Source organism: Arvicola amphibius, chromosome 12 (assembly GCF_903992535.2).
Source record: "Arvicola amphibius chromosome 12, mArvAmp1.2, whole genome shotgun sequence".
NCBI lineage: Eukaryota > Metazoa > Chordata > Mammalia > Rodentia > Cricetidae > Arvicola > Arvicola amphibius.
In genome coordinates, this window is record NC_052058.2 from 132,266,799 (window position 1) to 132,501,216 (window position 234,418).

The following is a 234,418-nucleotide window of genomic DNA, read 5'->3' on the forward strand; positions in this document are numbered from 1 at the left end:
AAAAAATTGAAAACAGAACAATTTTGTAGTGTGTCAAATCTTTCTGTTTGTCTGCTTCAATACTTTGCCTCTATAGAGCACTGTACTGCATCATTCATGTTACATTGCTTTGAAGTTATTGACTCATGCATGTTTGAATGAAAGGCCCAAAAGTGAATGAAGCAGGGAAGTTATCCCACAGATTCTCCATGATTTCCTCTAATAAATTGGACAGTCCTACATTGTGAGAGGAGCACGAAAAAAATGGGAGGCCTGCTGTCCACCATAACTCAGAAATTTTGAGGCCTAGTGGACCCATGATCCTTTCCAAACCTAGGAAAAACTTGGGATAATTTTCCTTATTGTGAGATTCATTCTTCTTCAACATGTTTTCCTGAATGTATTAAATCCCTAGAAGGTGGATCAATTATGTTTACAAATGGTGAACTTATGGTATATGCACAATGTCCATCAGTTTTCAGATTTGGACCTGATCAACAACCAACCATATCTTACTATCATCAATTCTTCTTAAAATACAAGAAGATGTTTTTATATGGTCTCATTTATAAACAGTCTTTGCTATAAAGCTTGTCTATAAATATTACCTTCAGCTTCTCTATATTGTTTGAATTTATAAACATGCTGAGAGATTCACAGTCTGTACAGTTGGCATATGTGTCCAATTCCTGCTTTTAACAAGCACTTCATTCAGATCCATTACTCCAAAATGGAAGGCTGAGGAGAAAATATGGGAAGCAGAACCAAAGGGAACATAAAAATACAACATATACCCTAAATTTCTCAATTATAATGAGGCAAAGTCAAGCACTTCTCTAAACAACCAATTACCATCAGAAAGCAATAAAAATAAAGTAATATATTTCATACACACAAGGCAAAAGAAAATCTTTAGGATACACAGAAGATCAGGTGAAATATATACCACCTCCAACATTTTACCTGGATAGTGAAATTGAATGGAGAACCTCTCCTGGCTTAGAAATGATATACATCATTCTCAAGCACAAATTACAAAAGGGGTTCACTGTTGCAATTCACCTTTGAAGTTCATGTAGTTATTTACTTCATAAAAAAGAAATAAACTTTTTGTCCTTTACATACCAGGGAGCTCAGCAGAAATTGCAATTGCCCAAGGTTTGACAATATCTGGATTTTGCATGACATCTTGTTTTCATCTTTCATTCCTTGAGGCTCTTGCTTTGCAAGACAGACACATAGCCTCACATGATAAAACCAAAGATGATACACATTGAAGCAATTAGTTCCTTGGTCAAGTCATCTAAATCACATGGCATGAATATCATAGATATATCCATGACTCCTCCCACTTAACACATGTTCAGTTTATTCTGAGTCCTGTCAAAGAAATCATCAGAACCAATTTATATGAGATCTACCTGCCATGTCCTCTTATTGCTAGAGTACAACTGTCCTTATTGTATCAACGAATAACAATGCACTGTCACTTTTTTCTATCTCCAATGTACATAGTATGCCACATTTAGAAGAAGCAATCAAGAAGGAAAATAGGCATTTAAACACAATCCAAAATTGACTGGAGAATGTAACAAGCCAGTGATTTTATTTTAGGGTGGGGGAATGTTGGATATGCTTGTGAGTGTGCAGGCTGAATCTTGCAAGGAAGGCAGATTTGCGTTGAGACAATTCCATCCTTGATAATTTGAACTCTCTTTTGTTCCAAAATAGAATCCAGAATGTCTCCTCTTTTTCAGGTAGAAGTGGTAAGCACTGAGATTTTATGTGTCTACTTCATAATTTTTCACTAAGACTTGGAATTTCTAAAAACTAACATCTATGACCAGGAGTCCAATAATTATAATTTGTATGATTACAATCTCTTGAACATTTTTTTGGCTGATAGCTCAAGTTTATTGCTCTTCAGTTCTTTGGTATACTATGTCTAAAGGATGATGATTCACTTTTCCAGTTAGTGATAATATAGAGAAATACTACCATTCATAGATTTTTTTTTATTTAAGTGACCTCAGTTTTGGAAATGATCATTCCAAATATCTTTTCAGCCCATTTCCACATTCAATCATTTTGATGTATGGTGAATTTTTTATGTTCCATTTTCATACAACCCATAATTCCTTAGTTTTGATCCTTTGAACACCATTCAACTAACTCTTCTTTCCAAACTGTTGAGTCTTCTTGCTGGTATAGACCAGAGAGCCTATCCTTTAATGCAGACATGTAGAAGCAATTGAAGTGTTTTTCTTCTATGACTTGAATTGATGTGAATTCTTAAATCCCTTTCTCTGAGTTTCATTACAAATTCCTTTGCTTTCCATTTTAACCGGTCTTCTTAATTCATCTCTTTCATGGGGAGAGATTCAAAATGTGTAGTTTGACATTATGTACTACAGAAAAGCATTGGACCTGAAAGGTTGAAAAAGAGGAGAATGAGGAACTTCTCTAGATGTCCAAGATCAGACAAATTATCAAGATTTAATTCTTATAAAAATATTTGCCTAACTTTGAATCTTGAAGTTGTATATTTTCTATATTCCAATGAAACAATACAGCATGGTTTGATAAGAGAGACACAAACACACAAAACACAACATTGCCAAAAAATGCAACTGAGGTTTGATGTGGGATGTCCTTCTATCTCTTTTTGCTTTTATTGAGCCTATCAGAAGGAAAACAGAACTAGTCAGGGATGGTATTATTTATGTTGGGAGAAAGAAGGGCAGATTTAGACCCCATCGAGACACTGGAGACAATGGATAGGAATTTTACATGATAAGCCACAGCTAGGTGGCAAATTACAGATTAATAAAAGTGATTTAAATTATTATGTAAGAGATAGACAGTAAAAAGCTAGAGATAAAGGTCCAAGCAGTGATTGAATTAAAACAGTTTCTGTGAGATAATTCCAGGTGTAAGCTTTTTGTTTTTCTTTTTATCAAGGAAGCTAGTTTTCAGGGGAAAACTCAACAATTAAAACCCATGATGTCTTTCACTTGGTTATCATTATCTTTGGCATACTAGATGATTGATATGTGTACATTTCAAATGTGCTCAATTTATGGGACCACATTTCTTGCTGTTCTTCCATGTTCTGTACTTTTGTGGTAGAACTTGAGAATCAGGCCTGCTGCACAACTCTGATCTACCTTTTCAAAGCCAAGGAGCCTATGGATCGCTGCTTTCCCATGTCACTAGAATGCTCATGGGTTAAAGCTGCCTTCTCTGGATCGATGATGACAACAAGTCTCTGAGGACACTGATTGACTCATGACTATGCCAATCTGAGGTCCAGATAGGAGGTTCTCTAAGAACTGTGATGTTTCCAGAAAATGGCTACCACTCTTAAATTTTGAAGGAAAACTGAGAAATTTGGAGGGTGTTGGATTCCTCTTGGTTTCCAAATCTAGGCAAAACATGTTATAATGTCCAATATTGTTAGATTCATTACTTTTCATTCCTTTTCCAATGAATGCAGGAGTGCATGATGATTTCCCTATTGTGAGAGTCATTAAATTTCCATGTGTTGTCTCTGAATATATCATACTGCCTGGATGGTGTAGCAATTCTACATGCTAATGGTCATTTCACACTCCAGGCACCATATCCAGTTGTTTTCCAAATCTGGATACTCTCCATAATCATATTTTACTATCATAATTTCTTATTCTAAAATGAGAGAACTTTTGGATAAAGTCCAATTAAAATCTGTCTTTTTATCAGCCTGGTTTGTGATTGGGACCTTCCCGTTGTTTACATTGTTTAGATTTATTTGCATGCTGAGAGATTCACAAGGAGTATAGTTGGCACATAGATACAATTCCAATGTCCATCAAGCATTTCACTTCCATCCAGGCCTCCAAACCAGTCAGCTGGGGAAACAAATGGGAAGCATGTCCACAAGGAGCATAAATAATGCAGCAGACACCTTAAGTTTTCAAAGATAACAGGGGTGAAGGCCAGCACTTCACAGAGCAACCAATTCCCATCTAACAGAATATGATTCAGAGATAAGTTTCATATAACACAGAAACATAATAAAAGAAAATCCTTAAATTTCACAAAAGATCATGGGAATGGCTAAGATCACCAACATTGTACATGGAAAAGGAATTCGAATGGACAACACCATCTGCTCTAGAAATGACATACACCATTCTAAAACAGAAGTTAGAAAGAGAATTTATGATTCCCATTCACCAGTTTAGTTCATGGGGTCATTGCCTATACTTCGGAGAAGTAAGTATTGCACAAGTTACATATTCAGAGATATTACTTTTCTGGGGATTAAGTGGAGATGCCGAAGCTCCAGTCATTGTCTGCTTTGGATGGATGTGTCTCTTTCATCTTTCATTCCATAATGATATTGATGTGCTAGGGAGAGAAATATTTTCACATGATGAACCAGAAGATGATGCACATCAAGGGAACTATTTGCTCAGCCATGTCTTCTTAAAGATATGAAAGCAATGTCAGAGTTACTGTCAGGCCACATCCTTTTTAAAGCAGATACAATGTGCTAGGAGATGTGGAGTAGAAGATGTCAGGATAAATGAGTATGAGAAGTATGTGCCATGACCTCCCCATGCTACTGTATATCTACCACTAATATATCAAAGGGAAAATAATTGTCTCCACATATTTTATTGTCTAATGGACAGAGACTAGCAGCTTTAGTAGGAGCAATCAGAAAGGAAAGGTGTCATTGTCAGGCAAGTCAAAATACAGGAAGGAAGAAACAGGTAAATGTTGGTTGGAAAGGTTGGGTATGCTAGGTAGTCTGCACAATGTGGCTATCAAGGCAGACAATGTATTGTGGAAAACTTAGCATCCCTGATAACATTTATTTCTCTACTGTTACAGGAGGAATCCCAGAGGTCTTTTATTTTTTTCTGGCAGAAAAAGGTAAGCACTGCGTCTCTATCTCTTGGCTCAATAATTTTTGGTAAGACTGGGGATTTCTAAAAGTCAACATCTTGGACTTCATGATTTCACAAACTATAATTTCTAAGATGATACTCTCTTTAGCATTATGTTTTTTTTTCCTGCTCATATCCTCAAGTCTATCACTCTTCAGTCCTTTGATATACTAGGTCTCATAGAGGGGAATTCCCTTCTCCAGCCAGTGAAAAATTAAAGAAATATTACCATTGAATGACCTCAGGTGTGTCAAGGTTATTCAAAAATGTCTGTTAAAACCACCATCATATTGAATCTTTCTAATGTATTGTAAATGTAAGGTGCTCAATATTTATGGACCCAATGATCCAAGGGTTATTCACCTGACCTTCATGCACCCAACACTTCTTTCCACCCTTTTGGGCAGTCCTTTTCCTGAGAATTGCAACATAGCCCACCCTTGAATGTACCTTTCTAGAATACTGCGAAGCAGGATAAGTGTTGCAGTACTCTGACTTTAATTTATGTGAGTGCAGAAATCTCCCCCTCTGAGTTTCACAACTATTTTGTCAGATTCCTAGGATACTGGTGCATCTGAGCATGGATGTTTTCATGGAGAGTCTCTCCAGGTGGCAGTTGATCATATATGTTTTGTAAAATCATTTGATCTCAAATCTCAAAAATAGGAGTTTGTGGAACAACTATGGATTCCAAAGCTCAAAGAAAGTATCAGGGTCAATTCCTATATAATATTTTCCTAATATGGAATTTGAAGCTGAACCTTTCTAAGTTTTCATGAAATAAAAGAGCATGTTGTAACAAGAGGCACACAAACACACAAACCTCCACCACAACATGAAATTGAATTTGAATTCATTTGTGATAATTGCCCTATTTTTGTTGGTTCGACGGGCTTTCCTCTCATGAAAATATTACAGTGAAAGCCATGAAGTTGAGGTTGTTGGGATAAGAATTTAAGCATGATAGCAAGATGGACACCTGCAGGAATAACTACAATGTCACTAGAGGTAAACTGAGGAAAAATTGGGTGGAAGAAAGGGTGGAGGGTAAGACATAAAACAATGCTGATGATCATGATGAGTATGTGGATGATGATGGTGATGATGATAATGATGATGATGATGATGATAACGATGGTGCACTGAATTAGAAAAAAATGTGAAACTATCTAAAACTTCCACCTTGAGTAGATAATCAAGAAATTCAGGAATATTTTTGCCCTTTGAAATATATTAAGTACACCCCTGTGTTTTTATTGAATTTTCTTTTATACTTTTCTTCTTATTGTCCATGAAGCTAGTTGTCAAGAAATAATTCAACTCATCAAAATTCTTGATGGGTTTAGCTTTGTTTTCTGTTCCTGTGGCACAATAGAGTGTTGATATTTGTTGAAGATATATGGGCTATAGAATATAGGAGAAAATATTTTCGTGATCTCATTTATACTTTACTTCAGTTGAGATCCTGAGAAAAAAGCCTGCTGCATGGTGCTGAGCTTCCTCTTCAAAGCCAGAGAGTCTGTCTATCACTGCTTTCCAGTGTCACTGGGGATGCTCATGTGTGAAAAGCTGCCTTATCTGGATTGATGATGACAACTGGTTTCTGAGGATGCTGATTGACTCAATGATATCCCCTCTGAAGTCCAGATAAGTGGTCATCTTGACATCTGTGATGCTTCCCGAACATGGCTACCACACTTTCATTTCAAAGGAAGACAGTTAAAGTGCAGACGGGCTTTGATCTCCTAAATTTTGAGAGAAGAGCAATTTGCTATATGCGTAAATTGTCCAGCTCATTGCTTCCATATTCTGCATATAAAGAGCACTCTTAAACCCTAGAGTGTACATTGATTTTGAAGTTATTTGCTGTTACAATGCCTGAAAAAATGATTCAAAAGAGGTGGACCCAGTGTATTCATTACATAGAATCACAATGTTCCTCTCTGATGAATTGGACATAACTACAATGGGACGAGGGCAAAAGGAGATGGCAGGACTCATGCCATCCCTGACTGCAAAATTTGGAGAGCTTTTGAACTCCTGTTTCTCTCCCAATTTGGGCAGGAATGCCTGATAATTTCCCATATTGTGAGCGTCATTGATTTTCTCTTTGTTGTCTCTGAATATATATTACTCCCTGGATGGTTTATCAATTTTACATGCCAATTGTCATCTCATACCCCAGTCACCATATCCAGCTGCTTTTCAGATCTGGATGTTCTCAGAAATCAAATCTTACTATCATAATTTCTTACTCAAAAATGAGAGAACGTTTTGATAAAGTCCAATTAAATCTGTTTTTTTTATCAACCTGGTCTGTGATTAAGACTTTCACGTTGTTTACATTGTTTTGAATTATTTGCATGCTGAGAGAATCACAAGGAGTATAGTTGGCACATAGATACAATTTCAATGTCATCAAGCATTTCACTTCCATCCAGGCCTCCAAACTAGTCAGCTGGGGAAACAAATGGCAAGAATGTCCATGAGGAGCATAAATAATGCAGCGGAAACCTGATGTTTTCAAGTGTAACAGGGGTGAAGGCAAGTACTGCTAAGAACAACCAATTCCCATCTCATAGAAATTGATTCAGAGATAAGTTTCATATAACACAGAGACATGATGAAAGGAAATTCTTAAATTTCACAAAAGATCTGGGGAATGGCTATGATCACCAACACTGTACATATGTAGGAAATCAAATGGACATTACCTCTTGCTCTAGAAATAACATACACCATTCTAAAACAGAAGTTAGAAAGAGAATTTATGATTGCCATCCACCAGTTTAGTACATGTTGTCATTTCCTATACTTCAGAGAAGTATTGCAAACATTACATATTCAAAGATATTACCTTTCTTGGTATTAAGTGGAGATGTCAAAGGTTCAGATATTGTCTTCTTTTGGTGGATGTCTCTCTTTCACCTTTCATTCCATAATGCAGTTGCTGTGCTAGGGTGAGGAACATTTTTACATAATGTACCAGAAGATGATTCACATCAAGGGAACTATTTGCTCAGCCATGTCTACTTAAAATATGAAAGCAACATCAGAGTTGCCTCATCCTTCTTATATCAGTGTGCTATGAGATGTGGAATAGAAGATGTCAGGACAAATGAGTATGAGAAGTATGTGCCATGACCTCCCCATGCTACTGTACATCTGCCACTAGTATATCAAAGGGAAAACAATTGTCTCCACTTAAGTTATTGTCTAAAGGACAGAGACTGGCAGCTTTAGTAGGAGCAATCAGGAAAAAAAGGTATCATTGTAAGGCAAGCCAAAATATAGGAAGGAAGAAACAGGTAAATGTTGGTTGGAAAGGTTGGGTATGCTAGGTAGTCTGTATAATGTGACTATCAAGGCAGACTGGGTTGTGTGGAGAACTTAGCATCCATGATACATTTATTTCTCCACTGTTACAGGATAGAATCCTGGAAGTCTTATTTTTCATGCAGAAAAGGTAATCACTGAGTCTCTATCTCTTGGCTCAATAATTTTTGCTAAAATTGGGATTTCTAAAAGTCAACATCTTGGACTTCATGATTTCACAAACTATAATTTCTAAGATGATACCCTCTTTACCATTATGCTTTTATTCCTGCTCATGTCCTCAATCTATCACTCTTCAGTCCTTTGATATACTAGGTTTCATAAAGGGGAATTCCCTTCTCCAGCTAGTGAAAAATTAAAGAAATATTACCATTGAGTGACCTCAGATGTGTCAAGGTTATTCAAAAATGTATGTTAAAACCACCATCATATTAAATCTTTCTAATGTATGGTAAATATAAGATGCTCAATTTTCTTGACCCCATGACCCCAGGATTTTAACCTGACCTCCATTCACCCAAAACTTCTTTTCCCCCTTTTTGGGCAGTCCTCTTCCTGAGAATTGCAACAGAGCCCACCCTTGAATGTAGCATTCTAGCACACCAAGAAGCAAGATGAGTGTTGCCCTACTTTGACTTTAATTCATGTGTATTCAGAAATCTCCCCCTCTGAGTTTCACACTATTTTGTCAGATTTCTAGGATACTGGTGCATCTGAGCATGTCTTTTTATCATGGAGAGCATCTACACATGGCAGGTTGATCATATACATTTTGCAAAATGCATTTGATCTCAAATCTGAAAAAGAGGAGTTTATGGAAAAACTCTAGATTCCAAAGCTCAGAGAAAGTATCAGGGTCAATTCCTATAAAATATTCACCTAATATGGAATTTGAAGTTGAATCTTTGGTAAATTTCCATGATATAAAAGAGCATGTTGTCACAAGAGGCACACAAACACACAAACATCCACCACAAAAATGAATTTGAATTTGAATTCATTGGTGATAATTGCCTATTGTTGGTTCCGCTGAGTTTCCTCTCATGATAATAGCACAACCATGAAGTTGTGGTTTTTAGGATAAGCATTTTATCATGAAAGCAAGATGGACACTTGCAGGACTAAATGCAAAGTTCCTAGATGTAAAATGAGGAGGAAAATTGGGTGGTAGAAAAGGTCGAGGAAAAGGTATAAAGCAATGCTGATGATAATGATAAGGATGATGACGATGATGATAATGAAGAAGAAGAAGAAGAAGAAGAAGAAGAAGAAGAAGAAGAAGAAGAAGAAGAAGAAGATAACGATGACACAGTGAAATAGTTGAAATGTGAAACTTTCAAAAACTTCCACCTTGAGTAGATAATCAAGAAATCCAGGAACATTTTTGCCCTTAGAAACATATCAATTACACCCCTGTATTTTGTTGCATTTTATTTATACTTTTCTTCTTATTGTCCATGAAGCTAGTTGTCAAGGTCAAATTCAACTCATTAAATTCAGATGGACAGCCATAGAAAATCCCAAGGACATGGACATTAGCACCCAATCCGGCCCTCAGAATAGGTCACAAAGGGGAATCAAAATGGTGGGTCCTTTTATGGTTCTCCTGACACCAAGAGATGAACTTGAAGTTTACTTCCATGCCTAATGTTCTCATTGTGGATGATAATCCTGATTGGGACAGGCAGAGAAAGACATTCTAGTCAGCTTTGGCAGTGGCTTTTGAAGTTAATACCCTGCCATAATGGACTTCAGAAATGAATAGCCATTTGGCAAGTCCAGGACCCATGAAGTGCAGATATCTTTTCAAGCACTAATTGTACACAGCGATAACTTGAATATTAAAGGGCACTTAGGCATCCTCAACCTTACCCTCCTCTATGTGTGATTTTGTCACCTTCACTTATCTTTCCAGCATGACAAAAGGGAGAGAATTCTGGATGCTCTATCAGGACAGATGGTCTCTTCATCTTGATGGAGTGAGGCAGGTAGCCTCAATTTGAGAATTTCATAGCACACCAGCAGAGGTGGTGACTCTCAGCCCCATGCATAGATGAAATCCCTGAAGAAATGGCCTATAAAAATTATGCCTAGGAATTGAATTCCCCAAAGACACAGAGGGAGGCTAGACCCAGCTCAATCTCTGGCAGTGTGATAACAACCCTAAGAGGATGGATACTTTCTTTATTAGTGTGTGAATGGTGGTAGGCAGAGTTGAATGAGACAAACATGTAGCATGTCAAGTTGAGACCAAGTCTAAGACCTTAGTAGTTCTGATGCTGGAAAGGCAAGATTCCAAGGTATCAAAGCCCTGCCTAGTGATTGACAATTGACAGAAGTCTCAGGCTAGCAATCAAACCAGGCAGCTGTGGAAACAAATGGCAAGAATGTCCATGAGGAGCATAAATAATGTAGCAGAAACCTGATGTTTTCCAGTGTAACATGGGTGAAGGCAAGCATTGCTAAGAACAACCAATTCCCATAACATAGAAAATGATTCAAAGATAAGTTTCATATAAAACAGAGATATGATGAAAAGAAATCCTTAATTTTCACAAAAATCCAGGGAATGGCTACAATCACCACATTGTACATGGGAAGGGAATTGAATGGACAACACTTCCTGCTCTAGAAATGACACACACCATTCCAAAACAGAAGTTAGAAAGAGAATTTATGATTGCCATCCACCAGTTTAGTACATGTTGTCATTTTCTATACATCAGAGAAGTAAGTATTGCACATGTTACATATTCAAAGGTATTACCTTTCTTGGGATTAAGTGGAGATGCCCCAGGTCCAGACAATTGTCTGCTTTTTCATGTATCTCTCTCTTTCATCTTTCATTCCATAATGTTGTATTTGTGCTAGGGTGAGAAACATTTTCATATGATGAACCAGAAAATGATGCACATCAAGGGACTGTTTGCTCAGCCATGCCTTCTTTAAGATATTGAAGCAACATCAGATTAATGTCAGGCCTCATCCTTCTTAAAGCAGATACAATGTGCTAGGAGATGTTTGACAAAAGATGTCAGGGACAAATGAGTATAAGAAATATGTGCCATGATCTCCCCCATGCTACTGTACCTCTGCTACTAGTATATCAAACGGAAAACTATTGTCTCACCTTAGGTTACTGTCTAAAGGACAGAGACTGGCAGCTTTAGTAGGAGCATTCAAGAAAAATGGTATTATTGTCAGGCAGTCAAAATATGGGAAGGAAGAAACAGGAAAATGTTGGTTGGAACAATTGGGTATGCTAGGTAGTCTGCATAATGTGGCTATCAAGGCATACTGGGTTGTGTGGAAAACTTAGCATCCCTGATAACATTAATTTCTCTACTGTTACAGGATAGAATCCTGGAGATCTTCTTTTCTTCTGGCAGAAAAGGTAATCACTGCATCTCTATCTCTTGACTCAATAATATTTGGTAAGACTGGGGATTTCTAAAAGTCAACATCTTGGACTTCATGATTTCACAAACAATAATTTAAGATGATACTCTCTTTACCATTATACTTTTGTTCCTGCCCATGTCCTCAAGTCTATCACTCTTCAGTCCTTGATATACTAGGTTTCATAGAGGGGAATTCCCTTCTCCAGCTACTGAATAATTCTAGATTATATTTTCTTCCTCCATGCCTTAGTAATCTTGATCTACTTCCCAACCATTAGGAAACAGGAAACAAATTGAGATGTGTATTAGGACAGGTATTCTATTCATGGAACCATGAGCTCAGCATCATTTATTTTATTATTTTCAAAATTTTTATTTTATTATTCAGTGATATGTTGGTAATTATCTATTCAATTTTAATTATTGTTGCTCAATATTGTTTAAACTCACCCATCTTTAAAGTATTTTGATACCCTTTATGAATATAGCTTTAATCATAATCGTTTACTATCTGAGTGTAGAGGTCATAACTTTTCAGTTTTGATGAGGAAAGTCTTCTAGAGTAAACATTCTCAAATTAATAGCAAATAATATTGATTTGTGTGACTGTGAACTTAGAACTTTTTTAATGGGATGCTATTATGTCCTATAAAACAATGATATTACAAGATAATACAAAGCTCACATAGAATTTTTCCAATTCAATAATTGGTACTGTGCCTAATAATTCTAACAAATTGGATATTCAAGCAGCCAATAAACCACAGCAGAATTAATTAGCAAAAAAAACAATTGCTGCCATCACAGATATGATACTTTGGACTTTTTATGGAACAACAAGGCCATGTTTATTAAAAGTCAGGAACTCCTTCCATTTTCCTCACACATTTTCCATATGGTGGATATTTTAGCTCTAGTGCAGGCTGTCTTCAACCTATTTAGACAAAATGGATACAGTCCAGGATAAATTCACTGGATTACATTCTAATGAAAAGTTTATACCCTTCAAAGCTACAGGCTTGGGAACTCAATTGGAAATTTGTCACCAGACTGCAGTCCTGTCAGAAAGGCTGCTAGGTAGAAACTGGAAAATTTTTCTTCATGGAAGTCTGAGTTTTTTGTGGAATAAGAAGTCATGGTCTAGGTAAGGATGTGTGAGTTGATGATGGCCAGATGTATATTATTTCCCTATTTCATGGAGATGCCCTGTGGATTCTTGGCAGCAATAATTTGTTGTTGCTTCAGGGTACTGGAAGACTGATACAGCAATGTAGAATATTTACAGGAGGCTCGAGCTTGAGAATGAGTTGAAAGGACCTCAGAACTGAATAGGAAATAGTTCAGGGTTTGGGGCTATAAAAATAAAGCTCCCTCTGTTCTATTGCAGGTAAGGCCTTGGAATCTGAGGCAGAAGGAAATGTCTATTTCCTAAAAATGCAGGTCGTTTCCTTTCACATGAGATGAGATGTTTTTTCCTGTAACAGCACAAAGAAAGAGAATCAACTAGCAAATGTTTTCTATATTTACATATCAAGATTAGAGACCATAGTACATCTATCTATTTCTATGCTCATACACCAAGGCAAATCCTCCTATGTTTGTGGGCAGAGTGGAGGAAAAAAAATCTCTACAGTGAATACTTTAGGTAAAATAAAAATGTAAAGAAGAAGGGAATTCATAAAGTGGACTGTGTTCTGGAAGAAAAGCAAAGAGTCAGGTCCCATTAGAGTTATTGGCAACCTGCTCTAGAACCTTTTATTATTCTAAAGTCTAAAGCCCAAGCCAAAAATTTATGTTCTTTTTTATTGTTTTGAACTACACTTTTTTTCCTCTACTGTCCCTTCCTCCTCCTTTCTACCAATTCCCATGATCTTCATTCTCCAAATTTACTAACAAGATCTTGTCTTTTTCTTCATCCTATATAGATCTATGTATATCTCACTTAGGTCTTCTTTGTTATCTAGGTTCTCTGCAGTTGTGGACTATACGCTGCTTTTTCTTTTCTTTATGTTTAATGTCACTTATGCATGAATACATATGGTATTTGTCTTTCTGTGTCTGGATTACTTCACTCAATATGGGTTTTTTGGTAGATCCATCCATTTATTTGAAAATTCTAAGATGTCATTATTTTTTCTGCTGAGTCATGCCACTATGTAAGTATACCACATTTTCTTTATCCTTTCTTTTGTTGGGGAACATCTAGGCTGTTTCCAGTTCTTGCCATTATTAATAATGCTGCTTATGGCATTATTTGTAATAGCCAGAACCTGGAAACAACCTAGATGCCCTTCAGTGGAAAAATGGATGAGGAACTGTGGAATATATACATATTAGAGTACTACTCAGTGATAAAAACAATGACATCTTGAATTTTGCATGCAAATGGATGGAAATAGAAAACACTATTCTCAGTGAGATAACCCAGACCCAAAAAGATGAACATGGGATGTAGTCACTCATAATCGGTTTCTAGCCATAAATAAAGACATCGAGCCTATAATTTGTGATCCTTGAGAAGATAATAAGAAGGTGAACCCAAAGAAAAACATATAGTTATCCTCCTGGATATTGGAAGTAGACAAGATTGCTGGGGCAAAAATGGGAACTTGGGGGTGGGGGTCGGATGGGGGTGGCTGGGGAGATGGGGAGGAGAAAAGCGTGAATGGGAGGATGGGGAAAGCTTGGGGGAATGGGATGGTTGAGATATAGGAAGGGTGGATATGGGAGCAGGGAAGCATATATCTTAATTAAGGGAGCCATATTAGGGTTGTTATGATACTTGACTCTAGAGGGGTTCTCAGGTATCCAGGAAGATGCCCCAGCTAGTTCCTTGGGCAGATGAGGAGAGGGAGCCGGAAAAGGCCAGATCCTATAGCCATACTGATGAATGTCTTGCATATCACCATAGAACCCTCACCTGGCGATGGATGGAGATAGAGACAGAGCCCACATTGGAGTACCAGACTGAGCTCCCAAGGTCCTGATGAGGAGCAGAAGGAAGGAGAACACGAGAAAGAAAGTCAGTACCATGAGGGGTGCATTCACCCACTGAGAGGGTGGGACAAGAATTAACAGGAGATCACCAAGACCAGTTGGAATGGGACTGATGGAACATGCAACCAAACTGGGACTCTCTGAATGTGGCTGACGGTGGAGGCTGACTGAGAAACCAAGGACAATGGCGATGGGCTTGGACTCTACAGCATGGACGGGCTCTGTGTGAGCCTTGTCAGTTTGGTTGATCACCTTCCTAGACCTGGGGGGAATTGGGAGGACCTTGGACTGAACATAGTGTAGGGAACCCTGGTGGCTCTTTGGCCTGGAGAGGGAGGGAATAGGGGTATGGGTGGAAGGGAGGGGAGGGAGGGGGGAAGAGGAGGGGAGGAGATGTAAATTTTTAAAATATTAAATTAAAAAAATAATGCTACTATGAACATAGTTGAGCACATGTTTTGTGGTATGATTGAGCATCATTTGGGTATATACCCATAGCAGTAATGCTGGGCCCTAAGGTAGACTATGTACTGATTTTCTTAGAAATCACCATACTGATTTCAAAAGAAGCTTTACAAGTTTGACTCCCAAGAGCAATAAGGGAGCAATCCCTTTACCCCACATCCTCTCCAGTATAAGCTGTCATCAGTGTTTTTGATATTGGCCATTTCTGACAGGTGTAAGATACAATATCAAAGTTGTTTGGATTTGCATTTCTCTGATAGCTAAAAATGTTGAGAATTTTCTCAAGTGTCTTCCAGCCATTTGAGATTCATTGTTGAAAGTTCTCTGTTTGGGTCTGTACCTCATTTTGTGGTTTTTCAAGACAGGGTTTCTCTGTGTAACTTTGGTGTTTACCCCATTTTTATTGGATTATTTATTTGATGTCAAGTTTCTTGAGTTACTTGTATATTTTGGAGATCAGTGCTCTTTCAATGTGCAGTTGGTGAATAACTTTCCCCAATCTATAGGCTGCTATTTTGTCTTATTGACTGTGTCCTTTGCTTTACAGAAGCTTCTTAGTTTCAGGAGGTCACAGCTTTTAATTGTTGCTCTCTGTGTCTGTGCTACTGTAGTTATACTTAGGAAGTGGACTCATGTGACAATGTATTTAAATGTACTTCCCAGTCTCTCTCTCTCTCTCGACTATGAACTTCAGTGTTTCTGGGTGTAGTCAAAACTTTGATCAGTTAGAAATTGAATTTTGTGCACGGTTAAGGATATAGATCTTTTTACATTCTTCTTCATATTGATACCCAGTTATTTCAGAATCATTTGTTGAATATGCTTTCTTTTTTTCATTTTCTTTTTTAACTTCTTTGTCAAAAATTAGGTGTTCTCTGTTTAGAAAAAAATGTAGAACTCAATAAAAATCAATAAAAAATCAGGTGTTCATAGTTGTTTGGATTGATATCCAGGGCTTCGGTTAGATTTTATTGGTCCTTCTGTCTCTTTTTATCCTGATATCTGGCTGTTCTCATTCTGGTAGCTCTATTAGAGTTTGTAGTCAGTTATTGTGATGCTCCAGAAGTCCCTTTGGTATACAGATTGTTTTAGCTATCCTGAATTTTTTATTTTTCCATGTGATGTTGGCTATTGCTCTTTCATGGCCTGTGAAGAATTTTGCTGGGATTTTGATGGGTATTGTATTGAATCTGTAGATTTATCTTGATAAAATTTCCATTTTTACTATGTTAACTCTACAAACTACAGAGAACGGGAGATCTTTTTGTTTTCTGGTGTCATCATCATTTTCTTTCTTCAAAGATTTATAGTTCTTGTTATGCAGGTCTTTCATTTGTTTTGTTTAGAGTTACCCCAAGATATTTTATGTTTCTTATGACTATTATGAAGAGTGATATTTCTCTGGTTCTTTCTCAGTCTGTTTATATCTGTATAAATGAGGGCTACTGATTTTTTTGAGTTAATCTTGTGTCCTGCTACATTACTGAAGGTGTTTATTAGTTGTAAGAGTTCCCTGGTAAAACTTTGGGGTCATTTGTGAATAATATCATATTGTCAGCGAATAGTGAGAGTTTAACTTCTTTTCCAACTTCTAGTCCCTTGATTTCCTTTTCTTGTCTTATTGTTCTAGCTAGAACTTCAAGTAATATATTGAATAAATATAGAGAAAGGGAACAACCTTGTCTTGTTCTTGATTTCAAAGGAATTGCTTTGAGTATCTCTCCACTTAGATTGATGTTAGCTATTGGCTTGCTATATATTACCTTTATTATGTTAAGCTGTGCTCCTTGTAGCCCTGTTCTCTCCAAGACTTTTATATGGAAGAAGTGTTGAATTTTTTGCAGACTTTTTCAACATTTAATGAGATGATCAATTGGTTTTTCCTTTCACTTTGTTTATATGATGGATTAACATTGATAGATTTTCATATATTGTACCATCCCTGCATACCTGGGAAGATGCCTACTTGGTCATGGTGTATGATTTTTGTGATGTGTTCTTAGACTCTGTTTGCCAGTGTTTTATTGAGTATTTTTGCATAAATGTTCATGAGTGAGATTGGTCTTTAATTCTCTTCATTAGTGGTGTCTTTGTGTGGTTTTGGTGTTAGGGTAACTGCAGCCTTATAAAAGGAGTTTGGCAATATTTTTTTTCTATTTCTCTTGTGTAGAACAATTTGAGGAGTATTAGTAGCAGTTCTTCTATAAAAATCTTGTAGAATTCTGCACTGGTCCTGTGATTTTTCTGGTTGGGAGACTTTATATAAATATTTCTATTTCATTAGTGGTTGTAGTTGTTATTTAATTTTCTTATCTGATCTTGATTTAATTTTTGTAAATATTTATCCAGAAAATTGTCCATTTCTCTTATATTTTGAATTTTGTGGACTACAGGTTTTTGAAGTATAGCCTGATAACTCTCTGAATTTCCTCTTTGTCTGTTGCTGTGACCCCTTTGTAATTTCTGATTTTGTTAATTTGAACATTTTCTCTCTATCATTTGTTTATTTGGGAGAAAGTTTTGTTAATTTTGCTGATTTTTGCAAAGAACGAACTTCTTGTTTCATTGATTCTTGTTTATTTTCTTTGTTTATACTTTGTTGACTTTAGCTCTCAATTAGATTATTTCCGGACATCTACTCCTCCTGTGTGAGTTAGCTTCTCTTTGTTCTAGAGGCTTCAGGTGCTCTATAACTTGTTAGTATGAGAGTTTTTCAACTTCTTTACATAGGAATTTAGTGCTATGAACTTTTCTCTTAACACTGCTTGAATTGTGTTCCATAAGTTTGGGTATGTTATATGGTCATTCAAACTGAATTTTAGTAAGTCTTTTATTTCTTTATGTTTTCCTTGATCTATTGGTAATTCTGGTGGGCATTGTTCACTTTCATGTGTTTGGGGGATTTCAGAAATTAGTGTTGCTGTTAAACTCTAACATTTTTATTTTTATTGATTCTACATTATTTTCTACTACCCTCCCTGTGTTTTCTTGCAATAACAGCCATAAGAAGATGGACACTTTCTTCCTTAGTGTGTGGACTGTGGTAGGCAGAGTTGAATGAGACATGTGTGTAATATGTCAAGTTGAGACCAAGTCTAAGGACCTTAGTAAGCCTGATGCTAAAAAGGCGAGATTCAAAGGTATCAAAGCCCAGCCTAATGATTGACAATCAGAAGCAGTCTCAGGCTAGCATTCACTGCAGTCAGTGGGAAGAGCATGCTCCTGAATGACTGAACTTGGCTTGAGCAGACTGAAGAAGTGCTCATCACTCAGGGATGAGGCTCCTCCTAGGGCCAATGACCATTGATATCTCACATATCAGAAGTATCCTCCTCAATGGCCTCATGTGTTCAGGCCCTGGTTCACATCAGCAGACCATCACTGGTCATCAAGGACAGGTCCAAGAATGGCCCTTAAAACAGGCTATTTCTTCTTTCCAAAGGGGCCTTAAGAAGAACACAAGGGCTTAGATCAAATCAATGAAGGGCATCTACTGGGCTGAACTTTTGTGCCGACAATTTCAAAACATACCTCCTAGACACTGTTTGTGGCATTGGTAAGCAATGGTTCTTTGTCTAAACCAAAGGTGGAGCTTTGCTCTCTCGAGAACTGGGTCAATGATGACAAACCAATGTCATGAAGAGAGATGATGACATAAAAAATCAAGCACAAGAGGGTTGACCTATAGGCCTAGGCTAAATCATGGGGGGCAATGGTGAGCCTGGACTACCTGAGGCCTACATGGGCCAGTGTGCTGGCCAAAATTCCCATGCCATCTTTCCCCATCAGAGACCCCTAATTGGTCAAGGAGCATGACTATAGGAGAATACTGAGTGCTCCCTCAAATAGTACCTTGTGTCAAAACATTGCTCTTGAACAAGTCTCCCTGTCCAAAACCCTGCTCATCATCTCTTCTGCCTTTCAGTGACCTTGGATGCTGTCTTGGAGCACATGCCACCACACCTTTTTCCAGGTAAGTGAAAATATGATCCCATCTGCCTTGATCCTTCCAGGCCCTGTTCCTTCACCTGTTCTTATTTCTGATACTCTAAGAAAAGATACTTAAGTTTGAAGCCCAGCATCTAGTGTTGAGCTTGATTCCTACAATGTAAAACCCCGTAGGGCTCGGTGTTTAGAATAGCACTCCAAATGAACAGTATTGGAAAATTTTAAAGGACATGGACATGAGAAACTGATCCAGGCCATCAGATAGATCACAAGGGGGAATCAAAATGGTGAGTCCTACTTTGGTTACCATGACACCTAGAGAAAAACTTGAAGTTTACTTCCATGTCTAATGTTTCCATTGTGGCTGATAATCCTGATTGGGACCAGCAAATAAGACATGCTAATCAGCTTTGGCAGTGACTATTGAAGTTAATGTCCTGCTATAAAGGACTTGAGAAATGAATAGCCATTTGGCAAGTCCAGGACCCATGGGGATCCAGAGATCTTTTCCACCGCTAATTGCACACAGGTATAACTCAAATATCAAAGGGCCCTAGTCATCTTTAAACTTACCTCCTCTATATGTGATTTACTGAACTTGACCTACCTTTCCAGCATGACAAAAAGTGAGACAATTCTGGATGCTTTATCAGGACAGATGGTCTGTTCATCTTGCTGGAGCCAGAAAGGTAGCCTCATTTTGAGAAGTCCATAGCACCCAACATAGGTGGTGACTCTCAACCCCATGCATAAACAAAATCCCTGAAGACATGGCCTTAAAAATTCTGCCTAGGACTAGGAATATCACCAAAGACACAAAACAGGCTAGACCCAGCACAATCTCTGGCAGTGTGATAACAACCCTAATAGGATGGATAATTACTTTTTTATTGTGTGAATGATGGTAGGCAGAGTTTAATGAGACACACATGTAGCATGTCAAGCTGAGGCCAGGTCTGCGGCCTTGGTAGGGCTGACACTGGAAAGGCAAGGTTCCAAGGTATCAAAACCTAGGCGAATGATTGAAAATTGGCAGCACTCTCAGGCTAGCAATCAGAACAGTCAGCGGGAAGAGCATGCTCCAGAATGACTGAACTTGCCTTGGGCAGGCTGAAGAAGTGCCCATCACTCAGGGCTGTGTTCATCCTCAGGCCAAGGACCATTGATATCTCATGTGCTACAAATATCCTCCTCCATGGCTTCATGTTTCCAGGCCCTTGTCCACATCAGCAGACCTTCCCTGGTCATCAATGGCAGATCAAAGGACGACCCTTAAAACTGGCTATTTCTTCTTTTCCAAAGGGGCCATTAAGAAGAACACAAGGGCTTCTGATCAAATCAATGAAGGGCATCTTTTGGGCTGAACCTTTGTGCCGACTATGTCAAGACATACCTCCTAGACGCTGTTTGTGTCACTGGTAAGCAATGGTGCTTTGTCTAAACCAATGGTGGAGCTTTGCTCTCTCAAGGACTGGGTCAATGATGAGAAACCATGTCATGAAGAGAGATGATGACATAAAAATCAAGCACCAGAGGGTTACGCTGAGGCCCAGGCTAAAGGATAGGGGTAATGGGGAGGTCTGGACTACTTGAGGCCTACGTGGGTCAGTGTGCAGGCCAAAATACCCATGCTATCTTTCCCCATCAGAGACCCCTAATTGGTCCAGGGGCATGACTTTAGGAGAACACTGAGTGCTTCCTCAAATGGCACCTCATGTCAAACATTGCTCTTGAACAAGTCTCTATGTCCAAAATCCTGCTCATGTTCCCATCATCTCTTCTGCCTTTCAGTGACGGGGGAATGCTGTCTTAGAGCACATGACACCACACCTTTCTTCAGGTAATTAGAAGATGAGCCCATCCGCCTTGATCCCTCCAGGCCCTGTTCGTTTACCTGTTCTTCTTACTGATACTCTAAGAAAAGATACTCAAGTTAGAAGCCCAGCATCCAGTGTTGAGCTTGATTTCTAGAATGTGAAACCCCCTTAGGGCTCAGTGTTTACAATGGCATTCCAAATGGACAGCCTTGGAAAATTCCAAAGGACATGTACATGAACTACCGAACTGAGCTCTCAAAATAGGTCACAAGGGGGAATCAAAAATGGTGGCTCCTTCTATGGTTCCCATGATACCTAGAGAAGCAATTGAAGTTTACTTCCATGCCTAACGTTTTCATTGTGACTGATAATCCTGATTGGCACCAGCAGATAAAACATTCTAGTCAGCTTTGGCAGTGGCATTTGCAGGTAATGCCCTGCCATAATGGACTTGAGAAATGAATAGCCATTAGGCAAGTCCAGGACCGCTGGGGAATCAGAGATCTTTTCTAGTTCTAATTGCACACAGAGAGAACTCAAATATCAAAGGGCACCTAGGCATCCTCAACTTTGTATCCTCTAAGTTTGAATTACTGAACTAGACCTAACTTTCCAGCATGACAAAAATGGAGACAATTCTGGATGCTCTATCAGGACAGATGGTCTCTTCATCTAGCTGAAGCCAGACAGGCAGCCTCATTTTGAGAAGTTCATAGTACATGGCAGAGGCGGTGCCTATCATCCCATGAATAGACAAAATCCCTGAAAACATGGCCTTGAAAATTATGTGTAGGAATAGGAATATCCCCAGAGAAGCAGAGCAGGCTAGATCCAGCACAATCTCTGGCCATGTGATAACAATCATAACATGATGGATATTCTCTTACTTAGTGTGTGGACAGTGGTAGGCAGAGTTGAATGAGACAAACATGTAGCATGTGAAGATGAGACCAAGTCTAATACCTTAGTAGGCCTGATGCTGGAAAGGCAAGATTCAAAAGTATCAAAGCCCTGCCTAATGATTGACAATCGGCAGCAGTCTCAGGCTAGCAGTCACTGCAGTCAGTGGGAAGAGCATGATTCTGAATGACTGAATTTGGTTTGGGCAGGCTGAAGAAGTGCCCATCACTCAGGGCTGGGACTCCTCCTTGGTCAATGACCATTGATATCTCAAGTACCACAAGTGGTCCGCCTCCATGGCATCATGCTTTTAGGCTCTTGTCCACTTCAGCAGACCTTCCCTGGTCATCAAGAGGAAGTCCACGGATGGCCCTTAAAACAGGCTGTTTCTTCTTTCCTAAAGAGGCCATTAAGAAGAAAACAAGGGCTTCTGATTAAATCAATGCAGAGCATCTATCGGGCTGAACCTTTTTGCCAACAATGTCAAGACATACCCCCAGACATTGTTCGCATCACTGGTAAGAAAAGGTGCTTTATCAAAACCCCAAGTGGAGCTTTGCTTGCTCAAGAACTGGGTCAATGATTACAAACCATGTCATGAAGAGGTATGATGCCATAAAAATTATGCACCAGAGGGTCAAGCTGAGGCTCAGGCTAAAGGATGGGGGCAATTGGGAGCCTGGTGTACCTGAGGGCTACTTTAGGCAGTGTGCAGGCCAAAATCCTATTGCCTTCTTTCCCTATCAGAGACCCCTATTTAGTCCAGGGGCATGATTTAGGAGAAGACTGAGTGCTCCTTCAAATGACACCTCATATCAAATATTGCTCTTTAGTGAGTCTCTGTGTCCAAAACCCTTTTCATGTGCCCATCATCTCTTCTGCCTTTTAGTGATCAGGGATGCCATCTTGGAGCACATGACAGAACACTTTCCTTCAGGTAAGTGGAAAGATGAGCCCATATGTCTTGATCCCTCCAGAACCTGTTCCTATTTCTGATATTCTAAGAAAAGGTGCTTAAGTTTGAATCCCAGCATCCACTGTTGGGCTTGATTCCTAAAATGTGAAACCCTTTAGGACTCAGTTTCCAGAATGGCACTCCAAATGGACAGACAGCCTTGGAAAATTAGTGAAATTGAGCTAGCATTCCAGCAAGACAAAATGGCAGTAAACTGTAGATTCTCTCTCAGGACAGATGGTCTCCTCATGGCACTGGAGCCAGGCTGGTGGCCTCATTTTAAGAAGTTCATAGGACACAGCAGAGGCAGTGTCTATAATACCCATGCATAGACTAAATCCCTGGAGACACATCCTTAAAAATTCTGCCTAGGACTAGAAATATCCCCAGAGATTCAGAGCAGGCTAGACCCAGTACAATCTCTGGCCGTGAGATAGCAACTGTATTTAAATGGATATTTCTTCTTTTGTGTGGACTGGGGTAGGCAGAGTTGAAAGAGACACGTGTTTAAACATGTCAAGTGGAGCCAGGTCTAAGACCTTAGTAGGCCTGATGCTGGAAAGGTAAGATTCCAAGGTATTAAAGCCTTGACAATAGGCAGCACTCTCGGGCTAGCAATCAGAGCAGTCAGGAGGAAGATCATGTTCCTGAATGATGAACTTGGCTTGGGCAGGCTGAAAAAGTGCCCATCACTCAGGGTAGGGGCTCCTCCTGGGGCTAATGACCATTGATATCTCACGTGCAACAAGTGTCCATCTCCATGGCTTCATGTTTTCTGGCCTTTGTCCACATCAGTAGACCTTCCCTGCTCATCAATGGCAGGTCCAAGAATGACCCTTAAGCAATGGTGCTTTGTCTAAATCAAAGGTGGAGCATTGCTCTATTGAGAACTGGGTCAATGATGACAAACAAATGTCATGAAGAGAGATGATGACATAAAAATCAAGCAACAGAGGGATGAACTGAGGCCCAGGCTAAAGGATGGGGGCAATGGGAGTCCTGGACTACCTGAGGCCTACGTGGGCCTGTGGGCTGGCCTAAATCCCCATGCCATCTTTCCCCATCAGAGACCCCTAATAATTCCAGGGGCATGACTGTAGGAGAACACTGAGTGCGCCCTCAAATGGCACCTAATGTCAAACATTGCCCTTGAGTGAGTCTTTATGTCCAAAACCCTGCTTGCTCACTTTCCCATCATCTCTTCTGCCTTTTAGTGACTGGGGATGCCATCATGGAGCACACATGACCACGACTCTCTTCAGGTAAGTGGAAAGATGAGCCCATCTTCCTTGACCACTCCAAGCCCTGTTCCTTCAGCTGTTCTTATTGCTGATACTCTAAGAAAAGATAATCAAGTTTTAAGCCCAAAATCCATTGTGGGGCTTGATACCTAGGATGTGAAACCCTTTAGGCCTCTGTGTCCAGAACGGCATTCCAAATGGACAGCCTTGGAAAATTCCAAAGGTCATGCACATGAACTACTGATTCAGGGCCTCAGAATAGGTCACAAAAGGGATTCATAATGGTAAGTCCTTCTAGGTTTCCTATGATACCTAGAGCAGAACATGAAGTTTACTTCCATGCTGAATGTTTTCATTGTGGCTGATAATCCTGATTGGGACCGGCAGAGAAAGATGTTCTAGTCAGTTTGGCAGTGGCTTTCTAAGTTAATGACTTGCCATAATGGACTTCAGGAATGAATAGCCATTTGGCAGGTCCAGGACACCTTGTGGGTCTAAAGTTCTTTTCCAGTACTAATTGCTTGCAGGGATAACTCAAATACCAAAGGGCACTTAGGCATCCTCAACCTTACCTCTTCTATGTGTGATTTAGTGAATATGACCTACCTTCCAGCAAGACTAAAAGGAGACAATTCTGGATGCTCTATCAGGACAGTTGGTCTCTTCATGGCATGGAAGCCAGGCAGGCAGCCTAATTCAGAAGTTTGTAGCACACAACAGAGGATATACCTATCAGCCCCATTCATAGGCAAAATCCCTGAATCAATTGTCTTGAAAATTCTGCCTATGACTAGGAATATCCCCAGAGATGCAGAGCAGGCAAGACCTAACTCTGGCTTTGAATGGGCAATAAGAATTCTATGTTGTGTTCTGTTTGCCTGCAGGTGGCATTTTTTCTTTAGACAGCTGGGTTAAAGGAACAATTGGATTGAAGTTATTAAGAAATGATAGTCCATAAAGTCTGAAAAGATGTGTTCAGGGGTAAGGAAAGGACACTTCTAGTGTTCATTTGTTGTAATATGGATTTTTGTGGGCATTGAATCTTTTTTAGCAGAGAGAGAGATGAAGGTCTGCAGGCAGCCTACTTCTTGTGTGACTTTCTACTGCTGCACAAGTCTTCAGTGGCCTAACAACTTTGGTCCATTCCTTGTCTTCTCTTTTTTCTTTCAGTGACCTGAGCTGCATCTTGTATCCCACCACATAATATCTTTCAGGTAACTGGAAGATAAGACCTATGGCTTGCATTCAGAGAGGCCCAAGATGCTTCTCCATTTTTTATAATCTCTGTCTTGTTCTCCTGACATTCAAATGATACTACCCATGCTAACTATGCTTTCTGCACATACTCCATCACTTGTGCCTATGGTTCAAAAATTAGTGATCCAAATTATTTTGCTTGAGTAAATTCCAAGAGACATGCACGTAAGCTTCTGATCAGATACAAAAGTGGATTATGCATAGCTCTAATCAGGAGTTGCCAGGTTGGCAGCCTTAGAGCATTCTGAGGATACCAATATCACTTCTCAAGCCAGTTGGATATATAGCTAACTAAAAAGTTCTGATATTGGACTGTTGCTCTTGATATCCTTGACTCTGAGTCCTTCACTTGTGACTTAGTGATCCTGCTATAAACTTTCATGTAGCCCACTTTCTGGTAAGAGAACACATCATAGCACTTGTGACTTAGTGATTGCTCTACAAACCTTCAGGTAGCACACTCTGGTAGAAGAATACATCAGAGCAGTCATATACTTTGAGACCTCAATGCTACGAGGCAGAATAAAATGAGCAAAGCAAGATGCAGAGTCATTGAAAGACATTCTTGTATGGTGAAACATCAGCTAACTAGTACTAGCAGTGACCCAAATTTTGCATCACTTTTCTTACTGAGAACAGAGCTGCTGACACTTTCATCTAGTAAATATGTAACAAATAGGAACAATGGAATATGGAATCAAAAGCAGAGCAAGGAACTGGGATATACACTGACAGTTATACTAGCATTTCAAAAATAATGTCCTCCGGTTAGGTAAATATAATAGAAGATATTTCAACTTCTGATACTATTGGTGTTGAGTATTTTTAAGGAAATTTCTTTTATTTTGTATTATCTTAGAGATCTAAGACTGGAAAATTCATTTCAGAAAATACAGGTAAGTAACTATAAACTTTAGAGACTCTATGTATTGTGCCATATTCAACTTTCTGAGGTCTATGTATCCTTTGGAGTCCTACTGGAGATTACTGTTCTGATGTTTTTAAAATTTTATCCAAAAATTCATTACTGAATATTTGTTGTTTCTGTATTCTCCTTTTCATTTTAACTATTTTCTATATTATGTAAAAGATATAAAATGAAGGATTATTTTAGAAATTTATATTGGCTAATAATCATGATTAATTTCTTGCAAAACAATATCACACTGTATATTTTGATTATTTACTAGAGTTTCAGAATAGAGACCCATTACTTATAAGGAGTCTGTGTTCATACTATAATATTCTTCGCTTCTAGTTTATTCAGTGGAGGCTGACATGAGTTCACTATTCTTTTTCCAATATGGAAATATATATCTGATTTTTCATATAGCTTCTCTATGTCTTATAACTCATAGATATAAGACAATTGCATGGATTCTGGAATTTTAAAGAACATCTTTTCTCTATTAGTAATTGCTGCTTGGATCTTGTAAATTTACTCAACTGTAGAAATTCAGTATATGTGCCTTTATACAAGTATTCCATATTTCAATAGAAAGTAAAATATACCAACAGTATAGTGCATATTGGTTAAGGTATTTCATGAGAATGTTGTCTTGTGCATCGTATTTTACATGGTGCATAATGACTGATGTGCTCAAAAGTGGACAAATATTCATAAGGAAATCAATGATTTAATATATAATTCTTGGGTAGTGCAATAGTTTGAATAGGAATAGCCCCATAAACACGTGTGTTTGAATGATTGGCCACCATGGAGTGGCACTATTAGGAGATATGAGCTTGTCGAAGTATGTGTGCCCTTGTTGGAAGAAGTGTGTCACTGAGGAGTGACACATTTTAGGGTCTCAGATGGTCAAGCTATGCCTAGTGTGGTGTTGCAAGGAGCTGCTTGTTAGTCCCGGCTGCCCAGAACTAAGATAATCACATAGAAACTGTATTATATAATTACTGTGAATAGTTTGATATTAATTGTATTCAGTACTTGAGTGAATACTTGATTTAAAAAAACATATAAATACATATATAATTGATTAAAGAAATATAAATACCTTTAGTATAGAAATAAAACATGACCAAATTCTTATGAAGATGAATATATCTATCAGTGATCTTGGGAAAGTTCTATGGGAATATAGACACAGTATCTAAAGAAATTATGTTAAGATCATTATAACTACTATTATTTTTGAAATGGATTTGTTTGTTTTTTTCTTTTGCCATTTATTTCTTTGTTGGGTAGAATAGCAGTGGTCACATCATTTTCAGGAATAGAAATCAGCAGATTCTTTTGTCATTACAAGTGATAAGGTCGTCATGGAATTAGTGCATACTTTTTTTTTTCCTCATGGTTTATTTTTTTTATATTTAAAAATTTCCATCTCCTTACCTCCTCCTCCCCCCTCCCTTCCCTCCTCCTCCCCCTTCCCTCCCCTCCTTCTCCCCCTTCCCTCCCCTCCCCTCCACCCATACCTCCCCTCCCTCCCTCTCAAGGCCAGGGAGCCATCAGGGTTCCCCACTCTATGCTAAGACCAAGGTCCTCCCAACTCCCCCAGGTCCAGGAAGGTGATCGACCAAGCTGAGAAGGCTCCCAAAGAGCCCGTCCATAAAGAACAATCAGAGCCCAGAGCCATTGTCCTTTGCTTCTCAGTCAGCCCCCGCTGTTGGCCACATTCAGAGAGACGGGTTTGGTCGCATGATCCATCAGTCCCATTCCAACTGGAGTTGGTGATCTCCCATTAGTTCTGTCCCACCGTCTCCATGAGTGAACGCACCCCTCTCGTTCCTGACTTTCTCCCTCATGTTCTCGCTCCTTCTGCTCCTCATCAGGACCTTGGGAGCTCAGTCCAGTGCTCCAATGTGGGGCTCAGTCACCTTCCCCATCTGTCGCCAGCTGGAGGTTCCCTCACGGTCCTGACTTTCTTTCTCATATTCTCTCTCCTTCTGCTCCTCATCAGGACCTTGGGAGCTCAGTCCGGTGCTCCAATGTGGGGCTCTGTCATTTTCTTCATCTATAGTCAGGTGGAGGTTCTATGGTGATATGCAAGAAATTCATCAGTATGGCTATAGGAACTGGCCTTTTCAGGCTCCCTCTCCTCAGCTGCCCAAGGAACTAACTGGGGGCGTCTCCCTGGAAACCTGGGAACCCCTCTAGGGTCAAGTCTCTTGACAACCCTCAGGTAGCTCCTTAAATTAAGATATATGCTTCCCTGCTCCCATATCCACCCTTCCTATATCCCAAGCACCCCATTCCTCTGAACTCCCCCCCGTTCTCCCCTTCACACTTTTCTCTCCCCATCTTCCCTTGGCCCAGTCTCGCCCAACCCTCAAGTTCCCAATTTTGCCTGGTGATCGTGTCTACTTCCAATATCCAGGAGGATTACTATATCTTTTTTTGGGAGTTCACCTTCTTATTATCTTCTCAAGGATCCCAAATTTATAGGCTCGATGTCCTTTAATTATGGCTAGAAACCGAATATGAGTGAGTACATCCCATGTTCATCTTTATGGGTCTGGGTTACCTCACTCAGAATAGTGTTTTCTATTTCCATCCATTTGCCTGCAAAATTCAAGATGTCATTGTTTTTACCGCTGAGTAGTATTCTAGCATGTATATATTCCACAGTTTCTTCATCCATTCTTCCACTGAAGGGCATCTAGGTTGTTTCCAGGATCTGGCTATTACAAATAATGCTGCTATGAACATAGATGAGCATATGCTTTTGTTGTATGATTGGGCATCTCTTGGGTAGATTCCCAATAGTGGAATTGCTGGGTCCTGGGGTGGGTTGATCCCGAATTTCCTGAGAAACCGCCACACTGCTTTCCAAAGTGGTTGCACAAGTGTGCATTCCCACCAGCAATGGATGAGTGTACCCCTTATCCCACAACCTCTCCAGCAAAGGTTATTATTGGTGTTTTGGATTTTAGCCAATCTGACAGGTGTAAGATGATATCTCAAAGTTGTTTTGATTTGCATTTCCCTGATAGCTAGGGAGGTTGAGCATGACCTTAAGTGTCTTTTGGCCATTCGAACTTCTTCTGTTGAGAATTCTCTGTTCAGTTCAGCGCCCCATTTTTTAATTGGGTTAATTGGCATTTTACCGTCTAGTCTCTTGAGTTCCTTATATATTTTAGAGGTCAGACCTTTGTCAGTTGCAGGGTTGGTGAAGATCTTTTCCCAGTCAGTAGGCTGCCTTTGTGTCTTAGTGACAATGTCCTTTGCTTTACAGAAGCTGCTCAACTTCAGGAGGTCCCATTTATTCAATGTTGCCCTTAATGTCTGTGCAGCTGGGGTTATGCGCAGGAAACGGTTCCCTGTGCCCATTTGTTGTAGAGTACTTCCCACTTTCTCCTCTATCAAGCTCAATGTGTTCAGATTAATATTGAGGTCTTTAATCCATTTGGACTTGAGTTTTGTGCATGGTGATAGATATGGATCTACTTTCATTCTTCTACAGGTTGACATCCAGTTATGCCAGCACCATTTGTTGAAGATGCCCTCTTTCTTCCATTGTGTACTTTTGGCTCCTTTATCAAAAATCAGGTGTTCATAGGTTTGTGGTTTAAGATCCGGGTCTTCTATACGATTCCATTGGTCAACTTCTCTGTTTTTATGCCAATACCAAGCTGTTTTCAATACTGTAGCTTTGTAATAGAGTTTGAAGTCAGGGATGGTAATGCCTCCAGAAGTACCTTTATTGTATAAGATTTTTTTGGCTATCCTGGGTTTCTTGTTTTTCCATATAAAGTTGATTATTGTCCTCTCAATCTCTGTGAAGAATTTTAATGGGACCTTGATTGGGATTGCATTGAATCTATAGATTGCTTTTGGTAGAATTGCCATTTTTACTATGTTGATCCTCCCAATCTATGAGCAGGGGAGATCCTTCCATTTTCTGGTATCCTCTTCAATTTCTTTCTTCAAAGACTTAAAGTTCTTGTCAAATAAATCCTTCACTTCCTTGGTTAGAGATACTCCCAGATATCTTATGCTATTTGTGGCTATTGTGAAAGGTGATACTTCTCTGATTTCCCTCTCTGCTTCCTTATCCTTTGTGTATAGGAGGGCGACTGATTTTTGGAGTTGATCTTGTAACCAGCCACGTTACTGAAGGAATTTATCAGCTGCAGGAGTTCTTTGGTGGAGTTTTTGGGGTCGCTTATGTATACTATCATATCATCTGCAAATAATGAAAGTTTAACTTCTTCCTTTCCAAATTGAATCCCCTTGATTCCCTTATGTTGTCTTATTGCTATTGCTAGAACTTCAAGCACTATATTGAAGAGATAAGGAGAGAGTGGACATCCTTGTCGTGTTCCTGAATTTAGTGGGATAGCCTTGAGTTTCTCTCCGTTTAATTTGATGTTAGCTGTCTGCTTGCTGTAAATAGCTTTTATTATATTTAGGAATGACCCTTGTATCCCTAATCTCTCCAAAACTTTTATCATAAAAGGGTGCTGAATTTTGTCAAATGCTTTTTCAGCATCTAATGAGATGACCATATGGTTTTTTTCCTTCAGTTTATTTATATGATGGACTACATTGATAGATTTTCGTATGTTGAACCAGCCCTGCATCTCTGGGATGAAGCCTACTTGATCGTAGTGGATAATTTTTCTAATGTGTTCTTGGATTCGGTTTGCCAGTATTTTATTGAGAATTTTTGCGTCAATGTTCATGAGTGAGATTGGCCTGTAATTCTCTTTCTTGGTTGAGTCTTTGTGTGGTTTAGGTATCAGGGTAACTGTAGCTTTATAGAAGGAATTTGGCAGTGACTCTTGTGTTTCTATATTATGAAATACCTTAAGGAGTATAGGTATTAGGTCTTCTTGGAAGTTCTGGTAGAATTCCGCATTGAAACCATCTGGTCCTGGGCTCTTTTTGGTAGGGAGGTTTCTGATAACAGTTTCTAATTCTTCGCGACTAACAGGACGATTTAAAGCATTTACCTGGTCCTGGTTTAACTTTGGTATATGGTATTTATCTAAAAAACTGTCCATTTCTTTTACATTTTCCAATTTTGTGGCATACAGGCTTTTGTAGTAAGATCTAATGTTTCTCTGAATTTCCTCTGTGTCTGTGGTTATGTCCCCCTTTTCATTTCTGATCTTATTAATTTGCGTGTTCTCCCTCTGCCGTTTGATTAGTTTGGCTAAGGGTTTGTCAATCTTGTTGATTTTCTCCAAGAACCAGCTTCTTGTTTCATTGATTCTTTGGATTGTTTTCTGTGTTTCGATTTTGTTGATTTCTGCCCTCAGTTTGATTATTTCCAGTCTACTACTTCTCCTAGGTGAGTCTGCTTCTTTTTTTTCCAGAGCTTTCAGGTGTGCTGTTAAGTCACCAATGAGTGCTTTCTCCGTTTTCTTTAAGTGGGCACTTAGTGCTATGAACTTTCCTCTTAGCACTGCTTTCATTGTGTCCCATAGGTTTGAGTATGTTGTGTCTTTGTTTTCATTAAATTCAAGAAAGACTTTAATTTCTTTCTTTATTTCTTCCTTGACCCAGGTGTGGGTCAGTAGTTGACTGTTCAGTTTCCATGAGTTTGTGGGCTTTCTGGGGGTAGCATTGTTGTTGAATTCTAATTTTAATCCATGGTGATCCAATAAGACACAGGTGGTTACTAATATTTTTTTGTAACTGTGGAAGTTTGCTTTGTTACCAAGTATATGGTCAATTTTCGAAAAGGTTCCATGAGCCGCAGAGAAGAAGGTATATTCTTTCCTATTTGGGTGGAATGTTCTATAGATGTCTGTTAAGTCCATTTGGTTCATTACCTCCATTAAGTCTTTCAATTCTCTGTTAGGTTTCTGTCTGATTGACCTGTCCATTGGTGAGAGAGGAGTGTTGAAGTCTCCAACTATTAGTGTGTGTGGTTTGATGGCTGCCTTGAGTTCTAGAAGTGTTTCTTTTACATAAGTGGGAGCTTTTATATTAGGGGCATAGATATTCAGGATTGAGACTTCATTCTGATGGATTTTTCCTGTTATGAGTATAAAGTGTCCCTTTCCATCTCTTCTGATTGATTTTAGTTTGAAGTCAACTTTGTTGGAAATTAGAATGGCCACACCCGCTTGTTTCTTAGGGCCATTTGCTTGATAAACCTTTTCCCAACCCTTTACTCTGAGTAGATGTCTGTCTTTGTGGTTGAGGTGTGTTTCTTGTAAACAGCAAAATGTTGGATTCTGTTTTCGTATCCAGTCTCTTAGCCTGTGCCTTTTTATAGGTGAATTGAGTCCATTGATATTAAGTGATATTAATGACCAGTGGTTGTTAACTTCAGTCATTTTTAGTAGTAGAGTTTGTGTGTTTCCCTTCTTCTAGTTGTGCTGGTGAAGGGTCGCTAGATGCCTGAGTTATTGTGGGCGTTGTTGGACTCCTTGGTTTATGATTTTCCTTCTATTACTTTCTGCAAGGCTGGATTTGTGGCTGCGTATTGTTTAAATCTGTTTTTGTCCTGGAATATCTTGTTTTCTCCATCAATGGTGAATGCAAGCTTTGCTGGGTATAATAGTCTAGGCTTGCATCCATGTTCCCTTAGTGTCTGTAGCACATCTATCCAAGCTCTTCTGGCTTTCATGGTTTCCATTGAGAAATCAGGTGTAATTCTGATAGGTTTCCCTTTATATGTTACTTGACCTTTTTCCTTTGCAGCTCTTAATATCTGTTCTTTATTCTGTATGTTTTGTGTTTTGATTATTATATGGCATGGGGATGCTTTCTTTTGATCCAGTCTATTTGGTGTTCTGTAGGCTTCTTGTACCTTCATAGGAACATCCTTCTTTAGGTTGGGGAAGTTTTCTTCTATAATTTTGTTGAATATGTTTTCTGGGCCTTTGAGTTGTAATTCTTCTCCTTCTTCTACCCCAATTATTCTTAGGTTTGGTCTTTTCATGGTGTCCCAGATTTCCTGAATGTTTTGTGTTAAGAATTTGTTAGATTTGTTTAGTTCTTTAATCTGTGAGTTTATTTCCTCTATAGTATCTTCAGAGTCCGAGATTCTTTCTTCCATCTCTTGTATTCGGTTGGAAATACTTTCTCTGAAGTTTCTGTTCGTTTACTCAGAGTTTCCATTTCCAGTCGTCCCTCAGATTGTGCTTTCTTCAATACCTCCATTTCATTTATCAGGTCTTGTACTGTTTCCCTTACCTGTTTGATTGCTTTTTCTTGTTTTTCTTGTTTTTCTTGGGTATCTTTGAGAGATTTATTTATTTAGTCTACCTTTTTGTTTGTCATCTACATTTCTTTATGGCAGTTTTTTACCTCCTGTTTAAGGTCCTCTATTATTTTCATAAAGTACTGTTTAAGGTCGGTTTCTTCGATATCTTCTGGGGTAGGGTGTTCAATTCTTGTTGTTTCCGGATGTCTGGCTTGTGGTGATGTCATGTTGCCTTTCATGTTGTTGGAGGAGCTCCTGCTTTGGCGCCTGCCCATCTCTTCCTTCAAAGGGAGCCCGGAGGCGTTTGGTGTCCTAGACCAATCTTTGCTGTGACTGAAACTGGTTGGATCTCCCCAGTACCAGAGGAGGACCTATTCCTTGCGACACAATCTGAAGGAACCCGCACCCCTCTGCAGGAATCCTCAGACCTGCCTGGAGGCCCGTGTCTGACCCCTTTGGGTGGATGGCCTTAGAACTGGAGCAGGACACCCCAAAGAATGATGGATCCTCTGGCAGACTGTCAGGTCCCCTTGCAGGCCAAGCAGCTCTCAGACAAAGGCCTACCTTGCTCCGGGCAGTCAAATGAAGGAGGGGACCTCCCACCGGCCTGGGTGCACTCAATTCCAGGTCCCCAGAGCCCAAACAGGCTGAGCTGTGGGATTTTGTGGCCCCAAAGACAGGAGGATGAGGCAGGGGGAAGGGGGGAGGATTCTGGGTGCCGATAACAGTTTTCTGAGGATGCTGATTGACTCAAAGATAAAGCCTCTAAGGTCCAGATAAGTGGTCGTCTTGACAACTGTGATGCTTCCTGAACATGACTACCACTCTAGCATTTTAAAGGAAGACAGTTACAAAGCAGACAGGCTTTGATCTCCTAAATTTTGAGAGAAGAGCAATTTGTTGTATGCAAAACATGTCCAGCTCTTTGCTTCAATATTCTGCCTCTAAACAGCACTGTACTAAAAACCCTCGAGTGTACATTGAATTGAAGTTATTTAATGTTACATGCCTGAAAGAAAGACTCAAAAGAGGTGGAAGCAGTGAATTCATTACAGAAAATCTCAATGATACTCTGTTGAATTGGACATAACTACAATGGGACGAAAGCAAGAGGAGATGGCAGGAATTGTGTCCTTCTTGGCTGCAAAATTTGGAGAGCTTTTGGATTCCTGTTTCTTTCCCAATTTGGGCAGGAATACCTGATAATTTCCCATATTGTGAGAATTATTCCTTTTCCCTTTGTTGTTTCTGAATATATCATACTCCCTGGATGGTTTATTGTTGGGAGCAGTGAGACCCCAGATCCTGAATTTCTTGTAATCCCCTGATCTGTGTGCCTACATGAGACCTTCAGGAGTTCTTGATGGCAGAAGAGTGGTTTCTGGTGGGTTTGTCTGGAGTGTGGCTATCTCTATATAATCTTCCCCTGAACACAATAAAGGGGTAATTTGGGGGAATTCAAGAGAGAGTTGCTGTCTCTCTGTCTGTATGTGTTTCTGTATTTTAACCTCCTGAACCTTGCCCGAATCTTGTGAAATGGGTGCCAGCACACCAAAAGCAGATATGGGGGTGTGGTGCACAGCAGTTTATCAATTTTACATACCAATTGTATCTCATACTCCATTGACCATATCCAGTTTATTTTCAAATCTGGATATTCTCAGCAATCAAACCTTATTATCATAATTTCTTATTCAAAAAGGAGAGAACTTTTTGATAAAGTCCAATTAAAATCTGTCTTTTTATCAGCCTGTTCTGTGATTGGGACCTTCACATTGATTATATTGTTTCAAATTATTTGTAAACTGAGAGATTCACATGGAGTATAGTTGGCACATAGATACAATTCCAACATCCATCAAGCATTTCACTTCCATCCAGGCCTCCAAACCAGTCATCTGGGGAAACAAATGGGAAGCATTTCCACAAGGAGCATAAATAATGCATCAGACACCTGAAGTTTTCAAGTGTAACAGTGGTGAAGGCAAGCACTGCTAAAAACAACCAATTGCCATCTCATAGAAAATGATTCAGAGATAAGTTGCATATAACACAGAGACATGATGAAAGGAAATCCTTATTTTACACAAAAGTTCCAGGAAATGGCTAGATCACCAACATCATACTTGGGCAGGGAATCAAATGGACAATACCTCCTGCTCTAGAAATTACATACACCATTCCAAAACAGAAGTTAGAAAGAGAATTTATGATTATCATCCAAGAGTTTAGTTATTGTTGCTATTTTCTATATGTCAGAGAAGTAAGTATTGCACATGTCACATATTCAAAGGTATTACCATTCTTGAGATTAAGTGGCAATGCCCCAGGTCCAGATAGTGTCTGCTTTTTGATGGATCTCTCTCTTTCATCTTTCATTCCATAATTACGTTTCTGTGCTAGGGTGAGAAACATTTTCACATGATGAACCAGAACATGATGCACATCAAGGGAACTGTTTGCTCAGCCATGTCTTCTTTAAAATATTAAATCAACATCAGAGTTACTCTCAGGCCTCATTCTTCTTAAAGCAGATACAATGTGCTAGGAGATGTGGAATAGAAATTATCAGGACAAATGAGTATGAAAAGTATGTGCCATGACCTCCCCATGCTACTGTATATCTGCCTCTAGTATACCAAAGGGAAAACTATTGTCTCCACTTAGGTTATTGTCTAAAGGACAGAGACTTGCAGCTTTAGTAGGAACAATCAGGAAAAAAGGTATCATTGTCAGGCAAGCCAAAATATGGGAAGGATGAAACAAGTTAATGTTGGTTGGAAAGGTTGGTTATGCTAGGTAGTCTGCATAATATAGCTGTCAAGGCAGACAGGGTTGTGTGGAAAACTTAGCATCCCGCTCCATCTACAGATAACTTTAATTTTTTACTGTTACAGGATAGAATCCTGTAGGTCTTCTTATTCTTCATGCAGAAAAGGTAAGCACCGATTCCCTATCTCTTGACTCAATTTTTGCTAAAAATGGGATTTCTAAAAGTCAACATCTTGGACTTCATGATTAAACAAACTATAATTTAAGATGATACTCTCTTTACCATTATGTTTCTGCCCTTGTCCTCAAGTCTATCACTACTCATTCCTTTCCTATACTAGGTTTCTTAGAGGGGAATTACTTTCTCCAGCTAGTGAAATATTCTTGACTATATTTTCTTTCTCTATGCCTTAGTAATCTTGATCTAATTCTCAACCATTAGGCAACAGGAAACAAATTGAGATGGTGTATTAGGATAGGTATTCTATTCATGGAACCATGAGCTCAGCATCATTTATTTTTTAATTTCAAATTTTTCTTTTATTAATCAGTGATATATTGGTAATATCTATTCAATTTTAATTATTGTTGGTCAATATTTTTAAACTCACCCATCTTTCAAGTAGTTTGATATCATTTATGGATATAGTTTTAATCATAATTGTTTACTCTCTGAGTGTACAGGTCATAATTTTCAGTTTTGATGAGGAAAGTCTTCTAGAGTAAACATCTCATATTAATAGCAATTAATATTGACTTATGTGACTGTGGACTTAGTCAGAACTTTTTTGATGGGGATGCTATTATGTCCTATAAAAACAATGATATTACAAGATAATACAAAGCTCACATAAAATTTTTCCAAATTCAATAAATTAGTACTGTGCCTAATAATTCTAACAAATTGTATATTCAGCAGCCAATAAACCACAGCAGAATTAATTAGCAAAAAAAACATTGCTGCCATCATAGATATGATACTTTGGAATTTTTATGGTGCAACAAGGTCATTTTTATTAAAAGTCAGGAACTCCATCTAGGACATTCTGATTTTTATTTTCCTCACATATTTTCCACAGGGTGGATATTTGGGCTCTAGTGCAGGCTGTCTTCAACCTATTTAGACAAATATGGATACAGTCCAGGATAAATTCACTGGATTACATTCTAATGAAAAGTTTATACTCTTCAGAGCTACAGGCTTGGGAACTCAATAGAAAGTTTGTCACCAGACTGCAGCCCTGTCAAAAGTTGCTAGGTAGAAACTGAAATATTTTTCTTCATGGAAGTCTGAGTTGTTTGTGGAATAAAAACTGATGTTCTAGGTAATGATGTGTGTATTTCCCTGTTTCATGGAGATGCCCTTTGGATTCTTGGCAGCAGTAATTTGTTGTTGCTTCGGGGTACTGGAAGACTGCTTCAGCAATGTAGAGCATTTGCAGGAGGCTTGAGCTTGAGAAGGAGTTGAGGCAGGACTTCAGAACTGAATAGGAAATCCTCTCCACTATAACCTGTCATCAGGGTTTTTCATCCACAACTTCTCCAGTATAAGCTGTCTCAGTGTTTTTGATCTTGGCCATTCTGATTTGTGTAAGATAGAATTAGTAGGCCTGATGCTGAAAAGGCAAGATTCAAAGGTATCAAAGCCCTGCCTAATGATTGACAATAGGCAGCAGTCTCAGGCTAGCAATTACTGCAGTCAGTGGGAAGAGCATGCTCCTGAATGATGAACTTGGCTTGGGAAGGTGGAAGAAGTGCCCATCACTCAGGGATGTGGCTCCTCCTCTGGACAATGACCATTGATATCTCATGTGCCACAAGTATCCTCCTTCATGCAATCATGATTTCAGGCTCTTGTCCACATCTGCAGACCTTCCATGATCATCAAGGGCAGGTCCAAGGATGGCCATTAAAACAGGCTGTTTCTTCTATTCCAAAGGGGCCGTTAAGAAGAATACAAGGGCTTCTGATCAAATCAATGCAGAGCATCTATTATGCTGAATATTTGTGCCAACAATGTCAAGACATACCACTTAGACGCTGTGTGCATCGCTGGTAAGCAATGGTTCTTTGTATAAACCCCAGGTGGAGCTTTGCTCTCTTGAGAACTGGGTCAATGATGAGAAACCATGTCATGAAGAGAGATGATGACATAAAAATTATGCATCAGAGGGTTAAGCTGAGGCCTGGGCTAAAGGATGTGGACAATAGGGGCCCTGGTTTTCCTGGGGCCTACTTGGGCCAGTGTGCAGGCCAAAATCCTCATGCCTTCTTTCTCCATCAGAGACAATTATTTGGTCTAGAAGCACGACTTCAGGAAAACACTGAGTGCTTCCTCAAATGGCACCTCATTTCAAACATTGCTCTTGAGTGAGTCCCTATGCCCAAAACCCTGCTCATGTTTCCATCATCCCTTCTGCCTTTCAGTGACCTGGGATTCAGTCTTGGAGCACACATCACCACACCTTTCTTCAGGTAAGTAGAAAAATGAGCCTATCAGTCTTGATTCCCCCCCATCCCTGTTCCATCACATGTGCATATTTCTGATACTCTAAGGAAGAACTCAAGTTTGAAGCCCAGGATCCAGTGTTGGACTTGATTCCTAGAATGTGAAACCCCTAAGGGCTCTGTGTCCAGAATGTCATTCTAAATGGACAGCCTTGGAAAATTCCAAAGGACATGGACATGAGCAACCAATCCAGGCCCTCAGAATAGGTCACAAGGGGTAATCAAAATAGTGGTTCCTTCTATGGTTCCAATGACACCTAGAGAAGAACTTGAAGTTCACTTCCATGCATAAAGTTTTCATTGTGGCTGATAATCCTGATTGGGACCAGCAGAGAAAAACATTCTAGTCAGCTTTGGCAGTGGCTTTTGATGTTGATACCCTGCCATAATGGACTTGAGGAATGAATAGCCATATGGGAAGTCCAGGACCTATGGGGTCCAGTGATATTTTTCAGCTCTAATTGCACACAGGGATAACTTGAATATCAAAAGGCACCTAGACATCCTCAAAATTACCTCCTCTATATGTGATTTAGTGAACATGACCTACCTTTCCAACATGACAAAAAGTTAGACAATTCTGGATGCTCTATCAGGACAGATGGTCTCTTCATCTTGCTGGAGACAGGCAGGTAGCCTCATTTTGAGAAGTTCAAAGAACACAGCAGAGATGGTGACTCTCAGCCCCATGCATAGATGAAATATCTGAAGACATGGCCTTGCAAATTCTGCTTAGGAATAAGAATATCCCCAGAGACGCAGAGCAGGCTAAACCCAGCACAATCTCTGGAAGTGTGGTAAAAACCTTAAGAGGGGGGACACTTTCTTCCTTAGTGTTGTGGACGGTGGTCGGCACAGTTGAATGAGACAAATATGTAGCATGTAAAGTTGAGACCAATTCAAAGAACTTAGTAGCCCTGATGCTGGAAAGGCAATATCAAAAGGTATCAAAGCCCTGCCTAATGATTGACAATCGGCATCAGTCACAGGCTAGCAGTCACTACAGTCAGCGGGAAGAGCATGATTCTGAATGATTAAACTTGGCATGGGAAGGTTGAAGAAGTGCCTACCACTCAGGGCTGGGGCTCCTCTTCAGGCCAATGACCATTGATATCACATGTGCCACAAGTATCCTCCTTCATGGAATCATATTTCAGGCCCTTGTCCACATCAGGAGACCTTCCCTGGTAATCAAGTGCAGGTCCAAGGATGGCCCTCAAAATAGGCTGTTTCTTCTTTCCCAAAGGGGCCGTTAACAAGAACAAGGGCTTCTGATCAAATCAATGCAGAGCATCTATTATGCTGAATATTTGTGCCAACAATGTCAAGACATACCTCCTAGATACTGTGTGCATCACTGGTAAGCAATGGTGCTTTGTCTAAACCCCAGGTGGAGCTTTGCTCTCTTGAGAACTGGGTCAATGATGAGAAACCATGTCATGAAGAGAGATGATGACATAAAAATTATGCATCAGAGGGTTAAGCTGAGGCCCAGACTAAAGGATGTGGACAATGGGGGGCCTAGTCTACCTGGGGCCTGCTTGGGCCAGTGTGCAGGCCAAAATCCTCATACCTTCTTTCTCCATCAGAGACAATTATTTGGTCTAGAAGCACGACTTTAGGAGAACACTGAGTGCTTCCTCAAATGGCACTTCGTGTCAAATATTGCTCTTGAGTGAGTCCCTATGTCCAAAACCCTGCTCACGTTCCCATCATCCCTTCTTCCTTTCAGTGATCTGGGCTGCAGTCTTGGAGCACACATCACCACACCTTTCTTCAGGTAAGTGGAAATATGAGCCCATCTGCCTTGATCCCTCTAGGCCCTGTTTTTTTTTACCAATTAATATTGCTGATACTCCAAGAAAAGATACTCAAGTTAGAAGCCCAGGATCCATTGTGGGGCTTGATTCCTAAAATGTGAAACCCTTTAGGCCTCTCTGTCCAGAATGGCATTCCAAATGGACAGCCTTGGAAAATTCCAAAAGTCATGGACATGAGCTACTGATCTGGGGCCTGAGAATATGTCACAAGTTCGCGTCATAATGGTAGGTCCTTCTAGGGTACACATGACACCTTAAGAAGAACTTGAAGTTTACTTCCATGCTCAGTGTTTACATTGTGGATGATAATCTTGATTGGCATCCGCAGAAAAAAAACATTCTATTATGCTTTTGCACTGGCTTTCAAAGTTAATAATTTGCCATCATGGACTTCAGGAATGCATAGCCATTTGGCAGGTCCAGGACACCCTGGGGGTCCAAAGTTCCTTTCCAGCTCTGTAGTAAGGAACTGCGGGCAGGCTTGCTTCTCATCCCACCCAGCTCCCGCATGGCTAGCTTATGCCCCAAAATAACAACATAAATTGTATTCATTTAAACACTGCCTGGCCCATAAGTTTCAGCCTCTTATTATCTAATTCTCAACAGTTTAACTAACCCATATCTAATAATCTGTGTAACACCATGAATGCTGTCTTACCAGGAAAGATTCAGCATGTCTGACCTGGTGGCTGGCTTCATGGTGACTGTCCCAGAAAGGAGAGGCAGGGCAATTGTCTGAGCCATCTACCTCACTTCCTTCTTCCTATTCTGTCTAGTCCACACACGTAAGGGCTGGACTATTAAATCAGCCAAGGCAGTTTCTTTATTAACAAATAAAATCAACATAAACAGAAGACTCTCCCACATCACAGCTCTAATTGCACACAGGTATAACTCGAATATCAAAGGGCAACTAGGCATCCTCAACCGTACCTCCTCTACATGTGATTTAGTGAACGTGACCTACCTTTCCAGCAAGACTAAAAGTGAGATAATTCTGGATGCTCTATCAGCACAGATGGTCTCTTCATGGCACTGGAGCCCGGCAGGCAGCTGTCATTTGTTCTTTAGGCTGCTGGGATAAAGGAACAAATGGATTGAAGTATATTAAGAAATGGTAGTCCATGCAGTCTGAAAAGATATGTTCAGGGGTAAGGTAAGGACATTTCTAGTGTTCATTTGTTATAATATGGATTCTTCTGGGCATTGAACCTTTTTAGCAGAGAGAGATGAAGGTCTGCAGGCAGCCTACTTCTTGTGTGACTTTCTACTGTTGCGCAAGTATCCAATGGCCTAACAACATTGGTCAGTTCCTTGTCTTCTCTTTTTTTCTTTCAGTGATATGAGCTGCCTCTTGGACCCCACCACATAATATCTTTCAGGTAACTGGAAGATAAGACCTATGGCTTGCATTCAGATAGGCCCAAGATGCTCCTCCATCTTTTAGAATCTCTGTCTTGTTCTCCTGACATTCAAATCATACTACCAATTCTAGCTGTGCTTTCTGCACGTACTCTATCACATGTGCCTATGGTTCTGGAATTAGCGATCCAAATTATTTTGCTTGGGTAAATTCCAAGAAATATGGACATAAGCTTCTGATCCAGTACAAAAGGGGATTATGCATAGCTCTAATTAGGATTTGCCAGGTTGGCAGCCTTAGAGCATTCTGAGGATACCAATATCACTTCTCAAGCCAGTTGGATATATGGCTAACTAAAAAGTTCTGGTGTTGGGCTGTTGCTCTGGCTACACTTGACTATGAGCCCTTCATTTGTGACTTAGTGATCCCGCTATAAACCTTCATGTAGCCCATTTTCTAGGAAGAGAATACATCATAGCACTTGTGACTTAGTGATCACTCTACAAAGCTTCACGTAGCACACTTTCTGATAGAATACATCATAGCACTTGTGACTTAGTGATTGCTCTACAAACCTTCAGGTAGCACACTCTGGTAGAAGAATACATGACAGCAGTCATATCCTTTGAGACCTCAATGCTATGAGGCAGAATAAAATTATCAAAGCAAGATGCAGAGTCATTGAAAGACATTCTTTTATGGTGACACATCAGCTAACTAGTACTAGCAGTTAAATAAATGAGTAGTAGGGTGAGTGGGGCCATTTGTGCTTTCTTTACCCTTGCTAATAATTACTGTGCATGCTAGGCCTTTTGCAGTTCAGGATCCAGGGGCTGGAGATCTTTCTGTTCAAAGGAATTGTTCATTGATTACATGATCTAGGGCATAAGGAAACAAATCTCAAAACTTTGTAGAGATGCACCTTCTCCCTGGCTACCTTTCACATTGCCAGCAGGTACCTTGTTCGGAGAACAAGCAAATTGTCTACTGCACAATCATGCCCTTCTTTCAAAACTGAGTACACAAACTTACCCAGGTTTTGCCTGGCTATGAAAACAATCATCTTTTTAAAAATGACTTATCTGGATTGATGATGAATCCAATTCTCTGAATATGGTGAGTAACTCATAAAAAGTGGCAATCAGAGATTCAGAGGTAAGTCCCTCAGATAATACAAACAAGTTTCTCCAGGCCTGCCTTTGTGCAGTGAGTCTTTGGTGACATTCTCTAAGTACTGTGTGTGGGTTTTATCTCCCTCGCTTTTGATGTAATATGCACGGTTATTTTGTCTAGTGATCCAAAATTGGCATCACTTTTCTTTCTGAGAACAGAGCTGCTGACACTTTCATCCAGTAAATATGTAACAAATAGGAACAATGGAAATATGGAATCAAAAGCAGGGCAAGCAACTGGCATATACACTGACAGTTATACTAGCATTTCAAAATAATATTGTCCTCCTGTTAGGTAAATATAATAGAAGATATTTCAACATCTGATACTATGGGTGTTGTGTATTTTTAACGAAATTTCTTTTATTTTGTATTATCGTAGAGATCTAAGACTGGAAAATTCATTTCAGAAAATACAGGTAACTATAAACTTTAGAGAATCTATGTATTGTTCTATATGCAAGTTTCTAAGATCTATGTATCTTTTGAGTCTTACTGGAGGTTACTGTTGTGATATTTTTAATATTTTATCCAAAGATTCATTATGGAGTATTTGTTGTTTCTGTTCTTTCCTTTTCATTTTAACTATTTTCTGTATTATGTAAAAGATATAAAATGAAGGATTATTTTAGAAATTTATATTGGCTAATAATCATTATGATCAATTTCTTGCGATACAATATCATACTGTATTTTTTATTATTTACTGGAGTTCCAGAGTAGAGACCCATTACTTATAAGGAGTCTGTGTTCATACTATAATATTCTTTGCTTCTAGTTTATTCAGTGAAGGCTGACATGAGTTCACTATTCTTTTTCCAATATGGAAATATATATCTGATTTTTATAGCTTTTCTATGGCTTATAAGTAATAGATATAAGACAATTGCATGGATTCTGGTATTTTAAAGAACATCTTTTCTCTATTAGTTAATTCCTGCTCGGATGTTGTAAACTTACTCCACTGTAGTAATTCAGTATATGTCCCTGTATACAAGTATTCCATATTTCAATAGAAAGTAAAATATACCAACAGTATAGTGCATATTGGTTAAGGTATTTCATGAGAATGTTGTCTTGTGCATCGTATTTTACATGGTGCATAATGACTGATGTGCTCAAAACTGTACAAGTATTCATAAGGAAATCAATGATTTAATATATAATACTTCGTTAGTGCAATAGTTTGAATAGGAATCGCCCCATAAACACGTATGTTCGAATGCTTGGCCACCACGGAGTGGCACTATTAGGAGATATGAGCTTGAAGTATGTGTGCCATTGTTGGAAGAAGTGTGTCACTGAGGAGTGACACATTTTAGGGTCTCAGATGGTCAAGCTATGCCTAGTGTGGTGTTGCAAGGAGCTGCTTGTTAGTCCCGGCTGCCCAGAACTAAGATAATCACATAGAAACTGTATTATATAATTACTGTGAATAGATTGATATTGATTGTATTCCAGTACTAGAGTGAATACTTGATTTAAAAAACATATAAATACATATATAATTGATTAAAGAAATATAAATAAATACCTTTACTATAGAAATAAAACATGACCAAATTCTTATGAAGACAAATATATCTATCAGTGATGTTGGGAAAGTTCTTTGGGAAAATAGACACAGTATCTAAAGAAATTATGTTAAGATCATTATAACTGCTATTATTTTTGAAAGGGATTTGTTTGTTTTTTCTTTTGCCATTTATTTCTTTGTTGGGTAGAATAGCAGTGGTCACATCATGTTCAGGAATAGAAATCAGCAGATTCTTTTGTCATTACAAGTGATGAGGTAATCATGGAATTAGTGCATACTTTTAAAATGAGTACAATTCATATAAAACATGTTGATTTAATTCCACAGTGTATTGATATTAGAAATAAGGAAATATTTATTGATAATCTCCGAAATATTTGAAAAATAAGATGAGAACTTCTAAGTAATTCACTAATCAAAGAAGAAATAAAAAGAGAAACTGACAAGTATTTTAAACTAAATACATATAAAAATTAATGTCTTCCAGTTCAAATGTACCTAACCTGGCTTTGAAGATATTTTTTAGAACGGATTCTGAGATTACAAGTAATAGAAGCCTTAAGTAAATGATATTATATTCCAATAAATGGCTTTACACTCTAGTAAAAGAAACTTAAGAATAAAATTACACAGAATAAGAGAAACAGGAAATTCATAAAGAGAACAGAAAGTAATCAAATATATTAGTATATATATATGTACATATACACATATGTAAATATCTGCCATATATACATGTACATATATGTATGTATGTATGTATGTATATATATATATATATATTTGTGTGTGTGTGTGTGTGTGTATATGGGACGATAGAAAATGAAAGTCAGTTAAATTAAAGCACACCAATTAAAGAAGGTATGAAAGAAAGAAGGACAACCTAGCCACTAGTGTAAAGATTAATAACAGAGCTGTCATTTATATCTTCTGAGGGAGGAAAAATTAGCTTTCTCCAATGAAAGGGAATTGGGTATATAAATTAGTCAATGGCAGAACTTTTGTTCAGGGATAGCTGGACAAAATAGAATAGAATCCAGATTTGGGGTTTTGGATTTGCGTTTTTCTGTTGTTGTTGTTGTTGTCTTTGTGTTTTTCTTGGGTCACAGTATTATTTTTTCTTTTTGAGTGTTATTTCATTAGTTTTCTTTCTTTAGGGGGGTTGTTATATTAATTTGTAGTTGTTTTTTAAAAAAACAAAGTTGTGTGTATAAGGATGAGGAGATTATTTGAATGAACACACACAATTAAAAATAACCACTAATGGGATAATGTTAAGAAACATCTAAAGGGAATAATTTTTCAAATCAAGATACAAATATAAATATTAAGACACATGAAAAATGATATTGTAGAATATGTGTATGTTAAATAATAGGAGTACCCATAAACTCAGCAACTTAAATGAAGTTAAAAAAATCAAAATATGCAAAAGTAAAAATACAAATAGAAAAATTTATTAAGTAGATAACCAAAAAAAGTGTTTTCTAAAAAAATTAACTTATTATTTAAAAACCTTTTTTTTGGTTTTTTCGAGACAGGGTTTCACTGTGGCTTTGGAGCCTTTCCTGGAAACTAGCTCTTGTAGAACAGGCTGGTCTCAAACTCACAGAGATCCGCCTGCCTCTGCCTCCCGAGGTGCTGGGATTAAAGGCGTGCACCACCACGGCCCAGCTTATTAAAAGCATTTTTGCAAGGAAATATAGATTACACTATATTTTAAAACATGAATTCCATATGATCATTTAGAAGATATAAGTGTTGGAATTATTCCCTTGATTAATATCTAAATGTCCCTTCACAGAAAACAATACTACATGTAAAATGAAAAGTATATAGCAACATCTTTCATGAGCATACATATCTGTGTTCAAATTTTTAGAAAATGAAATTCAACAATATTTAGACATGGTTTGCAATTGAGTCAAAATAAGTATGGAATTAAGTTTGGTTTAACATTTAAAACAAATGTTTGTAAACCACTAAAAATTCAAACTGAAACATTGAAAAATGTACTTATTCATAAAATATATGTTCCCATAACTAGACACAATTAGCCAAGCATAGACACATGCATTTGATCTTCACATTCAGGAAGATATAAAACAGGAAAATGTTGATTTGAAGACCAGCTTGGACAACAAAGTGGAAGTTTGTCTCAAACAAAAGTCAAAATTATATTTTATACTTTTGGAAATTAATCAAAGACTTACATATTTCTTTTTCTTTTGAAATGAAATGTTAAGTTTGTTACATCTTACTCTTTTTATTTATTTTCCTAAAGCAATCATTTCTCATTTAATATACCAATCCCAGATCTGACTCCCACTCCTCCTCCTGCTCCCTCCAATTTTCCCCCACATCACCCACCATCCACTTCTCAGAGAGGGTAAGGCTTTCCACGCAGACTCAACAAAATCTACATCAGTTTGAGACAGAACCAAGGCCCTCCTCACTATATCTAGGCTGAGCAATGTATTCCTCCAAGGAATGTGCTCCAAAATGCCAGTTCAAGCAGTAGCGATAAATCCTGTGTGGCCAGCAGCCCCATAGTCTGCCCAAGATCTAAAATAGTTACCCACATTCAGAGGGCTTAGTTTGGTTCTATGCTGGTTCCCCCACTGTCACTCTGGAGTCAGTGACCTCCCATTAGCTCAGGTAACATGTTTCATCTATCCCCAAGCATATTAAATGCCTCCACACCTTCATAAAGACACAATATAACAAAAATAAATGTTTAGCTAACCACTGAAAATTATCTTTCGAGCTCCAATCATTAAGAGTCATGCTAGATCTATGTATGAATGCTATAATTTATTGCATATGACTTAAGTAAATTTTTTTTGCGAACTCTGTATGTTAAAGGGATGTGTTTGAACGAATGAAGAGAAAATAAACTGACCACACATAAGGGATCCTTTGCAATCAAAATATTTCTGAGAAAAAAAATAACCTTACAGACCAGGAAAGAGTATAAGATATTCTATCTTCTGAAACAGACAATGTAGAAAGTTTATCTTCTTTATAATAGTAGTCATATTTCTATCTGATGAAGTAGACTTCACGCCAAAAATAAAAGGTAAAGAAAGGCAGTGTATTTAATAAAGAGAAATTTCTTGAAGAATATATAAATATATATGCACTAATTGATAGCAATGCAATTTCATACTACAAACAGTGTGGGACATTGTTGGGAGAATAACCCCCTATAAAGTTAATACTATAGAGTGACTTCAATACTTCAGTCTTGTCAATAAATAGATTATTAGGGCAAAAATAAAAGACAAATTTCAAACAAGCTGTATAATAAGCCCAGTATAGAGGAAATGATTATGCACTGAGGTCTATCAAATCATTAATGAAGTATTACCACCAACCTTCCCCAAATTATTCCCTAAAGTACAAAGTTAAGAAACAGCAACATAATTTATGAGTCCAGTATTACATGGAAAAAAAACCTGGATAAGAAGACAACAAAGTAATCTATACACCAATTTCCATGATAAACATGGATACAAAAATGTACTATAATTAATAAATGAATCTAAAAATTCATTTTAAAAGATGGTGTACCATGATACAAAAATGTAATATAATTAATAAACGAATCTAAAAATACATTTTCAAAGATGGTATACCATGATTGAATTGGTTTTATCCAAGAAATACAAGATAATTCAACATATAAAAATCAGTATGTATTAACAAACATGTGCACATATATAAATAGGATCGAGGACAGAAATTAGATTATTATAATTGTAGTAAATAGAAAATAGCCTTTGAGACACAGTCAACAAAACAAAACGAATGCCTACAGAATGGGAATAGGAGGACTGACTCAGAAGCCAAAGACAATGGCACTCAGTTTGAACCTACTGCATTACTGGTTTGTTGGGAACCTAGTCTGTTTGTATGCTCACCTTCCTAGACCTGGAAGGAGTGATGAGGACCTTGGACTTCCCACAATACAGGGAACCTTGACTGATCTTTGGACTGCAGTTGGAGGGTGAGGGATATTGAGGAGGGGGAAGGAAATTGGGGGAAGAGAAGAGGTTGAATTTTTTAATTAAAAATAAGTAAATTTAAAAAATAAATAATAGCCGGGCGGTGGTGGCGCGCGCCTTTAATCCCAGCACTCGGGAGGCAGAGGCAGGCGGATCTCTGTGAGTTCGAGACCAGCCTGGTCTACAAGAGCTAGTTCCAGGACAGGCTCCAAAGCCACAGAGAAACCCTGTCTCGAAAAACCAAAAATAAATAAATAAATAAATAAATAAATAAATAAATAAATAAATAAATAAATAATAAAATTATGAACATAAAATAATAGTCAACATCATACTCAATGGGACAAAAACTGGAAGTATTTCCTCAACTATTAGGAGACAAGTATATATTCCCTCACCATTCTGACTCAGTAGAATGTTTGAATTCTTTTCCTGGGTACTATGGTAATGTGAATAAAGGGTGAATTTAATGGAGGAATTCAACTCATTATTACTGCAGACAGTAAAGATCTATCCAAGAAAACTTTAATTCTCATGAGAGAAGAAGACAAATGATTTGTCATGGTCTGCCATTTGATGGATATCACTCTTTCATCTTTCATTCCATAATGCTGTTGCTATGCTAGCGTGAGGAACATTTTTACATGATGAACCAGAACATGATACACATCAAGGGAACTGTTTGCTCAGCCATGTCTTCTTTAAGATATAAATGCAACATCAGAGATACTGTCAGGCCTCATCCTCCTTAAAGCAGATACAGTGTGCTAGCAGATGTAGAATAGAAGATGTCAAAATAAATGAGTATGAGAAGTATACATGACCTTCCCATGCTACTGTATATCTGCACTAGCATATCAAAGGGAAAACAATTGTCTCCACTAAGGTAACTGTGTAAAGGATAGAGACTGGAAGCTTTAGTAGAAGCAATCAGAAAAAAGGTGTCATTGTCAGGCAAGCCAAAATATAGGAAGAAAGAAACAGGTAATGTTGGTTGAAAAGTTTGGGTAGGCTAGGTAGTCTGCATAATGTGGCTGTCAAGGCAGACAATTTTGTGTAGAAAACTTAGCATCCCTGATAACTTTTATTTCTCTAATCTTACAAGATAGAGTCCCTGAAGTCTTCTTATTCTTTGTTCATAAAAGATAAGCACCGAGTCTTTATCTCTTGACTCATTAATTTTTGCTAAGATTGGGGATTTCTAAAAGTCAACATCTTTGATTTCATGATTTCACAAACTATAATTTAAGATGATTCTCTCTTTAATATTATGTTTTTATTCCTGCCCATGTCCTCAAGTCTATTACTCTTCAGTCCTTTGAAATGCTAGGTCTCATAGAGAAAAAGTCTCTTCTCCACCTAGTGAAAATTTAAAGAAATATTACCATTGAGTGTAGAGTTTTATTTTGAGTCACCTCAGGTGTGTGAAGGTTATTCAAAAATGTCTGTTAAAAGCACCATCATATTCAACCTTTCTGATGTATGGTAAATTGGAGATGCTCAATTTTCATGCACCCCATGATCCAAGGGTTTTTCACCTGATCTCCATTCACCCAACACTTCTTTCCAACCTTTTCGGGCAGTCCTCTTCCTGAGAATCGCAACATAGCCCATGCTTGAATGTACCTTTCTAGCAAACCGAGAAGCAAGATAAGTGTTGTACTACTCTGACTTTAATTTATGTGAATTCAGAAATGACCCCCTCTGAGTTTCACAACGATTTTTTTCAGATTACTAGGATACTGGTTCATCTGAGCATGTCTGTTTTCATGGAAAGCATCTCCAAATTGCAGGTTGATCATTTATGTTTTGCAAAAATCATTTGATCTCAAATCTGAAAAATAAGAGTGTGTGCAACAACTCTAGATTCCAAAGCTCTCAGAAAGTATCAGGGTCAATTCCTATATGTTTACCTAATATAGAATTTGAAGCTAAACCTTTGAAAGTTTTCATGAAATAAAAGAGCATGTTGTAACAAAAGGCACACAAACACAAAAAAGTCCAACATAAACATGAAATTATATTTAAATTCATTTGTGATAATTTCCAATTATTGTTTTTTTCTGCTGTGTTTACTCTCATGATTATAGCACAGTGAATGCCATGAAGCTGAGTTTGTTAGGATAAGAATAACACCATGGAATCAAGATGGACACATCCAGGACTAAGTGCAAAGTCCCTAGAGGTAAACCAAGGGAAAATTGGATGGTAGAAAGGGTGGAGGATAAGGCATAAAACAATGTTGATGATCACGATGAGGATGATGATGAAGGTGATGATGATGATGATGATGATGATGATGACACACTGAAGTAGGAGGAATGCGAAACTATCAAAAACTTCCACCTTGTGTAGCTAATCCAGAAATCCAGGAACATTTTTTGCCCTTTGAAATAGTTTTAGTTCACCACTGTATTTTCATTGCATTTTATTTTGTACTTTTCTTCTTATTGTCCATGAAGCTAGTTGTCAAGAACTAATTCAGATCATCAAAAGTTTTGATGTGTTTAGCTTTCTTTTCTGTTCTTGTGGTAAAATAGAGTTTTGATATTTGTTGATGACATATTGGCTATAAATATAGGAGAAAATGTCCTTGTGATCTCATTGATGCTTTACCTCAGTTGAGATCCTGAGAAAGAAGCTTGCTGCACAATGCTGACCTTCCTCTTCAAAGACAAAGAATCTATCTATCACTGCTTTCCATTGTCACTGGGGATGCTCATGTGTTAAAAGCTGCCTTATCTGGATTGATGATGACAACAGGTTTCTGAGGATGCTTATTGACTCAATGATATCCCCTCTGAGGTCCAGATAAGTGGTTGTCTTGACATTTGTAATGCCCCCAGAAGATGGCTAGTACTCTTGCATTTTAAAGGAAGACAGTTAAAGTGCACACAGGCTTTGATCTCCTAAATTTTGAGAGAAGAGCAATTTTCTAGATGCAAAATGTGTTCAGGTCTTTGCTTCCATATTCTGCCTCTTAAAACACTGTACTAAAAACCCTAGAGTGTACAATGAATTGAAGTTATTTGCTGTTACATGCCTGAAACACTCAAAAGAGGTAGAAGCAGTGATTCATTACGGAGAATGTCAATGATAATCTCTGATGAATTAGACATAAGTATAATGGGACAAGGACAAGACAAGATGGCCGGACTCATGCCCACCCTGACTGCACAATTTTGAGAGCTTTTGTATTGCTGTTTCTTTCCCAATTTTGGCAGGAATGGCTTATAATTTCCTGTATTGTGAGAGTCATTCCTTTTCTCTTTGTTGTCTCTGAATATATCATCCTCCCTGGATGGTGTGTCAATTCTACATGCTAATTAATGGTCATCTCATACTCCAGTCACCATATCCAGTTGATTTTCAGATCTGGATACTGTCAGCAATCATATCTTACTATCATAATTTCTTATTAAAAATTGAGAGAACTTTTGGATAAACTCCAATTAAAATCTGTCTTTTTATCAGTCTTGTCTGTGATTGGGAACTACACGTTGTTTACATTGTTTCAAATTATTTGCATGCTGAGAGATTCACAAGGAGTATACTTGGCACAGAGATACAATTCCAACGTCCATCAACCATTTAACTTCCATCCAGGCCTCCAAACCAGTCAGCTGGGGAAACAAATGGGAAGCCTGTCCATGAGGAGCATAAATAATGCAGCAGAAACCTGAAGTTTTCAAGTGTAACAGGGGTGAATGCAGGCACTGCTAAGAACAACCAATTCCCATCTCATAGAAAATTATTCATAGATAGTTTCATATAATACAGAGACATGATGAAAAGAAATCCTAATTTTCACAAAAGATGCAGGGAATGGCTATGATCACCAACATTGTACATGGGAAGGGAATTTGAATGGACAATACCTTCTGCTCTAGAAATGACGTACACCATTCCAAAACAGAAGTTAGAAAGAGAATTCATGATTGCCATCCACCCAGTTATTCTTGTTGTCATTTTCTATATGTCAGAAAAGTGAGTGTTCCACGTGTTACATATTCAAAGTTATTACTTTCCTTGGGATTAAGTAGAGATGCCCAAGGTCCAGACAGTCTGCTTTTTGATGGATATCTCTATTTCATCTTTCATTCCATAATGCTGTTTCTGTGCCAGGGTGAGAAACATTTTCACATAATGAACCAGAACATGGTGCACATCAAAGGAACTGTTTGCTAGCCATGTCTTCTTTAAAATATTAAATCAACATCAGAGTTACTGTCAGGCTTCCTTCTTCTTAAAGCAGATACAGTGTGCTAGGAGATGTGGCATATAAGATGTCTGGACAAATGAGTATGAGAAGTATATGCCATGATCTCCCCATGCTTCTGTACATCTGCCACTAGCATATCAAAGGTAAAGCAATTGTCTCCCCTTAAGTTAGTGTCCAAAGCACAGAGACTGGGAGCTTTAGTTGAAGCAGTCAGGAAAGAAAGGTGTCATTGTAAGGCAAGCCAAAATATGGGAAGGAAGAAATAAGAAATGTTGGTTGGAAAGGTTGGGTATGCTAGGTAGTCTGCTAATATGGCTATCAAGGCAGACAGCGTTGTGTGGAAAACTTAGCATCCTTGATAACATTTATTTCTCTACTGTTACAGAATAAATTCCCAGAGGTCTTCTTATTCTTCATGTTGAAAAGGTAATTACCAAGTCTTTATCTCTTGACTCAATAATTTTCCTAAGAATGTGGATCTCTAAAGGTTAAAATCTTGGATATCATGATTTCACAAGCTATGATTTAAGATAATACTTTCTTTACGATTATGCTTTTGTTCTTTCCCATGTCCTCAAGTCTATCATTCTTCAGTCCTTTGATATACTAGGTCATAGAGGGGAATTCCCTTCTCCAGCTAGTGAATAATTCTTGACTTTATTTTATTCCTCCATGCCTTAGTAATCTTGATCTAATTCTCCACCATTAGGCAACAGGAAACAAATTGGGATGCTGTAACAGAACAGGTATTCTATTCATGGAACCATGAGCTCAACATCATTTATTTAGTAATTTCATAATTTTTATTTTATTATTTAGTGATACATTGGTAATATCCTCATTTTTAATTATTGTTGGTCAATATTGTTAAACTCACCCATCTTTAAAGTAGTTTGATACCCTTTATGGATATAGTTTTAATTATAATTTTTTACTATCTGAGTGTAGAGGTTATAACTTTTCTTTTTTGATGAGGAAGTCTTCTAGAGTAAACATCTCATAATAATAGCAATTAATATTGACTTTTGTGACTGTGAACATGAAGGGGCATGGTCAGTCAGCAAATGGAATTAACCAAACTAGCTTTATTATCAAATACTCACCTTTATAAAAGGAGGAAAAGGGAAAAACTTACAAAGCCAGATTTCTAGCGAAGCAGAGTAGAACACATCCATCTGCCAGATTTCATTCCTTTGAGTGCCCTTTGGATTAGCCCCTGCAGGCAGGTGTGTTTGGTTATAGAAAGAACAAGTAGGGCATTTCTTTACAATCTCCTTAGCTTGTTGCCATGTAATAGAAAACTCTTTCCTCAAGCCTTTCCTATTGACATGTTGTTTTTTATGAAATTCAGAGGCCTGCAGCACACTACCAATCAACAATTGATCAATTTCTGATTACCTTGTGCTAGAGGACCTGGCAGAATCTTATGGGATCATATGCATGTTATATACATAGGGCAAAGCCTGTTCCTGATCATGTCTTGTACCTGGATAAACAATGAGGTTAGTTCTCTATCATCACATATAAATTCAGCAGTTTCAATATGTAAGAAACTCTTTTTACATATTGTGAGTCAGTAACTATATTAAGAGGTTCTTTAATAATCCCTTAGCACAATAAGAATTGCATATAAATCTGCCTTCTGGACTCAAGTCTTCTGATTTGTAACCTGCCTTCCCTGATTTATTAGCATCAGTATAAAATGTACAGGTTCCAGTTATTGGAGCATCACGCATGATTCGAGGAAGAATCCAAGAATTTCTCTTTATAAAGTTAAGCCTCTTGCTTTTTGGATAGTTGTTATTAATTTCTCCCATAAAGTTAGCACAAGCTCTTTGCCATGGTTCATTGTCTTCCCCTAATATTTTTTATCTCATCAGCAGTGAAAGGGACTATAATTTCTGCTTGGTCTAGTTGACAAAGTCTCAATTTGCCTTTTATAATTAGCTCAGAAACTTTTTCCACATAAGTTTTTATTTTCTGACTTGGTTTATTTAGTAAAAAGATCCATTCTAAGATAATATCATCTCTTTGCATGAAAATTCCTGTAGAAGAAATTTTGGAAGGCAATATGACGAGAATACAACTGAACTCTGGATTTACCCTATCCACATGTGCCTCCTGTAATTTTTCTTCAAATATTGTCATTTCTTTTTCTGCTTCAGCTGTTAATTCTCTGGGACTGCTTAAGTCTTTTTCACCATCCAAGGTTTTATTTAAATGAATTATCATATTAGGTGTTATCCCAATAGCCGGTGGAAGGCTGGAAATGCCTCCTAACTACCTTTGAAAGTCATTAAGTGTCCATATCCAATCTCTCCTAATTTGTGCTCTTTTTGTCTTAATTTTTTGCAAACCTATTTTATAACCTAGATAATTAACAGAATCTCCTCTCTGAATCTTTTCTGGAGCAATCTGCAATCCCCATTTAGGTAAAACTATTTTTACTTCTTCAAACAGTCTTTCTAAGGTATCACTGTTTGAATCAGACAACAGAATGTCATCCATGTAATGATAAATTATGGACTTGGGAAATTGATTGCATATTATTTGCAATGGTTGATTAACAAAGTATTGGCACCAGGTGGGAGAGTTCAACACACCCTGTGTGAGGACAGTCCACTGGTATCTCCTGGTAGGTTGAGAGTTAATATAAATAGGCACTGTGAAGGCAAACTTTTCTCTGTCTTTTTCTTGTAAAGGTATAGTGAAGAAACAATCCTTTAAATCGATAACTATGACAGGCCATCCTTTTGGTAATAAACAGGGCAGAGGAATTCCAGATTGCAGAGAGCCCATAGGTTGAATAAACTTGTTGATATCCCTGAGATCTGTCACCATTCTACATTTACCAGATTTTTTCTTAACCACAAATACAGGAGAATTCCAAGGGCTGGTAGATTCTTCTATAATTTGGGGATCTAATTGATCTTGTACCAGCTATTCTAAAACCTGCAACTTTTCCTTAGCTAAAGGCCATTGCTTTGTCCATATTGGTTTCTCAGTCAATGATTTTAGAGGCAGGTCTGTTGGTATTTCTGAAGGGGCATCAATTGCTTTGTGTTCTTGTACAGCCTGAACAGCTGGTTTTCAACGTCTGTAATATCTTTTAATATTTTCCTCAGAAATATAGGCTCTAGAAGTAGCAGGAATGTTAATTTGCGTATCCATTGATGCAATAGGTCGTGACCCCCAAAATTCACTGCAATATTGGCTACATATGGCCTTAATTTTCCTATTTGTCCTTCTGTCCCTATGCATTCAACCTGTCTGATGCACTGCCTTACTCTAGAGGGGTTTCCAATTCCCAGGAACTGAGCATTTACATCCTGAAGAGGCCAATACAGATGCAAGATTATGGAGTAATGATACTTACACCCGCACCTGTGTCCAGCAGGCCAGAAATAAAAATGCCATTTATACACACTCTTAGCTTTGGTCTTTAATCACTTATAGAAGTTTGCCAAAATACACATAACTCATCCTTCAGGCCATTATTGCTACTAATAGTAGGCATGGGGCTTTCTAATTTTCCTGACAAGGCACGTTCTCTGAAGTAACCAGAAATTACTGGACGACATTCACCATGGGGGCCTGCGAGAGGCCCCCCATGTTTCCCAGTTGTAACAGGTTGCCTTGTCTATCTCTTGTTAACCTACACTCATTCGTCCAGTGTCTGCCTTTTTCACATCTCCTACATAAACATGAAGGCAGAGTGCCTCTTATTTCTGTTATTCTTGGAAGAGGCATTATTATTATTATTTCTGGAAATCCTTTGTCTGAAATTCTCTTTCACATATCCCAATTTGCCACAATTAAAACATTTGGTATTTTAATACCTTCTTTTTACCATTAGAAATTGATTCTTTCTACCCATGCTTCAGTGCCATATTCAAATGTATCAACATTAATTGTATGCAAGACCCATTCATCCAGGGCACTGAGGTGATTTTTAAAGGCCCCAAATCTTTTTGCACTCCACATTGGCATTCTCATAAGCCAAAGACTCAATTATTATATGCCTTGCTTCTGGGTCACATATCCCTATTTGTACAGTTTTAGTTAGTCTTTGTAAAAAGTCACTAAAGGGTTCTCTCTGACCCTGTTTAAACTATGGTATATGATTCCATTCCCTGTCCTGGGTCTTGAACCCTGTTCCAAGAATTTAAGGCTGCTTGTAGTACATATAGATAAGGCGTGTTCATCATAATTATCTTGTTCCAGAGGATCAGAAAAAAAGTCCTTCACCTAGAATTTGATCTAGGGAAATCTCGATTCCCTTTTCTCTTTCCTGGTGTTCTAAAAGTCTAGCCTCTTGTCTTAAAATACATTTCCAATTTAATTGCGATCTGCTCCCTAGAACCACTGAAATCAATTGAATCCAATGGTAGGTAGTGACATTTTTGCTGATAGACCATGTTTTAGCATCTCCTTAACAAAGGAGCTATGTATCACAAAATTCATAACAGCTTGTTTAATTTCTTTCAGATCATTCATACGGATGGCTCCCATGTATATTCCTTGATGACCTTAGGGTTTGCTGAAACCAGTCACTTTCTCTGTTGTTATTACAGGAAAGGAAGGTAGAGCTTTATGGAAATTATCCTCCTTGGATAGAATTTCATGGCAGGAATTGTGCCTTCTTGTATTGACAATCTGTCATTCAATCTGTCATATCCTTTAGACAAAATCTGATTGTCACATTCAGCAGTTTTAATCCTGTCAGATTATATTTAAGTTCCTACAGGACAGTGACTGAAGTTTACAATCCAAATCAGCTGTTCCCACCTCAACAGCAATGAATCTCTCCTTAATATCAGATGTACCTTTTTCTTAATTTTTCTCAGTTGAAAGAGTCATATCAGACAAAGATCTATTCATTTCCATGAGAACTTCAAACTCTTTCTTGATGTGGTTATTGTCAATCTGAATTGTTTTTGAAATACCTCAACCATTTGGAAGTTGTCTCTCAAAACAGTCATGCCTTTCTTGATTTTTGTACTTCTGCCTTAAGAATCCAAGGTCCTGATGAGGAGCAGGAGGAGCGAGAACATGAGGGAGAAAGTCAGGAACGAGAGGGGTGCGTTCACTCATGGAGACGGTGGGACAGAACTAATGGGAGATCACCAACTCCAGTTGGAATGGGACTGATGGATCATGCGACCAAACCCGTCTCTCTGAATGTGGACAACAGCGGGGGCTGACTGAGAAGCAAAGGACAATGGCACTGGGCTCTGATTCTTCTGCATGTACGGGCTCTGTGGGAGCCTTCTCAGCTTGGTCGATCACCTTCCTGGACCTGGGGGGAGTTGGGAGGACCTTGGTCTTAGCATAGAGTAGGGAACCCTGATGGCTCCTTGGCCTTGAGAGGGAGGGAGGGGAGGTATGGGTAGAGGAGAGGGAGGGAAGGGGGAGAAGGAGGGAGGGAAGGGGAGGAGGGCGGAGGAGGAGGGAAGGAGATGGAAATTTTTAAATATAAAAAAAAAACCATGAGAAAAAAAAAAACAGAAAAGAAGACAGAAAAAAAAGAATCCTGGATTCATCCTGTAAGGACTCTATCATCTTCCTATTGTCCAACCATGCTATAACAAAAAAAAAAACGAGAAAATTCCAAGCCCTGTATATATCCAACCAAAGAAAACCTCATTTGCATCATGCAAAACTCAACCATGGTGCAACCAATAGGCTGCAGAATCCTACAATGGTGATATTGTCAGACATTTTCAATCAACAGTGTATTATGTTTGTTTGTTTATTTATTTATTTATTTACTTCTATCTCATACACCAAGGTAAATGTCCCATGTTTGTGGGCAGAGTGAGGAAACAATCTCTACAGTGAATACTTTAGGACGAATAAAAATGTAAAGAAGAAGGGAATGCATAAAGTAGATTGTGTTCTTGAAGGAAAGCAAAGAGTCAGGTCCCATTAGAGTTACTGGCACCTGCTCTAGAACCTTTTATATTCTAAAGTCTATATTCCTTGCCAACAATTTATGTTCTTTTTATTGTTTTAAATGAGCTATACATTTTTCCTCTACTGTCCCTCCCTCCTTCCCTTCTACCTATTCCTGTGGTTCTTCACTCTCCAATTTACTAATGAGATCTTGTCTTTTTTCTTCTTCCTATGTAGATCCATGTATATATCACATAGATTCCTCTTTGTTTTCTAGGTTCTCTGCAGTTGTGGGACTATAGGCTGGTTTTCTTTTCTTTATGTCTAAATGTCACTTATGCATGAATACATATTGTATTTGTCTTTCTGGGTCTGGGTTACTTCACTCAATATGGATTTTTTGTAGATCCATCCCATTTGCCTACAAATTCCAAGATGTCATTATGTTTTACTGCTGAGTCATGCTGCTGTGTAAGTATCCCACATTTTCTTTATCCTTTTTTGGTTTGGGAACACTTAGCCTGTTTCCAGTTTTTTGCCATTATTAATAACACTGCTATGAACATAGTTTGAACACATGTTTTGTGTTATGAATGAGCATCATTTGCATATATACCCAACAGCAGTAATGCTGGACATTAAGGTAGACTATGTACTGATTTTTTGAGAAATCCCTATACTGATTTCTAAAGAAGCTGTACAATTTTGCACTCCCCACCAGCAATAAAGGAGCAATCACTTTACCCCACTTCCTTTCCAGTATAAGCTGTCATCAGTGTTTTTGATCTTGGCCATTCTGACAGGTGTAAGATAGAATATTAGTGTTGTTTTATTTGCATTTTTCTGATAGCTAAAAATGTTGAGAATTATCTTCACTGTCTTCCAGCCATTTGAGATTCATTTGTTGAAAGTTCTCTGTTTAGGTCTGTACCCCATTTGGTGGTTCTTCAAGACAGGGGTTCTGTGTGTAGCTTTTCAGTTTACCCCATTTTTTTTGGATTGTTTGATGTCAAGTCTCTTGAGCTACTTGTATATTTTGGAGATCAGTGCTCTTTTCAATGTGCAGTTGGTGAAGATCTTTCCCCAATCTATAGGCTGCCATTTTGTCTTATTGACTGTGTCCTTTGCTTTACAGAAGCTTCTTAGTTTCAGGAGCCTCCCAGCTTTAATGTTGCTGTATGTGTCTGTGCTACTGTAGTTGTATTTAGGCAAGTGGACTCCTATGACAATGAATTTAAATGTAATTCCCACTCTCTCTCTCATCTATGAACTTTAGTGTGTCTCTGTTTTGTGAAACCTTTGATCAGTTTGGATTTGAATTTTGTGCACGGTTATGGATATAGATATATTTATATTCTTCTTCATGTTGACATCCAGTTATTTCAGAATCATTTGTTGAATATGCTTTTTTCTCATTTTATTTTTAAATTCTTTGTCAAAAATTAGGTGTTCTCTCTTAAGAAAATAATGTAGAACTCAATAGAAATCAACAAAAAAATCAGGTGTTCATAGTTGTGTGGATGGATATCCAGGGATTTGGTTAGATTTTATTGGTCCTTTTTTTCTCGTTTTATCCTGATAGCTGACTGTTTTCATTCTGGTTAGCTCTATATTAGAGTTTGTAGTTCAGGTATTGTGACACTTCCAGAAGTCCCTTTGGTGAACAAGATTGTTTTAGCTATTCCGAATTTTTTTATTTTCCATGTGATGTTGGCTATTGCTCTTTCATGGCCTGTGAAGAATTTTGCTGAGATTTTGATGGGTATTGTATTGAATCTGTAGATTGATCTTGATAAAATTGTTATTTTTACTATGTTAACTCTACCAACCCATAGAGTATGGGAGATCTTTTTGTTTTCTGGTGTCTTCATCATTTTCTTTCTTCCAAAGATTTATAGTTCTTGTTATGCAGGTCTTTCATTTGTTTTGTTAGAGTTACCCCAAGATATTTTATGTTATTTATGACTATTGTGAAAAGTGATATTTCTCTGGTTTCTTTCTCAGTCTGTTTATAATCTGTATAAATGAGGGCTACTGATTTTTTTTTGAGTTAATCTTGTGTCCTGCTACATACTGAAGGTGTTTATGAGTTGTAAGAGTTCCCTGGTAAAACTTTGGGGTCATTTGTGAATAATATCATATTGTCAGCAAATAGTGAGAGTTTGACTTCTTCTTTTCCAATTTCTAGTCCCTTAATTTCATTTGCTTGTCTTATTGCTCTAGCTAGAACTTTCAAGTAATATATTGAATAAATATAGATAAAGGGAACAACCTTGTCTTGTTCCTGATTTCAAAGGAATTGCTTTGAGTATCTCTCCACTTAGATTGATGTTAGCTATTGGCTTGCTATATATTACCTTTATTAAGTTAAGCTGTGCTCCTTGTAGGCCTGTTCTCTCCAAGACTTTTATCTTGAAGGAGTGTTGAATTTTTTGCAGGACTGTTTCAACATCTAATGAGATGATCAATTGGGTTTTCCTTTCAGTTGTTTTTATATGATGGGTTACATTTATAGATTTCATATATTGTACCATCCCTGCATACCTGGGAAGAAGCTTACTTGGTCATTTTGTATGATTTTTGTGATTTGTTCTTAGACTCTCTTTGCCAGTGTTTTATTGAGTATTTTTGCATAAATGTTCATGAATGAGATTGGTCTTTAATTCCTCTTATTAGTGGTGTCTTTGTGTTGTTTTGGTGTTAGGGTAAACTGCAGCCTATAAAGGAGTTTGGCAATATTTCTTCTATTTCTCTTGTGTAGAACAATTTGAGGAGTATGATAGCAGTTCTTCTTTAAAAATCTTGTAGAATTCCGCACTGGTCTGGGGCTTTTTGGTAGTGGGAGACTTTATATAAATATTTCTATTTCATTAGTGGTTGTAGGTGTATTTAATTTTCTTATCTGATCTTGATTTAATTTTCATAAGTGATATTTATCCAGAAAAATTGTCCATTTCTCTTATATTTTCTAATTATGTGGAGTACAGGTTTCTGAAGTATAGCCTGATGACTCTGAATTTCCTCTTTGTCTGTCGCTATGACCCCTTTGTCATTTCTGATTTTGTTATTTGAACATTTTCTCTCTATCATTTGGTTATTTAGAGAAAGTTTTGTTAATTTTGCTGATTTTGCAAAGAACCAACTTCTTGTTTCATTGATTATTATTTTCTTTGTTTACACTTTGTTGATTTTAGCTCTCAATTTGACTATTTCTGGACATCAAGGTCCTCCTGTGTGAGTTAGCTTCTTTTTGTTCTAGAGGCTTCAGGTGCTCTATAACTTGCTAGTATGAGATTTTTCCAACTTCTTACATAGGCATTTAGTGCTATGAACTTTTCTCTTAACACTGCTTGAGTTGTGTTCCATAAGTGTGGGTATGTTATATGTTCATTTACATTTGAATTTTAGGAAGTCTTTAATTTCTTTATGTTTTCCTTAAATCTATTGGTAATTCAGGTGGGCATTGTTGAACTTGCATGTTTTTCGGATTTCAGAAATTAGTGTTGCTGTTAAACTCTAACTTTTTTATTTTATTGAGCTCTACATTTTTTTCTGCTCCCCTCCATGACTTTTCTTGCAATTACAACCATAAGAAGATGGACATATTCTTCCTTAGTCTGTGACTGTGGTAGGCAGAGTTGAATGAGAAGCACGTGTAGCATGTGAGATGAGACCAAGTCTAAGACCTTAGTAGGCCTGATTCTGGAAAGGCAAGATTAAAAGGTATCAAAGCCCAAACTAATGATTGACAATCAGCAGCAGTCTCAGGCTATCAATCACTGCAGTCAGTGGGAAGAGCATGCTTCTGAATGACTGAACTTGGTTTGGGAAGGCTGAAGAAGTGTGCATCACTCAGGGATGGGGCTCCTCGTTGGCCAAGGACCATCCATAACTCACTTATCTGAAGTAGCCTCCTCCATGGCATCATATGTTCAGGTCCTGGCCCACATCAGCAGACCTTCCCTTGTCATCAAGGACAGTTCCAAGGATGGCCCTTAAACAAGCTGTTTCTTCTTTTCCAAAGGGGCTATTAAGAAGAACACAAGGGCTTTGATTAAACCAATGCAGGGCATCTATCAGGCTGAAACTTGGTGCCGACTATGTCAAGACATATCTCCTTAAACGCTGTTTGTGTCACTGGTAAGCAATAGTGCTTTGTATAAACCAATGGTGGAGCTTTGCTCTCTCGAGAACTGGGTCAATGATGAGAAACCATGTCATGAAGAGAAATGATGACATAAAAAATCAACGCACCAGAGGGTTACGCTGAGGCCCAGACTAAAGGATGGGGCAATGGGGGCCTGGACTACCTGAGGCCTACATGGGACAATGCACTGGCCAAAATCCCCATGCCTTCTTTCCCCATCAAAGACCCCTAATTGGTCCAGGGGCATGACTATATGAGAACACTGAGTGCTCCCTCAAATGGCACCCTCATGTCAAACATTGCTCTTGAGTGAGTCTCTGTGTCCCAAACCCTGCTCATCATTCTCTTCTGCCTTTCAGTGTCCTGGGATGCTGTCTTGGAGCACATGACACAACACCTTTTTTCAGGTAAGTTGAAAAATGATCTTCATCTGCCTTGATCCCTCCAAGCCCTGTTCCATCACATATGCATATTTCTGATACTCTAAGAAAAGTACTCAAGTTTGAAGCCCAGCATCCAGATTTGAGCTTGATTCCTAGATTGTAAAAACCCTTAGTGCTCGGTGATCAGAATGGGATTCCAAATGGACAGCCTTGGAAAATTCCAAAGGACATGTACATGAACTACCAAACTCAGCTCACAGAATAGGTCACAAGGGAGAATCAAAATGGTGGGTCCTTCTATGGTTCCCATGCCACCTAGAGAAGTACTTGAAGATTACTTCCATGCATAATGTTTCATTGTGGCTGATACTCCTGATTGTAACCAGCAGATAAAGACATTCTAGTCAGCTTTGGCAGTGGCTTTTGAAGTTAATGCCCTGCCATAATGGACTAGAGGAATGAATAGCCATTGGAATATCCAGGACCCATGGGGGTCCATAGATCTTTTTTTGCTCTAATTGCACACAGGTATAACTCGAAGGGCAACTAGGCAGCCTCAACCATACCTCCTCTATGAGTGATTTACTGAACTTGACCTACCTTTCCAGGACGACAAAAAGTGGGACAATTCTGGATGCCTTTATCAAGACAGATAGTCCATTCATCTTGCTGGAGACAGACAGGCAGCCTCATTTTGAGAAGTTCATAGCAGCCAGCAGAGCTGGTGACTCTCAGCCCCATGCATAGACAAAATCGCTGAAGACATGGCCCTGAAAATTCTGCCTAGGACTAGGAATATCCCCAAAGCCAAAAAAACAGGCTAGACCCAGCACAATCTCTGGCAGTGTGATAACAACCCTAAGAAGATACTTTATTAGTGTGTGAACTATGGTAGGCAGAGTTTGAATGAGACACACATGTAACATGTCAAGTTGAAAACAAGAATAAGGCCTTAGTAGGCCTGTCACTGGAAAGGCAAGATTCAAAGGTATCAAAGCCCAGCCTAAGGATTAACAATGAGTAGAAGTCTCAGGCTATCAATCACTGCTGTCAGTGGGAAGAGCATGCTCCAGAATGACTGAACTTGGCTTGCGCAGGCTGAAGAAGTCACCAACACTCAGGGCTGGGGCTCTTCCTCAGGCCAAGGACCATTGATATCTCATGTGCCACAAGTATCCTCCTCCATGGCATCATGTTTTCAGGTCTTGGTCCACATCAGCAGGCCTTCCTTGGTCATTAAGGGCAGGTCCAATAATGGCCCTAACAACAGATTGTTTCTTCTTTCCCAAAGAGGCCATAAGAAGAACACAAGGGCATCTGATAAAATGAATGTAGGGCATCTATCAGGCTGAAACTTGTGAAAAAAGGCATACATCCTAGACACTGTTTGCAACACTGGTAAGCAATGGCGCTTTGTCTAAATCCCAGGTGGAGCTTTGCTCTCTCGAGAACTGGGTCAATGATGACAAACCAATGTCATGAAGAGAGATGATGACATAAAAATCAAGCACAAGAAGGTTGAGCTGAGACCCAGACTAAAAGAAGGGGGCAATAGGGGGACCTGGAATACCCAATGCCTACATGGGCCAGTATGCAGGCCTATGCCCATCTTTCTTCATCAGAGACCCCTAATTGGTTCAGGAGCATGACTTTTGCAGAACACTGAGTGCTCCCTCAATGGCACCTCATGTCAAACATTGCTCTTGAGCGAGACTCTATGTCCAAAATTGTGCTCATGCTCCTATCATCTATTCTGCCTTTCAGTGACCTGGCATGCTGTCTTGGAGCACACGACACTACATCTTCAGGTAAGTGGAAAGATGCGCCCATCTGCCTTGATCCCTCCAGGCCCTGTTTGTTCACCTGTTCTTGTTTTCGATACTCTAAGAAAGATACTCAAGTTTGAAGCCCAGCATCTAGTTTTGAGCTTCATTGCTAGAAGGTGAAAACCCTTAGGGCTCAGTGTTTACAATGGCATTCCAAATGGACAGCCTTGGAAATTTCAAAGGACATGTACATGAACTACCGAACTGAGCTATCGAATAGGTTCACAAGGGAGAATCAAAATGGTGGGTCCTTCTATGGTTCCCATGACACTTAGAGAAGTATTTGAAGTTTACTTCCATGCATAATGTTTTCATGTGGCTGATAATCCTGATTGGGACTAGCAGAGAAAGACATTCTAGTCAGATTTGGCAGCTGCATTTGAAGCTAATACCCTGTCATAATGGACTTGAGGAATAAATAGCCATTTGGCAAGTCCAGGACCCATGGGGATCCAGAGATCTTTTCTAGCTCTAATTGCACACCTGAATATCAAAGGGCACCTAGGCATCCTCAACTTACCTCCTTTATGTGTGATTTACAGAACTACACCTACATTTCCAGCATGACAAAAGGGAGACAATTCTGGATGCTCTATCAGGACAGATGATCTATTTATCTTGCTGAAGCCAGACAGGCAGCCTCATTTTGAGAAGTTCATGGCACACAGCAGAGGCGGTGCCTATCAGCCCCATGCATAGAGGAAATCGCTGAAGACATGGCCTTGAAAATTATGCATAAAAATAGGAATATCCCCTGAGAAGCAGAGCAGGCTAGACCCAGCACAATCTCTGGCCATGTGATAAAACCATAAGAGAATGGATACTCTCTTCCTTAGTGTGTGAACAATGGTAGGCAGAGTTGAATGAGACACAAGTGTAGCATGTCAAGTTGAGGCCAGGTCTAAGAACTTAGTGGCCTGATGCTGGAAAGGCAAGATTCAAAGGTATCAAGCCCTGCCTAATGATTGACAATCGGCTGCACTCTCAGGCTACTTATCAGAGCAGTCCGCAGGAAGATCATGCTGCTGAATGATGAACTTCGCCTTGTAGGCTGAAGAAGTGCCCCATCACTCAGGGCTGGGGCTCTTCCTCAGGCCAATGACCATTGATATCTCATATGCACAAGTATCCTCCTCGATGCTTCATGATTTCAGGCCTTTGTCCACATCAGCAGACCTTCCCTGGTCATCAAGGGCAGGTCCAAGTATGACCCTTAAAACAGGCCCTTTCTTCTTTTCCAAAGGGGCCATTAAGAAGAACACAAGGGCTTCTGATCAACTCAATGCAGAGCATTCTATCAGGCTGAACATTTGTGCCAACAATGTCAAGACATACCTCCTAGACACTGTTTGTGTCACTGGTAAGCAATGGTGCTTTGTATAAACAATGGCGGAGCTTTGCTCTCTTGAGAACTGGGTCAATGATGAGAAACCATGTATGAAGAGAAAATGATGACATAAAAATCAATCACCAGAGGGTTTACGCTGAGGCCCAGGCTAAGGATGGGGGCTTATGAGGGACCTGGACTACCTGACGCCGTACATGACGGCAGTGTGCAAGACAAAACCTCCAAGCCATCTTTCCCCATCAAAGACCCCTAATTGGTCCAGGGGCATGAACTATATGAGAACACTGAGTGCTCCCTCAAATGGCACCTCATGTCAAACATTGCTCTTGAGTGAGTCTGTGTGTCAAAACCCTGCTCTGTTCCCATCATCTCTTCTGTTTTTCAGTGACCAGGGATGCTGTCTTGGAGCACATGTCACAACACCTATCTTCAGGTAAGTGGAAAGATTAGCCCATCTGCCTGATACCTCCAGAACTTGTTCCTCACCTCTTCTTATTTCTGATACTCTAAGAAAAGATATCAAATTAGAAACCCAGAATCCAGTTTGTTTTTAAGTTTTTTTTTTTAATTTTGAATGTGAGTTACTTGTTCTTGAGGAAAGCAAGAGAGTGTACGGAGATAGAAAACCTCTTTGTAAATAAACAATTTCACCTATCCAAGTTTAACAAAACATGAGAAAAATATTTGAGCCCCCTGATTTCTTTGGCATCCCTAGTTGTCAGGGTTCTGACCAGTTTCAGCTATCTGGCCTTCCCCTTGAAACCTACCCTGAATCCCCAATGAGATACAATCTCATGCTTCTTTGAAATACTGTAGGTTTGACTTTACGCTATTTGTTTAAAAAGTAAACTTGCATTTTGGGTTGTAAAGGCACAGAAGCTTGGGCTTGACATGTAATTTGTTCTTTTTATTGTCACACTGAGTGTTACTTTTAGTGAGCCATTAATGACAGAGAGCTATGAACACATACATGCTTATCAAGAGGAAAAATGATTGGGAAGGCCTCCAGCACTGTAAACTACACTCGTCTTAGAAGCTGTATTTTATCTTAGGAGGCAATTACATCATAGACCAGCTTGGTCCTTGCTATTTCTTTTTGAGTCCTAAATTAGTCTTTTAGAAGCTGGTGTGCTTCCCACTGTCAGAGTGTTATACACTAAATTGTAATCTTGAACATTCCTTTAGCAATCTGGCAAGGGTGAGTTCAGACTTCCAGCATTTAATCAGGCACTAGTAATGCCATGGAATTTAGGGCCTATGGCCTAGAATAAACAGTCAAATTTACATCTTAAACATACAGAGATGGCAAATAATTATTATTTAAGCTTTTCGCCAGAGTTCTATTTTCAAATTAATGAAATACTTTTATATTTCTGAGTTTTCTCCTAAAATATGTTTTTGATGAGATAGTGGCATTTCTGTTGTTGTTTTATTGCCACTCCCAGCATCAGTTTGAGCTTTGATTCCTAGAATGTGAAACCATTTAGGGCTTGGTGGTTTAGAATGGCATTCCAAATGGATAGCCTTGGAAAATTCAATGAACATGGACCTGAGCAACTGATCCGGGTCCTAGAATAGGTCACAAGGAGGAGTCATAATAGTGTATACTTCTATGTTCCCCATGACACCTAGAAGAATTAGAAGTTTACTTCCGTGTAAAATTGTGGCCATTGTGGTTGATAATCCTGATTGGGACCCTAAGAGAAAGATGTTCTAGTCAGCTTGGCAGTGGCTTTTGAAGTTAATACCCTGCACTAATGGACTTCAGCAATGAATAGCCATTGGCAGGTCCAGGACCCCTGGTGGTCCAGAGTTTCATTTCCAGCACTAATTGCACACAAAATAACTCGAATATCAAATGGCAGCTAGGCATCTTCAAACCTACTTCCTCTATGTGTGATTTAGTGAACTTGACCTACATTTCCAGCAAGACAAAAAGAGAAACCAATTCTGGATTGCTGTATCAGGACAGCTGGTCTCTCATGGCACTGGAGCCAGGAAGGCAACCTCCTTTTGAGACGTTCATAGCAACAAAACACAGCAGAGTGGTAACTTTCATGCATAGAAAAAAAATCTCAGAAGTAATTGCCTTGAAAATTCTGCTAGGACTAGGAATATCCCCAGATGCAGAGCAGGCTAGACCCAAACACAGGTCTCTGACAGTGTGGAAACAACCATAAGAGGATGGATACTTTCTTCATTAGTGTGTGGACCAGTGGTAGGCAGAGTTGAATGGGACACATTTTAGCATGTCAAGTGAAGGCCAGGTCTAAGACCTTAGTAGGCTTGATGCTGGAAAGGCAAGATTCAAAGGTATGATAGCACAGCCTATTAATTGACAATCGGTTGCAATCTCAGGCAAGCAATCAGAGCAGTCAGCAGGAAGAGCATGTTCCTGAATGACTGAACTGGCTTTGGTAGGCTGAAAAAGGGCCCATACCCAGGGTTGGACCTCCTCCTTGGGCCAATGACCATTGATATCTCATGTGCCACAAGTATCCTCCTCCATGACATCATGTTTTCAGGTCTTGGTCCACATCACATCAGCAGACCTTCCTTGGTCATTAAGGAGAAGTCCAATAATGGCCCTAACAACAGGTTGTTTCTTCTTTTCCAAAGGCCACCATTAAGAAGAACACAAAGGGCTTCTTGATTAAATCAATGCAGGGCATCTTATTGGCTGAAACTTTGTGCTGCAGCAATGTCAAGACATACCTCCTAGACACTGTTTCCGGCACTGGTAAGCAAATGGGTTTTGTCTAAATCCCAGGTGGGCTTTGCTCTCTCGAGAACTGAGTCAATGATAACAAACCAATGTCATAAAGAGAGATGATGACATAAAAAATCACAGCACCAGAGGGTTACGCTTAGGCCCAGGCTAAAAGATGGGACAATGGGGGGCCTGGAATACCCGATGCCTACATGGGCCCTGTGTGCTGGCCCAAAATCACCATCCATCTTTCCCCACAAGAGACCCCTAATTGGTTCAGGGGCATGACTTTTGGAGAACACTGAGTGCTCCCTCAAATGGCAGTTTGTGTCAACATTGCTCTTGAGCAAGTCTCTGTGTCCAAAACCCTGCTCACGTTCCCATCATCTCTTCTACCTTTCAGTAACTGGGGATGCAGTCTTGGAGCACACATGACTACAACTTTCTTCAGGTAAGTGGAAAGAAGAGCCCATCTGCCTTGATCCCTACAGGCCCTGTTTTTTTACGTATTCATATTGCTGATACTCCAAAAAAAAATACTCAAGTTGTAAGTCCAGGATCCATTGTGGGGCTTGATTCCTAGAATGTGAAACTCTTTAGGCCACTGTGTCCAGAACAGCATTCCAATGGATAGCCTTGGAAGATTCCAAAGGTCATGGATGTGAACTAATGATCTTGGGCCTAAGAAGAGGTCACAAGGGGGAGTCATAATGGTAGGTCCTTATAGGGTTCCCATGACACCTAAAGAAGAACGAGAAGTTTACTTCCATGACTAATGTTTTTTTTTTTTCATTTTGGCTGATAATCCTGATTAAGACCAGCAGAGAAAGAAGTTCTAGTCAGCTTTGGCAGTGGCTTTCCAAGTTAATAACTTGTCATAATGGACTACAGGAATGAATAGTCATTTGGCAGGTCCAGGACACCTTGAGGATTTAAAGTTCTTTTCCAGGGCTAATTGCTTACAGGAATAACTCGAATATCAAAGGGAACCTAAGCATCTTCAACCTCACCTCCTCTATGTGTGATTTAGTGAACATGACCTACCTTTTTAGCAAGACTAAAGGGCAGACAATTCTGGATGCTCTACCAGTACAGATGTTCTTTTCATGGCACTGGAACCAGGTTAGGCAGCCTAATTCAGAAGTCCATAGCACAGAACAGAGGACATGCCTATCAGCCCCATGCATAGACAAAATCCCTGAATAAATTGCCTTGAAAATTCTGCCTAGGACTAGGAATATCACCAGAGATGCAGAGCAGGCAAGACCTAACTCTGGCTTTGAATGGGCAATAAGACTTCACTTTTGTGTCCTGTTTTCCAGCAGCTAGCATTTGTTCTTTAGACAGCTGGGTTAAAGGTTCAAATGGATTGAAGTATGTTAAGAAATTATAGTCCATGCAGTCTGAAAAGATGTGTTCAGTGGTAAGGGAAGAATACCTTCTAGTGTTCATTTGTTGTAATATGGATTCTTTCTGGGCATTGAATCTTTTTAACAGAGAGAGAGAGATGAAGGTCTACAGGCAGCCTACTTCTTGTGTGACTTTCTACTGTTGCACAAGTCTCCAATGACCTAACAACATTGGTCAGTTCCTTGTCTTCTCTTTTTTCTTTCAGTGATCTGAGCTGCATCTTGGTCCCCACCACATAATATCTTTCAGGTAACTGGAAAGATAAGACCTATGGCTTGCATTCAGATAAGCCCAAGATGCTCCTCCATCTTTTAGAATCTCTGTCTTGTTCTCCTGACATTCAAATCATACTACCCATGCTAGCTGTGCTTTTTGCACATACTCTATCACATGTGCCTATGGTTCCGAAATTAGCGATCCAAATTATTTTGCTTGGGTAAATTCCAAGAAATATGGACATAAGCTTCTGATCCAGTACAAAAGGGGATTATGCATAGCTCTAATCAGGATTTGCCAGGTTGGCAGCCTTACAGCATTCTGAGGATACCCATATCACTTCTCAAGCCAGTTGGATATATGGCTAACTAAAAAGTTCTGATGTTGGACTGTTGCTCTTGGTATCCTTGACTATGAGCCCTTCACTTGTGACTTAGTGATCCCGCTATAAACCTTCATGGGGCCCCATTTTCTGGTAAGAGAATACATCATAGCACTTGTGACTTAGTGATTGCTCTACAAACCTTCAGGTAGCACACTCTGGTAGAAGAATACACGACAACAGTGATATCCTTTGAGACCTCAATACTATGAGACAGAATAAAATTAGCAAAGCAAGATGCAGAGTCATTGAAAGACATTCTTGTATGGTGACACATCAGCTAACTAGTACTAGCAGTTAAATAAATGAGTAGTAGGGTGAGTGGGGCCATTTGTGCTTTCTTTACCCTTGCTAATAATTACTGTGCATGCTAGGCCTTTTGCAGTTCAGGATCCAGGGGCTGGAGATCTTTCTGTTCAAAGGAATTATTCATTGATTACATGATCTAGGGCATAGGGAGGAACAAATCTCAAACACTGCAGAGATGCAGCTTCTCCCTGGCTACCTTTCACATTGCCAGCAGGTACCTTGTTCAGAGAATAAGCAAATGTCTACTGCACAATCATGCCCTTCTTTCAAAACTGAGTACAACAAACTTACCCAGGTTTTGCCTGGCTATGAAAACAATCATCTTTTTAAAAATGACTTATCTGGATTGATGATGAATCCAATTCTCTGAATATGGTGAGTAACTCATAAAAAGTGGCAATCAGAGATTCAGAGGTAAGTCCCTCAGATAATACAAATAAGATTCTCCAGGCCTGCCTTTGCATAGTGAGGTCTTTGGTGCATTCTCTAAGCACTGTGTGTGGGTTTTTATCTCTCGCTTTTGATGATATATGCACCAGTTATTTTGTCTAGTGACCCAAAATTTGGCAATCACTTTTCTTTCTGAGAACAGAGCTGCTGACTCTTTCATCCAGTAAATATGTAACAAATAGGAACAATGGAAATATGGAATCAAAGCAGGGCAAGCAAACTGGCATATACACTGACAGTTATACTAGCATTTCAAGAATAATATTGTCCTCCTGTTAGGTAAATATAATAGAAGATATTTCAACATCTGATACTATGGCTGTTGGGTATATTTAAGGAAATTTCTTTTATTTTGTATTATCGTAGAGATCTAAGGACTGGAAAATTCCATTTCAGAAATACAGGTAAGTAACTATAAACTTTAGAGACTCTATGTATTGTTCTATATGCAACTTTCTGAGGTCTCTGTATCTTTTGGAGGCTTACTGGTGGTTACTGTTGTGATATTTTTAAATTTTTATGCAAAGATTCATTACTGAGTATTTGTCATTTCCGTTCTTTCCTTTTCATTTTAACTATTTTATATATTATGTAAAAAATATAAAATGAAGGATTATTTTAGAAATTTATATTGGCTAATAATCATTATTATTAATTTGCTTGCAAAACTATATCACACTGCATTTTTTGATTATTTAATAGAGTTTCAGAATAGAAACTAGTTTATTCAGTGAAGGCTGACATGAGTTCACTATTCTTTTTCAAAATGGAAATATTTATCTTATTTTTATAGCTTCTCTATGTCTATAATGTCATAGATATAAGACATTTGCATGGATTCTAGAATTTTAAAGAACATCTTTTCTCTATTAGTTAATTGCTGCTTGGAATTTGTAAATTTACTGAACTGTACAAATTCAGTATATGTCCCTTTATACAAGTATTCCATATTTCAATAGAAAGTAAAATATACCAACAGTATAGTGCACATTGGTTTAAGGTATTTCATGAGAATGTTTTCTTGTACATCGTATTTTACGTGGTGCATAATGACTAATGTGCTCAAAAGTGGACAAATATTCATAAGGAAATCAATGATTTTAATATATAATACTTTGTTAGTGCAATAGTTTTAATAGGAATAGCCCCCTAAACATGTGTGTTTGAGTGCTTGGTCACCACGGATTGGCACTATTAGGAGATATGAGCTTGTTGAAGTATGTGTGCCCTTATTGGAAGAAGTGTGTCACTGAGGAGTCTCAGATGGTCAAGCTAGGCCTAGTGTGGTGTTAAAAAGAGCTGCTTGTTCGTGCCGGCTGCACAGAACTAACATAATCACATAAAAACTGTATTGATTAATTACCATGAATAAATTACCATCAATTAATTACCATGGCACTGGAGCCAGGCAAGCAGCCTCATTTTAAGAAATTTGTAGGACACAGAAGAGGGGGTGCCTATAAGCCCCATGCATGAACAAAATCCCTGGAGACATGGCACTGAAAATTCTGCCTAGGACTAGGAATATCCCCAGTGCTGCAGAGCAGGCTAGACCCAGCACAATCTCTGGCCATGTGATAATAACCGTAATTAAATGGATACTTCTTCATTGTGTGGACAGTGATAGGCAGAGTTGAATGAGACACATGTGTAGCATGTCAAGTTGAGGCCAGGTCTAAGATCTTATTAGGCCTGATACTAGAAAGGCAAGATTCCAAGGTATCAAAGCCCTGCCTTATGATTGATGATCAGCAGCCATCTCAGGCTAGCTATCAGAGCAGTCAACGGGAAGAGCATGCCCCTGAATTACTAAACTTGGTTTGGGAAGACTGAAGAAGTGCCTATCACTCAAGGCTGGGGTTCCTCCTCAGGCCAATGACAATTGATATCTCATGTGCCAAAAGTATCCTCCTCCATTGCTTCATGTTTTCAGGCTCTTGTCCACATCAGCAGACCTTCTCTGGTCATCAAGGGCAGGTACAAGAATGGTTCATAAAACAAGCACTTTCTTCTTTTCCAAAGGGGCCATTAAGAAGAACAGAAGGGGTTCTGATCAAATCAATGCAGGTCATCTATGTGGCTGAACCTTTGTGCCGACTATGTCAAGACATACCTCCTAGACACTGTTTGCAACACTGGTAAGCAATGGTTCTTTGTCACAACCCCAGTTGGAGCTTTGCTCTCTCGATAACTGGGTCAATGATGAAAAACCATGTCATGAAGAGAGATGATGACATAAAAATTATGCATCAGAGGGTTAAGCTGAGGCCCCAGACTAAAGGATGGGGCAATGGGGGGCCTGGTCTACCTGTGGCCTGCTTGGGCCAGTGTGCAGGCCACCAATCCTCATGCCTTCTTTCTCCGTCGTAGACCACTATATGTTCTAGAGGCACGACTTTAGGAGAACACTGATAGTTCCTTCAAATGGTGCCTCATGTCAAACATTGCTCTTGAAAGAGTCTCTATGTCCAAAACCCTGCTCACGTTCCCATCATCCCTTCTGTCTTTCAGTGACCAGGGGATTCAGTCTTGGAGCTCATATCACCATACCTTTCTTCAGGTAATTGGAAAAAATGAGCCCATCTGCCTTAATCCCTCCATTCCTGTTCTATCACATGTGCATGTTTCTTATACTCTAAGAAAAAAACTCCAGTTGAAGCCCCGGATCCAGTGTTGGATTTGATTCCTAGAATGTGAAACCCCTTAGGGCTCAGTTACCAGAATGGCATTCCAAATGGACAACCTTTGAAAATTCCAAAGAACATGGACATGAAATACTGAACTGAGCTCTCAGAATAGAACACAAAGGGGAGTAAAAATGGTGGTCCTTCTAGGGGTACCCTGACACCTAGAGAAGAACTGAAGTTTACTTCCATGCCTAATGTTTTCATTGTGGCTGATAATCCTGATTAGAAGCAGCAGATAAAGACGTTCTACTCAGCTTTGGCAATGGCTTTTGAAGTTAATACCCTGCCATTATGGACTTGAATAATGAATAGCCATTTGGCAAGTCCAGGACACCCTGGGGGTCCAGAGATATTTTTTAGCTCTAATAGCACACAGCGATAATTTGAATACCAAAAGGCACCTAGACATCCTCAAAATTACCTCCTCTACATGTGATTTAGTGAACTTGACCTACCTTTCCAGCATGACAGAAAGGGCGACAATTCTGGATGCTGTATTAAGACAGATGATCTCTTCATCTTGCTGGAGACAAGCAGGCAGCCTCATTTTGAGAAGTTCATAGCACACAGCAGAGACGGTGACTCTCAGGCCCATGCATAGACAAAATATCTGAAGACATGGTCTTGAAAATTCTGACTAGGAATGACCCTTGTACCCCTGATCTCTCCAAGACCTTTATTGAAAAGGGTTGTTGAATTTTGTCAAATGCTTTTTTCAGCATCTAATTAGATGATCATATGGTTTTTCCCTCGGTTTATTTATATGATGAATTACATTGATAGATTTTCGTATGTTGAACCAGCCCTGCATCTCTGGCATGAAGCCTACTTGATCGAAGTTGATAATTTTTCTAATGTGTTCTTGGATTTGGTTTGCCAAAATCTTTGGATTTTGTTTTTGTTTTTTGTTTTTCGAGACAGGGTTTCTCTGCAGCTTTAGAGCCTGTCCTGGAGCTAGCTCTTGTAGACAAGGCTGGTCTCAAACTCACAGAGATCTGCCTGCCTCTGCCTCCCAAATGCTGGGATTAAGGTGTGTGCCACCACTGCCCGGTTTATTGAGAATTTTTGTGTCAATGTTCATGAGTGAGATTGGCCTGTAAATCTCTTTCTTGTTTGAGTCTTTGTTGTGGTTTAGGTATCAGGGTAACTATAGCTTCATAAAAGGAATTTGAAAATGACTCTTCTGTTTCTATATTATGAAATACCTTAAGGAGTATAGATATTAGGTCTTCTTGGAAGTTCTGGCAGAATTCTGCATTGAAACCATCTGGTCATGGGCTTTTTTTGGTAGGGAGATTTTTTTTTTTTTTTGGTTTTTCGAGACAGGGTTTCTCTGTAGCTTTGGAGCCTGTCTTGGAACTAGCTCTTGTAGACCAGGCTGGTCTCTAACTCACAGAGATCCGCCTGCCTCTGCCTCCCTAGTGCTGGGATTAAAGGCGTGAGCCACCGCTGCCCCGGCTGGTAGGGAGAATTTTGATAACAGTTTCTAATTCTTCGCTACTAACAGGACTATTTAGATTGCTTACCTGGTCCTGATTTAACTTTGGTATATGGTACTTATCTTTAAAAAGTCCATTTCTTTTACATTTCCAATTTTGTGGCATATAGCTTTTGTAGTAAGATCTAATGATTCTCTGAATTCCTCTGTGTCTGTGGTTATGTCCCACTTTCATTTCTGATTTATTAATTTGCTTGTTCTCTCTCTGCCATTTGATTAGTTTGGCTAGGGGGTTGTCAATCTTGTTGATTTTCTCCAAGAACCAGCTTTTTGTTTCATTGATTCTTTGGATTGTTTCTGTGTTTCTATTTGTTGATTTCTGCCCTCAGTTTGATAATTTCCAGTCTCCTACTCCTCCTAGGTGAGTCTGCTTCTTTTTTTTCTAGAGCTGTCAGGTGTGCTCTTAAGTGTCCAATGAGTGCTTTCTCCGTTTTCTTTAAGTGGGCACTTAGTGCTATGAACTTTCTTCTTAGCACTGCTTTCATTGTGTCCCATAGGTTTGATTATGTTTTGTCTTTATTTCATTAAATTCAAGAAAGACTTTAATTTCTTTCTTTATTTCTTCCTTGACCCAGGTGTGGTTCAGTAGTGGACAGTTCAGTTTCCATGAGTTTGTAGGCTTTCTGGGGGGTATCATTGTTGTTGAATTCTAATTTTAATCCATGGTGATCCAATAAGACACAGGTGGTTACTAATATTTTTTGTAAATTTGGAAGTTGCTTTGTTACTGAGTATGTGGTAAATTTTTGAAAAGGTTTCATGAGCCACAGAGAAGAAGTTATATTCTTTCCTATTTGGGTAGAAATGTTCTATAGATGTCTGTTAGTCCATTTGGTTCATTACCTCCATTAAGTCTCTTAATTCTCTGTTAGGGTTTCTGTCTGATTGACCTGTCCATTGGTGAGAGGATGAGGGGTGGTTGAAGTCTACTATTAGTGTGTGTGTTTTTGATGGCTGCCGTGAGTCTAGTAATGTTTCTTTTACATAAGTGGGTGCTTTTATATTAGGGGCATAGATATTCAGGATTGAGACTTCATCCTGATGCATTTTCCTGTTATGAGTATAAAGTGTCCCTTTCCATCTCTTCTGATTGATTTAGTTTGAAGACAAACTTTGTTAGAAATTAGTATGGCCACACCCCGCTTGTTTCTTAGGTCCATTTGCTTGATAAACCTTTTCCCAACCCTTTACTCTGAGTAGATGTCTGTCTTTGTGTTTGAGGTGTGTTTCTTGTAAACAGCAGAATGTTGGATCCTGTTTTCGTATCCAATCTCTAGCCTGTTGCCTTTTTATAGGTGAATTGTGTCCATTGATATTAAGTGATATTAATGAGCAGTGCTGTTAACTCTGGTAATTTTTTTGTAGTAGAGTTTGTGTGTTTCCCTTCTTCTAGTTTTGCTGGTGAAAGGTCGCTAGATGTCTGAGTTATTGTGGGCATTGTTAAACTCCTTGGTTGTGATTTTCCTTCTTTTACTTTCTGCCAGGCTGGATTTGTGGCTAAGTATTGTTTAAATCTGTTTTGTCCTGATATATCTTGTTTTCTCCATCAAATGGTGAATGTAAGATTTGCTGGCTATAGTAGTCTGGGCTGTATCCATGCTCCTTTAGTGTCTGTAGCACATTAGCCAAGCCTTCTGGCTTTACTGGTTTCCATTGAGAAGTCATGGTATAATTCTGATAGGTTTTTGCTGTGTATGTTACTTGACCTTTTTCCCTTTGCAGCTCTTAATATCTGTTCTTATTCTATTGTTTTGTGTTTTAATTATTATATGTGTAAGGATGCTTTCTTTTTGATCCAGTCTATTTGGTGTTCTGTAGGTTCTTGTACTATCATAGGAATATCCTTCTTCAGGTTGGGGAAATTTTCTTCTATTAATTTTGTTGAATATATTTTCTGGCCTTTGAGTTGTAATTCTCCTCTTCTACCCTGATTATACTTACGTTTGGGTCCTTTCATGGTGTCCCAGATTTCCTGGATGTTTTGTGTTAAGAATTTGTTAGATGTGTTTTGATCTTTAATCTGTGAGTTTATTTCCTCTATAGTATCTTCAGAGTCTGAGATTCTTTTTTCCATCTCTTGTATTTGTTGGAAATACGTGTCTCTGTAGTTTCTGTTCATTTAATCAGAATTTTTCCATTTCCAGTCTTCCCTCGGATTGTGTTTTCTTCATTACCTCCATTTCATTTTCAGGTCTTGTACTGTTTCCCTTAATCTGTTTGAGTTCTTTTTCTTCTTTTTCTTGTATATCTTGAGAGATTTATTTATTTTGTCTACCCTTTTTGTTTGTCATCTCCATTTCTTATGGCAGTTGTTTTTACCTCCTGTTTAAGGTCCTCTATTATTTTCAATAAACTACTCTTTAAGGTCGATTGTCTTCTATTTCTCCTGGAGTGGGGTGTTCAATTCTTGTTGTTTTGGGATGTCTGGATTCTGGTGATATTATGTTGACTTTCATGTTGTTGGAGGAGTTCTTGCATTGGCACCTGCCCATCTCTTCCTTCAAATGGAGCCAGGAGAGACTTGGTGTCTTAGTCCAATCTTTGCTGTGACTGAATCTGGTTTGATCTCCTCAGTGCAGGAGCAGGAGCTATTCCTTGCAGCACAATTTGACGAAGCCTGCACACCCTTGCTGAAAACCTCAGAACTGCCTGGAGGGCAAGCCTCTCACCCCTCTGGGTGGCTGGCCTTCGTACAGGAGCAGGACACTTGAATACACTAGGTTAGGGAAGGCTTGGGAGAGGCAGGGATGTGAGTACCAAGACAGCCCTGCACCAGAAGGTAGGGGAGGGGGCTGTGCTCTCTTCCAGGGCAGGTCGCCCCAGGATAGCACATAACTCACCCATCCAGAAGGAACTCCAACAGCACTGAATCAGTGATTCCTGGTAGCCCAGGAATGCCGAAGGGACACAAGGGCAAAGGTGGGGGGCGGGGCGTGTGGAGTATCACACAGGAAACCTTGCAGCATAATCTGAAGGAGCCCACACTCCCTTGTGGGAATCCTCAGACCTGCCTGGAGGGCCAGCCTCTCACCCCTTTGGGTGGATGGCCTTGGTACAGGAGCAGGACACTTGAATACACTAGTGAAGGCTTGGGAGAGGCAGGGACGTGAGTTACAAAGATGCCCCTGTACCAGGAGCTGGGGGAAGGGGGTTGTGCTCTCTTCCAGGGCAGGTTGCCCCTGAAACTGAGCAGCTTCTGTAAAGCAAGGACACTGTCACTAAGACAAAAAGGCAGCCTACTGACTTGGAAAGGCTCTTTCACCAACCCCACAACAGACAAAGGTCTGATCTCTAAATATATAGGAACTCAAGAGACTAGACTTTTAAAATGCTAATTAACTCAATCAAAAAATGGGGCGCTGAACTGAACAGAGAATTCTCAACAGAAGAAATTCAAATGGCCAAAGACACTTAAAGTCATGCTCAACCTCCTTAGCAATCAGGGAAATGCAAATCAAAACAACTTTAAAATACCATCTTACACCTATCAGATGGGCTAAAATCAAAACACCAATGATAGCCTTTGCTGGAGAGGATGTGGGGGTAATGGGTACACTTCATCCATTGCTGGTGGGAATTGCAAACTTGTGCACCCACTTTGGAAAGCAGTGTGGCAGTTTCTCAGGAAATTCAGGATCAAACCTACCCCAGGACCCAGCAATTCCACTCTTGGGAATATACCCTAGAGATCTCTATCATATATACAAAGCATTTGTTCAACTATGTTTTATAGCAGCATTATTTGTAATAGCCAGAACCTGGAAACACCTAGATGCCCTTCAGTGGAAGAATGGATGAAGAAACTGTGGAATATATACATATTAGAGTACTACTCGGTGATAAAAAAACAATGACATCTTGAATTTTGCAGGCAATGGATGGAAACAGAAAACACTATTCTGAGTGAGGTCACCCAGACCAAAAAGATGAACATGGGATGTACTCACTCATAACTGGTTTCTAGCCATAAATAAAGGATATCGAGCCTATAATTCGTGATCCTAGAGAAGATAAATAAGAAGGTGAACACAAAGCAAAACAGATAGTTAGATAGTTATCCTCCTGGATATTGGAAGTAGTCAAGATTGCTGGGCAAAAATTAGGAACTTGGGGGGGGGTGTGGATGGGGTAGGGGGATAGGGGGAGAGAAAAGTGTGAAGGGGAGGATGGGGAGAGCATGGATGAATGGGATGGTTGGGATACAGGAAGGGTGAATATGGGAGCAGGGAAGTATATATCTTAACTAAGGGAGCCATTTTAGGGTTGGCAAGAGACTTGACCCCTAGAGGGGTTCCCAGATATCCAGGGAGAATGCTCCCAGCTAGTTCCTTGGGCAGCTGAGGAGAGGGAGCTGGAAAAGGGCCAGATCCTATAGTCATTACTGATGAATATTTTGCATATCACCATAGAACCTTCATCTGGCAATGGATGGGAATAGAGAAAAGAGCCACACATTCGTGCACCGGACTGAACACCCAAGGTCCAAATGAGGAGCAGAAGGAGGGAGAACATGACCAAGGAAGTCAGCACTGTGAGGGGTGCTCCCACCCACCGAGTTGTTGGGGCTCATCTAATCAGAGCTCCCCAAGGCCAGCTGGATTGGGACTGACAGAAGCACAGGATAAAACCAGACTCCTTGAACATAGCGAACAATGAGGGCTGATGAGAAACCAAGGACAATGGCACTGGATTTGGCTCCTACTACATACTCTGGCTTTGGGGAGCCTAGCCTGATTGGTATGTTCACCTTCCCTAGACCTGGATAGAGGGGGGAGGACCTTGGACCTCCCAACAGAGCAGGGAACCCTTATTGCTCTTCGCACAGGACAGGGGAGGGGGAGTGAGAGAGAGGAGAGGGAAGTAAGTGGGAGCCGGGGAGGAGGCAGAAAATTTTTAATAAAATAATAAATAAGAAAAGCAAATTCTGCCTAAGAATAGGAATATCCCCAGAGACGCAGAGCAGGCTGGACACAGCACAATCGCTGAAAGTGTGATAACAACTATATTTATGGATACTTTCTTTCCTTAGTGTGTGGATGGTGGTAGGCAGAGTTGAATGAGACAAACATGTAGCAATGTCAAGTTGAGACCAGTTCAAAGACCTTAGTAGCCCTGATGGTGGAAAGGCAAAACTCAAAGTATCAAAGCCCTGCCTAATGATTGACGATCGGCAGCAGTTCATTCTAACAGTCACTGCAGTCAGTGGGAAGAGCATGATTCTGAATGACTGAACTTGTCTTGGGAAGGCTGAAGAAGTGCCCATCGCTCAGGGCTCGGGCTCCTCCTCGGGACAATGAACATAGATATCTCACATACCACAAGTGTCCCCCTTCATGGCATCATGCTTTCAGGCTCTTTACTGCTTCAGCAGACCCTCCATGGTTATCAAGAGCAGGTCCAACGATGGCCCTTAAAAAAGGCTGTTTCTTCTTTTCCAAAAAGGCTGTTAAGAAGAACAAAAGGGCTTCTGATTAAATCAATGAAGGGCATCTATCGGGCTGAACTTTTTGCGCCAACAATGTCAAGACATACCTCCTAGATACTGTTTGTGGCACTGGTAAGCAATGGTGCTTTGTCCAAACCCCAGTTGGAGCTTTGCTCATTCGAGAAGTGGGTCAGTGATGACAAACCATGTCATGAAGAGGTATGATGACATAAAAGTTATACACCAGAGGGTTTAAGCTGAGGCCCAGGCTAAAAGAAGGGGGCATAGTGGGAGTGATCTACCTGAGGCCTACATGGGCCAGTGTGAATGCCAAAATCCCCAGGCCATCTTTCCCCAACAGAGACCTCTATGTTGTCCAGCAGCAAGAATTTTGGAGAATGCTGAACGCTCCCTGAAATGGAACCTTGATTTAAACATTGCTCTTGAGTGAGTAAGTCAAAAACCCTGCTCACGTGCCCATCATCTCTTCTGCTTTACAGTGATGGGGAATGCCACCTTGGAGCACATGACACCACACCTTTCTTCAGGTAATGGAAAGATGAAGCCCATCTGTCTTGACCCCTCCAGTACCTGTTTCCTTCACCTATTCCAGTATCTGATATTCTAAGAAAAGATGCTCAAGTTTGAAGCCCAGCATCAAGTGTTGAGCTTCATTCCTAAAATGTGAACCCCTTAGGGCTCGGTGTCCAGAAAGGTATTCCAAATTGACAGCCTTGGAAAATTAATGAAATTGAGCAAGGATTCCAGCAAGACAAAAAGGCAGACAATTTTGGATGCTCTATCAAGCCAGATGGTCTCTTAATGGCACTGGAGCCAGGCAGGCAGCCTCATTTTGAGATTTGTATTACGGCAGAGCAGAGACAGTGCATATCAGCTCCAGGCATAGACAAAATCCCTGGAGACATGACATTGAAAAATTCTGCCTAGGACTAGTAATATCCCCAAAGAAACAGAGCAGGCCAGGCCCAGCACAATCTCTGGCCATGAATAACAACCATAATTAAAAGGATACTTCTTCATTAGTGTGTGGACAGTTGGTAGGCAGAGTTGAATGAGATACACTTGTAGCATGTTAAGTTGAGGCCAGGTCTAAGACCTTAGTCGGCCTGATGCTGGAAAAGCAAAATTCCAAGATATCAAAGCCTTGCATAATTATTGACAATTGGGAGCAGTCCTCACGCTAGCAATCACTGCATTCAGTGGGAAGAGCAATGCTTCTGAATGCCTGAACTTGGCTTTCAAAGGCTGAAGAAGTGCCCATCACTCAGGGCTGGGGCTCCTCCTTGGGACAATGACCATTGATATCTCATGTGCCACAAGTTATCCTCCTCCATGGCATCATGTGCTCAGGCTCTTGTATGCATCAGGAGACCTTCCCTGGTCATCAAAGGGCAGGTCCAAGAATGGGCCCTTAAAACAGGCTGTTTCTTCTTTTCCAAAGGGGCCACTAAGAAGAACACAAGGGCTTCAGATCAAATCAATGCAGAGCATCTATCATGCTGACCATTTGTGCCAACAATGTCAAGGACATACCTCCTAGACACTGTTTGTGTCACTGGTAAGCAATGGTGCTTTGTAATAAACCAATGGTGGAGCTTTGCTTCTCTTGAGAACTGGGTCAATGATGAGAAAACCATGTCATGAAGAGAGATGATGACATAAAAATATGCATCAGAGGGTTAAGCTGAGTCCCAGGCTAAAGGATGGGGGTAAATGGGGGGCCCTGGTCTACCTGGGGCCTATTGGGCCAGTGTGCAGGCCCAAATCCCTCATGCCTTATTTCTCCATGGGAGACCCCTATTTGGTCTTGAGCATTCCATTCGGAGAACACTGAGTGCTCCCTCAAATGGCATCTCGTGTCAAACATTGCTCTTGAACGAGTCTCTATGTCCAAAATCCTGCTCACGTTCCCATCATCCCTTCTGCCTTTCAGTGACCTGGGATGCAGTCTTGGAGCACACATCCCCACACCTTTCTTCAGGTAAGTGGAAAGATGAGCTCATCTGCCTTGATCACTCCAGGCCCCTGTTTTCTTACCTATTATATTGCTGATACTTCAAGAAAAGGTACTCAAGTTGGAGGTCCAGGATCCATTCTGGGGCTTGTTTCCTAGAATGTAAAATCCCTTAGTCCTCTGTGTCCAGAACGGCATTCCAAATGGACAAGCCTTGGAAAATTCCAAAGGTCATGGACTTGAGCTACTGATCCGGGGCCTCACAATAGGTCACAAGGGCAAGTAATAATGGTTAGGTACTTCTAGGTTTCCCATGACACCTTGAGAAGAAATTGAAGTTAACTTCAATGCCAAATGTTTACATTGTGGATGACAATCCTGATTGGGACCTGCAGAGAAAGACATTTCTAGTATTATTTTGCAGTGGCTTTCAAAGTTAATAACTTGCCATAATGGACTTCAGGAATGAATAGTCATTTGGCATGTCCAGAACACCCTGGGTTTCCAAATTTCTTTTCCAGCTCTAATTGCACACAGGTATACCTCGAATATCAAAGGGGACCTAGGCATCCTCAAACTTACCTCCTCTATGTGTGATTTACTGAACATGACCTACCTTTCCAGCAAGACAAAAAGGGAGACAATTCTGGATGCTGTATCAGCACAGATGGTATCTTCATGGCACTGTAAGCCCGGCGGCAGTCTAATTCAGAAGTTCATAGTACACAGCAGAGACATGCCTATGAACCCCATGCATAGACAAAATCCCTGAATAAATTGCCTTGAAAATTCTGCCTAGGACTAGGAATATCACCAGAGACGCAGAGCAAGCAAGACCTAACTCTGGCTTTTGATGGGCAATAAGACTTCTCTTTTGTGTCCTGTTTTCCGACAGCTGGTATTTGTTCTTTAGACATCTGGATTAAAGGAAAAAATGGATTGAAGTATATTAAGAAATGATAGTCCATGCAGTCTGAAAAGATGTGTTCATGGGTGAGGGAAGGATACATCTAGTGTTCATTTGTTGTAATATGGATTTTTGTGGGCATTGAATCTTTTTAGCAAAGAGAGGGATGAAGGTCTACAGGCAGCCTACTTCTTGTGTGACTTTCTACTGTTGCACAAGTCTCCAATGACCTAACAACATCGGTCAGTTTCTTGTCTTCTCTTTTTTCTTTCAGTGATCTGAGCTGCCTCTTGGACCCCAATACATAATACCTTTCAGGTAACTGGAAGATAAGACCTATGGCTTGCATTCAGAATGACCCAAGATACTCCTCCATCTTTTAGAATCTCTGTCTTGTTCTCTTGACATTCAAATCATACCACCCATGCTAGCTGTGCTTTCTGCACATACTCTATCTCTTGTGCCTATGTATCAGGAATTAGCGATCCAAATTATTTTGCTTGGGAAAATTCCAAGAGACATGGACATAAGCATCTGATAGGGTACAAAAGGGGTTTATGCATAGCTCTAAGTAGTAGTTGCCCGGATGGCAGCCTTAGAGCATTCTGAGGATACCAATATCACTTCTCAAGCCAGTTGGATATATGGCTAACTAAAAAGTTCTGGTGTTGGACTGTTGCTCTGGGTGTTCTTAACTATGAGTCCTTCACTTGTGACTTAGTGATCCCGCTATAAACCTTCATGTAGCCCACTTTCTGGTAAGAGAATATATCATAGCACTTGTGACTTAGTGATCACTCCACAAACCTTCAAGTAGCACAATTTCTGGTAGAATACATCATAGCACTTGTGACTTAGTGATTGCTCTACAAACTCAGGTAGCACACTCTGGTAGAAGAATACATCAGAGCAGTCACATCCTTTGAGACCTCAATGCTATGAGGCAGAATAAAATTAGCAAAGCAAGATGCAGGGTCATTGAAAGATATTCTTCTACGGTGAAACATTAGATAACTAGTACTAGCAGTTAAATAAATGAGTAGTAGGGTGAGTGGGGCCATTTGTGCTTTCTTTACCCTTGATAATAATTCCTGTGTATGCTAGTCCTGTTCAGTTCAGGATCCAGAGGCTGGAGATCTTTCTGTTCTAAGGAATTATTCATTGATGACATGATCTAGGGCATAAGGAAACAAATCTCAAAACTTTGCAGAGGTGCAGCTTCTCCCTGGCTACCTTTCACATTGCCAGCAGGTACCTTGTTCAGAGAATAAGCAAATTGTCTACTGCATAATCATGCCCTTCTTTCTAAACTAAAACAATCATCTGTTTAAAAATGACTTATCTGGATTGATGATGAATCCAATTCTCTAAATATGGTGAGTAACTCATAAAAAGTGGCAATCAGAGATTCAGAGGTGAGTCCCTCAGATAATACAAATAAGATTCTCCAGGCCTGCCTTTGCATAGTGAGTCTTTGGTGACATTCTCTAAGCACTATGTGTGGGTTTTGTCTCCCACTTTTGAGGCAGTATGCACAGTCATTTTGTCTAGTGACCCAAAATTGGCATCACTTTTCTTACTGAGAACAGAGCTGCTGACACTTTCATCCAGTAAATATGTAACAAATAGGAACAATGGAAATATGGAATCAAAAGCAGGGCAAGCAACTGGCATATACACTGACAGTTATACTAGCATTTCAAAAATAATATTGTCCTCCTGTTAGGTAAATATAATAGAAGACATTTCAACATCTGATACTATTGGTATTGAGTATTTAAGGTAATTTCTTTTATTTTGTATTATCGTAGAGATCTAAGACTGGAAAATTCATTTCAGAAAATACAGGTAAGTAACTATAAACTTTAGAGACTCTATGTATTTTTCTATATTCAACTTTATGAGGTCTATGTATCTTTTTGAGGCTTACTGGTGGTTACTGTTGTGATATTTTTAAAATTTTATCCAATATTCATTACTTAGTGTTTGTCGTTTCTGTTCTTTCCTTTTTGTTTTAATTATTTTCTATATTATATAAAATATATAAAATGAAGGATTATTTTAGAAATTTATATTGGCTAATAATCATCATGATCAATTTCTTGCAAAACAATATCAAACTGTATTTTTTGATTATTTACTAGAGTTTCAGAATTGAGACCCATTAGTTATAAGGAGTCTGTGTTCATACTATAATATTCTTCACTTCTAGTTTATTTAGTGAAGGCTGACATGAGTTCACTATTCTTTTTCCAATATGGAAATATATATCTTATTTTTATAGCTTCTCTATGACTTTTAAGTCATAGATATAAGACAATTGCATGGATTCTGGAATTTTAAAGAACATCTTTTCTCTATTAGTTAATTACTGCTTGGATGTTTTAAATTTACTGAACTGTAGAAATTCAATATATGTCCCTTTATATGTATACTATATTTATATTATATTTATATTTATATTATAAAATATTCTATATTTTAATAGAAAGTAAAATATACCAACAGTATAGTGCATATTGGTTATGATATTTCTTGAAAATGTTGTCTTGTACATTGTATTATAGGTGGTGCATAATGACTGATGTGCTCAGAACTGGACAATATTCATAAGGAAATCAATGTTTTAATATATAATACATGGGTAGTGCAATAGTTTGAATAGGAATAGCCCCCTAAACACGTGTGTTTGAATGCTTGGCCACCATGAAATGCCACTATTAGGAGATATGAGCTTGTTGAAGTATGTGTGCCCTTGTTAGAAGAAGTGTGTCACTGAGGAGTGACACACTTTAGGGTCTCAGATGGTCAAGCTATGCCTAGTGTGGTGTTGCAAGAAGCTGCTTGTTCATCCCAGCTGCCCAGAACTAACATAATCACATAGAAACTGTATTAATTATTGTGAATAGTTTGATATTGATTGTATTCAAGTACTTTAGTGAATACTTGATTAAAAAAACATATAAGTACATATATAATTGATTAAAGAAATAAAAATAAATACCTTTAGTATAGAAATAAAACATGACCAAATTCTTTTAAAGAGGAATGTAACTATCAGTGATGTTGGGAAAGTTCTATGGGAATATAGACACAAATAATATCTAAAGACAATTATGTTAAGTTCATTATAACTACTATTGCTATTATTTTTGAAATAGATTTGTTTATGTTTTCTTTTGCCATTTATTTTTTTGTTGGGTAGAATAGCAGTGGTCACATCATGTTCAGGAATAGAAATCAGCAGATTCTTTTGTCATTACAAGTAAGAAGATACTCATGAAATTATTGGAAAAACTTAAAATGACTAAAATTCATATAAAACATGTTGATTTAATTCCACAGTGGATGTATATTAGAAATAGGGAAATATTTATTGATAATCTCCAAAATATTTGAAAAATAAGATGAGAACTTCTAAGTAATTCACTGATCAAAGAAAAAATAAAAAGAAACTGACAAGCATTTTTAAATATATATTTTTAATTAATTAATATATATTTATTATTTTATTTAATTAATTTATTAGTATAGATAAATTTAATAATTTATTTAATTAATATGTATATATTAATATCTTCCAGTTCAAATGTAGCTAAACTGGCTTGGAAGATACTTTTTAGAACTGATTCTTAGATACAAGTTAATAGAAGCCTTAAGTAAGTGATATTGTATTACAATGAATGGCTTTACACTCTAGTAAAAGAAACTTAAGAACACAATGACACAGAATAAGAAAAATAGGACATTCATAAAGAGAATAGAAAGTAATCAAATATATTTGTGTATATATGTACATATACACATATGTAAATATGTGCTATATATACACATGTATATATACACCACATATATATATATGCTATATATACATGTGTATATATAGCATATATATATATATATATATATATGGCGAAAGAAAATGAAAGTCAGTTAAATTAAAACACACAAATTAAAGAAGGCATGAATGAATGAAGGACAACCTAGCCAGTAGAGTAAAGGTTAATAACAGAGCTGTCATTTATATCGTCTGAGAGAGGAAAAATAAGCTTTCTCCAATGAAAGGGCATTGGATATATAAATTAGTTAATGGCGGAACTTTTGTTCTGTGATAGCTAGTCAAATAGAATTGAATCTAGAATTGGGGTTTTGGTTTTGGCCTTTTCTATTGTTGTTGTTGTTGTTGTTGTTTGTGTGCTTTTCTTGGGTAACAGTATTTTTTTTCTTTTTGTGTGTTATTTCATGTTTTTTTCTTTGTTTTAGGGGGTTGTTGTATTAATTTTATTTTTTTTAAAAAACAAAGTTGTGTGCATGAGGATAAGGAAATTATTTGAATGAACACACACAGTTTAAAAATATCAACTAATAGATAATGTTAAGAAACATCTAAAGAGAGTAATTTTCAAATCAAGATACAAATATAAATATTAAGAAACATTAGAAATGATATTGTAGAATATATGTATGTTAAATAGTACAAAATACCCATGAACTCAGCAACTTAGATAAAGGTAAAAAAAATCAAAATATGCATATATAAAAATACAAATAGAAAAATTTAGTAAGTAGATAACCAAAAAGTGTATTTTTGAAACAAATTAACTTATTCTTAAAAGCATTTTTGCAAGGAAATATAGATTATACTAAATTTTAAAACATGAATTCCATATGATCATTTAGAAGATATAAGTGTTGGAATTATTCCCTCGTTTAATATCTAAATGTGCCTTCACAGAAAACAATACTACATGTAAAATGAAAAGTATATAGCAACATCTAGCATGAGCATACATATCTGTGTTCAAATTTTTAGAAAATGAAATTCAACAATATTTAGACATGGTTTGCAATTGAGTCAAAATAAGTATGGAATTAAGTTTGGGTTAACATTTAAAAATAAATGTTTGCAAACCACTAAAAATTCAAACTGAAACATTGAAAAATGTACTTAATCATAAAATATATGTTCCCATAACTAGACACAATTAGCCAAGCATAGACACATGCATTTGATCTTCACATTCAGGAAGATATAAAACAGGAAAATGTTGATTTGAAGACCAGCTTGGACAACAATGTGGAAGTTTGTCTCAAACAAAAGTCAAAATTATATTTTATACTTTTGGAAATTAATCAAAGACTTACATATTTCTTTTTCTTTTGAAATGAAATGTTAAGTTTGTTACATCTTACTCTTTTTATTTATTTTCCTAAAGCAATCATTTCTCGTTTAATATACCAATCCCAGATCTGACTCCCACTCCTCCTCCTGCTCCCTCCAATTTTCCCCCACATCACCCACCATCCACTTCTCAGAGAGGATAAGGCTTTCCACGTGTACTCAACAAAATCTACATCAGTTTGAGACAGAACCAAGGCCCTCCTCACTATATCTAGTATATATACTAGATAGTTTATATACTATATATATATATATATATATATATATATATATGTATTCCTCCAAGAAGTGTGCTCCAAAATGCCAGTTCAAGCAGTAGCGATAAATCCTGTGTGGCCAGCAGCCCCACAGTCTGCCCAAGATCTAAAATAGTCACCCACATTCAGAGGGCTTAGTTTGGTACTATGCTGGTTCCCCCACTGTCACTCTGGAGTCAGTGACCTCCCATTAGCTCAGGTAACATGTTTCATCTATCCCCAAGCATATTAAATGCCCTCACACCTTCACAAAGACACAATATAACAAAAAATAAATGTTTAGCTAACCACTGAAACTTATCTTTCAAGCTCCAATCATTAAGAGTCATGCTAGATCTATGTATGAATGCTATAATTTATTGCATATGACTTAAGTAAATTTTTCTGCAAACTCTGTATGTTAAAGGGATGTGTTTGAACGAATGAAGAGAAAATAAACTGACCACACATAAGGGATCCTTTGCAATCAAAATATTTCTGAGAAAAAAAATAACCTTACAGACCAGGAAAGAATATAAGATATTCTATCTTCTGAAAGAGACAATGTAGAAAGTTTATCTTCTTTATAATAGTAGTCATATTTATATCTGATGAAGTAGACTTCACGCCAAAAATAAAAGGTAAAGAAAGGCAGTGTATTTAATAAAGAAAAATTTCTTGAAGAATATATAAATATATATGCACTAATTGATAGCAATGCAATTTCATACTACAAACAGTGTGGGACATTGTTGGGAGAATAACCTCCTATAAAGTTAATACTATAGAGTGACTTCAATACTCCAGTCTTGTCAATAAATAGATTATTAGGGCAAAAATAAAAGACAAATTTCAAACAAGCTGTATAATAAGCCCAGTATAGAGGAAATGATTATGCACTGAGTTCTATCAAATCATTAATGAAGTATTACCACCAATCTTCCCCAAATTATTCCCTAAAGTACAAAGTTAAGAAACAGCAACATAATTTATGAGTCCAGTATTACATGGAAAAAAAAACCTGGATAAGAAGACAACAAAGAAATCTATACACCAATTTCCATGATAAACATGGATACAAAAATGTAATATACTTAATAAACGAATCTAAAAATACATTTTAAAAGATGGTGTACCATGATACAAAAATATAATATAATTAATAAACGAATCTAAAAATACATTTTAAAAGATGGTATACCATGATTAAATTGGTTTTATCCAAGAAATACAAGAATAATTCAACATATAAAAATCAGTATGTATTAACAAACATGTGCACATATATAAATAGGATCGAGGACAGAAATTAGATTATTATAATTGTAGTAAATAGAAAATAGCCTTTGAGACAGAGTCAACAAAACAAAATGAATGCCTACAGAATGGGAATAGGAGGACTGACTGAGAAGCCAAAAACAATGGCACTCAGTTTTGAACCTGCTGCATGTACTGGTTTGTTGGGAACCTAGTCTGTTTGTATGCTCACCTTCCTAGACCTGGATGGAGTGGGGAGGACCTTGGACTTCCCAAAGTGCAGGGAACCTTGACTGATCTTTGGACTGCAGTTGGAGGGTAAGGGATATTGAGGAGGGGGAAGGAAATTGGAGGAAGAGAAGAGGTTGAATTTTTTAATTAAAAATAAGTAAATTTAAAAAATAAATAATAAAATTATGAACATAAAATAATAGTCAACATCATACTCAATGGGACAAAAACTGGAAGTATTTCCTCAACTATTAGGAGACAAGTATATATTCCCTCACCATTCTGACTCAGTAGAATGTTTGAATTCTTTTCCTGGGTACTATGGTAATGTGAATAAAGGGTGAATTTAATGGAGTAATTCAACTCATTATTACTGCAGACAGTAAAGATCTATCCAAGAAAACTTTAATTCTCATGAGAGAAGAAGACAAATGATTTGTCATGGTCTGCCATTTGATGGATATCACTCTTTCATCTTTCATTCCATAATGCTGTTGCTATGCTAGGGTGAGGAACATTTTTACATGATGAAACAGAACATGATACACATCAAGGGAACTGTTTGTTCAGCCATGTCTTCTTTAAGATATAAATGCAACATCAGAGATACTGTCAGGCCTCATCCTTCTTAAAGCGGATACAGTGTGCTAGCAGATGTAGAATATAAGATGTCAAAACAAATGAGTATGAGAAGTATTGCCATGACTTTCCCATGCTACTGTATATCTGCACTAGCATATCAAAGGGAAAACAATTGTCTCCACTAAGGTAACTGTGTAAAGGATAGAGACTGGAAGCTTTAGTAGAAGCAATCAGAAAAAAAGTTGTCATTGTCAGGCAAGCCAAAATATAGGAAGAAAGAAACAGGTAAATGTTGGTTGAAAAGTTTGGGTAGGCTAGGTAGTCTGCATAATGTGGCTATCAAGGCAGACAATTTTGTGTAGAAAACTTAGCATCCCTGATAACTTTTATTTCTCTATTGTTACAGGCGATAATCCCAGAGGTCTTCTTATTCTTTGTGCAGAAAAGGTAAGCACCGAGTCTCTATCTCTTGACTCATTAATTTTTGCTAAGATTGGGGATTTCTAAAAGTCAACATCTTTGACTTCATGATTTCACAAACTATAATTTAAGATGACTCTCTCTTTAATATTATGTTTTTATTCCTGCCCATGTCCTCAAGTCTATTACTCTTCAGTCCTTTGAAATGCTAGGTCTCATAGAGAAAAAGTCTCTTCTCCACCTAGTGAAAATTTAAAGAAATATTACTATTGAGTGTAGAGTTTTATTTTGAGTCACCTCAGTTGTGTGAAGGTTATTCAAAAATGTCTGTTAAAAGAACCATCATATCAACCTTTCTGATGTATGGCAAATTGGAGATGCTCAATTTTCATGCACCCCATGATCCAAGGGTTTTTCACCTGGTCTCCATTCACCCAACACTTCTTTCCAACCTTTTTGGGCAGTCCTCTTCCTGAGAATCGCAACATAGCCCATGCTTGAATGTACCTTTCTAGCAAACCGAGAAGCAAGATAAGTGTTGTACTACTCTGACTTTAATTTATGTGAATTTAGAAATGACCCCCTCTGAGTTTCACAATAATTTTTTCAGATTACTAGGATACTGGTTCATCTGAGCATGTCTGTTTTCATGGAGAGCGTCTCCAAATGGCAGGCTGATCATTTCTGTTTTGCAAAAATCATTTGATCTCAAATCTGAAAATAGGAGTGTGTGCAACAACTCTAGATTCCAAAGCTCAGAGAAAGTATCAGGGTAAACTCCTATATATTACCTAATATAGAATTTGAAGCTAAACCTTTGAAAGTTTTCATGAAAGAAAAGAGCATGTTGTAACAAGAGGCACACAAAAACAAAAAAGTCGACCATAAACATGAAATTAAATTTGAATTCATTGGTGATAATTGCCTATTATTGTTTTTTCTGCTGGGTTTCCTCTCATGAGTTTGTTAGGATAAAAATAGAACCATGGAAGCAAGATGGACACTTGCAGGACTAAGTGCAAAGTACAGAGAGGTAAATCAAGGGAAAAATTGGATGGTAGAAAGGGTGGAGGATAAGGCATAAAACAATGTTGATGACCACAATGAGGATGATGATGATGGTGATGATAATGATGATGATGACACACTGAAGTAGGAGGAATGTGAAACTATCAAAAACTTCCACCTTGTGTAGCTAATCCAGAAATCCAGGAACATTTTTGGCCTTTAAAATAGTTTTAGTTCACCACTGTATTTTTATTGCATTTTATTTTATACTTTTCTTCTTATTGTCCATGAAGCTAGTTGTCAAGAACTAATTCAGATCATCAAAAGTTTTGATGTGTTTAGCTTTGTTTTCTGTTCCTGTGGTACAATAGAGTTTTGATATTTGTTGATGACATATTGCCTATATATATAGGAGAAAATGTCCTTGTGATCTCATTGATGCTTTACCTCAGTTGAGATCCTGAGAAAGAAGCTTGCTGCACAATGCTGACCTTCCTCTTCAAAGACAAAGAATCTATCTATCACTGCTTTCCATTGTCACTGGGGATGCTCATGTGTTAAAAGCTGCCTTATCTGGATTGATGATGACAACAGGTTTCTGAGGACGCTGATTGACTCAATGATATCCCCTCTGAGGTCCAGATAAGTGGTTGTCTTGACATTTGTAATGCCCCCAGAAGATGGCTAGTACTCTTGCATTTTAAAGGAAGACAGTTAAAGTGCACACAGGCTTTAATCTCCTAAATTTTGAGAGAGCAATTTTCTAGATGCAAAATGTGTTCAGGTCTTTGCTTCCATATTCTGCCTCTTAAAACACTGTACTAAAAACCCTAGAGTGTACAATGAATTGAAGTTATTTACTGTTACATGCCTGAAACACTCAAAAGAGGTAGAAGCAGTGATTCATTACGGAGAATGTCAATGATAATCTCTGATGAATTAGACATAATTATAATGGGACAAGGACAAGACAAGATGGCAGGACTCATGCCCACCCTGACTGCACAATTTTGAGAGCTTTTGGATTGCTGTTTCTTTCCCAATTTTGGCAGAAATGGCTTATAATTTCCTGTATTGTGAGAGTCATTCCTTTTCTCTTTGTTGTCTCTGAATATATCATCCTCCCTGGATGGTGTGTCAATTCTACATGCTAATGGTCATCTCATACTCCAGTCACCATATCCAGTTGATTTTCAGATCTGGATATTGTCAGCAATCATATCTTACTATCATAATTTCTTATTAGAAATTGAGAGAACTTTTGGATAAACTCCAATTAAAATCTGTCTTTTTATCAGTCTTGTCTGTGATTGGGACCTTCATGTTGTTTACATTGCTTCAAATTATTTGCATTCTGAGAGATTCACAAGGAGTATACTTGGCACAGAGATACAATTCCAACGTCCATCAACCATTTAACTTCCATCCAGGCCTCTAAACCACTCAGCTGGGGAAACTAATGGGAAGCATATCCATGTGGAGGATAAATAATGCAGCAGAAACCTGAAGTTTTCAAGTGTAACAGGGGTGAAGGCAGGCACTGCTAAGAACAACCAATTCCCATCTCATAGAAAATGATTCAGACATAAGTTTCATATAACACAGAGACATGATGAAAAGAAATCCTTAATTTTTACAGAAGATCCAGGGAATTGCTATGATCACCAACATTGTACATGGGAAGTGAATTCGAATGGACAATACCTCCCGCTCTAGAGATGACATACAACATTCCAGAACAGAAGTTAGAAAGAGAATTCATGTATGCCATCCAAGAGTTTAGTTATTGTTGTCATTTTCTATATGTCACAAAAGTAATTATTGCACATGTTACATATTCAAAGTTATTACCATTCTTGCGATTAAGTGGAGATGCCCAAGGTCCAGACATTGTTTGCTTTTTGATGGATGTCTCTGTTTCATCTTTCATTCCATAATGCTGTTTCTGTGCTACGGTGAGAAACATTTTCACATGATGAACCAGAAGATGATGCACATCAAGGGAACTGTTTGCTAGCCATGTCTTATTTAAAATATTAAATCAATATCAGAGTTACTGTCAGGCCTCATTCATCTTAAAGAAGATACAGTGTGCTAGGAAATGTGGCATATCAGATGTCTGGACAAATGAGTATGAGAAGTATATGCCATGATCTACCCATGCTACTGTACATCTGCCACTAGCATATCAAAGGGAAAGCAATTGTCTCCACTTAGGTTAGTGTCCAAAGCACAGAGACTGGGAGCTTTAGTTGGAGCAGTCAGGAAAGAAAGGTGTCCTTGTAAGGCAAGCCAAAATATGGAAAGGAAGAAACAAGTAAATTTTGGTTGGAAAGGTTGGGTATGCTAGGCAGTCTGCATAATATGGCTATCAAGGCAGACAGTGTTGTGTGGAAAACTTAGCATCCTTGATAACATTTATTTCTCTACTGTTACAGGATAAATTCCTGTCGATCTTCCTATTCTTCATGCAGAAAAGGTAAGCACCAAGTCCTATCTCTTGACTCAATATATTTTGCTAAGAATGGGGATCTCTAAAAGTCAAAATCTTGGACTTCATGATTTCACAAACTATGATTTAAGATATTAATCTTTTACCATTATGCTTTTGTTCTTTCCCATATCCTCAAGTCTATCATTCTTCAGTCCTTTGATATACTAGGTCATAGAGGGGAATTCCCTTCTTCAGCTAGTGAAAAATTCTTGACCATATTTTCTTCCTCCATGCCATAGTAATCTTGATCTAATTCTCCACCATTAGGCAACAGGAAAAAAATTTGAATGGTGTAACAGAACAGGTATTCTATTCATGGAACCATGAGCTCAGCGTCATTTGTTTTAGTAATTTCAAAATTTTTATTTTATTATTCAGTGATATATTGGTAATATCCAATTTTAATTATTGTTGGTCAATATTGTTAAACTCACCCATCTTTAAAGTAGTTTGATACCCTTTATGAATATAGTTTTAATCATCATTGTTTACTATCTGAGTGTAGAGGTCATAACCTTTCAGTTTTGATGAGGAAAGTCTTCTAGAGTATACATACCATATTAATAGCAATTAATATTGTCTTGCGGGACTGTAAATTTGAAGGGGCATAGTCGGTCAGCAATTGAAATTAACCAAACTAGCTTTATTATCAAATACTCAGCTTTCATAAAAGGAGGAAAAGGGAAAAACTTACAAAGCCACATTTCTAGCAAAGCAGAGTGGAACACATCCATCTGCCAGATTTCATTCCTTTGAGTGCCTTTTGGATTAGCCCCTGCAGGCGGGGGTGTTTGTTTATAGAAAGAACAAGTAGGGCATTTCTTTACAATCTCCTTAGCTTGTTGCCATGTAATAGAAAACTCTTTCTTCAAGCCTTTCCTATTATCATGATGTTTTTTTATGAAATTCACAGGCCTGTAGCACACTACCGATAAACAATTGATCAATTTCTGATTACCTTGTGCTAGAGGACCTGGCAGACCCGTATGGGATCAGATGCATGTTATATACTTAGGGCAAAGCCAGTTCCTGATCATGTCTTGTACCTGGATAAACAATGAGGTTAGTTCTCTATCATCACATATAAATTCAGCAGTTTCAATATGTAAGATAACTCTTTCTGCATATCGTGAGTCAGTAACTATATTAAGAGGTTCTTTAAAAATCCCTTAACACCATAAGAATGGCATATAATTCTGCCTTCTGGACAGAATCATAAGGACTTTGATACACCTTACTCAAGTCTTCTGATTTGTAAACTGCCTTCCCTGATTTATTAGCATCAGTATAACATGTACGGGCTCCAGTTATTGGAGAGTCACAGATGATTTGAGGAAGAATCTAAGAAGTTCTCTTTATAAAGTTAAGCCTCTTGCTTTTTGGATAGTTGTTATTAATTTCTCCCAAAAAGTTAGCACAAGCTTTTGCCATGGTTCATTGTCTTCCCATCATTTTTTATCTCATCAGCAGTGAAAGGCACTATAATTTCTGCTAGGTCTAGTTGACGAAGTCTCAATTTGACTTTTATAATTAGTTCAGAAACTTTTTCCCACATATGTTTTTATTTTCTTACTTGGTTTATGTGGTAAAAAGATCCATTCTAAGATAATATCATCTCTTTGCATAAAAATTCCTGTAGGAGAAATTTTGGAAGGCAATATGACGAGAATACATCTGAACTCTGGATTCACCCTATCCACATGTGCCTCCTGTAATTTTTCTTCAAATATTGTCATTTCTTTTTCTGCTTCAGCTGTTAATTCTCTGGGACTGCTTAAGTCTTTTTCACCATCCAAGGTTTTATTTAAATGAATTATCATATAAGGTATTATCCCAATAGCCGGTGGAAGGCTGGAAATGCCTCCTAACTACCTTTGAAAGTCATTAAGTGTAGGGCCCAGGTCTGCCCTTGTCCCAGGGGCTCATCTTGAGGACAGTTTCTGGTCAGATGACTAAGCCTTCTGTTTGTTCCTGTGCTCCCTCTGTCCCCGCCTGGTGATTAGCTGTAGGGCATTGTTGACTCTATTGTTAGATAAGGTAATTTCCCACATGCCTAGGAGGAATCCTTGTGCAGCAGTTAGATATGGTAATTTCCCACCTGCTTAGGCAGAAGTCCTTGTGCAGTAGTTTGATATGGTAATTTCCCACCTGCCTGGGTGGATTTCCTTGGGCAGCTGTGGCATATATAAGGATTTCCCCAAGGCTAAATACATGCCATTTGGCTGATCTCCTTTAGAATGACCCAGGTCTTTTGTGTGGGTTTTTTTCAATCTCCAGGCCCTTGCTCGACTTGCAATCTCCTCTCTGAATTTTTTCAGAAGCAATCTGCAATCCCCATTTAGGTAAAACTATTTTTACTTCTTCAAATAGTCTTTCTAAGGTATCATTATTTAAATCAGACAACAAATGTCATCCATGTAATGATAAATTATAGACTTGGGAAATTGCTTGCATATATTTTGCAGTGGTTGATTTACAAAGTATTGGAACAGGGTGGGAGAGTTCAACATGCCCTGTGGGAGGACATTCCACTGGAATCTCCTGGTAGGTTGAGAGTTAATATAAGTAGGCATGGTGAAGACAAATTTCTCTATCTTTTTCTTGTAAAGGTATATGGAAGAAACAATCGTTAAAAATCAATAGCTATGAGGGGCCATTATTTTGGTAATAAAGAAGGCAGAGGAATTCCAGATTGCAGAGTCCATAGGTTGAATAACCTTGTTGATATCCCTGAGGTCTGTCACCATTCTACATTTACCAGATTTTTTCTTAACCACAAATACAGGAGAATTCCAAGGGCTGGTAGATTTTTCTATATGTTGAGCATCTAATTACTCTTGTACCAGCTGTTCTAAAACCTGCAACTTTTCCTCAGCTAAAGGCCATTGCTTTGTTCATATTGGTTTATTAGTCAACCACTTTAGAGGCAGGGCTGTTGGTATCTCTGAAGGGGCATCAATTGCTTTGTGTTTTTATACAGCCCGAATGGCTAGTTTTCACCGTCTGAAATATCTTTTAATATTTTCCTCAGAAATATAGGCTCTAGAAGTAGCAGGAATGTTAATTTGGGTATTCCATTGCTGTAATAGGTCACAGCCCCATAAATTCACTGCAATATTGGCTACATATGGCCTTAATTTTCCTATTTGTCCTTCTGGCCCTATACATTCAACTTGTCTCGTGCACTGCCTTACTCAAGATAGGGTTCTAATTCCCAGGAACTGAACATTTACATCCTGAAGAGGCCAATACAGATGCCAAGATAATGGAGTAATGATACTTACTCCCGCACCTGTGTCCAGCAGGCCAGAAATAAAAATGCCATTTACGCACATTCTTAGCTTTGGTCTTTGATCACTTATAGAAGTTTGCCAAAATATACATAACTCATTCTTCAGGCCATTATTGCTTGTAACAGTAGGCATGGGGCTTTCTAATATTCCTGATGAGTCTCGTTCTCTGCAGTAACTGGAAATGACTGGACCACATTCACCATGGGGGCCTGCGAGAGGCCCCCATGGTGTTTCCCAATTGTAACAGGTTGTCTTATCTATCTCTTGTTGACCTACACTCATTCGTCCAGTGTCTGCCTTTTCCACATCTCCTACATAAACCTGAAGGATGAGTCCTATTTCTGTTATTCCTGGAAGAGGCATTATTATTATTTCTGGAAATTCTTTGTCTACAATTCCTTTTCATATGTCCCATTTTGTCACAATTAAAACATTTGGTATTTTGATGCTTTCTTTTACCATTGGAAACTGCTTCTTCTATTCATGCTTTAGTGCCATAGTCAAACGTATCAACATTGATTGCATGCAAGACCCAGTCATCCAAGGGTGCTGATCTGATCTTTAAAGGCCCCCACATCCTTTTGCACTCCACATTGGCATTCTCATAAGCCAAAGACTCAATTATTATATGCATTGCTTCTGGGTCAGATATCCCTATTTGTACAGTTTTAGTTAGTTTTGTAAAAAGTCACTAAAGGGTTCTCTCTGACCCTGTTTAACTCTGATATATGATCCCATTCTCTGTCCTGGGTCTTGAGCCCTGTTCCAAGCCTTTAAGGCTGCCGTAGTATGTATTGATAAGGTCTGTTCATCATAATTAGCATGTTCCAGAGGATGAGAAAAAAGTCCTTCACCTAGAATTTGATCTAGGGAAATCTTGATTCCCTTTGCTCTTTCCTGCTGTTCTGAAAGTCTAGCCTCTTGTCTGAACATACATTTCCAATTTAATTTTGATCTGCTCTCTAGAACTGCTGAAATCAATTGAATCCAATTGTAGGTAGTGACTTTGTTGTTGATAGACCATGTTTTTAGCATCTCCTTAACAAAGGAGCTATGTATCCCAAAATTCATAACAGCTTGTTTAATTTCTTTCAGATCATTCATACGGATGGGCTTCCATGTATATTCCTTGATGACATTAGGGTTTCTGGAACCAGTCACTTTCTCTGTTGTTATTACTGGAAAGGCAGGTAGAGCTTTATGGAAATTTTCCTGGAGAGTTCTACTCACTAATGGAGTTAAAATTTGCCTTTCTACTGTTTGCTCTTGTTCATCACAATTTAGAATTTCCTTAGTCTTTTCAAATATGTTTACCATTGCCTTCTGCAAGGCCTGAATCTCCTGCCCAGAATTATGTTCCAAGGCCTTCATAGAGGATTCTAAGGTATGAAGTTTGTCCAATACACAAAATTTCTCCACCTTGGATAGAATTTTCATGGCAGGAATTGTGCCTTCTTGTATTGACAATCTGTCATTCAATCTGTCATATCCTTTAGACAAAATCCAATTGCCACATTCAGCAGTTTTAATACTCAAATAATATTTAAGTTCCTACAGGCAGGGACTGAAGTTTACGATCCAAATCATCTGTTCCTACCTCCACAGCAATGAATCTCTCCTTAATATCAGATTGTCCCTTTTCTAAATTTTGCTCAGTTGACTGAGTCATATCAGACAAAAATCTATTCCTTTCCTTGAGAACTTCAAACTCTTTCTTGATGTAGTTATTGTCAATCTGAATTGTTTTTGAAATTACCTCAACACTTTGGAAACTGTCTCTCAAATCAGACGTGCCCTTTCTTAATTTTTCAACTTCTGCCTTGAGAATCCTGGATTTGTCCTGTAAGGACTCTATCATCTTCTATTGTCCAACCATGTTATAACAAAAAAACAAAAACGAGAAAAATTCCAAGCTCTGTAAATATCCAACCAAAGAAAACCTCATTTGCATCATGGAATAATTCAGCCATGGTGCATTTAACAGGCTGTAGAATCCTTCAACAGTGATATTGTCAGACATTTTCAATCAACCCTGTATTTATATTAATTAATTAATTAATTAATTTTTATTTATTTATTTATTTATTTAATTCTATGTTCATATACCAAGGCAAATGGTCCCATGTTTGTGGGCAGAGTTGAGGAAACAATCTCTACAGTGAATACTTTAAGACAAATGGAAATATAAAGAAGAAGGAAATGCATAAAGTGGACTGTGTTCTGGAAGGAAAGCAAGGAGTCAAGTCCAATTAGAGTTATTGGCACCGGCTCTAGAACCTTTTATTATTCTAAAATCTATAACCCTTGTCAACAATTTATGTTTCCTTATATTGTATTAATTGAGCTACACATTTTTCCTCTACTGTCCCTTACTCCTCTCCTTCTACCCATTCCCATGATCTTCATTCTCCAAATTTACTAACAAGAACTTGTCTTTTTCTTCTCCCTATGTAGATCCATGTATATCTCACTTAGGTTCCTCTTTGTTTTCTAGGTTCTCTGCAGTTGTGGAATATAGGCTGGTTTTTTTTTCTTTTCTTTATGTCTAAATGTCATTTATGCATGAATACATATTTTATTTGTCTTTCTGGGTCTGGGTTACTTCACTCAATATGGGTTTTTTGTAGATCCATCCATTTGCCTGCAAATTCCAAGATGTCATTATTTTTTCTACTGAGTCATGCCACTGTGTAAGTATACCACATTTTCTTTATCCTTTCTTTGGTTGGGGAACATCTAGGCTGTTTCCAATTCTTGCCATTATTAATAATGCTGCTATTAACATAGTTGAACACATGTTTTGTGGTATAATTAAGCATCATTGGGGTATATAACAAACAGCAGTAATGCTGGGCCTTAAGTTAGACTATGTATTACTTTTCTTAGAAATCAAGATACTGATTTCTAAAGAAACTGTACAAGTTTGCACTGCCACCAGCAATAAAGGAGCAATATATTTACCACACATCCTCTCCTGTATAAGCTGTCATCAGTGTTTTTTATTTTGGCCATTCTGACAGGTGTAAAATAGAATATCAGAGTGGTTTGGATTTGCATTTCTCTGATAGCTAAAAATGTTGACAATTTTCTCGTGTCTTCTAGCCATTTGAGATTCATTTGTTGAAAGTTTTCTGTTTAGGTCTGTACCCCATTTGGTGGTTCTTCAAGACAGGCTTTCTCTGTGTAGCTTTGGTGTTTACCCCAGTTTTATTGGATTATTTGTTTGATGTCAAGTTTCTTGAGTTACTTGTATATTTTGGAGATCAGTGCTCTTTTCAATGTGCAGTTGGTGAAGATATTTCCCCAATCTATAGGCTGCCATTTTGTCTTATTGACTGTGTCCTTTGCTTTACAGAAGATTTTTAGTTGCAGGAGGTCCCAGTTTTTAAATGTTGCTCTCTGTGTCTGTGTTACTAAGTTATATTTAGGAAGTGGACTCCTGTGACAATGTATTAAGTGTATTTCCCTCTCTCTCTCTCTCTCTCTCTCTCTCTCGTCTATGAACTTCAGTGTGTCTGGGTATAGTCAAACCTTTGATAAGGTTGAATTTGAATTTTGCGCATGGTTATGGATATAGACCTATTTACATTCTTCTACATGTATTCTATTCATGGAACCATGAGCTCAGCATTATTTATTTTAGTACTTTCAAAATTTTTATTTTATTATTCAGTGATATATTGGTAATATATATTCAATTTTAATTATAGTTGGTCAATATTGTTAAACTCACCCATCTTTAAAGTAGTTTGATACCCTATATGGATATAGTTTTAATCATCATTGTTTACTATCTGAGTGTACAGGTCATAACTTTTCAGTTTTGATGAGGAAAGTCTTCTAGAGTACATATCTCATATTAATAACAATTAATATTGACTTGTGTGACTGTGAACTTAGTCAGAACTTTTTCGATGGGGATGCTATTATGTCCTATAAAATCAATATTACAAGATAATACAAAGCTCACATACAATTTTTCCAAATTCAATAAATTAGTACTATGCCTAATAATTCTAACAAATTGTATATTCAGCAGCCAATAAACCACAGCAGAATTAATTAGCAAAAAACCATTGCTGCCATCACAGATATGGTACTTTGGACTTTTTATGGTGCAACAAGGCCATTTTTATTAAAAGTCAGGAACTCCTTCTAAGACATTCTAATTTTTATTTTCCTCACACAATTTCCATAGGGTGGATATTTTAGCTCTGCTGCAGGCTGTCTTCAACCTATTTAGACAAATATGGATATAGTCCAGGATAAATTCACTGGATTGCATTATAATGAAAAGTTTATACCCTTCAAAGCTACAGGCTTGGGAACTCAATGGGAAGTTTGTCACCAGACTGCAGCCATGTCAGAAAGCTGCTAGGTAGAAACTGGAAGATTTTTCTTCATGGAATTCTGAGTTGTTGGTGGAAGAAAAAGTCATGGTGAGGTAAGGATGTGTAAGTTGATGATGGCCAGATGTATATTATTTCCCTGTTTCATGGAGATGCCCTGTGGATTCTTGGCAGCAATAATTTGTTGTTGCTTCAGGACACTGGAAGACTGCTTCAACAATGTAGAGCATTTGCAGGAGGCTCGAGCTTGAGAATGAGTTGAGTTAGGACCTCAGAACTGAATAGGAAATAGTTCAGGGATTGGGCTATAAAAAGAAAGCTCCCTCTGTTCTATTGCAAATAAGGCCTTGCAATTTGAGGCAGAAGGAAATGTCCATTTCCCCAAAATGCAGGTCATTTCCTTTTACATGAGATGAGATTTTTTTTTCCTGTAACAGCACAAAGAAAGAGAATCAACCAGCAACTGTTTCTATACTTATATATCAAGATTAGAGACCATAGTACATCTACTTCTATGCTAATACACCAAGGAAAATGGTCCCATGTTTGTGGGCAGAGTTGAGGAAACAATCTCTACAGTGAGTACTTTAGGACAAATGAAAATGTAAAGAAGAAGGAAATGCATAAAGTGGACTGTGTTCTGGAAGGAAAGCAAGGAGTCAAGTCCAATTAGAGTTATTGGCACCAGCTCTAAGAACCTTTTATTATTCTAAAATCTATAACCCTTGTCAACAATTTATGTTCCCTTATATTGTATTAATTGAGCTACACATTTTTCCTCTGCTGTCCCTTACTCTTCCCCTTCTACCCATTCCCATGATCTTCAATCTCTAAATTTACTAACAAGAACTTGTCTTTTTCTTCTCCCTATGTAGATCCATGTATATCTCACTTAGGTTCCTCTTTGTTTTCTAGGTTCTCTGCAGTTGTGGAATATAAGCTGGTTTTTTTTTTCTTTTCTTTATGTTTAAATGTTACTCATGCATGAATACATATGGTATTTATCTTTCTGGGTCTGGGTTACTTCACTCAATATGGGTTTTTTTTGTAGAACCATCCATTTGCCTGCAAATTCCTAGATGTCATTATTTTTTCTACTGAGTCATGCCACTGTGTAAGTATACCATATTTTCTTTATCCTTTCTTTGGTTGGAGAACATCTAGGCTGTTTCCAATTCTTGCCATTATTAATAATGCTGCTATGAACATAGTTGAGCACATGTTTTGTGCTATGATTCAGCATCATTTGCCTATATACCAAACAGCAGTAATGCTGGGCCTTAAGGTAGACTATGCACTGATTTTCTTAGAAATCATCATACTAATTTCTAAAGAAGGTGTACAAGCTTGCACTCACAACAGCAATAAAGGAGCAATCCCTTTGCCCCACATCCTCTCCAGTATAAGCTCTCATCAGCTTGTCATCAGATCTTGGCCATTCTGACAGGTGTAAGATAGAATATCAGAATTGTTTGGATTTGCATTTCTTTGATAGCTGAACATGTTGAGAATTTTCTCAAGTGTCTTCCAGCCATTTGAGATTCATTTGTTGAAAGTTCTCTGATTAGGTCTGTATCCCATTTGTTGATTTTCAAGACAGGCTTTCTCTGTGTAGCTTTGTTGTTTACCCATTTTTACAGGACTATTTGTTTGATGTCAAGTTTCTTGAGTTACTTGTATATTTTGGAGATCAGTGCTCTTTTCAATGTGCAGTTGGTGAAGATATTTCCCCAATCTATAGGCTGCATTTTGTCTTATTGACTGTGTCCTTTGCTTTACAGAAGATTGTTAGTTGCAGGAGGTCCCAGTTTTTAATTGTTGCTCTCTGTCTGTACTACTGGAGTTATATTTAGGAAGTGAACTCCTGCTACAATGTATCTAAATATACTTCTCTCTCTCTCTCTTTCTCTCTGTCTGTCTTGTCTATGAACTTCAATATTTATGGGTGTGGTCAAACTTTGATCCGTTTGTATTTGAATTTTGTGCACGGTTATGGATATAGATCTATTTACATTATTCTACATGTTGATATCCAGTTATTTCAGAATAGTTTGTTGAATATGCTTTTTTATTTATTTTACTTTTTATCTTCTTTCTAAAAAAATCAGGTGTTCTCCGTTAAGAAAAAAATGTAGAACTCAATAAAAATCAATAAAATATCAGGTGTTCATAGTTTTGTGGATTGATATCCAGGAATTCGGTTAGATTTCATTGGTCCTTCTGTCTAGTTTTATCCTGATATCTCATGGTTTGCATTCCTGTAGCTCTATATTAGAGTTTGTAGTCAGGTATTGTGATGCTTCCAGAAGTCCCCTTGGTATACAAGATTGTTTTAGCTATTCCGAATTTTTTATTTTTCCATGTGATGTTGGCTATTGCTCTTTCATGTCCGTGAAGAATTTTGCTGGGATTTTGATGGGTACTGTATTGAATGTGTAGATTGATGTTGATAAAATTTCCATTTTTACTATGTTAACTCTACCAAGCACACAGCATGAGAGATCTTTTTTGTTTTCTGGTGTCGTCATCATTTTCTTTCTTCAAAGATTTATAGTTCTTGTCTTGCAGGTTTTTCATTTGTTTTGTTAGAGTTACCCCAGATATTTTATGTTCTTTATGACTATTGTGATGAATGATATTTCTCTGGTTTCTTTCTCAGTCTGTTTATAATCTGTATAAATGAGGGCTACTGATTTTTTTAGTTAATCTTGTGTCCTACTACATTACTGAAGGTATTTATGAGTTCTAAGAGTTCCCTGGTAAAAAGAATGACCAGAGTTAACAACCACTGGTCATTAATATCACAAAATATCATTGGACTCAATTCACCTATAAAAATGCACAGGCTAAGAGATTGGATACGAAAGCAGGATCCAATATTCTGCTGCTTACAAGAAACACACCTCAACCACAAAGACAGACATTTACTCATAGTAAAGGATTGGGAAAATGTTTTACAAGTAAATGGACCTAAGAAACAAGTGGGTGTGGCCACATGAATTTCTAACAAAATTGACTTCAAACTGAAATCATCAGAAGAGATGGAGATGGACATTTTATACTCATAGCAGGAATAATTCATCAGGATGATGTCTCAATCCTGAATCTCTATGACTTTAATATAAAGGCACCCACTTATGTAAAAGAAACACTTCTAGACCTCAAGGCAGACATCAAACCACACATACTAATAGTAGGAGACCTCAACACTCCTCTCTCACCAATGTATAGGTCAATCAGACAGAACCCTAACAAAGAAATAAGAGAATTAATGGAGGTAATGAAACAAATGGACTTAATAGACATAAAGATCATTCCACCCAAATAGGAAAGAATATACATTCTTCTCTTCAGCTCATGGAACCTTCTCAAAAATTGACCATATACTAAGTAACAAAGCAAACTTTCATAGATACAAAAAGAATTTTAGTAACCACCTCTGTCTTGTCAGATCACCATGGATTAAAGCTAGAATTCAACAACAATGCTACACCCAGAAAGCCAACAAACTCATGTAAATTGAAGAGTCAACTACTGAATCACTCCTGGGTGAGGGAGGAAATAAAGAAAGAAATTAAAGTCTAAAATTAAAATAACTGTAGTTAAATGGATATTTCTACATTAGTGTGTGGACAGTGGTAGGCAGAGTTGAATGAGACACATGATTAAAAAGATTCCAAGGTATCAAAGCCCCGCCTAATGAGTGACAATCGGCAGCCATCTCAGGCTAGCCATCAGAGCAGTCAGAGGGAAGAGCAGGATTCTGAATGACTGAACTTGGCTTGGGAAGGTTGAAGAAGTGCACAACACTCAGGACTGAGGCTCCTCCTTAGGCCAATGACCATTAATATCTCACGTACAAGAAGTATTCTCCTCCATGGCATCATGTGTTCATGCCACGGTCCTCATCAGCAGACCTTCCCTGGACATCAACGGCAGGTCCAAATATGGCCATTAAAACAGGCAACAGGCTGTTTCTTCTTTTCCAAAGGAACCATGAAGAAGAAAACAAGGGTTTCTGATGACATCAATGCAGGGCATCTATCTCTCTGAACCTTTATGCCGACTGTGTCAAGATACACCTCCTAGACACTGTTAGCAACACTGGTAAGCAATGGTGCTTTGTCTAAACCACAGTTGGACCTTTGCTATCTCGAGAAATGGGTAAATGAAGAAAAATCAATGTCATGAAGAGAGATGATGTCATAAAAAACAAGCAAAAGAAGGTTGAGCTGAGGCTCAGAATAAAGGAAGGGGACAATGGTGCGACCTGGTCTACCTGAGGCCTGAGGGGCGATTATGAATGCAAAATCCCCATGCCATCTTTCCCCATCAGAGACCCCTACTTGGTCCAACCGGAGGATTTTGGAGAACATTGAGTGCTCCCTCAAATGTCACCTCGTGACAAACATTGCTCTTAAATGAGTCTCTATATCCAAAACCCTCCTCACGTGCCCATCATCACTTCTGCATTTCAGTTATAAGGGATGCCACCTTGGAATACAGGACACCACACCTTTCTTCAGGTAACTTGAAAACTGTGCCCATCTGTCTTGATTCCTCAATCCTTGTTCCATCACATGTGCATATTTCTGATACTCTAAGAAAAGTATTCAAGTTCGAAGCTTAGGATCCAGTGTAGAAATGGATTCCTAGAATGTGAAACCCCTAAGGTCTCTTTGTCAAGAATGGAATTCCAAATGGACAGCCTTGGAAAATTCCAAATGACATGGAAATGAGCAATTGATCCGGGCCCTCAGAATGGGTCACAAGGGAGAATCAAAATAGAGGGTACTTCTATGGTTCCAACGACAACTAGAAAAGAACTTGAAGTTTACTACCATGCCTAAAGATTTCATTGTGGCTGATAATCCTGATTGGGACCAGCAAAGAAACACGTTGTAGTCAGCTTTAGCAGTGGCTTCTGAAGTTAATACCCCGCCATAATGGACTTGAGGAATCAATAGCCATTTGGCAAGTCCAGGCCCAATGGGGTCCAGTAATCCTTTCAAATATTAATTGTAAGCAGGGATAACTCGAATATAAAAGGGCACCTAGGCATCCTGAACCTTAACACCCCTACATGTCATTTAGTCAACTTGACCTCTGTTTAAGCAAGGAATAAAAGGAGACAATTCTGGATGTTCTATCAGGAGAGATGGTCTCTTCATCTGTTGGAGCCAGGTTAGGAGACTCATTATGAGAAGTTCATAGAAGACAGCAGAGAAAGAGACTCTCAGCCCAATTCATAGACAAAATACCTGAAGATATGGCCTTGAAAATTCAGCATAGTAATAGGAATGTCCCCAAAAAAAGAGCAGGCTAGATCCAGCACAATCTCTAGCAGTGGGATAAAAACCTAGGACAGTAGTTACTTTCTTTACTTGTGTGTGAACAGTGGTAGGCAGAGTTGAGTTAGACACACATGGAGGATGTCAAATTAAGACCAAGTCTCAGAACTCAGTAGGCCTGATGCTGGAAAGGCAATATCAAAAGGTATCAAAGCCCTGCCTAATGATTGACAATCAGCAGCAGTCTCAGGCTGACTGTCACTGCTGTAAGTGGAAAAAGCATGATTCTGAAGGATTAAACTTGGCTTGGGCAGGCTGAAGAAGTGCCCATCACTCAGGGCTAGGGCTCCTCCTTGGGCCAATGACAATTGATATCTCAAATAGCAGAAATATCCTCCTCCATGGCATCATGTGTTCAGGCACGGGTTAACATCAACAGACATTCCCTGGTAATCAAGGGCTGGTCGAAGGTTGGCCCTTAATCAGGCTGTTTCTTCTTTTCCAAAGGGGCCTTTAAAAAGAACACAGAGCTTCTGATGAACTCAATGCAGGGCATCTATCAGTCTGAATCTTTGTGCCGACTATGTCCAGACATATTTACTAGACACCATTTGTAACACTGGTAAGCAATGGTGTTTTGTCTTAACCCCAGTTGGAGCTTTGCTCTCTTGAGAACCGGGTCAATGATGACAAACCAATGTCATGAAGAGAGATGATGACATAAAAATCAAGCACAAGAAGGTTGAGCTGAGGCCCAGACTAAAGGAAGGGGGCAACGGTGCAGCCTGGTCTGCCTGAGGCCTGCTTGGCCAGTGTGAATGCCCAAATCCCCATGCCATCTTTCCCCATCAGAGACCCCTATTTGGTCCATGGGCATGACTTTGGAAGAACACTGAGTGCTCCCTCAAATGGTACTTCGTGTCAAACATTACTCTTGAGTTGGTCTCTATATCCAAAACCCTGCTCACCTGCCCATCATCACTTCTGCCTTTCAGTGATCGGGGATGCCATCTTGGAGCACAGGACACCACACCTTTCTTCAAGTAAGTTGAAAACTGTGCCCATCAGTCTTGATTCCTCCATCCCTGTTCCATCACATATGCATATTTCTTATACTCTATGTATTCAAGTTCGAAGCTCAGCATCCAGTGTAGGACAGGATTCCTACAATGTGAAAACCCTAAGGGCTCTGTGTCCAGAATGGCATTCCAAATGGACAGCCTTGGAAAATTCCAAATGACATGGAAATGAGCAATTCATCCGGGTCCTCGGAAAAGGTCACAAGGGGGATTTGAAATACTGGGTCCTTCTATGGTTCCCATGACAACTAGAAAAGAACTTGAAGTTTATTTCCATTCCTAAAGTTTTCATTGTGACTGATAATCCTGATTGAGACCATCAGAGAATGACGTTCTAGTCAACTTTGGCAGTGGCTTTTGAAGTTAATACCCTGCCATAATGGACTTGAGGTATGAATAGCCATTTGGCAAGTCCAGGACCCATGGGGTCAGCTGATCTTTTCAAATATTAATTGTAAGCAGGGATAACTCAAATATCAAAGGGCACTTAGGCATCCTGAAACTTAACTCACCTATGTGTGATTTAGTAAACTTGACCTCTGTTTAAGCAAGGCATAAAGGGAGACAATTCTGGATGCTCTATCAGGAGAGATGGTCTCTTCATCTGTTGGAGCCAGAGAGGTTACCTCATTTTGAGAAGTTCAAAGAACACGGCAGAGACAGAGACTCCCAACCCAACGAATAGACAAAATCCCTGAAGATATGGATTTGAAAATTCTGCTTAGTACTAGGAATATCCCCAAAGAAAAAGAGCAGACTAGATCCAGCACAGTCTCTGGCAGTGGGATATCAACCATAAGAGGGTAGTTAATTTTTTTATTTGTGTGTGAACAATGGTAGGCAGAGTTGAATTAGACACACGTGTAGCATGTGAAATTTAGAAAAGAACTTGAAGTTTATTTCCGTGCCTAAAGTTTTCATTGTGGCTGATAATTCTGATTGAGACCGGCAGAGAATGACGTTCTAGTCAACTTTGCCAGTGGCTTTTGTAGTTAATACCCTGTAGCATGTGAAATTAAGTCTCAGACCTCAGTAGGGCTGATGCTGGAAACCAATATCAAAAGGTATAAAAGCCCTGCCTAATGACTGACAATTGGCAGCAGTCTCAGGCTAGCAGTCACTGCAGTCAGCGGGAAAAAGCATGATTCTGAATGACTAAACATGGCTTGGGCAAGCTAAAGAAGTGCCCATCACTCATAGTTGGGGTTCCTCCTTGGGCCAATGACCATTGGAATCTCACATAGCAGAAGTATCTTCCTCCATGGCATCATGTGTTCAAGCCCTGGTTCGCATCAGCAAACCTTCCCTTGTAATCAATGGCAGGTCCAAGTTTTGCCCTTAATCAGTCTGTTTCTCTTTTCCAAAGGGGCAATTAAAAAGAACACAAGAGCAGCTGATGACATCAATGCAGGGCACTTATCAGGCTGAACCTTTGTGCCAACTATGCCAAGACATACTTCCTAGACACCGTTTGCAACACTGGTAAGCAATGGTGCATTCTCTAAACCCCAGTTGGAGCTTTGCTCTCTCGAGAACTGGGTCAATGATGACAAACCAATGTCATGAAGAGAGATGATGACATAAAAATCAAGCACAAGAAGGTTGAGCTGAGGCCCAGACTAAAGAAAGGGGGTAATGTGGGGCCTGGTCTGCCTGAGGCCTGCTTGGCCAGTGTGAATGCCCAAATCCCCATGCCATCTTTCCCCATCAGAGACCCCTATTTGGTCCAGGGGCATGACTTTGGAAGAACACTGAGTGCTCCCCGAAATGGCACCTCGTGTCAAACATTGCTCTTGAGTGAATCTCTATATCCAAAATCCAGCTCACGTGCCCATCATCACTTCTGCCTTTCAGTGATCAGGGATGCCATCTTGGAGCACAGGACACCACACCTTTCTTCAGGTAAGTTGAAAACTGTGCCCATCAGTCTTGATTTCTCCATCCCTGTTCCATCATATGTGCATATTTCTTATACTCTATGTATTCAAGTTCGAAGCTCAGCATCCAGTGTAGGACAGGATTCCTACAATGTGAAAACCCTAAGGGCTCTGTGTCCAGAATGGCATTCCAAATGGACAGTCTTGGAAAATTCCAAATGACATGGAAATGAGCAATTGATCCGGGCCCTCGGGAAGATAACAAGGGGGATTCAAAATACTGGGTCCTTCTATGGTTCCCATGATAACTAGAGAAGAACTTCAAGTTTATTTCCATGCCTAAAGTTTTCATTGTGGCTAATAATCCTGACTGAGACCAGAGAGAATGACGTTCTAGTTATTTGGCAGTGGCTTTTGAAGTTAATACCCTCCCATAATGGACATGAGGTATGAATAGCATTTGGCAAGTCCAGGACCTGTACCGGCGGTCGGAGTGTACCGGCGGTCAGAGGAGTTTGGAAATAACCAAAATAGTCCTTTTATAATAAATCAGTTTTAATAAAAGGAGAAAATAAGGTAACTTACAGAACCAAGGGTCCAGCGAAGTAGAAGGTAGTGCGGGGGACTAGAACAGGGGCTCCTTCCGGGGCCCCGGTCCTTTTTAAGGGTACCCTACTCCCCTGAGGCAGCCACGCCCCTGAACGCAGGGATTGGGCCAGCTGCCCCAACATCTCCCCCTTTTGTCTAAATAAGGCAGATTCAGAAACCAAATACAACTATATACAACGGGAACAGATCATATAAAATTACAAGAAGTATACAATATCGGGCGAGGAGCATATAACAAAAAATTTTACTAATCACTCTACTTTGGGAAGTCTAAATAATGTAGAAGGTAGCTACCATTATCTAATCTTCAACCCCATCAAAGATCTGAGAAGGAAAGTAATATTACTAAAGCAACCAGGAAGCACAAACGAGAAACTTCCAAAATGTGCAACAGAAGACAGAGACAATTGACTACCTGGGCAACCACACGAAATCTTGATAGCAATGTTGAGGCAACCAACTTTGGCTGAGGCCTGATAAAACCTGACATACCATTATACAACGGCAAGGAACCTTTAGTAGAACTATCCTATCCTGTCTTGGCAAGATAAGACAATTCTGTTTTATCCACTCATGGATATTTATTAGTTTAGTCAGTAATGGAGGTATTGGCTTTTCTTTGCCCAATGGCCAGTTCTGCCAAGTAGAAGACAAACTCCCAGTGGAGTGTCTTTGGTGCTCAACGTTCTCTCGGGAGTAGAGCATTGTTGCCAGGAGTGATTGTGTCTCATAATTACAAAACTCTAGGTTAGATTAAAGGCCATGTTCTACAGCTCTTCAAAGAGATCGAAGATTATGCTATCTATACTAAACACAACCTCTATGTGTCTAAAAAACCTGATTATCCTAAATATAAATATGATAAACATATAATTCTCAACACTTATCTAACTGTATGACTAAAAGAATAGACAACTGTGCAATAAATGAAGACAATGATTTCCAAATGTAAACAGGGTCATTACATAAATAATATCTGAGGTAGAAATGTACATTGCAATATAGTAAACAATGTCATTACATAAATAATATCTAAATAATATCAGAGGTAGAGATGTACATTGCAATATGGTATACAATGTCAATATAACAATTGTTTTAAGCAGAGGTAGTTTCATACTCCCATACAATGTTCAATATATCAATATACAAGAATCAACACTCATATAGTTTTCAAAAAACAATAACTAACAAAAATCAATTATTCCTTCAGATCACCAGTTAATCCCTCCCCCCATTTTTTTTTGGGGGGGCGCCAAGTGTACCGGTGGTCAGAGTGTACCGGCGGTAGGAGGAGTTTGGAAATAACCGAAATAGTCCTTTTATAATAAATCACTTTGAATAAACGGAGAAAATGAGGGAACTAACAGAACCAAGGGTCCAGCGAAATAGAAGGTAACGCGGGGGACAAGAACAGGGGCTCCTTCCGGGGCCCCATTCCTTTTTAAGGGTACCCTACTCCCCTGGGGCAGCCACGCCCCTGAACGCAGGGATTGGGCCAGTTGCCCCAACACAGGACCCATGGGGTCCAGTGATCTTTAAAACATTAATTGTACACCAATTATATCAAATTGTATTTGATATAATTTGATATCTCAAATATCAAAGGGCACCTAGGCATCTTGAACCTTAACTCCCCTACATGTCATTTAGTCAACTTGACCTGTGTTTAAGCAAGGCATAAAGGGAGACAATTCTGGATGCTCTATCAGGAGAAATGGTCTCTTCATCTGTTGGAGCCAGAGAGGTTACCTCATTTTGGGAAGTTCATAGAACACAGCAGAGACAGAGACTCCCAACCCAATGAATAGACAAAATCCGTGAAGATAGGGACTTGAAAATTCTGCTTAGTACTAGGAATATCCCCAAAGAAAAAGAGCAGACTATATCGAGCACAATCTCTGGCAGTGGGATATCAACCCTAAGAGGGTAGTTACTTTATTTGTGTGTGAACAGTGGTAGGCAGAGTTGAATTAGACACACGTGTAGCATGTGAAATTAAGAAAAGAACTTGAAGTTTATTTCCATGCCTAAAGTTTTCATTGTGGCTGATAATCCTGATTGAAACCGGCAGAGAATGACGTTCTAGTCAACTTTGGCAGTGGCTTTTGTAGTTAATACCCTGTAGCATGTGAAATTAAGTCTCAGACCTCAGTAGGCCTGATGCTGGAAACAAATATCAAAAGGTATAAAAGCCCTGCCTAATGATGGACAATAGGCAGCAGTCTCAGGCTAGCAGTCACTGCAGTCAGTGGGAAAAAGCATGATTCTGTATGACTAAATATGGGTTGGGCAAGCTAAAGAAGTGCCCATCACTCAGGGCTGCGGTTCCTCCTTGGGCCAATGACCATTGGAATCTCACATAGCAGAAGTATCTTCCTCCATGGCATCATGTGTTCAGGCCCTGGTTCGCATCAGCAAACCTTCCCTTGTAATCAATGGCAGGTCCAAGTTTTGCCCTTAATCAGTCTGTTTCTCTTTTCCAAAGGGGCAATTAAAAAGAACACAAGAGCAGCTGATGACATCAATGCAGGGCACTTATCAGGCTGAACCTTTGTGCCAACTATGCCAAGACATACTTCCTAGACACCGTTTGCAACACTGGTAAGCAATGGTGCATTCTCTAAACCCCAGTTGGAGCTTTGCTCTCTCGAGAACTGGGTCAATGATGACAAACCAATGTCATGAAGAGAGATGATGACATAAAAATCAAGCACAAGAAGGTTGAGCTGAGGCCCAGACTAAAGAAAGGGGGTAATGTGGGGCCTGGTCTGCCTGAGGCCTGCTTGGCCAGTGTGAATGCCCAAATCCCCATGCCATCTTTCCCCATCAGAGACCCCTATTTGGTCCAGGGGCATGACTTTGGAAGAACACTGAGTGCTCCCCGAAATGGCACCTCGTGTCAAACATTGCTCTTGAGTGAATCTCTATATCCAAAATCCAGCTCACGTGCCCATCATCACTTCTGCCTTTCAGTGATCAGGGATGCCATCTTGGAGCACAGGACACCACACCTTTCTTCAGGTAAGTTGAAAACTGTGCCCATCAGTCTTGATTTCTCCATCCCTGTTCCATCATATGTGCATATTTCTTATACTCTATGTATTCAAGTTCGAAGCTCAGCATCCAGTGTAGGACAGGATTCCTACAATGTGAAAACCCTAAGGGCTCTGTGTCCAGAATGGCATTCCAAATGGACAGCCTTGGAAAATTCCAAATGACATGGAAATGAGCAATTGATCCGGGTCCTCGGAAAAGGTCACAAGGGGGAATCAAAATACTAGGTCCTTCTATGGATCCCATGACAACTAGAAAAGAACTTGAAGTTTATTTCCATTCCTAAAGTTTTCATTGTGGCTGATAATCCTGATTAAGACTAGCAGAGAATGACGTTCTAGTCAACTTTGGCAGTGGCTTTTGAAGTTAGTACCCTCCCATAATGAACTTGAGGTATGAAAAGCCATTTGGCAAGTCCAGGAACCATGGGGACCAATGATCTTTTCAAACATTAATTGTATGCAGGGATAACTCGAATATCAAAGGGCACTTAGGCATCCTGAACCTTAACTCCCCTATGTGTGATTTAGACAACTTGACCTCTGTTAAAGCAAGGCATAAAGGGAGACATTTCTAGATGCTCTATCAGGAGAGATGGTCTCTTCATTTATTGCAGCCAGAGAGTTTTCGTCATTTTGAGAAGTTCAAAGAACACGGCAGAGACAGAGACTTCCAGCCCCATGAAGAGACAAAATCCCTGAAGATATGGCCTTGAAAATTCTGCTTAGTACTAGGAATATCCCCAAAGAAATAGAGCAGACTAGATCAAGCACAATCTCTGGCAGTGGGATATCAACCCTAAGCGGGCAGTTAATTTTTTTATTTGTGTGAGAACAATGGTTGGCAGAGTTGAATGAGACACACGTGTAGCATGTGAAATTAAGATCAAGTCTCAGACCTCAGTATGGCTGATGCTGGAAAGGCAAAATCAAAAGGTATAAAAAGCCCTGTCTAATAATTGACAATAGGCAGCAGTCTCGGGCTAGAAGTCACTGCAGTCAGTGGGAAAAAGAATGATTCTGAATGACTAAACATGGCTTGGGCAAGCTGAAGAAGTGCCCATCACTCAGGGCTGGGGCTCCTCCTTGGGCCACTGACAATTGATATCTCACTAAGCAGAAATATCCTCCTCCATGGCATCATCTGCTCAGGCCCTGGTTCGCATCAGCAAACTTTCCCATGTAATCAATGGCAGGTCCAAGTTTTACCCTTGATCAGGCTTTTACTTCTTTTCCAAAGGGTTCATTAAGAAGAACACAAGAGCATCTGATGACATCAATTCAGGGCATCTATCAGGCTGAACCTTTGTGCCAACTATGTCAAGACATACTTCCTAGACTCCGTTTGCAACAGTGGTAAGATAAGGTGCTTTGTCTAAACCCCAGTTGGAGCTTTACTCTCTTGAAAACTGGGTCAATGATGACAAACCAATGTCATGAAGAGAGATGATGACATAAAAATCAAACACAAGAAGGTTGAGCTGAGGCCCAGACTAAAGGAAGGGGGCAACGGTGCGGCTTGGTCTACCTGGGCCCTGCTTGGCCAGTGTGAATGCCAAAATCCCCATTCCATCTTTCCCCATCAGAGACTCCTATTGAGTCCAGGGGCATGATTTAGGAAGAACACTGGGTGCTCCCTCAAATGGAATCTCGTGTCAAACATTTCTCTTGAGTTGGTCTCTATATCCAAAACCCAGCTCACCTGCCCATCATCACTTCTGCCTTTCAGTGTTCGGGGATGCCATCTTAGAACACATGATACCACATCATTCTTCAGGTTAGTGGAAAGATGAACCCATCTGTCTTGATCCCTCCAGAACCTGTTCCTTCACCTCTTCCTATTTCTGATGCTCTAAGATAAGATACTCAAGTTCGAAGCCCAGAATCCACTGTTGAACTTGATATTTAGAATGTGTACCCCCTTAGGACTCGGTGTCAAGAAAGGCATTCTAAATGGACAGCCTTGTAAAATTAGTGAAATTGAGCTAGCATTCCAGCAAGAAAAAGGACAGACAATTCTGGATGCTCTATCAAGACAGATGGTCTCTTCATGGTGCTGGAGCGAGGCAGGCAACCTCATTTGAAGAAGTTTGTAGAACACAGCAGAGGTGGTGCCTATAAGCCCCATGCATAAACAAATTCCCTGTAGGCATGGCATTGAAAATTCTGCCTAGGACTAGGAATATGCCCAGAGCAACAGAGTAGGCTAGACCCAGCACAATCTGTGGCCATGCAATAAATACCTTAGTTAAATGGACATTTCTTCATTAGTGTGTGGATAGTGGTATGCCGAATTGAATGAGACACATGTGTAGCATGTCAAGTTGAGGCCAGGTCTAAGACCTTAATAGGCCTGATGCTGGAAAGGCAAGATTCCAAGGTATCAAAGCCCTGCATAATGATTGATGATCAGCAGCCATCTCAGGCTAGCCATCAGAGCAGTCAGAGGGAAGTGCATGACTCTGAATGATTGAATTTGTTTTGGGAAGGCTGAAGAAATGCCTATCACTCAGGGCTGGGGCTCCTCCTTGGGCCAATGACAATTGACATCTCACATAGCACAAGTATCCTCCTCCATGGTATTATGGGCTCAGGCCATGGTTTTCATCAGCAAACCTTCCGTGTTCATCAAAGAGCATCTGATGACATCAAAGCAGGGCATCTATCAGGTTGAATCTTTGTGCCAACTATGTCAAGACATACTTCCTAGACACTGTTTCCAACACTGGTAAACAATGGTGCTTTGTCTAAACCCCAGTTGGAGCTTTGCTCTCTCGAGAACTGGGTCAATGATGACAAACCAAAGTCATGAAGAGAGATGATGACATAAAAATCAAGCACAAGAAGGTTGAGCTGAGGCCAAGACTAAAAGGAAGGGAGTAATGTGGGGTCTAGACTAACTGAGGCCTGCTGGGCCAGTATGAATATCCAAATCCCCATGCCATGTTTCCCCATCAGAGACCCCTATTTGGTCCATGGGCATGACTTAGAAGAACACTGAGTGCTCCCTCAATTGACACCTCATGCCAAACATTGCTCTTGAGTGAATCTCTATATCCAAAACCCAGCTCACGTGCCTATCATCACTTCTGCCTTTCTGTGATTGGGTTTGCCATCGTGGACCACAGGACACTACACCGTTCTTCAGGTAGATGAAAGATGAGCCCATCTGTCTTGATTTCTCCATCCCTGTTCCATCATATGTGCATATTTCTGATACTCTAAGAAAAGCATTCAATTTTGAAGCTCAGCATCCAGTGTAGGACTGGATTCCTAGAAAGTGAAGCCCATAAGGATTCTGTGTCCAGAATGGCATTCCAAATGGACAGACTTGGAAAATTCCAAATGACATGGAAATGAGCAATTGATCCGGGCCCTCGGAAAAGGTCACAAGGGGGAATCAAAATACTGGGTCCTTCTATGATTCCCATGACAACTAGAGAAGAACTTGAAGTTTATTTCCATGCCTAAAGTTTTCATTGTGGCTGATAATCCTAATTGAGACCGGCAGACAATGACGTTCTAGTCAACTTTAGCAATGGCTTTTGAAGTTAATACCCTCCCATGATGAACTTGAGGTTTGAAAAGCCATTTGGCAAGTCTAGGACCCATGGGGTCCAATGGTTTTTTCAAACATTAATTGTAAGCAGGGATAACTCAAATATAAAAGGGCACTTAGGTATCCTGAACCTTAACTCCCCTACGTATGATTTAGTCAACTTGACCTCTATTTAAGCAAGGCATAAAGGGAGACAATTCTAGATGCTCTATCAGGAGAGATGTTCTCTTCATCTGTTGGAGCCAGAGAGGTTACCTCATTTTGAGAAGTTCAAAGAACATGGCAGAGACAGAGACTCCCAGCCCAACGAATAGACAAAATCCCTGAAGATATGGCCTTGAAAATTCTGCTTAGTACTAGGAATATCCCCAAAGAAAAAGAGCAGACTAGATCCAGCAGAATCTTTGGCAGTGGGATATCAACCCTAAGAGGGTAGTTACTTTCTTTATTAGTGTGTGAACAGTGGTAGGCAGAGTTGAATTAGACACATGTGTAGCATGTGAAATTAAGAAAAGAACTTGAAGTTTATTTCCATGCCTAAAGTTTTCATTGTGGCTGATAATCTTGATTGAGACCAGCAGAAAATGCCGTTCTAGTCATATTTGGCAGTAGCTTTTGTATTTAATACCCTGTAGCATGTGAAATTACGTCTCAGACCTCAGAAGGCCTGATGCTGGAAACAAATATCAAAAGGTATCAAAGCCCTGCCTAATGATTGACAATAGGCAGCAGTCTCAGGCTAGCAGTCACTGCAGTCAGCGGGAAAAAGCATGATTATGAATGACTAAACATGGCTTGGGCAAGCTAAAGAAGTGCCCATCACTCAGGGCTGGGGTTCCTCCTTGGGCCAATGACTATTGGAATCTCACATAGCAGAAGTATCTTCCTCCATGGCATCATGTGTTCAGGCCCTGGTTCGCATCAGGAAACCTTCCCTTGTAATCAATTGCAGGTCCACGTTTGGCCCTTAATCAGTCTGTTTCTTCTTTTCCAAAGGGGCAATTAAAAAGAACACAAGAGCAGCTGATGACATCAATGGAGGGCGCCTATCAGGCTGAACCTTTGTGCCAACTATGCCAAGACATACTTCCTAGACACCGTATGCAACACTGGTAAGCAATGATGCATTCTCTAAACCCCAGTTGGAGCTTTGCTCTCTCGAGAACTGGGTCAATGATGACAAACCAATGTCATGAAGAGAGATGATGACATAAAAATCAATCACAAGAAGGTTGAGCTGAGGCCCAGACTAAAGGAAGGGGGTAATGTGGGGCCTGGTCTGCCTGAGGCCTGCTTGGCCAGTGTGAATGCCCAAATCCCCATGCCATCTTTCCCCATCAGAGACCCCTATTTGGTCCAGGGGCATGATTTAGGAAGAACACTGGGTGCTCCCACAAATGGTACCTTGTGTCAAATATTGCTCTTGAGTTGGTCTCCATATCCAAAACCCTGCTTACCTGCCCATCATCACTTCTGCCTTTCAGTGTTCGGGGATGCCATCTTGGAACACATGATACCACATCTTTCTTCTGGTAAGTGGAGAGATGAGCCCATCTGTTTTGATCCCTCCAGAACCTGTTCCTTCACCTCTTCCTATTTCTGATGCTCTAAGAAAAGATACTCAAGTATGAAGCCCAGAATCCAGTGTTGAACTTGATTCCTAGAATATGTAACCCCTTAGGACTCTGTGTCCAGAAGGCATTCTAAATGGACAGCCTTGTAAAATTAGTGAAATTGAGCTAGCATTCCAGCAAGAAAAAGGAAAGACTATTCTGGCTGCTCTATCAAGACAGATGGTGTCTTCATGGTGCTGGAGCGAGGCAGGCAGCCTCATTTGAAGAAGTTTGTAGAACACATCAGAGGTGGTGCCTATAATCCCCATGTATAAACAAATTCCCTGTAGGCATGGCATTAAAAATTCTGCCTAGGACTAGGAATATCCCCAGCGCCGCAGAGTAGGCTAGACCCAGCACAATCTCTGGCCATGCGATAAAAACCATATTTAAATGGATACTTCTTCATTTGTGTGTGGACAGTGGTAGGCTGAGTTGAATGGGACACATGTGTAGCATGTCAAGTTGAGGCCAGGTCTAAGACCTTAGTAGGCCTGATGCTGGAAAGGCAAGATTCCAAGGTATCAAAGCCCTGCATAATGACTGATGATCGGCAGCCATCTCAGGCTAGCTATCAGAGCAGTCAGCAGGAAGAGCATGACTCTGAATGACTGAATTTGTTTTGGGCAGGCTGAAGAAGTGCCCATCACTCAGGGCTGGGGCTCCTCCTTGGGCCAATGACAATTGATATCTCACGTAGCAGAAATATCCTCCTCCACGGCATCATGTGCTCAGGCCCTGGTTCCCATCAGCAAGCCTTCTCTGGTAATCAAGGACAGGTAAAAGGTTGGCCCTTAATCAGGCTGTTTCTTCTTTTCCAAAAAGGCCATTAAGAAGAACACAAGAGCATCTGATGACATCAACACAGGGCATCCATTGGGCTCTACCTTTGTGCCAACTATGTCAAGACATACTTCCTAGACACCGTTTGCAACACTGGTAATCAATGGTGCTTTGTCTAAACCCTAGTTGGAGCTTTGCTCTCCCCAGAACTGGGTCAATGATGACAAACCAATGTCATGAAGAGAGATGATGACATAAAAATCAAGCACAAGAAGGTTGAGCTGAGGCCCAGACTAAAGGAAGGGGGTAATGTGGGGCCTGGTCTGCCTGAGGCCTGCTTGGCCAGTATGAATGCCCAAATCCCCATGACATCTTTCCCCATCACAGACCCCTATTTGGTCCAGGGGCATGATTTAGGAAGAACACTGGGTGTTCCCACAAATGGTACCTCGTGTCAAATATTGCTCTTGAGTTGGTCTCTATATCTAAAACCCTGCTTACCTGCCCATCATCACTTCTGCCTTTCAGTGTTCGGGGATGCCATCTTGGAACACATGATACCACATCTTTCTTCTGGTAAGTGGAGAGATGAGCCCATCTGTTTTGATCCCTCCAGAACTTGTTCCTTCACCTCTTCCTATTTCTGATGCTCTAAGAAAAGATACTCAAGTACGAAGCCCAGAATCCAGTGTTGAACTTGATTCCTAGAATATGTAACCCCTTAGGACTCTGTGTCCAGAAGGCATTCTAAATGGACAGCCTTGTAAAATTAGTGAAATTGAGCTAGCATTCCAGCAAGAAAAAGGAAAGACTATTCTGGCTGCTCTATCAAGACAGATGGTGTCTTCATGGTGCTGGAGCGAGGCAGGCAGCCTCATTTGAAGAAGTTTGTAGAACACATCAGAGGTGGTGCCTATAATCCCCATGTATAAACAAATTCCCTGTAGGCATGGCATTAAAAATTCTGCCTAGGACTAGGAATATCCCCAGCGCCGCAGAGTAGGCTAGACCCAGCACAGTCTCTGGCCATGCGATAAAAACCATATTTAAATGGATACTTCTTCATTTGTGTGTGGACAGTGGTAGGCTGAGTTGAATGGGACACATGTGTAGCATGTCAAGTTGAGGCCAGGTCTAAGACCTTAGTAGGCCTGATGCTGGAAAGGCAAGATTCCAAGGTATCAAAGCCCTGCATAATGACTGACGATCGGCAGCCATCTCAGGCTAGCCTCAGAGCAGTCAGCAGGAAGAGCATGACTCTGAATGACTAAATTTGTTTTGGGCAGTCTGAAGAAGTGCCCATCACTCAGTGCTCTGGCTCCTCCTTGGGCCAGTAATTATTGATATCTCACATAGCACAAGTATCCTCCTCCATGGTATCATGTCCTCAGACCCTGGTTTGCATTAGCAGAGCTTCCCTGTTTTCAAGGGCAGGTCCAAGGATGGCCCTTAATCAGGCTATTCCTTTTTTTCCAAAGGGGCCTTAAGAAGAACACAAGGGCTTCTGATAAATTCAATGCACATCATCTATTGGGCTGAATCTTTGTGCTGACTATGTCAAGACATACCTCCTAGACACTGTTTGCAACACTGGTAAGCAATGGTGCTTTGTCTAAACACCAGGGGGAGCTTTGCTCTCTTGAGGACTGGGTCAATGATGACAAACCAATGTCACGAAGAGAGATGATGACATAAAAATCATGTTCAATAGCATTATATTGAGGCCCAGGCTAAAGGACTTACGGGTGCCTGCTCTTCCTGGGGCCTGCTTGGAGCAGTGTGCAGGCCAAATTACCCATGTCTTCTCTCCCTTTCGGTACCCATATTTGTTCCAAGGGCATGACTTCTGGAGAACCCTGAGTGCTTCCTCAAATGGCATCTCATGTCCAACTTTGCTCTTGAGTGAGTCTTTATATCCTAAACCCTGTTCATGTGCCTATCATCTCTTCTCCCCTTCAGTGACCGGTGATGCCATCTTGAAGCACAGGACACGACACCTTTCTTCAGGTAAGTGGAAAGATGAGCCTATCTACCTTGATCGATCCAAGCCCTGTTTTTTCACCTATTCATATATCTGATACTCTAAGCAAAGGCATTCAAGTTAGAAGCCTAGGATCCATTGTGGGACTTGCTTTTTTATAATGGCAAATCCCTTAAGCCTCTGTGTCCAGAAATGCATTCCAAATTCACAACCTTGGAAAATTCCAATGGACATTGGCATGACATACCAATCCTGGGCCTCACAACAGATCACAGGAGGAGTCATAATGGTGGTTCCTTCTATGATTTCCATGACAACTAGAAAAGATCTTGAAGTTTACTTCCATGACAAACGTTTTCATTTTGTCTGATAATCCTTATTGGGACCAGCAGAGAAAGACGTTCTAGTTAGCTTTCACAGTTGCTTTCAAAGTTAATACCCTACCATAATGGACATGAGGAATGAATAGCCTTTTGGCAAGTCCAGAACCCTTGGGGTCTAGAGATCTTGTCCAGCACTAATTGTATGCACGGATAACTCGAATATAAAAGGGCAACTAGGCATCCTCAAGCTTACTTTCTGTACATGTGATTTAGTGAACTTGACCTACATTACCAGCAAGACAAAAAGGGAGACAATTCTGGATGCTCTATCAGGACAGATGGTCTCTTTGTGGCACTGGATCTAGGATGGCAGCCTCATTTTGAGAAGTTTCTAGCACACAGCAGAGGCAGAGCCTATCAGCCCCTTGCACAGACAAAATCCCATAAGACATTGCCTTGAAAATTCTATCTAGGACTAGGAATATCCCCAGAGACACAGAGCAGGCTAGACCTAACGCTGGCTCTGGATGGGCAATAAGAACTCTCAGTTGTGTCCTGTCTTTCTTTCACAGCTTGCATTTGTTCTTTAGAAGGCTGGGTAAAAGGAACAAATGGATTGAAACATATTAAGAAATGATAGTCCATGCAGTCTGAAATATGTGTGCATGGTAAGGAAAAGATACTTCTAGTGTTCAATTGTTGTAAAGGGATGGGTTTGGGTATTGTATCTTTTTTAACGGAGAGAGAGATGAAGGTCTGCAGGCAGCCTACTTCTTGTGTGTTGCACAAGTCTCCAATGGCCTAACAACATTAATCAGTTCCTTGTCTTCTCTTTTTTTTCTTTAAGTGATCTGAGCTGCCACATGGACCTCAACACATAATACCTCTCAGGTAACTGGAAGATAAGACCTATGGCTTGTATTCAAATGGGCCGAAGATGCTCCTCCATTTTCAGAATTTCTATCTTGTTCTCTTGACATTTGAATCATACCACCCATGCTAGCTGTGCTTTCTGCACATACTCTATCACTTGTGCCTATGTATCAGGAATTAGCGATCCAAATTATTTTGCTTGGGAAAATTCCAAGAGACATGGACATAAGCATCTCATAGGGTACAAAAGGGGATTATGCATAGCTCTAATCAGGAGTTGCCAGGTTGGCAGCTTTGGAGCATTCTGAGGATACAAATATCACTTCTCAAGCCAGTTGGATATATGGCTAACTAAAAAGTTCTGGTGTTGGACTGTTGCTCGGGGTGAAGAAACAATCCTTTAAATCAATAGCTATGAGAGGCCATCCTTTTGGTAATAAAGAGGGCAGAGGAATTCTAGAGTGCCGAGAGCCCATAGGTTGCATAACCTTGTGGATAGCCCTGAGATCTGTCACCATTCTCCATTTACCAGATTTTTTCTTAACCATAAATACAGGAGAATTCCAAAGGCTGGTAGATTCTTCTATATGTTGAGCATCTAATTGCTCTTGTACAAGCTGTTCTAAAACCTGCAACTTTTCTTCAGCTAAAGGCCATTGCTTTGTCCATATTGGTTTCTCAGTCAACCATTTTAGCGGCAGGGCTTTTGGTATCTCTGAAGGGGCATCAATTGCTTTGTGTTCTTGTACAGACCGAATGACTGGTTTTCATCGTCTCTAATATCTTTTAACATTTTCCTCAGATATATAGGCTCTAGGAGTAGCAGGAATGTTAATTTGCATATTCCATTGCTGCAATAGGTCACAGTCCCATAAATTCACTGCAATATTGGCTACATATGGCCTTAATTTTCCTATTTGTCCTTCTGTCCCTATGCATTCAACCTGTCTCGTACTCTGCCTTACTCGAGATAGGGTTCCAATACCAAGGACCTGAACAATTACATCCTGAAGAGGCCAATACAGATGCCAAGATGCCGGAATAATGATACTTACACCCCCACCTGTGTCCAGCAGGCCAGTAATAAAAATGCCATTTACACACGCTTTTAGCTTAGGTCTTTGATAAAAAGTTTGCCAAAATACACATAACTTATCCTTCAGGCCATTATTGCTTTTAACAGTAGGCTCGGGGCTTTCTAATTGTCCTGATGAGGCACGTTCTCTGCAGTAACCGGAAATGACTGGACCACATTCGCCATGGGGGCCTGCCAGAAGCCCCCATAGCGTTTCTCAGTTGTAACAGGTTGTCTTGTCTATCTCTTGTTGACCTACACTCATTTGTCGAGTGTCTGCCTTTTCCACATGTCCTACATAAACCTGAAGGCTGAGTCCTCTTATTTCTGTTATTCCTGGAAGAGGCATTATTATTATTATTTCTAGAAATCCTTTGTCTACAATTCCTTTTCATATGTCCCATTTTGCCACAATTCAAATATTTGGTATTTGATGCCTTCTTTTACCATTGGAAATTGCTTTTTGCCATTCTTTTACCATTCTTTTACCTTCTTTTACCATTGGAAATTATCATTAGAAAAGGCAGGTAGAGGTTTATGGAAATTATCCCGGAGAGTTGTACTTACTAATGGAGTTAAAATTTGCCTTTCTACTGTTTGTTCCTGTTCAAAACAATTTAGAATTTCCTTAGTCTTTTTCAAATCTATTTACCATTGCCTTCTGCAAAGCCTGAATCTCCTGTCCAGAATTATGTTCCAAGGCCTTCATAGAGGATTTTAAGGTATGAAGTTTGTCGAATACACATAATATCTCCTCCTTCGATAAGATTTTCATGGCAGGAATTGTGCTTTCTTGTATTGACAATCTGTCATTCAATCTGTCATATTCTTTAGACAAAATCCGATTGTCACATTTAGCAATTTTAATCCTCTCAGATAATATTTCAGTTCCTACAGACAGGGACTGAAGTTTATGATCCAAATTAGCTGTTCCCACCTCCACAGCAATGAATCTCTCCTTAATATCAGATTGTACCTATTCTAAATTTTGCTCAGTTGATTGAGTCCTATCAGACAAAGATCTATTCCTTTCCTTGAGAACTTCAAACTCTTTCTTGATGTAGTTATTGTCAATCTGAATTGTTCTTTGAAATTACCACAACCATTTGGAAGTTGTTTCTCAAAACAGTCGTGCCCTTTCTTAATTTTTCAACTTCTGCCTTAAGAATTCTGGATTTGTCCTGTAAGAACTCTATCATCTTCCTGTTGCCCAACCATGTTATAACAAAAAAACAAAAACAAGAAATATTCCAAGCCCTGTAAATATCCAACCAAATAAAATCACACTTGCATCATGCAATAACTCACCATGGTGCAATTAAATAGGCTGTAGAGTCCTTCAACGGTGATAGTCAAACATTTTCACTCAACCCTGTATTTTTATTTTTTTAATTAATTTATTTATTTACTACTCTGCTCATATACCAAGGCAAATGGTCCCATGTTTGTGGGCAGAGATGGGGATACAATCTCTACAATGACTTCTTTAGGACAAATGAAAATGTAAAGAACAAGGGAATGCATAAAGTGGACTGTGTTCTGGAAGAAAAGCAAAGAGTCAGGTCCCATTAGAGTTATTGGCACCTGCTCTAGAACCTTTTGTTATTCTAAAGTCTATACTCCTTGCCAACAATTTATGTTTCCTTATATTGTATTAATTGAGCTACACATTTTTCCTCTACTGCCCCTTACTCTTCCCCTTCTTCCTATTCCAATGGTCTTCAATCTCTAAATTTACTTATGAGACCTTGTCTTTTTCTTCTTCCTTTGTAGATCCATGTATATCTCACTTATGTTCCTCTTTGTTTTTTAGGTTCTCTGCAGTTGTGGACTATAGGCTGGTTTTCCTTTTCTTTATGTCTAAATGTCACTTATGCATGCATCCATATGGTATTTGTCTTTCTAGATCTGGGTTACTTCATTCAATATGGGTTTTTTTTAGATCCAACCATTTGCCTGCGAATTCCAAGATGCCATTATTTTTTACTGCTGAGTCATGCCACTGTGTAAGTATACCCCATTTTCTTTATCCTTTCTTTGGTTGGGGAACATCTAGGTTGTTTCCAATTCTTGCCATTATTAATAATGCTGCTACGAACATAGTTGAACACATGATTTGTGGTATGATTAAGAATCATTTGGGTATATACCCAACAGCAGTGATGCTGGGCCTTAAGTTAGACTATGTACTGATTTTCTTAGAAATCACCATACTGATTTCTAAAGAAACTGTACAAGTTTGAGCTCCCACCAGCAATAAAGGAACAATCCCTTTACACCACATCCTCTCCAGTATAAGTTGTCATCAGTGTTTTTGATCTTGGCCATTCTGACAGGTGTAAGGTAGAATATCAGAGTTGTTTTATTTGCATTTCTCTGATAGCTAAAAATGTTGAAAATTTTCTCCAGTGTCTTCCAGCCATTTGAGATTCATTTGTTGAAAGTTCTCTGTTTAGGTCTATACCCCATTTGGTGGTTTTTCAAGACATGGTTTCTCTGTGTAGCTTTGTTGTTTACCCCATTTTTATTGGATTATTTGTTTGATGTCTCGTTGCTTGAGTTACTTGTATATTTTGGAGATCAGTGCTCTTTTCAATGTATAGTTGGTGAAGATCTTTCCCCAATCTATAGGCTGCCATTTTGTCTTATTGACTGTGTCCTTTGCTTTAAGCTTCTTAGTTGCAGGAGGTCCCAGCTTCTAATTGTTGCTTTCTGTGTCTGTACTACTGGAGTTGTATTTAGGGAGTGGACTCCTATGACAATGAATTTAAATGTACTTTCTACTCTCTCCCTCATCTATGAACTTTAGTGTGTCTGTGTTTTGTTCAACCTTTGATCAGTTTGGATTTGAATTTTGTGCACGGTTATGGATATAGATCGTTTTACATTCTTCTACATGTTGACATCCAGTTATTTTCAGGATCATTTGTTGAATATGCTTTCTTTTTTTCATTTTATTTTTTAACTTCTTTCTCAAGAATCAGGTGTTCTCTCTTTAGAAGAAATGTAGAACTCAATAAAAATCAATAAAAAATATCAGGTGTTCATAGTTGTGTGGATTGACATCCATGGCTTCAGTTAGATTTTATTGGTCCTTCTGACTTTTTTTTATCCTAATATCTGGTGGTTTTCATTCTGGTAGCTCTATATTAGAGTTTGTAGTCAGGTATTGTGATGCTTCCAGAAGTCGCATTGGTGTACAAGATTGTTTTAGCTATCCCGAATTTTTTATTATTCCATGTGATGTTGACTATTGCTCTTTTATGGCCTGTGAAGAATTTTGCTGGGATTTTGATAGGTATTGAATCTGTAGATTGAGCTTGGTAAAATTGTTATTTTTACTATGTTAAGTCTACCAACAACAAAGTATGGAAGATCTTTTTGTTTTCTGGTGTCTTCATCATTTTCTTTCTTCAAAGATTTATAGTTCTTGTCTTGCAGGTCTTTCATTGGTTTTGTTAGAGTTATTCCAAGATATTTTATGTTATTTATGACTATTGTGAAGAGTGATATTTCTCTTGTTTCTTTCTCAGTCTGTTTATAATCTGTATAAATGAGGGTTACTGATTTTTTGAGTGAATTTTGTGTGCTGCTACATTACTGAAGGTGTTTATGAGTTGTAAGAGTTCCCGGGTAAAACTTTGGGGTCATTTGTGAATAATATCACATTGTCAGCAAATAGTGAGAGTTTGACTTCTTCTTTTCCAATTTCTATTCCCTTGATTTCCTTTTATTGTCTTATTGCTCTAGCTAGAAATTCAAGTAATATATTGAATAAATATAGAGAAAGCAAACAACCTTGTCTTGTTCCTGATTTCAAAGGAATGGTTTTGAGTATCTCTCCACTTTGATATTAGCTATTGGCTTGCTATCTATTACCTTTATTATGTTAAGCTATGCTCCTTGTAGCCCTGTTCTTTCCAAGACTTTTACCTTGAAGGCGTGTTGAATTTTATTGCAGTTTTTAAACATCTAATAAGATGATCAATTGGTTTTTTCTTTCACTTGGTTTATATGATGGATTACATTGATAGATTTTCATATATTGTACCATCCCTGCATACCTGGGAAGAAGCCTACTTGGTCATGGTGTATGTTTTTTTTTTTTTTTTTTTGGTTTTTTTTCGAGACAGGGTTTCCCTGTAGTTTCTAGAGCCTGTCCTGGAACTAGCTCTTGTAGACCAGGCTGGCCTTGAACTCAGAGATCCACCTGCCTCTGCCTCCTGAGTGCTGGGATTAAAGGCGTGTGCCACCACCGCCCGGCATGGTGTATGATTTTTGTGATGTGTTCTTAGACTCTGTTTGACAGTGTTTTATTGAGTATTTTTGCATAAATGTTCATGAGTGAGATTGGTCTTTAATTATCTTTATTATTGGTGTCTTTGTGTGGTTTTGGTGTTAGGGTAACTGCAGCCTTATAAAAGGAGTTTGGCAATATTTCTTCTCTTTCTCTTGTGTAGAACAATTTGAGGAGTATTGGTAGCAGTTCTTCTATAAAAATCTTGTAGAATTCTGTACTGGTCCTGGACTTTTTCTGGTTGTGGGACTTTACATAAATATTTCTATTTCATTAGTGGTTGTAGGTGTATTTAATTTTCTTATCTTATCTTGATTTAATTTTCATAAATGATATTTATCCAGAAAATTGTCCATTTCTCATATTTACCAATTTTGTGGAATACAGGTTTTTGAAATATAGCCTGATAACTCTGAATTTCCTCTTTGTCTGTTGCTATGATCCCTTTTTCATTTCTGATTTTTTTAATTTGAACATTTTCTCTCTATCATTTTGTTATTTTAGAGAAAGTTTTGTTAATTTAGCTGATTTTTGTAAAGAACCAACTTCTTATTTCATTGATTCTTGTTTATTTTCTTTGTTTGGACTTTGTTGATTTTAGCTCTCAATTTGATTATTTCTGGACATCGAGTCTTCCTGGGTGAGTTATCTTCTTTTTGTTCTAGAGGTTTCAGGTTCTCTATAACTTGATAGTATGAGATTTTTCCAACTTCTTTACATAGGCATTTAGTGCTATGAACTTTTCTCTTAACACTGCCTAAATGTGTTCCATACTTTTGGGTATGTTATATGGTCATTTTCATTGAATTTTAGGAAATCTTTAATTTCTTTATGTTTTCCTTAAATCTATTGGTAATTCAGGTGGGCATTGTTCAACTTTCATGTTTTTGGGATTTCAGAAATTAGTGTTGCTGTTAAACTCTAACTTTTTTTACTTTTACTGAGCTCTACATTTTTTTCTCTGCTCCCATCCCTATCTTTTCTTGCAATAACAACCATAAGAAGATGGATAATTTCTTCCATATTCTGTGGACAGTGGTAGGCAGAGTTGAACGAGAAGCACGTGTAGCATGTCAAGTTGAGACCAAGTGTAAGACCTTAGAGGCCTGATGCTGGAAAGGCAAGATTCAAAGGTATCAAATCCCAGCCCAATGATTGACAATTGGCAGCGGTCTCAGGCTATCAATCCCCACAGTCAGTGGGAAGAGCATGTTCCTGAATGACTGAACTTGGCTTGGGCAGGCTGAAGAAGTTCCCATCACTCGGGGATAGGACTCCTCCTTGGGCCAATGACCATTGATATCTCACTTATCAGAAGTATCCTCATCAATGTCATCATGTTTTCAGGCCCTGGTCCACATCAGCAGACCTTCCATGGTCTTCAAGGGCAGGTCCAAGGTTGGCCCCTAAAACAGGCTGTTTCTTCTTTTCCAAAGGGGCCATTAAGAAGAACACAAGGGCTTCTGATGACATCACTGCAGGGAATCTATCAGGTTGAACCTTTGTGCCAACAATGTCAAGACATATCTCCAAGACACCGTTTGCAACACTGGTAAGCAATGGTGCTTTGTCTAAACCCCAGTTGGAGCTCTGCTCTCTCGAGAACTGGGTCAATGATGACAAAACAATGTCATGAAGAGAGATGATGACATAAAAATCAAGCACAAGAAGGTTTAAGCTACGGCCAATGCTAAGGAATGGGGGCAATGGAGGGCCTGGATTACCTGAGGCCTACATAAGACAGTGTGATGGCCAAAATCCCCATGCCATCTTTCCTCATCAGAGACCCCTAATTGGCCCAGGGGCATGACTTTAGGAGAACACTGAGTGCTCCCTCAAATGGTACCTTGTGTCAAACATTGCTTTTGAATGAGTCTCTGTGTCCAAAACCCTGCTCATCATCACTTCTGCCTTTCAGTGACCTGGGATGGTGTCTTGGAGCACACAACACCATACCTTTCTTCAGGTAAGTAGAAAGATGAGCCCATCTCCCTTGATCCTTCCAAGCTCTGTTTCTTCACCTGCTCTTATTTCTGATACTCTAAGAAAAGATACTAAAGTTAGAAGCCCAGCATCCAGTTTTGAGCTTGATTCCTAGAATGTGAAACCCCTTAGGGCTCAGTGTTTAGAATGGCATTCAAATGGACTGCCTTGGAATATTTCAAAGGACATGGACATGAGAAACTGATCTGCACCATCCGAATAGGTCATAAGGGGGAATCAAAATGGTGGGTCCTTCTATTGTTACCATGACACCTAGAGAAGAACTTGAAGTTTACTTCCATGCATAGTGTTTTCATTGTGGCTGATAATCCTGATTGGAATGAGCAGATAAAGACTTTCTAGTCATCTTAGGCAGTGGCTTTTGAAGATAATGCCCTGCCATAATGGACTTGAGGAAAGAATAGCCATTTGGCAAGTCCAGGACCCGTGGGACTCCAGAGATCTTTTCCAGCTTTAATTGCACACAGGGATAACTCGAAAATCAAAGAGCACCTAGGCATCCTCAACTTTACCTCCTCTACGTGTGATTTATGGCACTTGACCTACCTTTCCAGCTTGACAAAAAATGAGGCTATTCTGGGTGCTTTATCAAGACAGATGGTCCCTTCATCTTGCTAGAGCCAGACAGGTAGCGTCATGTTGAGAAGTTCATAGCACCCAGCAGAGAGGCATGGCGATTGACTAACTTCCCTTCTTCCCAACATTCTGTTCTGTCTAATACACCTATCTAAATCCTGCCCTATCAAAAAGCCAAGGCAGTTTCTTTATTAACCAATGAAAGTCCTCCATCATTTTCCCTTTTTGTTTAAACAAAAAAGAAAAGCTTTAACTTTAACATAGTAAAATTTCATATAACAAAACAGTTATCAAACAAGAATTACAGTTACAATATTTATATCTATTTTATCTTTTATCATATCTAAGGAAAACCATAACTATCTATCTATTCTTCAACTCCATCAAAGACTCCTGAGGGATATAACATTACCTAAGTAAACAAGAAATAAGCAACTTCCAAACTCTAGAAATGACAGAGACATCTCGCTCTCTGGACACTCACCCAAAGTTCTTTTGTACTGTTGGGGCATCCATCTTCAGCCTTCAGGCACACAGTATCCAGCAGACTTTTCCATGAAGCAGGAAATTTCAAAGACAGTTCAGTCACTTTCTGCTGTGTCCTGCAGAATGTCTTGCAGACTCTTTTATAAATCAGGAACCCTGAAAGACCATCTCACCTTTAGGTATGTTCAGCAGTCCTCTTTCTGCAGGTTCTCTGTGTCCAGATTATGCAACAGTCCAGGCAATAGCAGTTTCTTGCATAAATGGCTACCAAACTCCACAAGGAGCCTCTTCGATGCCAATCTTCCTCTTGAAGTAGACTGGTGCTGCCAGGTGCAGACATCTCATTGTCATGAAAAGCCCTAAATTATTAAAACATTAAATGTCATATTCTGTAGTCTTTGAAAGATATGAAGAATGTCTATCAAAAATATATCTATGCACATCTAGAAAATCTAACTAACATGACTACAAGTTTGACTATTATTGGTGACTATCTATTAACAACCAATATACATTATATTTTTAAATGAACTAAACAATCACAATACCTTAATCAGTATCAGAAATACATATACATATAACAAAACTGACCTTACATTTATATCAATAGAGTAAAATTTATACCAATGTAAATTATATCTATATCATTTTTCCCTTTAAATGTAAAATAACATTTATAAACAATATTTGGGAACATGGGCACAGTTTATTTCTCTCCAAACTGCTTCCTCCTGAATGGGGGAGCTGTTAATCAGATCTTTCATGGTGTAACCTGTGTGCTAGGTTCTTCTCAGTTGGCAGTTGAGCAAAGTAACTTTTTGAGGGTGTTCACAGCAACCTTTCAGGAGGGCATGGTCTCTCATACCATATTGGGATAGAAGCAATCCACAGGGTCTCATCCTCTGTGAAAACAGAAGAAGAATCTCTTTTCCAAAGTATCATAACCTTAGATCCAAATTCTGTAATCAAGGAATTTTCAAAATATCTATCTTGGATTCGTTCAGCAGCATTTATAAACAAATATCTTTTAGCAGCTGTTGCTCCTTTCTCAGCATTCAAACAATTCAAAGAGAGCATAATAGCATACAGTATTAAGATTCTCTGTGTATTTTCCATCTTTGTGCAGCTTTATTTTAACCTCTATTTCGTTTATTTTTACTTTTATTTTTTGAGACAGGTTTTCTGTATATCTTTTCCTGGAATAACTCTGTTGACCAGGCTGTCCTTGAACTCACAGAGATCCCCCTGCCTCTGCCACCCCAGTACTGGGATTAAAGGTGTGTGCTACAACACCTTGAACTCACAGAGCTCTGTCTGTCTCTGCCTCCCAGGCATTGGGATTAACAGTGTGTACCACCACACCCAACTTTTCTCTTTCTTTTTTCTGTTTTTTTTTTTTTTTTACTTTTAAGAACTTTAACCTTTAGCCTGCATATATTTTTTAACACACTGTAAACCATTTAGGCATTTTCTTCGACTTTGAATTTTTCTTTACTGTATATCTCTCTTTTTGTGACCACATGAGTCTTTAATTTACCAAATAATATCGGTAGGACAAAAGCCGTGACTTTGGCGGTTGGATCCAGCCCATTTCTTAGCTTTCCAGCCTCATGGCAGAAGTACCAGCTGTAGCCATTTTTATTGTCACAACTCTATGGCATTTCAAGGTCCCTGCTAGCAAGCAAGCTGCAACAGTGTTAAACCACACTCAAAAGCTCCATAGTCAGGACCACCTGCTTGAAAGTTTCAGAGTTTGCTCTGGCAGGATGGCCCAGAAAGACAACATTTTCAAATGGTACAGTTTTTTTCCTGCTATGGCTGAAAACTGAAAAGCATGTGGTCAGCTTTTCATCAACACCACTTAAGTGTTTGGTGGCAGGACCTCTTAAAGAACTGCAGAGTTTTGCAGCTAAAGTGAGTCAGGAAGCTTCTCTTAGATGAGAGTGCTTTCTTGTCTCTAACAAGCAGAGCAGACCTGAGAAATTTCTGCCACCAAGAAAACATGCTTTACTCTATTCTTTCCCAAGCTTTCTCATGCTTTCTGTGGATTCAGTTATCCATGTCTGGGTACCAGATGAAGGGATAAATCACAAACAATCCCACACCAGTTTGGAATTATGATTAATAGAATGGTTATTTATTTAAAGGGGAAAAACTTACAGATCACCTTCCCAGACAACAGCCCTCTGTGCAATCAGGAAGGGAGCCTAGTCACAGGAAGCAGAGCTGGAAGCCAGAGAGCAGGGGGAGGGCAGTTGCTGCTTTTTTAAAGAAGGAGAGACCACGCCTCAATGGGCTGGTATCTCAGCAGCTATTGTCTAAAGGAGCAGAAGGAGCTCCTGTAGCACTCCTCAACGTCATTATGCTTTCAGCACGTGGTCAGCATCAGCAGACATATCCATGTCATAATGGGCAACCCGAGATTATCCCTGACAACATGGTCTTTCTATATTCCTTAGGTGCCATTAAGAAGAAGAGAAGGAATTCTGATTGAATCAATGCAGAAGACTGGCAGGTTGAACTTTTGGCCAAAAACTGTTAAAATCCAGCCCCTAGGCAGAGTTTGCAACACTGGTAAGAAATGCTGCTTTGTCTAAACCACAGATAGAGGTTTGCACTCTCAAGAACCAGGTCAATGATGACAAAAAAAGTCACAAAGAGAGATGATGGCATAAACATCATGCTCAATAGGATTACACAGAAGCCCAGGCTACAGGAGACGGGGGGACCTGGTGTATTTGAGATTTTGTGAGGAATTTCATAAGCCAAAATCCATATGCCATGATTGCCCACCTAGAGAATGAACGGTATATAAACAAGGTACACATATATGGAAAAGCATTCAGTGATACAACAAATGAGAACTTGTGGCAAACACTGCTCTTGAGTGAGTCTCTACTGGTCAAAATATTGCTAATGTCCCCATTTTCTCTCCTGTCTATCAGTGACCTTGGATGCCCTCTTGGAGCACACATCATAACACTTATCTTGAGGTAAGTGAAAAGATGGGCTCATGAACCTGGATCACTCCGGGCCCTGTTCATTCACCTATTGAAATCCCAGACATTATAACAAGATACTCAACTTAAAACACAAGATTCAAAATCGGCCTGGATTCCTGGAATGTGAAATCCCTTACGCCCAACAGTTCAGAATAGGAATCAAAATGGACAAGCCTTAGATAATTCTAAAAACATGGACATGAAAATCTTATCCAAGGCAGCAAGGAGAGCCACTAGGAGGAAGCAGGATGGTGTGTCCTATTTGATTCCCATCACAATTAAAGGAGAACTTGAAGTGTACTTCTGAACATGTTTGTATTATGGCTCCTAATCCTAAAAGAGACCTGCAGAAGAAGCCATTGTACTCAGCTTTGGCAGAAGCTTTAGAAGCTCTTACCTTGCCAAAGTGGTCTTCAGGATTCAATGTACATATTGCAGGCCTGGGACATCAAGGTGATTCCCAGTTACATTGCAGGGCTAATTGCACACAAGAAAAACTCAAATGTTAAAACTGGCACCTCGGCATTCTCAACTTTATCTCCTGACCCTGTGATTTTGTGAGCTAGAGTGAACTCTCCAAAAACAGAGCAGACAGACAATTCAGGAAGTTCTATCAGGACAGGTGTTTTCTTCATGGTGCCATAGCCAGGAATGCAGACTCATATCAAGAACTTGCTAGCACACAGCAGAGTCAGTGACTATTAGGCCCATGGAGAGACAAAACCCCTGGAAGACATTGCCTTAAAATTTCTGCCTAGGACTAAAAATATCCCCAGAGACACAGAGCAGGTTGGGCCCAGCAGAGTCTTTGGAGGGGCAATACCAACCTTAAAAGAATTGATTTCTTCTTCATTAGTGTGATGGTGGTAGGCAGAGTTGAATGAGACACAGGTGTAGCATGTGAACATGAAGCCTGGTCTAAGAACTTAGAAGGCCCAAAACTGGAAAGGCAAGATGAAAAGATATCAAAGACCTACCTACTGACTTGACAATTTGTAGTAGTCTAATGCTAGCAATCTGAACAGTCAGTGGGAAGAGCATGATCCTGAATAACTGAGCTTTGCTTGGGCAGGATGAAAAAGTGCCCATCACTCAGGGATGCTGCTCCTACTAGGGCCATTGATCACTGATGTCTCACAGACCACAATTAACCACCTCAATGGCATTATGCTTTCAGGCCCTGGTCAGCATCAGCAGACATTTCCTGGTCATCAAGGACACATCCAACAATGGCCCTGACAACAAATTGTTTCTTCTTTCCCAAAGAGGCCATTAAGAAGAACAGAGGGGCTTCTGATCAAATCAATGCAGGGGATCTATCAGGGAGAACCTTTGTACCAAGTCTGTCAAGAATACAGCCTAGACATTGTGGCACTGGTAAGCAATGTTGCTTTGACAAAACCCCAAGTGGAGCTTTGCTCTCTCAAGAACTGGGTCAGTGATAACAAACCAATGTCACAAAGAGAGATGATGACATACAACTATGCTCAATAGGATCACACTGAAGACCGGACTAAAAAATGAGAAGAAAGACAGGCCTAGTCTAACTGGGGACTCATTGCGCCAGTGTAACAGAGAAGGCAGAGGAATTTCAGATTGTAGAGAGCCCATAGGTTGAATTATGTTGTTTACCACCCTTAGATCTGTGACTATACTCCATTTACTATATTTCTTTTTTACAAAAAATACAGGAGAATTCCAAGGGCTAGTTGACTCCTTAAAATTTTGAGCATCTAATTGCTCTTGCACCAATCATTCTAAAGCCTACAATTTATCTTAAGCTAGAGGTCATTGCTTAACAAATATAGTCTTCTAGGTTAGCCATTTTAAAGGTAGGGCTGTTGGTACCTCTAAAGGTTTGTTAGTTGCTTTATGTTCTTGTACTGCCTGAATAGCTGGTAACCTTTGTACATAGTAACTTATTACATCCTTCCCAGAATTATGAGTTCCTGGGACTGTAGGAATGTTAATCTGGGTATTCCATTGCTGTACCAGGTCACAGCCCCATAAATTTATTGCAGTATCAGGCACATATGGCCTTAGGTTTCCTCTATGATCTTCTGGCCCAATACAGTCAACCCGATCTGTGCTTTGTTTAACTTGAGACATGGTTCCAATTCCTAGTAATTGAAAATCTGCCTCTTAAAGAGGCCAATTTGGATGCGAAGATTCTGGAGTAATGATGCTCATTCCCACTCGGGTGTCTTCAGGCCAACAATTGCAATTCCATTCATACGTACTCTCACATTTAGTCTCTGATCATTTATAGAGGTTTGCCAAAATACACGCTTCTTATTTCCTATTTGAATTTCTGACATCTTCCAAATTTGAGCCATTATTTAGAACCTTATGGTCTTGCACAGAAGATTCTAGAGTTTTTAATTTTCCTGGTGTGTCATGTTCTCCACTGGGAAACGACTGGGCCATTTTTGTCTTGAGAGCCGGCAAGAGGCCCCTTGGGGAGTTTCCTGATGGTATTGGGTCACCTTGTCTGTTTGTTGTTGATCTGCATTCATTGGTCCAATGTCGTCCTTTAACATACCTTCTACATATACAGAGGTTTCCTGTTCTTGCAATTCCCAGATGAGGTATTATTCCTAGAAATTCCTTGCCTGCAATCCCTTTTCAAATGACCTAATTTACCACAATTGAAACATTGATGTCCCCTCATTGCTTGGGAAATCGATTCCCTTACCCAAGATTAATCATTGTAGTTACATGTCTGAAAATTCATGGTATGGTGAATCCATTCATCCATAGGTGCTGATCTAGACTTTAAATGCATATCATTTTTTGAATTATAAATTTGCATTTTCAAAAGCCAAGGATTCAAGCACTATTCATCTAGCTTCTGGGTCTGTTATTCCTATGTTCAGTTCCTGTGGACCTAGGAGATGTGGAGTTTGCTTGTTGGCTCCACAAACAGGCTGAGGCTGAGGGAAGGCTTGAATAAGCTGCGCTGATGGCAGGCAGCTGAACAGGGGGTAGGGGAGGGTGGGAAGATTATAAACAAAAGGGTGGATGCCAGATAAAAGACTAAGAAAAAAGATATCCCACAGCAGTTTAAAGCCATAATAATAAAAGGGTTATTTATTTAATGAAAAAAATATAGATGACCATGCTACAAAACAGACCTCTGTACAAACATAAAAAAGTCTGTTAATTGGAAGCAGATTTCAAAAAATGAGATGTACCACACAGCTCCTGCTGTGTTTTTCAAGAAAAAGAGACCACACTCAACTAGCTGGTATCTTTAAAGGTATTGGAAAGCAGCAGAAGGAGCTCCCACAGCAAAGTTTTAACTTTCTTCAGAAAAGGGATTGTTAAGAAGAACAGAAAAAAATTCAGATAAAATCAATGCAGGGGATCTATCGGGCTGACCTTTTTCCTAGCACTGTCAAAGCATAGCTCCTAGACACTGTCTGAGGCACTGGTAAGCAAAGGTGCTTTGTCTAAACCACAGGTAGAGCTTTGCTCTCTCAAGAATTGGGTCGATGATGATAAACCAATGTCAAGAAGAGAGATGATGACATAAAAAATCAAGCGCCAGAGGGTTGAGCTGACGCCCAGGCTAAAGGATGAGTGCCTGGTCTACCTTAGGCCTACATTGGCCAGTGTGCTGGCCAAAATCCCCATGCCATCTTTCCCCATTGGAAAACCCTCTTTTTTCAGGGGCACGACTTTAGGAGAACACTGAGTGCTCCCTCGAATGGAACCTCATGACAAACAATGCTCTTGAGAGAGTCCCTATGTCCAAATTCTGCTCACATTCCAATCATCTCTTCTGCATTTCAGTGACTGGGGATGCCATCTTGGAGCACACAACACCACACCTTACTTCATATAAGCGGAAAGATGAGCCCATCTGCCTTGATCCTCCCAGGCCCTGTTCCTTCACCTGTTCTTATTTCTGATACTCTAAGAAAAGATAGTCAAGTTAGAAGCCCAGATTCCAGTGCTGGGCTTGATTCCTAGAATGCGAAACCCCTTAGGCCTCTGTGTCCAGAAAGGCATTCCAAATGGACAGCCTTGGAAAATTCCAGAGGACCTGGACATGATCTACCTATCCGTGTCCTCAGAATAGGTCAAAGGGAAGAATCTTAATGGTGGGTCCTTCTAGGGTTCCCATGACAGATAGTGAAATACTTGAAATTTACTTCCATGTCTTATGTTTTTATTGTGGCTTGAGAATCATGATTGGGACACAGAGAGAAAGACATTCTAGTCAACTGTGGCAGTGGTTTTCAAAGTTAATAACTTGCCATAATGGAATTCAGGAATGAATAGCCATTTCGCAGGTCCAGGTCACCCTGGGGGTCCAATGTTCTTTTCCAGCTCTAATTGCACACAGGGATAACTCGTATACCAAAGGGCACCTACGCATCCTCAACCTTACCTCCTCTACGTGTGATTTAGTGAACTTGACCTACCTTTCCAGCACGACAAAAAAGAGACAATTTTGGATGCTCTATCAAAACAGAGGTCTTTTCATGGCACTGGAGCCAGGCAGGCGGCCTCATTTTCAGAAGGTTGTTGCACACAGCAGAGGCCATGTCGATAAGACCCATGCATAGATGAAATACCTGGAGACAGAGCATTGAAAATTCTGCCTAGGACTGGGAATATACCAGAGATGCAGAGCAGGCTAGACCCAGCACAATCTCTGGCAGTGCAGTAAAAAGCATAAGAGAATGGATACTTCTTCATTAGTGTGTAAACGGTGGTAGGCAGAGTTGAATGAGACAAACATGTAGCATGTCAAGTCGAGGACAGGGCTAAGACTTTAATAGGCCTGATGCTAGAAAGGCAAGATTCAAAGGTATTAAAGCCCTGCCTAGTGATTGACAATCAGCAGCATAAAAATCAAGCACCAGAGGGTTGAGCTGATGCCCAGGCTAAAGGATGAGTGCAATGGGGAGCCTGGACTACCTGAGGCCTACATGGGCCAGTGTGCAGGCCTAAATCCCGATTCCATCTTTCCCCATCGGGGACCCATATTTTGTTCAGGGACATGACTTGAGGAGAACACTGAGTGCTCCCTCAAATGGCACCTTAGTCAAATATTGCTACTGAGTCAGTCTCTGTGTTCAAAACCGTGCTCACATTGCCATTATCTCTTATGCCTTTCAGTGACCCCAGATGCAGTCTTGGAGCACACGACACCATACCTTTCTTCAGGTAAGTGGAAAATGAGCCCATTTGTCTTGATCCCTCCAGGCCTTGTTCCTTCACCTGTTTGTATTTCTGATACTCTAAGAAAAGATGCTCAAGTTAGAAGCCCTGCATCCAGTGTTGAGCTTGATTCCTAGAATGTGAAAGCCCTTAGGGCTTGGTGTCCAGAAAGGCATTCCAAATGGACAACCTTGGGAAATTAATGAAATTGAGCTAGCATTCCAGCAAGAAAAAAAGGCAGACAATTCTGCATGCTCTATCAGGACAGATGGTCTCTTCATGGCGTTGGAGCCAGGCAGCCAGCCTCATTTTAAGAAGTTCGTAGGACAAAGCAGAGGCAGTACCTATAAGACCCATGAATAGACAAAATCCTTGGAGATATGGCATTGAAAATTGTGCCTAGCACTAGGAATATATCCAGAGACGCAGAGCAGGCTACACCCAGCACAATCTCTGGCCTTGCAATAACAACCATAATTAAAAGAATACTTTCTTCCTTAGTGTGTGGATGGTGGTAGGCAGAGTTGAATGAGACAAATGTGGAGCATGTCAAGTTGAAACCAAGTGTAAGACCTTAGTAGGCCTGAAGGTAGAAAGGCAAGATTCAAAAGTATCAAAGCCCTGCCCAATGATTGACAATTGGAAGCAGTCTCAGGCTACCAATCACTGCAGTCAGCAGGAAGAACATGTTCCTGAATGGCTGAACTTAGCTTGGGCAGGCGGAAGAAGTGTCCATCACTCAGGGCTAGGGCTCCTCCTCAGGCCAATGACCATTGATATCTTGCCACAAGTATCGCCCTCCATGGCATCATGTTTTCAGGCCCTTGACCACATCAGCAGACCTTCCCTGGTCATCAAGAGCAGGTCCAAGGATGGCCCTTAAAAACAGGTTGTTTCTCCTTTTTCAAAGGGGCCGTTAAGAAGAACACAAGAGCTTCTGATCAAATCAATCCGGGATATCTATCATGCCACACATTTGTGCCAACAGTGTCAAGACATACCACCTAGACACTTTTGTGTCACTGATAAGCAAAGGTGCCTTGGCAAAACCCAAGGTGGAGCTTTGCTCTCTTGAGAACTGGGTCAATGATGACAAACTATGTTATGAAGAGATATGATGACATAAAAACCAAGCACCAAAGGGTTAAGCTGAGGCCCAGGCTAAAGGAAGATGGCAATGGGGGGCCTGGTCTACCTGAGGCATACATCAGCCATATGCAGGCCAAAATTCCCAGGCCATCTTTCTCCATAAGAGAACCCTATTTGGTCCAGCTGCATGACTTTTGGAGAATACTGAATGCTCCCTGAAATGGCACCTCATGTCAAACATTGCTCGTGAATGAGTCTTCATGTCCAAAACCCTGCTCACATGCCCATCATCTCTTCTGCCTTTCAGTGATTAGGGATGCCATCTTGGAGCACAGGACACCACACCTTTCTTCAGGTAAGTGGAAAGATGAGCCCATCTGTCTATATCCCTCAAGGCTCTGTTCTGTCACTTGCTCTTATTTCTGCAACTCTAAGAAAAGAACTAATTTCAAAGCTCAGGATCCATTGTAGGACTTGATTCCTAGAATGTGATACCCTAATGGCTCAGTGTCCAGAATGGCATTCCAAATGGTCAGCCTAGGGAAAATTCCAAAGGAAATAGAAATGAAATATTGAACTGAGCACTCAGAATTGGTCACAAGGGGGACTCAAAATGGTGGGTATTTCTATGGTTCCCATGACACCTAGAGAAGAACTTGAAGTTTACTTCCATGCCTAATTTCTGATTGTGGCTGATAATGCTGATTGGGATCAGCAGATAACGACATTCTAGTCAGCTTTGACAGTGGCTTTTAAAGTTAATACCCTGCCATAATGGACTTGAGGAATGAATAGACATTTGGCAAGCCCAGGACTTCTGCAGGTCCAGAGATATTTTCCAGCTCTGATATTTTATTTTATTTGCACACAGGGATAACTTGAATATCAAAAGGCACCTAAGCTTCCTCAACCTTACCTCCTCATATAATTTAGTGAACTTTACCTACCTGTCTGGCATGACTAAAAGGGAGACAATTCTGGATGCGGTATCAGTACAGATGGTTTCTTCATCTTGCTGGAGACAGGCAGGCAGCCTCATTTTGAGAAGTTCATAGCACACAACAGAGATGGTGACCGTCAGTCCCATGCATAGATGAAATATCTGAGACATGGGCTTGAAAATTCTGCCTAAGAATAGGAATATCCCAAGAGAAGCAGAGCAAGCTAGACCCAGGACAATCTCTGGCAGTGTGATAACAACCATAATATTATGAATACTTTCTTCCTTAGTGTGTGGATGGTGGTAGGCAGAGTTGAATGAGACAAATGTGGAGCATGTCAAGTTGAAACCAAGTGTAAGACCTTAGTAGGCCTGAAGGTAGAAAGGCAAGATTCAAAGGTATCAAAGCCCTACCTAAAAATTGACAATTGGCAGCAGTCTCAGGCTAGCAATCACTGCAATCAGCAGGAAGAGCACAGTCCTGGATGAATGAACTTGGATTGGACAGGTTGAAGAAGAGCCCAACACTCAGGGGTGGAGCTCCTCCTCAGGCCAATGATCACTGATATCTCATGTGCCACAAGTATCCTCCTCCATGGCATCATGTGCTCAGGCCCTGGTCCACATCAGCAGACCTTCCCTGGTCATCAAGGGCAGGTCCAAGGATGGCCCTTAAAAAAGGTTGTTTCTTCATTTCCAAAAGGGCCATTAAGAAGAACACAAGGGCTTCTGATAAAATCAATGCAGGGCATCTACCGGGCTGAACCTTTGTGCCTATAATGTCAAGACATACCTCCTAGACACTGTTTGCGGCACTGGTAAGCAATGGTGCTTTGTCTAAATACCAGGTGGACCATTGCTCTCTTGAGAACTGGGTCAGTGATGACAAACAATGTCATGAAGAGTGATGATGACATAAAAATCAAGCATTAGAGGGTGAATTGAGGCCCAGGCTAAAGGATGGGGGCAATGGGAGGCCTGGTCTACATGGGGCCTATATATGCTAGTGTAAAGGCCAAAATCCTATTGCCTTCTTTCCCCATCGGAGACCCCTATTTGGTCCAATGGCATGACTTTTGGAGAACATGAGTGCTCCCTCAAATGGCACCTGTGTCAAACATTGCTCTTGAGTGAGTCTCTCTGTCCAAAAGCCTGCTCATGTACCTATCATCTTGTCTGCCTTTCAGTAATTGGAAAGCCGTTTTGGATACATGACACCACACCTTTCTTAAGGTAAGTTGAAAAATTAGCCCATCTGTCTTGATCCCTCCAGAACCTCCTCATTCACCAGGTCCTATTTATGATACTCTAAGAAAAGAAACTCAAGTTCGAAGCCCAACATCAAGTGTTGAGCTTGATTCCTAGAATGTGAAATCCCTTAGAGCTATGTGTCCAGAAAGGCATTCCAAATGGACAGCATTGGAAAATTAGTGAAATTGAGCTAGCATTCCAGCAAGACAAAGTCAGACAATTCTGGATGCTCTATCTGGACAGATGGTCTCTCCATGGCGCTGGAGCTAGGCAGGCAGCCTCATTTTAAGAAGTTCCTAGGACACAGCAGAGGCAGTGCCTATAAGCCCCAGCATAGAATAAATCCCTAGAGACATGGCATTGAAAATTTGCCTAAGACAAGGAACATCCCCAGAGACACAGAGCAGGCTAGACCCAGCAAAATCTCTGGCCATGCAATAACAACCATAACTAAATGGATACTTCATTATTAGTGTGTAGACAGTGGTAGGCAGAGTTGAATGAGACACATGTGTAGCACATCAAGTTAAGGCAAGGTCTAAGTCCTTAGTAGGCCTGATGGTGGAAAGGCAGGATTCAAAAGTATCAAAGCCCTGCCTAATGATTGACTATTGGCAGCAGGCTCAGGTTAGCAATCACTGCAATCAGCAGGAAGAACATGCTCCTGAATGATTGAACTTGGCTTGGGCATGCTGAAGAAGTGCCCATCACTCAGGGCTAGGGCTCCTCATCAGGCCAATGGCCATTGATATCTCATGTGCCACCAGTATAGCCCTCCATGGCATCATGTTTTCAGGCCCTTGACCGTATCAGCAGACCTTCCATTGTCATCAAGGGCAGGTCCAAGGATGGCCCTTAAAACAGGCTGTTTCTTCTTTTCCAAAGGCACTGTTAAGAAGAACACAAGGGCTTCTGATCAAATGAATGCACGGCATCTATGGTGCTGAACATTTGTGCCGACTATGTCAAGACATACCTCCTAGACACTGTTTGCAGCACTGGTAAGCAATGGTGCTTTGTTACAACCCCAGGTTGAGCTTTGCTCTCTCGAGAACTGGGTCAACGATGAGAAACCATGTCATGAAGAGAGATGATGACATAAAAAATTTGCATCAGAGGGTTAAGCTGAGGCCCAGGCTAAAGGATGTGGACAATGGAGGGCCTGGTCTACCTGGGGCCTGCTTGGGCCAGTGTGCAGGCCAAAATCCTCATGCCTTCTTTCTCCATTGTAGACAGCTATTTGATCTAGGGGCACAACTTTGGAAGAACACTGAGTGCTCCCTCAAATGGCACGTCATGTCAAACATTGCTCTTGAGCAAGTCACTAGGTCCAAAACCCTGCTCACGTTCGCATCACCTCTTCTACTTTCAGTGATCAGGGATGCCATCTTGGAGCACAGGACCCCACATCTTTCTACAGGTAATGGAAAAATGAGCCCATCTGCCTTGATCCCTCCATCTCTGTTCCATCACATATGCATATTTCTGATACTCTATGAAAATAACTCAATTTTAAAGCACAGGATCCATTGTAGGACTTGATTCCTAGAATGTGATACCCTTATGGCTCTGTGTCCAGAATGGCATTCCAAATGGTCAGCCTTGGAAAATTACAAAGGACATGGACATGAAATATTGAACTGAGCTCTCAGAATAGGTCACAAAGGGGAGTCAAAATGGTGGGTCCTTCTATGTTTCCCCTGACACCTAGTGAAGAACTGAAGTTTACTTCCATGCCTAATGTTTTCATTGTGGCTGATTATCTTGATTAGGATCAGGAGATAAAGACATTCTAGTCAGCTTTGGCAATGGCTTTTGAAGTTAATACCCTGCCATAATGGACTTGAGGAATGAATAGCCATTTGGCAAGTCCAAGACACTTGGTGGTCAGAGATATTTTTCAGCTCTATTTGCACACAGGGATAACATGAATATCAAAAGGCACCTAGATATCCTCAAAATTACCTGCTCTATATGTGATTTAGTGAACTTTAACTACCTGTCTGACACAAAAAAAGGAAGACAATTCTGTATGCTGTATCAGGACAGATGTTCTCTTCATCTTGCTTAAGACAGGCAGGCAGCCTCATTTTGAGAAGTTCATAGCACACAGAAGAGACAGTGACTCTCAGCCCCATGCATAGATGAAATATCTGAAGACATGGCCTTGAAAATTCTGTCTAGGAAGAAGAATATCCCCAGAGAAGCAGAGCAGGCTAGGCACAGCACAATCTCCGGCAGTGTGATAACAACCATAATATTATGAATACTTTCTTCCTTAGTGTGTGGATGGTGGTAGGCAGAGTTGAATGAGACAAGCATATAGCATGTCAAGTTGAAACCAATTCAAAGACCTTAGTAGCCCTGTTGGTGGAAATGAAAGATTCAGAGGTATCAAAGCCCAGCCTAATGATTGACAGTCGGCAGCAGTTTCAGGCTAACAGTCACTGCAGTCAGCGGGAAGAGCAATATTCTGAATGACTGAACTTGGCTTGGGAAGTCTGAAGAAGTGCCCATCACTCAGGGCTGGTGCTCCTTCTCAGGCCACTAACCATTGATATCTCATGTACCACAAGTGTCCCCCTTCATGGCCTCATGCTTTTCAAGCTCTTGTCCACTTAAGTAGAACTTCCATGGTAATCAAGAACAGGTCCAAGGCTGGGCTTTAAAACAGGCTGTTTCTTCTTTTCCAAAAAGGCTGTTAAGAAGAACACAAGGGCTTCTGATTAAATCAATGCAGGGCATCTATTGGGCTAAACCTTTGTGTCAACAATGTCAAGACATACTTCCTAGACACTGTTTATGTCACTGGTAAGCAATGGTGTTTTGTCAAAACCCCAGGTAGAGCTTTGCTCTCTCGAGATGTTGGTCAGTGATGAGAAACAATGTTTGAAGAGATATGAGGACATAAAAATTATACACAAGAAGGTTAAGCTCAGCCTCAGGCTAAAGCAAGGGGGCAATAGGGGAACTGGTCTACCTGAGGCCTACATGGGCCAGTGTGTAGGCCAAAATCCCCAGGCCACCTTTCCCCATCAGAGACCCCTATGTGGTCCAGCAGCAAGACTTTCGAAGAATACTGAACGCTCCCTGAAATGGCAATTCATGTCAAACATTGCTCTTGAGTGAGTCTCTATATCCAAAACCCTGCTCACATGCCCATCATCTCTTCTGCCTTTCAGTAATAGGGGATGCCATCTTGGAGCACATGACACCACACCTTACTTCAGGTAAGTGGAAAGATGAGCCCATCTGTCTTGATCCCTCCGGTACCTGTTCCTTCACCTGTTCTTATTTCTGATACTCTAAGAAAAGATACTCAAGTTCGAAGCCCAGCATCCAGTGTTGAGCTTCATTCCTAGAATGTGAAACTCTTTAGGGCTCGGTGTCCAGAAAGGCATTCCAAATGCACAACCTTGGAAATTTAATGAAATTGACCTAGCATTCCAGCAAGACAAAAAGGTAGACAATGCTGGATGCTCTATCAGGACAGATGGTCTCTTAATGGCACTGGAGGCAGGCAGTCAGCCACATTTTGAGATTCATATTACACAGCAAAAGAGGTGGCTATCAGCTCCCTGCATAGACAAAATCCCTGGAGACATGGCATTGAAAATTCTGCCTAGCCAGACCCAGCACAATCTCTGGCCATGCGATAACAACCGTAATTAAAAGAATACTTCCTCATTAGTGTGTGGACAGTGGTAGGCAGAGTTGAATGAGATACATGTGTAGCATGTTAAGTTGAGGCCAGGTCTAAGACCTTAGTAAGCCTGATACTGGAAAGGCAAGATTTTAAGGTATCCAAGCCCTGCCTAATGATTGACAATAGGCAACAATCTCAGTCTAGCGATCACTGTAGTCAGCGGGAAGAGCATGCTTCTGAATGACTGAACTTGGCTTTGGAAGGCTAAAGAAGTTCCCATCACTCAGGGCTTGGGCTATTCCTCAAGCCAATGACCATTGATATCTCACGTACCAGAAGTATCCTCTTCCATGGCATCATGATTTCAGGCCCTTGTCCCCATCAGCAGACCTTCCCTGGTCATCAAGGGCAGGTCCAAGGATGGCCCTTAAAACAGGCTGTTTCTTCTTTTCCAAAGGCACCGTTAAGAAGAACACAAGTGATTCGGATAAAATGAATGCAGGACGTATATCATGCTGAACATTTGTGCCAACAGTGTCAAGACATACCTCCTAGACACTGTTTGCGGCACTGGTAAGCAATGGTACTTTTTTACAACCTCAGGTTGAGCTTTGCTCTCTCAAGTACTGGGTCTATGATGAGAAACATTGTCATTAAGAGAGATGATGACATAAAAAATATGCATCAGAGGGTTAAGCTGAGGCCCAGGGTAAAGTGCTTGGACATTGGGGGTCCTGGTCTACCTGGGGCCTACTTGCCCCAGTGTGCAGGCAAAATCCTCATGCCTTCTTTCTCCATCGGAGACCCCTATTTGGTCTAGGGGCATGACTTTAGAAGAACACAGAGTGCTCCCTCAAATGGCACGTCGTGTCAAACATTGCTCTTGAATCAGTCTCTACGTCCAAATACTGCTCACGTTCCCATCATCCCTTCTGCCTTTCAGTGACCTGGGATGCAGTCTTGGAGCACACATCACCACAACTTTCTTCAGGTAAGTGGAAAGATGAATTCATCTGCCGTGATTTCTCCAGGCCCTGTTTTTTTTTTTATCTATTCATATTGCTGATACTCCAAGAAAAGGTACTCAAGTTAGAAGCCAGGATCAATTGTGGGGTTTGTTTCCTAGAATGTAAAACCCCTTATTCCTCTGTGTCCAGAATGGTATTCCAAATGGACAGCCTTGGAAAATTCCAAAGGTCATGGACATGAGTCTCAGAATAGATCAAAAGGGTGAGTCATAATGGTAGGTCCCTCTAGGGTTCCCATGACACCTAGAGAAGAACGTGAAGTTTATTTCCGTGCAGAATGTTTACATTGTGGATGATAATCCCGATTGGGACTGGAAGAGAGAGAAGTTCTAGTATGCTTTTGCTGTGGCTTTCAAAGTTAATAACTTGCCATAATGGACTTCAGGAATGAATAGCTATTTCGCAGGTACAGGACACCCTGGGGGTCCAGTGTTCTTTTCCAGCTCTAATTGCACACAGGCATAACTCGAATATCAAAGGGCACCTAGGCATCCTCCAACTTACCTCGTCTACCTGTGATTTAGTGAACATGACCTACCTTTCCAGCAAGACGAAAAGGGACACAATTCTGGATGCTCTATTAGTACAAATGGTCTCTTCATGGCACTGGAACATGGCAGGCAGCCTAATTCAGAAGTTCATAGCACACAACAGAGGACATGCCTATCAGCCCCATGCATAGAAAAAAAATCCCTGAATAAATTGCCTTGAAAATTCTGCCTAGGACTAGGAATACCCGAGAGACACAGAGCAGGCAGGACCTAATTCTGGATGGGCAATAAGAACTCTCAGTTGTGTCCTGTTTTCCGGCAGCTGGCATTTGTTCTTTAGACAGCTGGGTTAAAGGAATAAATGGATTGAAATATATTAAGAAATGATAGTCCACGCAGTCTGAAAAGATGTGTTCAGAGGTAAGGGAAGGATACTTCTAGTGTTCATTTGTTGTAATATGGATTCTTGTGGGCATTGAATCTTTTTAGCAGAGAGAGATGAAGGTTTGCAGGCAGCCTACTTCTTGTGTGACTTTCTAATGTTGCACAAGTCTCCAATGGCCTAACAACATTAATCAGTTCCTTGTCTTCTCTTTTTTCTTTCAGTGATCTGAGCTGCCTCTTGGACCCCACCACATAATACCTATCAGGTAACTGGAAGATAAGACCTATGGCTTACATGCAGATAGGCCCAAGATGTTCCTCCATCTTTTTGAATCTCTGTCTTGTTCTCCTGACATTAGAATAATACCACCCATGCTAGCGGTGCTTTCTGCACATACTCTATCACTTGTGCCTATGTATCAGGAATTAGAAAATCAAATTATTTTGCTTGGGAAAATTCCAAGAGACATAGACATAAGCTTCTGATCAGGTACATAAGGGGATTATGCATAGCTCTGATCAGTAGTTGCCAGATTGGCAGCCTTGGAGCATTCTGAGGATACCAATATCACTTCTCAAGCCAGTTGGATATATGGCTAACTAAAAAGTTCTGGTGTTGGACTGTTGCTCTGGGTATCCTTGACTATGATTCCTTCACTTGTGACTTAGTGATCCCGCTATAAACCTTCATGTAGCCCACTTTCTGATAAGAGAATATATCATAGCACTTGTGACTTAGTGATCACTCTACAAACCTTCAAGTAGCACAATTTCTGGTAGAATACATCATAGCACTTGTGACTTGGTGATTGCTCTACAAACCTTCAGGTAGCACACTCTGGTAGAAGAATACATCACAGCAGGCATTTCCTTTGAGACCTCAATGCTATGAGCCAGAATAAAATTAGCAAAGCAAGATGCAGAGTCATTGTAAGACATTCTTGTATGGTGAAACATCAACTAACTAGTACTAGCAGTGAAATAAATGAGTCGTAGGGTGAGTGGGGCCATTTGTGATTTCTTTACCCTTGCTAATAATATTTGTGTGTGCTAGGCCTTGTGCAGTTTAGGATCCAGGGGCTGGAAATCTTTCTTTTCAAAGGAAATATTCATTGACGACATGATCTAGGACATAAGGAAACAAATCTCAAAACTGTCCAGAGATGCAGCTTCTCCCTGGCCAACTTTCACATTGCCAGCAGGTACCTTGTTCAGAGAATAAGCAAGGGAGGAGAGGGAAGGGAGAAGAGGAGGGTAGGAGATGGGAAATTTTAAAATATTAAATAAATTTTTAAAAAAGAATAAGCAAATTGTCTACTGCACAATCATATCCTTATTTCTAAACTGAGTACAGAAACTTACCTAGGTTTTGCCTGGCTATAAAAACAATCATCTGTTTAAAAATGACTTATATGGATTGATGATGAAACAATTCTCTGAATATGGTGAAAAAGTCACAAAAAATGGCAATTGGAGATCCAGAAGTGAGTCCCTCAGATAATAAAAATAAGATTCTCCAGGCCTTCCTTTGCCTAGTGAGTCTTTTGTGACGTTCTCTAATGACCCAAAATTTGCATCATTTTTCTTACTGAGAACAGAGCTGCTGATACTTTCATCCAGTAAATATGTAACAAATAGGAAGAAATAGGAACAATGGAAATATGGAATCAAAAGCAGGACAAGCAACTGGGATATACAACTGACAGTTATACTAGCATTTCAAAAATAATATAGTTTTCCTGTTAGGTAAATATAATAGAAATTATTTCAACATCTGATATTATGGGTGTTGAGTATTTTTGAGGAAATTTCTTTTATTTTCTATTATCTTAGATATCTAAGACTGGAAAATTCATTTCAGAAAATACAGGTAAGTAACTATAAACTTTAGAGATTCTATGTATTGTTCTATATGCAACTTTCTGAGGTCTATTTATCTTTTATAGTCTTATTGGAGGTTACTGTTGTGATATTTTTAAAATTTTATCCAAAGATTCATTACTGAGTATTTGTTGTTTCTGTTCTCTCCTTTTCATTTTAACTATTTTCTATATTATGTAAAAGATATAAAATGAAGGATTATTTTAGACATTTATATTGGCTTGTAATGAGTATGATCAATTTCTTGCAAAACAATATCACACTGTATTTTTTGATTATTTGAAACATGCGACAAAAACCGGACTCTCTGAATGTGGCTGATGGTGGGGGCTGACTGAGAAGCCAAGGAAAATGGTACTGGGCTTTGATTCTTCTGCATGGACGGGCTCTGTGGGAGCCTTCTCAGCTTGGTCGATCACCTTCCTGGACGTGGGGGGAGTTGGGGGGACCTTGGTCTTAACATAGAGTAGGGAACCCTGATGGGTCCTTGACCTGGAGAGGGAGAGGGGTATGGCTGGAGGGGAGGGAAGGGGGAGGAGGAGGGGATAGATGGAAATTTTTAAATATAAAAAATAAACCATAAAATAATTTTTAAAAAAGAAAGTAAAATATACCAACAGTATACTGTATATTGGTTGAGGCATTTCTTGAGAATGTTGTCTTGTATATGGTATTTTACATGGTGCATAATGACTGATGTGCTGAAAACTGGACAAATATTCATAAGGAAATCAATGATTTAATATATAATTCTTTGGTAGTGCAATAGTTTGAATATGAATAGCCCCCTAAACACGTGTGTTTGAATGCTTGGCCACCTCAGAGTGGCACTATTAGGAGATATGAGCTTGTTGAAGTATGTGCCCTTGTTGGAAGAAGTGTGTCACTGAGGAGTGAAATACTTTAGGGACTCAGATGGTCAAGTTGTGCCTAGTGTGGTGTTGCAAGGAACTGCGTGTTCATCCCGGCTGCCCAGAACTAAGATGATCACATAGAAACTGTATTAATTAATTACCGTGAATAGTTTGATATTGATTGTATTCAAGTAATTGAGTGAATAATTGATTTAAAAAACATATAAATATTTATATAATTAATTAAAGAAATATAAATAATTACCTTTATTATAGAAATAAAACATGACCAAATTCTTATAAAGAGGAATGTAACTATCAGTGATGTTGGGAAAGTTCTATGGGAATATAGACAGAAATAATATCTAAAGACAATTATGTTAAGTTCATTATAACTGCTATTATTTTTGAAATGGACTTGTTTTTTTCTTTTGCCATTTATTTCTTTGTTGGGTAGAATAACATTGGTCATAACATGTTCAGGAATAGAAATCAGCAGATTCTTTTGTCATTACAAGTGATAAGATAGTCATGAAATTAGTGGATACATTTAAAATGAGTTCAATTCATATAAAACATGTTGATTTAATTCCACATTGGATTGATATTAGAAATAGGGAAAGATTTATTGATAATCTCCAAAATATTTGAAAAATAAGATGATAACTTCTAAATAATTCACTGATCAAAGAAGACATAAAAAGAGAAACAGACAAGCATTTTAAACTAAATACTTATAATAATTAATATCTTCAAGTTCAAATGTAGCTAAACTGGCTTGGAAGATATTTTTTAGAACTGATTCTAAGATTACAAGTAAATAGAGGCCTTAAGTAAATGATATTGTATTCCAATGAATGGATTTACACTCTAGTATAAGAAACTTAAGAACAAAATGAAACAGAATAAGAGAAACAGGACATTAATAAAGAGAACAGGAAGTAATCAAATATATTTGTATATATATGTAAATATAGACATATGTAAATATCTTCCCCAAATATATACACCTATATACATATATACATACATATATACATATATACATACATACATACATATATATATATATATGGATATATATGGGGAGAGAGAAAATGAAAGTCAGTTAAATTAAAACACACCAATTAAAAAAGGCATGAAAGAATGAAGGACAACCTAGCCACTAGTGTAAAGGTTAATAACAGAGCTGTCATTTATATCTTCTGAGAGAGGAAAAATTAGCTTTCTCCAATGAAAGGGCACTGGGTCTATAAATTAGTCAATGGCAGAAATTTTGTTCAGGGATAGCTAGTCAAAATAGAATAGACTCCAGATTTGGGGTTTTGGTTTGGGTTTTTCTGTTGTTGTTGTTGCTGTTGTTGTTGTTCTTGTTGTTGTTTGTGTGCTTTTCTTGGGTCACAGTATTATTTTTTTCTTTTTGGGTGTTATTTTATTTTGTTTTCTTTGTTTGGGGGGGTTTGTTGTATTAATTTTTAGTTGTTTTTTTAAAAAACAAAGTTGTGTGTATATGGACGAGGAGATTATTTGAATGAACACACACAATTTAAAAATATCCACTAATAGAATAATGTTAAGAAACATCTAAAGAGAATAATTTTTCAAATCAAGATACAAATATAAATATTAAGACACATGAGAAATGATATTGTAGGATATGTTTATGTTAAATAATATGAAGTACCCATGAACAGCAAATTATATAACGGTAAAAGAAAATCAAAATATGCAAATATAAAAATACAAATGAAAAAATTTAGTAAGTAGATAACCAAAAAGAGTATTTTCTAAACAAATTAACATTTTATTAAAAGCATTTTTGCAAGGAAATATAGATTACACTAAATTTTAAAACATGAATTCCATATGATCATTTAGAAGATATAAGTTTTGGAATTATTTCCTTGTTTAATATCTAAATGTGCCTTCACAGAAAACAGTACTACATGTAAAATAAAAAGTATATAGCAACATCTTTCATAAGCATACATATCTGTGTTCAAATTTTTAGAAAATGAAATACAACAATATTTAGACATGGTTTGCAATTAAATCAAATAAGTATGGAATTAAGTTTGGTTTAACATTTAGAAATAAATCTGTATTTGCAAACCACTAAAAGTTCAAACTGAAAACATTGGAAAATGTACTCATTCATAAAATGTGTTTCCATAACTACTCACAATTACCCAAGCGTAGGCACATGCGTTTGACCTTCACATTCAGGAAGATATAAAACAGGAAAATGTTGATTTGAAAATCAGCTTGGAAAACAAAGTGGGAGTTTGTCTCAAAAAAAAGTCAAAGTTAAATTTTATTCTTTTGGAAATTAATCAAAGACTTACATATTTCTTTTTCTTTTGAAATGAAATGTTAAGTTTGTTACATCTTACTCTTTTTATTTATTTTCCTAAAGCAATCATTTCTCATTTAATATACCAATCCCAACTCTGACAACCACTCCTCCTACCTCTCCCTCCAATTTTCCCCCACATCACCCACCATCCGCTTCTCAGAGTGGGTAAGCCTTTCCATGGGGACTCAAGAAAATTTACCAAAATTTTGAGACAGGACCAAGGTACTCCTAACTATATCTAGGCTGAGCAATGTATTCCTCCAAGGAATGGGCTCCAAAATTTCAGTTCAAAAGTAAGAATAAGTCCTGTGTGTCCAACAGCCCCACAGTCTGCCCAGGATCTAAAATTGTCACCCACATTCAGAGGGCCTAGTTTGGTTCTATGCTGGTTCTCCCACTATAACTCTGGAGTCGGTGACCTACCACTAGCTCAGGTAACATGTTTCAACTATCCCCAAACATATTAAATGCCCTCACACCTTCACAAAGACACAATATAATGAAAATAAATGTTTAGCTAACCACTGAAAATTATCTTTCGAGCCCCAATCATTAAGAGTCATGCTAGATCTATGTATGAATGCTACAATTAATTGAATATGACTAAGTAAATTTTACTGAAAACTCTGTATGTTAAAGGGATGTGTTTGAATGAATGAAGAGAAAATAGACCCATCACACATAAGGGATCCTTTGCAATCAAAATATTTGAGAAAAAAAAAACTTACAGACCAGGAAAGAGTATAAGATACTCTATCTTCTGAAAGACACAATGTAGAAAGTTTATCTTCTTTATAATAGTAGTCATATTTATATCTGATAAAGTAGACTTCAAGCCAAAAATAAAAGATAAAGAAAGGCAGTGTATTTTAATATAGAGAAATTTCTTCAAGAATATATAAATATATATGCACTAATTGATAGCAATGCAATTTTATACTACAAACAGTGTGGGTCATTGTTGGGAGAATGACCCACTATAAAGTTAATACTATAGAGTGACTTCAATACTCGAGTCTTGTCAATAAATAGATTATTAGGGCAAAACTAAAAGACAAATTTAAACAAGCTGTATAATAAGCCCAGTATAGATGAAATGATTATCCACTGAGTTCTATCAAATCATTAATGAAGTATTACTACCAATCTTTCTCAAATTATTCTCTAAAATACAAAGTTAAGAAACAGCAACATAATTTATGAGTCCAGTATTACATGGATAAAAAACCTGGATAAGGAGACAACAAAGAAATCTATACACAAATTTCCATGATAAACATGGATACAAAAATTGTAATATAATTAAGAAACAAATCTAAAAATACATTTTAAAAGATGGTGTACCATGATCAAATTGGTATCATCCCAGAAATACAAGAATAGTTCAACATATAAAAATCAGTATGTATTCACAAACATGTGTACATACTTAAAAAGGATCAAGGACAGAAATTAGATTATAATTGTAGTAAATAGAAAATAGACTTTGAGACACAGTCAACAAAACAAAACAAACATTTACAGAATGGGAATAGGAGGACTGACTGAGAAGCCAAAGACAATGGCACTCATTTTGAACCTACTGCATGTACTGGCTTGTTGGGAGCCTAGTCTGTTTGTATGTTCACCTTCCTAGACCTGGATGGAGGGGGGAGGACCTTGGACTTCCCACTAGGCAGGGAAACTTGACTGCTTTTGGACTGGAGAGGGAGAGGGAGGGGAATTGGAGGAGGGGAAGAGATATTGGAGGAAGAAAGGAGGTGGAATTTTTTAATAAAAAATAAATAAATTTTAAAAAATAAATAAAAACTATGAACATAAAATAATAGTCAACATCATACTCAATGGGACAAAAACTGGAAGTATTTCCTCAACTATTAAGAGACAAGTATATATTGCCTCATCATTCTGACTCAGTAGAATGTTTGAATTCTTTTCCTGGGTACTAAAGTTAAAGTTATTAAAGGGTGAATTTAATGGAAGGATTCAACTCATTACTACTGAAGACAGTACAGATCTATCCTAGAAAACTTTAATTCTCACCAGAGAAGAAGACAAATAATCATTTGACATGGTCTGCATTTTGATGGATGTCTCTCTTTCATCTTTCATTCCATAATGTTGTTGCTCTGCTAGGGTGAGGAAAATTTTTACATGATGAACCAGACAATGATACACATTAAGGGAAATGTTTGCTCAGCCGTGTCTTCTTTAAGATATAAATGCAACATCAGAGATACTGTCAGGCCTCATCCTTCTAAAAGCAGATACAGTGTGCTAGGATATGTATAATAGGAGATGCCAAAACAAATGAGTATGAGAAGTTTGTGCCATGACCTCCCCACGCTACTGTATATCTGCCACTAGCATATCAAAGGGAAAAGTCTCCACTGAGGTAACTGTGTAAAGGATATAGACTGGAAGCTTTAGTAGAAGCAATCAGAAAAAAAGGTGTCATTGTGAGGCAAGGCAAAATATAGGAAGAAAGAAATAGGTAAATGTTGGTTGGAATGGTTGGGTATGCTAGGTAGTCTTCATAATGTGGCTATCAAGGTAGACAATTTTGTGTAGAAAACTTAGCATACCTGATAACTTTTATTTCTCTACTGTTACAGGATAGAATCCCTGATATCTTCTTATTCTTTGTGCAGAAAAGACAAGCACTGAGTCTCTATCTCTTGACTCAATAATTTTTGCTTAGATTGGTGATTTCTAAAAGTCAACATCTTTGACTTTATGATTTCACAAACTATAATTTAAGATGATTCTCTCTTTAACATTGTTTTTATTCCTGCCCATGTCTTCAAGTCTATTACTCTAGTAAGTCTAGCACCATGAAAGCAAGATGGACACTTGCAGGACTAACTGCAAAGTCACAAGAGGTAAACCGAGGGAAAAATTGGATGATAGAAAGGGTAGAGGATAAGGCATAAAACAATGTTGATGGTCATGATGAAGAAGATGATGATGATGGTCATGATGATGATCATGGTGATGATGATGATGGTGATGATGATGATGATGATAATGATGATGATGATGATGACGATGATAATAATAATGATACACTGAAGTAGGAGGAATGTGAAACTATCAAAAACTTTCACCTTGTGTAGACAATCCAGAAATCCAGGAACAGTTTGCCCTTTGAAATATTTTTAGATCACCACTGTATTTTTTCTTGCATTGTATTTTATACTTTTCTTTTATTTTCCATGAAGCTAGTTGTCAAGAACTAATTCAACTCATCAAAATTATTGATGTGTTTAGCTTTGTTTTCTATTCCTGTGGCACAATAGAGTGTTGATATTAGTTGATGATATATTGGTGATAATATATATATATATATATATATATATATACATATGTTGATGATATATTGACAATCTTCAGGTATTGTCAGTTCTTTTTCTGCTTCAGCTGTTAATTCTCTATGACTGTTTAAGTCTTTTTCACCATCCAAGGTTTTGTTTAAATGAATTATCATGTCAGCTGTTATGCCAACAGTTGGCAGAAGGCTGGAAATGCCTTCTAACAACCTTTGAAAGTCATTAAGAGTCCATAGCAATCTCTCCTAATTTGTGCACTTTGTGTCTTAATATTTTGCAAGCCTGTTTTGTAACCTAGATAATTAACAGAATCTCCTCTCTGAATTTTTTCAGGAGCAATCTGCAATCCCCATTTAGGTAAAACTATTTTTACTTCTTCAAATTGTCTTTCTAAGGTATCCATGTTTGAATCAGACAATAAAATATCATCCATGTTATGATAAATAATAGACTTGGGAAACAGCTTGCATATTATTTGCAATGGTTGATTTACAAAGTATTGGCACAGGGTGGGAGAGTTCAACATACCCTGTGGGAGGACGGTCCACTGGTATCTTCTGGTAGGTTGAGAGTTAATATAAGTAGACACTGTGAAGGCTAACTTTTCTCTTTTTCTTGAAAAGGAATAGTGAAGAAACAATCCTTTAAACCAATAGCTATGAGAGGCCATCCTTTTGGTAATAAAGAGGACAGAGGAATTCCAAATTGCAGACAGCCCATAGGTTGAATAACCTTTTTGATAGCCCTGAGAACTGTCACCATTCTCCATTTACCAGATTTTTTTCTAAACCACATATACAGGAGAATTCCAAGGGCTGGTAGATTCTTCTATATGTTGAGCATCTAATTGCTCTTGTACCAGCTTTCTAAAACCTGCAACTTTTCCTCAGCTAAAGGCCATTGCTTTGTCCATATTGGTTTCTCAGTCAACCATTTTAGAGGCAGGGCTGTTGGTATCTCTGAAGGGCCATCAATTGCTTTGTGTTCTTGTACAGCCCGAATGACTGGTTTTCATTGTCTGTAATATCTTTTAATATTAATATTTTAATCAGAAATATAGGCTCTAGAAGTAGCAGGAATGTCAATTTGGGTATTCCATTGCTTCAATAGGTCACAGCCCCATAAATTCACTGCAATATTGGCTACATATGGCCTTAATTTTCCTATTTGTCCTTCTGGCCCTATGCATTCAACCTGTTTTGTGCTCCGCCTTACTAGAGATAGGGTTCTAGAACATTTACATCCTGAAAGGGCAATGCGGATGGCAAGATACTGTAGTAATGAAACTTACAACCACACCTGTGTCCAACAGGCCAGTAATAAAAATGCCATTTACACACACTCTTAGCTTGGGTCTTGGATCACTTATTGAAGTTTGCCAAAATACACATAACTCATCCTTCAGGCCATTATTGCTTGTAACAATTGGCATGGGGCTTTCTAATTTTACTGATGAGGCACATTCTCTGCAGTAACTGGAAATGACTGGACCACATTTGCAAGGAGGGCCTGCAAGAGGACCCACATGGTGTTTCCCAGTTGTAGGAGGTTTGTCTTGTCTATCTCTTGTTGATCTACACACATTCATCCAGTGTCTGCCTTTTCCACATGTCCTACATAAACCTGAAGGCTGTGTCCTATTTCTGTTATTCCTGGAAGATGCATTATTATTATTTGTGGAAATCCTTTGTCTACAATTCCTTTTCATATGTCCCATTTTGTCACAATTAAAACATTTGGTATTTTAATGCCTTCTTTTACCATTGGAAATTGCTTCTACTACCCATGTTTCAGTGCGAGAGTCAAACGTATCAACATTGATTGTATGCAAGACCCATTCATCCAAGGGTGCTGATCTGATCTTTAAAGGCCCCCAAATCCTTTTGTACTCCACATTGGCATTCTCATAAGCCAAAGACTCAATTATTATACGCCTTGCTTCTGGGTCACATATCCCTATTTGTACAGTTTTAGTTAGTCTTTGTAAAAAGTCACTAAAGGGTTCTCTCTGACCCTGTTTAACTCTGATATATGATTCCATTCTCTGTCCTGGGTCTTGATCCCTGTCCCAAGCCTTTAAGGCTGCTGTAGTACATATGGATAAGGTGTGTTCATCATAATTAGCTTGTTCCAGAGTATCAGAAAAAAGTCCTTCATCTAGAATTATATCTAGAATAATCTCGATTCCCTTTGCTCTTTCCTGCTGTTCTAAAAGTCTAGCCACTTGTCTGAACATACATTTCCAATTCAATTGTGATCTGCTCTCTAGAACCGCTGAAATCAATTGAATTCAATTGTAGGTAGTGACTTTGTTGCTGACAGACCATGTTTTAGGCATCTCCTTAACAAACGAGCTATGTATCCCAAAATGCATAACAGCTTGATTAATTTCTTTCAGATCATTCATACGGATGGGCTCCCATGTATATTCCTTGATGACCCTAGGGTTTCTGGAACCAGGCACTTTCTTTGTTGTTATTACTGGAAAGGCAGGTAGAGCTTTATGGAAATTATCCCGGAGAGTTTTACTCACTAATGGAGTTAAAATTTGCCTTTCTACTGTTTGCTCCTATTCAACAGAATTTAGAATTTCCTCAGCCTTTTCAAATCTGTTTACCATTGCCCTCTGCAAGGCCTGAATCTCCTGTCCAGAATTATGTTCCAAGGCCTTCATAGAGGATTCTAAGGTATGAAGTTTGTCCAATAAACATAATATCTCCTCCTTGGATAGAATTTTCATGGCAGGAATTGTGCGTGCCTTCTTGTATTGACAATCCGTCGTTCAATCTGTCATATCCTTTAGACGAAATACGATTGTCACATTCAGTAGTTTTAATCCTCTCAGATAATATTTAAGTTCCTACAGAAAGGGACTGAAATTTACAATCCAAATCAGCTGTTCCTACCTCCATAGCAATGAATCTTTCCTTAATATAAGATTGTCCCTTTTCTAAATTTTGCTCAGTTGACTGAGTCCTATCAGACAAAGATCTATTCCTTTCCTTGAGAACTTCAAACTCTTTCTTGATGTGGTTATTGTCAATCTGAATTGTTGTTGAAATTACCTCAACAATTTTGAAGTTCTTTCTCAAAACTGTTGTGCCCTTTCCTAATTTTTCAACTTCTGCCCTAAGAATCCTGGATTCATCATGTAAGGACTCTATCATCTTCTTATTGTCCAATCATGTTATAACAAAAAAACAAAAATGAGAAAAATTCCAAGCCCTGTAAATATCCAACCAAAGAAAACCACATTTGCATCATGGAATAACTCAACCATGGTACAATTAAATAGGCTGTAGAATCCTTCAACGGAGATATTGTAAAACATTTTTAATCAACCCTGCATTTATTTATTTATTTATTTATTTATTTATTTATTTATTTATTTATTTATTTACTTCTATGTTCATACACCATGGCAAATTGTCCCATGTTTGTGGGCAGAGTTGAGAAAACAATCTCTACAGTGACTATTTTAGGACAAATGAAAATGTAAAGAAGAAGACAATGCATAAAGTGGACTGTGTTCTGGAAGAAAAGCAAAGAGTCAGTTCCCATTAGAGTTACTGGCACCTGCTCTAGAAACTTTTATTATTCTACAGTCTATACTCCTTGCCAACAATTTATGTTCTTTTTATTGTTTTAATTGAGCTACACATTTTTCCTCTACTGCCTCTTATTCCTCCCCTTGTAACCATACCCATGATCTTCATTCTTCAAATTTACTAACGAGATCCTGTCTTTTTCTTCTTCCTATGTAGATCCACATATATCTCACTTAGGTTCCTCTTTGTTTGCTAGGTTCTCTGCAGTTGTGGACTATAGGCTGTTTTTTTTTCTTTTCTTTATGTCTAAATGTTACTTATGCATGAATACATATGGTATTTGTCTTTCAGGTGGGTTACTTCACTCAATATGGTTTTTTTGTAGATCCATCCATTTGCCTGCAAATTCCAAGATGTCATTATTTTTCACTGCTGAGTCATGCCACTGTGTAAGTATACCACATTTTCTTTAACTTTTCCTTGGTTGGAGAACATCTAAGCTGTTTCCAATTCTTGCTATTATTAATAATGCTGCTATGAACATAGTTGAGCACATGTTTTGTGGTATGATTAAGCATCATTTGGGTATATACCCAATAGCAGTAATGCTGGGCCTTAAGTTAGACTATGTACTGATTTTACCATAATCACCATACTAATTTCTAAATAAGCTTTACAAGTTTGCACTGCCACCAGCAATAAAGGAGCAATATCTTTACCCCACATCCTCTACAGTATGAGCTGTCATCAGTGCTTTGATCTTGGCCATTCTGACAGGTGTAAGATAGAATATCAGTGTTGTTTTCATTTGCATTTCTCTGATAGCTAAAAATGTTGAGAATTTTCTCAAGTGTCTTCTAGCCATTTGAGATTCATTTGTTGAAAGTTCTCTGTTTAGGTCTGTACCACATTTGGTGGTTTTTCAAGACAGGCTTTCTCTGTGTAGCTTTGTTTTTTACTCCATTTTTATTGGATTATTTGTTTGACATCAAGTTGCTTGAGTTACTTGTATATTTTGGAGATCAGTGCTCTTTTCAATGTACAGTTGGTGAAGATCTTTCCCCAATCTATAGGCTGTCATTTTGTCTTATTGACTGTGTCCTCTTCTTTACAGAAGCTTTTTAGTTGCTGGAGATCCCAACTTTTAATTATTGCTCTCTGTGTCTGTGCTACTGGAGTTATATTTAGGAAGTAGACTCCTGTTACAATGAATTTAAATGTACTACTCACTCTCTTTCTCATCTATTAACTTCATTGTGTCTGGCTGTAGTAAAACCTTTGATTAGTTTGGATTTGAATTTTGTGCACGGTTATGGATATAGATCGTTTTACACTCTTCTAAATGTTGACATCCAGTTATTTCAGAATCATGTATTGAATATGCTTTCTTTTTTGATTTTATTTTTTTAAATATTTTGTCAAAAATTATGTGTTCTCTGTTAAGAAAAAAATGTAGAACTCAATAAAAATTAGTAAAAAATCAGGTGTTAATAGTTGTGTGGAATGATATCCAGGGGTTTGGTTAGATTTTATTGGTTCTTCTGTCTCTTTTTATCCTGATATCTGGAAGTTTTCATTCCGGTAACTCTAAATCAGACTTTGTAGTCAGGTATTGTGATGCTTTCAGACGTCCCTTTGGAGTAGAAGATTGTTTTAGCTATCCTGGATTTTTTTATTTTTCCATATGAAGTTGACTATTGCTCTTTCATGGCCTGTGGAAATTTTTCTAGGATTTTGATGGGTATTATATTGAATCTTTAGAATGATCTTGATAAAATTGCCATTTTTACTATGTTAACTCTACCAACCACAGAGCATGGGAGATCTTTTCTGTTTTCTGGTGTCTTCATCATTTTCTTTCTTCAAAAATTTATACTTCTTGTCATGCAGGTTTTTCATTTGTTTTCTTCAAGTTACCCTAAAATATTTTATGTTATTTATGACTATTATGAAGAATGAAATATCTCTGGTTTCTTTTTTTTTCTCATGGTTTATTTTTTTATATTTAAAAATTTTCCATCTCCTCCCCTCTTCCTCCCCCCTCCCTCCCCTCCACCTCCCCCTTCCCTCCCCTCCTTCTCCCCCTTCCCTCCCCTCCACTTCACCCATACCTCCCCTCCCTCCCTCTCAAGGCCAAGGAACCATCAGGGTTCCCTACTCTATGCTAAGACCAAGGTCCTCCCAACTCCCCCCAGGTCCAGGAAGGTGATCGACCAAGCTGAGAAGGCTCCCACAGAGCCCGTCCATGCAGAAGAATCAGAGCCCAGTGCCATTGTCCTTTGCTTCTCAGTCAGCCCCCGCTGTTGGCCACATTCAGAGAGACGGGTTTGGTCGCATGATCCATCAGTCCCATTCCAACTGGAATTGGTGATCTCCCATTAGTTCTGTCCCACCGTCTCCATGAGTGAACGCACCCCTCACGTTTCTGACTTTCTCCCTCATGTTCTCTCTCCTTCTGCTCCTCATCAGGACCTTGGGAGCTCAGTCCAGTGCTCCAATGTGGGGCTCAGCCATTTTCCCCATCTATCGCCAGATGGAGGTTCCCTCACAGTACTGACTTTCTTTCTCATTTTCTCTCTCCTTCTGTTCCTCATCAGGACCTTGGGAGCTCAGTCCGGTGCTCCAATGTGGGGCTCTGTCATTTTCTTCATCTATAGTCAGGTGGAGGTTCTATGGTGATATGCAAGAAATTCATCAGTATGGCTATAGGAACTGGCCTTTTCAGGCTCCCTCTCCTCAGCTGCCCAAGGAACTAACTGGGGGTGTCTCCCTGGAAACCTGGGAACCCCTCTAGGGTCAAGTCTCTTGACAACCCTCAGGTGGCTCCTTAAATTAAGATATATGCTTCCCTGCTCCCATATCCACCCTTCCTGTATCCCAAGCATCCCATTCCTCCGAGCTCCCCCCCATTCTCCCCTTCATACTTTTCTCTCCCATCTTCCCTTGGCCCAGTCTCGCCCAACCCTCAAGTTCCCAATTTTGCCTGGCGATCGTGTCTACATCCAGTATCCAGGAGGATTACTATATCTTTGTTTGGGAGTTCACCTTCTTATTATCTTCTCAAGGATCCCAAATTTATAGGCTCGATGTCCTTTAACCATGGCTAGAAACCGATTCTGAGTGAGTACATCCCATGTTCATCTTTTCGGGTCTGGGTTACCTCACTCAGAATAGTGTTTTCCATTCTCAGCAGAAGTTCAAATGGCCAAAAGACACTTGAGGTCATGCTCAGCCTCCCTAGCTATCAGGGAAATGCAAATCAAAACAACTTTGAGATATCATCTTACACCTGTCAGATTGGCTAAAATCCAAAACACCAATGATAACCTTTGCTGGAGAGGTTATGGGGTGAGGGGTACACTCATCCATTGCTGGTGGGAATGCACACTTGTGCAACCACTTTGGAAAGCAGTGTGGCGGTTTTTCAGGAAATTCGGGATCAACCTGCCCCAGGACCCAGCAATTCCACTATTGGGAGTCTACCCAAGAGATGCCCAATCATACTACAAAAGCATATGCTCGTCTATGTTCATAGCAGTATTATTTGTAATAGCCAGATCCTGGAAACAACCTAGATGCCCTTCAGTGGAAGAATGGATGAAGAAACTGTGGAATATATACATGCTAGAATACTACTCAGCGGTAAAAAACAGTGACATCTTGAATTTTGCAGGCAGATGGATGGAAATGGAAAACAATATCTCTGGTTTCTTTCTCAGTCTGTTTATAATCTGTATAAATGACGGCTACTAATTTTTTGAGTTAATCTTGTGTTCTGCTGAACACAAGAACATTACTGAACATTACATTACATTCAGTAATTATATTACTGAAGGTGTTTATAAGTTGAAAGAGTGTCCTAGTAAAACTTAAAGGTCATTTGTGAATAATATCATATGGTCAACAAATAGTAAGATTTTGACTTCTTCTTTTCCATTTTCTAGTCCCTTGATTTCCTTTTCTTGTTTTATTGCTCTAGCTAGAACTTCAAGTAATATATTGAATAAATATAAAGAAAGGGAACAACCTTGTCTTGTTCCTTATTTCAAAAAAAATGGCTTTGAGCATCTCCCCACTTAGTTTGATGTTAGCTATTGGCTTGCTATATATTACCTTTATTATGTTAAGCTATGCTCCTTGTAGACCTGTTTTTCCAAGATATTAACATGAAGGGGTGTTGAATTTTGTTGCAGACTTTTTTAGCATCTAATAAGATGATCAATTATATTTTCCTTTCAGTTAGTTTTCTATGATGGATTACATTGAAAGATTTTCATATATTTTACCATCCCTGCATACCTGGGAAGAAGCCTACTTGGTCACGGTGTATGATTGTTCTGATGTGTTCTTAGATTCTGTTTGCCAATATTTTATTGAGTATTTTTGCATAAATGTTTATGAGTGAGATTGGTCTTTAATTCTCTTTATTAGTTGTGTCTTTGTGTGGCTTTGATGTTAGGGGAATTACAGCCTTATAAAAGGAGTTTGGCAATGTTTTTTCTATTTCTCTTGTGTAGAACAATTTGAGGAGTATTGGTAGCAGTTCTTTAAAAATCTTGTAGAATTCTGCACTGGTCCTGGGCTTTTTCTGGTTGGGACACTTTATATAAATATTTCTATTGCATTAGTGGTTGTAGGTATATTTAATTTTCTTATCTGATCTTTATTTAATTTTCATAAATGATATTTATCCAGAAAATTGTCCATTTCTCTTATATTTTCCAATTTTGTGGAGTACAAGTTTTTGACGTATAGCCTGATAACTCTCTAAATTTCCTCTCTATCTGTTGCTCTGACCCCTTTGTCATTTCTGATTTTGTAAAATTGAAAATATTCTTTCTATCATCTAGTTATTTTGAGAAAGTTTTGTTAATTTTGCTGATTTTTGCAAAGAACCAACTTCTTATTTCATTGATTCTTGTTTATGTTCTTTTTTAAAATATATTTCTTTTATTCTTATTTTTTTATTAAAAATTTCTGTCTCCTCCCCACCTCCTCCCCCTTCCCTCCCCTCCCTTACACCCATACCCCCACTCCACTCCTCTCAAAGCCAGAGAGCCATCAGGGTTCCCTTCATGGTTCCTTCCATTTTCTGGTATCCTCTTCAATTTCTTACTTCAAAGACTTAAAGTTCTTGTCAAATAGGTCTTTCACTTCCTTGGTTAGAGTTACCCCAAGATATTTTATGCTATTTGTGGCTATCGTGAAAGGTGACGCTTCTCTTTTTTCTTTCTCTGCTTCCTTATCCTTTGTATATAGGAGGGCAACTGATTTTTTGGAGTTGATCTTGTATCCCGCCATGATACTAAAGGAGTTTATCAGCTGAAGGAGTTCCTTGGTGGTGTTTCGGGTCGCTTATGTACACTATCATATCATCTGCAAATACCGAAAGTTTAACTTCTTCCTTTCCAATTCGAATCCCCTTGATCCCCTTGTGTTGTCTTATGGCTATTTCTAGAACTTCAAGCACTATATTGAAGAGATAAGGGGAGAGTGGACAGCCTTGTCGTGTTCCTGAATTTATGGGATGGCCTTGAGTTTCTCTCCGTTTAATTTGATGTTAGCTGTCGGCTTGCTGTAAATAGCCTTTATTATATTTAGGAATGACCCCTGTATCCCTAATATCTCCAAGACCTTTATCATAAAGGGGTGCTGAATTTTGTCATATGCTTTTTCTGCATCTAATGAGATGATCATATGGTTATTTTCCTTCAGTTTATTTATATGATGGATTACATTGATAGATTTTTGTATGTTGAACCAGCCCTGCATCAGTGGGATGAAGCCTACTTGATCATAGTGGATAATTTTTCTAATGTGTTCTTGGATTCTGTTTGCCAGTATTGTATTGAGAATTTTTGCATTGATGTTCATGAGTGAGACTGGCCTGTAATTCTCTTTCTTGGTTGAGTCTTTGTGTGGTTTAGGTATCAGGGTAACTGTAGCTTCATAAAAGGAATTTGGCAATGACTTCTGTTTCTATATTATGAAATACCTTAAGGAGTATAGGTATTAGGTCTTCATGGAAGTTCTGGTAGAATTCTGCATTGAAACTATCTGGTCCTGGGCTTTTTTTGGTAGGGAGGTTTCTGATAACACTTTCTAATTCTTCGCGACTAACAGGACTATTTAGATTGTTCACCTGGTCCTGGTTTAACTTTGGTATATGGTACTTATCAAAAAAAAGTGTCCATTTCTTTTACATTTTCCAATTTTGTGGCATACAGGCTTTTGTAGTAAGATCTAATGATTCTCTGAATTTCCTCTGTGTCTGTGGTTATGTCCCCTTTTTCATTTCTGATCTTATTTATGTGTTCTCTCTCTGCCGTTTGATTAGTTGGGCTAGGGGTTTGTCAATTTTGTTGATTTTCTCCAAGAACCAGCTTTTGGTTTCATTGATTCTTTGGATTGTTTTCTGTGTTTCTATTTTGTTGATTTCTGCCCTCAGTTTGATAATTTCCAGTCTTCTATTCCTCCTAGGTGAGTCTGCTTCTTTCTTTTCTAGAGCTTTCAGATGTGCTGTTAAGTCTCCAATGTGTGATTTCTCTGTTTTTTCTAAGTAGGCACTTAGTGCTATGAATTTTCCTCTTAGCACTGCTTTCATAGTGTCCCATAAGTTTGAGTATGTTGTGTTTTTATTTTCATTAAATTCAAGGAAGACTTTAATTTCTTTCTTTATTTCTTCCTTGACCCAGGTGTGGTTCAGTAGTTGACTGTTCAGTTTCCATGAGTTTGTAGGCTTTCTGGGGGTAGCATTTTTGTTGAATTCTAATTTTAATCCATGGTGATCCGATAAGACACAGGTGGTTACTAATATGTTTTTGTAACTGTGGAAGTTTGCTTTGTTAACAAGTATGTGGTCAATTTTCGAAAAGGTTCCATGAGCCGCAGAGAAGAAGGTATATTCTTTCCTGTTTGGGTGGAATGTTCTATAGATGTCTGTTAAGTCCATTTGATTCATTACCTCTATTAAGTCTCTTAAATCTCTGTTAGGTTTCTGTCGGATTGACCTGTCCATTGGTGAGAGAGGAGTGTTGAAGTCTCCCACTATCTGTGTGTTTGGTTTGATTGCTGCCTTGAATTCTAGTAATGTTTCTTTTACATAAGTGGGTGCTTTTGTATTAGGGGCATAGATATTCAGGATTGAGACTTCATTCTGATGGATTTTTCCTGTAATGAGTATAAAGTGTCCCTTTCCATCTCTTCTGATTGATTTTAGTTTGAAGTCAACTTTGTTAGAAATTAATATGGCCATACCGGCTTGTATCTTAGGTCCATTTGCTTGATAAACCTTTTCCCAACCCTTTACTCTGAGTAGATGTCTGTCTTTGTGGTTGAGGTGTATTTCTTGTAAACAGCAGAATGTTGGATCCTGTTTTCGTATCCAATCTCTTAGCCTGTGCTTTTTTATAGGTGAATTGAGTCCATTGATATTAAGTGATATTAATGATCAGTGGATGTTAACTCCAGTTGTCATTTTTTTGTTTTTTTGTTGTTGTTGTTGTTGTTTTGTTTTTTTCGAGACAGAGTTTCTCTGTAGCTTTGGAGCCTGTCCTCCAGTTGTCATTTTTTATTTGGTAGTAGAGATTGTGTGTTTCCTTTCTTTGAGATGTGCTGGTGAAGGGTCGCTAGATGTCTGAGTTATTTTGGGCAATGCTGGACTCCTTTGTTTTTGAATTTCCTTCTATTACTTTCTGTAAGGCTGGATTTGTGGCACGTATTGTTTAAATTTGTTTTTATCCTGGAATATTTTGTTTTCTCCATTTATAGTGAATGAAAGCTTGGCTGGGTATAGTAATCTGGGCTTGCATCCATGGTCTCTTAGTTTCTGCAAAACATCTATCCAGGACCTTCTGGCTTTCATAGTTTCCATAGAGAATTCAGGTGTTAAACTGATAGCTTTACATTTATATGTTACTTGACCTTTTTCCTTTGCAGCTCTTAATATTCTTTCTTTATTCTGTATGTTTTGTGTTTTGATTATAATATGGCTAGGGGATGATTTTTTTTTTGATCCAGTCTATTTGCTGTTCTATAAGCTTCTTGAACCTTAATAGGAATATCTTTCTTTAGGTTTGGGAAGTTTTCTTCTATAATTTTATTAAATATATTTTCTGGACCATTGAGCTGTAATACTTCTCCTTCTTCTACATCTATTATTCTTAGGTTTGGTCTTTTTATTGTGTCCCAGATTTCCTGAATGTTTTGTGATGAGAATTTGTTGGATTTGCTGTTTTCTTTGATCAGTGCATTTATTTTCTCTATGGTATCTTCAGAATCTGAGATTCTTTCTTCTATCTCTTGTATTCTGTTGGTTATGCTTGTTTCTGTAGTCTCTGTTCATTTACATAGATTTTCCATATCCAGCTGGCCCTCGGGTTGTGTTTTCTTCCTTGCCTCCATTTCAGTTTTCAAGTATTGCACTTTTTCCATTATCTGTTTGATTGTTTTTTCTTGGTTTCCTAGGATATCATTTACGGATTTACTCAATTCTTCAAACTTTTTGTTATTGTTCTCGTCCATTTCCTTAAGGGAGTTTTTCACCTCCTGTTTAAGGGACTCTATTACTTTCATAAGGTCAATTTTTTCTACTTCTTCTTGATTATTGTGTTCAAGTCCTCCTGTTATAAGTTCGCTGGGTTCTGGTGCTTTCATGTTGTTTTTCAAATTGTTGGGGGAATTTTTGCATTGGCGCCTGCCCATTTCTTCCTCTGAATAATCCCCTTTGGGTCTTCTTTTAGAAGTTCAATTCACCCCAGTGAATTCAATTCACTCACCCCAATGAATAATGGATCTTCTGGTAGACAGTCAGGTCTCCTTGCTGGCCAAGAGGCTCACTGACAAAGGGCCTACCTTGCTGCAGGCAGGCTATTGAAACAGGGGACCTCCCACCGGCCTGGGTGCACTCAATTCCAGGTCCCTGGCGCCCAAACAGGCTGAGCTGTGGGATTTTGTGGCCCCAAATACGGGAGGATGAAGTGGGGTTTCTGGGTGCAAGCTGGGAAGGGACAGGAAGAGAGAGGCAGTATCCGGGGAGAATCACCCCTGGAGGAAGAGCAGGAAGTGTGGGGGGGTTTGGGGGAATGTTGGTGGTCCCTCTCTGGCCAGCTGCTGCGGTTCAGGCACTCACTCACCCCAATGAATGATGGATCTTCTGGTAGACAGTCAGGTTTTCTTGCTGACCAAGCAGCTCGGTGACAAAGGGCCTACCTTGCTGCAGGCAGGCTATTGGAGCAGGGGACCTCCCACTGACCTGGGTGCACTCAATTCCCGGTCCAGGTGCCCAAAGGCTGGGCTGTGGGATTTTGTGGCCCCAAAGACAGGAGGATGAAGTGGCGGGAGAGGGGAGGGGGAGTTCTGGGTGCAAGCTGGGAAGGGACAGGAAGAGAGAGGCAGTATCTGGAGAGAATAACGAATAACCCCTGCAGGAAGAGCAGGAAGTGTGGGGGGGGTGTTGGGGAGGGATGTTGGTGGTTCCTCTCCGGGCAGCTGCCGCGGTTCAGGCACTCACTCACCCCAATGAATGATGGATCTTCTGGTAGACAGTCAGGTTTTCTTGCTGGCCAAGCAGCTTGGTGACAAAGGGCCTACTTTGCTGCAGGCAGGCTATTGGAGCAGGGGACCTCCCACTGACCTAGGTGCACTCAATTCCCGGTCCAGGCTACCAAACAGGCTGGGCTGTGGGATTTTTTGGCCCCAAAGACGGGAGGATGAAGCGGGGGGTTGGGGGGAGAGGTCTGGGTGCAAGCTGGGAAGGGACATGAAGAGAGAGGCCTTGTTTATGTTCTTTGTTTGGACTTTGTTGATATTACCTCTCAATTTGATTATTTCTGGCCATCTATTCCTCCTCTATGAGATAGCTTCTTTTTGTTCTCGAGATGTCAGGTGCTCTATAAATTGTTAGTATGAGATTTTTCCAATTCTTGACATAGGCATTTAGTGCTATGAATTTTTCTCTTAACACTGCTTTAATGTGTTACATAAGTTTGGGTATGTTTTACGGTCATTTTCATTGAATTTTCAGAAGCCTACTTGAACCACTGTGCAGGCCAAAATACTCATGCCTTCTTTCTCCATCAGAGACCGTTATTTGGTCTAGGGGCATGAATTTAGGAGAACACTGAGTGCTCCCTCAAATGGCACCTCGTGTCAAACATGCTCATGAGTGAGTCTCTATATCCAAAACCCTGCTCACGTGCCCATTATCCCTTCAGCCTTTCAGTGACCTGGGATGCAGTCTTGGAGCACATGACACCACAACTTTCTTCATGTAAGTGGAAAGATGAGCCCATCTCTCTTGATCCCTCTGGAACCTGGTCCTTCACCTGTTCCTATTTCTGATACTCTAAGAAAAGATACTCAAGTTTGAAGCCCAGAATCCAGTATTTAACTTGATTCCTAGAATGTGAAACCCCTTAGGGCTCAGTGTCTAGAAAGGCATTCCAAATGGACAGCCTTGGAAAATTAGTGATATTGAGCTGGCATTTCAGAATGAAGAAAAGGCAGACAATTCTGGATGCTCTAACAAGAGAGATGGTCTCTTCGTGGTGCTGGAGCCAGGCAGGCAGCCTCATTTTAAGAAGTTTGTAGGACACAGCAGAGGTGGTGCCTATAAGCCCCATGCATAAACAAAATCCCTAGAGACATGGCATTGAAAATTCTGCCTAGGACTTGAAATATCCCCAGAGCTGCTGAGCAGGCTAGACCCAGCACAATCTCTGGCCAAGCGACAAAACCTGTAATTAAATAGATACTTCTTCATTAGTGTATGGACAGTGGTAGGCAGAGTTGAATGAGACACATGTGTAGAATGTCAAGTTGAGGCCAGTTCTAAGACTTTAGTAGGCCTGATGCTGGAAAGGCAAAATACCAAGGTATCAAAGCCCTGCCTAATGATTGACAATCAGCATCCATCTCAGGCTACCCAGCAGAGCAGTCAGCTTGAAGAGCATGATTCTGAATGACTGAACTTGGTTTGGGAAGGCTGAAGAAGTGCCCATCACTCAGGGCTGGGGCTCCTCCTTGGGCCAATGACCATTGATATCTCACATACCATAAGTATCCTCCTCCATGACATCATCATTTCAAGCCCCGGTTCACATCAGCAGACCTTCAATGGTCATCAAGGGAAGGTCCAAGGATGGCCCTTAAAACAGGCTGTTTCTTCTTTTCCAAAGGGGCCATTAAGAAAAACAAAAGGGCATTTGATTAAATATTTCAAAAAAGATCAAGAGAATAGCCAGGATCACCAACTTTGTACATGGGAAGGGAATTGCAATGGGCAACACCACCTGCTCTAGAAGTGACAAACACCATTCCAAAACAAAAGTGATGCTTCCCAAACATGGCTAGCACTCTTGCATTTCAAAGGAAGACACTTACAGTGCAGACAGGCTTTGATCTCCTAAATTTTGAGAGAAAAACAATTTGCTGGATGCGAAAACTGTCCAGCTCTTTGCTTCCATATTCTGCCTCTAAAACTCACTGTACTAAACCCTAGAGTGTACACTGATTTGAAGTTATTTGCTGTTACATGCCTGAAAGTCTCAAAAGTGGTGGAAGCAGTGAATTCATTACAGAGAATGTCAACGATCATCTCTGATGAATTGGACAATGAGACAAGGGCAAGAGGAGATGGCAGGACTCGTGACCACCCTGACTGCAAAATTTGGAGAGCTTTTGGATTCCTGTTCCTTTCCCAATTTAGGCAGGAATGCCTGATGATTTCCCATATTGTGAGAGTCATTCCTTTTTTCATGGTTGTCCCAGAATATATCATATTCCCTGAATGTTGTATCAATTCTACATGCTAATGGACATCGCACACTCCAGGCACCATATCCACTTGCTTTTCAGATCCTGATATTCTCAGCAATCATATCTTACTATTGTAATATCTTACTCAAAAATGAGAGAACTTTTTGATAAAATCCAAATAAATTTTGTCTTTCTATCAGCCTGGTCAGTTATTCAGACCTTCCCATTGTTTACCTTGTTTTTATTTATTTGCCTGCTGAGAGATTCACAAGGAATAGAGTTGGCACATAGATACAATTCCAACATCCATCAAGCATTTCACTTCCATCCAGGCCTCCAAACCAGTCAGCTGGGGAAAGAAATGGGAAGCATGTCCACGAGGAGCATGAATAATGCAGCAGACACCTGAAGTCTTCACGTGTAGCAGGGGTGAAAGCAAGAACTGCTTGGAGCAACCAATTCCCATCTAACAGAAAATGATTCAGAGATATGTTTCATATAACACGGAGACATGATGAAAGAAAATCCTTAAGTTTTACAAAAGATCAAGAGAATAGCTAGGATCACCAACATTGTACATGGAAAGGAAATTCCAAAGGAAGTGACATACACCATTCCAAAAGTTAGAAAGAGAATGCATGATTGCCATCCACCAGTTTAGTTTATGTGGTCATTTCCTATGCTTCAGAGAAATAGGTAATCCACACATTACATATTCCAAGATATTAATATTTTTGGGATGAAGTGGACTTGCCCAAGGTCCAGACATTGTTTGCATTTGGAAGGATAGCTCTGTTTCATCTTTCATTCCATAATGCTGTTGCTTTTCTAGGGTGAGGAAAATTTTCATATAATGAAAGGTTGGCCCTTCAAACAGGCTGTTTCTTCTTTTCCAACTGGGCCTTTAAGAGGAACACAATGGCTTCTGATAAAATCAATGCAGGGCACCTATCCGACTGAACCTTTGTGCCAACTATGTCAAGACATACCTCCTAGACACTGTTTGCAACACTGGTAAGCAATGGTGCTTTGTCTAAACCTCAGTTGGAGCTTTGCTCTCTTGAGACTGGGTCAATGATGACAAACCAATGTCATGAAGAGAGATGATGACATAAAATTCAAATACAAGACGGTTGAGCTGAGGCCCAGGATAAAGGAAGGAGGCAATGGGGGGCCTGGTCTACCTGAGACCTGCTTGGGCAGGTGGGAATGCCAAAATACCCATGCCAACTTTCTCCACCAGAGACCCCTATTTGGCCCAGGGGCACGACTTTTGGAGAACACTGAGTGCTCCCACAAATGGCACCTCATGTCAAACATTGCTCTTGAGTGAGTCTCTATATCCAAAACCCTGCTCACATGCCCATCATGTATTTTTCCTTTCAGTGATCGGCGATGCCATCTTGGAGCACACAATACCACACCTTATTCAGGTAAGTGGAAAGATGAGCCCATCTGTCTTGATCCCTCCAGAACCTGTTCCTTCACCTGTTCCTATTTCTGATACTCTAAGATACTCAAGTTCGAAGCACAGAATACACTGTTGAACTTGATACCTAGAATATGAAAACCCTTAGGGCTCAGTGTCCAGAAAGGCATTCCAAATGGACAGCCTTGGAAAATTAGTGAAATTGAGCTAGCATTCCAGCAAGAAAAAAAGGCAGACAATTCTGGATGCACTATCAAGGCAGATTGCCTCCTCATGACACGGGAGCCAGGAAGGAAGGCAGCATCATTTTAAGAATTTTGTAGGACAGGACACAGCAGAGGTGGTGCCTAAAAGCCCCATGCATAAACAAAATCCCTAGAGTCATGGCATTGAAAAGTCTTCCTAGGACTAGGAATATCCCCAGAGCCACAGAGCAGACTAGACCCAGCACAATCTCTGGCCATGTGATAAATACCGTAGTTAAATGGATACTTCTTCATTAGTGTGTGGACAGTGGTAGTCCGAGTTTAAAGAGCCACATGTGTAGCATGTCAAGTTGAAGACAGGTCTAAGACCTTAGTAGGCATGATGCTGGAAAGGCAAAATTCTAAGGTATCAAAGCTCTGCCTAATGATTGAGGACCGGCAGCCTTCTCAGGCTAGCCATCAGAGCAGTCAGCTGGAAGAACATGATTCTGAATGACTGAACTTGGTTTGTAAGGCTGAAGAAGTGTCCATCACTCAGGGCTGGGGCTCCTCCTTGGGCCAATGACCATTGATATCTCACGTGCCGGAAGTATCCTCCTCCATAGCATCATGTGTTCAGGTCCTGGTCCGCATCAGCAGACCTTCCCTAATCATCAAGAGCAGGTCCAAGGTTGTTCCTTAAAACAGGCTGTTTCTTCTTTTCCAAAGGGGCCATTAAGAAGAACAAAAGGCCTTCTGATCAAATCAATGCAGGGCACCTATCGGGCTGAACCTTTGTGCCGACTATGTCAAGACATACCTCCTAGACACTGTTTGCAACATTGGTAAGCAATGGTGCATTGTCTAAACCCCAGTTGAAGCTTTGCTCTCTCGAGAACTGGGTCAATGATGACAAACCAATATCATGAAGAGAGATGATGACAAAAAATTCAAATAAAAGACGGTTGAGCTGAGGCCCAGGCTAAAGGAAGGAGGCAATGGGGGTCTGGTCTACCTGAGACCTGCTTGGGTAAGTGGGAATGCCAAAATCCCCATGCCTTCTTTTCCCATCAGAGACCCCTATTTGGCCCAGGGGCACAACTTTTGAAGAACACTGAGTGCTTCGTCAAATGGTACCTCATGTCAAACACTGCTCTTGAGTTGGTCTCTATATCCAAAACCCTGCTCACATGCCCATCATCACTTCTGCCTTTCAGTGATCGGGGATGCTGTCTTGGAGCACAGGATACCACACCTTTCTTCAGGTAAGTTGAAAAATGTGCCCATCTGTTTTGATCCCTCTAAAACCGGTTCCTTCACCTGTTCCTATTTCTGATGCTCTAAAAAGATACTCAAGTTCAAAGCCCAGAATCCAAGTGTTGAACTTGATTCCTAGAATGTCAAACCCCTTAGGGCTCGGTGTCCAGAAAGGCATTCCAAATGGACAGCTTTGGAAAATTAGTGAATTTGAGCTAGCATTCCAGCAAGACAAAAAGGCAGACAATGCTGGATGTTCTATCAAGACAGTTGGTCTCTTCATTACGCTGGACCCAGGCAGGCAGCCACATTTGAAGAAGTTTGAAAGATACAGCAGAGGTGGTGCCTATAAGCCTCATGCATAAACAAAATCCCTGAAGTCATGGCTTTGAAAATTCTGCCAAGGACTAGGAATATCCCCAGAGCCGCAGAGCAGTCTTCATCCAGCAAATTTCTGGCCATGCGATAAAAACCGTAATTAAACAGATACTTCTTCATTAGTGTGTGGACAGTGATAGGCAGAGTTGAATGAGACACATGTGTAGCATGTCAAGTTGAGGCCAGTTCTAAGACCTTAGTAGGCCTGTTGCTGGAAAGGCAAGATTCTAAGGTATCAAAGCCCTGCCTAAGGATTGAGGATCGGCAGCCATCTCATGCTAGCCATTAGAGCAGTCAGCTGGAAGAACATGATTCTGAATGACTGAACTTGGTTTGGGAAGGCTGAAGAAGTGCCCATCACTCAGGGCTGGGGCTCCTCCTTGGGCCAATGACCATTGATATCTCACGTACCGGAAGTATCCTCCTCCATGGCATCATGTGTTCCAGCCCTGGTCCGCATCAGCAGACCTTCCCTGGTCATCAAGAGCAGGTCCAAGGTTGGCTCTTAAAACAGGCTGTTTCTTCTTTTCCAAAGGGGCCATTAAGAAGAACACAAGGGCTTCTGATCAAATCAATGCAGGTCATCTATCCGGCTGAACCTTTGTGCCGACTATGTCAAGACATACCCCCTAGACACTGTTTGCAACACTGGTAAGCAATGGTGCTTTGTCTAAACCACAGTTGGAGCTTTGCTCTCTCGAGAACTGGGTCAATGATGACAAACCAATGTCACGAAGAGAGATGATGACATAAAAATCATGCTCAATAGGATTACACTGAGGCCCAGGCTAAAAGACTTAGGGGTGCCTGGTCTACCTGGGGCCTGCTTGGAACAGTGGGTAGGCCAAAATTCCCATGCCAACTTTTCCCATCGGGGACCCGTATTTGGTCCTGGTGCACGACTTTTACTGAGCACTGAGTGCTCTCTCAAATGGCACCTTGTGTCAAACATTGCTCTTGAGTGAGTCTTTATGTCCAAAACCGTGCTCATGTTCCCATCATCTCTTCTGCCTTTCAGTGACCTGTGATGCTGTCTTGAAACAGAGGACACCACACCTTTCTTCAGGTAAGTGGAAAGATGAGCCTATCTGCCTTGATCCCCCTAGGCCCTGTTTTTTCACCTATTCATATTTCTGATACTGTAAGCAAAGATACTTAAGTTAGAAGCCCAGTATCCATTGTGGGACTTTTTCCTAGAGTGGGAAATCCCTTAAGTCTCTGTGTCCAGAATGGCATTCCAAATGGACAACCTTGGAAAATTCCAATGGACATGGGAATGACATACCAATCCTGGGCCTCACAATAGATCACAAAAGGAGTCATAATGGTCGTTCCTTCTATGATTTCCATGACAACTAAAGAAGAACTTGAAGTTTACTTCCATGCCAAATGTTTTCATTTTGTCTGATAATCCTGATTGGGACCAGCAGAGAAAGACGTTCTTGTCACCTTTCGCAGTTGCTTTCGAAGTTAATTCCCTGTCATAATGGACTTGAGGAATGAATAGCCATTTGGCAAGTCCAGAACCCCTGGGGGTCTAGAGATCTTTTCCAGAGCTAATTGTATGCATGGATAACTCGATTATCAACTGTCACCTAGGCATCCTCAAGCATACTCTCTGTACATGTGATTTACTGAACTTGACCTACCTTACCAGCAAGACATAAAGGGAGACAACTCTGGATGCTCTATCAGGACAGATGGTCTCTTCATGGCACTGGATCTAGATTGGCAGCCTCATTTTGAGAAGTTTGTAGGACACAGCAGAAGCAGTGCCTATCAGCCCCATGCACAGACAAAATCCCATAAGACATTGCCTTGAAAATTCTGCCTAGGACTAGGAATATCCCCAGAGACACAGAGAAGCCTATACCTAACTCTGGCTCTGGATGGGCAATAAGAACTCTCAGATGTGTCCTGTTTTTCACAGCTTGCATTTGTTCTTTATAAGGCTGAGTTAAAGGAACAAATGGATTGAAGTATATTAAGAAATGATAGTCCATGCAGTCTGAAATATGTGTGCATGGTAAGGAAAAGATACTTCTAGTGTTCAGTTATTGTAATGGGGATGGGTTTGGGCATTGTATCTTTTTAACAGAGAGAGAGATGAAGGTCTGCAGGCAGCCTAGTTCTTTTGTGACTTTTTACTTTTGCACAAGTCTCCAATGGCCTAACAACATTAATCACTTCCTTGTCTTCTCTTTTTTCTTTCAGTGATCTGAGCTGCCTCTTGGATCCCACCACATAATATCTTTCAGGTAACTGGAAGATAAGACCTATGGTTTGCATTCAGATAGACCCAAGATGCTCCTCCATCTTTTAGAGTCTCTGTCTTGTTCTCCTGACATTCAAATCATACTACCCATGCTAGCTGTTCTTTCTGCACATACTCTATCTCTTGTGCCTATGTATCAGGAATTAGCGATCCAAATTATTTTGCTTAGGAAAATTCCAAGAGACATGGACATAAGCATCTGATTGTGTCAAAAGGGGATTATGCATAGCTCTAATCAGGAGTTGCCAGGTTGGCAGCTTTGGAGCATTCTGAGGATACCAATATCACTTCTCAAGCCAGTTGGATATATGGCTAACTAAAAAGTTCTGGTGTTGGACTGTTGCTCAGGGTATCCTTGACTATGATTCCTTCACTTGTGACTTAGTGATCCCGCTATAAACTTTCATGTAGCCCACTTTCTGGTAAGAGAATACATCATAGCACTTGTGACTTAGTGACCACTCTACAAACCTTCAAGTAGCTCACTTTCTGGTAGAATACATCATAGCACTTGTGACTTAGTGATTGCTCTACAAACCTTCAGGTAGCACACTCTGGTAGAAGAATACATCACAGCAGGCATTTCCTTTGAGACCTCAATGCTATGAGGCAAAATAAAATTAGCAAAGCAAGATGCAGAGTCATTGAAAGACATTCTTGTATGGTGAAACATCATCTAACTAGTACTAGCAGTGAAATAAATGAGTCATAGGGTGAGAGGGGCCATTTGTGATTTCCTTACCCTTGCTAATAATATTTGTGTGTGCTAGGCCTTGTGCAGTTAAGGATCCAGGGACTGGAGAACTTTCTGTTCAAAAGAATTATTCATTGATGACATGATCTAAGGCATAAGGAAACAAATCTCAAAACTGTCCAGAGATGCACCTTCTTCCTGGCCACTTTTCACATTGCCAGCAGGTACCTTGTTCAGAGAATAAGCAAATTGTCTACTGCACAATCATATCCTTCTTTCAAAACTGAGTACACAAACTTACCCAGGTTTTTCCTGGCTATAAAAACAATCATCTGTTTAAGAATGACTTATCTGGATTGATGATGAAAACAATTCTTTGAATATGGTGTATAACTCATAAAAATAGCAATCAGAGATCCAGAGGTGAGTCCCTCAGATAAAACAAATAAGATCCTCCAGGCCTGCCTTTGCCTAGTGAGTCTTTGGTGATGTTCTCTAAGCACTATGTGTGGGTTTTATCTCCCGCTTTTGAGGTAATATGCACGGTCATTTTGTCTAGTGATTCAAAATTGGCATCACTTTCTTAATGAGAACAAAGCTCCTGACACTTTTATCCAGTAAATATGTAACAAATAGGAACATGGAAATATGGAATCAAAAGCAGGGCAAGCAACTGGGATATACACTGACAGTTATACTTGCATTTCAAAAATAATATTGTCCTCCTGTTAGGTAAATATAATAGGAGATATTTCAACATCTGATACTATGGGTGTTGAGTATTTTTAAGGAGATTTATTTTGTATTATCTTAGAGATCTTAGATTGGAAAATTTATTTCAGAAAATTCAGGTAAGTAATTATAATATTTAGAGACCCTATGTATTATTCTATATGCAACTTTCTGAGGTCTATGTGTCTTTTTGAGTCTTACTGGAGGTGACTGTTTGATATTTTAAATTTTTTTTTTGATTTTTCGAGACAGGGTAAAATTTTTTCCCAAATATTCATTGCGGAATATTTGTTGTTTCTGTTCTCTCCTTTTCATTTTAACTATTTTCTATATTATGTAAAAGTTATAAAATGAAGGATTATTTTAGAAATTTATATTGGCTAATAATCAGTATGATCAATTTCTTGCAAAACAATATCACACTTTATTTTTTTTATTATTTTCTAGAGTTTCAGAATAGAGACCAGTTACTAATAAGGAGTCTGCGTTCATACTATAATATTCTTCACTTCTAGTTTATTCAGTGGAGGCTGACATGAGGTCACTATTCTTTTTCCAATTTGGAAATATATATCTTATTTTTATAGGTTCTCTATGGCTTATAAGTCATAGATTTAAGACAATTGCATGGATTCTAGAATTTTAAAGAACATCTTTTCTCTGTTAATTGCTGCTTGGTTGTTGTAAATTTACTGAAATGTAGATATTCAGTATATGTCCCTTTATACAATTATTCAATATCTCAATAGAAATTAAAATATACCAATAGTATAGTACATATTGGTTAAGGTATTTCATGAGAATGTTGTCTTGTACATGGAATTTTACATGGTGCATAATGACTGATGTGCTCAAAACTGGACAAACATTCATAAGGAAATCAATGATTTAATTATATAATACTTTGTTAGTGAAATAGTTTTAATAGGAATAGCCCCCTAAACAACTGTGTTTGAGTGCTTGGTCACCACGGATTGGCACTATTAGGAGATATGAGCTTGTTGAAGTATGTGTGCCCTTATTGGAAGAAGTGTGTCACTGAGGAGAGACACACTTTAGGGTCTCAGATGGTCAAGATATTCCTAGTGTGGTGTTGCAAGGAGCTGCGTGTTCGTCTGTCTGCCCAGAACTGAGATGATCACATAGAAACTGTATTAATTAATTACCGTGAATAGTTTGATATTGATTGTATTCAAGTAATTGAGTGAATACTTGATTTAAAAAACATGTAAATACATATATAATTGATTAAAGAAATAAAAATAAATACCTTTAGTATAGAAATAAAACATGACCAAATTCTTATAAAGAGGAATGTAACTATCAGTGATGTTGGGAAAGTTCTATGGGAATATAGACACAAATAATATCAAAAGACAATTATGTTAAGTTCATTATAACTGCTATTATTTTTGAAATGGATTTTTTTTTCTTTCTTTTGCTGTTTATTTCTTTGTTTGGTAGAATAACAGTGGTCACATCATGTTCAGGAATAGAAATCAGCAGATTCTTTTGTCATTACAAGTGATAAGATAGTTATGAAATTAGTGGATACATTTAAAATGAGTACAATTCATATAAAACATGTTGATTTAATTCCACAGTGGATTGATATAAGAAATAGGGAAATATTTATTGATAATCTCCAAAATATTTGAAAAATAAGTTAAGAACTTCTAAGTAATTGACTGATCAAAGAAGACATAAAAAGAGAAACTGGAAGCATAAACTAAATACATATAAAAATTAATATCTTCCAGTTCAAATGTAGCTAAACTTGCTTGGAAGATATTTTTTAGAACTGATTCTTAGAATACAAGTAAATGGAAGCCTTAAGTAAACAATATTATATTCCAATGAATGGCTTTCTACTCTAGTAAAAGAAACTTAAGAACAAAATTACACAGAATAAGAGAAACAGGACATTAATAAAGAGAACAGAAACTAATCTATTTGTGTATATATGTACATATACACATATGTAAATATCTGCCCCATATATATGTATATATACGTATATGTGTGTGTGTGTGTGTGTGAGTATGGGGCAAGAGAAAATGAAAGTCAGTTAAAACACACCAATTATAGAAGGCATGAAATAATGAAGGACAACCTAGCCACTAATGTAAATGTTAATAACAGAGCTGTCATTTATATCTCTTGAGAGAGGAAAAATTAGCTTTCTCCAATGAAAGGGCATTGGGTACATAATTAGTCAAAGGCAGAACTTTTGTTCACAGATAGCTAGTCAAAACAGAATAGACTCCAGTTTTGGGTTTTGGGTTTGGGGTTTTTCTGTTGTTATTGTTCTTGTTGTTGTTTGTGTGCTTTTCTTGGGTCACCGTAATATTTTTTTTCTTTTTGTGTGTTATTTCATTGTGTTTTCTTTGTTTGTGGGGGTTTGTTGTATTAATTTTTAGTTTTTTTTTTAAAAACAAGTTGTGTATATAAGGATGAGATTATTTGAATGAACACACATAATTTAAAAATATCCACTAACAGGATAATGTTAAGAAACATCTAAAGAGAATAATTTTTCAAATCAAGATACAAATATAAATATGAAAATGTATGAGAAATGATGTTGTAGGATACGTGTATGTTAAATAATATGAAGTAACTATAAACTCAGCAACTTAGATTAAGGTAAAAAAATCAAAATATGTAAATATAAACATACGAATAAAAAAATTTAGTAAGTAGATAACCAAAAAATGTATTTTCTTAAAAAATTAACTTTTTATTAAAACATTTTAGCAAGGAAATACAGATTACACTAAATTTTAAAACATGAATTCCATATGATTATTTAGAAGATGTGTTTTGGAATTATTCCCTTGTTTAATATCTAAATGTGCCTTCAACAATATGTTGATATTTGTTGATGACATATTGGCTAAAAATATAAGAGAAAATGTTTTCATGATCTCATTGACTTTTTTATCTCAGTTGAGATCCTGAGAAAGAAGCTTGCTGCACAATGCTGCTCTTCCTCTTCAAAGCCAAAGAGTCTATCTATCACTGCTTTCCAGTGTCACTGGGGAGGCTCCTGTGTTAAAAGCTGCCTTATCTGGATCGATGATGACAACAGGTTTCTGAGGACGCTGATTGACTCAATGATATCCCCTCTGAGGTCCAGATAAATGGTTGCCTTGACATCTGTAATGCCACCAGAAGATGGCTAGCACTCTTGTATTTTAAAGGAAGACACTTACAGTGTAGACAGGCTTTGATCTCCTAAATTTTGAGAGAAGAGCAATTTGCTGGATGCAAAAACTGTCCATCTCTCTGCTTCGATATTCTGCCTCTTAAAACACTGTACTAAAAACCCTAGAGTGTACATTGATTTGAAGTTATTTGCTCTTACATGCCTGAAAGTCTCAAAAGAGGTGGAAGCAGTGAATTCATTTCAGAGACTCTCAATGATCCTCTCAGATGAAATGGATATAATTATAAGGGGACAATGGCAAGACGAGATGGCAGGACTCATGCCAATCCTGACTGCACAATTTTGAGAGCTTTTGGATTCCTGTTTCTTTCCCAACTTTGTCAGGAATAGCTTATAATTTCTTTTATTGTGAGAGTCATTCCTTTTCTCCTTGTTGTTTCTGAATATATCATACTCCCTGGATGATGTGTCAATTCCACATGCAAATGGTCATCTCATATTCTGATCACCATATCCAGTTGATTTTCAGTCTGGATATTCTCAGCAATCATAGTTTATTATCATAATGTCTTATTCAAAAATGAGAGAACTTTAGGATAAACTCCAATTAAAAGCTGTGTTTTTATCAGCCTGGTCTGTGATTGGGACCTTCATGTTGTTTACATTGTTTCAAATTATTTGCATGCTGAGAGATTCACAAGGAGTATACTTGGCACATATATGCAATTCCTACACCCATCAAGCATTTCACTTCCATCCAGGCCTCCAAACCAGTCAGCTGGGGAAACAAATGGGAAGTATGTCCACGTGGAGCATAAATAATGCAGCAGAAACCTGGAACAGGGGTGAAGGCAGGCACTGCTAAGAACAACCAATTCCCATCTCATAGAAAATGATTCATAGATAAGTCTCATATAACACAGAGACATGATGAAAAGAAATCCTTAATTTTCACAGAAGATCCAGGGAATGGCTATGATCACCAACATTGTACATGGGAAGGGAATTCAAATGAACAATACCTCCGGCTCTAGAAATGACGTACACCATTCCAGAAATTAGAAAGAGAATTTATGATTGCCGTTCACCAGTTTAGTTTTTGTTGTCATTTTCTATATGTCAGAGAAGTAAGTATTGCACAGGTTACATATTCAAAGTTATTACCTTTCTTGGGATTAAGTGGAGTTGAGCAAAGTCCAGACATTGTCTGATTTTCATAGACCTCTCTCTTTCGTCTTTCATTCCATAATGCTGTAACTGTGCTAGGGTGAGAAACATTTTCACATGATGAACCAGAAGATGATGCACATCAAGGGAACTGTTTGCTAGCCATGTCTTCTTTAAAATATTAAATCAACATCAGAGTTACTGTCAGGCCTCATTCTTCTTAAAGCAGATACAGTGTGCTAGGAGATGTGGCATATAAGATGTCTGGACAAATGAGTATGAGAAGTATATGCCATGATCTCCCCATGCTACAGTAGATCTGCTACTAGCATATCAAAGGGAAAGCAATTGTCTCCACTTAGGTTAGTGTCCAAAGCACAGAGACTGGGAGCTTTAGTTGGAGCAGTCAGGAAAGAAAGGTGTCATTGTAAGGCAAGCCAAAATATGGGAAAGAAGAAACAAGTAAATTTTGGTTGGAAAGGGTGGGTATGCTAGGTAGTCTGCATAATATGGCTATCAGAGGAGACAGTGTTGTGTGGAAAACTTAGCATCCCTGATAACATTTATTTCTCTACTGTTACAGGATAAAATCCCAGAGGTCTTCTTATTCTTCATGCAGAAAAGGTAAGCACTGAGTCTCTATCTCTTGACTCAATAATTTTTGCTAAGAATGGGGATCTCTAAAAGTCAAAATCTTGGACTTCATGATTTCACAAACTATGATTTAAGATAATACTCTCTTTACCATTATGTTTTGTTCCTTCCCATGTCCTCAAGTCTATCACTCTGCAGTCCTTTGATATACTAGGTCATAGGTGGGAATTCCCTTCTCCAGCTAGTGAAAAATTCTTGACTATAATTTCTTCCTCCATGTCTTAGTAATCTTGATCTAATTCTCAACTATTAGGCAGCAGGAAACAAATTGGGATGGTGTAACAGGACAGGTATTATATTTATGGAACCATGAGCTCAGCATCATTTGTTTTAGTAATTTTAAAATTTTTATTTTATTATTCAGTGATACATTGGTAATATATTTTCAATTTTAATTATTGTTGGTCAATATTGTTAAACTCACCCATTTTTAAAGTAGTTTGATATCCTTTATGGATATTGTTTTAATCATAATTGTTTACTATCTGAGTGTATAGATCATAATGTTTCAGTTTTGATGAGGAAAGTCTTCTAGAGTATACATCTCATATTAATAGCAATTAATGTTGTCTTGTATTACTGTGAACTTGAAGGGGCGTGGTTAGTCAGCAATTGGAATTAACCAAACTAGCTTTATTATTAAATACTCAGCTTTCATAAAAGGAGGAAATGGGAAAAACTTACAAAGCCAGAGTTCCAGCAAAGCAAAGTGGAACACATCCATCTGCCAGATTTCATTCCTTTGAGTGCCGTTTGGATTAGCTTCTGCAGGCAGTAATATTTGCTTATAGAAAGACCAAGTAGGGCATTTCTTTACAATCTCTTTAGCTTGTTGCCATGTAATAGAAAACTCTTTTGTCAAGCCTTTCCTATTGACATGTTGTTTTTTGTGAAATTCAGAGGCCTGCAGCACACTACTGATCAACAATTGATCAATTTCTGATTACCTTGTGCTAGAGGACCTGGCAGACCCGTATGGGATCAGATGCATGTTGTATACATAGGGCAAAGCCTGTTCCTGATCATGTCTTGTACCTGGATAAACAATGAGTTTAGTTCTGTATCATCAGGTATAAATTCAGCAGTTTCAATATGTAAGATAACTCTTTCTGCATATCGTGAGTCAGTAACTATATTAAGAGGTCCTTTAAAAATCCCTTAGCACCATAAGAATGGCATATAATTCTGCCTTCTGGACAGAATCATAAGGACTTTGTTCCACCGTACTCAAGTCTTCTGATTTGTAACCTGCCTTCCCTGATTAATTAGCATCAGTATAAAATGTTTGTGCTCCATTTATTGCAGCATCACGGATGATTTGAGGAAGAATCCAAGAAGTTCTCTTTATAAAGTTAAGCCTCTTGCTTTTTGGATAGTTGTTATTAATTTCTCCCAAAAATTTAGCACAAGCTCTTTGCCATGGTTCATAGTCTTCCCATAATTTTTTTTATCTCATCAGCAGTGAAAGGCACTATAATTTCTGCTGGGTCTATTTGACAAAGTCTGAATCTGCCTTTTATAATTAAATCAGAAACTTTTTCCACATAAGATTTTATTTTCTTACTTGGTTTATGTGGTTAAAAAGATCCATTCTAAGAAAATATCATCTCTTTGCATTAAAATTCCTGTAGTAGAAATTTTGGAAGGCAATATGACAAGAATACAACTGAACTCTGGATTCTCCCTATCCACATGTGCCTCCTATAATATTTCTTCAACCATTGTCAGTTCTTTTTCTGCTTCAGCTTTTAATTCTCTATGACTTTTTAAGTCTTTTTCACCATCCAAGGTATTATTTAAATGAATTATCATGTCAGCTGTTATCCCAACAGTTGTTCGAAGGCTGGAAATGCCTCCTAACAACCTTTGAAAGTCATTAAGAGTCCATAGCCAATCTCTCCTAATTTGTGCACTTTGTGTCATAATGTTTTGCAAGCCTGTTTTATAACCTAGATAATTAATAGAATCTCCTCTCTGAATTTTTTCAGGAGCAATCTGCAATCCCCATTTAGGTAAAACTATTTTTACTTCTTCAAGCAGTCTTTCTAAGGTATCCATGTTTGAATCAGACAATAAAATATCATCCATGTTATGATAAATAATAGACTTGGGAAACAGCTTGTGTATTATTTGCAATGGTTGATTTACAAAGTATTGGCACAGGGTGGGAGAGTTCAACATGCCCTGTGTGAGGACGGTCCACTGGTATCTTCTGGTAGGTTGAGAGTTAATATAAGTAGACACTGTAAAGGCTAACTTTTCTCTATCTTTTTCTTGAAAAGGAATAGTGAAGAAACAATCCTTTAAACCAATAGCTATGAGAGGCCATCCTTTTGGTAATAAAGAGGACAGAGAAATTCCAAATTGCAGAGAGCATATAGGTTGAATAACCTTGTTGATAGCCCTGAGATCTGTCACCATTCTCCATTTACCAGATTTTTTTCTAAACCACATATACAGGAGAATTCCAAGGGCTGGTAGATTCTTCTATATGTTGAGCATCTAATTGCTCTTGTACCAGCTTTCTAAAACCTGCAACTTTTCCTCAGCTAAAGGCCATTGCTTTGTCCATATTGGTTTCTCAGTCAACCATTTTAGAGGCAGGGCTGTTGGTATCTCTGAAGGGGCATCAGTTGCTTTGTGGTCTTGTACAACCTGAACTACTGATTTTCAACGTCTGTAATATCTTTTAATATTTTCCTCAAAAATATAGGCTCTAGAAGTAGCAGGAATGTTAATTTGGGTATTCCATTGCTGCAATAGGTCACAGCCCCATAAATTCACTGCAATATTGGCTACATATGGCCTTAATTTTCCTATTTGTCCTTCTGGCCCTATGCATTCAACCTGTCTCGTGCTCTGCCTTACTTGAGATAGGGTTCCAGAACATTTACGTCCTGAAGAGGCCAATATGGATGCAAAGATGTTGGAGTAATGAAACTTAAGCCCACACATGTGTCCAGCAGGCCAGTAATAAAAATGCCATTTGCACACACTCTTAACTTGGGTCTTTGATCACTTATAGAAGTTTCCCAAAATACACATAACTCATCCTTCAGGCCATTATTGCTTGTAACAATTGGCATGGGGCTTTCTAATTTTCCTGATGGGGCACGTTCTCTGCAGTAACCAGAAATGACTGGACCACTTTTGCCAGGGGGGCCTGAGAGAGGACCCCCATGGCATTTCCCGGTTGTAACAGGTTGCCTTTTCTATCTCTTGTTGACCTACACTCATTCGTCCAGTGTCTGCCTTTTCCACATGTCCTACATAAACCTGAAGGTTGAGTCCTCTTATTTCTGTTATTCCTGGAAGAGGCATTATTATTATTGTCTCTGGAAATCCTTTGTCTACAATTCCTTTTCATATGTCTCATTTTGTCACAATTAAACATTTGGTATTTTGATGCATTCTTTTACCTTTGGAAATTGCTTCTTCTACCCATGCTTCAGTGCCATAGTCAAAAGTATCAACATTGATTGTATGCAAGACCCAGTCATCCAAGGGTGCTGATCTGATCTTTAAAGGCCCCCACATCCTTTTGCACTCCACATTGGCATTCTCATAAGCCAAAGACTCAATTATTATATGCCTTGCTTCTTGGTCAGATATCCCTATTTGTACAGTTTTAGTTAGTCTTTGTAAAAAGTCACTAAAGGGTTTTCTCTGACCCTGTTTAACTCTGATATATGATTCCATTCTCTGTCCTGGGTCTTGAACACTGTCCCAAGCCCTTAAGGCTGCTGTAGTACATATGGATAAGGTTTGTTCATCATAATTAGCTTGTTTCAGAGGATCAGAAAAAAAGTCCTTCGCCTAGAATTTGATCTAGGGAAATCTCAATTCCCTTTGCTCTTTCCTGCTGTTCTAAAAGTCTACCCTCTTGTCTGAACATACATTTCCAATTCAATTGTGATCTGCTCTCTAGAATGGCTGAAATCAATTGAATCCAATCATAGGTAGTGGCTTTGTTGTTGATACACCAAAAAACAAAAACGAGAAAAATTCCAAGCCCTGTAAATATCCAACCAAAGAAAACCTCAGTTGCATCATGCAATAACTCAGCCATGGTGCAATTAAATAGGCTGTTGAATCCTTCAATGGAGATATTATGAGACATTTTCAATCAACCCTGTATTTATATTTATTTATTTATTTATTTATTTATTTACTTCTATGTTCATACACCAAGGCAAATGGTCCCATGTTGGTGGGCAGAGTTGAGAAAACCATCTCTACAGTGACTACATTAGGACAAATGAAAGTGTGAAGAAGAAGACAATGCATAAAATGGACTGTACTCTGGAAGAAAAGAAAAGAGTCAGGTCCCATTAGAGTTATTGGCACCTGCTCTAGAACCTTTTATTATTCTAAAGTCTATATTCCTTGCCAACAATTTATGTTCTTCTTATTGTTTTAATTGAGCTTCACATTTTTCCTCTACTGTCCCTTACTCCTCCCCTTCTACCCATACCCATGATCTTCATTCTTCAAATTTACTAACGAGATCCTGTCTTTTCCTTCTTCCTATGTAGATCCACGTATATCTCACATAGGTTCCTCTTTGTTTTCTAGGTAATCTGAAGTTGTGGACTATAGGCTGGTTTTTTCTTTTCCTTATTTCTAAATGTCACTCATGCATGAATACATATGATATTTGTCTTTCTGGGTCTGGGTTACTTCATTCAATATGGGTTTTTTGTAGATCCATCCTTTTGCCTACAAATTCCAAGATGTCATTTTTTACTGCTGAGTCATGCCACTGTGTAAGTATACCACATTTTCTTTAACCTTTCCTTGGTTGGGAAGCGTCTAGGCTGTTTCCAATTCTTGCCATTATTAATAATGCTGCTATGAACATAGTTGAGCACATGTTTTGTGGGATGATTGAGCATCATTTGCCTATATACCAAACAGCAGTAATGCTGGGCCTTAAGTTAGACTATATACTGATTTTCTTAGAAATCACCATACTGATTTCTAAAGAAGCTGTACAAGTTTGCACTGCCACCAGCAATAAAGGAGCAGTGTCTTTACCCCACATCCTCTACAGTATAAACTGTCATCAGTGTTTTTGATCTTGGCTATTCTGACAGGTGTAAGATAGAATATCAGTGTTATTTTATTTGCATTTCTCTGATAGCTAAAAATGTTGAGAATTTTCTCAAGTGTCTTCTAGCCATTTGAGATTCATTTGTTGAAAGTTCTTTGTTAAGGTCTATACCCCATTTGGTGGTTTTTCAAGAGAGGGTTTCTCTGTGTAGCTTTGTTTTTTACTCCATTTTTATTGGATTATTTGTTTGACGTCAAGTTGCTTAAGTTACTTGTATATTTTGGAGATCAGTGCTCTTTTCAATGTACAGTTGGTGAAGATCTTTCCCCAATCTATAGGCTATTATATCTTATTGACTGTGTCCTTTGCTTTACAGAAGCTTCTTAGTTGCAGGAGGTCCCAGCTTTTAATTGTTGCTTTCTGTGTCTGTGATACTGAAGTTGTATTTAGGAAGTGGACTCCTGTGACAATGAATTTAAATGTACTACCCACTCTCTCTCATCTATGAACTTCACTGTGTCTGGCTGTAGTCAAACCTTTGATCAGTTTGGATTTGAATTTTGTGCACGGTTATGGATATAGATCGTTTTACATTCTTCTACATTTTAGTATCCAGTTATTTCAGAATCATTTGTTGAATATGCTTTCTTTTATTCATTTTATTTTTTTAAATTCTTTGTCAAAAATCATGTGTTCTCTGTTAAGAAAAAATGTAGAACTCAATAAAAATCAGTAAAAAAAAATCAGGTGTTAATAGTTGTGTGGATTGATATCCAGGGCTTTGGTTAGATTTTATTGGTCCTTCTGTCTCTTTTTATCCTGATATCTGGCAGTTTTCATTCCAGTTGCTCTATATTAGGGTTTGTAGTCAGATATAGTGATACTTTCAGAAGTCCCTTTGGTGTACAATATTGTTTTAGCTATCCTGGATTTTTTATTTTTCCATATGAAGTTGACTATTGCTCTTTTATGGCCTGTGAAGAATTTTGCTGGGATTTTGATAGGTATTGAATCTGTAGATTGATCTTGATAAAATTGTTATTTTTACTATGTTAAGTCTACCAACAACAAAGTATGGAAGATCTTTTTGTTTTCTGGTGTCTTCATCATTTTCTTTCTTCAAAGATTTATAGTTCTTGTCATGCAGGTTTTTCATTTGTTTTGTTCAAGTTACCCCAGGATATTTTATGTTATTTATGACTATTGTGAAGAATGATATATCTCTGGTTTCTTTCTCAGCCTGTTTATAATCTGTATAAATGAGGGTTACTGATTTTTTGAGTTAATCTTGTGTCCTGCTACATTATTGAAGGTATTTAAAAGTTGGAAAAGTTTCCTAGTAAAACTTTGGGGTCATTTGTGAATAATATCATATTGTCACCAAAGAGTGAGAATTTGACTTCTTCTTTTCCAATTTCTATTCCCTTGATTTCCTTTTCTTGTTTTATTAATCTAGCTAGAACTTCAAGTAATATATTGAATAAATATAGAGAAAGGGAACAACCTTGTCTTGTTCCTGATTTCAAAGGAATGGCTTTGAGTATCTCTCCACTTAGTTTGATGTTAGCTATTGGCTTGCTATATATTGCCTTTATGATGTTAAGGTACGCTCCATGTAGACCTGTTCTTTCCTAGACTTTATCATGAAGGGATGTTGATTTTGTTGCAGAATTTTTCAGCATCTAATGAGATGATCAATTATGTTTTCCTTTCAGTTGGTTTTCTATGATGAATTACATTGATAGATTTTCATATATTGTACCATCCCTGCATACCTGGGAAGAAGCCTACTTGGTCATGGTGTATGATTGTTCTGATGTGTTCTTAGATTCTCTTTGCCAGAATTTTTTAGACTATTTTTGCATAAATATTTATGAGTGAGATTGTTCTTTAATTCTCTTTATTAGTTGTGTCTTTGTGTGGTTTTGATGTTAGGGTAATTACAGCCTTATAAAAGGAGTTTGGCAATATTTTTTCTATTTATTTTTCATGTAGAACAATTTGAGGAGTATTGGTAGCAGTTCTTTAAAAATGTTGTAGAATTCTGCACTAGTCCTGGGCTTTTTCTGGTTGGGACACTTTATATAAATATTTCTCTTTCATTAGTGGTTGTAGGTGTTTTTTTCTTATCTGATCTTGATTTAATTTTCATAAATGATATTTATCCAGAAAATTGTCCATTTCTCTTATATTTTCCAATTTTGTGGAATACAGGTTTTTGAAGTATAGCCTGATAACTCTCTGAATTTCTTCTTTGTCTGTTGCTATGACCCCTTTGTCATTTCTGATTTTGTAAAATTGAAAATATTCTTTCTATCATTTAGTTATTTTAGAGAAAGTTTTGTTAATTTTGCTGATTTTTGCAAAGAACCAACTCCTTATTTCATTGATTCTTGTTTATGTTCTTTGTTTGGACTTTGTTGATTTAAGCTCTCAATTTGATTATTTCCGGCCATCTACTCCTCCTCTATGAGACAGCTTCTTTTTGTTCTAGAGATGTCAGGTACTCTATAACTTGTTAGTAAGAGATTTTTCCAATTTTTTACATAGGCATTTGGTGCTATGAATGTTTCTCTTAACACTGCTTTAATGTGTTACGTAAGTTTGGATATGTTTTATCATCATTTTCATTGAATTTTCAGAAGCCTTCTTGGACCATTGTGCAGGCCAAATTCCTCATGCCTTCTTTCTACACCAGAGACCATTATTTGGTCTAGGGGAATGAATTTAGGAGAACACTGAGTGCTCCCTCAAATGGCACCTCATGTCAAACATTGCTCTTGAGTGAATCTCTATGTCCAAAACCCTGCTCACATGCCCATCATCACTTCTGCCTTTCAGTGACTTGGGATGCAGTCTTGGAGCACAGGACACCACTCCTTTCTTCAGGTAAGTGGAAAGATGAGCCCATCTGTCTTGATCCCTTGGGAACCTGTTCCTTCACCTGTTCCTATTTCTCATACTCTAAGAAGAGATACTCAAGTTCGAAGCCCAGAATTCAGTATTGAACTTGATTACTAGAATGTGAAACCCCTTAGAGCTCGGTGTCCAGAATGGCATTCCAAATGGACAGCCTTGAGAAATTAGTGAAATTGAGCTGGCATTTCAGAATGAAGAAAAGGCAGACAATTCTGGATGCTCTATCAAGACAGATGGTCTCTTCATGGCACTGGAGCCAAGCAGGCAGCCTCATTTGAAGAAGTTTGTAGGACACAGCAGAGGCAGTGCATATAAATCCCATGCATAAACAAAATCCCTAGAGACATGGCACTGAAAATTCTGCCTAAGACTAGGAATATCCCCAGAGCCGCAGAGCAGGCTAGACCCAGCACAATCTCTGGCCAAGTGAAAAAAACTGTAATTAAATGGATACTTCTTCATTAGTGTGGACAGTGGTAGGCAGAGTTGAATGAGACACATGTGTAGCATGTCAAGTTGAGGCCAGGTCTAAGACCTTAGTAGGCCTGATGCTGGAAAGGCAAAATTCCAAGGTATCAAGTCCTGTATAATGATTGACAACTGGCAGCCATCTCAGGCTAGCCATCAAAGCAGTCAGCAGGAAGAGCATGATTCTGAATGATTGAATTTGGTTTGGGCAGGCTGAAGAAGTGCCCATCACTCAGGGATGGGGCTCCTCCTTGGGCCAATGACTATCGATATTTCACATACCACATGTATCCTCCTCCATGCCATCATGATTTCAGGCCCTGTTTCGCATCAGCAGACCTTCAATGGTCATCAAGGGAAGGTCCAAGGACGGCCCTTAAAACAGGCTGTTTCTTCTTTTCCAAAGGGGCCATTATGAAAAATACAAGGGCATCTGATTAAATGTTTCACAAAAGATTAAGAGAATAGCCAGGATCACCAATTTTGTACATGGGAATTCCAATGGGCAACACCGCCTGCTCTAGAAGTTACATACACCATTCCAAAACAGAAGTTAGAAAAAGAATTTATGATTGCCATCCATCAGTTTAGTTCATGTGGTCATTTCTTATGCTTCAGAGAAATAGGTATTGCACACATTACATATTCCAAGATATTAACAGTTTTGGATGAAGTGGACTTGCCCAAGGTCCAGACATTGTTTACTTCTGGATGGATAGCTCTGTTTCACCTTTCATTCCATAATGCTGTTGCTTTTCTAGGGTGAGGAACATTTTCACATGATGAACCAGAACATGAGGCACCACAAGAGAACTGTTTGCTCAGCCATGCCTTCTTTAAGATATAAATGCAACATCAGAGATACTGTCAGGCCTCATCCTTCTTAAAGCAGATACAGTGTGCTAGGCGAAGTCTAAAGAAGATGTCTGGACAAATGAGTATGAGAAGTATGTGCCGTGACCTCCCGATGCTACTGTACATGTGCCACTCATATATCAAAAGGAAAACAATTGTCTTCATTTGGGTAATGGTATAAAGGACAGAGACTGGCAGCTTTAGTAGAAGCAATCAGGAAGGAAATGTGTCAATGTAAGACTAGCCAAAATATAGGAAGGAAGAAACAGGTAAATGTTGGTTGGAAAGGTTGGGTAGGCTAGGTAGTCTGCATAATGTGGCTATCAAGGCAGATAGTGTTGTGTGGAGAACTTAGCATCCCTGATAATATTGATTTCTCTACTGTTACAGGATAGAATCCTGGAGGTCTTCTTATTCTTTGTGCAGAAAAGGTAAGCACCGAGTCTCTATCTCTTGACTCAATAGTCTTTGCTAAGATTGGGGATTTCTAAAAGTCAGCATCTTTTACTTTGTGATTTCATGAACTCTATTGTAAGATGATACTCTGTCTACCATTATGTTTTTGGTCCTGCCCATGTCCTCAAGTCTATCCTTCTTCAGTCCTTTGAAGTGCTAGGTCTCATAGAGGGGAATTCCCTTCTCCAGCTAGTAAAAAAATTCTTGACTATATTTTCTTCCTTCATGCCTTAGTAATCTTGATCTACTTCCCAACCATTAGGCAACAGGAAACAAATTGTGGTGGTGTATTATGACAGGTATTCTATTCATGAACCATGAGCTCAGCAACATATATTTTAATTTCAAATTTTTTATTTTATAAATCAGTGATATATTGGTAATATCTATTCAATTTTAATTATTGTTGATCAATATTGTTAAACTCAGCCATCTTTAAAGTAGTTTGATAACCTTTATGGATATAGTTTTAATCATCTTTGTTTATTATCTGAGTGTAGAGGTCATAACTTTTCAGTTTTGATGAGGAAAGTCTTCTAGAGTATACATCTCATATTAATAGCAATTAATATTGACTTGTGTGACTGTGAATTTAGTCAGAACTTTTTTGATGGGGTTGCTATCGTGTCCTATAAAATCAATGATATTACAAGATAATACAAAGCTCACATACAATTTTTCCAAATTCAATAAATTAGTACTGTGCCTAATAATTTTAACAAATTGTATATTCAGCAGCCAATAAACCACAACAAAATTAATTAGCAAAAAAAACATTGCTGCCATCACAGATTAATGATACTTTGGACTTTTTATGGTGCAACAAGGCCATTTTTATTAAAAGTCAGGAACTCCTTTTAGGACATTCTAATTTTTATTTTCCTCACACATTTTCCATAGGGTGGATATTTTAGCTCTAGTGCAGGCTGTCTTCAACCTATTTAGACAAATATGGATATAGTCCAGGATAAATTCACTGGATTACATTCTTTTTTTTTCCTTAATAATTTATTTTAAATTTAAAATAAACATTTTTATTTTGCTCTAAATTGTAATTCAATGGAAATTTATTTATTTATTTATTTATTTATTTTTTAATTATTTTTTTTATTTTTTTTCATGGTTTATTTTTTTTTATATTTAAAAATTTCCATCTCCTTCCCTCCTCCTCCCCCTCCCTTCCCTCCTCCTCCCCCTTCCCACCCCTCCTTCTCCCCCTTCCCTCCCCTCCCCTCCCCTCCACCCATACCTCTGCTCCCTCCTTCTCAAGGCCAAGGAGCCATCAGGGTTCCCCACTCTATGCTAAGACCAATGTCCTCCCAACTCCCCCCAGGTCCAGGAAGGTGATCGATCAAGCTGAGAAGGCTCCCACAGAGCCCGTCCATGCAGAAGAATCAGAGCCCAGAGCCATTGTCCTTTGCTTCTCAGTCAGCCCCCGCTGTTGGCCACATTCAGAGAGACGGGTTTGGTTGCATGATCCATCAGTCCCATTCCAACTGGAGTTGGTGATCTCCCATTAGTTCTGTCCCACTGTCTCCATGAGTGAACGCACCCCTCTCGTTCCTGACTTTCTCCCTCATGTTCTCTCTCCTTCTGCTCCTCATCAGGACCTTGGGAGCTCAGTCCAGTGCTCCAATGTGGGGCTCAGTCACCTTCCCCATCTGTCGCCAGCTGGAGGTTCCCTCACGGTCCTGACTTTCTTTCTCATGTTCTCTCTCCTTCTGCTCCTCCTCAGGACCTTGGGAGCTCAGTCCGGTGCTCCAATGTGGGGCTCTGTCATTTTCTTCATCTATCGTCAGGTGGAGGTTCTATGGTGATATGCAAGAAATTCATCAGTATGGCTATAGGAACTGGCCGTTTCAGGCTCCCTCTCCTCAGCTGCCCAAGGAACTAACTGGGGGCATCTCCCTGGAAACCTGGGAACCCCTCTAGGGTCAAGTCTCTTGACAACCCTTAGGTAGCTCCTTAAATTAAGATATATGCTTCCCTGCTCGCATATCCACCCTTCCTATATCCCAAGCACCCCATTCCTCCGAGCTCCCCCCGTTCTCCCCTTCACACTTTTCTCTCCCCATCTTCCCTTGGCCCAGTCTTGCCCAACCCTCAAGTTCCCAATTTTGCCTGGCGATCGTGTCTACTTCCAATATCCAGGAGGATTACTATATCTTTTTTGGGGAGTTCACCTTCTTATTATCTTCTCAAGGATCCCAAATTTATAGGCTCGATGTCCTTTAATTATGGCTAGAAACCGAATATGAGTGAGTACATCCCATGTTCATCTTTATGGGTCTGGGTTACCTCACTCAGAATAGTGTTTTCTATTTCCATCCATTTGCCTGCAAAATTCAAGATGTCATTGTTTTTTACCGCTGAGTAGTATTCTAGCATGTATATATTCCACAGTTTCTTCATCCATTCTTCCGCTGAAGGGCATCTAGGTTGTTTCCAGGATCTGGCTATTACAAATAATGCTGCTATGAACATAGATGAGCATATGCTTTTGTTGTATGATTGGGCATCTCTTGGGTAGATTCCCAATAGTGGAATTGCTGGGTCCTGGGGTAGGTTGATCCCGAATTTCCTGAGAAACCGCCACACTGCTTTCCAAAGTGGTTGCACAAGTTTGCATTCCCACCAGCAATGGATGAGTGTACCCCTTACCCCACAACCTCTCCAGCAAAGGTTATTATTGGTGTTTTGGATTTTAGCCAATCTGACAGGTGTAAGATGATATCTCAAAGTTGCTTTGATTTGCATTTCCCTGATAGCTAGGGAGGTTGAGCATGACCTTAAGTGTCTTTTGGCCATTCAAACTTCTTCTGTTGAGAATTCTCTGTTCAGTTCAGCGCCCCATTTTTTAATTGGGTTAATTGGCATTTTACCGTCTAGTCTCTTGAGTTCCTTATATATTTTAGAGATCAGACCTTTGTCAGTTGCAAGGTTGGTGAAGATCTTTTCCCAGTCAGTAGGCTGCCTTTGTGTCTTAGTGACAATGTCCTTTGCTTTACAGAAGCTGCTCAACTTCAGGAGGTCCCATTTATTCAATGTTGCCCTTAAAGTCTGTGCAGCTGGGGTTATGCGTAGGAAACGGTTCCCTGTGCCCATTTGTTGTAGAGTACTTCCCACTTTCTCCTCTATCAAGCTCAATGAGTTCAAATTAATATTGAGGTCTTTAATCCATTTGGACTTGAGTTTTGTGCATGGTGATAGATATGGATCTACTTTCATTCTTCTACAGGTTGACATCCAGTTATGCCAGCACCATTTGTTGAAGATGCCCTCTTTCTTCCATTGTGTGCTTTTAGCTCCTTTATCAAAAATCAGGTGTTCATAGGTTTGTGGTTTAAGATCCGGGTCTTCTATACGATTCCATTGGTCAACCTCTCTGTTTTTATGCCAATACCAAGCCGTTTTCAATACTGTAGCTTTGTAATAGAGTTTGAAGTCAGGGATGGTAATGCCTCCAGAAGAACCTTTATTGTATAAGATTTTTTTGGCTATCCTGGGTTTCTTGTTTTTCCATATAAAGTTGATTATTGTCCTCTCAATCTCTGTGAAGAATTTTAATGGGACCTTGATTGGGATTGCATTGAATCTATAGATTGATTTTGGTAGAATTGCCATTTTTACTATGTTGATCCTCCCAATCCACGAGCAGGGGAGATCCTTCCATTTTCTGGTATCCTCTTCAATTTCTTTCTTCAAAGACTTAAAGTTCTTGTCAAATAAATCCTTCACTTCCTTGGTTAGAGATACTCCCAGATATCTTATGCTATTTGTGGCTATTGTGAAAGGTGATACTTCTCTGATTTCCCTCTCTGCTTCCTTATCCTTTGTGTATAGGAGGGCGACTGATTTTTTGGAGTTGATCTTGTAACCTGCCACGTTACTGAAGGAGTTTATCAGCTGTAGGAGTTCTTTGGTGGAGTTTTTGGGGTCGCTTATGTATACTATCATATCATCTGCAAATAATGAAAGTTTAACTTCTTCCTTTCCAAATTGAATCCCCTTGATTCCCTTATGTTGTCTTATTGCTATTGCTAGAACTTCAAGCACTATATTGAAGAGATAAGGAGAGAGTGGACAGCCTTGTCGTGTTCCTGAATTTAGTGGGATAGCCTTGAGTTTCTCTCCGTTTAATTTGATGTTAGCTGTCGGCTTGCTGTAAATAGCTTTTATTATATTTAGGAATGACCCCTGTATCCCTAATCTCTCCAAGACCTTTATCATAAAAGGGTGCTGAATTTTGTCAAATGCTTTTTCAGCATCTAATGAGATGACCATATGGTTTTTTTCCTTCAGTTTGTTTATATGATGGATTACATTGATAGATTTTCGTATGTTGAACCAGCCCTGCATCTCTGGGATGAAGCCTACTTGATCGTAATGGATAATTTTTCTAATGTGTTCTTGGATTCGGTTTGCCAGTATTTTATTGAGAATTTTTGCGTCAATGTTCATGAGTGAGATTGGCCTGTAATTCTCTTTCTTGGTTGAGTCTTTGTGTGATTTAGGTATCAGGGTAACTGTAGCTTCATAGAAGGAATTTGGCAGTGACTCTTGTGTTTCTATTTTATGAAATACCTTAAGGAGTATAGGTATTAGGTCTTCTTGGAAGTTCTGGTAGAATTCCGCATTGAAACCATCTGGTCCTGGGCTCTTTTTGGTAGGGAGGTTTCTGATAACAGTTTCTAATTCTTCGCGACTAACAGGACGATTTAGAGCATTTACCTGGTCCTGGTTTAACTTTGGTATATGGTATTTATCTAAAAAACTGTCCATTTCTTTTACATTTTCCAATTTTGTGGCATACAGGCTTTTGTAGTAAGATCTAATGATTCTCTGAATTTCCTCTGTGTCTGTGGTTATGTCCCCCTTTTCATTTCTGATCTTATTAATTTGCATGTTCTCCCTCTGCCGTTTGATTAGTTTGGCTAAGGGTTTGTCAATCTTGTTGATTTTCTCCAAGAACCAGCTTCTTGTTTCATTGATTCTTTGGATTGTTTTCTGTGTTTCTATTTTGTTGATTTCTGCCCTCAATTTGATTATTTCCAGTCTTCTACTTCTCCTAGGTGAGTCTGCTTCTTTTTTTTCCAGAGCTTTCAGGTGTGCTATTAAGTCACCAATGTGTGCTTTCTCCGTTTTCTTTAAGTGGGCACTTAGTGCTATGAACTTTCCTCTTAGCAATGCTTTCATTGTGTCCCATAGGTTTGAGTATGTTGTGTCTTTGTTTTCATTAAATCCAAGAAAGACTTTAATTTCTTTCTTTATTTCTTCCTTGACCCAGGTGTGGGTCAGTAGTTGACTGTTAAGTTTCCATGAGTTTGTGGGCTTTCTGGGGGTAGCATTGTTGTTGAATTCTAATTTTAATCCATGGTGATCCGATAAGACACAGGTGGTTACTAATATTTTTTTGTAACTGTGGAAGTTTGCTTTGTTACCAAGTATATGGTCAATTTTCGAAAAGGTTCCATGTGCCGCAGAGAAGAAGGTATATTCTTTCCTATTTGGGTGGAATGTTCTATAGATGTCTGTTAAGTCCATTTGGTTCATTACCTCCATTAAGTCTTTCAATTCTCTGTTAGGTTTCTGTCTGATTGACCTGTCCATTGGTGAGAGAGGAGTGTTGAAGTCTCCAACTATTAGTGTGTGTGGTTTGATGGCTACCTTGAGTTCTAGAAGTGTTTCTTTTACATAAGTGGGAGCTTTTATATTAGGGGCATAGATATTCAGGATTGAGACTTCATTCTGATGGATTTTTCCTGTTATGAGTATAAAGTGTCCCTTTCCATCTCTTCTGATTGATTTTAGTTTGAAGTCAACTTTGTTGGAAATTAGAATGGCCACACCCGCTTGTTTCTTAGGGCCATTTGCTTGATAAACCTTTTCCCAACCCTTTACTCTGAGTAGATGTCTGTCTTTGTGGTTGAGGTGTGTTTCTTGTAAACAGCAAAATGTTGGATTCTGTTTTCGTATCCAGTCTCTTAGCCTGTGCCTTTTTATAGGTGAATTGAGTCCATTGATATTAAGTGATATTAATGACCAGTGGTTGTTAACTTCAGTCATTTTTAGTAGTAGAGTTTGTGTGTTTCCCTTCTTCTAGTTGTGCTGGTGAAGGGTCGCTAGATGCCTGAGTTATTGTGGGCGTTGTTGGACTCCTTGGTTTATGATTTTCCTTCTATTACTTTCTGCAAGGCTGGATTTGTGGCTGCGTATTGTTTAAATCTGTTTTTGTCCTGGAATATCTTGTTTTCTCCATCAATGGTGAATGCAAGCTTTGCTGGGTATAATAGTCTAGGCTTGCATCCATGTTCCCTTAGTGTCTGTAGCACATCTATCCAAGCTCTTCTGGCTTTCATGGTTTCCATTGAGAAATCAGGTGTAATTCTGATAGGTTTCCCTTTATATGTTACTTGACCTTTTTCCTTTGCAGCTCTTAATATCTGTTCTTTATTCTGTATGTTTTGTGTTTTGATTATTATATGGCATGGGGATGCTTTCTTTTGATCCAGTCTATTTGGTGTTCTGTAGGCTTCTTGTACCTTCATAGGAACATCCTTCTTTAGGTTGGGGAAGTTTTCTTCTATAATTTTGTTGAATATGTTTTCTGGGCCTTTGAGTTGTAATTCTTCTCCTTCTTCTACCCCAATTATTCTTAGGTTTGGTCTTTTCATGGTGTCCCAGATTTCCTGAATGTTTTGTGTTAAGAATTTGTTAGATTTGTTTAGTTCTTTAATCTGTGAGTTTATTTCCTCTATAGTATCTTCAGAGTCCGAGATTCTTTCTTCCATCTCTTGTATTCGGTTGGAAATACTTTCTCTGAAGTTTCTGTTCGTTTACTCAGAGTTTCCATTTCCAGTCGTCCCTCAGATTGTGCTTTCTTCAATACCTCCATTTCATTTATCAGGTCTTGTACTGTTTCCCTTACCTGTTTGATTGCTTTTTCTTGTTTTTCTTGTTTTTCTTGGGTATCTTTGAGAGATTTATTTATTTCGTCTACCTTTTTGTTTGTCATCTACATTTCTTTATGGCAGTTTTTTACCTCCTGTTTAAGGTCCTCTATTATTTTCATAAAGTACTGTTTAAGGTCGGTTTCTTCGATATCTTCTGGGGTAGGGTGTTCAATTCTTGTTGTTTCCGGATGTCTGGCTTGTGGTGATGTCATGTTGCCTTTCATGTTGTTGGAGGAGCTCCTGCTTTGGCGCCTGCCCATCTCTTCCTTCAAAGGGAGCCCGGAGGCGTTTGGTGTCCTAGACCAATCTTTGCTGTGACTGAAACTGGTTGGATCTCCCCAGTACCAGAGGAGGACCTATTCCTTGTGACACAATCTGAAGGAACCCGCACCCCTCTGCAGGAATCCTCAGACCTGCCTGGAGGCCCGTGTCTGACCCCTTTGGGTGGATGGCCTTAGAACTGGAGCAGGACACCCCAAAGAATGATGGATCCTCTGGCAGACTGTCAGGTCCCCTTGCAGGCCAAGCAGCTCTCAGACAAAGGCCTACCTTGCCCCGGGCAGTCAAATGAAGGAGGGGACCTCCCACCGGTCTGGGTGCACTCAATTCCAGGTCCCCAGAGCCCAAACAGGCTGAGCTGTGGGATTTTGTGGCCCCAAAGACGGGAGGATGAGGCAGGGGGAGGGGGGGAGGATTCTGGGTGCAAGCTGGGAAGGGACAGGGAGAGAGAGGCGGTATCCGGGGAGAATAACCCCTGCAGGAAGAGCAGGAAGTGTGCTGGAGGCAGGGGGAGTTGTGGAGTGTAGGTGGTCCCTCTCCGGGCAGCTGCCGCGGTTCGGGCACTCACTCCTCACTCACCCCAAAGAATGATGGATCCTCTGGCAGACTGTCAGGTCCCCTTGCAGGCCAAGCAGCTCTCAGACAAAGGCTTACCTTGCCCCGGGCAGTCAAATGAAGGCACTGGATTACATTCTAATGAATAGTTTATACCCTTCAAAGCTACAGGCTTGGGGACTCAATGGGAAGTTTGTCACCAGACTGCAGCCCTGACAGAAAGCTGCTAGGTAGAAACTGAAAGATTTTTCTTCATGGAAGTCTGAGTTGTTTGTGGAATAAGAAGTCATGGTCTAGGTTAAGATGTATGAGTTGATGATGGCCAGATGTATATTATTTCCCTGTTTCATGGAGATGCCCTGTGGATTCTTGGTAGCAATAATTTGTTGTTGCTTCAGGATACTGGAAGACTGCTTCAGCAATGTAGAGCATTTGAGGAGGCTCGAGCCTTAGAATGAGTTGAGGCAGGACCTCAGAACTGAATAGGAAATAGTTCAGGGTTTGGGCTATAAAAAGAAAGCTCCCTCTGTTCTATTGCAGGTAAAGCCTTGGAATCTGAGGCAGAAGGAAATGTCCATTTCCCAAAAATGCAGGTCATTTCCTTTCACATGAGATGAGATTTTTTTTCCTGTAACAGCACAAAGAACGAAAATCAACCAGCAAATATCTCTGTACGTATATATCAAGATTAGAGATGATAGTACACGTATTTCTATGCTCACTAACCAAGGCAAATGGTCCTATGTTTATGGGCAGAGTTGAAGAATCAATCTCTACAGTGAATACTTTAGGACAAATGAAAATGTAAAGAAGGGAATGCATAAAATGGACTGTACTCTGGAAGAAAAGAAAAGAGTCAGGTCCCATTAGAGTTATTGGCACCTGCTCTAGAACCTTTTATTATTCTAAAGTCTATAACACTTGCCAACAATTTATGTTCTTTTTATTGTTTCGAGCTACACATTTTTTCCTCTACTGTCCCTTACTCCTCCCCTTCTACCCATTCCCATGATCTTCACTCTCCAAATTTACTAATGAGATCTAGTCTTTTTCTTTACCCCACATCCTCTCCAGTATAAGTTGTCATCAGTGTTTTTGATCTTGGCCATTCTGACAGGTGTAAGATAGAATATCAGAGTTGTTTTGATTTGCATTTCTCTGATAGCTAAAAATGTTGAGAATTTTCTCAAGTGTCTATTCTTTGAGATTCATTTGTTGAAAGTTCTCTGTTTAGGTCTATACCCCATTTGGTGGTTTTTCAAGAGAGGGTTTCTCTGTGTAACTTTGGTGTTTACCCAATTTTTATTGGATTATTTGTTTGACATCATGAGTTACTTGTATATTTTGGAGATCAGTGCTCTTTTCAATGTGCTATTGGTAAAGATCTTTCCCCAATCTATAGGCTGCTATTATGTCTTATTGACTGTGTCCTTTGCTTTACAGAAGCTTCTTAGTTGCAGGAGGTCCCAGCTTTTAATTGTTGCTCTCTGTGTCTGTGCTACTGGAGTTATATTTAGGAAGTGGACTCCTGTGACAATATTTTTAAATGTACTTCCCACTCTCTCTCTTTCTCATCTATGAACTTCAGTGTGTCTGGATGTAGTAAAAACTTTGATCAGTTTGGATTTGAATTTGGTGCACGGTTATGGATATAGATTTATTTACATTCTTCTACATGTTGATATCCATTAATTTCAGAATCATTTGTTGAATATGCTTTCTTTTTTCATTTTAGTTTTTAAATTCTTTGTCAAAAATCAGGTGTTCTTTGTTAAGAAAAAAATGTAGAACTCAATAAAAATCAAAAAAATCAGGTGTTAATAGTTGTGTGGATTGATATCCAGGGCTTTGGTTAGATTTTATTGGTCCTTCTGTCTCTTTTAATCCTGATATCTGGAAGTTTTCATTCCAGTAGCTCTATATTAGAGTTTGTAGTCAGATATTGTGATGCTTCCAGAAGTCCCTTTGGTGTACAATATTGTTTTAGCTATCCTGGATTGTTTATTTTTCATATGATGTTGGCTATTGCTCTTTCATGGCCTGTGAAGAATTTTGCTGGGTTTTGATGGGTATTGTATTGAATCTGTAGAATGATCTTGACAAATTTGCCATTTTTACTCTGTTAACTTTACCAACCACAGAGTATGGGAGATTTTTTTTCTGGTGTCTTCATCATTTTCTTTCTTCAAAGATTTATAGTTCTTGTCATGCTGGTCTTTCATTTGTTTTGTTAGAGTTACCCCAAGATATTTTATGTTATTTATGACTATTGTGAAAAGTGATATTTCTCTGGTTTCTTTCTCAGTCTGTTTATAATCTGTATAAATGAGGGCTACTGATATTTTTGAGTTAATCTTGTGTCCTGCTACATTACTGAAAGTGTTCATGGGTTGTAAGAGTTCCCTGGTAAAACTTTGGGGCCATTTGTTAATAATAACATATTGTCAGCTAATAGTGAGAGTTTGACTTCTTCTTTTCCAATTTCTATTCCCTTGATTTCCTTTTCTTGTCTTATTGCTCTAGCTAGAACTTCAAGCAATATATTGAATAAATATAGAGAAAGGAAACAACCTTGTCTTGTTCCTGATTTCAAAGGAATGGCTTTGAGTATCTCTCCACTTAGTTTGATGTTAGCTATTGGCTTGCTATATATTGCCTTTATTATGTTAAGCTATGGTCCTTGTAGCCCTGTTCTTTCCAAGACTTTTATCTTGAAGGGGTCATGAGTTTTGTTGCAGACTTTTTAAACATCTAATGAGATGATCAATAGGTTTTTTTCCTTTCAGTTGATTCATATGATGGATTACATTGATAGATTTTCATATATTGTACCATCCCTGCATAACTGGGGAAAAGCCTAGTTGGTCTTGTTGTATGATTTTTGTGATGTGTTCTTATACTCTGTTTACCAGTATTTTATTGAGTAGTATTACATAAATTTTCATGAGTGAGATTGGTCTTTAATTCTCTTTATTAGTAGTGTCTTTGTGTGGTTTTGGTGTTAGGGTAACTTCAACCTTATAAAAAGAGTTTGGCAATATTTCTTCTATTTCTCTTGGGTAGAACAATTTGAGGAGTATTGGTAGCAGTTCTTCTTTTAAAATGTTGTAGAATTCTGCACTGGTCCTGGACTTTGTCTGGTTGGGAGACTTTATATAAATATTTCTATTTCATTAGTGGTTATAGGTATATTTAATTTTTTATCTGATCTTGATTTAATTTTAGTAAATGATATTTATCCAGAAAATTGTCCATTTCTCTTATATTTTCCAATTTTGTGGAGTACAGGTTTTTGAAGTATAGCCTGATAACTCTCTGAATTTCTTCTTTGTCTGTTGCTATGACCCCTTTGTCATTTCTGATTTTATTGATTTGAACATTTTCTCTCTATCATTTAGTTATTTTGGAGAAAGTTTTGTTAATTTTGCTGATTTTTTTCAAAGAACCAACTTTTTGTTTCATTGATTCTTTTTTATTTTCTTTGTTTGGACTTTGTTGATTTTAGCTCTCAATTTGATTATTTCTGGACATTGAGTCTTCCTGTGTGAGTTAGCTTCTTTTTGTTCTAGAAATTTCAGGTGCTCTATAACTTGCTAGTATGAGATTTTTCCAACTTATTTACATAGGCATTTAGTGATATGAACTTATCTATTAACACTGCTTTAATTGTGTTCCATAAGTTTGGGTATGTTATATGGTCATTTTCATTGAATTGTAGGAAGACTTTAATTTCTTTCTTTATGTCTTCCTCGATCTATTGGTAAGCCAGGTGGACATTATTCAACTTTCATGTGTTTGTGGGCTTTCAGAAATTAGTGTTGCTGTTAAGTTCAACCTTGTTAATTTTTATTGAGCTCTGCATTTTATCTCTGCTCCCCTCCCTGTTTTTTCTTGCAATAACAAACATAAGAAAAAGGATACGTTCTTCCTTAGTGTGTGGACAGTGGTAGGCAGAGTTAAATGAGACAAACGTGTAGCATGTCAAGTTGAGACCAAGTCTAAGACCTTAGTAGGCATGATGCAGAAAAGGCAAGACTCAAAGGTAACAAAGTCCTTCCTAATGATTGGCAATCGGCGGCAGTCTCAGGCTATCAATCACTGGAGTAAGCGGGAAGAGCATGTTCCTGAATGACTGAACTAGGCTTGAGCAGGCTGAAGAAGAGCCCATCAGTGAGGGATGGGGCTCCTCCCCGGGCCAATGAACACTGATATCTCAATAATATCTCGGTATCCTCCTGAATGGTATCATGTGTTCAGGCCCTGGTCCGCATCAGCAGACCGTCACTGCTCACATGCCCAACATCATTTCTGTATTTCAGCGACCAGGGATGCCATCTTGGAGCACACGATGCCATCTTGGAGCTCACGATACCACACCTTTTTTCAGGTAAATGGAAAGATGAGCCCAACTGTCTTGTTCCCTCAAGAACCTGTTCCTTCACCTGTTCCTATTTCTGATACTCTAAGAAAACATACTCAAGTTCAAAGTCCAAAATCCAGTGTTAAACTTGATTCCTGTGAGTTCGAGACCAGCCTGGTCTACAAGAGCTAGCTCCAGGACAGGCTTTAAAGCTGCAGAGAAACCCTGTCTCGAAAAACAAAAAAAAAAAAAAAAAAAAAAAAAAACTTGATTCCTAGAATGTGAAACCCCTTAGGGCTCGGTGTCCAGAATGGCATTCGAAATGGACAGCCTTGGAAAATTAGTGAAATTGACATTTCAGCAAGAAAAAAAGGCAGACAATTCTGGATGCTCTATCAAGACAGATGGTCTCTTCATGGTGCTGGAGCCAGGCAGGCAGCCTCATTTTAAGAAGTTTCTAGGACACAGCAGAGGCGGTGCCTATAAGCCCCCATGCATAAACAAAATCCATGGAGACATGGCATTAAAAAGTCTTCTTAGGACTAGGAATATCCCCAGAGCCGCAGAGCAGGCTAGACCCACTACAATATCTGGCCATGTGATAAAAACCGTAATTAAATGGATACTTCTTCAGTAGTGTGTGGACAGTGGTAGGCAGACTTAAATGAGACACATGTGTAACAGGTCAAGTTGAGGCCAGCTCTAAGACCTTAGTAGGCCTGATGCTGGAAAGGCAAGATTCCAAGGTATCAAAGCCCTGCCTAAGGATTGATGATCGGCAGCCATCTCAGGCTAGCCATCAGATCAGTCAGCTGGAAGAGCAGTATTCTGAATGACAGAACTTGGTTTGGGCAGGCTGAAGAAGTGCCCATCACTCAGGACTGGGGCTCCTCCTTGGGCCAATGACCACTGATATCTCACGTACCAGAAGTATCCTCCTCCATGGCATCATGTGTTCAGGCCCTGGTCCGCATCAGCAGACCTTCCCTGGTCATCAAGATCAGGTCCAAGTTTGGCCCTTAAAACAGGCTGTTTCTTCTTTTCCAAAGGGGCCATTAAGAAGAACACAAGGAGCCGGGCGGTGGTGGCGCACACCTTTAATCCCAGCACTTGGGAGGCAGAGGCAGGCGGATCTCTGTGAGTTCGAGACCAGCCTGGTCTACAAGAGCTAGTTCCAGGACAGGCTCCAAAGCTACAGAGAAACCCTGTCTCGAAAAACCAAAAAAAAAAAAAAAAAAAAGAAGAACACAAGGCCTTCTGATCAAATCAATGCAAGACACCTATCGGGCTGAACGTTTGTGCCGAATATGTCAAGACATACCTCCTAGACACTGTTTGCAACACTGGTAAGAAATGGTGCTTTGTCTAAACCTCAGTTGGAGCTTTGCTCTCTCGAGAACTCGGTCAATGATGACAAACCAATGTCATGAAGAGAGATGATGACATAAAAATCAAGCACAAGAAGTTTGAGCTGAGGCCCAGACTAAAGGAAGGATTCAATGGGGGTCCTGTTCTCCCTGAGGCCTGCTTGGGCCAGTGTGAATGCCAAAATCCCCATGCCATCTTTCCCCATCAGGGACCCCTATTTGGTCCAGGGGCACGATTTTGGAGAACACTGAGTGCTCCCTCAAATGGCACCTCATGTCAAATATTGCTCTTGAGTGAGTCTCTGTATCCAAAACCCTGCTCACGTGCCCATCATCACTTCTGCCTTTCAGTGATCAGGGATGCCATCTTGAAGCACACAATATCACAACTTTCTTCAGGTAAGTGGAAAGATAAGCCCATATGTCTTGATCCCTGCAGAACCTGTTCCTTCACCTGTTCCTATTTCTGAAACTCCAAGAAAAGATACTCAAGATCAAAGCCCAGAATCCAATGTTGAACTTGAATCCTAGAATGAAACCCCTTAGAGCTCGGTGTCCAGAAAGTCATTCCAAATGGACAGCTTTGGAAAATTAGTGAATTTGAGCTAGCATTCCAGCAAGAAAAAAAGGCAGACAATTCTGGATGCTCTATCAAGACAGATGGTCTCTTCATGGCACTGGAGCCAGGCAGGCAGCTTCATTTTAAGCAGTTTGTAGGACACAGCATAGGTGATGTGTATAAGCCCCTTGCATGAACAAAATCCATGGAGACATGGCATTGACAACTCTGCCTAGGACTAAGAATATGCCAGGAGCCGCAGAGCAGGCTAGACCCACCACAATATCTGGCCGTGCAATAAAAACCGTAATTGAAAGGATACTTCTTCATTAGTGTGTGGACAGTGGTAGGCAGACTTGAATGAGACACATGTGTAACAGGTCAAGTTGAGGCCAGCTCTAAGACCTTAGTAGGCCTGATGCTGGAAAGGCAAGATTCCAAGGTATCAAAGCTCTGCCTAATGATTGAGGATCGGCAGCCATCTCAGGCTAGCCATCAGAGCAGTCAGCTGGAAGAACATGATTCTGAATGATTGAACTTGGTTTGGGCAGGCTGAAGAAGTGCCCATCACTCAGGGCTGGGGCTCCTCCTTGGGCCAATGACCACTGATATCTCATGTACCAGAAGTATCCTCCTCCATGGTGTCATGTGTTCAGACCCTGGTTCGAATCAGCAGACCTTCCCTGGTCATAAAGGGCAGGTCCAAGTTTGGCCCTTAAACAGGCTGTTTCTTCTTTTCCAAAGGGGCCATTAAGAAGAACACAAGGCCTTCTGATCAAATCAATGCAGCACATGTATCGGGCTCAACCTTTGTGCAGACTATGCCAAGACATACCTCCTAGACACTGTTTGCAACACTGGTAAGCAATGGTGCTTTGTCTAAACCCCAGTTGGAGCTTTGCTCTCTTGAGAACTCGGTCAATGATGACAAACCAATGTCATGAAGAGAGATGATGCCATAAAAATCAAGTACAAGAAGGTTGTTTGAGGCCCAGAGTAAAGGAAGAAATCAATGGGTGCAGCCTGTTCTCCCTGAGGCCTGCTTAGGCCAGTGTGAATGCCAAAATTCCCATGCCATCTTTCCCCATCAGGGACCCCTATTTGGTCCAAGGGCACGATTTTGGAGAACACAGAGTGCTCCCTCAAATGGCACCTCATGTCAAATATTGCTCCAAAACCCTGCTCACGTAAATACTTGATTTAAAAAAATATATAAATACATATATAATTGATTAAAGAAATACAAATGAATAACTTTATTATATAAATAAAACATGACCAAATTCTTATAAAGAGAAATGTAACTATTACTGATATTGGGAAAGTTTTATGGGAATATAGACACAAATAATATCTAAAGACAATTATGTTAAGTTTATTATAACTGCTATTATTTTTGAAATGGATTTGTTTTTTTTCTTTTGCCATTTATTTCTTTGTTGGGTAGAATAGCAGTGGTCACATCATGTTCAGGAATAGAAATCAGCAGATTCTTTTGTCATTACAAGTGATAAGATAAGATAGTGGATACATTTAAAATGAGTACAATTCATATAAAACATGTTGATTTAATTCCACAGTGGATTGATAGTACAGACAGGGAAATACTTATTGATAATCTCCAAAATATTTGAAAAATAAAATGAGAACTTCTAAGTAATTCACTGATCCAAGAAGACATAAAAAGAGAAACTGACAAGCATTTCAAACTAAATACATATAAAAATTAATATCTTCCAATTCAAATATAGCTAAACTGGCTTGGAAGATATTTTTTAGAACTGATTCTTAGATTACAAGTAAATAGAAGCCTTAAATAGATGATATTATATTCCAATGAATGCCTTTATACTCTAGTAAAAGAAACTTAAAAACAAAATGACAAAGAATAAGAGAAACAGGACATTCATAAAAAGAACAGAGAATAACCAAATATATTTATGTATATATGTACATATACACATATGTAAATATCTGCCATATATATATATATATATATATATGCGAGAGAAAATGAAAGTCAGTTAAATTCAAACACACCAATTAAAGAAGACATGAAATAATGAAGGACAACCTAGCCACTAGTGTAAAGGTTAATAACAGAGCTGTCATTTATATCTTCAGAGAGAGGAATAATCAGCTTTCTCCAATGAAAGGGCATTGGGTCTATAAATTAGCCAATGGCAGAAATTTTGTTCAGGGATAGCTGGTCAAAATAGAATAGACTCCAGATTTGGGGTTTGGGTTTGGGGTTTTTCTGTTGTTGTTGTTGTTGTTGTTGTTGTTGTTGTTTGTGTGCTTTTCTTGGGTCACAGTATTATTTTTTTGGGTGTTATTTCATTGTGTTTACTTTGTTGGGTAGGTTGTTGTATTAATTTTTAGTTGTTATTTTTTAAAAAAATAAAGTTGTGTGTATAAGGATGAGGAGATTATTTGAATGAACATACACAATTTAAAAAATCCATTAATAGGATAATGTTAAGAAACATCTAAAGAGAATAATTTTTCATATCAAGATACAAATATAAATATTAAGACACATGAGAAATGATATTGTAGGATATGTGTATGTTAAATAATACGAAGTACCCATAAACTCAGCAACTTAGATGAAGGTAAAAAAAATCAAAATATGCAAATATAAAGATACAAATAGAAAAATTTAGTAAGTAGATAACCAAAAAATATTTTCTAAACAAATTTACTTTTTATTAAAAGCATTATTGCAAGGAAATATAGGTTACACTAAATTTTAAAACATGAATTCCATATGATCTTTTAGAAGATATAAATGTTGGAATTATTCACTTGTTTAATATCTAAATGTACCTTCACAGAAAACATTACGACATGTAAAATGAAGGGTATATAGCAACATCATTCATGAGCATACATATCTGTGTTCAAATTTTTAGACAATATTCAACAATATTTAGACATGGTTTGTGATTAAATCAAAATAAGTATGGAATTAAGTTTGGTTTAACATTTAAAAATAAATCTGTGTTTGCGAACCACTAAAAATTCAAACTGAAATCACTGAAAAATGTACTCATTCATAAAATGTGTTCCCGTAACTACTCACAATTAGCCAAGCATAGGCACATGCGTTTGATCTTCACATTCAGGAAGATATAAAACAGGAAAATGTTGATTTGAAGACCAGCTTGGGCAACAAAGTGGGAGTTTGTCTCAAGCAAAAGTCAAAATTAAATTTTATACTTTTGGAAATTAATCAAAGACTTAAACACATTTCTTTTTCTTTTGAAATGAAATGTTAAGTTTGTTACATTTTACTCTTTTTACTTATCTTCCAAAAGCAATCATTTCTCATTTAATATACCAATTCCAGCTCTGACTCCCACTCCTCCTCCTGCTCCCTCCAATTTTCCCCCACATCACCCACCATCCACTTCTCCGAGAGGATAAGGCTTTCCACGGGGACTCAACAAAATCTACCACATCAGTTTGAGACAGGACTAAGGCCCTCCCCACTATATCTAGGCTGAGAAAGGTATTCCTCCAAGGAATGGGCTCCAAAATGCCAGTTCAAGCAGTAGCAATAAATCCTGTGTGGCCAGCAGCCCCACAGTCTGCCCCAGATCTAAAATTGTCACCCACATTCTGAGGGCCTAGTTTGGTTCTATGCTGGTTCCCCCACTATCACTCTGGAGTCAGTGACCTCCCATTAGCTCAGGTAACCTGTTTCAACTATCCTCAAACATATTAAATGCCCCAGACCTTCACAAAGACACAATATAATAAAAAATAAATGTTTAGCTAACCACCAAAAGTTACCTTTCAAACTCCAATCATTAAGAGTCATGCTAGGTCTATGTATGGATGCTACAATTAATTGCATATGACTTAAGTAAATTTTACCTAAAACTCTGTATGTTAAAGGGATAAGTTTGAACGAATGAAGAGAAAATAGACCCGTCACACATAAGGGATCCTTTGCAATCAAAATATTTCTGAGAAAAAAAACTTACAGACCAGGAAAGAGTATAAGATATTCTATCTTCTGAAAGAGACAATGTAGAAAGTTTATCTTCTTTATAATAGTAGTCATATTTATATCTGATAAGGTAAACTTCAAGCCAAAAATAAAAGATAAAGAAAGGCAGTGTATTTTAATAAAGAGAAATTTCTTCAAGAATATTGATAGTAATGCAATTTCATACTACAAACAGTGTGGGACATTGTTGGGAGAATAACCCACTATAAAGTAAATACTATAGAGTGACTTCAGTCCACCAGTCTTGTCAATAAATAGATTATTAGGGCAAAAATAAAAGACAAATTTCACACAAGCTGTAACATAAGCATAAACATAAATGAAATGATTATCCACTGAATTCTATCAAATCATTAATGAAGTATTACCACCAATCTTTCCCAAATTATTCCCTAAAATACAAAGTAAAGAAACAGCAACATAATTTATGAGTCCAGTATTACATGGATAGAAATCCTGGATAAGAAGACAATAAAGAAATCTATACACCAATTTCCATGATAAACATGAATACAAAAGTTGTAATATAATTAATAACCAAATCTAAGAATACATTTTAAAAGATGGTGTACCATGATCGAATTGGTTTCATCCCAGAAATACAAGAATAGTTCAACATATAAAAATCATTATGTGTTAACAAACATGTGCACATATTTAAATAGGATCAAGGACAGAAATTAGATTATAATTGTAATAAATAAAAAATAGCATTTGAGACACTGTCAACAAGACAAAACGACAACCTACAGAATGGGAAGAGATCTTCTCTAACCCCACATCAGACAGAGGTCTGATCTCCAAAATAAGAAGTTGTCATCAAATGAACAAATAATCCAATAAAAAAATGGAGTACAGACCTAAACAAAGAACTCTTAACAGAGGAATCTAAAATGGCTGAAAGATACTTAAGGAAATGCTCAACATCCTTAGTCATCAGAAAAATGCAAATCAAAACAACTCTGAGATTCCATCTTACAGCTGTAAGAATGGCCAAGATAAAAAACACTGATAACAACTTATGCTGGAGAGGTTGTGGGTAAAGGGAACACTCCTGCATTGCTGGTGGGAGTGCAAGCTGGACAACCCCTTTGGATATCAGTGTGGCTATTTCTCAGATAATTAGGAAACAACCTTCCTCAAGGCCCAGCAATACTTTTGGGTATATATCCAAAGGATGCTCAATTGTGCCACAAAGACATGTGCTCAGCTATGTTCACAGCAGCATTGTTTGTCATAGCCAGAACCTGGAAACAACCTAAATGCCCCTCAGCCAAAGAATGGATCAAAAAAAAATGTGGTTCATTTACACAATGGAGTACTACACAGTAGAAAAACAAATAATGACATCCTGAAATTTGCAGACAAATAGATGGAGCTAGAAAACATCATATTGAGTAAGGTAACCCAGACCCCAAAAGACAACTGTCATATGTACACATTCATAAATGGTTTTTAAATATAAAGCAAAGAACACCAGCCTACAAATCACAATCCCAGAGAACCTGGACAACAAAGAGGACCCAAAGAGAGACATACATGGATCTAATGCACATGAGAAGTCTCCTGAGTAAATTGGGAGCATGGGGACCCTGGAAGAGGGTAGAAGGGGAGGGGGAAAGCAGGGATGGGAGCAGAGAAAAAAAGTACAGCTAAATAAAATAAAATAAAATAAAATAAAACAACAAAAAGAAATAAAATAGCCTTTGAATAATGCCCATCATTGCTTCATGAAAAGAAAAAAGACTCCAAAAAGAAAGAAAAAAAAGACTCCAAAGAAACTAAGGATAAAAGACCATAATTTACTATAATAAAAACTATGAACATAAAATAATAGTTAACATCATACTCAATGGGACAAAATCTTGAAGTATTTCCTCAACTGTTAGGAGACAAGTACATATTGTCTCACCATTCTGACTCAGTAGAATGTTTGGATTCTTTTCCTGGGTACTAAAGTAATGTGAATAAAGGGTGAATTTAATGGAAGGATTCAACTCATTCCTACTGCAGACAGTACAGATCTATACATAGAAAACTTTAATTCTCACCAGAGAAGAAGACAGATTTTGATTTGACAGATACTTTTAACAAAATAGAATATAAAATCAAATAACAAATATCAACAGCTTTTCCATATAATAATAATTAACATTCTGAGCAGGAGACTGGTCCCATTTACAAGAATCTCAAAAAATAACAGATAGAAATAAATCTCACCAAGAAGGTAAATAAGCTCAACCATGAAGTCCTTTAATTACTTCCAAAAGAAATCAAAGATACTAGAGGACAGATTGGAAGAGTTAATGTGGTAGAAATGGTCATGCAACAGAAAGTGATTTACATTTTCCATGTAATTCCTATTAATATTCTGAAGATTCTTCAAAAATGTATTCTAAATCTTAAAAGTCATACAGAAGTACAAAAGACTATGCAAAACCAAAGCACTCCTAAGAAGGAAGAGCAATATTGGAATTGTCATAGTATGTAATTTCAAACACTGTATAGAGCCATTATGATAAAACACTATGTTGCCTGCACAAAAACTGAAATATATACAAATATACTATGTAAACTAAATATACAAAACAAAAACAAATAAACTAAATATACAAAATACAGACAAACAAATAAAAACAAACAGAAGTCCATGCAGTTATGGCCACTGGTTTTTGACACAAGTTCAAAAATCATGTGTTGGGAAAAAAAAAAAAACAGCATCTTCAACAAATGGTCTGGGAAAAGTTAATATGCATATGATCAAAACTGAAACTAGATCCTTCTGACTCACGCTGCACAAAAATCCACCCAAAGGAGATAAAAGGATTTAACACAAGACCTGAAGATGCAAATGGGAAAACTACTTCAAGGTAGAGACACAGGCAAGAGCTTTCTGAGAGGAACTTGAGTAAACCAGAAAATAATAGCAAGAATTTACAAATAAGGTTATATAAAATTTAAAAGTTTATGCACAGCCAAAGAGACAAAAGCCAGAGCTGTAAAAACGCCTGAGTTGTTACTTTATTTACTCACAGTACAGCTGGGTTTGGTTCCACACTGTGGCACACAACTACATCTAACAACAGTTCCAGTCAATCCGTCGCCCCCCAGGTCCCTACACACACACGGTGCACATACCCTCATGAAGGCTCACACACATAAAAAAATGAGCAAATGAATAAATAAATCTTTTTTTAACGGAGTGAAGATGTAGCGTACAAAATGGGAAAAATCCTTGCCACTTAATACAACTGAAGGAAACTAATATCAAGAATATATAAAATGCTGCAAATACTAAACATCAAAACCATAAGTAATGAGTAAAACAGGCCTTTAAAGGTGAAGCAAAAATGGACAATGAATACATGAAATCTGATCAACACTCTTAGCCATTAAGGAAATTCAAAAGAAAAGATCAGGATTCCCATCTTGTCCCCATTGGCATGGCTATCATTAAGGTCACAGACAGGGCTTCTTGGGCAGATGGTTCTGTTAACATAATTTTTGTCTTCCAAACATGAGGCCCTGAGGTGTGGTGGCACATGCTGTAATGCCACTGCTGAAGAAACTACACAGCCTGGATCCCTGGGACTCACTGTCTAGGTAGTCTAAGCTACATAACCAGGCCAGGGAGAGACCCTGTGGCAAGCGAACAACCGCCACAAAAAAACAAAAACAAAAACAATACAAGAAAACGCAAAAAACATGGTGAGCAGAACATAAAGAAAGACACCCAAGATTGATTTCTAGCCTCCGTATGCATGGACACATGTTCATGCCCAACCCATACATGAAACGCAACAGAAACTGCTGAAAAGGAGAGAGAGTAAGGGGAAACATTATACAAAGCTGGAGGTAATATAATTAGTCCAGTCACTATGAAAGTCTGCATAAAGGTACCTCAAAGAAAAAAAACACAAAAAAACTAAAATTATAAACTACCATGTGATGGGGTTATACCACTCTTGTCAATACAATTAGGCATGTAAACATCCTTGTTCACCATGAAACAATGGAAAATGGAGGTGGTATGAATCAGTTTTGATGTCTATGAACACATTAATAGAAAAATAAGCTTTTCTTTATCTCTAAAGAATGAAATGATCACATTTAGAGGAAATTATTTCAATAGAACCACACTGCAATCATATTAAGTGAAAATAGAGATACTCAGAAAGGAAAAATGTCACATTTGCTCTTATTTAGAACTGAGATTTCACATACATGCATACAAATACACACACCACACACACACACACACACACACACACACACACACACAAATAACATGGAAGTAGAGGAAGGAAGTATTCAGGGAAAGGGGAAGAGGGTTTGCAACAGGAGGAAGGGGGTCCATAGAAGAGGGTAATGAGAAAATGGTGAATGTAGTTGGAGTAGATGATAAATTTTAATGAAAATATGTGCTATGAAAGCATCTAGCCATCTACTACATCTGTGTAGCTAATAACTATAGATGGTGTAATCTTACAGTTTGCCACACATTATTGGCTGCATCTATGATGCAAAACGTAACAGAATTAGCATCAGTATGATTTTCAGCTTACTAACTTGAAAAGCTGTTAGTACAAAATTCAGCCTTTTCAGCAAAAGTTACAATGTTTTAACTACATTTTCATAATTAAAACCCACTGAAAGGATTGTGGAAAGAGAAAGCATTTAGCACAAATTAACACATAGACACACTTCTTCCTTCCATGTGTGATAAAGTTTAACAGTGAGACTATCTACCCTTTGCTTTCTGTTTGGGATGTTACTAGTTCTTATTTTAACTTCTTCAATAGATATATGCTTATTTAGATATCTATTTCTTGTGTGAGCTTTGGCAGGTCGACTGACCAAGGAATTCATCAGTTTCAGTGAGGTTATTAAATTGGGCACAGAAATGATCATTTTCATAATACTTTGAATACTTCTATTTTTTAAAGTTAAATTGACTACAGCCTTACCAATTTTACATATCTTTTCTAAAACCCAGCTTTTAGTTTTCTTAATTTCCTTGGTTTTATTGACTCTAGTTAATACTTGCATTCGTTTAACATTACTATCTTTTCCTGGTTTACTTTGGATTGAATTTCTTTCCTAGTTGTCTGAGGTTAAAAAAAAAAAAACTAATTTTAGAACACTTTTCCGTCATTGTTCTAAATTTTTAAGATTTTTTTCATGCATACTGAAATGTAGTACATTGTATTTTCATTCACTTTTAGTACTTCTCAATTTCTTGAAACTTCTCTAATGTTATTTACAAGTAAGTTTACTTTGGACTAGGACTGTAGCTCAGTGGAAAGAAGTATGGAAGTCACAAACATTATTGCCTAGTGTATGTGAGACATAGGCTTTGAACCCCAGTACTAAAAAAAAAAATAAGTTTTCAAATCTGAAAATGCACTTGAGACCAAATTCCAGCCCAGATTTCCTAGCCAGAACCAGATTAATAAGAGACCTATGCTTAAAGTTTAGAAATGATTATATGTTTAACATATATTTAAAATGTATTTTCATTATTTTCTGAATATTTTTCAAAAAGGACAGAGAAGAAATTACCATAGTGTTAGTTACCTTTGAGATTATATTAAATGAGAAAAGGCCTTTGCCTTCTCAATTAATTAATCCTCAATTAACATGTGGGGGTGGCATAGAACCCAGCCCCAACGAATTTCACTAATTCTTTCATTTGTCATTGGCATTTTATTTGAGTACATACATCAAATTTTTGGTTGCATAATTTTATTTCTGCAGTTTGCATTTGGTTATTTTTTTACAACTTTATTTCCTAAAAACTTTGTCTTCATTTTCAAGTTGATTGATATGTGCTTTGTGGAATATTTATGTTAATAACTTAAAATCCCACAGATATTCCCAACATCTTAGTTAGATTCATGTTAGTACTTGAAGAATATCTTCTGTTACTGAACATGCAAGTTTCCTTTTTCTATATAGAAAGATTTTTCAGTCTTGTCTAGGACATTTAGGAATCACGTGACTTTAGGCTTAATAGAATCTTTAATCAGTCCTCCTATGTAGCTGTACCTCAAGGTCATAGTGACTGCAAATTCAGCTTCCCATTTCAACAGGTCCACCACCACTCAACAAAACTGGAGTCTGACTGATTTACTGTATGTCAGAATGGAATTTCTGCTTTCGTTAGTCCCACTGACACTTGCTCAACAAAAGCCAGGAACTTAAGCCACGTTTGCTTCCTATTGAGGACGTGATTTTGATTTTTCATTGTAACCTACTGGCGTAGGGGAGAAGAATCCGAGTCTTGCTTATTTTCATTTATATCAAGTGTGCCTGGAAGTTCAAATCCCCACTGGGAGCACTGATAGCAGGATGTGCTTCAAATAGGGTTAAACAAACATTGATGACTAGCCCTGTCTGACACTAATTCTTACTGCTTGTGTGTGGAGTGGGCCTCATTTTCCTCCAAAACTCCACTGATACCACTATTGTAGACAATCAGAAATCAGTTCTCCTCATAGCACCACTGGAAGGTGATGGAAGTTCAACTGCCACAACCCTGGGAAGGTAATTAATTGATATACTATTATTACCAATGCATTTTTCCTATTCTATGTTATCCTTTCTTATTAAACCTAAACATGGAGTGGAAAGTAATGACACTGTTTTTCATGCACTAGAAATGCATTTAATATTACCTAAAAGGGAAAAAGTAATCCCCACATAGATATTCTAAAATAGGATGTGTCGCACTGTAGAGGAACTAACGTATAGTGAGTGGTGAAAAAACATAATGGGCTTGCAGATTTGAAAAGGAGGAAAAATATTTATTCACAGAAGACATTATTATCAATGAAGAAATCCAAAGAATCTAAAAACAAAACTAACAACCCTGAAGTATGATTAGAAATTACGTATCTTACAATCAGAGCAGTAATTTTTCTTGTATCTTGCTAATTATCTTCCAGTTACTTCATTATGATTAATGCATTTTTCCCCACTACCTTATTTCCTAAAACTTCCTTTACACACCACCAAAGAGCAGAGGTCTGTTCATTCCTTTGTTCTTCAATGCGGATCAGTGACATCACTTGAATGTATACCATATACATTCAACTGTACCAAATGCAGAACACTTTGCTAGTCTAGCTTTATCTGCATATAGATAACCTTTAGATACTAGTAAAATGATTGTACCATATTACCATATGTCTTCTAAGAAAAATTACCTATTGTTTCCCAAAATTAAGAAAATCACACCACATTACAGGATTGGACAGCTGGCAATAGAAAACACATTCTTTATTTCTTATCAAGAATCATGTTTACAAATGCCTATTTACCTGGACAGAAAAGAGAACAAATAGCTTCTCTTATGAAAACTGAATAGATATTCAATTTATATTTATATATAGAAATTATATTTTTCTTTATGAATCATAATTAGATTTGACTTTCTCTCAACCTGTCTATCTTGGGAACATTACATCTACTGGCGAGGAGTTCCAGACGTTAGACAACACAACTTCAATGTTTACAAAGTTCTCATTTGAGAACTGTAACACACACTCACACACACACAAATGCACACACACCATCAAATATCTTTTAGGTAAATTTACAGTTTTGTGTTATATTGTAGTCATAGCTATACTTGCTTCATGGGGCCACAGTCAGTCTACAGGCCACAGGCTGAGCATACCTAGATAGTCTAAGCCCAGTGTTGCCTTGATAGCCTTTGGTCTTGATAATCTGTGCACTTTGAAGTGGTGTATAAAGGTCTAAAACTGTACGATGGCTATCTCTTACTTCTCATTGTTAACTGTTGCTGTCTACATTTATGACACTAATATTGGGTGGATATCACCCACCCAATTATTATCCTACCCACTGATATTTCTCCACTTTAAGTCTAACCTGTGACCATCAGGTGAGGAATATCTCTTTCAGATAGCAGTTTTGTTTTTTGTTTTGTTTTGTTTTGTTTTTCGAGACAGGATTTCTCTGTGTAACAACTCTGGCAGTCCTGGAACTCACTCTGTATACCAGACTGGACTATAACTCACAGAGATCCACCTGACTCTGCCACCCAAGTGCTTGGATTATAGGTGTGTGTCACCATGCCCAGCTGACAGCAGTTTTGTTGTATTTGATTTCATTTTTTTAAAAAAGAATAATTCAACCACTATATGCCATTTGGTTGATGAATTCATTTCAATTCAAGATAAGTTCTGATTAACAACATTATCATTTAATTTTTTTTCTTGGTGGTTCTGTTAAGTCATCAACTTTTACTGTCTTTATTGTAGTTAAGTAAATTAATAGTTTAATTTGTATTGTAGGTTTTGAATTTTGGTTATAATAACTCATAACAAAAGGATAATTAAAACAAGTCCTCTTACAATAGTAACAAATCACTTATTCTCTCTCTCTCTCTCTCTCTCTCTCACACACACACACACACACACACACACACACACACACACCACAAATTTCCTCTTTGTCTCCCTTTGAATTTTCAGGTCACGTTTTAAAGGATTAAAAATGCCTATCTCTTAATGTTACTGCATTTGTTAGAATAGCTTTGGCCAGACTATTGGCACATACATTTGGTTCCAACACGTGGGAATCAAAGGCTGGTGGATCTCTGTGAGTTGGCATTAGCCTGCTTCACATGGTGAATTCTAACTCAGCTATAAATTCATAATGGTATCATGTTTCAAGCAAAGAATCATATCTTTTTAATTCATTTTATTTTTTAAAAAGAAAGCAAACTATCTTTTTTCATTTAACATACCAACCCAGTTCCCACTCCCTTCACCTACCTCTCCCACTCCCCCATCCACTCCTCAGAGAGTGGAGAAGGACCAAGATCCTCCCTACTATATCCAGGCTGAGTAAGGTATCTATCCAAAGACAATAGGTTCCCAAAAAGCCAGTACAAGCAGTAGGGACAAGCAGAGCATTGGGCTGAGCTCCCAACGTCCAGCTGAAGAGTGAGAGGAGTGAGAATATGAGCAAAGAGGTTAAGACCATGATATGGAATACTGAATACTGAATACTGAATACTGAATACTGAATACTGAAACAGTTTACTTGAGCTAATGGGAGCTCACCAACTACAGCCTGACAGGGAAGGAATCAGCACCGGTACTAACTAAACCCTCTGAATGTTGGCGACAGTTGTATGGTTGGGGCAGACTGCAGGGCCACTGGCAGGGGCACCAGAATAATACTTTTTATTGTGATATTCATACAGAAGATATCAGCAAGCCTTTTACTTTCAGATTTATTATTTTTAACTTTTGTAGTGTTGATAATCAAATATAAGACCTTACACATTCTAGGCAAGCAATTTACCTCTGAACTCTGTATGTGGACCCCTTTCCACTTATGTTAACCTATTTTGTAGGACTAAGGTGTCAAATTCAGAGCTTTATGCATCCTAGGCAAGCACTCAACTACTAAGCCATTGCTCTGTCCATTTAACATTTTGCATAAGGCAGGTCAACTTTTATCTCCTCAATTTTTAGGGGTATTGAAAGACCCCCAAAGAGGACCTTCCCTCAGGAGGAGACCCCGGGACCCAAGGATCTAGCCGAGACCACGGATGCAAACTGCAAGAGGTTTATTAGGTAGTCACAGGTACCTGCGGGCGACAAAGTTGTTCGGAAGACTTGCGCGCCGCTAAGCAAGGGGACCCCCCTTTTTATAGGGTAGGGGAAGCAAAAGCGCGGGTACAGAAGCAGATGCCTGGTTACAGGGTTGTCATTGGTGGATTCAAATAGGGTGGTGGGTTCACCTTGGAGACATGCAGGGAAGTCAGATAATAGTTGACTTGGCCCTATCTAGGGTGTGGAACGGGTCCCAGAGACTTTCCATTCCCCGTTTGGGGCCAGATGGCTGACCACAGATATCTTTTTGGCGCCTAAGGGCCCTAACCTTCATCTGCCCCGTTTGTGCAAGTCTTGCGAAATGGCGTTACTGCTGCTAGCTTATTATTTTTTTGTAGGGGTTTTAGGGGTCTTTCAGTAGAAAGAGTGGTCTGGGCAATCTTTCTTTTGGTTCTGAAGGACACCGCTAATATTACTGTTAGGCATTGTAGTCCTTGGTTGGCAGTATTCTCCATTTAATAGCTTGAATATGGATGCATTTAGGGGTGACTGGAACATTGAAAGTCTGAACTAATTAGTGGATTAAACTTAATAAGTGTATGTGGAACAAGCAGGTCACTGGAGCTGTGATCTGGAGGTCTGAGCCTTGTTTTCGGCTTTTCCAAAAGCAAGGGAGGCAGGACATCATGAACCAAAAGCTCCAATACCATGAGCCAATACTAATGTGCGAAACAATCCCACACGAGTTAGAATTTAAAGGGGTATTTATTTGGTGGGGGGTAAAACTCACAAAACACCAACCGTCAGAAAAGGAGCCTAGTCGCTGGAGCAGGAGCCAGAACCAAGCAACAAAACCGAAAGCTCCAAACCATGAGCCAATACAAATGTTTCCTCTTTTTAAACTGATCAAGTAGTCATCTCAAAAGTGTGAGACTACAATTCTTTTCCACTTTAAATACCATCCTACTTTCTCTAGGCATGATCTTTCTTTTGAGATGTAGGCTACATGTATGAGAGGACTCTAGTATACTATTTCTGCTTTCAACATCCTAACTTCTCTCTCTCTCTCTCTCTCTCTCTCTCTCTCTCTCTGTGTGTGTGTGTGTGTGTGTGTGTTACAAGATTATATTATGTCCTGGGGCATAATTTATATATTAAACCCAGAGACGTGTGAACTTCCAGTACCTGGATATCCTTCTGGTATAGGAAATTTTCTGTCATGAATACTAGTCTTTAGACCTTTCTCTTTATTTCATCTTGAACACACATTATTCATGTTTCTGTTGAAACATCTGTTGAATTATAAAACTTTGTGTTCTTGATTTAGCCCAGGAAATTGGGTAAGCAAAACAAATGTGCCAACTTCAAGCTCAAACATTTTCCTTTGAATAGTGTCCATCAATCCCACAAGCTTTTTCATTCCTTGCATATTTTTCTCTTCTCTCTCTCTATACATATTTTCAAGATAACTAATCGTCTAGGTGAGATTTTTATTTTTGACCTCCTTATCATTTCATAGATGTTATTTTCAGGTCCAATTTTGTTTGTGATTATTTCAATTGTGTATCCTTCCAGGCATTTATTGTTCTTCATTTTGAATTCTCAATCATTAAGCTTAAAAGTCAGTTCAATTTGTAGTTTGGTGCTCTAGTAAATAGCTATTTTTATGACCTCCACATACTCTCTCTGGTAGTTCACAATTTCCATCTTTATGTGATTAGCCACTTGTTGCTTGCTTTGCTCAATCTTACAGTAATTCTGACATCACCTTTAACTCTGTAATAAAGGCTTGGCATTTGTATTCTGAAGTAGATACATATTCCAGGTTTTGCAGTCTTCCTTTGAAAATTCCTGTTCAAAGGTCCTGGACAGACTGCTGTGTCCTCTGGGCCCACATCAATATAGCCTTTAAAACACCAGAAAGTTACCTCATTAGAATACTGTGCTGACTGACACAATGCTAGACTGGAATCTTTTATTTTTAAATTTTACCAATTATGTATACAGCATTCTGCCTGCATGTGTGTCTGTATACCAAAAGACGGCATCAGATCTCATTACAGATGGCTATGAGTCGCCATGTCTTTGCTGGGAATTGAACTCTAGAAGAACAGCTAGTGCTTTTAACCTCTGTCTTCTCTCTCCAGCCCACTGGGCTGGAATCTTGTGTCTATTGATTCAGGTACAGATTTGAGAAATACTCAAAACCTACAAGCTGCTAAGGCTTAAAAAAAGCACTACAATATACCTAAACGTTATCACCACCAAGCACCCTTGTAGTCAACCAAAAGTGTACAATATAAGCAAATGCACATCAATTCCATGTGGCTGGCACTTCATGTTCCTGCCTGATACTGGGGAAAGTGTTAAAGCTCAAACCACAGCATCTTCTTTCAGAGGCCACAACATTCTTCTCAATAAAAGATTCCATTATTAGGCCGGATTAGTATTGGGGTCCTTAGTAAAATCCCATGCATATTTATCCATTTTATTCACTGAAATGACTGAATATCACACTCTATGAATATATTGTTTTGTTTACATATTAGTTAATGGGTATTTGAATTTTTCTCTACATATTGACTATTTTGAAGAGTGCTGCTTTGAAAAAAGCTTCTGTTTGAAGATTTCAGTTCATTCAGTTATATACATGTAAGTCAAAATTATTTCATATAATAATTCTCTTTAGTTTACTGAGGAACCACCAACTTCTTTCCACCATGTCAGCATAATTTTCTATTCCTATTAATAATAGATAAAAATTCTAATTTCTCCACAGATTTACCAATATTTAATTCCCCCCTTTGAAAAGAAGAGCCATCTAATGGGTATAATAAAGCATTGATTTTGATGTAGTTTGCATTTGACTAAGGAAAAGTAATATGTTGGGTGCCTTTTCATGAACATGTCACTATGTGTCTGTATGCTTTAGAATCTAAACTTTAGATTTCTTTTATTTTGTCCATTATTTAACTCAACCTGCTTGGCTATAGAATTCCTACAGATTTCAGACTTTCCCAGTTTGCCTTCTGTTATTGATTTATGGCCCTTTCAATTATAATCAAGAAAGGTTTGTATGGTAATTTAAACTTTGTGTTCTTGCTTTTTTCTCCACTTGTTGTGTTTTGTATTTAGCTTTAGTTTTTGGAAACAGGGTTGTGATATGTAGCCTAGGCTTACCTTGGTACTTCAAAGCATATGCCACCAGATTGGATTTGTGGCTTAACAAATAGAGTTTCTTAGATTTTTCAGGTGGAACAAAGAAAAATGTTTACAACTTTTGAGCAGACTTTTGATTTTTTTTAGGTGTGACTTAATCTATAATATTGAAGCCTTTTATTTTGTATTAGTCATAGCTTTCTACTTCTTATTGAAAGTAAGACATGTCTATTAATGTGGAACTATCCTTTTCCCCTTTCAGTTTTAATATTTACATATTTTGGAGGGATGATATTTACAGCATTTGAAATACTGTTATGTTGCTTTAGTCAATGGACTCTTTTAATTCCCACATACTATGCTTTGTCTCTTCTAAGCATCTCACTTTTAAACAGTGTCTACTGTCCTTCAAGTCTGAATATAGATCTCTTGCTCCCTGCCCTAATTCATTTTGTATTACATTTGTATAGAGTCTTTCCCCCATTCTTTCACTGTTGACCTGTTTTTAATGCTTATTTCTGTTTCTTGAATGCATTTATATTTAAAATGATCTCTGACACTTGCTTTAAATATTTTATATTTTATGTCTCATAACTTTTCTTTGGCATGCCAATGCTTCCAATACAGCTACTGGTGTTCAACTGTTTTATCTGGAGGGGAGGAGAGGTGGATGGGTAGTGTCACAGTTTGGTTCCTTTGTTTCCTTTTGTGTGTATTCTGCAGTATTCTTTGTGAGAACCATAGGTCATTATATACGCTCTTCTTAATATAAGAATATCTTTAATTGAGGGACTTCATAAGAGTTAAGTGAAAACACAGATGAATTATGTAGTATAATTTAAACATTTAGGAAATTAGTAATTCAAGTTTCAACCCTTGCTTTCCTGCATCTCTTCCTTGTTCTGCTATTCTAAGTACCATAGCAAAAAATTAGTATATTTCCTACACTATTCAAAATGACATGTGAAAAGATGAAAACAGTTAAGTTGCAGGACTAGGAACATACAATGACCAAGCCTAACTAACAAAGTGTAAATGAAACACTGCACAGGCTAAGTTCAGTCAGCTTGGTACTTAGGAGTACCACATATTACTAGAGCATTCCTTTCCCTTTAGGTTATTTTTCTTATAGCGTCTATATGATGCATGTGGTATTGTGATTCAAAACCATCTGAACTATAAAGTACGTGGAATCCCTTTAAGTTTTAATTACTGATTCTCATATTTAAATTTGAACTTATGGCAAATGAATTGCAAACCACAAGTCACATTTTAATGAAATGTACATATTCCATGGACTTTAATTTCTAAGATCCTACATAAAATAAAACTGGAATTACAAAGCAAAACTGCAGTAATACTAATGTATTAAGCTTAACGCATGATCTTTATAATTTGAGTCTGAATGATTATCTTTAATGTTGACCTGCTACTAGTTATTTATTTAAAACTGAGTCTCATTAAGTAGTCCTGGCCATAAACACAGAAATCCTCCTGCTTCTGCCTCCCTAGTGCTGAGATTAAAGAAATGAGTCAACTACATCTGGATTTTAAAAAAGCAAAACCATAAATCTAGTAGTAATTAGTTCTCATAGCATTTACTTGAGAAATGTCTCAATGTTACCTCCATTTTGCAGAAACTTCCCTGGATATAATAACTCAGTGCTACCTCTATGTTTTCTCTCCACTCAGTCCCCCTCCTCTCAACTCCTATGAATCCATCTTGCTCTTTCATTTTGGTATCTAAAAATTCTATTAAGTCAGTCAATAATTTAACTGGAAACAAAAAAAATTGAGTTGATTCTCTATCTCTGACTTTTGATGTGTGACAATGTATCTTGATACACACACAAACCCTTCAGGGTTTATCCTAGACTATACAGAATATCATATGCATATAAATTTATGCCTCCAAAAATTTTGCAGCTTGTCAGCCACTACTACATGAAAATTTTCTCTACTAGTCTATATTGGTTCCTTTTTGTATTAAAATCATAAGTCCTCTACTCTTTTTAACTTCTTGCTTCTTTCCATTCCTCAATTTCAAGTGTCATGTCTTCACTTGCTTCTTCGGCCAGTTCAGATTTTCTCTTGAATATTTAAAGTTGTGAGTTCATGTTTTTCAGGTCCATTGCTTTAACTGGTTCCTTTTTCAAAATTTGTACTTTGGTGATATTTTATTTGCCTTACGTGTGTTTACCCACTTGCTTCATTTTTCTTTTCCTTTCACTCTTTTATCATTCCTAAGGCACTTTAGAATCTTAAGTCCAGTATCTATGCTTCTTCAGAGATGGAACCTCCCAATTTATATTTGACTCTTCAGTTTGCTGTTTCTGTGTACTCTTAGTTTTTGTTCCAGATAAGCATTTGAATATACAGTCATCATTCCCATCTTGGATAGAGAAATCTAATTAGCCTAAGTGAAACTAGGGTCTTCCTATGTATCTTTCTGGGCATGCATTTTCTCAATGGTCCTATAAAAAGGTATCATTAACAGACTCTGTTGTCTTTCCCAAAGTTTCTAAGGGATCTATAGTAGCACTGCCACTTTCCCCATCAGTCACGCCACACTCCCTATGTTCCGGCTTAGCGGAGACAGAAAATATTCCTCTAAGTAGCCCTCAGAAATGTCAGTCTTTCTTAGGGAAGTTTGGGTGCAAACACAAGTGAGACTATTGTAAAGATGAGTTTTGCTTTCTAGAGCTCCAAAAAGGTTACTTTTTCCAGTTTATGAAGGTTCTAAAGGAGACCAAGTTTTTCTCACAAATCTTGCTTTAAGGGCCTTCTGCATGTAAGGCAAGCACTATTCCACTGCAATAAATCAAAAACCCTGATTGCCCTGAGATTTGTTTTAGGGTTCATAATATGGTCTGCTTTGGCAAGTGGTCAAAATATAAATGAAAAAAATGTACATATCACTGTTATGTGAAGAGTTTGATGTCATTTAAGGTAGTTAATTAGCAATGATGTTCAAGTAACCTAGTATTATACAGCTTCATGTTATCTCAAAAAATGACTAAAACAAGTATTTAAAATCTGCAACTTTAATTGTGGGTGTTTTTTTCCTAGCAGTGAGATTACATTAGGTTTTGTTTCCAGAAGGCTGTTCTTAAGTAAACAGACAGGCCTGCCTTCTGGATACATAACTCCTTACAACTATTCACTTATTATTTGTTTCAAAGAATATTTTGCTATTAACATTGTTCTGCATTTCTTTTTGACAAGCTGTTGTCATCTTTGTCTCCATTCTCTTAAAAAAAAAAAAAACACCATTCTCTCTAAAGTTTACTTCCAACATCCTTATGCATTGAATATAGTTAGGTCTTTTTAAAGAATCCATATGAAATTCTGTCTTTTCAATGCAGAGCATATACTATAGCTAAGCTTATCACTGTTAGTTTCAGTTTGTTAGTCCCATTATATATCTCCCCCTTTGTTTCTGTTTTTGTTTATATTGAACACTGCATTAGATTCCCAAGGCTTCTGTATTACCACACACTAAGTTACACAGTACATGAGAAATTCACTGTTAATTTTGGAGTCTAAAGAAAATAACACTCGCCTTTTTAAAAATTTACAGAATTAACAGGGCCTAAAATTATCTGAAAACTGTATGGGAGAATCCTTGTCTCTTGTGGGTTAATTTTTTTTAAAAAAATAATCCATGTCATTCCTTGTCTCACAGAAGCAATTCCCCAATCTCTTGCTTCTTAATACATACTCATTTCTTCTTATGTGTGTATGCTCTCCTTATCTAGTAAGAGCATTAGTCTAACTAAATCAGAACTCATTCTAAAACCATCAACCTCATTTGACTACAACTGAAAAGATGCTATTTCCATACAAACTCCCTTCATAGGTATTAGAACTTCAATAAATCATGTTGGAGGAGGGGTCAACCCAAAGTTTCTCTGATTCATTTTAAATTTCTCATGTTATAAACGTGAACTATTTGATTTAGTGGGTGTTTTAGTGTGTCCAGCAAACACCCTTATCAGTCTATCATTAGGTTACCTTTATGAATAGTATAAAAAACTTACAGTGGTGTTTCTCATTTTTGATCTGTATTATTTGCATAGGTTGAATATAATGAACGCTATAGTAACTTTTAAGAACTGCTATTTCTTGCAGACTTAATGTGTATGATATTTGTGTGTGTGTGTGTGTGTGTGTGTGTGTGTGTGTGTGCATTCCTACTCTGCTCTCCCTTGTGGAACTGCATTATGCATCATGTCATGATACCTCTAAGTTATATGTCAGATTTTTTACATCACTATTTACGGCAATGAACTGGTATAATTTTCTTCATGCTTGTCAGTTTAAGATATAAGAGACTCTCAGGTTTCGTTGTTTTCTATATTTTCAAAAGTACTATCAAAGATAATTTTAACACAATTTCAAAGTAACAAGAAACTACCACCTCACTAGGAAGTCTTCCAACTTTCGACCTACCTCCCTTAGGAACCCTTTTCAAGGCCAAACTCCACAACACCTCTCTTCCTACACTGTAGCACACAGAAAGGGCAAAGCTCAGTTTGCAATGAGGAAAATGAATTGCCACCTTATGGAAATTTATATTGATTGAGGCAACACTTTCTAATTTAGAATCTAGTCACTCTTCTATAATTTCATTTCACCCATGCAAATATTTCTTCCTTCAATATCTGGCAAAGGTAGAGTCAGTCTCCTTGGTAATAAAGGTGAGAGACCTACCACAGGTTAATATTTTCTTGTTTCTGTTGTTTGTTTTCTGAGACAGGGTAACATCCCTAGCTGTCTTGGAACTAGCTCTTATAGACCAGGCTGGCCTCGAACTCAGAAATCCACCTACCTCTGCCTCCCAAGTATTGGGATTAACGGCATGAGGCACCACCACCCAGCATCACAGGTTAATATTTTTTACTCAGATGGCAAAGCACAGTGGCCATCTGGGTGTGGGGATAAATGCAGAAAGAATCTACAGGATATAAAATTCCAGAGAAATGGGGTTTGATGTGCCGCAAGAAGGGGCAGAGATGCTACAGGCATGCAAAGTTCTAAAGAGTTTGAGATAGTCTGGAAAACAGAGAACTAGGAGGGAAGAGGTCTAGGTGATTCACATATGGCAGAGTACCATCAGTGGGACCTACAAAGGGAAGACCAAGGCTATATATGACAGGACAGCCACCAACAGAGAAATCTAACAAGTAACAAACCTGAATTCCAGAACAGCGGAATCACATATTACTCAAAATTACCGAAGACAGATAGCAGCGTATGTGAAGATACTCGTGGAACTAAGGGATGACATAACAGAAAAAGTAGCCCTCATCATTGTGTTTGAAGCTGAATACAGAAGCTTGAAGAGAGGCAGAGGGAATAAATAGGACTAATGGGGTTTGAAAACATCACAGGAAAACATATTATTTTATATTTACATAAAACTATGTGGTATTTTTAGCCAGTTCTCAAGTGTTTTATAGAGCCACTGGCAAGAAGCAAAAACAAAAAACAAAACAAAAAATAAAGCAAGTTTTGAGCTGGTGAGATGGCTCAGTGGGTAGAGGCTAGAGCCAAGCATAGCCACCTGAATTTGATCACTTTCTAGGTGGTAGAAAGACAGAATCAATTCCAAGTTGCCCTCTAAAACTCACTTCCACTCTCACTAGAAAAACAACAGAATAGTAATTTTAAAATGTGATTTAAAAAAACTTTAAATAAACCCTGAGAGAAAATGTAGAGCACTTAAAAAAAAAAAAAAAGGAAAGAACAGAATGCCTCTGAGGTACCTAGAGAGTGTACACATACAACATACACATAGATTTAGCACTACTGACTCAGATCAATGCCGTCCTAAACCATGGCATTCTCATAGATCAAAGAACTAAGAATCTGGTATAGAGTCAAAAGCCTCTCAGAGTTCCCATGCTTTGCAAGAGTACTCTGGGAAACATGCAAAGGAGCAGGACTACACACTCCACTTACAAAGGACAGGGAAAGGGCAGAAAAACAGTAATCAAGAGACTGGAAGTGATGACTTTTCTCTGTGTAATACCAATAACAAATCTTACCCTTGTCCTCAAGGCTACTACCGAACACAGTCATCATGAGGAAAACTTTCTTCTACAAAATCACAGCAATCATGGCAGGATTTAATAAGGAGATAGCAAACCAAAGTCATGACCAGCCTTGCCAAACTTCAAATAAATACATTGGGGTAAGGTGCTAGCCCGGACCACTAATTATTTAATAAATAAATCATGAAATTTAAAAGAAACATATTTAACCTGCTTATTTATTTTTAATTGTCTTGAAGCTGCAGCTCTCTAGGCTACCTTATTTGCAAACCTGCCTTCCAGCTTCTGCACACAGGCTCCTTCTCTCTGCCAGCCTGCCTTCCTATGCTTTGGCAAGCAGATTTTTAACTTTTTTTTTTATTCTTAACTTGTAAATCACAAAATTATAAGAACTTTTGAATTCTCTCCTCTGTTCTATTGACTAACTCTGAGCAACTGTGTGGTAAAATTTGTTCTCTAAACTTACTCCTGCTTGTCCTTTACTGGCAGATTAGATTCAATTGGCTACTGCTTGCACATGGCACCTCAATCTCAGCAGTAATCTAGGTGATTCTTGGGCCAAAAGCCGTTTTCCCACACTTTTCCTGCCCATTAGCAAGCGATAAAAATTGTATCTCCACGTCTATCACGCATATGGATTCTAAATATATCTGCCATTGTTTCTGCTCCACTCTAACTCCCTTTAGCTACCAACGTATATAAATGAATACTTTTTTCTTATCCCATATATATATATATATATATATATATATATATATATATATATATATAACTTATTTACAAATTTTTATTCCCAATTTTGCTCCTCTTTTTATACTTTTTAAAATTCTAATCTCTATTTCTGACCACTCAATACTCACGTATCCACCAATTTCTTCTCACAGGTTCCTCTCGTCTGGTCACTTTTGTTTTTTTTTTTTTTTTTTGGGAGGGGGGGAAGAGTTGTGGATCAGCCCATTAGGCACCATTATGTCAGGGTCTGGTGCTAGCCTGGACTATAAATTATTTCTCTGGGCCAGACCCCAACATAAACTCTCTCTCTCTGGACCAGCGTGGAGGCGCAGGAATAAAAACACAACTCACGTGGATTTATCGGGAGGGAGATTCTCAGTGGTCCCTCATGAAGTCCTGAGTTCACATCCTGAAGAATTCCCCTGCTTTATTCCCTAAACAGTATTATATATCAAAACATAAGCTGAGGGGAAAAATACATTAGCATTCTGTTCCCTAGGTAACCAGGTGAATAGTCACTTCTACTTCTTTGACCACACCTTTCTATTCCCATTTTGTCATGTCCTCAGCTCTGTCACTAGCTTGAACTGACACCTCTTCTCAGGTGATCTACATAACTACAATGCAAGGAGTAGCATATCCTGAGCTTTTGTTAGGGTAGCTACAGCCTGTCTGAAGGGTATTTGACCACTATGACTGGCGGCCATATCATATAGAAATATGGGCCTATAAACACAATGAATAAAAATGGTGAGAATGGGTAGCAAAGATGAGGTCAGGTTGTGACCAAGGCATTCTTGAACTTTCTATACCAAGTTTTATCTTCGGAGAAAATGAAAATTACAAGCAAGAATATATAATAAATGATCCTGGGAAACATTTTTGGCAGCAACACTTTCTTTCTCTCTCTGTCATTTTCTTCATCTATCACCAGGTGGAGGTTCAGTTCAGATGGAATCCAGTTTCTTTAATCTCCATCATAGACATTCCACATTTCTTAAATCCTTTGGGTAGCTCTGATGATGCAAATTTAGGTATCTGTTTAAAATCTTAAATATAGAGATTTTCTTCATCATAGACATTCCACATTTCTTTCCATTATCCTTCAGGCTTAACAGCCACTTGGGGCACTTCTGCACTAGAGGGAATCACTGAAAAGATACTGTCTTACTTATGAAGTTGTTAGGATTCTGGTAAGTGGTAGTGGAGAGTGGGGTATTGGCAACTTTCAAGAATTTACCTTCTTGGCAATCCCTCCTGACACTGTTTGCCTTGGTCAGTAGCTTCCAATGTTACCTACCCCAAAGCTTCTACATTGGGTGGCACTCAGCTTCTAGGTGTGTGACTTAATAAGAAGGATTATTTGTGCAAGGGAATCCTTAAGTCATTTAACAACGACATATAGCTTATGAGAAATACCCAGCTTGATGAGATTGTTGTTAACTGCCCTTTATTCAGCAGCCAAAAGCTACTTCTGGCATGTCTTACCTTGGAATCCTTGCAAGAATC

General features: G+C 38.8%; 46 non-coding genes across 46 annotated transcripts; all 46 read left to right on the plus strand.

The window, feature by feature from the left end:
- Positions 1–3,224: 3,224 nt before the first annotated feature.
- Positions 3,225–3,290, plus strand: LOC119803151. Its single transcript, XR_005283562.1, has one exon. It is a non-coding gene; the product is annotated as a small nucleolar RNA SNORD109A (small nucleolar RNA).
- A 3,206-nt stretch (positions 3,291–6,496) lies between these two features.
- On the plus strand, positions 6,497–6,561 carry LOC119803156. Its single transcript, XR_005283566.1, has one exon. It is a non-coding gene; the product is annotated as a small nucleolar RNA SNORD109A (small nucleolar RNA).
- A 12,165-nt stretch (positions 6,562–18,726) lies between these two features.
- On the plus strand, positions 18,727–18,807 carry LOC119803113. The gene has a single exon (XR_005283530.1). It is a non-coding gene; the product is annotated as a small nucleolar RNA SNORD115 (small nucleolar RNA).
- Positions 18,808–20,536: 1,729 nt separating this feature from the next.
- Positions 20,537–20,614, plus strand: LOC119803177. The gene has a single exon (XR_005283584.1). It is a non-coding gene; the product is annotated as a small nucleolar RNA SNORD115 (small nucleolar RNA).
- Positions 20,615–22,353: 1,739 nt separating this feature from the next.
- On the plus strand, positions 22,354–22,431 carry LOC119803207. The gene has a single exon (XR_005283612.1). It is a non-coding gene; the product is annotated as a small nucleolar RNA SNORD115 (small nucleolar RNA).
- A 1,196-nt stretch (positions 22,432–23,627) lies between these two features.
- LOC119803197 lies at positions 23,628–23,706 on the plus strand. The gene has a single exon (XR_005283603.1). It is a non-coding gene; the product is annotated as a small nucleolar RNA SNORD115 (small nucleolar RNA).
- Positions 23,707–38,238: 14,532 nt separating this feature from the next.
- LOC119803185 lies at positions 38,239–38,316 on the plus strand. Its single transcript, XR_005283592.1, has one exon. It is a non-coding gene; the product is annotated as a small nucleolar RNA SNORD115 (small nucleolar RNA).
- A 1,735-nt stretch (positions 38,317–40,051) lies between these two features.
- LOC119803178 lies at positions 40,052–40,129 on the plus strand. The gene has a single exon (XR_005283585.1). It is a non-coding gene; the product is annotated as a small nucleolar RNA SNORD115 (small nucleolar RNA).
- Positions 40,130–42,903: 2,774 nt separating this feature from the next.
- Positions 42,904–42,970, plus strand: LOC119803157. The gene has a single exon (XR_005283567.1). It is a non-coding gene; the product is annotated as a small nucleolar RNA SNORD109A (small nucleolar RNA).
- An 8,309-nt stretch (positions 42,971–51,279) lies between these two features.
- LOC119803159 lies at positions 51,280–51,344 on the plus strand. Its single transcript, XR_005283569.1, has one exon. It is a non-coding gene; the product is annotated as a small nucleolar RNA SNORD109A (small nucleolar RNA).
- Positions 51,345–62,847: 11,503 nt separating this feature from the next.
- LOC119803188 lies at positions 62,848–62,927 on the plus strand. The gene has a single exon (XR_005283595.1). It is a non-coding gene; the product is annotated as a small nucleolar RNA SNORD115 (small nucleolar RNA).
- A 1,708-nt stretch (positions 62,928–64,635) lies between these two features.
- LOC119803183 lies at positions 64,636–64,714 on the plus strand. The gene has a single exon (XR_005283590.1). It is a non-coding gene; the product is annotated as a small nucleolar RNA SNORD115 (small nucleolar RNA).
- A 1,708-nt stretch (positions 64,715–66,422) lies between these two features.
- LOC119803200 lies at positions 66,423–66,501 on the plus strand. Its single transcript, XR_005283606.1, has one exon. It is a non-coding gene; the product is annotated as a small nucleolar RNA SNORD115 (small nucleolar RNA).
- Positions 66,502–69,150: 2,649 nt separating this feature from the next.
- Positions 69,151–69,231, plus strand: LOC119803111. Its single transcript, XR_005283528.1, has one exon. It is a non-coding gene; the product is annotated as a small nucleolar RNA SNORD115 (small nucleolar RNA).
- Positions 69,232–71,726: 2,495 nt separating this feature from the next.
- On the plus strand, positions 71,727–71,793 carry LOC119803158. The gene has a single exon (XR_005283568.1). It is a non-coding gene; the product is annotated as a small nucleolar RNA SNORD109A (small nucleolar RNA).
- Positions 71,794–74,026: 2,233 nt separating this feature from the next.
- LOC119803184 lies at positions 74,027–74,104 on the plus strand. Its single transcript, XR_005283591.1, has one exon. It is a non-coding gene; the product is annotated as a small nucleolar RNA SNORD115 (small nucleolar RNA).
- A 7,526-nt stretch (positions 74,105–81,630) lies between these two features.
- On the plus strand, positions 81,631–81,709 carry LOC119803206. The gene has a single exon (XR_005283611.1). It is a non-coding gene; the product is annotated as a small nucleolar RNA SNORD115 (small nucleolar RNA).
- Positions 81,710–83,079: 1,370 nt separating this feature from the next.
- On the plus strand, positions 83,080–83,157 carry LOC119803199. Its single transcript, XR_005283605.1, has one exon. It is a non-coding gene; the product is annotated as a small nucleolar RNA SNORD115 (small nucleolar RNA).
- A 2,512-nt stretch (positions 83,158–85,669) lies between these two features.
- Positions 85,670–85,736, plus strand: LOC119803163. The gene has a single exon (XR_005283573.1). It is a non-coding gene; the product is annotated as a small nucleolar RNA SNORD109A (small nucleolar RNA).
- An 8,080-nt stretch (positions 85,737–93,816) lies between these two features.
- LOC119803155 lies at positions 93,817–93,881 on the plus strand. Its single transcript, XR_005283565.1, has one exon. It is a non-coding gene; the product is annotated as a small nucleolar RNA SNORD109A (small nucleolar RNA).
- A 13,658-nt stretch (positions 93,882–107,539) lies between these two features.
- Positions 107,540–107,618, plus strand: LOC119803112. The gene has a single exon (XR_005283529.1). It is a non-coding gene; the product is annotated as a small nucleolar RNA SNORD115 (small nucleolar RNA).
- Positions 107,619–109,345: 1,727 nt separating this feature from the next.
- LOC119803179 lies at positions 109,346–109,424 on the plus strand. The gene has a single exon (XR_005283586.1). It is a non-coding gene; the product is annotated as a small nucleolar RNA SNORD115 (small nucleolar RNA).
- Positions 109,425–111,284: 1,860 nt separating this feature from the next.
- LOC119803180 lies at positions 111,285–111,363 on the plus strand. The gene has a single exon (XR_005283587.1). It is a non-coding gene; the product is annotated as a small nucleolar RNA SNORD115 (small nucleolar RNA).
- Positions 111,364–114,892: 3,529 nt separating this feature from the next.
- On the plus strand, positions 114,893–114,971 carry LOC119803181. The gene has a single exon (XR_005283588.1). It is a non-coding gene; the product is annotated as a small nucleolar RNA SNORD115 (small nucleolar RNA).
- A 1,729-nt stretch (positions 114,972–116,700) lies between these two features.
- Positions 116,701–116,779, plus strand: LOC119803186. The gene has a single exon (XR_005283593.1). It is a non-coding gene; the product is annotated as a small nucleolar RNA SNORD115 (small nucleolar RNA).
- A 1,293-nt stretch (positions 116,780–118,072) lies between these two features.
- LOC119803198 lies at positions 118,073–118,151 on the plus strand. Its single transcript, XR_005283604.1, has one exon. It is a non-coding gene; the product is annotated as a small nucleolar RNA SNORD115 (small nucleolar RNA).
- A 1,864-nt stretch (positions 118,152–120,015) lies between these two features.
- LOC119803187 lies at positions 120,016–120,094 on the plus strand. Its single transcript, XR_005283594.1, has one exon. It is a non-coding gene; the product is annotated as a small nucleolar RNA SNORD115 (small nucleolar RNA).
- Positions 120,095–121,455: 1,361 nt separating this feature from the next.
- Positions 121,456–121,534, plus strand: LOC119803182. Its single transcript, XR_005283589.1, has one exon. It is a non-coding gene; the product is annotated as a small nucleolar RNA SNORD115 (small nucleolar RNA).
- Positions 121,535–122,892: 1,358 nt separating this feature from the next.
- On the plus strand, positions 122,893–122,971 carry LOC119803176. The gene has a single exon (XR_005283583.1). It is a non-coding gene; the product is annotated as a small nucleolar RNA SNORD115 (small nucleolar RNA).
- Positions 122,972–131,400: 8,429 nt separating this feature from the next.
- On the plus strand, positions 131,401–131,480 carry LOC119803208. Its single transcript, XR_005283613.1, has one exon. It is a non-coding gene; the product is annotated as a small nucleolar RNA SNORD115 (small nucleolar RNA).
- A 4,008-nt stretch (positions 131,481–135,488) lies between these two features.
- Positions 135,489–135,566, plus strand: LOC119803193. The gene has a single exon (XR_005283600.1). It is a non-coding gene; the product is annotated as a small nucleolar RNA SNORD115 (small nucleolar RNA).
- Positions 135,567–137,293: 1,727 nt separating this feature from the next.
- LOC119803204 lies at positions 137,294–137,371 on the plus strand. Its single transcript, XR_005283609.1, has one exon. It is a non-coding gene; the product is annotated as a small nucleolar RNA SNORD115 (small nucleolar RNA).
- A 1,978-nt stretch (positions 137,372–139,349) lies between these two features.
- LOC119803202 lies at positions 139,350–139,429 on the plus strand. Its single transcript, XR_005283608.1, has one exon. It is a non-coding gene; the product is annotated as a small nucleolar RNA SNORD115 (small nucleolar RNA).
- A 2,684-nt stretch (positions 139,430–142,113) lies between these two features.
- On the plus strand, positions 142,114–142,191 carry LOC119803190. Its single transcript, XR_005283597.1, has one exon. It is a non-coding gene; the product is annotated as a small nucleolar RNA SNORD115 (small nucleolar RNA).
- Positions 142,192–143,935: 1,744 nt separating this feature from the next.
- Positions 143,936–144,012, plus strand: LOC119803205. The gene has a single exon (XR_005283610.1). It is a non-coding gene; the product is annotated as a small nucleolar RNA SNORD115 (small nucleolar RNA).
- A 1,357-nt stretch (positions 144,013–145,369) lies between these two features.
- LOC119803192 lies at positions 145,370–145,447 on the plus strand. The gene has a single exon (XR_005283599.1). It is a non-coding gene; the product is annotated as a small nucleolar RNA SNORD115 (small nucleolar RNA).
- Positions 145,448–147,179: 1,732 nt separating this feature from the next.
- LOC119803114 lies at positions 147,180–147,255 on the plus strand. Its single transcript, XR_005283531.1, has one exon. It is a non-coding gene; the product is annotated as a small nucleolar RNA SNORD115 (small nucleolar RNA).
- A 1,332-nt stretch (positions 147,256–148,587) lies between these two features.
- On the plus strand, positions 148,588–148,665 carry LOC119803189. The gene has a single exon (XR_005283596.1). It is a non-coding gene; the product is annotated as a small nucleolar RNA SNORD115 (small nucleolar RNA).
- Positions 148,666–151,276: 2,611 nt separating this feature from the next.
- LOC119803161 lies at positions 151,277–151,342 on the plus strand. Its single transcript, XR_005283571.1, has one exon. It is a non-coding gene; the product is annotated as a small nucleolar RNA SNORD109A (small nucleolar RNA).
- Positions 151,343–174,655: 23,313 nt separating this feature from the next.
- On the plus strand, positions 174,656–174,734 carry LOC119803194. The gene has a single exon (XR_005283601.1). It is a non-coding gene; the product is annotated as a small nucleolar RNA SNORD115 (small nucleolar RNA).
- A 1,367-nt stretch (positions 174,735–176,101) lies between these two features.
- On the plus strand, positions 176,102–176,180 carry LOC119803201. Its single transcript, XR_005283607.1, has one exon. It is a non-coding gene; the product is annotated as a small nucleolar RNA SNORD115 (small nucleolar RNA).
- A 1,362-nt stretch (positions 176,181–177,542) lies between these two features.
- On the plus strand, positions 177,543–177,621 carry LOC119803175. The gene has a single exon (XR_005283582.1). It is a non-coding gene; the product is annotated as a small nucleolar RNA SNORD115 (small nucleolar RNA).
- Positions 177,622–180,158: 2,537 nt separating this feature from the next.
- Positions 180,159–180,224, plus strand: LOC119803160. Its single transcript, XR_005283570.1, has one exon. It is a non-coding gene; the product is annotated as a small nucleolar RNA SNORD109A (small nucleolar RNA).
- A 3,385-nt stretch (positions 180,225–183,609) lies between these two features.
- LOC119803153 lies at positions 183,610–183,674 on the plus strand. Its single transcript, XR_005283564.1, has one exon. It is a non-coding gene; the product is annotated as a small nucleolar RNA SNORD109A (small nucleolar RNA).
- A 25,152-nt stretch (positions 183,675–208,826) lies between these two features.
- On the plus strand, positions 208,827–208,905 carry LOC119803195. The gene has a single exon (XR_005283602.1). It is a non-coding gene; the product is annotated as a small nucleolar RNA SNORD115 (small nucleolar RNA).
- Positions 208,906–210,266: 1,361 nt separating this feature from the next.
- On the plus strand, positions 210,267–210,344 carry LOC119803110. Its single transcript, XR_005283527.1, has one exon. It is a non-coding gene; the product is annotated as a small nucleolar RNA SNORD115 (small nucleolar RNA).
- Positions 210,345–234,418: the final 24,074 nt, after the last annotated feature.